We start from the raw sequence: 245,956 nt of genomic DNA, 5'->3' as shown, positions 1-245,956 counted from the left end.
AAGAGATGAAAAGACAAATGTTGCACTTGCTATGGATGCATGGGGAAATGCTGTGGGAAGGGCTGTGGTGGTGGTGGGTAGGCTGGGGGAATGGAGGAGCAGATTAGGGAGTCATGAAAGGAGTGATCCTTCAAGATGCTGTAGGGCAGGGGAGGGGTGTTTGTTTCTGGTGGTGGACTCGTGTTGAAAGTGGCAGAAATTGCAAAGGGTGGTCCTATAGCGGCAGATACACTGCTAACTGAAATAAGACACAACCAGACGGTTGAGATCAATGAGCAGAATTGATTTATTGCAGGCTGCCTGGCTGGCCTTATACTCTCAGCCTGGACCTGGCTGAGAACCATGCTGGGGGGTGCTGACATCACCAGGGCGTCACGTGGGTCCCCAAACGCGGGCTTCTGAGCCCAGTGCCAAGGTCAAAGGGGAAACCCCTGACGGTGCCATTTTGGACGGCTGCCCCACTGCGTGTGTTACAAGCGGGGCCAGTTTGCTTGCCTAATGGTGTGCCGCCACACAGCCTCCCCCCCCCCCCCCAAGAACCGGCGCCTATCCTTTATAGTTGGGTGGCCTTGCTTCTTGGGCTGGGCTACCACTACTGGTTCAGTGGGGTCAAGGTGTGCTGGCTTCACCCTGTCCACCATAAACAGTTCCCTCCTACCGCTGATGTTCAGTGTGAATATCGACCCTGAACGCTGGACAACTTTCATAAGGCCTCTGCAGAGGTGCCATGGATGAACCTCGCCGAATAAAAACGTACTCTGCAGAGTGCAGCTCGTTGGGGACGTAAGAGGCCCGTGTGCCATGTCTGGGTGGTGGTGGGGTTATGAAGTAGCTCAACTGGGCCCAGAGGTGGGGGAGTAGCTCATGCGGTGACTGCTGGGGGCTGTGAGGTGCATTGATGAACTCACCAAGTAGCGCTAGCGGTGCGCCATAGACCAGCTCGGCTGATGACGCCTGTAGATTTTCTTTGGACGTCGAGCGGATGCCCAGGAACACCCAAGGCAGTTCATCCACCCAGTCGGGACCAGTGAGGCCAGCCATATGTGCAGACTTAAGGTGGCAGTGTAGTTACTCAACCAGCCCATTGGCCTCCGATTGATAGGCCATGGTGCAGTGTAGCTCAATTTCCAGCCTGTTGGTGAGCTGTACCCAGAGTGCAGAGGTGAACTGGGCACCCCGATCGCTGGTGAGGCGATTCAGGACACTGAACTGGGTGACCCAACCGTGCAACAGCACTCGGGAGCAGGAATCTGTGGAGGCATCTGGCATCAGGATTGCCTCAGGTCAACGAGTGGTGCGGTCCAAAGGTAACCTGGGAAACAGGTAAGGGCCCAACGATGTCCACGTGAATGTTGCTGAACCATTCCCGGACATACTCAAACTCCTGTATGCGCACTCTGGTGTGCCTGTGCACCTTGGAAAACTGGCAATGGGTGCAGGTTCTGGCCCAGCCCGCGATCTTCTTAACCAGACGAAACGATCAGCCACCATGCGGACCGTGGACCTGATGGAAGGGTGTGAAAGGTCATGGATATGGTGGAAGGCTTAACTGTGCCACTGCTGGGGAACTACTGGTCGTGGGATGCCCATGGAGACATTACACAAGGCAGTGCCCTCACTGCTAGGAGCCAGGAGGTCCTGGAACTGCAGGCTCATGACAGCAGTCCTGAAGGCTTGCGTCTCCTCGTCGGACTTCTGGTCCCGGGTGATCTGATGGAAGTCGAGGCCGGGTGTCAGCGTGCAAATGGTTGGTCATGGGAGTGCATCGGCGACCACATTGTCCTTCCCCACCTTGTGCCGAATGTCGGTGGTAAACTCCGAAATGAAGGAGAGGTGATGCTGCTGGTGGGCTGACCAGGGATCCTTTGCCATGGCGAGTGCCTGAGTGAGGGGTTTGTGGTCGGTAAAGATGGTAAAAGTCCTTCCCTCCATGAAATAGCAGAAATGCCGCACTGCCAGGTACATGCCCAGAAACTCACGGTCAAAAGCACTATACTTGCTCTCTGGTGGGTGAAGAAGCCGGCTGAAGAATGCCAGAGGCTTCCACTGTTCATTCACTTGCTGCTCCAGGATGGCGCCGACAGCTGTGGCAGAGGCATCAACAGAGAGTGCCATATGCAGGTCGGTGTGTGGGTGGGAGAGCATGGTAGCCTTCGCGAGGGCATCCTTCATGACCTCGAATGCCCTGCAGACCTCTGGAGACCAGGCAAGCATTTTGTGTTTGATCGCGATGAGGGTGAAGAGTGTCTGCATGATGCGTGCAGTGCCTGGGATGAAACGGTTATAGAAGTTGACCGTACCCGCGAACTCCTGCAGTCCCTTGAGGTTGTCCTGGCGTGGGAACTCCTCAATGGCAGCAACCTTTGTAGCGGTGGGCGTGGCTCCTTTGGCTGTGATGTTATGGCCCAGGAACTGCAGGGACTCTTTCCCGAGGCCAAAGTCGGCCAGTCGGGAGAAGAGAGTACGCAGGTGGGCCTTGTGTTGCACCCAATCCTTGCTGGCAACAAGGATGTCGTCCAAGTAAATGAAGACGAAATCCAAGTCCCTGTCCACAGAGTCCATAAGGTGCTGGAAGGTCTGGGTGGCATTCTTGAGCCCGAATGGCATGCAAAGGAATTTGAACAAGCCGAAGGGGGTGGTGATGGCCGTCTTAGGTATGTCCTCAGGGTGCACCGGGATTTGGTGATACCCGTGCACCAAGTCAACCTTGGAAAATACCCTCACGCCATGAAGTCCTGGATGTGAAGGATCAGGTAACAGTCAGGAACTCTCACCTCGTTGAACTACTGGTAGTCTCCACAGGGGTGCCAGCTGCCGGAAGCTTTCGGGACCAGGTGGAGCGGTGAGGCCCAAGGGCTGTCGGAGCACCGAATGATCCCCAGCTCCAGCAGATGCAAAAACTCTTCCTTCACCAACTGGAGCTTATCTGGCATGCCTTGGCGTGGACCAGTGGGCCTTGGGTGGGGATGTGATGGAACACCCCATGGCAGAGTGAGGCAGCGGAGAACTGTGGCTTGAGGAGGGCTGGAAACTCATCCAGGATATGCTGGAACTCGTCCTTGGGTGTGCTGATCGTGGCCTTCTGTGACTGCTCTGTGCGGGAGGTGTTGAGGCGAATGGCCTGGAAGGTACAGGCATCTACCAGGCGCCTACCCCTAATGTCAACCAGGAGCCCATGGGCGAGGAGGAAGTCGGCACCCAGGATGGCGGTCGGAAGGGACGAGACGGTGAACCTCCATGAGAACCTTTGCGAGCCGATCCTTACTCCATACATCCGGATCTCCTTTGCATTGGCCACACGGAGGGGAGGTCCTCGAGGCCGGTTCCTGGACTCGATGGTCATGGCTAGAATGATGCTGATCTAGGCTCCAGTGTCGACAAGGAAACATCGGCCGCTGACTGAGTCCTGCAAGTAGAGAAGGCTGTGTCTCTGGCCAGCTGGCGCAGCCATTTATAGTGGCCTGCCTGCTCGTTTCCTTGGAACAAGCAGGGCTGACGACACTTCCGAGCTTTGGTTCCCCAGTGCTGGTGGCAGATGCCTTGCCTCTGGTTATGCTTTGTGGCCCCTGTAGGGACTGGGTGTTCTACCACAGCGCTAGAGGAAGGCTTAGAGTGGTCATGCCCATGACTTGTGACCTGCTGGACTGCCGAGCCCTCCGGGAATCGCCCATAGCTCTTGAACCTACTGAGTGACCTTCCTTGGGTCAGCAAAAATCTCTTGGGCCAGTAGCGGCCAGAAGTCCTCAGGCAGATGGTCGAGAAAGATGCACTCAAAAAATGGGCAGTTGGTGTGATCGCCCATGAATGCAAGCATCTCGTCCATTAGTTCAATCGAGGTGCAGCATCCGAGTGGCATGCTGGCACCTGGATAGTTCGAGGAAGCAGGTGAGCACCCGCTTGATGGTCCTGGATTTATCTTACGCGGGTGGGTGTTGAATGAGGTGCAGCATACGTTTGGCGGTGGCCTGGTCCAGGGCGGACCAAATGGTAGAACCTGGTCGTGTCTGAAGAAATCTGGCAGAGGTGAAACTGAGCCTCTGCGTGGGTGAACCAGGTCTCCAGCTCCTGCACCCAGAAATCAGGGAACTTAACAGCTATAGCACTGAGCAAAAGGTCGCTCATGTTGGGTTCAAAGGTGTTTGAACCTGTTGGGGTCACCAATTGTAGCGGCAGCTACACTACTAACTGAAAAAACAACAACCAGACGAGTTGAGCTCAGTGAGCAGAACTGATTTATTGCAGGCTGCCTGCCTGGCTTTATATTCCTAGCCCGGACCTGGCTGAGAACTGCTCTGGGGGGTGCTGACGTCACAAGGGCGCCTGGTGGGTCCCCAACCACGGGCTTCTGAGCCTGGTGCTGAGGTTGAAGGGGAAACCCCCGACTGCGCAATATTGGACGGCTGCCCCACTCTGTGTGTAACAAGCGGGGCAGGTTCGCCTGCCTAATGGCGTGCTACCACAGTCTGTTGAATGTGAAAGCTGGAGGGGTGGAAGATGAAGACCAGAGGAACTCTTTTTGGTGCTCCGCCCAGCAGGAAAGAGGGCTGCCAGAAATCCCAGAAACAGATGGCTTCTGGTGGTGGAATCTTGTCAGAGTCACCAAGATTCCTCTCCCCCTTCAGGATCACTCCCTTGGAGACTCCCAGATCCATTCTATTCCCTCCTTGCTCTCGTGTCACACAGTCATTTCCCACACAACAACGTGAGGTACAAGAACTGCCCTTTCATCTTTTCTCCTCCTGCTCTCCATGGACCCAAATATTCCATCCAGGTGAAGAGACCCCACCTTCCTCCAACCTGTTCTGCTTCTGGAGTTCTTGATGTTCTCTCCTCTACATTGGAGAAAACAAAGGAGGACTGACTGGTTGATTGCTGTACTCAATCTGCAGGCCTGGTCCGTGCTCCCAGTTGTCTGCCATTTTAATTCACCATCGCACTGTCTGTGAACCTTTGCACCATATCGACAGGGTCCAACACAAGGTGAAGAAATGATACCTCCTCTCCTGACAGGGCACATTGTATCTGCTGGACCCAATATATCAAATTCTCCAGCTTTGGATAATTTCCACTGTCTTTTTATTTGTAAGAGAACAGGCCATTTCTTGCTGCCAGTCCTGTACAATATTACACAGACCAACAGCTTGTCTTTACCGTCCCATTATTTCACTCTCAGAGAAATTCCCTTTGCTCCACCTATTTGCCTCTCCTCCTTCTTTGCTCCTGCAACTAACTTGTTTCTCTCGTTCTCCCTTCGGATAAAGGATCCTGGACCCAAGACATTAATTGTTTCTCTTTCCACAGATGTTATCTGATCTTGAGTTTTTCCAGCATTTTTACATTTTTTATTTTGAATTTCCAGTTGGTTTAATTTTGTGAAGGTAAATTAGGAAATGAACAAAACCCTGGAGGGATAAGTGGTTGACTGAGGCAAAGAATGTTTTGCAAACCTGCTGTTGCTTAAGATGTGCAAAGTTGCTCTTTTATTGAACCTTAAGAGTTTGATTCTGTTTTAAATTAACTTGCAACAGAGAAATGGATCGGAGGTCAATCCACAGGACCGTAAGAGTGGCAGAGAGGATCACTGGAGTCTCCCTGCTTCCCCCCCCTCCCTCCATCGATGTAATAGCGGAGCATATGACTAGCAGAGAAGGGATCGGACAGAGTCAACATGGATTTACAAAAGGTAAATCGTGCTTGACAAATCTATTGGAATTCTTTGAGATGGTGACGGGTAAAATAGATGGGAGAGAGCCAGTGGATGTGGTGTACCTGGACTTCCAAAAGGCCTTCGATAAGGTCCCGCATAAACGACTGGCTTCCAAAATCAAGGCTCATGGAATTGGGGGCAAAGTATTGATGTGGATTGAGAACTGGCTGGCAGGTAGAAGACAGAGAGTTGGGATAAATGGCTCGTTTTCTGAGTGGCAGGCGGTGACCAGTGGGGTGCCACAGGGATCTGTACTGGGACCCCAGCTGTTCACAATTTACATTAATGATCTGGATGAGGGGATTGGATGTAATATCTCCAAATTTGCAGATGACACTAAGCTAGGAGGGGTTGTGTGCACGGAAGAAGGGGTCAGGAAGCTCCAGTGTGATTTGGATAAATTGAGGGACTGGGCAGATACATGGCAAATGCACTACAATGTGGATAAATGTGAGGTTATCCACTTTGGTAATACAAACCGAAGGGCAGATTACTATTTGAATGGCAATAGATTAAGAGATGGGGAAGTGCAGAGAGACCTAGAGGTACTTGTACACCAGTCTCTGAAGGCGAGCATGCAGGTACAGCAGGCGGTTAAAAAGGCAAATGGTATGTTGGCCTTCATATCAAGAGGGTTTGAGTATAGGAACAAGGATTCCTTACTGCAGCTGTACAGGGCCTTGGTGAGACCCCACCTGGAGTATTGTGTGCAGTTTTGGTCACCTTATCTAAGGAAGGATGTTCTTGCAATGGAGGGAGTGCAGAGGCGATTCACCAGGCTGATACCTGGAATGGCAGGAATGACTTATGAGGAAAGATTGCGCAAATTTGGATTGTACTCGCTGGAGTTTGGAAGATTGAGAGGGGATCTCATAGAGACATATAAAATTCTGGCAGGACTGGACAGAATGGATGCAGATGGGATGTTTCCAATGATGGGAAAATCCAGAACCCGGGGCCATGGTTTGAGGATAATAGGCAAACCATTTAGGACCGAGATGAGGAGGAATTTCTTTACCCAGAGGGTGGTGAATTTGTGGAATTCATTGCCACAGAGGGCAGTAGAGGCAGGTTCATTAAACATATTTAAGAGGGTATTAGATATATTTCTTCAGTATAAGGGTATTAAAGGTTATGGAGAGAAGGCGAGGACGAGGTACTGAACTTTAAGATCAGCCATGATCTCGTTGAATGGCGGAACAGGCTCAAAGGGTCAAATGACCTACTCCTGCTCCTATCTTCTATGTTTCTATGACGTGATCTACTGGGATTGTTGTCTGAAGAGGGCGCGCAAAGTCATTGAGGTCCATTCCATCCTGCAAACAGCATATTTTAGTTGCTCCCATCAGGGAAGAGATACAGACAGCCCCACCAGGCTGAACACTTCTTTACCACAGGTAGTGAGAATGCTGAACAACCAAAGGAACTGCTCACACCTCCAAGACTTCTATATCAATGAAAATGTATTCATTTATTTGTATATATGAAATATTTGTCCTGCAAGTGTACTGTTATGTCTAGTTGTGTGTCTCCATGTGTTACACCGAGGACCAGAGAACGCTGTTTCGTCAGGTTGTACTTGACTTGTACGGACTCAGGGACAGCCATTGTCTGTAATGTTTATCAATTCATATTCTACATTCCTCCCATCCCAATGAAAGTACCACCTCTCCTGGATTCTGTGCCTGGACAGGGGCTTTATTTCATTTGCTTCATGTCAGAAGGCGATGAGACTGGAAGTTCCATGCACTATTTCTTCTCTTGTGCATCAGAATGAATTGGAACATTAATTTTCTCGTGACTTCTGCAAAAGATTCCACAATTCCGATCCATATTTTCCCATGATGAGGAATGGGCCCATTCGGTCCACTGGATCAATGCCAGCTCACAGAGCATTGCCACTCCCCATGAATTTTTAACCTATTCTCCTCTCATTCCAATCAACTCTGCCCAGAGTCTCCATTCACCTGCAACCAAGGACAATTCACCGACAAATCCGTATATTTTTGGGATGATGGAGAAAAGCCAGAGTGCCTAGAAGAAACCACGGAGCATCTCCTGCTGCTGCCAACATATTGAAGGACCCATCCCACTCTAAGTCACATCCCATTCTCCCTCCTTTAGCGGGTAGAAGATACACAAGTTTGGAAACATGAATCTCTAAATGCAATGACAGTTTCTTTCCTGCTGTTATCAGACTCTTGAAGGAGCCTTTCTTTGGTATAAATTGATCCCTTCGCACCATTTACTTTTGACTACATCCTGCCCTTTTGTTTCATTGTTGCATAATCAACTATACTTCTGGGTTGACTGACCTGGATAGCATTCAAAACAAACTCATTGGATTTTGATACATGTAGCAATAAACAATTCAACTCAGTTAGTCAGTCGCAGGGAGAATGTGCAAACTCCACAAGGACAGCACAGCAGGTGAGGTTTGAATCTGGGTCATGCAGTTGTGAGACAGCAGGCTCAGTCAACTGACTGAAATGGTCCAGGATTCCATTTGGTGGAATGACCCCATTTCACGGCGAAACAAGTCTTTGGAAACTCCCTTACCACAAACACTTTCGCCAGATTGCAAGGCAACACATTTATTTAAAGCCCTTGATCACATGGAGACGGTGTAAAAATCAGGGTGCATTCTAGAAGGAAATATTACAGTTCATACTATACAATTATGGTACATAATTACACGTTGTTACTGTCAAAGTCATGCTTGGCTTGGAGGAAGGCGCTGCTTAAAAATTTACAGGCCCTTGGATCTGCATGTTGACTGCACCGTAGTCTACAAGGTACATCGGCCACTGCTGTAGAGAGAGAGAGAGAAAGAAATTAAAATTTTATTTTACAGGGCAGGCAGGTCACAGGTCTCAGACAAATCCGTACCTGCCCATTCCTCCCAGATCCAGGCATTCATTTACTTAAAGGTGAACAACGGGTCAAATGAAAAACACAAGGAACTGCAGAAGCTGGAATTTCGAGCAAATAAAGAAGTTGAAAGGACTCAATGGCTGAGGGAATGGAGAGAAATGGACATTGGTTACCTGCCTCGAAAAAGGGTCCCAACCAACCCAAGACGTTGACTGGCCATTTCTACCCCTGAATGCTGCCTGACAAAGCTGAGTCCCTCCAGCATCTCTGTTTCAACAGGTTAAATAGGCTCCGTATTAAATTAAATATTAAATTTTTAAATTAAATTTAAATTTAGAGATACATCAAGGTAACAGCCCATTTCAGCCTACGGATCTGTGCTGCCCAGTTTACACCCAATTCAACAACCACCCTCGGGGTATTTTGAATGGTGGGAGGATGCAGACCTCCTGGGGAAACCCCACGCAGACACGGGGATAACGTACAAATCCTCACAGCACAGGAATCGTACCACAGTCCTGATCCCTAGCGCTGTAACAGCGTTGTGCGAACCACTAAGCCAACTATGCTCCCCCCCCCCCTTATTGATGGTTACATTTCTGCAGTAAATCCATATCTTTTCCTGTCCAGCCAAAGGTTGTACACCAAAGGAATAAAGAGATCTTGCAATAAAAATCCTCGCACTTTTTTGCAGCTTTAATCATCCTATCTCCATGTTTAAATCTATTTTTATCTATTAAAATTGTCATTTGTCTTAGAACCATAGAACTCTGCAGGATAGAAACAGGCCTTTTGGCCCATCTAGTCTGTGCCAAACTATTGATAAATAGTAAACAAGCTGACCACCAAGTGGTCATTAACAAATGGGTGAGTGATAATTACAGCCAGGAAAGTTTATGTGAGTTGGGGTGGAAATTTGGCAGGGTAAATAGGTGATACTGACAGAGTGGGTCACAGAAAAACAAAGGTTGCAAATTTGGTCCATGTGTGACTTTGTCTCCAACATTCGTGCAGGAATGTTTAAGTTCCCGGTTCCAGATCCACGAGATATTTAAATTCCATTTTTTTCAGATTCCAGCATCTGTTGTCGCTTTAAGCTTCATATTTAAATTTGTCCAATCTTTATTGTAAGATAGTTTGTTATAATTATACTTTATGAAAGATGGATAAAAGTACAGTCGTCTAACTTTAAATAAATACATCGATTGAATCAAATGAGGCATGAATTGATATGAATCTTAATTACATATAAACCAAGATTTGGTTGCGAGGGGTAATCGGGTCGATGAGTACTCATGCAAAGAGGGATCAAAAATGGAATAAGGTGCAAAATGGGATGTGTTGATTGGTTGCAATGGGAGGTGACGTCATTCTAGAGAGAACTGTAGCATGAGCTAATGTGGTGAGTTCTAAGTGCATCTGAGAATATGATAACTGCCAATAAGGCTTGGAAATGGTGAGCACTGCTCATTGACACACTTGATAAAAGATGTGTGTCTGTACTAGTGAGAGAAAGTGTTTGTACCACTGGAAAGAAGGGGTCTTGGACACAATCTATTCAATGAGTGTTGAGAAGCAAAAAGGGAATTTATACAACTGGAGCTGCAGAGCTCCAAATAATGAAATATCAACGTGCGAGGCATGCAAGAACTGTGATGCTGTTGGCTACTCTGCTGACCCGAGCATTGACTGGGTATAACGTTGAAGGGAAACAAGGTGAGCTACTGCTGCAATGTGGTTGGGCGAGTATGTGTCTTGATCTGGATTTGGGGAACAATGTGAACGACACAGATCTATGGGAGGACACTTGGGTCATTGTATCAGAAGATTCTGAATGTAAAACATAGAAGGGGGAAGTTTACCATTTTTTTGTGTGAACCTGTTTTGTCATTCAACAAAATGCTAGAAAATTGAATTTAATCATCATTTCTGGCTTTGTCCTCTATAATCTATAGATCTCCTTTTGAAAGCAGTTAAAGACAGCTCCTCCATTGCTGTGAATTCCAAAGATTCACTGGACCAAGTAAAGAAATTTCTAATTTCAGTCCTAAATGGCCTCCCCTTTTCCTGAATTCTAGGCTCCTCAGCATTCCTCCTCTGTCAAATCTTCTTACACATTTTGTACAGCTGTGTGAGGGCACATTTTGGTTTTTTCAATTCTAGAGAAATGAGGCTTGGCCAATTGGTTCCAGAGACCTGCCATGGCATGTCCCAGTTAGGTGAATCTTCACTATGCACTCTCTATAGAAAAAGTAACTGTTTAGGCAGGGAAACCGGGAAAAAAAACCAACTCAGGACTTCTAGAGAGGTCTTACCAACTTCATGCATAAACTCCTTTACTCCAATCTTGCAATATAGTCGTGGGAAGAGCAAGGAAAAATTTAAAGTAGAACTTGTGGAAGGGGTCAAATTACAATGGGCTGGGAAGAGTCCTGGCTGAGGTAAAACAATCCCAGGAGGGAAAGAGTTTAGCTACATGATTAGATGGAGAGGATTGGATAATACTACTGGGGAAAAGAGAGAATTGATCAACATGTGTTAGACAAAGAAACGTTGTTTCCATTCATGTGGAACAAATAATCTGGACATAGATTTAAGATTTTTGGCAAGAGGCAAATTATTGTGCAGTAATTGATAATGACCTGGAACTGGCTCCTTACAAGGGTGGTGAAGTGGAGGGAATGGCACTAAGCAGCTTGTTCCAGAGATGGTATAGATTTAAATGGGCTCCTTCGATGCCTCTAACCCTGTAACGCCATGGCTCGTTGCAATATGTGGAGATTAGAGAGAGATCCAGCTTTCAAGGTGCACTCTCCACGTCTTGAGCTTGGATGATATGCTGGAGTGTAAGTTGTATACTTAAAGGTGCATCAGTTATTTGGATGGCCTGGTCAATTGGAATATTTGGACTCATGGGCCGAAATGGCCTGTTTCCATGCTGTGTGTGTACATTAAAAATCTCAGGTTAAAGAAGGATTTAGGAATGAAAATTGGTAAGGCTTGAAAAAAAAAGTACAGAAATTTAGGTAAAATGTTCATTTGAATCGAATTGATACGTCCAATCGTTGTAATAGATAATGGAGACCATCCCGATAATACTTTAATCTGATTAAGTGATACCAAGAAATTTTCTTTCAATAAATGTTTATAACTTTCCATAAATGTAATTCCTAAATATTGGAATTGGTCTTTTACTATTTTAAAGGGAAATTAAGGTACCTTGAAAAAGAAATAGTTCATTGTGCAAATTTAATTTCTAATCCGAAATCTGGCCAAAATGGGAAAGCAAAGTTACAGAAACCTCTGGATTTGAAATAAAGAGCAATAGATCATTTGCGTAAAGAGATATTCAACTCCAAAGTGTGTGGATGCCAAGGGTTGCTACGTGCTGAGGTTCTGTATCTCCCTCTGTTGCAAAGGAAAGGACTGGACCTGTTGTCATGTAATGTGCCAGTCAGTTGGACATCACCATACTACCAATCCTTTGTGGAACAAATCTTCCAGCCTTTGACCACTAGTCCATCAGGCAGTGGTAAACACAGAGCATCCTGTGGGACCAGAAAATAGTAGTTCCCTGCACAGTCTGTCCTAATTGTCCAGCCAAATGCTCCATTGCCAGAACTCACCAACAACCACCAAGACCTTGATTGGCTGGTGGTGAGAGAAGGCCTTCCTGTGCACCCAAGATCTCACTCCAAACACGGGGTACCCTCAGAGAAGCTACAATGAGGCAGGGACAACAGTCGTTCTTTGCACGCTGTACATTTGCAAACAGGGCCTGGAGAAAAATGCAAGGTGTCTTGTTGCAGGTCAAACTGAGCAGCTGATCTCAAAGCCGTCTCCAGGGATGAAACATCAAGAGCACCTTTAAGGTCAACTCATGAAAGATGTTCTTTGCCCTGCTTTGCACGGGCCTTCCAGCATATCGAGATTTCTTTAAAGGGATGAACATTCCTTGAACATTCTTGGCTGCAGGAATAACTACTGAAGAATGCAAGGAAGTTCAATGCAGACAAAGCAAAGGTTTCGTGGTGAAGTACTGCAGCCTAAAGTCCTTCTGCCACTGGCAATTAAGGGGCTGGATCTGATGGGGAAACTCTTGAAGTTTGTATTGTCTAAAGAAGCCACAAGTGGCAACAGAATGTGCAAACCCTTTGAATGTGTAGAACTGACAACACGGAATGTACAGGCTGAACAACGCTATGATTTTTTTAATGAATATAGTTAACTTTTGAAATAAAAAGTCACCCAAAGGGCATTTAGTTTCCACATAAAACACTCAGATTAGCCTGAACATCCTTAATTCCTGGCGTGGAGTGGGCCAGTGGAAACAACATTAAGAGTGCACCAGCCTCCCACCTCTAACATGCAGCTGTCCACTTTATCCCATTGTCAAGCTAAACTAACATTGCCAACGATAATCACAGACAGCACAGCATCAAAAATTGTTACTGGCGAGGACGACGGCTCTGAAATAAACCACTGGTTGGCAAGACTCAACTGAAACAAACCACATAATTGAATATTGTAGAATTTTATAGCAGGAGAAGTCATATGTGCACAGGATCCTTAGCCAAGTACAATCAGACAGCCTGGGGCAGATCACAAGCTTGGGTAACAGGAATGTACATTAACACCTGGAAGGTGATATTAAAACCCTTAGCCAGGAAGCTGAATATAAATGTTCTATCACCTCTGGCAACCTCCTTGTGATTAATTCCAACGTCATTCAGTCCTATGTGGTTTTTTACACAGGCCACTGCGATAATTTTCACACTTACCTTCCGCAGTGGCCATTCACACAGGAAGGACGTTTACACTGAATACTTGAGTTGCGGTCATTTCGAAGGCTGGAGGTCGGTTGATATTGACCGTGACGTGGACCCTGCGTGCGATGGACAGCATCACAGAATCGCCACACGCGTCGAAGCTGTCCTATTCATTTAGCCCATCGTTGCGGATACGCCTGCAGTTCCGTTTAGACTAGGGCTGCCGCAGGAAAAATTTTCAGGATGGGGATGAGTTGCTCATTCCCTTTCCGAACATTTTACACAGCCTGCCTTGTGGGAATTTTGCAAAGAATTCCCGTTTCGCAGCAGCTGAGTAAAGACCATAACTGTCTCCATGTAAACCTCTGTTGATTCCACCCTTCCCCTTCATAAACTTTTCTCATGACAGGTCACCACATGCGCAGGTTTAATTGTATTTCTTCGTCAATGCTGCTGAACTTGAATGTCCAGCCTGTTATAGTTTCACTTCATAGTAAGTTACCATGTGGAGAGAGTAATGCTAATTGGACAAGGAAATGGCAGATGGCGTTCAGTGTAGAGAAGTGTCTGATCATGCACTGTGGTGGAATGAAGAAAAGTGTAGACTATTATCCAAACCGGCAACGAGTTCAGAAATCAGAGCCTCAGAGACTTGGGAGCCCTCAAACAGAATTCCCCAAGGTCAACTTGCATGTAGAATCATGGGAAGGAAGGCAAATGGAATGCTGGCATTCATTTCGAGTCAGGTAGAAAATAAAAGCAGGGATGTGATGTAGAGGCTTTATAACCATATAACAGTTTATGGCATTGGTCAGTCTGCATTTGGAATACTGAGTAGTTTGAGCTCCATGTCTTAGGAAGGATGTGTTGGCATTGGAGAGGGTCCAGAAGAAGTTTACAGGGATGATCCTGTGTTTGAGGGATTTTACTGGTTGGAGTTTGGAAGAATGAAGGGGGATCTCATTGAAATCTACTGAATACTGAAAGGCCTGGATAGAGTGGACGGGGAGAGGATGTTTCCTGTGGCAGGGGTGACTGGGACCAGAGGGCACAGGCTCAGAATACAAAAACATCGCCTGAGGACAGGGACAAGGAGAAATTTCTTTACTCAGAGGGTGCTGAATTTGTGGACGGCTGTGGAGACCAAGTCTTGGCTATTTAGAGGTAGATGAATTCTTGAACAGAAAGGGAAAGAAGAGATACAGGGAGAAGGCAAGAGAATTTGGTTGAAAAGGCAGTAAATTTGTCATAATGGGCTGAATGGCCCAATTCCACTCCTGTGAGTTATGATCTTAATGTTTTTAACATCAGACAATACAAATACAAGGGATGAGTTGGCTAAAAGGGAACTGAGATGAGCAAGACCAAATGCTTAAATATCTCATGATTCATGATGAACATCTTCCATTGAGGAGAAAAGATTGGAATGTGAAAGTGGCTCACGACAGTGGGTCGAGGAGGTTTAAAGGGAACACGAATGGCTGAAGAACATTAGACACCAGAAAAGGGCAACAAAAAAGTTGATATGATGGAGAAAACCAAGTACAATCAAGAAATTACTTTAAGTATTTAAAGGGAAAGTCACACAAGTCAACACTGGTCCCTTAGAAGTAAAACACGAGCGTCTGCAGACACTGGTTGAAGTAAAAACACAATGCTGGAGAAACTCAGCAGGTCAAACAGCAGCTGAGATGAGGCAAAGAGAAAGATTCAAAACCAGTGCTCAGGCTTTAAGCATTGTGTTTTTCGAAGTCTGTCTGCAAGTTCTATGTGGTGTGGATTATCCTTTATCTCAGAAATCTGGTACAACTTTATCACTCAGTTGAAAGGATAATTCTCCACCCCTTGTGGGGTGGAAGGGTCCTTTATATATTGAGCTGTATTCATGGACCTCTGCCTTTCAGGAGATGGTACTGTTGGGAAGGGTGCTCCAAGATTTAGACTTGCCAGCAATACATTTCCACCTCGGGATGGTTTGTGACATGATGGGAACCTGCAGTTGGTCCTTTCCCTGCTCTGGTGCCCTTGTTCGGGGTGATGGAGACAACAGGGTTAGGAGGCATTTTTGGAGAAGTGTGAGCGAGCCATACATGTGGCAGACAGGAAATATACCCATCATATGCTAAAGGGGAGGAGAATAAAAGCTCTGGGTGATTGATGTGGTTCCAAACAGATGGCTTTATGCTGGATGATTCAAGTTTCCTTTATTATGTGCATAAAATAAACTTTTGCTTGCAGTAAAGGCACCCAAAAGGGTTCCCCCACCAATACGAGAAGCAAAAGAAAGTCTCGAATACCTTCAGAGACACTGAGTGTCCATGGACACTCCTCCTGTGTCCTCTGAAGCTGCATGGCTTCCCGTCCATTCCACGGAGAATGTGAGCTCCTTGTTCCAAACCATCACTGTGACCAGGAAGCTGCTAACACCTGAGCCCTTTAGAAACCCTGCTCATCATCCCGGATCTCGCTCCAGATACCTGGTTCCCTGCGGCCTGTTGTGAGCCCCTCACTGGTCCACTGCTGTGGTCTACTTCCCTGTAGGATCCTCACCCAGACTTCTCCTTTTCAGCAGGTGGGGGGAAGCAGGTTGGTAGCTCCCTCTTGCTATGGTACCCTGCACAAGTTCGTTGATCTCCAGGGCCCTTATGATCTGTTGCCAAGGGTGGGTACTGCCATCTTGGACATATAGCTTCATACCTTCATGGATCATTAGTCCCTTTTACAGGGCAGTTAAAACCTGTACAGGATTGCCAGCATAATGACCAGGCAGTAGGACCCTGTGGAGAAGTGCTGTGTTTCCGCTCCCACTCTTGGGTCTACATCAGTACGCGAGTTATTGGTGATGCGTCCATTGCACTCCTGTCTTGCCTTAACAACAGTGGAAAGGCCTCAGTGACAGGAGATGAGGCCCAGCCTCTGAGCTGCTCTTCCAGGCATGATACATGCGCAGCTGATGCAGTAGTTGACAGTCAATGGGAACCCGATTGAATGTCGGGGCTCTGGTGACGGTAATGCTGTTGAATAAAGGGACAGCTCGCGCTGGAACCATGTCCTTTCCAGTTTGTGTAGTTGATGACCACAGATGAATGTAAGTCATCAAAACCATTACAGTACGGAAACAGGCCATATCGGCCCCTCTAGTCCGCTCTGATTTACGTGAACTCCACTAGTACCACCTACCTGCTCCCTGCCCATAACCCCCTCACATCCATGTACTCATCCAACTTCCCCGTAAATGACAAAATTGACCCTGCTGCAACCACTGCTTCCGGAAGGTCATTCCATTCAGCCACCACTCACTGAGTGAAGAAAGCTTCCTCTGACATTACTTCTAAAGTTTTGCCCCCTAACCCTTAACTTATGATCCAATCTCACCTACCTTCAAGGGGAAGAGCCTATTCACATATACTCTATCTATTCCCCTCATAATTTTAAACACCTCTATCAAATCCCCCCCCTCAACCTTCTACGTTCCAATGAATAATGACCCAGTCTACTCAGTTGCTGTCCATATTCTAGATACTGCATCCAGGGCATTTCACCGGAGAGGAGTCCAACGAGATTGGCACAGAATGAGGAAGCATTAAGGTAGATGAGGCTGAGGGAGTTCCAGAGATCAACTCTCAGGACAGCAGTTAACACTGCCACCAGTGATAGAGTGCTTCCACTGGGAGAGGAATTGAACTCAGAGAATAAAGAACTTCCACTGTCGCAGGAGACGAGGGATTAAAATATTTTGGAAACGAGGATGCCCTTCCTGGAGTCAAAGTACATCAAGCACAGTGGTGCTGAGTGAAAGGGAATTGTGTTTTGGTTGAGCTTGGTTTTGTGCAAGACTGACGTAACAGTAAAGCCTCGATGAGAATTTGAGCGGAGGCAAGGGTGTAGTCATGTGTCATCTGAGGTGCAACAGGCAGGTACCATCTCTCCAAATGAAATATACCAGCATGGTCTTGTACATCTAGATTGGCCTCAGGCAGCTTGCAAGCTTGCAGGGAGAGAGGAGAAGGGGAGAGGAGGAGTGGATGGCTCAAAAAGAGTAACTTATGTCTACCTAATATTCTCAGTATAACATCTGGTAGGACCAATCCCAAGCCAGATAGCTTGGCACATAGGAGTCAGTCCAGGTAGGACTCATGTTGCACGTTAGCAATGTGCCAGGACATCAAAGTGTGTTGTGAAAGGGAGACGTGGAAAGTTACTGACTGACAAATCATGACCTGCGAGAAGCAATTGGTATTCCAAAGAGCTAAAATAACTTGGTCCAGACAGCCAGCAATGGACTGCCATGTTAACTAGACAAGAGATTGGCAGAATTTAGCATCAATAGCAAATTCAATTGTTAATTGGTTAGCGCAATGCCTTTACAGAGCCAGCAATCGAGACCATGGTTCGAAATCCATGCTGTCTTTAAGGAGTTTGTATGTTCTCCTCATGCCTGCATGGATTTTCTCCAGTTTCCTCCCACCATTCAAAATGTAGACGGGGTGTAGCTTAATGGGGTGTAAATTAGGCAGCACGGACTCTTGGGCCGAAATGGCCAGTTACCGTGCTGTACATCTAAATTTAAATTTGTACATTGTGTTGGCTGGTGCCATCCCCCAATTCTACAAAGATCCAATGCTGCTTATGCATCAGCCGGTTTCAGCTCCAATTCCAAGGATTTTTTCCACAGGCAGTTGGTGGATTTGTTTGTTGTTGGAAATTCCTGGATGTGCACCAGTAGTTACAAGAATCCCTCAGAAATGTCAGTGGCAGGAATTCTCTGGAAGCACACCCAGAGTATGTGGAAATGTTTCCACAGATGTGGGAATGGATATCTCTCAGAAACTTTTCGAGTGTCCCTGGGTCCTTGTGAATGTCACCTGTTGTGCTATAGATTGAAAAACATTGTTTACTTCCATGTAAATATTGTGGAACCAATATCATTTGGTACCTGGAAAGCTGTCACTGAACCGGAGAGAACCTGATATTTGTTGGCATTAAAGGGGAATTTGTCACACCATCAGTGAATCTTCTTTCTTTGGCTTGGCTTCGCGGACGAAGATTTATGGAGGGGGTAAAAAGTCCACGTCAGCTGCAGGCTCGTTTGTGGCTGACAAGTCCGATGCGGGACAGGCAGACACGATTGCAGCGGTTGCAAGGGAAAATTGGTTGGTTGGGGTTGGGTGTTGGGTTTTTCCTCCTTTGCCTTTTATCAGTGAGGTGGGCTCTGCGGTCTTCTTCAAAGGAGGTTGCTGCCCGCCAAACTGTGAGGCGCCAAGATGCACGGTTTGAGGCGTTATCAGCCCACTGGCGGTGGTCAATGTGGCAGGCACCAAGAGATTTCTTTAGGCAGTCCTTGTACCTTTTCTTTGGTGCACCTCTGTCACGGTGGCCAGTGGAGAGCTCGCCATATAACAGGATCTTGGGAAGGCGATGGTCCTCCATTCTGGAGACGTGACCCATCCAGCGCAGTGAATAGACTAATGGTAAAAGGTGCCAACACCAAATTTCTTCCAGAATTTCTGCTAGTTTGGGGGAATCAGCTTTGATTTACGAAGAAAGCTCTCCTTTGTGAGTTGTTGGAGGAGATTCAGTATGTCACCAAAGACTCTCGAAAACTTCTTCAGGTGTACCGTGGAGAGCATTCTGGCTGGTGGCGTCACTGTCTGGTATGGAGGTGCCAACTCTCAGGACAAGAAAAAACTCCAGACGGTTGTTAACTCGGCATCACGGGCACCAGACTTCATTCCATCGAGGACATCTACATGAGGTGGTGTCTTAAGAAAGCCGCTATCCTCAAAGACCCCCCACATTGCTACCCTCAGGGGAAAAGGTACAGAATCTTGAACATGAGCACTCAGCGGCCCAAGGACAGCTTCTTCCCTGCTGCCCTCAGACAATGAACCACAGACATTGCCTCACTCTCACTCTTCATGCACTATTTTTATTTATTTTGTAAGGTGCTTTATATAAATGTTTGCACTGTGATGCTGATGCAAAACAACAAATTTTGGGACACGTCCATGACAATAAATTCTGATTCTGAAGTGTATTTTTCCTTGTGCTTCCTCTCTCCCTCAGCTGGTGAGAGCTGGGTTACCCATTGTTGGATACTTTGAATCCAAATAACCTCTGGCTAAACTGTAACAATTTTAAAGCCAAGCTCCAGGGCCTTCCCTACACTTGAGACAAGGTCTCTGGAAAGGGAACCAGGAAGTTTATTGCAGAGGGTAGCAGGGTTAGTGTAGTGGTTACAGCGCCAGCGACCCGAGTTCAAATCCGACGGTGTCTGTAAGGCGATTGTATGTTCTCCCTGTGTCTGCATGGATTTCCTCAGAGGGCTCCGGCTTCCTCCCATCATTCAGAAATGAACAGAGATTTTGGCAGCACAGCCTCGTGGGCTGAAAGGGCCCGTTACTGTGCTGTGTGTACATCTCTCTCTCTCTCTTTCACCTTAAACAATGATGGTAAAGTCTAACCTGCACCTTGGCGCTCACCAAGAAACTGAGTGGAAGTCGGGGTGTCCATTCTGGGATTTGGATCTATTGCAGCTACTGGGACAGTTCCACTTATGGCCCCTGGGGGAAGCGGCTGCTACATGATGTTCAACAGCAAGATGAGACTACTGATGGGTAATCAATAGCAACAGTTTTACCGCTGCAAAATTAAAAAATAAATTACCACGAGGGAGACGGGATTCGGCGATACACCAGCTTCCATGTTCGACGATGATGGTCCAATGTTCCCCTCTGACACTCTTCGTCTCTTCCGTTTGTGCACAATTTCTGCTTTGGATGCTTGAAAAGGCCAGATAAAGTAGACGGTGTTACCACTGGAGTGCAAACGGTCAAGGCTTACACAGTTGGACAACAGTTCAAATCAAACCTTTCCCGCCACACTTGCTGGCACCTTATTCCCTCCTCTCTCACCTGAGGGAGTGGCTCCTTGCAAGAACAGAACCTTAGGAAGGCCAGCAGGTGATGACAATTCCCCCTTGTGGGGAAGTATTGGGCATTTTTCATCAGGATTAGTTAACTGTTATGACAAATGAACTTGGATCCAGTTAAAGAAGCCTTCCAATCTGACAGTGGTTCTCAACCTTTTTCTTTCCACCCACATACCACTTTACTAATCACAGAGCACCGATGGCATGGGGATTACTTAAAGTGGAATGTGAGTGGAAAGAACCACTACAATAAAAATTCTTTATGCAGATTTGACAGCAAAACCCAATCTGAGTAAGATAGCAAATGTGACTGTGTCAGTCAGGATTTTTGCAGTCTCTACTCTAACCCCACACTGATGTGACTGGTTCTTCACTGAATAACAACCCGACTTTTGTGCTGGAAAAAGATGATCAAGGTTCACAATGAAAATGTGAACCATTTCTGCTCCGTCAGCCAACTCTCAGCAAAGGCAGACATTGATGGCGACATCTCTCTCTTGCCTTCACTGTCCCGGGGACATCTTTTGGCTCTCTGAGGAAAATGGTCAAAAACTCATCCAGTACCAAGTTCATGGTTTACCAGGCAGTAATGATCCCTGCTTGATTCACCAAGAGCTGACAGTGGGGTCACCTTAAAGGTCTGGAATGGTACCTCCAATAATATCGCTACAAAATCTTCCAAGACTACTGGCAAGATAAAGGCCAAGAGTCCCAGCTTTGGGGCTCTAATGATATAGTTTCCTTCATGGGCAGATCGTATTGTTGACATGCCTGGCACCAGACTCTCAAAACAGGAATTTCATTCTGAACTCCTTCCAAGTTTGGGAATCACTGGCCCAAAATGAACAAGGAGTGGGGGAGGGGGGTGGGGGGGAAAGCAGATTCCCAGTGGAAATTGTGAAAGGAGCACACTACATCCCAAATGACCCATCAACTTCCTACCCTACCTGTTGCAGGGACTGCAGGTCCCACACTGGACCCGGAGATCAGGAGTGGAAAAGAGTCTTCCTTTGCACTGAAAGACTGCTGGAACAATAGTCAGCTTTAGACATTCAGGAGGCGAAGCCTGGGCTGATATTCCCTGCTGTCTCGTAACTTGTGTGGGGATCTGCAATCCTGAGAACTTGCATCTCCTGACTTTCCTACTTAACCACCAGGACAATTAATGATACCACTTGCAAACTCCATAAGCTTAATGCCTCAACCCAATCCTCCTGCAGGAATCATTTAACAATGGTCAGGAGCAAGATCACATTCATTGACTGTAGATTGAAACCAGCAGCCTTTCTGTTGGGTTCAGCTACACGGGAAAGGAATCAATAAATGGGCAGATTAATAAGGACGATTCCACACGTGGTTAGAACAATGCCATGTAACACCACCAACAATCGGGACTGGGGTTCAAATCCTATGCTGTCTGTCAGGACTTTGTCCATTCTCCCTGCGTGGGTTTTCTCCCACTGTTAAAAACGTATTGTAGGTCAATTGGGTGTAATTGGGGAGCATGGGCTTGTGGGCCGAAAGGGCCTGTTACCGTGCTGTACATCTAAAGTGACATCTCACCTGATTTTGATGCTTCATTACAAATTTCCACAAAAGGCCTGTAAAAGATTTTTAAAAAACATGTCAGTTATCAATGAATAAAGCCATTCACTACTGACAGCCAAGTCTACCGAATCTCCAATTACTTGGGTGAACCTTCCTGAACCAGGCTGACTGTCTACAGTCCTCACCTACATGTACCTGGGCCAAATGGGGAGGGTTCATCTCCCTGACCCTCTGCAACCTGGGAGTCAGGCAGCAGCCAGCACAAAATACTGCTGATACTGGGATCTCCAGCAATCAACGAGCTGTTGGAGATGGGGTGTGGGGGGGACTCAGAGGGACAGGCGGTGTCCATGGGAAGAAATAGTTAGTCATTGTTTTGGGTTGAAACTCTTTATCAAGATGCGTTGAAGCCTCAATGGTAAACCCTTAAATGAGTTGCTTTATTTTTTAACAGTCTTTCAATAATAGCTAAATCTTAAAAAAATTAATTTCAGACTGTTAGATTAAAAAAAATTAAAATGTTTAAAAAATGAAGCCGTTATTTTCAGGGTGAGAAATTCCATTGAAATCTATGTGGTCTTCAATCCAACATCCGGTATGATCTGGTGTAGGGCTGGAGAGGTGGATTTCCCAGTGTGACGCTGAAGAATCCCATCAAGACTGGGTTCCGTCGCCCGTCTCTGTGGAGTCCACCGATGGAGTGGAGAGCTAGCTGTCACTCACTACGTCCTGGTCTTGCAGCAGCTCTGCATGTCTGGGACTTGCTTGTGTGGGGATCCCTTCCGATAGCCCCATGACTTGGCCCCATATTGCAATGTGCCTTTCCTCGGACACCCTGTGAATGACTCCCCTGTTAGAGTTAGTCCATAATCAAGGAGTTAACAAAGGGTAAGTGACCATTTTAAAAAGGGGACTGGAATTTCAGATTAATATTTGCACCTAACATAAAAGCTTAAAGCCTCATCATATACAGAACCAACTCCCACAGCTATGAGCTTATCAACTTCATCCCCTTTGTTGACAACTTCCACCCCGACTTCAAATTCACTTGGTGCATCTCTAGCGACACTCTCCCTTTCTTCGATCTCAGATGAAGAACTCTCGACGGACATCTTCCACAAACCCACCAACTCACTGCGAAATCACACAATTTGGATCTATAAATAAATACCGCACAGCAAAGAATTGTCTGTCATTGAAATAGGTTAGGCTGCTCTGCTGTGCACTGCTTGCAATCCTGTGTCATTTAATTAATTATTCACCCCTCCTGTCTTGAAGAGTTATTTATTTTACTACTTACCTTGATTAAGTCGTCACCAGGTACAAAATAAACATGGTAGTGCAAAGAAAAAGTTTGAAAACCACTGTTTTAATCGTACCCAATTGATTCGTTATGTGCACGGTTTCAGAACTCCAAAGGAAATGGGCCGATGACAATTTTTCTCAAGCAAAATATTTCAGTAACATTTGGGTCTAGAGCAGTGGTTCTCAACCTTACCTTCCCACTCACATCCCACTTTAAACAATCCCTTACTAATCACAGAGCACCTATAGCCTAAGGATTACTTAAGGTGGAATGTGAGTGGATAGAAAAAGTTTGAAAACCGTTGAGCTAAAGGACCATTCAATTGTTCCTCCTGCCAATAATTTTCTAACAGGATTAAACACAGGCTGAAAATAGCCTGCAAGAACTCCAGCAGGAAAGCAGAATCTGTGGGGGCATAGGAGAGCTGACACGCTGCTTGGCATGTTGAGTTTCAGCTCCAGGTTCCAGCATCTGCAAGCTTCTTCTACACAATCTTGAAAGTGCACACATTCAACTTTAATATACTGTATAGATTAATAAAGGTATTGAGGACAGAGGTAAATGCTAACAAACAAAATGTACATAAGTAACACTTATAATAGACCAAATGCCATTTTTAAGGAACATGAATAAAACTTGTTATTTCAACACAAAATGCTGGATATCGGTGAAAATCAAACAGTGCTCAAAGGGAGTATCAGACTGCTTTGGTCCTTTGAACGAGCAATTCCAATAAACTCACTCCTCAACCCCATCACCACAGCTCTGTAAATGAGCCCTTTACAAGTATGAACCCAATTCCCTTTCGAAAGCTGCTCGAGCTCTTTCAGGCGGGCACGGAGATCAAAAGGGCCAATTAGAAGTAAAAATATTCCCCATCTTTCTCTCAGTTTTGTTTTGCTCACCATTATAAATGTTCATGGCATTTGGGTAACAGGTTCTCCTCCCAGCAAGGGCTTCGTTGAAATGACATCTACAGGCAAAGAGCTCAAAGTGGGCTTTTAATCCATTCAGAAATATCCATATCCCCTCCTAAAGAATACAGCTATTTGAACTAAGCATTTTATTAGTAATATAATTCAAATTATTAAAGCCACAATTAAAAAAATATACAACTGAATCTCATCAAATAATCTAAAATAAACGTGTCACGAGCGATGAATTAGCCATTATTTTTATACAGTAAAACCTCCAATTTACACTGAGGGAGACACTAGCTGTGATTTTGGTGAGAGGTTAGCAGCGAGCCCATGGTTTTTCTTCAGTTGAATGAGTCGCAAGCTATTTTGAGCAAATCTGGCCGCTCCATTAACAGGAAGGATGTGGAGGCTCTGGAAAGGGCACATGTTCTAGGATGTTGCCTGGGTGAGAGGGTAGGAGCTACAAGGAGAAGTTGGATGAGCTTGATTTGATTTTTTTCTGGAGCATCGGCGGCTGAGGGAAGACCTGAGAGAAGTTTATAAAATTATGAGAGGCATGAATAGGATAGACAGTCAAAGTATTTTCTCCCCAGGGTAAAAATGTGGACATACATTTAAGGTGAGAGGGGAAAAGTTTAAAGGAGATGTGCAGGACAAGATCTTTTTATATAGTGGTAAATGCCTGGAACAGGCTGTCAAGGTAGTGGTGTAAGCAGATATAATTAGATAGACATATGACTAGGCAGGGAGTTGAGGGAGTATTACATTTAATTTGGCATCTTGTTCAGCACAACATTGTGGGCTGAAGGGCCTATACCTGTACTGTACTCCTCTCCAAATCTTAAACAGGTAGATTCCACAGCATGGGTTAAACAAATGCATTGGACTGATGTTCACACACTTACTGTAACTGACTTTTAATAATCATCCTAATTCGATCTCTGACTTTCAAGATTTTTTCTAGCCTGTTAAGATCGTAGGTAGTTGGGTTTCTGAAGAGGATGTCATCTGGCAGCCCAGTCACTTCAACCGCCTCTGGATTGTCTCTGATCAATTTGTACGGCACCAAAACTGGTCGGTTCAGTCCTAGAGCTTCTCCTGCAAGGTAAAATATCACGTATAAACTACAAAAGGGATTTATATCACCCCACCATCTCATTAACCAAGTTTCAATATTACCACGTGGCTTACATTTTTGGGGTATTTTTAGAAAACTCCACTGGTAAAGAGTTGGGATGGAGATTGCAAGCAAAGATGGTCCAAGTTTGAAAACTTACAGCTAATTTGGTATCTTACAAGCCAGAAAACAACAGCTTGCATTTGGGTGGAATCATTGCACTAAAATGATTGAAGGTTCTTGATAAACAAGATAAACATCAAAGAAGAACGATCAAACAAACCTTGTATTAGAGCAGATTCAAATAAGCGATATCATACAGTGTGGAAACAGGCCCTTTGGCCAAACATGCCCACCTTTGTGCATTTGGTTTATCTCCCTCAAAACCCAACCTAATCATGTATCTGTCCAATATTTTTCTTAAACATTGCAATAGCACCTGCCTCAACCATCTTCTCTGGCAGTTTGTTTATACACCTACAACCCTTTGTGTATAAAAAGGTTCCTGTTTAACCTCTTCCCCTCAATGCCCTCTGGTTACTGATTCCCCTACTCTCTGTTCCCCCTCCTGATTTTGTATGCCTCTATCAGATTACCCCTCATCTTCCACACTCCAAGGAATAAAACCCCAGCCTGCTCAACCTCTTCCTATAGCTCAGCTGCATCCCAGCACTCCCCGATGATCTTAGCCTCGTCAAACAGTAGCAAGCCCCTCTGGTTAAAGGTCTGCAACATCTCTCAGCACATTTGACTACATTAATTTATTCCCAAAGACCAGGGGTAAGTGGGAAAATTCCCAATTAGAATCAGAATTTATTGTCATGATCGTGTGTCATGTAATTTGTTGTTTTGTGCCAGCATTACAGGTGAAAAATAGCTATAAATTACATTTTTTAACTGAAAACGTTAGTGCAACAAAAAAAGAAAAGTGAGGTAGTGTCAATGAAAAGTAGTCGTCTCTATTCTGCAAACCAAATTGCTTCTTGTGTGGGAAGATTTTTTAGTTGCTTGATTCAAAGATTTTAAACTTTTACACGTGACATGTCTCTAAACAAGTGAGTTCTGTTCATGTTTTTTTTATATATCTCCCTGCCTCTTTCTGAAAATATCATAGGCTCATTTGATAGGCTCATTCCTCATTTGTTTGATTTTTGTTTATGTACAAGGCCAGCATTTATTTATCATCTCCACTTGTGGCAGTGGTAAGATAGCCAATTTTGTGGAAATGAGAGTGGTTTTCAACCTTTTTCTTTCCACTCACATCCCACCTTAAGCAATCCCTATGTTATCAGTGCTCTGTGATTGGTCAGGGATTGCTTAAGGTGAGATGTGGGTGGGAAGGGAAGGTTGAGAATCACTGCTCTAGACCCAATCATTACTGAAATATTTTGTTAGAGAAAAATTGTCATTGGCCCATTTCCTTTGGAGTTATGAAACCATGCACATAACGAGTCCATTGGGTACGATTAAAACAGTGGTTTTTAAACTTTTTCTTTCCACCCACATACCACTTTAAGCAATCCCTTCCTAATCACAGAGCACCTATTACATAGAGAATACTTAAAGTGGTATGTGAGTGGAAAGAAAAAGTTTGTTAACCATTGATCTAGGAGGAATGGATTGGGATAAGTTGTTTTCAGTTCGGGGACGGCCTTCAAAGGTGAAATTTTGAAAGTGCAGAATTTGCATGTTCCTGTCAGGATTAAAGGGAAAACTAACAGGCATAGGTTTACAAGGGATATTGGCAATCTGGTTAAGAAGAAGAGAGAGGTGTACAGCAGGTATAGGCAACAAGGAGCAAATGAGATACCAGAAGAGTATAGAAAATATAAGAAAGTACTCAAGAAGTAAATCAGGAAGGCAAAAGGAAGACATGAAGTATCTCTGGCAGATAATGTAAAGGTAAACCTGAAGAGTAAAAGGATAGTAAGGGACAAAATTGGTCCCCTAGTAGATCAGAGTGGTCATCTATGTGTCGAGCTTCTCAAGATGGGGGAGATCTTAAACAGTTTTTTTGCATCAGAGGTTACACTGGAAACTGGCATAGTGTATAAGGAAGGAAGGAAGGAAACAAGCAGTAGTGGCATGGAACATATGGAGATTAAAGAGGAGGAGGTGCTCATTGGCTAACAACGAATAAAGGTAGATAAATCCATAGGGCCTGACATGATATTCCCTCAGGCCTTGAGGGAGACAAATGTAGAAATTGTAGGGCCCTGGCAGAAATATTTAAAACATCCTTATCCGTGGGTGAGGTGTTGGAGGATGGAACAGTAACTCATGTTGTTCTGTTGTTTAAAAAAGGCTCCAAAATTAAACCAGGAAATTATAGGCCGGTGAAACTGACATCAGTGGAAGGTAAATTATTGGAGAGTGTTCTGAGAGATTGACATAAATGTATTCAGACAGCCAAGGACTGATTAAGGATAGGCAGCATGGCTTTGTGCGTGGTGAATCATGTTTAACGAATCTTATACAGTTTTTTGAGGAGTTTACCAAGAAAGTAGATAAAGGAAAGGCTGTGGATGTTGTCTACATAGACTTTCGTAAGGCCTTTGACAAGATTCCACATAGAACTTAGAACCATAGAATTGGGAGGTTAGTTCAGAAGGTTCAGACATGAGGTATCCATGGTGAGGTTGTAAACTGGATTTGAAATTGGCTGAATGGGAGAAGACAGAGAGTGGTAGTGGATGATTGCTTCTCAGACTGGAGGCCTGAGATGAGAGGTGTGCCTCAGGGATCAGTGTTGGGACCATTGTTTGTTATTTGATCTGGATAATAAATTTAGTAAATGGGATCAGCAAGTTTTCTGATAACACTAAGATTGGAGATGTTGTGGACAGTGAAGAAGGCTTTCAAAGCTTGAAGAGGGATCTGGACCAACTGGTAAAATGGGACAGAAAGTGGCAGGTGAAATTTAATACAAATGAGTGTGAGATGTTGCATTTTGGAAGGACAAACCAAGGTGGGACAAACATAATAAATGGTAGGGAACTGAGAAGTGAGGAGGAGCAAAGGGATCTGGGAATACAGATAAATAATTCCCTGAAAGTGGCGTCACAGGTGGACAGGGTTGTGAAGAAAGCTTTTGGCATTTTGGCCCTCATAAATCAAAGTACTGAGTACAGGAGTTGGGATGTTATGGTGAGGTGGTATATGACATTGGTGAGGCCAAATTTAGAATATTGTGTATCGTTCTGGTCGCCAAACTACAGGAAGGATATCAGTAAGAATGAAAGAGTTCAGAGAAGATTTACTAGGATGTTGTTGGGTCTTCAGGAGATGAGCTACAGGGAAAGATTAATGACAAACGGATGCTTTCTAGGCTATTCAGGAAGTGAACAATATTGCATCGGGACTGGGTCACATGGGGAAGTGTGGCAAATTTCATTCTACAAGGATCTTAATAAATCCTATAGTGTCTTATGATAATCTGATATTTTCTCAGTCTTTATTTCTGTTACTGGATATTTTAAAATTTCAGATCATTTACCCTCCTGAATTTAAATTCCAGAGCTATCATGATGGGGTTTGAATTCATGTCACTGGATTTTTTAAATTGAGATCTCTGTACAACAACCAACTCAGCCTTTATGCTACCCCAATGAGTGACCAGTGGTCACTGACAGTGGAACTTTCCAGAACACATATCAACACTGACCTGGCTTCTGTTCTCAAACGTCCACACATTTTGTTGCTTTTCCCTTCCTGGAGAATTGGAGAGGATCACTTGCAAGACACTGAAGACTGAACTTGGCACTTCATTTTTAAGCCATGCACTGTCCAAATGGCTTGGTCCCTCCATGAAGCTTTTCACTCGTTATTCCTAGGTTTCACTTGCATAGCTGGTGAGATCAGGTGTTTCTAAATACCTGTAGGCCTCTCATATTAATCTTGAAAGTTCCCTTTGACAGGATTTACATCCTTTTTTTGCTGGGTGGTGTGAGGTGGTTGCAAACTGGAGTTGTGAGTTCACACCAGTGCTATTTTAAATAATGGTCGTGGTAATCAGAGTTTGCTCAGTGCTTAATATTTGCCTACTGAAGTTACAGTAGTTTCAGACTCATGGGAGGAGAGGAAGGAGGTGTTGAAACTTGCAGAATTCATCGTTCAGCACAATTTACAAGAAAGCAGAATTTAAAAACAGAATAAACCATCTTTTGAAGATTATAACAAGGTAAATACTGCAATGCAAATTTGGGGCTGTGAACAACAAAATCACTCAATAGAGACATGACTTGCTCGTACCATATTTTTCATTGAATAATTCCTTCACTTGCTCCCTGAGTATTACTTTCTCTCCAAGTCGATTTGCTTCTTCATCCTCTAAAGTGTGAAAATCAAGGATAACATTAGAAAAAATTTAAAAAGGTGTAAAATATCCACGTGGGAAACAAGCCAATGGTTTGGCAGTGCATCTGACCATTGATGAACCCAACATTCCTCACCAATAGTCACTCAGTATAATCACAATATGTTTTCACTTCAGCTTCTTGCAGGCTTTACACAACAGTAATAAATAGTCAAAACATGATACCTTAATGTCTGCAAGAATCAGTCAAAGGCTTAAACGAACCAGGTCTTCAACATATTTTTTTAAATTTACACTGTCACACCCAAGTCAAGGTCTGATTGACACATGCAAACCTATTTCAAAAACTGTTGAGTTCTCAAGGAATATATTTCAGCATTGAGGAGTGTTCAACTGTCCAAGTGAACAGTGACCATCTGGTTTAATACAGCTTGGAATAATGACAACCCATCTGTTCATGATCAGAGGGACCATGGAGTTCAAGTTCATACTTCCCTGAAAGTGGCAACACAGGTTGATGGGGAGGTGAATAAGGCATATGACAAGCTTGCCTTCATAGGCTTGGGCTGGAATATAAAAGTTGGGATGTTATGTTGACTCTTTACAAATACGGTGAGAGCAGAGAACATTGCAGCACAGTACCGGCCCTTCTGGGATGTTGTAAAGGTTCCATTATTTTCACGTAATTCTGCATTTAGAATGCCAATACATGAAGTTCTTTAATTATGTCCAGCGCCCCTCACAGGAATGAGCTCCCAGCGAGGAATGAATTTACAAGATCAGTGCTCTAACACTCAGCAATCGAAACCTTCCCTACCTCGTGCCCATCACCCTCTATTTTACATGCATCCTTGTGCCTGCCAAATGTCTCTATTGTACCAGCCTTCACCACCACCCTAGGCAATGCATTCCAGGCACACACTAATCTCTGTAAAATCCTGTAAACTCTCTTCCCCTCACCTTGTACAGTTTTCCTCTGGTGTTTGCTATTCTTCCCCAGGAAAAATGGTGCCGGCTGTCCGTCCCATCTACAGTGCCCTCCATAATGTTTGGGACAGACACTTTTTTCCTTTATTTGACCCTGCGCTCCACAATTTTAAATTTGTAATCAAACAATGCACATGTGACTAAAGTGCACATTCAGATTTTATTTAAGGTTATTTATGTACATTTTGTTTTGACCATGAAAAATTACAGCACTTTTTATACATAGATCCCCCATTTCAGGGCACCATAATGTTTGGGACATTGGCTTCACAGGCAACTGTGAGTACTCAGGTATGTTTAATTGCTTCATTGGTGCAAGTATAAGAGAGCTAGGCTTGCTACTAAGCTTTTGATCACCTTTGGAGTCTGTAGATGCCATTTTCCAACCTGAGGACCAGAGTTGTGCCAATGAAAGTTAAAGAAGCTTAAAAACAAGAATAAAACAGTAAGAGATAATCACCCAGACCTTAGAATCACCAAAATCAACAGATTGGAACATCATTCAGAAGAAAGTGTGAACTGGTGGGCTCAGTAACCACAAAGGGACTGGTAGGCCAGGGAAGATCTCCACTGCTGATAACAGAAGAATTCTCATTGTAATGAAGAAATATCCCCAAACGCCTGTCTGACAGATTGGAAACGCTCTTCAGGAGGCAGGTGTGGATGTGTGAATAATCATGTTAGCAGAAGACTTCATAAACAGAAATACAGAGGCTACACTGCAAGATGCAAACCACTAGTCAACCACAGAAACAGGATGGTCAGATTACAGTTTGCCTAGAAGTATTTAAAAGAGCTTCCAGAATTCTGGAAAAAAAAATCTTGTGGACAGATGAGACCAAGATGAACCTGCATCAGAGTGATGGAACGAGCAAAGTTTGGAGGTGCCCAAGATTCAAAGTGGTACAACCTCATCTGTGGATCACTCTACAGCAAGACAATGATCCCAAACGTTCTGCTAAAGCAACAAAGGAGTTTTTAAAACCTAAAACCTGGAAAATTCTTGAATGGTCAGGTCAGCCACCCATCTAAATCCAAACAAGCATGCCTTCCATATACTGAAGAGAATACACAAGGGAAGAAGCGCTGAAACAAGCAGGAACTGAAGATGGCTGCAGTAGAGGCCTTGCAGAGCCAGGGAAGATACTCACTACCTGGTGATGTCTACGAATCACAGATTTCAAAGTCGGAATATGCAAGGAATAAGGAATATGCAACAAACTACTAAACATAACTAATATACATAGCATTGGTATGTCCCAAATATCATGGTGCCCTGAAATGAGGGGACTATATATAAAAAGTGCTGTAATTTCAACATGGTCAAACCAAAATGTACAGATATCCTTGAATAAAATCTAGAATGTGCACTTTAACCCCATGAATATTTTAAACTGTGGAGCACAGGGGGAAATAAAGAAAAAGTGTCTTTGTCCCAAACATTGTGGAGGGCACTGTATGCCTCTCATAAACCTGAAGACCTTATTAAGTCACCTCTCATCCTTCTTTGCTCCAAAGAGAACCTTGCCTCATAAGCCACGTTCTTCAGACCAGGCAACATCCTGGTAAATCTCCTCTGCATCCTCTCCATCGTTTCCACATCCTTCCTGTTATGAGGTGACCAGAACTGAACACAATATTCCAAGTGTGGTCTATCCTGAGTTTTAGAGAGCTGCAACATTACCTCATGGCTCTTAAACAATCCCCTGACTAATGAAGGCCATCATAACATATGCCTTCTTATCTACCTGATCAATCTGTGCATCAATTTTGAGAGATGTATGGATTTCGACCTCAAAGTCCCTCTGTTCTTCCACACTGTTAAAAATCCTGTCATTAACCATGAACTCCATATTCAGGTTTAATCTTCCAGATTGAACTCCATTTGCCATTTTGCCTCCCAACTCTGCATCCTGTCTGTATCTTGGTGTAGGCTACAGCAACCTTCTACACCATCTACAACACCTCCAACCTTCTGCACTAGGAGTGGTTGCCCATACTATAGGAAGAATGTGGATGTGCTGAAGAGCAAAGAGGAGATTCATCAGGACCCTGCCAAGGTACAGGTCCACCAAATATGATGTCCAAATCCTACTAAATCTCTGCTACTTGCACAGGATAGATATCCCTTCACCCCCTTCATGTTCATGTGTCCATCCAGAAGCTTCTGAATCAGTATTATTGTATCTGCTTCTACTATAACCCCTGGCAACCCGTTCCAGGAACCAACCACTCCCTATATATACACTTTGCCCCACATGTCTCCTTGAACCTTCCTCCCTCTCACCTTAACAGCATGTCCTCTCGCGTGTGATGCTTTCACCCTGGGGAAAACGTTCTGAGTATACACCCTTTTGATGCCTCTCATGGTTTCATAAAACCTCTATCAGGTCGCCCCTCGGCCTCTCTCTGATACTCAGATACTTGGTCTCATCTGTCAAACCTCTCCTCATAATGTATCCTCTAAACCAGGCTACAAGCTGGTAAACCTCCTCTGCACCTTTTCCAAATCCTCAACATCCTTTCTGTAATGGGGCTTCCACATTTGGAAACAATGTTCCAGGTGCAGTCTCACCAAAAGTTTTATAACTTCCTTTCTTTGTTCTCATGGCATGCCCAATGAAGCCAAGCGTATCATAAGCTTTCTTTACCACCTACATGGCCATTTTCAATGAGCCATGGACGTGGGCCGCCACATCCCTCTGCACATCAATACTTTTAAGAGCCCTGTCATTAATTCCCCTTACGTTTGACTTCCCAAAGTACAACACCTTGCACTTGTCTGCATTAAACACCACTTGCCGTTTCCCTGCCTATATCTGGTCTGCTCTGTGTTGTGTTCTTTGGTAGCCCTTTGCACTGCCCACAGCTCCACCAATCTTAGAGTCATCTGCAAACATACTAACCTACCCTTCATTGTCAAAGGGGTCCCAACACCATTCCCTTCAGGATACCACCTCCAGCCGAAGTAACAGCCTTCCACCACTACCCTCCATCTTCTATGGGTCAGCTCCATCTTCTATGGGTCAGCTAATACTGTATCCATGCTATCAACTCACCAAGAAATGCTATAGTACCCTCCAACTACTATGGATTGTTAAACGCCTTACCAAAGACAACTTAGATAACATCCATTGCCCTACCACCATCAACTACCTTTGTCACCTCCTCAAAAACATCAAATTGGTAAGATGTGACCTGCCCCTCATAAAGACATGCTGACTGTCCCTAATCTGACCATGACTTTCCAAATGTGAGTAAACCCTATGCCTCAGTATCCTTTTTAATCATTTCGAACCACTGATGCAAAGTCTACTGGTCCATATATTATTGGATTACCCTTTTTTTTCCCCTTTCATGAACAAAAGAAAAACATTGGTCACTCTCCAGTCCTCTGAGAACTCTTCTTCACTAGTGGGGATATAAATATTTTTGCCAAGACCCCTTTCAATAACTTGGGATGTATCCCAGAAGTTACAGGGATATTCCGAGGATCACTGTGATCCCGTGATTATTGGGGGATCAGAGATGGAGAGGGTGAGCAAATTTAAGTTTTTGGGAGTCACTATCTCGGAGGATCTTTCCTGGAACCAACACACTAATGGCATCATGAAGAAAGCACGTCAGCACCCTACTTCCTCAAGAATTTGCAGAAGTTTGGTATAACACCAGAAACCCAAGCAATTTTCTACAGATGTGTGGTGGAAAGTGTGTTGACAGGCAGCATCATGGTTTGGCATGGGGTCATGAATACCTCCAAGCTACAAAAGGTAATGGATACAGCCCAGGACATCACAGGCAAAACCTTCTCCACCATCGAGAACACCTACAGGGAGAGCTGCTGTCAGAGGGCAGCGGCAATCGTCCAGGAATCATACCACCCAGCACATTCTGTTCTCGCTACTGCCATCAGGAAAGAGGTTTAGTTGGGGGGTGTCGCAAGATGGCGTAGAGGGAAGACGTGCAGTTCCACCTTTCCCCAGTTAGGCATAAATACCCGATTTTAAAACTTGTAAAAGTGGTTAAAAATAGTACTTACAGACTTTGGAATAGTGGAGGATTGAAATGGCTACAAACGTGAAGAAATCAAAAATTCAGTTACAAAAGAAATTACCCTATAAAAGTGTTGAAGAATCGAGGCCTACCTACCAAGTTGAAGCCACGGAGTTGTCGACTGGAGTTCCCAAGCCTCAAAGGACCCATGCTCAGCTGAGCATTACGCCGGCGCCAATTGCGCGTCCGCAAGAATAGCGCCGGTTCTGTGATGAGGTCGGCTGGCCCTGACTCGCACCCCCGTGAGCCCAGGCACGCGGATCGCCAAGCGAGGACAGACGTGCAAGCCTGCAGTAGTGTCTGGTGGTCTAGGGATGCACAGTGTAGCATTGAAGGACGCACCTGCACGGTCGGTGACTCTTTCAGGCATGCGCAGTGCGTCACGAGTTTGGGAATTATTACAGAAGGTGTGGGCTGTGAGGGACTGACAAGGTCGGCGCGCTGTCGATGGGTATCCAGACCCACAGCCGTACTGGAAGAGGAATTATTGTGTCAGAAGAGAAAGAGAGCCCAGCGCTATTACTGGGACCAGAGAAGGTAGGCCTCAAGGGGAAGTAATGGAACCTGGAATGGATTCTGTGTTTACAATACTGGAAGGGATTGCTCATCAAATGGAAAACATGTCAATGTTGATGTCTACTCAGATAAATCAATGATTCATGGAAGTGAAAACTAAAATGAACAATATGTGTGAATAGATGACTTCTATGAAGAAAGATATGACTGTAGTTAAAAGTCATGTTAGTAGATGTATAAAAACATTTTAAAAAAAATTGAAGAAACTTTTTTTGAATGTAAGAACCAAATAGATCATAATAGAGAAAAAATGGAGGATTCTTTCATGGATTGGGGGATTCAGAAGAAGGAATTATTGAAGAAGATCGACTCATTAGAGAATCAAGGTCGAAAAAATAATGTAAAAATAGTAGGTCTTCCAGAAGATATGGAAGGTTCAGATCTGGTAAAGTTTTTTAAGAAATGGATTCCTGAGGTACTGGGCAATGAATTTTTTCCGGATGGTTTGGAGCTAGACTGGGCACATAGAGCACTGAGGAAAAAACAATTTCCAGGTCAACCACCATGAGCAGTTTTGATTCGTTGCTTGAAATATCAGGAGAGAGAGATGATATTACGAGTTGCGGTGCAGAAGGTGCGGCAAAATCAGACTCCAATGATGGTTCAAAATAACAGAGTGTTTTTCTATGCTGTTCTGAGTCAAGAAATAATTAGAAGGTGCCGAGAATTTAATTCAGCTAAAGAGGTATTGTGGTGGAAGGGTTATAAATTCGCTTTTCGTTACCCGGCTGTATTGAAAGTTTTTTATGGGAATTTTCAATCTCAATTTTTTGAAAATGACCATGATGCATTAATTTTTGATAATTCATTGCCAGATTTGCGAGGAAGTGGACGGTCGCCATCATTGTCGCCTAAAAGGAGGGTAAATGGGAATGGGAAGAATGGGAAACATTGAAAGAATGGAAAGAAAGTTGAATTGACACAAAGTCTTCTTGACATTGAGGACCCGGAACAATCGTTGGGACTGGAATCATTGGGTTGAATATATTTGATTAAGTACTTTCTGAAAGTCTGACTGGGGGGGGGAGGGGGTTGGATGACACTGAGACCTAAAAGTCATCTGCCACTAGTGGGTTTTACCAAACCCAGATTTTTAGGGAGTTACTACAATTTTTAGTTTGTTGGGGGGTTGTTTATTTTTTCTATTTCTTTGACTTTTTGGAATTTTTATATAGGGGGAGGGTTTAGAATATTAAGGGAATTAGAAAGGGGAGCAATATTTTATAGTAGCGTGCAGTATATTATTACATTGAAGAAATGTCTAATTTAAACTTTGCAACTTTTAATGTCCAGGGATTGAATAATCCAATTAAATGTAAACAAGTATTAGCTTACATTAAAAAAATGAAAGTTGATATTGCTTTTTTGCAAGAAACACATTTGACTGAAAAAGAACATTTGAAATTGAAGAGAGATTGGGTTGGTCATGTGTTTTCTTCTTCTTTTAATTCTAAGGCGAGAGGTCGCGATCTTAATTCAATAAGAATTGGAATCATTTGAAGGAAACATTAGGAGGGTTCTGACGGTGAATTGTAAAATGAATGTAAGATATGGAATGGATAATTATAATTTTTTACATCAGTTATATTTGACTATGGGTTTAGAAATTCGGACTCTTGTTTTAGATGTGGATTATGTACTGGAACCTTTTTACATGCTGTCTGGTCTTGTATTAAAGTACAACCATTTTGGTTTTGGAAAAATTATTTAAAATTAAATTACCATTAGACCCATCGATTTTTTTGTTGGGCTATATGGTCTCTTTGAAGGGATTGGGGTTGGATAAATTTCAAATTGCATTTGTACGTTTAGTGTTGTCTGTAGCACGAAAATGTGTAGCTAGTACTTGGAAAGATAATGTGGAGATTAATATAGCATGTCGGCCTAATGAATTGAGAGCTTGTATTACTATGGAAAAATTACATAACTTGCATAATAATTATCCCTTTTTTGTAAAAATGTGGTCTTCCTGTTTGGAATATATGAATTTGGAAATACTTTGAAATATTGTATATATTCTGTTCTATTTTTATATTTGGCTCCCCTTAAGGGGGCTGGCTGAAGGGGTGGGAGGGTGGGGAGGGGTTATTGTCTTTGTTTTTTTTATATATATAAAAATTGATTTATTTCAGTTGTTTGATTGTGAGCTGTTCAAAAATCTTTTAAATAAAGTTTTTTTTAAAAAAGGGGAGGTATCGGTGCCACGAGACTCGCACCACCAGGTTCAGGATCAGCTATCATAAATAGCACTTCACCTATATATTAAATATAGTTAAAGTCTCAAACTATCAGACTCCTCAACGACAAACTCAATCAGGGGCTCATTTAAGCACTCTTTTTGTGCACTTTACTGATTGTTTTTTTCTCTCCACTCTGTACTGCAGTCAGTTGTTTACTTTTCTTTGTACGTTGTGCACAATTGTACGATGTGCACCAGCAGGAAAATGAATCCAAGGGTTGTAATGATGTCATGAACGTACTCTGACAATAAACATGAAATCTGAGAAATTGGATGAGCTGTTTTTTATTTTACCTAGAAAGATGCAATCACAACTTTTTCATCTCACAAAAGTGGAAAATAATTGTTCAGTTCACACCTGAAGATGTAGGTTTAAGGTGAGACAGGAATATGAATGGGGATTTGAAAAGAAAGTTTTATTTTTTTACATTTTGCTATTTTGAATGTGTTGCCAAAGGAGGTGGTGGAATCAAATAAGATCACTATGTTTAAGGCACTTAGACAGGCACTTACATTGGCAAGGCTTAGAAGGACCCAATGAGGGTAAATGTGACTGGTGTGGATGGGCAAGAGGGTTGGCGTGGTCACGGTTGGCCAAAGGGTACATCTCTGTACTGTACAACTCAAAACAATGCTATTTATGATGATCTCAAATACATTGCGGCTCAATTCTTAAACCATGATTTCTTCCGATGTACATTTCCCCCCAGGCAGAACACTTCACCTATATATTAAATATAGTTAAAGTCTCAAACTCCTGCTGTTGACTGAGTCACTGCCATGCAATCTAATGGTGAATTTGCAGTTTTTGGTAAATGGGTAGCTTTTCCTTTTAATTTCAGGCAGTTGTCATCAGCGTTCAATCCACGACGAACAACTTGCTTTGTATCAATACTCATGTAATCTGAACACCCTCTGGGATCACATTTTACGCAGATTTTTATCCATCACGGGCTGCAAAATCTTGAACCAAGACTTTACTCCATCTGGTGCTTCATAAGTGAAGCCCTTTGTACATGCTGATGGCTACAAACTGCTGGCCATCTTTATCAATATTTAAACATCAGATCAATACATGCTACATTGTTGGAGTTTGGTCAAATATACCAAGGCTCCTGACGTAGCTGGTCAGGGCAGCCTCACTGACCTGGTGCAGGTTGGCAGTGCAATAGTTCAATGATAAATCAACTGGTTAACTCTGCCCTGCACTCTTGTTGGTACATGCAGTCTCAAGGTACACAAGATTATGTGTGAGTGGTTGCAGGAAAATACATCACCAAAAATATCCATTTTAGTGTTACACCTTTAACAGGCTTTAAACAGCTCATTAAAGGGGCTAACTGTGCATTTTTAAAAATCCTACAACTACAGAGGTTTGTGCCCAAGATGGCAGATGGCCAGCCTACCATGAGGTGTTGCAGACTCTGGGGAACAATGGACACCTGAAATGGGGAGAAAACACCCCGTTGAGAAGGAGAAGCATGAGAGAAGGTGACCACGGCAGCGGGCCAACGATGAGCTCAGCGACTGAAGGACCCACTCAGGCTGCGGGCTGTTGGGAACTTGCGGTCGAAGGATCTGCACAGGCTGCGGGCTGTTGGAGACTGCCTTATGGGAACCAGGAATCAGAACAGGAATTTCGACAAGATGCCAAGGATAAGAAGGGCTTCTGCAGGGCCTTGGCAGCTGAAGGCTTTCTGCTTATATTGGAGGTTTGATCTGGATCTCGGTTTGCCAATGGTTTCTATGAGGAGTCTATGAGGCTGTAGGAACGATGGAGACGAATCCACGAACACACGATGCCTCTGAAGGGGCTCTCTTTCTCCTATTGTTAGGGGCACTGGGCAATGCATGGTGACTCCTTGTTTGCTTTTCAGCAGACAAACGTTGAAGTAAATCATGTTCATTAGATTTTTAATGTATTATTACGTGACAATAAAAGAAACTTCAATGTTTTTCTGATGAAAAATTGCCCGATATCTCACTTTCATTGACAATTGGTAACGTCTTTACAAAAATGCTAACAGTTCACACACAACAAAAGAGATGGCCGGTTATTTGAAAGGCAACACCCATCAACTTTATATACACTAGTACTTCCAGATCCTACTACAGGCTGAGCATTCCAGTCATTTTTATTTTGTAACAGAGCACACGATTCTCCTGTTCAACAGAATCATTGTGTGCATCCAACACACGTCGAGAAAACGACTCAGTCTAAGTTCCGTGACAATGTTCTAAAAGGAGCATTGCATAGGGAATGATATCGTCACTTGCACCTCCGATGTAGAAGTTACACTGGGGTCACAGGGAATCTGTTGTCAAATTTATTGATTATTGTTTTCAAATCAAAAATGATTAAGAAAAATGTTTTACACCATAAAATCAAACAGTGTTTTCCTATTTCTAAGAAACTGTGAGCATATGGTAATGGGAGAATTGCAAAGTGAAAGTATTCGGTCCCTATAATTGATTTTTAATTTTTATTTTAAAATTTAGAGATACAGCAACGGTAACAGGCCTTTCCAGACCATGAGCTCGCGCCACCCAAATTCCCCAATTAACCTACATATTTGTACATATTTGAAAGAGGGGAGGAAATCGGAGCACCCGTGTTGGATTCGAACCTGGGCCGGTGGGGCTGTAACTGCATGGCGCTAACTGCTATGCTAACCGTGCTGCCCATTTTTGATTTCTTGCTCAAACTCTAAGCCAACATCATTAATTAAATAGAATTATGAAGGAAAGTAGATATCATTTCTACTGCTCTGATTCAGTCCCAAGTTAGATAAATACAACACTTCTCTAAAAGAAAAAAAACTACGCACTTAAAACGTTTGTGCTGTTGATATTTGTGTTTATGTTGTGTTTAACTTTACATTGAAATAAATACTGTATTACCAGGTAATGTTGTGAGATTGAACATCTTAAGGAAAGGGGATGTGGTGATTGGGAGTTGGTCATCCTCCTGACCACTAGAGGGTGTTGGAGATAGAATGCCCCACTTCTGGTTAGATGCACAAAATGGATGTGTCCCATGAGGTCGTGAGTGGATAATAAATTATGTAATACAAAAGAACTCAAGTTTCTCTATCACAATAGAAGAAATATCCAATGGTATAACATTCACATAAATGCAATACAATGTCAATGAGGAATGTGAAACCCATTGTATCCAAGGGTAAAATTGATCCTCCTCTCCACAGGCCAACTTCTAACTTGCTCAGAGTTTCTGTCTACCTTCCCACAGGCTCCCAAGTCCTATTCTAGCCCTTCCTTCAATCCTTTTATTCAATGGACTTCCTTGAATTTTGACATCCATTCAATTGGCTAAACAAATTCTGAATGTGGCAAGCAACTAGAGACACCTCAGCCAAATGTATTTAAATGAAATTTTAAATTAAAAGTTTTGAATGAATTTTTAAAAATTTAGACATGGTAACTTTCGACCCACAAGCCCATGCTGCCCAATTACATCCAATTGACTTACAACCCACAGTATGTTTTGAAGGGTGGGAGAAAACTGGAGCACCCAGAGGAAATCTACACAGACATGGGGAGAAAAAGAAAACTCCTCACAGACAGCGTGGGATTTGAACCCCGGTCTCGATCACTGGTGTTGTAACAGCATTGCGCTAACTGCTACACTAACTGTGCCACTCCCAGGTTATCGAAGTTAAACAGGAAAATCTGCAGATGCTGGGATCAAGTGCAATCACAGGTCAGGCAACATCCATAGGAAGTAAAGGGTAACCAGCCCTGATGAAGGGCCCAGGCCTGAAACGTGGATTACCCTTCCTCTAGATGCTGCATGACCTGCTGAGTTTCTCCAGCAGGTTTGTGTATTGATTGTTATTTGAACAGTTTGCTTCAGGAATATTAAACTACACATGGTGGTAACTGTTCTCCATTTGCACCAGACAGCATCATCCTCATTTTACAGGGGAGAGGCACTTGCACTGTCAATTGACCCAATTAGCAGGAAAATAATACAACCCCTTCACATACACTGTGAGCTGCATTTGCAATCGTTCTGGGCACAGTAAGGGGAATAGAAAGCTTACCCTGTAAAGCAGCATATGCTTTTTCCAGTGATGTTATTCTCCTGGGTGCTAGGATGTGGAGAGAACAGAGGGGAAGTCTGTTATTATCAAAAATAAAACAAAGATCTTTATTGTGTACCTTTTGACTAAAAGCAATCTATCCATTGAGTAAACCTCAATGTTCTTCCACAACTGAATATTACCCTCCCAGAGGATAGTTAATCATATTCAAAGTGGAGCTGATTAGATGGTCCATTGCTTAATCCAAGTTATCACCACCTGCTAAATTTATGAAGTGCATCCTCACTGAGGGACTATGTTTACTGTTGAGCAATGCTGCTTGTGAGAACTCGACTCACCCAATGATGGCAAAGAAATGGAATAATTGAATAATGATAATAAGCTTTCATTGATGTGGGAAGTCTCTTACAATGGTTGATGTAGAAACAACATTGGTCTTTGATTTGAGTTGCCTCAGAACATAGTCACTTTTTCTGGGACAAGACAAAGACGTGGGCTAAGTTAGAAAACAGCTCAAAGTGAAAATTCCACAAAGGGACAAATTGTCCTCCACAGATTTCTCCCCCAGACTTGGGTTAACCTTAGTTACATACAACAGGGGGCTTTGCAGTTATGAAGCCACTCCAGTTAATAAAAGGCCTTGGGGAAGACCTGTTGGGTTTCTTTTCCTCAGTGACACAAACAATTTGCAATGCATTTTTATCACAACAGCAAAAACTTGAGCTAACAGAATACCTGTTGGTTAAATGTAGGCGAAAGAGTTGACCTATATAAATAGCAGGAAGGTTAGCATTTTGGAAGATGTGTAGCTGGGAGACCATCTGGTAAAGTCACATGGAAGACCTGGACAAAGACAGCAGGAATGGGAATGTTTGGGAAAAAGAACTAGTGGACACAAATGTTTTTATGTAACAAAGCAGCCACAGGAGAGGGAGATAAGCTTAAAACAGAAGTTAAGGCAGGATTCTCCACTTCCTGTCTGCCAGAGGTGGCAGCTTCATTAAGTTGTCAGGCAGTGGCATGTACACATTTCCTGTGGTTAATATCATGTTATTGTTTCTTACAAAAGGAGGAAGTTCTGAAAAGGAGCAGGGTTTAATAGTCGTGGTCTTCACAGAGATGGAGATGGTGATGAACAGCACAGTTAGCCTAGCAGATAACGTGACACTATTACAGTATCGGTGGGCCGGGTTCGAATCCAGCGCTGTCTGAAGGAGTCTGTACGTTCTCCCTGGAACCTGTGTGGGTTTTCCCTGGGTACTTTGGTCTCCTCCTACCCTCCAAATAATGGACAGGGTTATAGGTTGGGTGTAATTGGGAGGCATGGGTTTCAATGGCCAGAATCAACCTTTGCCACGTTGTAAAAAAAATCAACCTCTGCCACGTTGTAAAAAAAATCAACCATGTTTGTCAAAACAAAATAGGAATGGAGGAAGTGAAGCCGGTTAATCAGAATCTAAGGTGGGTCATTATCAAAAAAAGAAGATAATTGAATTAATGGACAAAATGAGTGACGTGAGGAAGTCACATACTCATTGCACATTACTTTCAACAGATCGTCCACAATCGAACAATATAGGAAGTCGTGCACATCAAAAACAGGTGGGGGGAGGGCAGTAACACTTAATATGTTCATTCAATTCAATGAATGTATTACAAGACAGTAGATAAAGCTAAGAATGGCCTGAGCTATGAACAACTACAAGGACTGTCCAGAACTTGTTGGGTCAACAGTAAAGACACAACATGGCTGAGGATGGTTGATGCTGGGACAGTTTGTGTGGCCTGACAGCACATTCCCCAGGGAAATGCAATGTTATTGCCATGAATAGAACTTCAACAGCCACTTCCTACAATCATAAGATTCAAAGGAAGGTCATTCCGTTTGTAATTACTGTGCAAAACCAATAATCTTACTTTCCCCCATTCTTTTCTTTGAGAAATGTTTATCCAATTACTCATTTAAAATTAACATTGAATCTCCTTCCACCATCACTTTTGTCAATGTACTTGAGGTGACACCAAGCTGCAATATGAGGTTCTCATTCTTAGTTATTTTGCCATCCACCTTAAAATTAACTTTTAAAGGAGGATTCCATTGATTTCTTCTAATTTTCATCACATATGAAAAATTTCTAATCTACAGTTGCTTCAATTGCATGGACTATTGAAGATCCTCATTTCCTAATACAATGTACCTCTGCAATACATCTCTGATCAAAAGTCAGATAGCATTTTTACCTAGTAAAGAACCACTTGGATAGAGTGGGAAAACTATTATAACCAGTTGCTTTAAGACTAGAACCAGGCCACATGAATAGGAGAGACATTGTCCAGAGTGATACACAAACACAGGAGCTGAGAGACCTTCAAATTTTCAAACCAACATATTGTAAGTGTGGGCTCCATATTTTCAAAAATAAATTATATTTATTATGTTATTTTCCCAAGTGGGATACAAGAGCTCAATTCAGCATGCCACCTCTCCATCCCTAAATCTGCATTGGATTTCCAAGTAATGGCAATGCACTTCCTGAAGGGACAAGTTTCTTGGGCAAGACACTGAAGTGACTGATTTAAAAAAGAATCAGTTGTGGGTGTCAGCGTACAACAAATTTCTCTCTGAAAACCGACAAGAACCTTCCTGAGCGGTAACCATTTACCTTTCAAGCACCAAAGCCTGGTGAACTTTATACATGCTAGATTCTGTGCACAGTATAAGAATTGCCTGCAACCAGTGAACTTGGAGGAATGAGGAGTGAGATTGGACTGTGAATCAAATAACTTTTCTGAACTTACACACACATTACATACACGTGCGCTTAGAAGGGGTTAAGTTAGTTAAATCAATAGTGATGTGATTCTGTTTTCATGTTTAAAGATAATTAAAAGCAACTTTTGTTTAAGTAACCATTTGTCTTAGTGAATATCTATTGCTGCTGGGTTTGGGGTCTTCTGGGCTCATAACATTTACCACTAACCAAAAAGATTTTACTCTAGGATACTCCCAAGCAGAAAGAAAAAATGAACCAATTTCTTGATCACATCTAAAACATAAATCTGATGATATAAATTCAACTTCTTTAATTTTTGGGGAGTTAAATATAATTGATGGAAAAAATTATATTGAACTAATTTATACCTTATATTAATAATTTTTGTCATATTATCCTTACAATGTTGCTTCAAATCATTTTCATCTATTTGTGCACCTAATTCAACCTCCCATTTTATTCTTGATTTATGAATTTCTATTCTAGGAGCTTTTTTCTGAAGTAATTTATACATCTCTGAAATAAATGTATTCATACCACCCTTAGTTATTAATAATTCTAGTTCATTTTGGCAAATCTCAAATTACGACTAAATTCATCAATCAAAAAAGTTTTAACTTGATAACAGGTATTATTTGGGACATTAAATGTTTCCTTCATTTGTTGAAAAGTAATAAATTTACCTGCTTCAAACAATCTTCTATTCTTTTTATCCCCATTTGGAGTCATCCTCAAAAATTGATTATTCATAGAAAAATGAAGAATATATTTTGATATAAAGGTGTTCTTTGGGAAATTAAACCTTTTCCACCTTTCTCATAATCTATTTTATTCCATAATTCAATCAAATGTCTCAAAATAGGTGTATCTCTAATTCCTATTAATCATTTAGAATTCCATTTTAAATTAAATCCTGCATTTGATCTTCACTTATTTTACTGAATTTGTTCTTAGCCCAAGTTAAAGATTTCTCTAATTCAAACATTCCATTAATAAATTTCAATTGGGCTGCTTTATAATAAAGTGAGAAAGTTGTAAACCTCCTAATTCAAACTTCCAAGTTAATTTCTCTAAACAAACTCTAGGCATCTTTCCTTTCCATAAAAACTTTATAATACTTGAATTTAAATCCTTAAAACATTTTTTGAGATATAGCACAAGGAACTGAATGAAAAAGATATTGAACCCTTGGAAAAATATTCATTTTGATACAATTTACTCTACCCATTAAAGTTATAGGTAAATCATTCCATTTATTTAGATCATCCTTAATTTTACTAAATACGGGACATAAATGGTCCATGACCATTGTGCTCCCAGCCAGATATCAGTAACTGGAGATGATGCATCAATTGAAACTAAATTTTTTCATCCTTCAGGAAACATGGCTTCCCTTCCACTGTGGAGCTGTCTCTCATATTTCCTGGAGTCTACACTCACTTCCAAGATAAAGTTCCCTAATCTTCTGAGCCTCTACAACCAGCACCATCTTTCATCATTTCTGCTAGCTGTGGAATATCTAGCTGTGTCATCCCCTCCCAGCCCTGTTCCTACTTCCACAGGGCCCACCCTCTGTGACTGCCCAGCTCTCCCCACCTACCCCTCCCTGACACCTGGCACATTCCCCTGGAACTGCAAGAGGTGCACCACTTGTTCCTCCCCATCTCCCTCAACACCATCAAGGGTCCTAATCAGCCCTTCCTGGTGAGACGAAGATTCCTGCACACCTCCTCTCACCTTGCCCACTGCATTAGATGCTCCCATGTGGCCTTATCTACATCAGTGGGATCAAGCACAGACTGAGCCACTGTCCGCTCTATTTCCACTGCCCTTCCTATTCCCACATGTCATACAGCCAAGGCCCACCGCAAACTGGAGGAACAAAGCTTCATATTCAGCCTGGCTAGTCTATACCACAAAGGCATTAACTTTGCATTTTCCAACTTCTGGTAAGCCTTGTCTCCTGTATTTATTTCATTTTATTTTATTCTCTCTCACCCTCCTACTTTTGTTCCTTTTCCATACGCTCCCTCATCACCCCTCCTGCTTCCATCCACCTACTGCCAACAAACTTAATCCCCGGACTCCCTCTCCCAGCTACTCCATCTCTCCCTTAATAGCTCCTAATATCTCCTCCTTTATACATCAGGTTCCAGTACTTGTACACAGCTCATGTGGCGAATGGGGAGGGATGGTGTTCGGAGACTGGCAGGTAGGTGATAGGTGGCAGCATACAAGGGATTATAAAACAACCCAATGTGTTGAGAAGTTCATTTATTGTGAAAAGTGCTGATCTGTTTAGCTAAGTGAGTCCTAGCCCATCGAAGCACCAAGGATTAAAAGTCTCTTGCTACCTAGTGGTGTGTGGCCCAGTAATGCCAGAGATCTCTCCACCCAGTTTAGCTGGGCTGGTAACTGCATAAATGATCAAGACTCTTTCCACCAATGGAACACGGGCCGGTGACCAGAATTAAAAAGGTGGTCTCCAGCTGTGCAGAGAAGCAAAGTGCAAATTACCACCAAAATGATGTTTGTCCTTCTTCCCTAGTTGATAATTTTCTCACTCAAAAAAGGTTCTCAGCCAGTTAACACTCTGAGTGTGAGATAATGAGAGGAGCGTGCATGCTACTGCTCTCTCTTCTATGGATTAGGCAGGCTGGTGGTCAATGCATTGGCACTACGAACGAGAAGCTTCAAGTGCAAGGAATACACTTTAGGACTTTGGGAATTCTAAAACTACCCACCCCCCCCCCCCCTTACTTTGGGTAGGGCATTGAGTATAAAAATAAGGAGGTCATCTTGCAGACATTTAAATTGGCCACCTTTGAAGCATTATGTGGAATTCCAGTTACCCATAACAAAAATGCTGTGGAGGCTTTTGGAAGGGATACCGAAGAGATTTACCAGGATGCTGGTTGGGTTGGAGGGGATGAGCTACGTGGAGAGGTTGGACAAGCTTAGGTTGTTTCCTCTGGCGAGAAGGAGACCTAATAGGGGTATATAAAGTTATGAGGGGAAATAATAGGGTAGACTACCAGACTCTCATCCCCGGCGTTAAAGCAGTACATACCAGAGGACATGATTTTAAGGTGAATAGGGATTAAGGTAGATGTGCAGGAGAATTTTTTAAAATTATTATACAGAGAGAGTAGTGGGTACCTGGAACAGATTACATGGAGCAGATCCAAAAATAACAATAGTGGAAACAGATATGACAGCTGCATTTAAAAGGGTTTTAGATAGACATGCAAATGTGAAGGGGTTGGAGGGATATCTATCGCAAGCAGAGTCTTGGTTTATTTGGACCATGGTCAGCACAGACATGAGGACTGAAGGGGCCTGTTCTTGCGCTGCACTGTTCTATGTTCTTTCTGTGCTTCTCAGACCATCTTCCCATCCAGCTGGAAAGTGTCACTGCCATGTAGAGAAGAGGCAGCAGAACAGATCCTGCTGTGTACCCTGAACACCAAGGGAAGGTCCTGGTTGCAGGGCTAATTTATGAATACTCTCCAGTTGTCAAACGCATGGGAAATAAAGTGTAAATAATGATTACAGAGCATTGCAGCTATCCTTACCAGGCTTGGGGATCAGTCCTTGGAAAGGCCTATAAAATGACAAAAACATACCAGTTCAAGAAGATTCTTATATTATTCTTTTCTCTGAAAAAATTAATCACATCTAAATACAGGAGAAAAAAAATAAAGAAAACAGATAGAAACCAATTACGAAGAAATGTTCATAAAAACACTGTGAACTTGTTTTGCGTCTCTTACAATTCATACGTTTATGGGCTTTGTATATAAGACATTAAATTTTAAATTGGGTTTGAACCCAGGACAAATCATAGAGACTTCACGGCACAGGAGGACACTGGGCTCATCAAGGCTACCTCGGCTTAACATGGTACAATCTTATGAGTTCACATTGTTTTTCCCTTAGTCCTGCGAGTTACTTTCTCTCCAATATTCTTCCAGTTCCCTCATTAAAAACCCAGTGCTGCACTCCCATTATAGTCAATTCCAGATCAAAACCCATTGGGTTAAAGTTTGCCTTCATATTCTTACTGTATCTTTTGCCTGTCACTTTGAATCTTTATTCCTTGGTGATTCACTCTCAACCATGTTTTTGTTTTAAGTAACCCCTGCAACGATGGCCAAATCATGTAGCTGATACTCCTCGTCCCTGGAGACATTCCACCATTTCTTTTCTGCACTCACTCTCAGTCTGTCATATGAACACAATACTCCAGGTTTGAAGTAATCAGCATTTAGTAAAGTTCAACACAATCACTCCACTCTTGGTCTCTCTGCTTATATTTATCAATCTCTTGATACTTTACTAACTGCTCCCTCAATAGGCTCTGTCACTTATTGACATAGCAACCTCTGTTCAGCATCACGACTCCATCAGAACCATCACCACTCCATCGGAACCATCACCACTCCATCGGAACCATCACCACACCATCGGCACCATCACCACTCCATCGGCACCATCACCACTCCATCGGCACCATCACCACTCCATCGGCACCATCACCACTCCATCGGCACCATCACCACTCCATCGGCACCATCACCACTCCAACGGCACCATCACCACTCCATCGGCACCATCACCACTCCATCGGCACCATCACCACTCCAACGGCACCATCACCACTCCAACGGCACCATCACCACTCCAACGGCACCATCACCACTCCAACGGCACCATCACCACTCCAACGGCACCATCACCACTCCAACGGCACCATCACCACTCCAACGGCACCATCACCACTCCATCGGCACCATCACCACTCCAACGGCACCATCACCACTCCAACGGCACCATCACCACTCCAACGGCACCATCACCACTCCAACGGCACCATCACCACTCCAACGGCACCATCACCACTCCAACGGCACCATCACCACTCCAACGGCACCATCACCACTCCAACGGAACCATCACCACTCCATCAGACCCATCACCACTCCATCAGACCCATCACCACTCCAACAGCACCATCACCACTCCAACAGCACCATCACCACTCCAACAGCACCATCACCACTCCATCAGCATCATCACCACTCCATCTGACCCATCACCACTCCAACAGCACCATCACCACTCCATCAGCACCATCACCACTCCATCAGACCCATCACCACTCCATCAGACCCATCACCACTCCATCAGACCCATCCCCACTCCATCAGACCCATCCCCACTCCATCAGACCCATCCCCACTCCAACAGCACCATCACCACTCCAACAGCACCATCACCACTCCAACAGCACCATCACCACTCCAACAGCACCATCACCAATCCAACAGCACCATCACCACTCCAACAGCACCATCACCACTCCAACAGCACCATCACCACTCCAACAGCACCATCACCACTCCAACAGCACCATCACCACTCCATCGGACCCATCACCACTCCATCGGACCCATCACCACTCCATCGGAACCATCACCACTCCATCGGAACCATCACCACTCCATCGGAACCATCACCACTCCATCGGAACCATCACCACTCCATCGGACCCATCACCACTCCATCGGACCCATCACCACTCCATCGGACCCATCACCACTCCATCGGACCCATCACCACTCCATCGGACCCATCACCACTCCATCGGACCCATCACCACTCCATCGGACCCATCACCACTCCATCGGACCCATCACCACTCCATCGGACCCATCACCACTCCATCGGACCCATCACCACTCCATCGGAACCATCACCACTCCATCGGAACCATCACCACTCCATCGGACCCATCACCACTCCATCGGACCCATCACCACTCCATCGGACCCATCACCACTCCATCAGACCCATCCCCACTCCATCAGACCCATCCCCACTCCAACAGCACCATCACCACTCCAACAGCACCATCACCACTCCAACAGCACCATCACCAATCCAACAGCACCATCACCACTCCAACAGCACCATCACCACTCCAACAGCACCATCACCACTCCATCGGACCCATCACCACTCCATCGGACCCATCACCACTCCATCGGAACCATCACCACTCCATCGGAACCATCACCACTCCATCGGAACCATCACCACTCCATCGGAACCATCACCACTCCATCGGACCCATCACCACTCCATCGGACCCATCACCACTCCATCGGAACCATCACCACTCCATCGGACCCATCACCACTCCATCGGAACCATCACCACTCCATCGGAACCATCACCACTCCATCGGAACCATCACCACTCCATCGGAACCATCACCACTCCATCGGAACCATCACCACTCCATCGGACCCATCACCACTCCATCGGAACCATCACCACTCCATCGGAACCATCACCACTCCATCGGAACCATCACCACTCCATCGGACCCATCACCACTCCATCGGACCCATCACCACTCCATCGGACCCATCACCACTCCATCGGAACCATCACCACTCCATCGGAACCATCACCACTCCATCGGAACCATCACCACTCCATCGGAACCATCACCACTCCATCGGAACCATCACCACTCCATCGGAACCATCACCACTCCATCGGAACCATCACCACTCCATCGGACCCATCACCACTCCATCGGAACCATCACCACTCCATCGGAACCATCACCACTCCATCGGAACCATCACCACTCCATCGGACCCATCACCACTCCATCGGACCCATCACCACTCCATCGGACCCATCACCACTCCATCGGAACCATCACCACTCCATCGGAACCATCACCACTCCATCGGAACCATCACCACTCCATCGGAACCATCACCACTCCATCGGAACCATCACCACTCCATCGGAACCATCACCACTCCATCGGAACCATCACCACTCCATCGGAACCATCACCACTCCATCGGAACCATCACCACTCCATCGGAACCATCACCACTCCATCGGAACCATCACCACTCCATCGGAACCATCACCACTCCATCGGAACCATCACCACTCCATCGGAACCATCACCACTCCATCGGAACCATCACCACTCCATCGGAACCATCACCACTCCATCGGAACCATCACCACTCCATCGGAACCATCACCACTCCATCGGAACCATCACCACTCCATCGGAACCATCACCACTCCATCGGAACCATCACCACTCCATCGGAACCATCACCACTCCATCGGAACCATCACCACTCCATCGGACCCATCACCACTCCAACTAATTCTTTGCCACTTTCAGTTGTGATTATCAGTTGAACTGATTATTTAGTGCTTTTTTAAAAATAATCCTGCTTCCTAGCTGCCATGTAACAAGTTATTTAGAACTCCCCGCTACTTTTCTATATTATATTTATCATGTTTGTTCACTTTATTTGGTTACTTTATTACTAACGAGGTAAAGTTCTCAGATGTTATTACCCAATTACAACTCACAGCTTATTTAATATCCTGCTGTGTTTCCAGTTGCTATTATGTGGATACCTTGGTGCTATGGTGTAGTTAACTCACAAATTCAAAGTTACCTATGTATGGTTCCCTACAGTTCCAAAGTGGCATTACCTGGTTATAGTGAACTTGATTTTGTCAGCCACAGCCAAGATTCTCTCCAGGTTCTGTGATCCAAAGGTACAAGGTTTTCGGAATGGAATACCAGGTGGAAACCCTTCAATGATAACTGAGCCTGGGTTGCTTTTTATTCGCTTGTATGGAACTTGAACAGGGTACTTTATACCCAAAGCTTCACCTGTAAACAGTGAGAAGTGAGATCCGAACTTCAACACTACTCCCATCAGTGCTATTTTACAGAATGCATGAATCAACCTAACCCAGGAGAGCCAGTTTCCCACCGCCGCCCCCACCCCCCCACCCCTCTGCCCCACCACAGGGTGAGTAACAGCTAAGCAATTCTCTACAGATCATCTTCATTCAACAAAAAACACAATGGATCAGCGGGTAGAGCAGTTGTCTCACTCCACCAGAGATCTTGGGTCCTGTCTTGTGTGAAGCTTGTACCTTCTCCCGTTTCTTTCTTCTGGGTGTTCAGCTTTCTCACCCCTCCCCCCCCACCACATCTCAGCAACGTGGGTAACTGGTGGTCAGCGCAGACCCCATGGATCTCTCTATGGCGCACTGACTGCACAGAGGTGGAAACAGAAAATAGGAGTAGGAGAAGGCCATTTAGTCTCTGAGCCTGATTCACCATTTAATGTGATCATGGCTGATGGTCCAACCTCAGTACTCTATTCCTGCTCCTCCTCTCTCCGTGCTCCTTGAGCCCTTTAGTCAATAGGACCACATCCAATTCTCTTTTGAATGTATCTAACGGAGTGTGAGTAAATATCCTTCTGTGGGGGAGGGGGAGGAAAGTTCCACAAGTTCACAACTCTCTGAGTGAAAACATTTCTTCTCATCTCTGTCCCAAATGGCACCCCCCTCATCCTGATGCTACGACCCCTTGTTCTGGACTTCCCAACATTGGGAACATCCTTCCTACAACTAACCTGTCCAGTCTTGTCGGATTTTATATGTCTGAATTAGATCTCTTCCATTTTCCTAAATCCCAGTCTATCGTGTAAACATAATTATGTCCCTTGGTCAGAGTATAGCTGAAGAACATCCACATATTTTATAACTTTTTCTGGACGTTGAATAAAACAGGAGTTAGTCCATGTCAGTGGTTTTCAACCTTTTTCTTTACACTTACATACCACTTTAAGCAATCCCGATGCCATCAGTGTTCTGTGATTAGTAAGGGATTGCTTAAGGTGGTATGTGAGTGGGAATGGAAGGTTGAGAATCACTGCTCTAGACCCAATTGTTACTGAAATATTTTTCTTGAGAAAATTTGTCCACTGGCCCATTTCCTTTGGAGTTATGAAACCGTGCACATAATGAGTCAATTAGGTATGATTAAAACAGTGGTTTTCAAGCTTTTTCTTTCCACCCACATACCACCTTAAGCAATCCCTTACTAATCACAGAGCACCTATGGCATAGGGATACTTAAGGTGGTATGTGAGTGGAAACAAAAAGTTTGAAAACCTTGGGTCTCTGTGGATAACAGACCCATTCCATTTGAATCCTTGGCAGAGACCGCTTTGAAATATATGAAGCTCCAATAAACTAATTAATCTTGAAGTGGAGGCAGATGGCAAATTACAGTACACAAAACAAATAATTTATTTGGGTATCACTGGAGGTTGACGGACTATAACACATCAGGAGAATTAGAAGCAGATTAGTTTGTTATTTAAAAGCAATCCACTGAAGAGATACTGGGCTTCTCCTCCAGGAAAAACAAGGACTGGTTCGACGAAAACAACCAGGAAATCCAGGAGCTGCTGGAAAAGAAGCGAGCTCCCCACTAGGCTCACCTTGCAAAGCCATCCTGGCCAGAGAAGAAACGAGCCTTCCGTCGTGCATGCAGCCATTTTCAGCGCAAACTCTGGGAGATCCAAAATGAGTGATGGACTAGCCTCGCCAAACGAACCCAGCTCAGTGCAGACATTGGCAACTTCAGGTGTTTTTACAAGGCTCTAAAGGCTGTGTACGGCCCCTCACCCCAAGTCCAAAGCCCACTGCGCAGCTCACACGGCAAAGTCCTCCTCAGCGACAAGATCTCCATCCTCAACACTTCCAATCTCTTTTCAGTGCCAACCGCTCAGTCCAAGAATCCGCCCTGCTCCAGCTCCCTCAACAGCCCTTAAGGCTAGAGCTGGATGAGGTCCTCACCCGGGAAGAGACATATAAGGCAAATGAACAACTGAAAAGTGGCAAAGCAGCAGGTCTGGATGGAATCCCCCCAGAGGTCTGGAAGGCTGGAGGCAAAACTCTGCATGCCAAACTGCTGAGTTTTTCAAGCTCTGCTGGGACCAAGGAAAGCTGCCTCAGGACCTTCGTGATGCCATCATCATCACCCTGTACAAAAACAAAGGCGAGAAATCAGACTGCTCAAATTACAGGGGAATCACGCTGCTCTCCACTGCAGGCAAAATCTTCGCTAGGATTCTCCTAAATAGAATAATACCTAGTGTCGCCGAGAATGTTCTCCCAGAATCACAGTGCGGCTTTCGTGCAAACAGAGGAACTACTGACATGGTCTTTGTCCTCAGACAGCTCCAAGAAAAGTGCAGAGAACAAAACAAAGGACTCTACATCACCTTTGTTGACCTCACCAAAGCCTTCGACACCGTGAGTAGGAAAGGGCTTTGGCAAATACTAGAGCACCTCGGATGCCCCCCAAAGTTCCTCAACATGGTTATCCAACTGCATGAAAACCAACAAGGTCGGGTCAGATACAGCGATGAGCTCTCTGAACCCTTCTCCATTAACAATGGCGTGAAGCAAGGCCGCGTTCTCGCACCAACCCCCTTTTCAATCTTCTTCAGCATGATGCTGAAACAAGCCATAAAAGACCTCAACAATGAAGACGCTGTTTACATCCGGTACCGCACGGATGGCAGTCTCTTCAATCTGAGGCGCCTGCAAGCTCACACCGAGACACAAGAGCAACTCGTCCGTGAACTACTCTTTGCAGACGATGCCGCTTTAGTTGCCCATTCAGAGCCAGCTCTTCAGCGCTTGACGTCCTGTTTTGAGGAAACTGCCAAAATGTTTGGCCTGGAAGTCAGCCTGATGAAAACTGAGGTCCTCCATCAGCCAGCTCCCCACCATGACTACCAGCCCCCCCACATCTCCATCGGGCACACAGAAATCAAAACAGTCAACCAGTTTACCTATCTCGCCTGCACCATTTCATTGGATGCAAGGATCAACAACGAGATAGACAACAGACTCGCCAAGGCAAATAGCGCCTTTGGAAGACTACACAAAAGAGTCTGGAAAAACAACCAACTGAAAAACCTCACAAAGATTAGCGTATACAGAGCCGTTGTCATACCCACACTCCTGTTCGGCTCCGAATCATGGGTCCTCTACCGACATCACCTACGGCTCCTAGAACGCTTCCACCAGCGTTGTCTCCGCTCCATCCTCAACATTCATTGGAGCGACTTCATCACCAACATCGAAGTACTCGAGATGGCAGAGGCCGACAACATCGAATCCACGCTGCTGAAGATCCAACTGCGCTGGGTAGGTCACGTCTCCAGAATGGAGGACCACCGCCTTCCCAAGATCGTGTTATATGGCGAGCTCTCCACTGGCCACCGAAACAGAGGTGCACCAAAGAAAAGGTACAAGGACTGCCTAAAGAAATCTCTTGGTGCCTACCACACTGACCACCGCCAGTGGGCTGATATCGCCTCAAGCCGCGTATCTTGGCGCCTCACAGTTCGGCGGGCAGCAACCTCCTTTGAAGAAGACCGCAGAGCCCACCTCACTGACAAAAGACAAAGGAGGAAAAGCCCAACACCCAACCCCAACCAACCAATTTTCCATTGCAACCGCTGGAACCGTGTCTGCATGTCCCGCATTGGACTTGTCAGCCACAAACAAGTCTGCAGCTGACGTGGACATTACCCCTCCAAAAATCTTCGTCCACGAAGCCAAGCCAAAGAAGAAAGAAGGAGAGTCTCATTGTGCAATTCCAACAGTTTACTACAGCCAAGGTTATGTGCTTGGCTTCCACGGGTGAACTTGAAACTCGACCATCCTGTCACATTTGTGGCCCGAAATGTGAAGTTAATAAAACATTAAACACAAGTTTTATCAAGTAAACTTCTCAGTGGCTTTATTCTCCCGTTTCCTTTGTTCTCTTGCTTGTGTTCTTATCTCCCCCTCATACCACGTGACTTCCGGTACATCTCATACATATTCATTATCATGACATCCCTCCTTTAATCAGAAATGAACTTTACCTTCACTTATCAATATCCCTCGGAAACATACAAACATCGTAACTAATGGTAATACTATAACTGAACTACATAAAATTTACTTCCTACAGCACTCATACATGCACTTTATGATATAAGATTAAAATACTGTCCCAAAGTTCTTATTAAAACTATGGCACAAAGTCTTCGTATCGTTTGGGCACTTTCCGGTTTCATTTCGGCCTGCCTGTGATATTGTCGTCGCTTCTCGGTTGTTCACTCTCAGCGTCGGAAATACTGCTCGCCACGGCTTCGGGTGTTTCTGGAGCTCTAGTCACTTCATCAGGAGTGCTGGTAACTGCCTCTGGAACATCATCAGGTCTCTCTGTTTCAGCATCTCGTATTGGCCTTTCAACCTCTTCGCTCGATGTATCTCTGGACTGGTACCTTTTTACACCTGAGACATTTCTCTTATACAGGACTCCAGTCGGAGGCTTGACTGTCACCATACTGCCACTTCTGGATACAACAGTATAGGGTTGATGGTAATAAGGTGTGTCTAGCTTACCACCAGTTTCATGCCTCACTAGAACATTATCTCCTGGCATGATGTCTGAGTACTTCGCTCCACGTTTCGAATCTGTGTACAGCTTTGCTGCACCTTTCTTTTCAGCATCGTGGTCCCTCATCTCCTGGTCGTCTCGGATTTCCTTTATTTCTGGCATTTTTGTGCGGATTTTTCTCCCAAAAAATGCTTCTGCAGGACTTTTTCCAGTGGTTGCATAAGGCGTTGCTCGATAGACAGCCACATAAGATAGCAATGCTTCTCGCCAATTTTGTCCTTCTGCGTGTGCAATCCTCAATCATTTTTCAATGGACTGATTTTGTCTCTCTACTTCTCCGTTGGCTTGCGGCCATTTCGGAGTTACTTTATGATGGTGGATACCTGTGGTCCTCATGTATTCCGCAAATGTCTCTGAAATGAATTGTGGACCATTGTCAGAGTATAATGTAACAGGTAATCCATATCTTGCGAATATCTCTGCTAACACTTGTATTGTTTTTTCAGTGGTTGTGGACTTCAACACCACGTACTCATAGCATCTGCTGTAGTAATCTATCACTACCATAATTGATTCACCCGTCGGTAAAGGTCCAAGAAAATCAACAGCTACGTCGATCCATGGTCCTGTCGGAAGTTGCGTACTCCGGATCGGCTCTGGCGGATTACTCCTACTTGTAATTTGACATCCGTGACAAGTTTTAACAAATTTCTCTGCGTCTTTATCACAACTTGGCCACCATACCTTGGTCCTGAGGTTTTGCTTGGTACCAACAATACCTAGGTGTCCTTCATGCGCTAAGGATACGATCTTTGGTCTCAATCTTTGCGGTATCACCAATCTGCAACCTCTTAATACACACAGTCCGATGCAACAAAGTTCGTCTCTAATGGGAATGTAAGCCTTGTGAGTACACTTGTCCCATTGTCCACTCTGTATGCATTCTCTTACTTTCATAAGTTCTGGATCACGTTCGGATTCTCTCTCGACTTCCTTCGTAGTCACAGCTTTCGGTGTGGCCTGAATAGCTACGAAGCATACAAAGCTCTCTGTTTCTGTTCCCAATTCTGACTTGGATTGTGGACCACCATCCTTCACCAATCTGGACAGCGGATCTGCAATGTTTGTTTTCCCTGCTATGTGGATTACTTTATATTTGTAGGGTTGTAGTCTGAGTACCCATCTCTCTATTCTGGCACATGGTTTTGATCTAGGTGCATAGATCACCTCTAATGGCTTATGATCTGTGATGAGTTCAAATTCAATGCCGTATAAATATGCATGGAACCTCTCACAGGCCCATACAAGTCCGAGTGCTTCTTTCTCTGTCTGAGAGTATCTTCTTTCCACATCTGATAACGATCTGCTGGCATAGGCAATGATTCTTGGTCCTCCATCATGCATCTGGACCAACACGGCTCCTAAACCAACCGGGCTGGCATCCGCTATGACTTAGGTTGATGCCGCCGGATCGTAATATCCAAGAGTTTTTGCATCTGTCAGGCTTTGCTTCAGCGCTGTGAACGCTTTCTTCTGCTCAGATCCAAAATGAAATGGTACACCTTTCCTGGCTAGTTTCCTTAGTGGTTCTGCCACTGTAGCGAAATTAGAAATAAACTTTGCACAAAAATTAACCAATCCCAGGAAACTCCTCACCTCTGTTGCGTTCTGAGGTGCACGTGCCTCTGCAATAGCTTTCACCTTGGCCTCTGCAGGGTTTAGTCCTTCCCGTGTAAGTCTGTGTCCCATGAAGTCCATTTCTGACACACCGAACTGGCACTTGTTTCCATTCACGGTAAGGCCTGCCTCCTGTAGTCTAGATAGTACACGCCTCAACCGTTTGTCATGCTCTTCCTTCGTTGGTGCATGGACTATGATGTCGTCAGAAATGTTGGCAACTCCAGGAATGCCTTGAATCACTCGATGGATTTCATACTGGTAGATCTCCGAAGCTGCATTAATTCCAAATGATAGTCTCTTGTAACGATACAATCCACAGTGAGTCACAAATGTTGTTACATCTCGGGAACCTGGATCCAGCTCTAATTGATGATAGCCCCATCTCAGATCAATTTTTGAGAATACCTTGCTGGTAGTTAGTTCTTGAAGTATTTCCTCCACTTTGGTATAGGGTGTCGTTCTCGAACTATAGCTTCATTGGCCATTCTCATGTCAACACATAGTCTTGTCACCCTTTGGTTTGGGCACAATCACTACGGGACTGACCCATTGTGTCAAATGTTCCACCGGTTCAATAATGTCTTGTTCGATCAATTCTTTAATTTTGGCTTCGACTTTCCCACGAAGTCCAAACGGAGTTCGGCGCATTGGTTGTGCCTTGGGTTTGACCGTTTCGTCTACCGCTAGCTTCAATTGTCGACCTTTCAGCTTTCCTACTCTTTGGAAGACTGCGGGGAATTCTTGCTTCATATTCTCGTATGACTGAATTGAATTGACACAAGCTCCAATGTGAAGTATTGCCAGGTCTTGCGCTGTGCTTCTACTCAGCAATGGTTCTCCCCTCTCTTCTATGACCATAAACTCTGCTTCGGTGTACTTATCTCCAGCTTCAACAGTTGCAGTAAAACATCCAATGGTCTGCAATGGCTTGGTTGCTGTATATGGATACAGTTTCTTGGAACACTTCTTTGAGGTACAGATGATCTTTTTCCTTTTCAACTTCTCCCATAAATGTCGATCAATCACATTACTGTCACTGCCTGAGTCTACAATGACCTGAACTGTCACTCCACCAATGATCACTGGGACCTTCTCATGACGTACTTCATTCAACGTAAATTGGTAACAACTCTGTTCCTCCTGGGTATCATCATCATCACCGTCTATCTGGCGAATGGTATCTTTCTTTCCAGGATACTTTCCTTTCCCCCAGGCTTTGCCTTTGGAAGTTGTACTCTTCCTCTTCTGGTCTGCATTGGACTTGCTTTTGCACTTCTTTGCAAAGTGGTCCTTACCTCCACACTTTCTGCAAACTTTGCCTTTGGCCGGGCAATATGGGTCTTTTCCAAAGTGACCTCGGTTTCCACATCGATAACACTCCACGTCCTGTGTCGACGTATACCTTGGCTGGTTATGGCGATGTGAGAGCCTCTTAAGTTGCTGGCTTGAGTTGTCTTTCAGGGTCATGGTATGAAATTGCCCTTCAACAGCCTCTAATGCAGCAGCAATGGTTAAAGCATCGGTGAGTTCCAACTCACTCCCTCTTTCCAGTAGACGTCTTCTGAGTTTATCTGATCTACAGTGCTGTACAACTTGATCCAATAATTGGTTGTCCAAATCAGCTGGCATGTAATTGCATCCAACAGCTAGCTGGTGTAGTCTCGTCACGTACTGAGCAATTGTCTGGCCATCTTCTTGTCTCGTTCTACGAAACAAATGGCGTTGAAATGTAGCATTTGGTGTCACTACATAGTGTGCATTTAATGCATCTACCGCTTTCCGGTACTCATCCTTTCTTCCAGTATTCAAAAGTGTTTTAAATGTTTCCCGAACTGCAGGTCCTGCAGTGAAAAGAAGTAACGCCCTTCTCTGCGCTTTTTGTTCAACTGTACCGGTATCTAGAAATAGGCCACGACTGTCAGCGTAGGATTCAAATTCTTCCAGCCATGCCTTCCACTTCACACTTACAGTGCTTGCATCACCCGTTGGGTCAAAATGAGCAATTCCACTATGTGTTAGAAAGTCACTGTCTGCCCCAGCCATGAGGAAATATTCCAGCCCCAAAAGTACTGAGACAAAGAGAAAATTCTTATCACCTTGAAGTCGTCTGTAATCCTCTGTAATCTTGTTTAGTCTTTAATTTTCTTCAAGCTTCTTTCATCCTCGTCGCCAATGTCACATTTGTGGCCCGAAATGTGAAGTTAATAAAACATTAAACACAAGTTTTATCAGGTAAACTTCTCAGTGGCTTTATTCTCTTGTTTCCTTTGTTCTCTTGCTTGTGTTCTTATCTCCCTCTCATACCACGTGACTTCCGGTACATCTCATACATATTCATTATCATGACACATCCCACTCAGATAAAAGTACAATTACTGAAATGAAACTTGGAGATGGTGGCCCTGAACCTGTGTTAGTGCTCTGACTTCCTTGTGCTTTGGCTGACAGGAGCACAGGAAACAGCGCAAGAATCCCCAAGAAACCAGGGATTAGCTGCCCTTTAACCACCTTTAAATGCACTCCAAACTTGAAGGAATTCAAACCAACCCTCTACAGAGAGGAGCATGTAATCCAACTCAGACACATATTTTGCTGAACTAAACGGATGCCATCTTGTCAACCATAGCATCTTCAAGATGACAAATTTAAACCCTGCCCATTTTCACACAAAGGCTGCATGACAAGGACCAATGAGATCACCTTAAGATTCTGGCCACATTTCAACCATTGTAACTAAAAGTGAATTTGTCGGTTCAGAGCTATGCAATGGAAATGGAAGGATTTTCCCCAGAGGGAAACATAATATCTGCTCCTACGTGGTTTCTTGTCACTCTGCAAACCTGACTGTGCACATCCCATTGTTCGTCAGTCCTTACGATTTCATGTGACATTATTGCCCACAAACATTGTCCAAGGGGCGATGGGAGTCTCGCACAGGCAAGTCGAGGATTATACCCTTGGACCTCTCCAACTGCACGCTGAACCCAATACTCCATCACACATTGACCTCCAGCCTGTCAGCGCCTCAACCCACTGATATGCTGTCAGTCCACATCCCTCCATTCACATTTGCTGGCCTCTCACAACACTCTATCCAACAGTCCAATCCCCCCTACCTCAATCCCTCCAAATCCTGACATTCTCTGCACAAGGTGAGCTGGGAATAAGGAGAAGGTACCGAATAAGCCATCAGCTTGTGACTTTTTAACCTGCTAATTAATTAATCTCTGAGGCCTACCATCCTTTCTGAGGACCAAACAAATACCCACTTTTCTCCTAACATCAGCCACACCTCTGCCCTATTCTATCACCCAGGGGACAGCTGAAGTGGGACGTTTTGGAACCATGGCCCAATGAAATTTGATTTTTCATTCAAGAATCATGCTTTGACTTAAACCTTGTTCTCAACCCCAAAACCTACAAACCCCAAACAAAACTGAGCTACAGGGTCTCTGGCCACACAAATTGAGCCTCCTTGTACATCAACTGGTCAGTGATCGAGGACAGACGTTTCTTTTGGCTGTAGCCAGATGTGGAAGAGGTTCGATATTAGCTGCACTCCCTCAGGGTTGCCTGATGCTCTCCAGCTTCCCCAAGTTTATATTCTGAAGTTGGAGAAATATTCCAGTCTAACAGGGGAGCACTTTTGCTTATCTGTCCAGGGAGGCTTAAAAAAACTGGGGCAACAGACCCCAATGGGCTGTGGTGTTTGCAGATCTGCCAAAGGCTTCTCAGGTCAGAACCCCTGCACCCAGCTGCCTCTCCCAACATAAATTATGGAATATCATTGATTTAGATTAGGGAATGAATAGCTTTGTGGCTAAGTTTGCAGACGAAATGAAGATAGATGGAGGGGTAGGTGGTGTTGAGGAAACAGGGAGGCTGCAAAGGGAGAATGGGCAGAGAAGTGGCTATTGGAATACAATGTCCAGAAAGTGCACAGTATTTCACTTGGGTCAAAGAAATAAACAGTAAAAAGGGACAAAACTGAAAATGCAAAGTCTCCTGCGAGTCCTCGTGCAGGACACCTTGTGGGTAAACAAGCAGTGGTGAAGAAAACAAATGCAATGCTTGTATTTATTTCAAGAGGAATAGAATACAAGAGCGGGGATGCAATGATGATGCTTTATAAGGCCCTGGTGAGACCTCACGTGGAGTATTGTGAGTAATGTTCGGCTCTTCATTTAAGAAAGGATGTGCTGTTGTTGGAGAGGTTTCAGACGAGGTTCACAAGGATGATTCGAGGAAAGAAAGGATATCCTATGAGGGACATTTGACAACTCTTGGCCCGCACTCACTGGAATTTAGGAGAATGAGGGGGTGGATGTTGAAAGGCATGGACAGAGTACATGTCAAAAAGTTGTTTTCCATGTTGGGAGGGTCTTGGACAAGCGAACGCAACTTCAGGATTGAAGGGCGTCCACTAAGAACAGAGATGCAGAGAATAGTCAAGGAGTAATGAGTCTGTGGAATATTTTACTACAGGCAGTTGTGGGGGCTAAGTCATTGGGTGCATTTAAGGGAGAGATTAATTAGCTGGGGGTCCAAAGGGGAGAAGCTCAGGCAGTGGGGCAGAATGGAAAATGGATTAGCTCGTGATTAAATAGTGGGGCAGACTGAATAGTTCATTTCTGCTCCTATATCTTATGGGCTTATAAAACAATCCCCAGATGAGCATGATCTGATGTTAGATCCCACAGGCCTGGAATGGGTATCCGGTTGCTCCCATCCATTTTGAGAGCAGAGGGAAATGTTGGATTCTGCTCCCTTCCACTCATGGGTCTCTGGTGGGGGCGTGGCTCTTAGCTGCTTAGGAAGTCGCGGGTACCCGAAGCAAGCCAACAGGCTCACACTGCACAAATCCACCGCTTCCTCTGAACAATTCGCAAGACTACATTCCAAACAAGACTCAGAGGGAAGACAGAAGTTACCATATTTCCGATTGAAGAGATCCTGCACTTGTTCTCGGAGATTGTTGGCAATGTCCACTCTGGTCAGCTTTGCATCATAGCTTTCTGCAAAATTACAACATTACAAAGATAAACCTGGGCTCCGGGGATGGCAACTATTTTTTGTTTACATATCATACACAAATGCGCAGGACATGCAGTAACACCTGACGAAGGGCCCAGGCCCAAAACATTGGTTACCCTTGACTTCCTGTGGATGCTGCCTGAACCTGCTTGAGTTTTTCCACCATTTCTTGCCTTTATTCTTCACAACATGGACTAAGTATTGGTTAATGGACAGGGAGTGAAATGGAGACTTAACGAGGTGTTCCCCAAGTTGTCAGAATGCAACGGGTGAGGCATGGTGGTAATCCATGCTCATGTCCCAATTGGCAGATGACATTAAACGATGCACGAATGTTCAATGGATGCAGGGCAATGGATCTCAGCAGAATGATAGTTCTGATGGGCTGAAGGGCCTGTTTCTGTACTGTATAGTTCTAATGTGAACTGCAATCAGCTGCAAGCTGAAGGAGTGGGTTAATTTTGGGTTATCCTATCACCACTGACATTGTTTGGGAGATCATAGAGAAAAAAAGTCTTCCTTAATCATTCAAATTACCCAACAGGCATTAAGACATCCAGAAGTCCTCCAAAATTGCTCGTCTCTGGGTTATGCCTCACGTAGCTGAACAAAGGCATTTCAGCTCCCAGAATCAGTGCTGGAGTGAAGGCAATTCACCAATGCCACAGTCTGCCTTTCGCTACACTACAAATATATGTCCCTTGATAACGGAGGGCACTGTATGGTCTCTGGAGCAGCCCCTCAAGCTGTGTTACTCTCTGCCATCACATCACACCAGCGCAGGATGATCTTTCCTCACCTGGGATTGTCACTTCAATGATGTTTAGGGAATTGTTAGATTTACTTCCATCCGAGTTTGTCAGGTGCTTCACTGTTGCTTTATCTGGCATTTCTAGCACAATAAAGAAAGTGACATTGGAATTCAGGGTGTGATTGAAGAATTGGTAAGTTTTCCCCCCACATCCCCTCCCAATCAGTACCCAAAACAAAATGCTCACTTTACTCCCCATGAGGGCTCATCATGTTGAGACAGATTATGTTATATTTTATATGGTATATAGAATGTTTTAAAGGAGATCAATTGTGGCAGGTTTTTTTTTAGTGTAGGTCACATACAAACACTTCAAAACAGATCTCATTTAAGATTCAAGAGCTTGGCTTAAGCCAGACAGTCCAAGCTCTGAGTGCCTTTGTACAAACTTTGAAGTGCCCATAAGGACTTTCCAAGTGGGTGTTAATTGGACACGCTGTGGAATAATGGATTATTGTTTTGGAAAGCAACAGCTGAACGAACTCAGAAGATTGGGTCTGGTGCCGTAGTTTGTCTGAGTGCAGTTTGCTGTTCTAAGAGGATCATGTGGTTTTCTCTGAGTGAGAGAGAGAGCGCGAGAGAGATAGAGAGAGCGCGAGAGAGATAGAGAGAGCGAGAGATAGAGAGAGCGAGAGAGATAGAGAGAGCGAGAGAGATAGAGAGAGCGAGAGAGATAGAGAGAGGGAGAGAGATAGAGAGAGCGAGAGAGATAGAGAGAGCAAGAGAGAGAATTCAGTTCTACAGTTCAGCAGCAGCAACTGGGAATGGAACAGGACAAGCTGGCAAACTTGTGGAAAACCCCCATTTTGAAACAGGTTGTGAGTTCTTAGTTCAGCCTGGTCAAAACCCTTGTGGTCCATACAAGAGGAGATGGCTGGCTGTATAATGTTTCACTTGAAATAAGGGAAACAAAAAGGAACTCTGTGATGGCCTGAAAGAAAGAGGTTATCATCTGGAAAACCCTGATGGGGCAAGTTTCTTCGGCAAGACACAGCCATGGTTGATTAAAAGGGATCAGTTTGGGTCCAGGAACAACAAATCTCTCTCTGAAAACCAACAAGAACCTTCCTGAGTGGTAACCATTTACTTTTCAAGCACCAAAACCTGGTGAAATTCATAAATGTTAAATTCTGTGCACAGGATAAGAATTGCCTGATACCGGTGAACTTGGAGGAGAGAGAAGTGAAATTGAACTGTGAATCAAATAACTTTTCTGAACTTACACACATATTACATACAATTAGAAGGGGTTTAAGTTAGGTTAAGTTAATAGTAATAAGAAAGTTTGATCCTTTTTCATGCTTAAAGATAAATAAAAGTAACTTTTGTTTAAGTAACCATTTGTCTTGGTGAATTTCTATTGCTGCTGGGTTTTGGGGTCTTCTGGGCCCGTAACAATGTCCTTACTTTGCAAGTTATGATGGCTTTGATGATGCTTTTAAGGGGAGGTCAAATGAAGTACACAGGTGAGAAACAATTAGAAATGTGGAGTCAGTCTACATTGCAATATTCTATGCTCTAATGGTTTTGGTAGTGCCATAGTCATTTGTCTGCTGGGTCTCGAGTAAGCAGTGTAACTGTTGGGACCCAGGCTATGGATGGTAATCCTCCAGAATTAAAATGGCAAAATGCAGCTTGCACCATTCTTCTCAGTGAGGTTCATGAAATTCAGACAATGCCAGTCTTTGACTCAGATACTTTAGATCTCGTTATACACCTCACTCCTGTATACATTCATTATGCAGTTTCCTCGAAAATGCTCAGTTTTGTGGAAACAGTGCTTTATTGAGGCCCTACGTACAAATCTGTCATTGTTGGCTGGATGTTGTCAGTGTTCCCTGCCATGAAGTGGTTTGCTTGGTTTGTTCATCAGGAAGAAGCTTTGCTCGGTGAATGTCGAAGGGGGCTGAAACAGACCCTGGCAGCCTGCTGTTCAGTGGTTGTTAGTGAAACACTGCGCTTCTCCACAGCTGTGTTCAAGAGATACGTTGCAGCCATGGGGCCTACTTTTCAGATGCTTAGTAGAGAAAAGCAGGAGAGTTCAATACCGAAAACTGGTTTTATTTCAATATCCAGAAAAAATTGCAACAACTCAATTTGCCATTAAGTTACAGGAATGGACAGAGGGAGTGATTACAGGCAAAAAACCAATTGATATTTAAATCTGCTCTACATTTAAGTTTTCTGAAGGTTTGTGTGTGGAATAACAAATGCTTGGGAATGAATTCCTGTCTGGGATCCAGTCAAAAGGCTCAGGCAATTTATATACACAGCGTTGAGCTTGATCCTGAAACATATACTCTATTCTGTGCCCTGGATAGAAAAAAAATCAAACGTTCTCAAAGCTCCCTTGGAAAAGTGCAGCATTTCCAGGAACTTGTGGAAATTTCTGGTCCATGACATCTAATGGATCATGTCAGAGGATCAGTAAAACAGCTGAGGAGATCACTGGAGTCTCCGTTTCCTCTATTGACAACATTCACCACGGGCATTGCTTAAATAGGGTTGAAAGAATTATAGAGGACCATTTCTATCCAGCACACAGTGTGTAGCCCATTGCCATCAAGAAGGAGGTAAAGAAGCACCAAAATCAAGACTGCAAGGCTGGGAAATTATTTCTTCCTGCAGGTTGTGAGTTGATGAACGGTATATCCTGTAATCAATAAATCATCCCAAAATTGTGTTTTGTATCTTTATGTATGCATGCGATTATAATATGCTGTGTATTGTGTGTGTCTGTGTGTGCACCAGGGTCTGGAGAAATGCTGTTTAGTCTGGTTGCATGTGCAGTCAGTTGATAATAAACGTGAACTTTAAAGATTGAGGATGACATTGAGAACGCTGGGTTCTTTCACTGGGAACACAGGGAAGCCCAATGTAATTAGCAGAAGGAGCACAATACTTCCCCAAATACCCATTCCCCTGTCCCTTCAGGTACTTCCTGACCCACCTGTGGCAGGGTCTGCAAGACCCATATTGGGCTCATCAGCCTCCTCGGAACTGGAGTGGAAGCAGGTCATCCTCGATCCCAAGGGACTGCCTGAGTAGGAGGAAGAGGAGATGAAAAGACATCTGGGAAGTGTTTTAACTTTTTTTCAGTCCAGCTATTAGCATGAATTGCACGAACCTGCATGGATCTGCCTCTTCAGCTGTGCTGCTTCATCTTTCAGAGACTCTTGGGCATCCTGCGTTGAAACTGAAATAAACACAGAGGTAGAAAAATGGATCCAAAATCCTTCTCTAACTCTCATTTGCTCCAATCATCCCAGTTCTGCCATTTTGTAATGACAGGTAGATCGTTTCTGAGTAGCATTTAGGCTAAGAGGTCAATCCTTGTTGGACACCCACCCTACTGTCTGTGATGGAAAATGTAAGATGTCAAATGGGTTGGAATAGATGGCACCCAACTAGTTACTTCATTCAGGCTAAGAGGTCAATCCTTGTTGGACACCTACCCTACTGTCTGTGATGGAAAATGTAAGATGTCAAATGGGTTGGAATTGATGGCACCCAACTAGTTACTTCATTCAGGACTGCAATTAATGACCTCATCAGTCTTTCCATTTTACTTGTTACAAAGCCCTCCATAATGTTTGGGACAAAGACACTTTTTTCCCCTCATTTGCTCCTGTGCTCCACTGTTTTAAATTTGTAATCAAACAAATTCACATGTGCCTAAAGTGTACATTCCAGATTTTAATCAAGGTTATTTGTGTACACTTTGATTTGACCACGTAGAAATGATAGCACTTTCTCTACATAGTTCCCTCATTTCAGGGCATCATAATGTTTGGGACATTTGGCTTCACAGGTGTTTGTGAGTACTCGAGTATTGGTGCAAGTATAAGAGAGCTAGGCTTGCTTCTAAGCTTTTGATCACCTTTGGAGTCTGTAGATGCCATTTTTCAACCTGAGGCCCAGAGTTGTGCCAATGGAAGTTAAAGAAGCTTAAAAACACGAATAAAGCAGTAAGAGATAATCACCCAGACCTTAGAATCACCAAAATCAACAGTTTGGAACATCATTCAGAAGAAAGTGCGAACTGGTGGGCTCAGTAACCACAAAGGGACTGGTAGGCCAGGGAAGATCTCCACTGCTGATAACAGAAGAATTCTCATTGTAATGAAGAAAATTCCCTAAACGCCTGTCTGACAGATTGGAAACGCTCTTCAGGAGGCAGGTGTGGATGTGTGAATAATCATGTTAGCAGAAGACTTCATAAACAGAAATACAGAGGCTACACTGCAAGATGCAAACCACTAGTCAACCACAGAAACAGGATGGTCAGATTACAGTTTACCAAGAAGTAGTTAAAAGAGCCTGCAGAATTCTGGAAAAAGGTCTTGAGGACAGATGAGACCAAGATGATCCTGTATCAGAGTGATGGAAAGAGCAAAGTGTGGAGGCGTTAAGGAACTGCCCAAGATCCAAAGTGTCCCACCTCATCTGTGAAACATGGTGGTGGGGGGTTATGGCCTGGGCATGTGTGGCTGCCACAGGTACTGGCCCACTCCTCCTCATTGATGATGTAACTGCTGATGAGAGTATTAACTCTGAGGTGTATAGAAACATCTCATCTGCTCAAGTTCGAGCAAAAGCTCAGGGAACGGCATTTCAGCCTGCAGCAAGGCCACGATCCCAGATGTACTGCTAAAGCAACAAAGGAGTTTTTCTAAGCTAAAAACTGGAAAATTCTTGAATGGTCAAGTTAGTCACCCGATCTAAATCTAATTGAGCATCCATTCCATATGCTGAAGAGAAAATTTAATGGGATAATCCCCCAAAACAAGCAGGAGCTGAAGATGGCTGCAGTAGAAACCTGGCAGAGCATCACCAGAGAAGATACTCAGCACCTGGTGATATCTGTGAATCACATTGGATGTAAGGAATATGCAAAAACTTTAATATAAATACCATTGCTATGTCCCAAATATTATGGTGCCTTGAAATTTGGAGACTGTATAAAAAATGCTGTAATTTCTACATGGTCAAACCAAAATGTATTCAAATAACCTTGAATTAAATCTAGAATGTGCACTTCAAGCTAATGTGAATTGTTTGATTACAAATTTAAAACTGTGGAACACAGAGGCAAATAAAAGAAAATTGTTCCAAACATGGAGGGCCCTGTACATCCACCTACACAAATTAAAAAGCAAAACTAACCCAACAGCTGGAGCAACTCAGTAAGTTCCACCTCTGAGTTCACCTTGCTCATGGAACCCTTCCTCTTCCCTTCATGGAACCCTTCCTCTTCCCTTCATCATATTCCCTCCAAACATGCTGACCACACGACTTCCCTTTCCTTCCTTAGGTGAAAGATTCCCTTCCCTCAGACATGTGCTAGTTTTGTTTAAGAGGGCAGAGCACCACTCAGTGGTGAATTCAAAAAAAGCAGTAGCTTCACACACAAGGATTCTCCATGCCATAGTTGCAAGTCGAAGTTGTGTGAATTTCTGCTTGCTTACTAAATCATAGAACAACAGCCATTCAGCCCTTTGGCCAACAAGAACACAGCCATAATATAAAAGTTCAGAAATCTGGATCACCCGAGAATCAAGACATTCAAACTTTTTTAATTTAGCAGGTTTTTGTGCATGTGTATGCGTGCATAAGTCCCATAGATGCCCAGTGACAACAATGGCCACACTTAACACAGGTAATATTATCACCAAGTAATTCATTTGTAAACTGTATTTTTATTTCACAATGTTCAGTTTTAAACATAATTTCAAGCACTACACGGTTATTTTTCGTAGTGAAAAAATGTTACGTTTACATCATTGTCAAGTGTTTATTTTTCTTTAAACCTGCTTGTTTTGATAAATGAAGCATGCTATATTTGCGAATTAATAAACTATCAAAATTTACCAGTTCATCTCTTATTTCTTTCTCCTTATATTTTAATTTTAAAAGTACTGTCCGAGAATCCAGAAAATCCGGACCAATCCAATCCCCGAGCAGTCTGGATTCTAGGACTTTTACTGTAATCCCATTTGTCAACTCTTGATCCACGGAGATCTATGATTAAAGTGCTCATTCTCAAAACTTCTTAAAGGTAAAGGATCCATAATTTTTCATAAAATGCTACATTTAGAATGTAACATACATGAAATTCTTTATCTACCAAAGAGTCACCACTTAGTCCAGTGCCCCCCCTCAGAAATGAGGCCCCAGAGAGGAACGAACTCACAACCCCTGGTTTACAAGACCAGTGCTCTAACGACTGAGCTAGCGGAGCCTCAAAAATGTCGTGAGAATCTCTGCCTGCACGACCATTTTCAGATTTTCCCAAACTTCAACCAGCTTTTGGGTGAAAAAGGTCTTAATCCTTCTTATAAATCACTGTTACTGATACTTCTGTTATGATACGCTGCGCTACATCACTCAGCCAACAGGTGGCCTAGAGACACAGCACCCGGCCTAATGACATCCGACCACTAGGACGGGCTCAGAGGGCCCATGGTATAAAGCTGAGCTCTCTCTCTCTCTCTCTCTCTGCCCCAAACAGTATTGCGCCTGTGTTTTCCTTTGGTGCAGCCTGCCACAATTTCTGCTATGGAGAGCAGTTACATCTCTCATAATCCCTCATATATACCTCTATCAGTGCCCTGTCTTGGCCGTTCCCACTCCAGGTAAAACAAATCTAATCTATCAAGTCTTTCTTTGTAATTGAGACACTCTATCCCAAGCCACATGCTGTTAAATCTCTACTCTGACTCCATATCAATCATATCCCTTTTTACATTGTAGAGATCAAACTGCACTCTACATTACGGATGTGACCTCATTAATGTTTCATAAAGCTGTACGTTAACTTCCCTGCTTTTATATTCTATGCCTTGGATATTGAAGGTTAGCATCTCATGTGCCAACTCATGTTTGGCACATTTAGCTTCACAGGAGTTTGTGAGTACTCATTGGTGCAGGTACAAGAGAGCTGGAGCTGCTTCTAAGCTTTGGAGTCTGTAGTTGCCATTTTTCAGAGTTGTACCAATGAAAGTAAAAGAAGCTTTTATGAGGCTGAAAACAAGAATAAAACAGGAAGAGATATTGCTCAGACCTTAGGATCACCAAAATCAACTCTTTGGAACATTATTAAGAAAGAGTGTACTGGTGGGCTCAGTAATCGCAAAGGGACTGGTAGGCCAAGGAAGACCATCACTTCTGGTGTTTTCTTGATAATAATTCTCAAAATTTTAATCACAGTGAAGAAAAATCCCCAAACACCTGTCCAACAGATCAGAAACGCTCTTCAGGAGGCAGGTGTAGACGTGTCAATTACTACTGTCTGCAGGAGACTTCATGAACAGAAATACAGAGGCTACACTGCAAGATGCAAACCACTAGTCCGTCACAGAAACAGGATGGCCAGATTACAGATTGCCAGGAGTATTTAAAAGAGCCTGCAGAATTCTGGAAAAAAGGTCTTGTGGGCAGATGAGACCAAGATTAACCTGTATTAACAGAGTGATGGCAAGAGCAAAGGGTGGAGGTGTAAAGGAACTGCCCAAGATCCAAAGGGGTACCACCTCATCTGAGGAACATGGAGGTGAGGGTGTTATGGCCTGGCCATGTATGGCTGCCACAGGTATTGGGGCACTTCTCTTCATTGATGATGTAAGCAGCAGAAAAATGAATTCTGATATATATAGAAACAAACTATCTCCTCAAGTTCGAGCAAATGCCTCCAAACCCATTGGACAGTGTTTCATCCTACAGCAAGACCATTATCCCAAACATTGTGCTAAAGCAACAAAGGAGGTTTTTTAAAACTAAAAACTCTAAAATCCTCGAATGGCCAAGTCAATCACCAGATCCAAATCCAAATGAGCATCCCTTCCATATGCTGAAGAGAAAACTGGGGACAATTTGCTAAGACAAGCAGGAGCTGAAGATGGGTGCATTAGAGGCCTGGCAGAGCACCACCAGAGAAGATACTCAGCACCTGGTGATGTCAGTGAATCACAGACTTCAAGCAGTCATTTCAAACAAGATACATGCCACAAAGTACTAAACATGATTACTACACACCATTGTTTATCCCAAATAATATGGTGCCCTAAAATGAGGGGACTATGTATCAAAAGAGCTGTAATTTTTACACGGTCAAACCAAAATGCATGCAAATAACTTTGAATAAAATCTCGACTGGCAATTTAATCATATGTGAACTGTTTGATTAAAAATTGAAAACTATAGGAAAAATGTGTCCATGCCCCAAGCATGATAGAGGGCACTATATATCCTCAGTTACAGCTCTGAAAATTCTTTACTCAAATAGAATTTCCCACCAACAACGATCCCCACCTTTCTAAATGTGGATTTATTTTGCCCCTCAGAGGTTTATCACGTAACTTCCTTTCCACTGACAGAAGATTCAATGGCCACTAACCACAGCTTTTTCTTGCCCCTCTCCTCCTCACCCTGAATAAGAACCACATTTGCTGTCCTTGTCTTCTGGCAGCACGTCAGTTGCCAATGAGATGTAAAAGTCTCCATCAGGGAGGCCCAGCTATCCAGATCATTTTTTTATAAATGTAGACATACAACAAGGTAACAGGCCCTTCCAGTCCACAAGCCTGTGCACCACAAATACACCAATTAACCTCTAACCCCTGTGTTCTTTTGAAGGGTGGGAGGAAACTGGAGCCCCTGGGGAAAACCCATGCAAACACGGGAGAACGTACAAATTCCTTATAGACAGCGGCAGATCGAACCCGGGTCACTGGCGCTGTAACAGTGTGGCGCCAAATGCTACGGTAACCACGCTGCCCAACTTTGGGATGCATCTCATTTAACCGCACTTTTTTCCCTGAATCCAATATTCTGTCTTGAAACACCATTGCAGAATTTCACCCCCAGGTGAAAATATGATCTTTGGCAGGCATCACCAAACCAAAATGATGAAGTATGTGTGGGGGGAGGAGGTGGGGAGGCAGGGGCAGGATTCATGGATGGTGTGTGGTGTGGAGTTGAGCCAGATGAACCTCTGGGTAAAAATGATGGTTTGAGGTAAAATACTTTTGTGATAACCTCTGTGTTCAGAGGTTAAGTTTTCTCACCGGCCCATTTGCATGTCAGAAATATTGTAACCAAATGATCAGTTTATGCAAACTTACTGCTGGAATGCCTTTGACAGGCCATGCTTGATGGTGGATGTGGACTCGCTGGGTCGAAGGACCTGTTTCTATGTTGTTCTTCTCTCTGACTCTATGTGGACTCGCTGGGTCGAAGGACCTGTTTCTATGTTGTTCCTCTCCCTGCACATTTCTTGTAATTCAATGGTAATCAAAAACACCTTTGTGCAAAGTAGTGCGCGCTAAACAGAAGCTTAATCTAATCTTAACTGCTCTTTAACTATTACAATAAGTCATCTGATCTCACCCTAACATTGACATTCCCTTTGTTCTTCCTATCTCTCCTCCATCTCCCATAGATTATAGCACGTTACTGCACAGTATTGGCCCCTCGGCCCACAATGTAGCACCGACCCACGTAAACCTACTCCACATCAATCTAATCCTTCCCTACCTCTTTCCCATAACCCTCTATGTTTCTTACATCCATGAGCCTGTCGAAAAGTTTTTTGAAATGTCCCTATTGCACTGGCCTCTAAGCTGTTTTTACACTTTTTCTCTTTCCCTCTTTTAGTCTCTCTCCCTCCATTCTAAGGGTCCTGACTTTGAACCATTAACTGTTGTCTGAAGAGGGCATGCAAAATCATAGAGGACCCCTACCACCCCACAGACAGCATACTTCAGCTACTCCTGTCAGGAAAGAGATACAGGGGTATCAGAGCCAGTGCCACCAGGCTGAGGATCAGCTTCTTCCCACGGGTGGTGAGAATGCTGCTTGCACTAACCATCCAAGACTCTCATGCTCACTAAGCATCTATTTATTTATTTACTATTATTATTTATGTATATTTTCCCTGCGGTTGTACTGTATGTGCCGGTCTGTTTTGCACCGAGGACCAAAGATCCCTGTTCAACCTTGTGCAATCAGATGATTATAAACTTCATCTTGAACCTTGGTTGAGCGGAGGCCCAAAGTTCATTTGTACATTCTTGGAGCCTGGGGGTGATTTTCTGCTTGAAAAGGTGTTATATCAATACCAGCAGTAGTTGTTGAGGCCAATGGGCAATCAGCAGGGGAATGATATGGGAGTGGCCGTTCAGTTACTCCTGTCAGTTGGAGACATGCATGACACAGAAAGGGAGGAATTAAGCAAAGAAAAGCTGGAGGAACTTTCTTTCATGGAAAGAAATGGTCAGTCAATGATTTGGGTCAGGACCCTTCCTTAAATTTGAATTTAGATGTACAGCATGGTAACAAGGCATTTCATCCCAACTTACACTCACTTAACCTACACCCCCGGTACGCTTTGAATGGTGGGAGAAACCGGAGCCCCCCCCTCGGGAAAACACATACAAACACGGGGAGAATGTACAATCTCCTTACGGACAACGGGGAAATTCAAACTCCAACCCCAATTGCTGGCACTGTAAAGGTGCTGTGCTGACCGCTGCGTCAACCGCACCGCCCTTTCTCAATACTGAAAACCTCTACAAAGTTCAGTGTGAGATTCTGCGTGATCCTTTATAAAACCATGACCAGACTGGGACTGCACCCATTCTCGCTACCCAAATACACAGGAAATCTTGAGCAAACACAACAACCTTGCTGTCACTTTGACTGACCAGACTATCATGTTAGGGGTGGGTTAAGGGATGGGGTATGGGCTAGAATCAGATGAATTACATGATAGGCGCTTCATTGCAGCTTCCTTACCTCCTGAATTGGCTCTTTCCTTGCATGTGTCTTGCACATCTTCAAGCAGAAGTTGCGGCCTGCAAGTGTGATATCTACACGTTAATCTGGAACTTAACTTTCATCCAATAAAAGCAACTTAGTTCCATTTTTTGAATAACATTTATGAGAAAAAATGTGCACTAAATTTTAAATTTAGACATACAGCACAGTAACAGGCCATTTCGGCCCATGAAGTCTGTGCCACCCAATTTACACCCCATTAACCTACACCCCCAGTATGTTTTTAACGGTGGGAGGAAACTGGAGCCCCCAGAGAAAACCCACACAAACACGGGGAGAACCTTCAAACTCCTTACGGACAGCGCGGGATTTGAACCCCAGTCCCGATCACTGGTGCTGTAAAGGTGTTGCACTAACCACTACACCAACCAAGCCGCCCATCACTATACAGGCGTACTTGTTGGACTCAGGAATTCAGTTGGGTTTTGCCACATTCCCTTTTGTTCATAGATTAAAAAATCTCCAGCAACTTTTCCTATCAATCGTTGGTTTGCATGGAACATCCTGTGGGGCGAACCAGCAGAATTTAACTCAGACAAATGTGAGATGTTGCACTAGGATGGGCCAAACTAGGCAGGAATTACAAGCTGAATGGTAAGGACCTTGGGAGTCTTGTAGGACATAATTCTAGCACAGGAAGACAGGGTGGCAAGCTGGCCTTCATCAGATAGGGCTTTGAGTTACAGAGGCGGGGACATCAAATACATTTATACAAAACATTGGAGTGACCTCACGGAAAATTTTTTTGTTTGCAGTTTTCAGAAGGAGAGCACAAAGCTGGAAAGGGTGCCAGAAAGATTCAAAAGAAAGATGCTGGGACTGGTGGTCTTGAATTATAAGGAGTAGCTAGAGAGGCTGTGACTTTTCTCATTGGAATGTGGAAGGCTACGGGGGGGCCTTATGGAGGTTTATAAAATCATGAGGCTCAGCAGTCATAAACCTTCTCCCAGGGTAGGAGGGTATAGATTTAACGCTGGGGGGAAGGGGGAAAGGTCAAAATAGGACCTGAGGGGCCCCTTCTTTACACAGAGGGTGGTGGGTAGAAGGAACAAGCTGCCAGAGGAAGTGGTAAAAATGTCATGTTCAGAAGACATTTAGACAGGTACATGGAAAAGCTGACAGAGATATGGGGCAAAAATGGGCTAGCAGGGTCAGAATGGGCTGAAGGGCCTGTTTCTGTACTGGAAGACTCTATGGTTCTTGTGGGATGGTTTCTCAAGTGGACTGCCAAAGTTATTCAACCGAATGCCTCATCACCAGAGCACTCCACCACCAACCTCAAACAAACACCAGAAGCTTGCTTGGCCAGTGGTTTAAGGCTTCAACCACCGGATCCTTCCTGCCAAGTCAGAGTTTTAACTCCACTGCACGCTGCCCTCAAAGGCAGCTGTGGTGTAGGGGAGATGGTTGTCCACGTCCTCACACACTGTGCACTTGCCAAGAAGGTCAAGAAAAGGATACAGATGATCCTCCTCGAGTTTCACCACAACCAGTTGCAATAATACAGGGCCCTGTGCTCCAATGGGCTGTTCCCAGGGGGAAACCATGAGATCAACATCAAGTCCTCCATCTACTTGGAGGAACTGCTGTGGACAGGCACATCCCGAGGTGCAACAGTCCGTGGCGAGGGGCGCACTGAAGCTCAGTGCCCACTATGAAAAGATCAGAGACGTGGGTCCTGTGAACCCTGGACACTGAGGGGCAAGGCCCTGTGCAACATGACACATGGACTGTTTGAAAGCAAATATTGTATTGGATTGATGGTACAATAAAAGATGTGGACTGATTCTATTTACAATGTTATGATTAAAATCTATATTAAATTTTTAAAAATCACTAGCAGGAGAGAAAAGATGATCAAAATGGCCATCTTGGACCTATTGCTGACCTGGAGGTAGGTCTCAATGATGAGCAGAAACCAATTTAACATCTCTTTCCAGAAGCTCATCTACTCCTTTGAGAATCCAGCAGGAGGACACTGAGCAGCAACCCAGGTTCAACCATGACCCAGGGTAGGGTTTGTCCTTTAACCCCATGATTCCCTGTAATTCCGCCAGGTGCTTCCTGTTGCATGCCAAAGAGTGGGGACTGGCAGGTTACCCAGCAATTGTAAATCATCCTTACTGGAGGTACTAGCTAAAGAATCAAGGGCGGGGATGTGAGGGAGAATAGGCAGTGGTGAATTGGAGGGGGGGGGGGGGCGAGAGATGGGACTGATGGGATTGTTCTTCTGGGAGATAGCATGAACTCGATGGGCCCAATGGCCCCTTCTCTCAGATAAAAGTAGGTCACTGGATTGCAAGGCTCTTTTTGATTTAACACATGGTTTTCATGTTGATGACATCACTGCTTAAAAGGAATCCACCACAGACACATCCACCCTTCCCTTTCCCTTTTATCATTCTGGAGATATCCCCCTTCAACCTTGTCTATTCTTCATTTCTCCACTGACTATTCTTCCTCTTGGTATTGTCCCAAGCAACCCTGGGAGATGCTCTTTTACTCCTTCCCTTCCCACCATCCAGGCATCCCTTCCCAGGGCAGCAGCATCTATTCCTGTTATTGTTACGTCCTGACACACATTTTTCCTAAATGCACAAAATTTGTCAACTTTTTCCTTCCATAAAGACTCACACAGGAGTGCCACTGGAATAGCCAGGTCCTCCCAACAAGAGAAAGAAAAGCAAAAGAGAGTCCCTTCAGAGATGTCAAGTGCCTGTGGATTGGCCTGTGGTTCTCCTCCACCCTACAGGTATCCTCTGTCTACAAGTCTGTCACTTTAACTCCCTGTTGAGCTTCCAGTCTGACCTGTCTGTCCTCTGACCTGTTTGTTCTCAGTCTCCTATACTGAGAAATGGCACCATATATTCTGCTGGGCTACAATTTGATGAGAGTTTAACAACTCGGGTAATTTTTTTTCTCCCTACAAACACCATCCTATTTCAATTAGCTTTGTGTTTTATGTACCTAAACAACTTTTGTCCGTCCCCCATTCACAGACCAACTGCTCTGTGCTAGTTGTATTAGTGGGCGGAAACTTCCTGAGCGAGCGAGTCAGTCAGGAATCCAGACGTGGATTGGGGTCAAAACTCGTGTCCTGCTTGAGGGTCGTTAAGTGAAGTTCGATCAGTCACATTAGTTGCTTGTCTCACTTCCAAGATTCCTTACCTTTTGATGATAAACCGTATGTTCTCACCCACTTCTAAAATCTTCTGAAGTTTTGAAATTCCAAAGCAATTGGGTGTCTTGAGTGGGATGCCATCTGGCAGGCCATCCACAAACAAGTCTTCAGGATGGGACTGGAATTTCAAATACGGGACTTTCACCGGATCAGAGAATCCCATTGCTTCACCTGCAAGGAGTTTGAAGATCATCAATAAAGTGGAATTGTTCAAACCTTGGTGGGAATGCTTGTGTGCGTTGGAAGCTGCTTCACTGGGTTTAGGTGGAGCTCTGAGGGGGTCTTTGTGTGGAGTGAGCTGAGTACACAAACAGATCCTTATCCATCTGTCACTGGTTTTTGTGGATCACTTTGCCACCAGCTACCTAACAACAGGCTTGATTTTATTTGCATCTTGATTTCCAAGATGCAAATTTAGGTTGGAAAGACAAAGGTTTCACATCAGTTAACACCGTAAAGTGAGCCTCAGATTATGCTTGTAGAAAACGGCTCTATGTCTAAATTTAAAACCAAATCAAGTGCAGTAGGAAACGGGCAAAGCCTCACTACCAGATGAACTCAATGCCTTCTACATCTGATTTAACCCCCCCCCCCCCCCCCCCCCCGAACAAGGAAGAACCACAACTACATACGTCCACATCCCCTGATATCATCTATTGTCAATATCTGAGGATGTCGTGTGGGCTGCCTTCAGGAGAGTGAATCCAAGGAAAGCATCCAGTCCGACGGAGTACCCAGTGAAATATGGAAAACTGTTGATGACCAACTTGCCAGTGTATTCACAGATATCTTCAACATTTTGCTCCAGCAGGGCAGGTTACCCACCCTTTTCAAACAGGCCTCATCCGTACCAGAAGAGTGTGGTAACTTTACTCAATGACTACCGACCAGTAAATCAGAATTTATTGTCACGAACAAGTCACAAAATTCATCATTTTGCAGCAGGATCACAGTGCAAATATTCGTATAAATCGCCTTACAACAATAAATAGAAACATGCAAGCAAATTCAAAGTAAGGCAGGGTCTTCGGCACTCACATTTGGAGAATTATGCACAGTTTTGGTCACGCAGGTGTAAGAAAGATATAAATCTGGAATCGATGCAGAATAGATTCTGGGGGACATGAATTAAAAAGAAAGGCTGAGACTTTTTTCTTCTGAACAAAAGGGAGAATGAATTCAGGTTTATTAAGTCCCATCCATCCGTGGAAAGCGAAGATGAACATGGAGCCTTGTAGCTTTTCAGCTTTAGGCACCAGGTGGCGGGGCAAGGACTTGGAGGCAAGTGCTTACCCAGGACAAATCTGGGTCCCACGCCACTGGGCCTGGCGGAGTGCAAGGCACGGCAGTCAGTTTGATGTGGGATTGCCCCGCAGTGGTCTGTTTCAAGACCGTGCTTGCTGGCTGTTGCCCTTACAGATCCTTCGCCCACTGAGTTTGCTGTTGCAGACCGCTAGGGAAACTTTTCCCCGCGCTCTGTCACAGCTGCCACCCATGCTACCAGACTAACATGTGCTATTTGCCCATAGCTGGGGCCCTTTCCAGATACTGACGGCTGGGTGAGCCGAGCCTGGGGATTTGAAGTCGGAGTTGCCTTCGCCAAAACCTGGAAGGCAGCAGGTGGTTTGAATTCCGAGTTTACCGTCTCTTAGCCTTTGCTTAAAGAGGCTTTGCCCACAAGGCAGCGGGTGGGATCCAAGACTTTATTATATCATAGGGGGCATAAATAAGGTAAAAAGCCATAGCTTTTTATGCAGAGTAGGTGAATTTAAAACTAGAGGCCATAGATTTAAGGTGAGAGAAGAAAAATTTAAAAGGAACCTTTTCTCACACAGATGGTTATGGGTTACTTTGGACGAGCTGCCAGAGGAATGGGTAGAAGTGGGGAGAATTATAATGTTCAGAAGTCATTACTTTTTATTGATGAATGAGGGCCCACGCCAGTTCTGCATACATCTAGAATGAGATGGGAGTCAGATTTAGACACAACAACTGATGAACAACTCTGGGCAGATCTATGTCAGGGAAGTTTGTTGGCTACAATCAATTCCAGGTATAGACTGGTTCACTATAATTTTCTCCATCAGATGTACTTCAGTCCACAAAAATTACACCAATATAAACCCGAGTTATCAGAGACGTACTTCAGGTGTGGGATAGAGGTTGCTTCCTTCTTACAAAGGTGAGACCCTTCTGGTATAACCTGTGCAACCTCCTAACAAAGATTACAGGAGTAGATCTTTATGTCTTCTGGGAAACTTTACAAGTGTTGGTAGATCGCTAACTAATTTCCAAATTAAATTCACAGAAATTGCCTTATGCGTGGCCAGGAAATGTATAGCAGTAACATGGAAGTCTGACTCCCCTCTTCTCGTTGATAGGCGGTCTTCAGAAATGAACAATTGCATTCCTCTTGATAAGATCACATATAGTCTTAAGAAGGGATTATAACACCTTCCTAAAAGTCTGGCTGCCTTAATTAGAACATATAGACACCTCACTGGTGCCACCATAGGGTTACGATCGTGACTGACTAGCAGACCACATGGTGCTAACATGTCTCCATGTGTTTTACTGTGCGCACTGACGGTGGGATTTTTCTTTTTCTTCATTTTTTTTTCCTCTATTTAATTGGACTTACACAGAGAGGAGGGGTTGGAGGGGTGGGTTTTCTTGACGTTGTATTTTGTATGGTTGTTGATTGTTAAATATATTGAAGATAATTTTTTAAAAAGCCATTTAGACAGGTACACAGATAGGAAAGGTTTGGAGGGATATGGGCCAAACACAGGCAAATGGGACCAGATTGGCTGCAATGGACAAGTTGGGCCAAAGTGCCTGTTCTGTGCTGTAGAATTCTGATGATAACGTACTCCTAACAATGACCTGGAATTATAGGGAACCCTTGATGTCTCAGAATTCTCAAAAGGTTTATTATTAAACAAATATTTAATCACATTTGAGCCACAGGAAGTGACAAGAGACCAAGGAGGGAATTTGAAAATGAACAAAAGGAGTTAATCGAGGGTGAGGCAGTGTAAGTGAGTCGGCAGAGGTTTGAGAGACATTGAACAAATAAAGTCAGAGCAGCAGAACATTCATTGAACACAAGGGTAGGTGCTGGGGGAACAACAAAGGTAGTGCTATGGGTTATATTTTATATAATATATAAATATGTATTTAAAAGAGATAGATTGTGGGGGTTCAAAACATCTCATTTAAAATGCAAGGGCTTTGCTGAAGCCAGACATTTAGGCTTCGTAACTTTGGAGAGGCAAAGCAGGTGCAAATGGAAAAGTCCGGGCTCAAGTGCTAATAAAGATCTTTCAAGGATTGGATTAGGAGGTTTAGTTTGGTTTGGTTTTTACAAATACAGAGAGAGAGAGAGAGAGAGAGAGAGAGAGAGAGAGAGAGAGAGAGAGAGAGAGAGAGAGAGAGAGAGAGAGAGAGGTCAGTTCTGCAGTAGCTTTTGAGGCTGCAACATGGCAAGCTGGCGAGCTTGTTGAGAAACCCGTTTTGAAGACAGGTTGTGAGTTCTGAGTTCAGCCTGTTCAAAACCCTTGTAGTCCTTACAAGAGGAAATGGCTGGCTAGAGTGTTTCTCCTGAAATAAGGGAAACAAGAGGATCTCTATAGTGAGTAGGAAGAAGAGGTTATCATTTGGAAAACCCATGATGGGGCAAGTTTCTTCAGCAAGACACTGAAGTGACTGATTGGAGGAAATCAGTTTGTGTGTGTCCAATGAGCAGCAAATCTCTCTCTGAAACCAACAAGAACCTTCCTGAGCGGTAACCATTTACCTTTAAACACCAGAGCCTGCTGAAAATTCATAACTGTTAAATTCTGTGCATAGTATAAGAATTGCCCAATACCGGTGAACTCGGAGAAGTGAGGTGAATGATTGGACTTTAAGCAAAGACTTGACAGCAAAGAACTTTCCTGAACATAGCCACATTACATACAAGTGCACTTCGAATTAGAAGGGGGTTAAGTTAATAGTAATAACTTAAAGTTTGATACTGTTTTTATGTTTTAAGAAAATTAAAAACTACCTTTGTTTAAGTAACCATTTGTCTTGGTGAATTTCTATTGCTGTTGGTGTAGAGTCTAGACGTGCAATCTCTACCTCTCTGGCCAGACTTTTAAATACCCATTTTTTAACCCTTTGTTTCCAAGTTTAAATTTTTTAAATTTTAGTTTAAAGTATTAAGGAATTATTACGGCCACTAATGGTAAAAAGACTAAATCTCAAGTTCAAAAGAAAACACATTTTCGAAGTGCTGAAGATTTGAGGCTAGACGACTTGAAGCAGCCCCAGGCTCAATTTCTTCACTGCCTAAATACCAAGGATTGCCAGTGGAGGCTGAAAAGGCAGCATTACAATCTGAAGAAGTTGTTTTTCTTCGCGAATGGATGAGAAGACAACAAGATGCGGGGGGAGACCAGCGGCGACTCCCTGAAGAAGTCGGGATGCTGTCGCTGGGAGTCCAGACCCACAGTAAATCTTTTAAAATGCCTTTTGTTGAATTGCAGCAGGAGCTGCAGTTACCTTGTTCTGCCACTATGTCAGAGAGAACTTTACTGAATCACAATTGAAGGTAGTTTTTCAGGCTGTTATAAAACCTGTAATGGATTTGTTGACATCTCAAATGAATGAAATGGTTCAAATGAATGCTGGTATGAAGTCACGTGTGGATGCATCTTATGAAGAATTTAAAAAATTTCAGACTGCTTTTTTGGACTGTAAACAACAAGTGACTTCTAACACAGAAAAAGTATTGAAGGTGGAAAAATCAGTCATAGAATTAGGAGAACATGAGAAGGAGCTAGAAAGAAAAATAGATTATTTGGAAAATCAAAGCAGAAGGAATAATGTGAAAATTGTTGGTTTGCCAGAAGGTATAGAAGGACAAGATCCTTTTTGTTTTTTTAAAGACTGGATTCCGCAAGAATTTTTCTCTGGGGGATTGGCACTGGAAAGAGCCCATAGAGCTTTAAGAAGAACACCCTCAGCTGGTCAATCACCGAGACCAGTAATAATTCGATGTTTGAGTTATTTGGATAAAGAAGCAATACTTCGACTTGGAGTACAAAATGCGAGACAATGACAAACCCCATTATTGATTCACAATAGAAGAGTCTTTTTTTATCCTGATCTGAGTCAAGAGGTCATTCAATGTCAACGTCGATTCAATCCAATTAAATCGTGGCGTAAAGGTTATAAGTCTACTTTTCGTTACCCTGCAGTGTTGAAGGTGTTTTATGGAGACTATCAATTTTGGTTTTTTGAAACTGATCGTGAAGCAATGATTTTTGCTGATTCATTGCCAGATATAAGAGGACAAAGACATAGTCCACCATTATCTCCTAAAGAAAAATCTGGTTGCTCTGGAAATGGAAGAAAGGGCAGAAATGGGAAAAACTGGAATGGAACGAGTCTACCTCCTTCTGAAATTGGATCTTCGAAATTGGAATCTTCTGGATGAAAAGAAGAATTTTCTTATTTTATTTTTTCTTTTGTTATTATGATATTTTGATGTTACTGACTGTTTGGCTGGGGAGAGAGAGATCTGCACTAAGTTCTTTACTAGTCATCAGCCACTGGAGGGTGACCCACACCCAATTTTTATTTAGGGGATTACTACCTTTTGGTAGTTTTTTTTTGGGGCGGGAATTTTCTTTTTTTTTCTTTATTATTTTTTTATTTTTATATTTTTTTTTAGTTTTTAGTTTGTGGGTTTTTTTATTGAGTGCCTATATACATTGATTTGAGTTTCTATGTAAAGATATTATTGGTATTTAGTAATAATAGTAGATATGTCAAAGTTGAGGTTTGCTACTTTTAATGTTCGAGGATTAAATAGTACGATTAAACGTAAGCGAGTCTTGGCATATATTAAGAAAATGAAAATTGATATTGCCTTTTTACAAGAAACACATTTGAATGTGAAGGAAAGCGTGAAATTAAAAAGGAACTGGGTTGGGCATGTATATTTTTCTTCATTTAATTCTAAAGCTATAGGTGTAGCAATTTTGATACATAAAAATTTATCTTTTGAATTACAATCAATGGAGGAAAAGGCAGGATGTATTCTTAAATTGAATTGTAAGAATTTTAGTGAATTTTGGACTTTACTTAATATTTATGCTCCAAATGCAGATGAAGTATTTATTTTGGATGTATTTTTATGTTTGGGTCAAGCTAATGATAGTATTTTAGTTGGTGGTGATTTTAATTGTGTTTTGGAACCTTTATTAGATAAATCTCAGAAGAAAGTTAAAAAATCCAAGATGGAAATCCAGGTCCAAGAGTTGGTGAAAGATCTTAATTTAGTAGATATTTGGAGACGTCTTAATCCGACAGAGAAAGATTTTTCCTTTTATTCATCTAGACATGAATCGTTTTCAAGGATTGACTTCTTTTTAGTATCGGCACATTTACAAGGGAAAATACAACAAGCGGAATATAAAAGTAGGGTGATTTCAGATCATTCTCTGTTATATTTTACATATGAAACTTCTGAGAAAATTCAAATAGCTTATCGTTGGAGATTTAATACAATGTTGTTAAAAATATGGAATTTATTGATTTTTTGAAAAGAACAAATTGATTTTTTTGGAAAGAAAATTCTAATTCTGTCAAAAGTAAGTTTGTATTATGGGATGCTATGAAAGCCTATTTGAGAGGACAAATAATTAGTTATACTTCTAAAATAAAAAAGAATCGATTAAATCAGAGTCTTGAATTAGAGAAACAGATCGATGAGTTAGAAAAAGAATTTCAGAAAGATGCTACAGAAGATCAGAAAATAGAATTATCTAGGCTGAAATTGAAATATAATACTTTGCAATCTTATCAATTTGAATGTGTGATTAATAGGACTAAACAACGGTATTACGAATGGGGAGAGAAAGCACATAAGGTATTGGCATGGCAATTAAAGAAAGAACCGATATCAAGGACTATTAATGCTGTTAGATCGAATTCTCTTATTACTTATAAATCTTGTGAGATTAATGATGAATTTTATTCATTTTATAAAAAGTTATATACATCTGAAGGAAAACAGGAAACTGGATCGATTGATCTTTTTTTATCACAGTTGAATTTACCGATATTAGAGGATGCAGATAGATAGGAGTTAGAAGAACTATTTACTGATTTGGAAATTAAAATGGTTATGCTGCAAATGCCGAATGGTAAATCGCCTGGTGATGATGGATTTTCGGTTGAATTTTATAAAATTTTTAATGATGATTTATCTACAGTGTTTGGGGATGTATTATGTCAAGTTGGAGAACATTATGAATTGCCTGAGTCTTGTTCTAGTTCTTTAATTACAGTAATTCCTAAAAAAAAGATAGAGATCCTTTGAAAGTATCTTCATATAGACCAATTTCGTTGTTAAATGTAGATTATAAAATAATAGCTAAAATATTAGTGAATAGGTTGGCTAAATTTTTACCAAAGTTTATTCATATTGATCAAACAGGTTTTATAAAGAATAGATATGCTTCAGATAACATTTTGCGCGTGATTAGTTTGATTAATAGATTTCAACAATCTTTAGATCATCCGATGGTGATATCCTTAGATGCAGAAAAAGCATTTGATAGAGTTGATTGGAATTTTTTGTTTAAAGTTTTGGAGAAATTTAAGTTTGGTCCTTCTTTTATTGGTTGGATTAGGGCTCTATATAGTAAACTGGTAGCTAAAGTATTGATAAATGGTTTGATTTTGGAATCTTTTAAGTTAACTCGATCAACTCGTCAAGGTTGTCCTTTATCACCAGCTTTGTTTGCGTTAGTGATAAGACAAAATAAACAGATACAAGGTATGAAAGTTTTAGATGAGGAGTATAAAATTAATTTATTTGCTGATGACGTATTGGTGTATTTAACAAATCCAGCTCAGTCACTTTTGCATTTGAAGGAATGTTTAAAACAATATGGATGTCTTTCTGGATATAGAGTTAACTGGGAAAAAAGTGAAATATTACCGGTAAGTGAAGGAGATTATTCAGTTTATAAGAATATTATTAATTTGAAGTGGACTGACCGAATTAAATATCTGGGTATAATTTTGAATGTTGATTATCAATCTTTATATAAATTAAATTATGCTCCGTTAATGAAAAAAATCAAAACTATTTTTATGTTTTAATAAAATTAAAAACAACCTTTGTTTAAGTAACCATTTGTCTTGGTGAATTTCTATTGCTGTTGGGCCCATAACAGTAGACTGATATAATCGTGTAGAGGTAACATGAACGTGGGTTCCAGTCATAGATGATCTGAGGCAGAGTTAGATAAAGGCCAGGAAGTGAATGAATGGACAAAAATCTCCAATGCATGTGTGAGGGTGATGAATATTCCACCTTATTAACAATGATTAACTCACCATACTTTCTGTTGAAAAGGTTCTCCACCTGTTTCCTCAGTTGTACAGTCTTTTGATTCCATTTTTCTAGGAACAAAGCATATGAGAAATAGAGTCACATTGCATCTGATGAGCAATTCAACATAGAAAGGTCTCTGTTGATGTTACAAGTCCTTTATTTTGGGAGGAGAGTAAGTGACTTCAATATTTTGGTGTTAGTCATGGAATACCATAGACGGTTAGCTTGCTCCTCTTACTCTATCACTAAATGGTGACTTCTACTCTCCCAATACTTACCAATCATCATTTATCTCTCGGCTAAGGACTCAACCCAAAGTGGGTACCCCCTTATCTCAGTCAAAGGCCTGTGGGTTCTAAAACACAAAACAGAGGGGTGCAATACTGATGGAAGGCTGCACTCCCTGCATTGCCCATATAAATGAAAGGGAATCCCTTCAGCCCTCCTTGATCAACAACAAGGAATTCACAAAATCATCTTCCTGTTAATTGTGCAAGTATTTCTCCCTCAAGCAAAATCAATAAAATCAATGGCCATTTTGAAGACAGGTTGTGAGTTCTGAGTTCAGCCTGTTCAAAACCCTCATTCTGTGTCTGAACCATGCGATTGAAAGCTTGCAAATCACTGACTTTAAATACTGAGGTTATAAAAGGCACAATATTAAAAAAAATGTTTCAATATGTCTTTCACCTGATTTCCACTGATAGACCATTCCCTCATTAGACCCTTTTACTGAGATCATTCATACGTTTGATTTGTTCCTTCCCCAGTCCCCTTTAGTGATTCATCCCAATGCCTATTAGTGGATGTCTCCCCACAATTTTGGGTCAACAGGGTCCCCTGCAAAAATCTGATCCATGGCATTTTTACTTTTTCCATATGCCTATTGGACTCTACTCCCCAATGCCCTCTGATGTATCCTTTCTGTCAAATGAGTCATCCAATACTCTTCATGTCCTTTCTGCTCTGCTGTTCCCACAGAATTGGGGGTTACTCCAGGTACTTTCTGCAGTGTTTGTATCATTGACAATAAAACCACTGACCTTCCACCACCACATGTTGGTCCTTGTGGTTGGAAACATCATCCTGTGCAGCGTCTAAGGGCCAGGGAAGGGAACACACCAGGTTACTTAGTTTGTAACACCTTGCAGCATACTTTCAGTTAATTTTAAAGCAAAGAGTAAACATACACAATGACTAGTTCTTTTGGAGCACTTGTACACGAGCACATACTTGTACAAGTGCACAGGACTTGTACATAACATGTGGTAGCACTGGGGAAACATTTGTGAGGAACTCACCTCTACTCATTAAGACTTCCTCTTTGATTTCATGCTTCTGTGAGAAAGCACAACTGCCTGATATGTCCAATGGAACTACCCAGTGGTGAAATGTTCCAATATGCTGGTTTCCCCCACTAAATAGTACCTGGCAGAGTGGTGATTCATTATAGTTCCCTTTATCCTCTGGTCTGAACCCACAGAGTCACAGATACCCAACTGCACTTTGGCTGTATTGGGGCTGGGTCCTGTGCACCACGGTGAGTGCGGGCCACTGCTGGGGAGTGGCAGCACCTGCTCCACGTGCTGACAGACAGACTCCATAGTCACTCTCGTTACTCTAGGGAGGTTGGTAGTGTGTTCCCTCGCTTTGGACAGAGGCTCTCCCCCTCTGGAGACGTGGTAACAAGCTCAAAGCTGGCCACCAGACATGAGGAAGCAGCGAAGCTGGATCGGAGCTGTGAATCATAAACTGTGAAGAATTCCACCGTGTGATTAAGTTACAAAGGTCAAGTACCAGAGGGGGATTCCAGCAAGCTCATCACGTCAGGCTCATCACAGCTTGACCTTTCAGACAGGTTTTCACTGAGATCTTCCAAGGATGTGTTTGGATCTGTCAGAAGGAGAAAGACAATTACATACTTAGAGGGAAAAGCCCTCACCAAACAGCGATCTAAATTTTTGTATAATCCTTCTCTTTTGGTCTGATGTACACACAAGTAACCAAGCCCTGGCAATGTTCAATCCTGGAAGTTCAGTTAGTGCAGTCCAAAGTCCAAGATACTGAACATTTGCCCACTGGGCTGCTCCCACTAGCCCTGATTAACAAGGCACTGGAGAGCACTCTGTCACCTTCTCACACTTTCCCAAAGGATGGACAAGGAAGCCCCATGGTTCCGCAAGGCTGGACCCAATCCAGGGTTTGCTGCAAAATGCTGAGTTACCTGCTCGAGCATTGCTGGAATAAACATGAGGGTTTGTCTGTAATATTAGCAGCCATTATGCTGCTGCTCTGTGCTAATCTTGTAATCTTGTAAAGAACTTGCCTGTGGGCAAGTCTCTGGTCTACTACAGATGCCTCTGGTTATTCCCTGAAGAAGGGCTCAGGCCCGAAGTGTTGACAATATATCTTTGCTTATTATAGATGCTAGAAAAACTGGCTGAGTCCCTCCAGCATTTTGGTGGTTTTTACCACAATCACACTGTCTGCAGAGTTTTGTTTTTCACTCTCTCCCACAGATGGAGAACCACAATTCATAAGATATTTGTAGAATCTAACGCCACAGTTGTTATTGACTTGGAAACTGGAAGCCTCAAGATATGTGTGAGCCCCATTCACACAATTTGGGACATTCAAACCAATTAAAAGACATAAAGATACAGAGATATTGATTACGTCCATGAATCTTGGGGATGGTTTCATAATGTTTTTTGGGAAGTAAATGTTCTGCCTTTACTATTCTGGTTATATGTAACCCCAGCGCACAATAGGAAGCAGGAGGATCTCAGTAGGTCATCCATGGGTAGAAATGGGCAGGATACAGTGCCCCACCACTAAACACTGACTGCCCATTTCTACCCATGATGCTGTCTGACCTGCTGAGTCTCTCCAACTTACCACTGTTTGTTGAGGATCTGCATTATTTGTGCAACTGCAGACCTACAATGACGGTCGACAGTAAAATTCTTTCTGAAACACCCGGCAAAGACAAATGTGGATGTGCATTAAATGCCAGCGTTGCCACAGGTGCCCAGAGCCACCCACATCTCACGGATGAACACTTGGCCTGTCATACTCGTGCTGACTCAAGATCGTGCTTTCCACCCACAACTTCTCCGCTGCCTTTTCAAGTGCTTCTATCAACTGGTCAAGATTCTTCTACATAATCGATTCTGATTGGCTACTCCATGAACTAAGAGGAAAAATAAATCTTGTTAGTTTTAACTGGATAATCTGGCTGACTGGTGGAAAATGGTGATGGCTGACCTTCCTCATGCCTCTTTCAGTACCAACAGGGTTCCGCTGGAAAGTTTCTCGTCTTTGTACTTAAACCTTCAGTTAACTGAGCACCAAAGCCTAGGCTACCACCACTGCTGATGGAGTTCCGCAGAGATGGGTTTCATGAGAACATAGTTAAGAAAGCGGGGGGCCGGGAGGAAGGGGTGGGGGGGGGGGAATAATCCTGAGTGTCCTGCTCATAACTAAACCCCAATCACACCACAAGAACAGGTTATCTGGCCATAATTTCTGTTTGTAGGGCCTTGCGTGTAAATTGTTAGTCAGGTTTTCTATGTTACACTGCAGAAGCATTTCATTGGCTCCCAAATAGTCACATAGAAAATAAATCCTTGAGACATGAAGCAAAGATCAAAGAGGCCATGGAATCAGCTTGAAGGATAATTTGCAGTTCACAAGCAAATAGCAGATGGATAAAACTTACCATCTAAATGAACTGCTGGACAAACTCAGCAACTCACACAGCATATATAGGAAGTTTTGGGCCTCAGTCTTTCATCAAGACAAAGGAATTGTTTAGAGTTGGGAGCTAGCAGCTTTGATAAGGATGAAGGAGCACGGTACCCCCCCCCCCCATAAAGAACTGATGGTGGAGATGATCATCCACCCACGGCCACTCAGAGTGAAGCTAAACAGCAAGAAGCACCGATCTTGGTACTGCAGTCACAGGTGTCAACCTGGCCCAACTCCAGGAAGTCTGCGCAGTCCACACTGACTCTACTCGAAGATTCAAACACAGCAACTAAGTTGGGAACTTGGGAGTGGAACAGTTAAGGAGATTTGTAATATTGGTAGGAATGTACATAATACGTGAACATAACCGGAATAAAATGTAGTTGCTTGAGGGATCAACCACTTTATAAATCACAGTCAGACTTGGAGAAGGGATAGGAGGGTTGCTAATATTCTCTTCCCATCAAGGAAAGGCGATGACTAACATTACACAAGCACAGATCATTCCATTGCCTGTCATTCATGTTTCATCCTATCTAAATGTATCACATAATTACAGAGAACATACAGCACAGGAAAAGGATGGACCAGTCCTCATTTGCGTTCATTTCCCACTTGTGGATCTATGCCTTCCTCTTTCTTTAGCCAAACCACCCCTTTCCCTATCTCTCATGTGACTTCTAACCTACCCTGCATATAAAGCCATAAAGCAGAGGCACAGAATTAGGCTGCTCGGTCCATCAAGTCTGCCCTGCCATTCCGTCATGGCTGGTTTCCTATCATTTCCTTCTCCTCAGGACCCTGTCTAATCAAGAACCTATCTACCTCGGTCATAAGTAGACCCAACAAACTGGCCTATACAGCCATCTGCTGCAACAAATTCCACATGCAACATAAATTCACCCACCTCCACATTCACACCACTTTCGATAAACAAGGCTTATTTTGCTTTTTCCTTCTTAAATAAGGATTATTTTGCTTTTCCTTCTTAATTTCTTAGAGGATGTCTGATAATGTGCATCTTGAAGTGAACACTTTCCTGCAAATTCCTCTGTACCTACTCCGTCAAAGCCTTTAATGCAGAGGTTCACAACCTTTTTTCCTACTTGCATACCACTTTAAGAAATCCCTTACTAATCACAGAGCACCTATGCCATAGATCTCCAAGAGCTCACTTGCGTTCAAGAGAAATGATGCCAACAGTTTGGAGTGCTTTCCACGTCGTCATTATTTTCAAGATTTGGGCCCCGTATTCTACCTGCAGCCACCTTTAATTCTGCGCTTCTCCACATCTGGGTGATACATGTCTGGGAGTGCCGGCCTTGCCCACTTACAAGCACCTGCGGTCTTTTGCAGACCGATGATTTTGAAAGGAGGAAAGAGGGAGAAAAGGGAGAACGAGACAAGAGACCATAAGAGTGTTGAATGTGCTGGGAACGGAAACTGTCATGTTTGATGGAGCGCCTTTCGGATTCCCTCATTTCAATGAAAAATTATTCTGGTGCAAGTGTAAAATGCAAGTTTTTTTGTAATTTCACCATCTACAGTCCACAATTTGTGTCTAAAGAGCCCAGATTCATGTTTACCTTGGACAGTAATTTGAATGATTTCTGCATCCTCCGGCTCAGTTTTCACTTTTTTCAGAATTGACAGATCCAGTGAAGGGCCTGCAAAAGGAGAAAGGGAAGAAGTCAAGTTTATTGATATCTGATTGTACAAGGACAACCCGACGAAACAGCGCTCTCCGGTCCTCGGTGCAAAAACACACAGATACACAACCAGACAAACAGACAAATAATACATGCACAGTTTTCATTTCTACAAATAAATAAACAAACAAACAGTGTTTCTTAAATATAAGAGTCTCAGATGGACAGTGTGAGCAGTTCCTTTGGTCATTCAGCGTTTTCACTGCCCGTGGGAATAAGCTGTTCCTCAGCCTGGTGGTGCTGGCTCTGATCCTCCTGTATCTCTTCCCCGATGGGAGCAGCTGAAAGATGCTGTGATCAGGGTGGAAAGTGCCCTCAGTGATTTTGCGTGCCCTCTCCGGTCAACGATCCCGGTAGATCACGTCGATGGGGGGCAGGGAGACTCCAGTGATCCTCCCTGCCCCTCGTATGGTCCTGTGGATTGACCTCTGATCCATTTCTCTGCAGTACTTCATTTCTGGAGTACCACTGTGATGTAACCAGCCTGGATGCTCTTGATAGAGCTCCAAAAGAAGGTTGACATAATGGTGGCCGATAGCCTTGCCCACTAGTTTTCTCAGTAAGTGCAGTCGCCGTTGCGCCTTCCTGACAAGTGAGGAGATGTTGCGTGTCCACAATAGGTCACTAGTTGGTGCTCTCCACTCTCTCACTACACAGCTGTTGTTGCTGGTCCTTCTAAAGTCCATGATCATCTCTTTTGTCTTCTCAAGGTGTTACTCTCGCACCACATTGCATCTCATGGAGGTGAGTCAGCGCTCTCTCTACTGGGTCTTTGAGGCACGGAAACACAAACCGTGAGCAAACTTTAGGATAAAGAGCCAATCCTCTTACCTTGCAAAGAGAGATGAAAGATTGAGGTAAGAGGAAACGTCCTACGTGACTGCTTTGCCCGTTCTCGATGATTCAGCCACCAACCTCAACAAGTAGAACTATCGTTGTCACCGACTTCATCAGCAAGTGAGTGGAGACCAATCAGCTCCTACAGACTTTCATATTTCATTCAGATTAAACCGCATGTTCCCCAAATGGAACCCAGCCCTACACAAGAAATCCAGGTGTGACTTCGGAAAGGCCAACAGAGATACCAAGAGGCAGAACTGAATCAAACTCCAGTCCCAAATGATCCTGATGGATACCAAGTGCGTACGTCAGGGTGTACATTGAACTATAAAGTGAATCTGTGCAGAACAGCAAACAGTGGCACATCTCTGCTTGATGAGGTCAAAGTAGGAGGTCACTTCGAGTCAGAGGCCACTGGGCCAGCCGCACAGTCCAACCTCCAGCATCCTGGCTTCTGACATTAAGCCCGTGCAAAGTGACTGGATGCCATGCTTTACCATGAGCTGCTTCATGGAAACAGCTCCCTCTCACTGAGTGACCTCGGCTGCAATAAGCCGAAAGGTAGAGAAGAACAACTCGAGGATTCAGTCGACTGCTTCTCACAATTTTCATTGCTGCCTGCAGTCAAAATGGATATTTAGAGGATCCTGGAAGTTAAACTTTGAACCCCATTTCACTCAGTCATAAGCCCCTTTCACACTTGCCAGTGATCCCAGGAATTAACCGCCAATCAGCCTTTAAAGGGCCAAGTGTGAAAGCAAAATCAGCGCAATCCCGGCATGAGATGACATCGTCGGGGATAGACGGCCTCGACCCCTAGTACAATCCCCGGTGTCTGCAGACACCAGTGTTCCAATCAGGCAAGTGTGAAATGGATAATTGCATTGTGGGATTGAAATCATTTTTTGTGTGAGTGCAGGAACATGAAGGAAGAAAAGATTAAAATAAAGGTATAAACTTTGCCATGGGAAAGTCGCAGTGGGGGGGAGGGAGAGAGAGAGAACGAGAGAGAGAGAGAGAGAGAGAGAGAGAGAGAGAGAGAGAGAGAGAGAGAGAGGAAATAAATAGCAATAGTGGACAATTTTTATAGAGCATGGGAAAATTGGTAGCGCTATAGCGCACAATTTATAAAGACCGTGGGAAAAAAGCAACGGTGGACCTGTCTTCCCAGAAAGCTGTGCGGCAGAGAAACCCCTCTATGAATGCTCCATGTATGCAGCTGGGCATACAGCCCTTTCTCTGCTGTATGGAATTCTGGGAGGGCAGGTCCACCATAACTTTTCCCCACGGTATTTATAAATTGTACGCGATAATACTACCAACTTTCCCACGCTATTTAAATTGTATGTGTCAGTGCTACCAACTTTCCCACGCTGTATAAATTACATGCTATAGTGCTACCAACTTTCCCATCCCATTTGAAAATTGTCCGCTATTACTATTTATTGCTAGCACTTTTCCACGATCCCTTATAAAGATTTATATAGGTCGGCCCAACAACAATAGGGGCTGAAGGACTCATACTGTGCTGTACATAAAGCTTAATGATGTTAATTTTGTTCAAGAGGAGATTTACTCGGATGATTCCTGGAATGCAAGGGCTAGCGTATGAGGACCGTTTGGCAGCTCTTGGGTTATATTTATTGGAGTATAGGAGAATGAGGGAGGGATGTCATATTGAAAGGTTTTGACAGAGTGAATGTGGATGTTTCCTTTGATGGGAGAATCAAGGACAAGGGTCATAGTCTTAAAATTAGAAGTTGTCCAATTAAAACAGAGAGGAGGAAGAACTTATTTAGTCGGAGGATCGTGGATCTGTGGCACTCACTGCCACACAGCAGTGGAGGACAGATTACGGGGAGAATTTAAACAGGAAATGGATAGGTATCTCATTAATAAGGGTATCAAAAAATATGAGGAAAAGGCTGGAAGTTGGAAGTAGGTGTCAGCATAGTTCAGCTTAGTGTAGAGTCAAGGAACAGACTCGATGGGCCTAGTGGTCTGCTTCTGCTCCTTTATCTTGTGATAATACATTGATCAGGATATAGGGCAGGTCAACTATCGCCCGATGATGTCACTGGTAGAAGATAGAACAGTCATAACCCCAGGGTTGGCTCCTTGCAGGTGTGAAAGCGTTCAATGCTCCAACGGTCAAGTGTGAAAGCCAAACCCCCATTCCTATCCCAGGATACTGAACGGCCAATTTAATGGGATGCAAATATGAAAGGGTACAACACAGACACTGGCCCTTTTGGGCCAATGTGTCTGGTAGAAAAATTCCCACTGATGTTTACTGTATCCAATTCCCACTTCATTATTCACAAAAGGGATAATGCACCTGAAAGTAAAATTTATGAGTAGCCCATTTGCAGGACAACTCCACTGAAATCGCGGCAACATTAATCATTAAAACAGTTTAAAGCAAAGGAACTTGTCAGTTTAAATATATATAAATAGATGTGACCGTCAGTGTTATGAAATTGGGTAGGGCGACAGACCACTTTCAGCAGGATTCCCCCTGGCAATGAACAGCATACGGAAAAGTCTGTGGAGAGACTGGGTGGACTTGTTTGTAGGAAGTAAGCCTAATCTCCTCTTAAAGCTAGAAGTGGTTTCTAAACCTCAGGCCTCTCAATGTACATTTATAAAGAACAAAGTACTGTGAAATTCAGCAGCTCCAGGCTGATGGGTTGGTCATGCACTTTGCAAAGGAGCTGTAATTCCAAAATCAAACAGTGCCTCACCTGTTTCACTTGCTTTCATCTTCATTGACCTGACAGGAGAAGGACACATTTGAAAATTTAGTACTTTACAGTGCAGGGATGAACAAAGATTTTAAAGACTAAATAAACAGTGGAAAGTCTTTATATTTGCATTTAATATTGACAGACATCTGTTCAATTCATCAATGGAGTACAGCTGTGAAAAGCTGATCATTTTGTTACACATTATTAACCATTGTCTCATATTAACAGGGTGATGACTCAACTGACAGGTGTTACTGCTTGGGACGCTCAACACTTCCTTCTATTCTATCCACCTAAGCGTGGCCAATCAGTTTACCTTTGGATCTCCTTTGCTTTCATCAGTTTCCTTTTGAAAGCATCTAAATGATTTGCCTCAAACACTTCCAATGGTAGCAAGTACCACATTCAGTCCATGCGCAATAAATATCTCATTTCCCGGATGGATTAATTTGTTCCGTTATATTTACCCCTGGCTTTGGATTCTCCCAAGTGATGTCAATCCCCATCAAACCATCAAATTTAAAATTACTCAGAACAGTTATTTGATAAAAATCAATTGGAAAAAGTAGAAAATTCCTCCATTCCGCCATTTTATAATTTCTTAGACTAAATACACCGTGCATGTGCCAACCGAAGACTCGCACAGCCTACGGATCCTGGGACACCGACTAACAAGGTAAGTATGCAATTCTGACCTACGTCCAGGAGGGAACACAGATGCATATTGGGGAGTACCTGTAGTTATTTTTTAATCTTGAGATAAACCTTGTAGTTTCCATTTACTCTTGGGTATTTAATTAATTTAAAATATGCAAATATGATCAGTACAGGTAGTTCCCGACTTACGACCATAATGGGGATGCAAGAATTGGTTGTAACTCAGGTTTGGTCTTAACTCAGAGAACGGGGATCTCGGCCTGCCACAGGAATCGGGGACCTCGAGCTGCCGAAGGGAATGGGGACCTCAGGCTGCCGCGGAGAGCGGGAAACTCAACCTGCTGCGGGGAGCGGGGAACTCAGTCTACCACGGGGAGTGGAGAACACAGGCTACTGCGGGGAGTGGGGAACTCGGGCTACTGTGGGAAACGGGGACCTTGAGCTGCCACAGGGAACGGGGATCTCGGGGAGCAGGGAACTCTGGTTGCCTCAAGGAACGGGGACTTCAGGCTGCCGCAGGGAGCAAAGAACTCAGGCTACCGTGGGAAATGGGGACCTTGAGCTGCTGTGGGGAATGGGGATCTCGGGGAGCGGGGAATTCGGGCTGCGCAAGGAACGGGGGCCTCAGGCTACCGCAGGGAGTGGGGACCACTGTATACAGTACTTTTAGTACAAAATATGAACTTGTACAGTAGTTTTAATAAAGTTTTAAAAATTTTGGTTGCATGTGTGGGTGGACGAAACTCGCACATTTGAGGACTACATGTATGATCAGAACTATGCATAAATTTAGAATTTCATTTGAATTTCATAACTTGACAAATAAATACCTCTGCTTTGTTCATTGCTTTCTGCACTGCTACTTTTAATTTATTTTATTTTATTTATATAGCACATTTAAAACAACTCAAATTGACCAAAATGCTATACAGATCATAAATTACATCTCAACTTAAGCAGCTATTTAAAGCTCAGTATTAAACGGGTACTTGAGGTTCAGAATTGTACATACAACATGGTCACAATCAACAATCACCTCAAAGTGCTTGTGAGTATTTTAATGATTTATTCATTCGTTGAATATAAATAGATGGCATGTATCAATTGGGAATTCTCTGCTTTCTTTTTGTAATGGATGCAGTTCTGGAAGATAACTCAGTTTAACTGTTCATTTGTATCTCATCAGAAGTTGTTGCACTAATATTCAAATAACAGCAAGGCCATCAACCTCACCATTTTAAATGTATTTAAAACTGTAGTTTCCAGGATAAACTTGGTGAAAATATATTGACAGGGTCACCATGTGCACAAAATGATCGGAGTACGGAGAGGAAGAACATCCTCATAATTAGCCATTCTTTCAATTGCGGACAAATTCGGGAGCTTTCCCAAGACCATTTAATTAAGATGATCGGCATGAACATAATAAAAGAAAGAGTTGACTGAAAAGCCATTAAACCTCTGTTTTGTTCTTAACTTGCAGAGCTATTTGGGACAGATATTTCCAAAGGTTCACCATCATCTGAGCGAATAAATTTCTTATTTCACTCCTAAACAGTCTGTCCCTTACTCTGCCCCTGGACCCATTGGAAATGTGCTCCGTGCCCTCAGCCTATATTTACAATGCAGAGAAGTTACTGTCTCATTTAGAATGTGAACACTGCCAGTGGGGCAGCACAGTTGGCGAGGCAGTAAGCACAACGCTTTTACAGCCCCAGCGATCGGGACCGGGGTTTGAGTCCCGCGCTGTCTGTAAGGAGTTGGTACATTCTCCCCGTCTCCCCATGGGTTCTCCCCGGGGACTCCCACAGTTTGAAACGTCCATCAGGTGTAGGTAATTGAGTGTATGTCTGGCTGTACAGACTGGTGGGCCAAATGGCCTGTTGCCATGCTGTACATCTAAATTTAAAAAAAAACTTCGACTCTCTTTTGCATTACAATGGAAAAAAGCACTAGGGGGCATTGTTACAGGGAGGAATTCCTTCAAACTGATCCCTGCAGAGACTAGCATGAATGGACCCGGTGTCAGTGCTGCGTAATTGCTCAGCAAAAGGAGGTGTAAGGCGCTCCTTTTGTCCAATAGCCAACAGGTCACCCTTGGGCAAGGTGTGGTACCTGTTTAGCCTCCTAATCAGGGTCGCGTGAAGCCAAGGATTGCAGAAAGTGGATGGTTTTTACAAGCAGATTCTACAATTTGGAATTTATGGTTGTAAAACTAAAAACGCTAGGCAGATGAATCTGCTGATCAATGGCCAGGTCCAGTACGGATTCTGGAAATGAAGAAGGCAACGGGAAACCACTTCAGTACTCAACATCGGCTGCGGTCTCAGCTCAAAGATGGAGCTTTCACCGAAGGAGAGCAGGGGAGGTAACAGCCACAATTCGGAGGGTTGGAGATCGCAACAGATAGAGAGACATGATCGCCCATCCCGAACAGCGAGGCACCTGAATGATGATGAGCAAGAATGGTCCATTTCTAATGGCTGAAAGAAAGAGCTAAATGGCAATTTCTTGTCATGAACAAGTCATTAAACTGTGGTTTTTTCTGCAGCGTCACAGGGCAAACATTCATATAAACTACCTTACAAAAAATAAATAAAAATAGTGCACAAAAAGTCAAAGTGAGGCAGTGTCGTTGGTTCATTGTTCAATCAGGAATCTGATGGCAGCGGGGAATGTTGACCCAGGAATTTGAAGTTCTGACCCTCTCCTCAACTGAGCCCTTGATGAGTACTGGATCGTGTTCCCCTGACTTCCTGAAGTCCACAATCATCTCCTTTGTTATGTTGTTGGTGCGACACCACTCAATGAGGTGATCCTTCACCCTCCTTCACCTTCCTGGACCCTCCTTCACCCTCCTGGACCCTCCTTCACCATCCTGGACCCTCCTTCACCCTCCTGGAAGCTTCCTCATTGCCTTTTGTGATTCTGCTGACAATCGTGGTGTCATTCGGCAAATTTGTAGATAGCATCGAAATTCTGCCTGCCCATACAGTCATAGAACCAAAACAGGCCATTTGGCCCATCTATTCCATGCTGAAATATCATTCTGCTAGTCCCATCAACCTGCACCCAGTCCATAAACCTCCAGACCTCTCCCATCCATGTATCTATCCAATTTATTCTTAAAACTTGAGAGCGCCAGCATTTACCACGTCAGATGGCAGCTCGTACCACTTTCCCACCACTCTCTGAGTGAAGAAGCTGCCCCTAAACCTTTCCCCTTTCACTCTAAAGCCACATCCTCTCATATTTATCTCTCCTTATCTTAGTGGAAAGAGTCTATTCACATTTATTCTGTCTATACACCTCATAATTTTGTAAATCTCTAACAAACCAGAATCAGAATCAGGATTTATTGTCTTGAACAAGCCATGAAATTCATTGTATTGCATCAGCCTCATAGTGTAAACATTCATATTATAACCATCAAAATAAAATAATAGTGTATGAAAGGTCAGGCAGTGTCTTCGGTTCAGGAATCCGATGGCAGCAGGGAGGAAGCTGTCCTGTACCTTTTTCCCCAATGGTAGCAGTGAAGAGGGCGTGGTCAGGGGGGTGGGGGTCTTTGAGGATAGAGGTTGTTTTTCTAAGACACCACCTCATGTCGATGTCCTCGATGGGGCGACGTCTGATGCCTGTGATGTTGCACGCTGTGTTAACAACCCTCTGGAGTTTATGCTTGTCCTGAGTGTTGACGCCTCCATACCAGGCAGTGATGCAACCAGCTAGAATGCTCTCCACGCTACACATGTAGAAGTTTACAAGAGTCTTCGGTGACATTCCGAATCTCCTCAGACATCTCGCGTAAGTATAGCAGCTATCCAGCCTTCTTTATAATTGAATCAACGTGGAGGTTCCAGGGCAGATCCTCGGAGATTTGACACCCAGGAATTTGAAGATCCTGACCCTTTCCATGACTGAGCTCTTAATGAGGTCTGGGTCGTGTTCCCCTGACTTCCTCCTGAAGTCCACTATCATCTTGTTTTTGCTGGTGTTGAACACAAGGTTATTGTCGTTACACCGTTCAACGAGCTGATCTCTCTCCCTCCTGTACACGTCCTCATTGCCATTTGTGATTCTGCCGACAACTGTGGTGTCATCAGCAAACTTGCTGATAGCATTGGAATTGGGCCTGGCCACATGCGTCCTTGGGGTGTGCCTGTGTTGATGATCAGTGAAGACTCATGTTTCCAATTCGTTCTGACTGTGGTCCTCCAAAGAGAAAGTCAAGGATCCCCACTCATTATTCTACGCACCATGGAATAAAATCCTAACCTGTTCAATCTTTCCCAGTAACTCAACTCCTGAAGACCCGGCAACATCTTAGTAAATCTTCTCTGCACTCTTTCATTCTTACTGATATCCTTCCTGTAGTTTGGCGACCAGAACTGTACACAATATTCCAAATTTGGCCTCACCAGTGTCTTATACAACCTCACCATAGCATCCCAACTCTTGCACTCAATACTTTGATTTATGAAGGCCAAGATGCCAAAAGCTTTCTTAAAAACCCTGTCCACCTGTGACACCACTTTCAGGGAATTATGTATCTGTATTCCCAGATCCCTTTGTTCTTCCGTACTCTTCAGTGCCCTACCATTTACTGTGTATGTCCTACCTTGGTTTGTCCTTCCAAAATGCAACACCTCACACTCGTTTGCATTAAATTCCACCTGCCATTTTCTTGCCTATTTTTCCAGTTGGTCCAGATCCCTCTGCAAGATTTGAAAGCCTTCCTCACTGTCCACAATGCCCCCAATCTTAACGTCATCAACAAACTTGCTGATTTAATTTACTATATTATCATTTAGATCATTGATATAGACAACAAACAAAATGGTCCCAACACTGATCCCTGAGGCACACCACTCATCTCAGTCCTCCAGTCTGAAAAGCAATCATCCACTACTACTCTCTGTGTCTTCTCCCATTCAGCCAATTTCAAATCCAGTTTACAACCTCTCCATGGATACCTCGTGTCTGAATATTCTGAACTAACCTCCCATATGGGATCTTGTCAAAGGCCTTACTAAAGTCTATCATTAAACATCCATTGCCTTTCCTTCATCTACATTCTTCGTACCCTCTTCAAAAAATTCTATAAGATTCCTCAAACATGACCCACTGCACACAAATCTATGCTGACTATCCTTAATCAGCCCTTGACTGTCCAAATACATGTATATCCGATCTCTTAGAACACCTTACAATAATTTACCTACTACTGACATGAGGTTCACTGGCCTGTAATTTCCTGGTTTAATTTTGCAGCCTTTTTTAAACAACAAAACAACATGAGCTACCGTCCAATCCTCTAGCATCTCACCCATGGGTAAGGATGTTTAAAATATTTCTACCAGGGTCCTACAATTTCTACATGTGTCTTCCTCAAGGCCTGAGGGAATATCATGTCAGGCCCTGGGGATTTATCTACCTTTATTCATTGTAAGACAGCAAGAGCCCCCTCCTCTTTAATCTCCATATGTTCCATGCTTGTTTCCTTCCTTTCTTATACACTATGCCAGTTTCCTGTGTAACCTTTAATGCAAAAAAACTGTTTAAGATCTCCCCCATTATGCGAAGCTCCACACACAGACGACCACTTTGGTCTTCTTGGGGACCAATTTTGCCCATTTCTATCCTTTTACTCTTAAAATACTCGTAGAAATGCTTCAGGTTTACCTTCACATTATCCATCAAAGCAACCACTTTTACCCTTCCGAATTTCTTTCTTGAGGTTTGTCTTGCATTTTTTTATACTCCTCAAGGACATCATTTGCTCCATGTTGCCTATACCTGTTATACCTCTCTCTCTTCTTCTGAACCAGATCCCCAATATCCCTCAAAAACCAAGGTTCCCAATGCCTTCTAACCTTTCCTTTAATCCTGACAGGAACATACAAAGTCTGTACTATCAAAATTTCCCCCTTGAAGGTCCTCCACTTACTTCGCACATCCTTGCTGGAAAACAATCTATCCCAATTCATGCATTCTAGATCCTTTCTCATTTCCTCAAAATTGGCCTTTTTCCAATTCAGAATCTCAACCTGAGACACAGGCCTATCCTTTTCCATAATTAACTTGAAACTACTGGCATTATGGTCACTGGACCCAAAATGTTTCCCTACATTTCCCTACATGTTTCTGTCACCTGCCTGTCTTGTTCACCAATAGGAGATCTAATATTGCATCCTCTCTAGTTGGTACCTCTATATATTGATTTAGAAAATTTTTCTGAACACATTTGACAAACTCCAAGCCATCCTGCCCTTTTACAGTATGGGAGTCCCAATCAACATGTGGAAAGTTGAAATCCCCAGTATCACAGCCTTTTGTTTCCTGCTGTCTGTTATCTCTCTACAGATTTGCACCTCTAATTCTATTTGGCTGATTATAATACAACCCCATGAGTGTGGTCATACCTTTCCTATTCCCTAGTTCCACCCAAATAACTTCAGTAGATGAGTCCTCTGGTCTCTCCTGCCTGAGCACAACTGTGATATTTTCCCTGATGAGCAATGGGACTCTTCCCCTTTTCATTTCCAACCCCACCCCTCTTCCATTGTGTCTAAAGTAAAGGAAGCCCATCCTTCCCCTTCTGCAACCAGTTTCACGAATGGCCGCAATGTCATAATTCCACGAACCAGTCCACGCTCTAAGCTCACTTGCTTTTCCTACAATGTTCCTTGCATTGAAATAGATGCACCTGAGCACATTTCCATCATGTACAACCTGTTGATTTCTAATGGTGCATGAAATTTTAACATAATTGTTGCCCTCCTCCACTCCTCTATCTGCTCTGTTACTCTGGTTCCCCTCCCCTTGCAAATCTAGTTTAAACCCACTGGAGTAACACTAGCCAACCTTCCCGTAAAGATATTCGTTCCCTTCCAGTTCAGATACAAACTGTCCCGTTGGAATAGTTCCCTACCTTCCCTGGAAGAGCCCAATGATCCAGAAACCTGAAGCCCCCCCCAACCCCTCCCCCCCACACTAGGTCTTTAGCCACGTTTTAAGCTGCCTTATCCTCCTATTTCTAACCTCACCAGCACGTGGCGCGGACAGCAATCCTGAGATCACTACCCTGGAGGTCCTGTCCTTCAACCTTGCCCCGAACTCCCTGAAATCTCCTTGTAGGACCTCCTCACCCTTCCAACACACATCATTGGTCCCTCTAAGGACCTCGACATCTGGCTGCTCACCCTCCCTCCTGAGAATGCTGTGAACTCGATCTGAGATATCTCGGACCCTGGCACAAGGGAGGCAACACACCATCCGGGATACTCAATCTCTTCCACAGAACCTCTTACCTGTCCCCCAAACTATGAATCCCCTATCACTACAGCTCACCTCTTCTCCTCCCTTCTCTTCTTCGCCACAGGACCAGATTCTGTGCCAGAGACCTGATCGCCATTTATTGTGCCTGGTAGGTCGTCCCCCTCAACAGTATCCAAAATGCTGTTACGAACTAACAACACTTTCAATTATTTTTGGGACTAAGGGACTTTGTTAGCACTAACACAGGAACAGCAATGGAAAATTCACCAGACAATAGTAAATCCAAAATAAGTGTTTTTTAATTAAACTATTAATTACATAACATTTCTTACTTATCTCAAAACTTAACTCTAAATATAAGCCCACTATGCGCAAATGGAATACGTGGGAGTAATAAAGCCCCAAACTTTGAAAAGACAAATCTTAGAACTTCAGCATCATTTTAGACTTGCTTGAAGGTCTTAACTTCTTAGTTCAGAAATTATTATAAAGTACTTTTAAACATCATATCTTCAGGCCTCTTTATTCACAGTTCTTTTGATGAAATACCTTAAGATATATTCTTTAAATAGATGTGACCATCTTTTCAGCCACCAATGTATCTCCTGTGAAAAGGAGAATAAAATTCCTGACTTCCCAGGATCAAATCTTTTTTTTATTGAAGATTTTGGTATCTGTTTTCCACATGAAGAATCTGCCTTCTTTTCAAAGAGACAGCGAATGTGGCTATTTTCTTCCATGATGAATTCACAAACCCAGACAAGGGTTAAACGAAGTGGCTATACAAAAATGGACCCAGTAGAATTCTGTCCTCTTTTCAAAGAGACAGCAAAGTGGTTTTCCTTATTTCAAAAGTCACTTACTCTGTGTTCCCTTTTTCCCAAGGAGTAATATACAACACCTATTCTGGTTACTGTAGCTCTACCCTGTCTTTCACAAGGTTTCAACCCCTCTGTGTGTCACAGGGTATTGACTTCTGTAATATCCAAATTGAAGTGATCCAAAAATGTCCGAATTTGATTATATATTTATCCAAATCATGTGACCATTACTTCATTAGTGAGGTGAGTCGCAATTCTTGGAAGCCACATGACTATCAGTTTTATTTCTACCAAAATTCTGTTCTTTTTGCAAAACCATCCTATATCCACAACAACCTTTGACCTCACCTCTGTTCAAGAGGCTTAAGTAGTTTTGATTAAAAACAGATGGCTTCCTCAGCAGTTCTTATTCTTCAGTTTTTAATAAAGCAAACACCCCATTGTTCTTGAATAATTAAGAACCACCAGATCCATTAAATCTGCCTTTCCAAGATGCTGTGGCTTTGAGAATGAACTCTCTTCTCTGAGTACAATGGTTCTCTGTAAAAGTGTGTGACCCTGTACCAACTCACAACTAACTTATTAAGAATACATATACAATTTATTAACTATAATTTATTTTATCAGGACATTTTTATAAGAAATATAACAACCTTAACCTAAATATTACTACTAACATAGATCCATAACAATGGTATATTTGTTATTCAGGGGAATACCCACAGGGTGCCCTGAACTGCCAGTCTGTTCCCTTTCCCTCTCCTGACTGTCACTCATCTACCCACCTCCGGCCTCCTAAGTGTGATAGTGTCTCTGCAACTCCTGTCAATCACACCTTCTGCCTCCCGAATACTCCAGAGCTCATTGAACACCAGCTCCAATTCCTTAACTCAAGTTTTCAGGTGCTGCAGCTGGATACACTTCTCACAGATGAAGTCATCACGGACATTGTTGGTTTCCCTGACAACCTACATCCTGCAAGAGGAGTCTTTCCCTCGTATGTGTGTGAGTGTATAGTGAGTAGAGCAGTGGGCTAAGTACACATCCTTGAGGTGCGCCTGGGTTGATAGTCAGTGAGGAGGAGACATTGTTTCCAATTCATATTGACTGAGGTCTTCTAATGAGGAAGACAAGGATCCAATTGCAGAGGAGGGTGCAGAGTTTGTAGCTTCTTGACCAGCACTGAGGGAATAATGGTATTGAAGGCCGAGCTGTATTCAATGAAGAGCAACCGGATTGCTGTTTTCGAGGTGATCCAGAGCTGAGCGGAGTGCCAGTGACATTGCATCTGTTGTGGAGCGATTGTGACAATAAGGTGAATTGCAGTGGGTCCAGGCCTCTGCTTAGGTACATGTTAATTCTGACCATGACCAACCTCTCAGAACATTTCATCACAGTAGACATTAGTGCTACTGGGCGATAGTCCATGAGGCAGCTCACACTACTTTTCTTGGGTACCGGGGTGATTGATGGCCCTTTGAAGCAGGTGGGAACCTTTGACGGCAGCAATGAGAGGTTGAATATGTCCGTGAACACTCCGTCTCGTTGATTAGCGCAGATTTTCAATACCCTACCAGGGCCTGACACTCTTGAATGATGTTCTGACATCAGCCTCAGAGACAGATATCACAGGGTCCTCAGGGATTCTCTAAGACACTGTTGGGTTCTCTTTCTCAAAGCGGGCATAGAATCTGGTAATTCTTACTGATGTATTTGATGAACAAAATGGACAGGCTTCTCCTCATATCTTTTGTCATCAGGCTCACTTGCTGCTTTGGTAAAGTAGCAACTATTGTTACTACCACACAGGCGTTACAGAGGCCGCGCTCTGAGAAAATTGTCTGCATTGTGATCTTCCATAACGTAAAATCCGATTTTCCCATTGAATTCCACGGCGTAAAATGAAATGGGTTCGTTGGTAACGGGAGCTACCTGAGAGATTGGCCTGTCAGTTTTAAAGCAAAGCAAAGTGGCCACCAGCTGGGTGTGGAGACATGTGTTGAGTGCAGACCCTAAAACAAGCACTGAAGTCTTTCTCCAGCACCAAATCTTTGCAAAGTTTGAAATCCCTTTACCTCGTTATTTAGGATTACAACTTGTTGTCCATTTTAGACATCTTGAATTTAAATAATATGGAAAAACTCTGGGGGGGGATAAAAAAAACCTGGTGGAGAGCTAAAATAAACCGTCGACACTAAAAATCCCACAACACTCTCTGTGTAGACATCAAGAAAAATAGAAACAGACAAAATGTGAGGTTTATTTCCTATTTTTGTGTTTTCTTCTTTGTTTCATCCCCCACATGGATTCTGTAGCAGTAAATTTAATTCCATATCTTGCATTTTTGTATCCCGTTAAGGGAGAATTTCCAAAACATGAATGGCCAGAACAGAGTTTGCTTGTACTAATTATGTTAAAGATTAACCAGAGGCCTTGACTTATAATCCAGGGAACAAGGGTTCAAATCCCATCACAATACAGATTCAATTTAAGAAACAAGCTGGAAGTGAAGAACTGGAGTCACCAAAATCACTACAAGTCAGAGAGATTATCCAACGTCTCTTTTTAGCGATGTATTCTGTCAATCATCCTCATCAAGGCAATCTCATTCTATGGTCTATTAGTGGTTAGAGACAGAAGACACTGCACCACCACTTTCTTTGGCTCAGTCAGTGATGTCCACATGCCATGAATTGATATACATGTGGTCCAGAGCTCTTTTGATTAGTGTGCCACAAACAATGCTAGGAATTCCTCTTTTGATCGTCTCTTGGGAGGAGGAGGATTTTTTCCCCACTCTGGTTGGATGTTCAGGAGTTTATACTGAGACCAATATGCAACTTGCAGACTCCAATTTCAGACTCAAGTTCGTCACATTCAAACTGAATGTAAAATTCTATCACATCACAATCACACGTTCTGAGAGGATTCTTTCCATTGAGGTTACTTATTAATCATCGTATATACTAATTTAATCAGCGATTCTGTGTAATAGTCAAACACCTCTCCCCCCCACATACAAAATTTTGTATGACCCGTGTAAAAGTCAATCCCCTAGTTTTACCCCGATTGCCCACCCATCCGAACTCCTGACACCCTGATAACAGACCTTTGCCCCTGCCACCCACACATTGGAGCTCCCAACACCCTGGGCACCCATCCACCAGAGACCCCAGCCATTCAAGTGTCAGATGCCCTAGCCACCCACCCATCTGAATTTCCAACTGCAGATCCTTGCCCCAGCTGCCTGCCCATCTGAGCTCCCGACACCCCACCTGCCTGTCCATCCGAGCTCCTGACGCCTTGAACAATGCAGATACTCACGAGGTCAAAGGTTTGACTGTGTAAAAGTCAACTCCCCCTTTTTGTTTGGCTCGAAAAAATGGTTAAAAATTTTGACGATCACACAATTGCATTCAGTACATCTCATGATGGAAGACTAGACATAAATCAGCCACTCCCTTGTTTGATCTGCAATGTATTGATCCAGGAAAATGCATTTCAAAAACTTGTTCTTAAATAATTTTGGTAAACTGACTTGCCACATCTGTACAAAATTTTTCTTCCAAGGTTATTGAAACTCCTTGCAAATAAGTCTCTGTTATTCTTTGAAATTATTTGCATAATTAATATTCTCTTCCAGTTTTAAAACTCATTCAGTAGGTGACAAACTACAAAATAACTCTGTATGAAAACTATTCTTTAAACCATTGCTGTCATCGACTGAATGAATGGCTGGACTTGGTTCCTAAAATTGCAAACAGATGATCATATGTATAGGCTGTGTGTGAAACTTCCCGCATCCAGGGTAAATTCCACAGCACGCGATAAAGCCAAGGTGCCTCAATTGTTGCCTCTTGGCTCTGGAAATCCCAGCCTCAGGTGGAGTATGAGTGGCGTTTGAGAACTCTCGCCTTGATTGTGTGGGATTATCCCCCTCCCTAATCCAGTACTCCAGTTACCTCCAACACCCTCCCCCCTCCCCCAAGTGTAGTCAAGTGATAAAATAATCAAAAAGAGGAAATAATGGGCATCTGAGAGAGAAGAAATTGCACAGGGACAATGGAACAGTAGGGATTATTTTGCTAGCAACTGGCATGGATCCAATAAGCCACTTTCTATGTCCACAGAAGTAATTACAGGGCCCTCCATAATGTTTAGGACAAAGACACATTTTTCCTTTATTTGCCCATGTTCCACAGTTTTAAATTTGTATTCACATACGATTAAAGTGCACATTCCAGATTTTATTCAAGGTCATTTGTACTGTTACGGGGCCAGAGGACCCTAAAACCCAGCAACAATAGAAATTCACCAAGACAATTGTTACTTAAACAAAAGTTGCTTTTAATTTTCTTTAAAGATAATAACAGGATCAAACTTTAACTTATTACTATTCTTAACCCCCTTCTAATTCTAAGCGCATGTGTATGTAACGTGGATATGTTCATTCTCCAAATTCATTGATATCAGGCAATTCTCATACTGTGCACAGAATTCAACATTTATCATTTCCACCAGGCTCTGGTGCTTAAAGTTAAAATAGTTACCACTCAGGAAGGTTTTCAAGTTCAAGAAAATGCCTCCAAATTCATTGGACGACACTTCACACTACAGCAAGACAATGATCCCAAACGTCCTGCTGAAGAAACAAAGAAGTTTTTCAAAACTGAAAACTGTAAAATCCTTGAATGGCCAAGTCCATCACCCAATTTAATTTTAATTGTGCATGACTTCCATATGCTGTAGAGAAATATTTTGAGAGGCTGATCCTGGCCAGAATTAACACGTATCTGAATAAAAGATCTGAACCCACTGCAATTCACCTACTGTCACAATATCACTGGTTCTCAACTCAGCTCCGAATTACTTAGAAAACAGCAACTCATACATAAGGCTGCTCTTCATCAACTACAGCTTGGCCCTCAACATTATTCCCTCAGTGCTGGTCAAGAAGCTCCAAACCCTGGGTCTCTGCACCCTCCTCTGCAACTGGATCCTTGATTTCCTCAACAGAAGACCACATTCAGTACGAAATGGAAACAACGTCTCCTCACTGACTATCAACATAAGCACACCTCAGGTATGTGTGCTTAGCCCACTGCTCTACTCACTCTACACCCATGACTGTATGGCCAAGCACAATTCCACTGCTACCTACAAAATTCCCGATAATGGCAGAGTTGTTGGCAGAATCAGAAACAGGAGGGAGATAGATTAGCTAGTTGAGTGGTATCACAACAACAAACTTGTACTCAACACCAAGGAGATAGAACCATAGAACACTACAGCACAGAAAAATGGCCATTTGGCCCTTCTAGTCTGTAGCAAATATCATTTTGCTAGTCCCTCTAACCTAATCCTCCAGACCTCTCCCATCCATGTATCTATCCAATTTATTCTTAAAATGTCAAAGTGAGCCCACATTTACGTCAGATGACAGGTTATTCCACACTCCCACCACTCTCTGAGTGAATAAGTTCTCCCTAATGTTCTTCCTAAACCTTTCCCATTTCACCCTAAAGCCATGTCCTCGAATTTATCTCTCATAATCTAAGTGGAAAGAGCCTACTCACATTTACTATGTCGATGCCCCTCATAATTTTGTAACCTCCAACAAATCTCCCCTCATTCTTCTATGCTCCAAAGAATAAAGTCTTAACCTTTTTAATCTTTCACTGTCACTCAATTACTGAAGACCCAGCAACGTCCTAGTAAATTTTCTCTACACTCTTTCAATCTTACTGATATCCTTCCTGTAGTTTGGTGACCAGAACTGCACACAGTACTCCAAATTTGGCCTCACCATAATATCCCACCTCCTGTACTCAATACTTTGATTTATGAGGGCCAAGATGGCAAAAGCTTTCTTCACAACTCTGTCTACATGTGGCGCCACTTTCAGGGAATTATGTATCTGTATTCCCAGATCCTTTTGTTCCTCCGTGCTCCTCAGTGACCTACCATTTACTGTGTATGTCCTACCTTGGTTAGTCTTTCCAGAATGCAACACCTCACCCTTTTCTGCATTAAATTCCATCTGCCATTTTCTAGCCCATTTTTCCAGTTTGCCCAGATCCCTCTGCAAGCTTTGAAAGCCTTCTTCGCTGTCTACATCGCCTTAGCATCATCAGCAAACTTGCTGATCCAATTTACCTCATTATCATCCAGATCATTGATATACAGATGTTTGTGGAGGAAATCAGGAGAATACGAACCAGTCCTCATCGAGGGGTCAGCAGTGGAAAGGGTCAAGAACTTCAAATTGTCAGCATTGCCAAGGATCTGTCCTGGAGCCTCCATGTCGATGCAATCACAAAGAAGGCTCGCCAGTGGTTGTACTTTGTGAGGTGTATGAGGAGATTCGGTACTTCTACAGGTGTACTATGGAGAGCATTCTGGCGGGTTGCATCAATCAGGACAAGAAAATATCTCCAGAGAGTTATTAACTCAATCTGGAACATCACGAGCACCAGTCTTCACTCCGTCGAGGACATCGACAAGAACTGGTGTCATAAGAAAGCAGCCTCTATCCTCAAGGACCCCCACCAGAAGGCCACACCCTCTTCACTCTGCTACCATTGGGAAAAAGGTACAGGAGCCTAAAGACGAGCACTAAGCAGCACAAGGACAGCTTCTTCCCCGCTGTCATCAGGTTCCTGATTGAGCTCTACCTCACTTTGTCTTTTTATAATCATGCACTATTTTTATTTATTTTGTAAGGTAGTTAATATAAATGTTTGCACTGTGACGCTGCCACAAGACATGCTCATGACAATAAATTCTGATTCTATCCCAAATATTATGATGCCTTGAAATGAGGGGACTATGTGTTAAAAATACTGTTATTTCTACATGGTCAAGCCAAATACCCTTAAATAAAACCTGGAATGTGCACTTTAATCACACATGAATTGTTTGATTACAAATTTAAAACTGTGGACCAGAGGGGAAAATAAAGAAAACAAGAAAGTGTATTTGTCCCAAACATCATGAGGACACCGTTGAGTATTCATTCTTCCAAATCTATCACCAAAGGCACATTTCCAAATTCCTGCCTGTTAAACTTGCTGGGCTGGAATTGTCCACCCAATTTCGCACATTACCCTTATTTCCTGTGAAAAATACAAAATATATATGCAACCCTTTCCTTTTAATTTCTGTTCACACTAGTGGCTGTTGAAATTAATTCCTACCGGCAGATGTGGTTATTGGGATTCATGTCTACAGTCATTGTTCTTTGGGATTCTTCATCCAGAGGGGAGTGGCCATCTGGCTTGGAACCTTCCCGAATGTATTTTGTACCTACAACAAAGACAAGGGGGGATTGGATGAGGTGACTTACACACACACAATACATGCACACACATACATACTGTACATACACACACATACTGTACACACACATACATACATACTATACACACACACTGTACACACACATACATACTGTAAAGACACATGCATACTGTACACACACACTGGTCATACACATACATACTGTACACACACACATACTGTACATACCCACACACTGGTCATACACATACATACTGTACACACACACACTGGTCATACACATACATACTGTACACACACACATACTGGTCATACACATACATACTGTACACACACACACTGGTCATACACATACATACTGTACACACACACATACTGTACATACACACATATTGTACATATACACATACATATTGTACATACACACATTCATACTGTACATACACACATACTGTACATACACTATACATACACACACATACACTTACTGTATACACACACACATGCACGCTCATCTCCCTCCTAATAAAAAGGGAGCCTATGGCTACACCATCATCTTCCCCTTCCGAGTTGTGTTCATTCTTGTAAACTTCTCCACCACCTAAAGAAGTTCATTCAGCAGCAACTTAACTCATACTTTTGTCTAATATGGAAGTCCCATCAAATCCAGAGAGCTAAAGAGATTGTTGAGAGAATGATTAATCTGTTTCTACATTGACCCTCTGGACCAGGTGTATTTCAACAGAGGTTAACAGAAGACTGAATGCCCATCTGCCGTACAGTGCTACCAGATGACAATGTTGTTTATTACAACTCTCCAGCTTACCTGTCAGAACTCGTTCATCAAACATCCTGCAGGAAATGGAAAAAAAATGATAAAAATACATTTTTGTAAAAGATGCAAGCGTTTCAATCACACAAATCTTTGGTAACTAAAATCTTTGGTGCCAACCAATCAAATGCACTACACAGAACAAGAAGCAGAGAGTGAGGGAGACCTAGCCACTGCACTGCATGTTTTGCCGTCAGTCATTGACCCTAACTCTCCTACCCACTGGAATGTTAAATACCACATGGTTTTTAACCTTCATCATCAACAGGACTAACAGCTGTAGCTTTTGTCATACTATCGTAGAGGAACCAACCATCTTGGGAGGCCAAGATGATACATCGAGCTTCTGACATCTCAATTCATTTTGGTGGAATCTGCATAATAGCTGGAGGTGAATGCCGCTTTGGGAAATCTGCTTTCAAATACATTAGCTACAATGACCAGCAAGATGTACTGTTCCTTTACAAAGTCCATTAACAATTTAATTCTCCACAGCAAGATCGCAGGTCACATCAGCAGCTGCAAATTGTTACTTCATTCCTTCCTGAAACCTACCGTTGGAAAATTGAGCTCGAATATACCGAGAACTCTTCATGCTTTATATCAAAGCAAAGCATTGGGTATCAAACAAAATTCCAAACCAACCAATTATTTAAGTACGGATTTAAGGGAAGAATCATGAATGGGCTAGGAATTGAAATGTGAAGAGCAAAATACCCTTCAATCCAAATTCCAGAGAGGCTCAGAGGCCTACAACACCATTGGGAGTCAGTTTACCTCTTCGTTACAAAGTGAACTTGACTTGCAATTTATCTGTTAAAAATCTAGTAAACACATGGGTAGATGAGAAAACTGAACCCAATGAAATCATTCCTCTGATCTGGAACTGCTGATGAAAATGGTCGACCTTCCAAAGTTTAAAGGAAAATAAAATACAAAAATGATGTAATAAAAGATCTTTCTTCTGATTTCTAATCTTTGTATCACATTCACTGCAGGAAAACTACTGAAGTGACATTTTCAAACCTCCAAACCAGGTGCACAGCTTCCTCTTTTAATCAAGATCCATTAGTAAGCTGCGTTTGATGGGAACTCCATGAGCTCAGCTAAGTGGGGAACCAGCACAATGCGACGCTCGTTGGCAAGATAAAAGTATTGAGAGTTACACACTTGATAGAATTCCCATCATAAGCTGTGCTTATGCTTGTACTGAGAGCAGGACCTTTGATGTTTCTTCAGTGTGGAAATTAAAGCAAACAGTTAGTGCGATGACCTTCAGAACAATATATGACAATGGATTAAACTCGGCTACAGTGATATCTGCATTGGAGGAGCCTGTTGATGCTCTCTGTTTGGGTTAATACATGAAGAATAGTCATTATGTAAGCATATTTTGCTCACATCAATGGATTGACATCAAAGCAAAACTATCTCCATCACGCATCAAACAAGCAAAATTCCAAATGAGCCTGTTATTTAAGACCAAATTTATAGGAAGAATTGTGAATGGAATGAGAATAAAAGTTCTGAAGACCCAGCCGTTGGTAAAATGCCCTTCAATCCAAATTCCAGAGCATCTCCGGACCCACAATACTTCTGGGAGTCAGCTTACCTCTTAATTACAAAGCGAACTTTATGTCTTGCTTCCAAGATTCGTTTCAATTTGGGAACTCCGTAGGTGCAAGGTCGCTTGAAAGGAATTCCTTCTGGGATCCCTATGATTTCCACTGCATCTGGGTCGCAGGCAATTTTTCTGTATGGAACAGGAACCATGTGATCCAAACCCAGGGCCTCAGCTACAAAATAAGAGAGATGCCATGGTTTAAAATTGCCCAATTTTGTGGCAGCACAATGGCATCTTTGCATTGAGCTACAGCCTAGAAACAGGTTTATTCTCCATTTATAAGCTCCCATCCTTCCTCATCTAAATCTTAGAATAACCCTTCTCCCATAGGCACTTATATCCATTTCCATGAATCCACACAATTTGCCATCCTGACTTTGTGAGGGAGCCTGATCCACATTCTCACCACTCAACATCAGGAAAGAGGTATCGGTGTCACAAGACTCATCCCACCAGGTTCCTCTACCATCAGACTCCTCAACAACAAACTCAATCAGAGACTTACTTAAGGACTTGCACTTGTGCATTTTTAATGACTGAATATTTATTTTGCTTCTGTACTTGGTCAGTTTGTTTACATTTCTTACACGACTGATAAGTAGAAATTCTAACTGACCCGTAGGTAAAAGAATATTCGGGCCATAGGTGATGTCTTGAATGTAGTGATAAATGAAATATATATATAAATGAATATATATAAATGAAATAAATTTGATTTTACGTGAAGCAGTTTATCTGAATTCCCTGTTTGATTGCCCAGTTGTCATCTTGCACTAATCCTCTCACTTTTCTCTTCCTCAGAACAGGAATTTGAATTTATTCTGCAAATCCTCTCAAACGCCTCTTCAGTCTTTAATTTGGATTATTTAATTCTAAAGGGAGAAGCATGCTTTGTGGAGCAGTCAATTATAGTTTTTAGACTGCAATGTTGGAAAAAAAACACAGAAAAAGTTAACATAATGACTGCCCATGTGGTTGTTCACACTGAGCACCTTTTTCATCTGCAAGTCCCTGAGCGCAACAGTCCCGATAGTTGAGTGGGCAGTAGAGTAAATGATCAATAACAAATTTTTCTGCTACGATTTACACCGCAGGCTTCCTCCAAAGGTTGTCGGTGTCCTGCAGGATAAATTACGGTGCATTCCTTTTAGACGGCAAAATTCCTTGATTGTGCCATGCAGTCTAAAACCCATCAGTGAGGCAGTCAAACCGAGTGCCTCATCTGATGCAGTGTGTGGCTCTGGTCTTTTCTGGTTAGCAGCACGAGTGTGCGGACGCCGCAGGACATGACCCGGCTCCGTTGCAAGCAGCAGCATCTGGAAATGTGAACAGTTGCCTCCATCAGCGAGATATTCTGTTGTTAGTGTCAGCTTATAGTAATTTCAAAGAAACCCACAAACTGCCTAGTGTGGAAACTGCCTCACTGCTGAATGAATTTAACTAACTTATGCAAATTAGTCCTAACTGAAAGTTTGTAGAAGTGAATATATTGTTTAACCACCACCCGTACACTTGAACCTCCTTAACATTCATGCCGCTTGATTTCGATGGGGTGGGGGAGCTGTTATTTTGATAGCTACAGAAGAGATTGTTGATTCAGCTTTAGATGGAACTGCTGTAGATGATGCTTGCAGACTAGATCTCAATTTAAGCACAGTACAATGCATTTATAATCCCACTCCAATATAATTCCCCTCTGTATCTCAAAAAGAGCCATCATAAGACCATCCAGCCTTGCCTTTACAATGAGTGCAGCTGATAGCACAATGTTGTTACAGTACCAGTGACCCAGGTTCCAATCCCGCCCTGACTGTAAGGTGCTTATACGTTCTCCCCGTGACCATGTGTGTTTCCTCTGGGTGTGTCAGTTTCCTCCCACCCACCAAAACCATATGGTCAATTGTAAATTAATTGGTGTGTTTGGGCTTGTGGGCTAGAAGGCCCTGTTACTGTACACTCTCTCTCTTGAACAAAATAAATGTTTTTTTTTAAATTAAAAACAGAAAAATAATATGAACTCGGAATGAAGATTAAGGTGATTGCCAATCTATTTTTCTTTTAAATAGTTAGCTTGGGATTTATTTCTTTAGTTATTTTTTCAATGAGAATTTGTTGAAGAAAATTACATAATGGCCAGAATGCCCTCAACTTCAGCTGCTAAATATTATCAAATTGAGTCCATGTGCAAAATCCTTTTTTGAGTCAGTATTTCTCAACCTGTGGTTCACGGGTCTATTCTAGGTGGTCTGTGGCAACGTGGAAAAGACAAATATCATTAAAATGTACAACAAGGTTGTATGTTTTACAACAATAAAAAGAGAAATTCTCAAAAAAAAGTCTCCACAAAAAAATACAAAATTCCCCTCGGTGGTCTGAGGATTACGATCCTGACGGTCCGTGGGTTTGTAATCAGCAATCTGCGGGTTTGTAATAAGCAGATACGGGTTTGGAATAGGGAGTCTTGGTAATAGGTGGTCTGCAGTAAGTAAAGGAATACTCAAAATAGTTCTTGGTGAGAATTTTGAGAATCGTTACTTTAAAAGTTAAGAAATATTATTCCTTGCTTAGTAGAAGTTATTAAATTTCCTAAGGATAACTGAGAGGGATCTTGGGATATAAAATATTTTGGAAACATCGAATTGGGTAGGTTTTTTTTTTCAAATAATCCAACACCTTGGACAAGGAATTCCATTATTTTTTAATAAACTTTCTGATTATTTCTGCACAATATCATCTCATCTGATATGAATGTTTTAAAGGGTGATAGGAAAGTGGAGAGGACATTATTTTATCAACAGCTGTATGTACCCAGTGAACCATTCGAAATAAGTGATTTCATTGGTTTGAAGATTGCGCAAAGACTTTTTTTCCCCATTCATTCATCTGCAATTAACTCCGGGCCCACTGCCAGGATTTCATCTGAGCAGGCAGAGAATTAATACTAATCCAGTCAAATCAAATCAATTTAATTCCATCAATTTAGCAAAGAGTTTTTCTGCAAGGGTTCCTCTTCCCTGAGATTGTCAAATGCTGATGGGCAATCATTTAATGATGTCAATGCGCACAGTTGGCATGGCGGTTAGCATGGACCCTTTACAGCGTTAGCGATCAGGACCGGACCTGGGTTCCAATCCCGCCCTGACTGTAAGGTGCTTATACATTCTCCCCGTGTCTGTGTGGGTTTTTTCTGGTGGCTCTGGTTTCCTCCCACTGTTCAAAACTGGGGTCTAAATTGGGCGGCACATACTCGTAAGGCCAAAATGGCCTGTTACTGTGCTGTATGTCTAATTTTTTAAAAATTAAATTTAAAAAGATAGTGTGCACATTGGGGGCAATGTCTTAGCATTGCAGAGTTTGGCAAAGGGCACGGTCTATTCTTTAAGGATTTTTTTTAATGGCAATTTACCACTTGATTTTCTTTCAAACGCAGTGGTGAGAAAGTGGTAAAACCTAATAACCCTGGTTAATTATGTGATCAGGTAGAACTGGTTTCAGTGAAGTTGTTGTCAACAGATTCTGACCTTGCAGTGGCCGGGAATATGAATTAGTGGGTCCTGCTAAAGGACATCGGGCAATACCACAGTGGGCAGTGCCTACCCGGTGCTGTCAGTGAAATATGGACTGGTGAGACTCAGGCAAAGATGAAGCTTAGTATTCAAGGTAAAAATCAGTGGATTTATTTTAGGATCAGAGAGTTAATTTGGTTGTGAATTTGGTGTACTTATTTGCTCTCAATTCACTGGATACGTCGAACTCTAAACCTCTACCTCTGTGTACATCCAACTCTAAACCTCTGGCTCTGAGTACGTCCAACTCCAACCCCTGGCTCTGCGTATGTTCAACTCCAACCCCTGGCTCTGCCTACATCCAACTCAAACCTCTGACTCTGCCTACATCCAACTCAAACTAACTCATCCCAAACATTGAAAATGTTAGGGACTGGAGAAAATTCTAACAAGCCAGTTACAGGAAAGTCTGCAGACGCTGGGGTCGAATGCAATACACAAAAGTGCTGGAGTAACTCAGCAGGTCATGCAGCATCTGCAGGTAGTAACATGGGTTTGGGCCTGAGACCTTCATCAGGGTCTGAGCGAATAAAAAGGTGGGATGAAGGTGGGCTGAGAGGAAGAGGCAGGGGAAGAGCACAGGTAAGATGTAGGTGGAAAAGCAGAAGGAAAAAAAATTTGATGGGGGAGATGGTAACTCTCTGAATGGAGGGGGAAGGGGAACTGGAGGAAAGGAGTCAGAGGATAGTACCTGCGTGGCCTGCTGCTCGTAAGAATTTTGGTGCATATGTACAATATACAATGTAAATGACAATAAACTCGTGATTAAAAAAGTGATCTGGATGCTTGGCTCCAAGAGGCAGTGTCACTCCTACAGGACCAGTCTGTTAAGAAGGGTGATAGGGTTTAACAATGCAGGAGACAGGTTTGAGGAGTTAGAAGCAAGCACTGGAGGAGCCTTGAAGGCAAAATGAAGGCTCGTCATCAGAATGCATACACGATAGCTAATTTAACAGCGCAAGTAGAAATAGAGCAAGAAGGTTCTTGGCTTAACTCGCCTAGTGCATCAACTAGTCAATAAATGATCATCTAATCTACCAGGAGCATGGGTGGAAGGTTGAAAATTAAATATTCTGGGATATTTAACTTTTAAAAGAGAACGGACAGCCAAGATAACAAAGGAAGCAGTGAAAGAAATAAACATAGCTATGGAAATCAAGTAGAATCAGTTAGTGTGGAGAAACTTCAAGGGGAATAAACTAAAAGCACCCAAACAGTAGTGGGATTGAGGGCATATCAGGAAATCACGAGAATAGAACATGAAGTCAACACAAGATCATTTCCAATGTTGGCATAAAACTGGCTATTTCATGTACAGTTTTGTGCAAGGAGAAAGGATTTATTCATAATTTAGAAGCTGAGGATCTTTGCGGAAGATTGATCAGAGCATATGGTACACGTTTCTGTTATGACTAGAAGTGATTGAGTTCAATCTGGTCATTAAATATAAAATGAAACAATCTACAAATGTATGAAGTGTGAGCTAAGCTGTGGCAGGTAGGGTTCCACATTAAAAGGTTTTACAAATGGTAAACAATGACTAACATTTAAAGAATTAATATATAGTTGAATTAGTTAAAATGCAAAGGCCCAACAGGAAAACTTTTCTAAATGTGGCTATCTAGAGGCACTTGTTGCATTACATCAACAGAAAAGATTTAAATTTAAATTGAAATTTAAAACATTACAAGCAGTTCAAAATGAAGCAACAATGATAACTAGAATAAGAGTAATCTAGAAAGAAATAATAAACAATTTAATCTTCAGAAATATATAATAATCACTTTCTGACTAAATGTGAGTCTTTACAGTAGAAATGTCAGGAAATAAGAAAATGACACAGTTTAAACAAATTATTGTGCATCCATCTTCATGGACAAAATATAGCCCCTGGGAATAGTGGCGAGCCAGTCTAATTAAGGGAATAAGTTGAAAGAAATAGCAAGAATATAATAGTGGATACACTAACAGGTCTTGAAACAGATGCTACCTGCGTAGCAGGTACCTCAGGCTGCTACCTCAGGAGGCCATCGCTTCTATCATTCTATAGACTGTAGAACATTTCCTACGTTTTTGGAAGATATCAAATTGCCATTAACGGTAAAAGGAAAAGAGGAAACAATAGATCAGTTAATCTGACATCAGTGGCAGAGAAAACACTTCAAAATTCATAAGACGAGGGAGAGCCAATGTGCATTTATGAAATGGAAATTATTTTCGACAAACCTGGATACAATGACTCACCATATCTGCTGTTGAAGAGAATCTGCACACACTCCCTCAGAATATTGATGTCTTCTGTTTCTTTTATATACAAGTTCCATTTTTCTGCAAAAGAGGAGTGGAGATATTCTCAGATACTCCCCCATATGGGAGGACCCTTTGAAAAATGGCTTTGGACGTCCCTTTCCCTCAGTCATGAGTCCCGGCTCCACTCAGCAGCTCCTGGCATCCTTGCCTCTTTACAGGGTGATGCAGAAGTGGTGGAGGAGGAGCTCACTCCCCACTCACTTCTCTGATGGTTAATGGACGTTACTTGTCCCATGTCTCAGAGAGCTCGAATTTGGCACAGCTGCTAAGTAGTACTTCAATGGGAAATGGCCACCTTGAAAGGTTGCTCATGCTCCCGCAGACTCGGAGGGCTGTCCGCCAATCAATTATTCCTGGTCACAGGATCAAAGTGCAGAATTAAAAACCTATAGATTAGCCAGCACAATCTTGCACCCCATTGCAACACTCCATGAAACAAATCTTTGAAGTTCTATTTAGTGCTGGGGGCCCTGGACAAAGAGACTGATTTCCACTGGATAACAACAAGATATAAACTCACTGTTTTCATAGAAACATGACAGATACATAGTAATGGGCTACAGAAGCTAAATTTAGCCCCCTTCTCACCCCAAGGGCCCCGTATTTATTTGGGTGAGTTGTTAATGTAATGCAGGAACAGCAGTATCCATCGAAAGGAAATAGGCCTCAACCTGTCCAGGCACACAAAGTTATCTACCCCCAGGCTAGTACCAACTGACTGCACCTCTCCAAATATCTTTTTAAATGACGTCATTCTACCTGCCTCTACCATAGATCCATATTCCGTGTGAAGAAAGTTCTCCTCTGGTCCCTTTTAAACCTTCCCTCTGCCTCCTGAATCTATGAACTCTAGTTTTAGACTCCCTCCCGCTGCTGAAAAGACGGCCGACTTGCCTCATCCATGCCTCTCAACATTTAATACTCCTCCACATGCCCGTAAAGGTTAAAACGTTGTGCCTTTGATTTTTGTGAATTTTGTGACTACCCCTTTAAGAAAGATTTGTTTGTAGTGTTACCATGGTTACTATGACATCATATGTTGTAATGTCCGGGCAATCGGGGAGCTTGCGTACACTTCGAAGAACCGTGCTCTCAAAGTACTTTACTTTGAATATATCTTAATCATCTTATTTTGTTTTAACCTTCTATTAATCATCTCTTATTATCTTCTGATACCATTACGTCTTTAACTATAACTGAATGCGTTGCTAATTCATCATTATGAAAATCATGAATCAAAGTTATGCAAAATGATTGCATCAATTAATTAAAGGCTACATAGAGCTGCAACTACGAACTTGTCTTATTGGAGTGATAAAGATTTTAATTCGGAATATCGAAGCTTATGTTTCTTAGATGATGACATGTTTTGGAATTTAAAATGACGACAATGCCACCCCACCCCAAGTTCCAATGCAACGAGGTTGCACAAGCTACAGTGCAATAATAATCAAGTAATCCCTTTTCTCCCAGTGGGAGAAATATTGGCCAGAGCATTTAGAGAATGCACCTGCTCTTCAAAAGAGTGGTCTGGAATCTTTGGTCTTCGGCTGAGAGAGAGAAGAGGAATTTGGTTGATCACCCCCATAGTGGAGATTCAGCCAGCCAGAACACAGCCTGAGTCCCGGAGGCAGGGTGGGAGGTTGATAGTGTGTAAGCCACTTCATCAGTCTGCCTCACTGCTCATTCTGTTCATATCAGAAGCGATAGCAAATTTGAAATGGCTCCAATTGTTTCTCCATATTACGCCGTAGGATATTCAAATCTATCCAGACTGCATGGAAAATCAGGCACAAATCCCTCCTCAGTTCTGCTGTTTGAAAAATCCTGTGAGCAGTGATTATTACAGTGCAGTCAGCCTCAATCCTTTCGAAAGAAAGCACTCATCTGGCTGAGGAGTGTTTTCTGGTAGCAGAGACAAGTACTTCCCAAACAGGTGTAAAACCCACTTTGCCAAGTCGCTGTGTGAATACCATTTATTTATTTTTCCAAAGTAACTGCCAAGAATCAGAGATGGCAATAAGGAAGCATAGAGGAGGGAAATAGATCAGCTCATTGAGTGGGTAACAAAACTAAGATGCTGATTGTGGGCTTCAGGAGAGGGGGGTGGGGGGGGAAATCAAGTCAACACAAACCAGTCCTCAATGAAGGATCAGCAGTGGAAATAGTTTCCTGGGTGTTAAGATCTGTCCTGGGGCCTCCAATCATGAAGATGCAAGGAGTTTGAGGAGATTTGGTATGTTGCTGCCAAAGACTCTTTCAAATTTCTACAGGTGTACCGTGGAGAGCATTCTGACTGGTTGTATCACCGTCTGGCACGGAGGAGCCAATGAACAGGACAGGAAAAAAAACTAGAGGGTTGTTAACTCAGTTGGCGATATCACAGGCATCGAGGACATCTACACGAGGTGGTGTCTTCAGAAATCATCCTCGATCCTCAAGGATCCCCAACACCCAGGCCATTCCCTCTTCGCTTTGCTACCATCAAGAAGGAGGTCCAGGAACCTGAAGACAAGCACCCAGCAGCACAAGGACAGCTTCTTCCCCGTTGCCATCAGATTCCCGAATGAACAATGAACCACAGACACTGCCTGACTTCCTTTGGCCCTAATTTATAGATTTAAAAATATAATTTATAGCATTACTTGCACTGTTGATGCTGCGATGAAATGATGACATGTTCATGACAATAAGTTCTGGTTCGGAAGAATGACAAACTACAGCAGTTCGAAGCCTAAGAGTTGAAACTGCGAGGGGTTGAGTCTTATTTAACATGTAATCTTCTATAATCTGTCAGGGAAAACTGAACAGCACATCACTCTGGATGACTTCACTCCCACACCCAGGCTAAATTGCTCCATTGGTTGCTGAACAAGCTTTAAACATTTTAAATAAACTAGCACTTTGGCTAAGAGTGAAGAAACTGAATTCAGACCCACGCATCAGACAAGTTTGCAAGCTCATGTTCCATCATTATTTCTGTTTCAATAGATCCACCTCCAAGAAAAATTATGTTTATTAATTCAAAGATTTATCATAACTAACTAGTAAAAATGTGTGAGATGTCTGTTTCTCCCTTCTAACCTGAATGAATTATGATGTACAGTAAACCCCTGGAGTCTAGAATTCAAGCAACCAACAAAAAAAAAATGAGGAAAATAAATAAAATAACAGGTAAGAAATACACAAGCTTAAAATTATAAATGTTCTCTGAAGTAACGCGTAAACCTTTGGTAAAGATGGGAGCAAATATCCAGCCAGCAGAGGGAGGACCTTGGTCGGAGCTTTGCTCATAGCAGCCGTTTGAATAAAGTTGTGTGAAACAGCGATGGTGTCGCCCAGGATGAAGAGCTGGTTGATGTTGGGGTGACTCTCTTAAAGTGATTCCTTAGTAAGTGTCGCCCCAGTCAGAGGCTTTAAACTTGGGGGGGCGGGGGAGGGGGTTAATTATCTATATTTTGAGCAGCTCCGTGGAGGGGGAGGAACCTGCAGACGCAGCAATGGTTAAATGATTTCAAAGAATGTGACTGAAAATAACGTAAAAATGCTTTAAGGTTTATATATTCTTGCAAGTGAGGTTTATTCAGTGTAAGTACAGTATAGTATTTTTGCCTTTTAAACTATTATAATTAATGCAGGTGTGCTGGTTTGGCATTGTACGAGCAAGTCTCAAGCACCTGGAAAATATACTTATTCAGCACATACCAGTCCCCATAGGTGACAGATACCAGGGGTTTTACTGTACACCTATACTCAAGGCTAATAGGCCATGCAGAGTGGCATAATCATTTCTGGAGGACTAACTGATATTGTTTTATGGAGTAAGGAGGAAATTGGAAACACATTTAAACTTAATTGTAGATTAAACCCGGTCTGGAGAAAAACATTATAATATTCTCGCAGAGTGGTTAGCGTAATGCCACAGTCCAGCTTCAAATCCAGTGCAGACTGCAGTGAGTTTGAACATTCTCCCCGTGTCTGTGTGGGTTTACTCTGGGTGTTCCAGTTTCTTCCCACCCTTAAAAATGTATGGGGGTTGCCGGTTAATTGAGTTATTTTGGCAGCACGGGCTCGTGGGCCGGAAGGGCCTGTTACCGTGCTGTATGCCAATGTCCAAATGTTGCCGAAATTCAGTTCCTCCAAACTTGGAGCTCATTAACACACAATGTGCAGAAAGTTCCACATCAAAAAACGGACTGATTTACCCCCATAAACAGGCTCAACAACATCTTCTGTAGAAGAAAAATCACACATACAACAACAAAAATACGTCCAGTGCTGAAGGAAGAATACCTGACCGCAATGTGCACTATTTGTATTCAGGTGATATACTTACGCAACGGATGCAGTGAATGTGATTTGTTCATGGGGTATATCCTTGTTCACTGTAGTAGCTTTATTTATGTGACTACCCAAAATGACCAAAGTGAAAATAAACTACTAGGTACTAGTATTACTGCTATGGGAAGCCATTGCTGCAGTGAAGGAGAATGTTTAGTACATAAATTGCTGAGTGTGGCAGGCAGAAGGCTCGTCAGTGGCACTCTCTGAAGCCCCAACTAAATGGAACTCATCTTGACAATATGATGGTACCATCTGGTAACAAGGGCATATTTTCTGGCTTTGTGACCCCTCCCACATCCTTATTATCAACCTCCCTTATTTCATTCCATGGCCACGTGGTACAGAAACTATTCCCCCAGTAACATAATGATGAGGGTATGCTGACTGAGGATGCACGAAGAATGAGCTCTGCACCATTTCGGGGAAATCATGGATACCTGCGTACCGCTGTGCCATCCGACTGGAGATGTTTAGCACGGTTGGGGGAGGCAATATGGAAGAATGGAAAAGAACCGGCTTCCTTTTCACACCTCAGTAAAAGTAATTCCCCTGAAACTTTTGCTTCTGTTAATCCTGGAATGCTTATTGAAGAGATTATAATTCTCCTGTTTCCTAGATTAGAAGATGTCATGGCGCAGTGAACTTGCTCTGGGCACAATGTGATATTTAATCCCTGATCCAATAATGCACTTATGACATTATATTCTGAAAAATGTGACTTTTACAAATGTGCGCAGAAGGGTTGTACCATTCAAAAGGTGTCTTCCATTATGCCAATGAACCATGTGCTACTTACAAATAGTTGCAATAGATTAGAAACTTGTACAAGTAATAATGGAGCCACCACAAAGCATCTGTGAAGAAGGAACACTAATGCCTCTATTTTCTAAGAAATTGAGGAGATTTGGCATGTCGTCAAATATTCCATCAAACCGTTGCAGTTGCCTTGTGGGAAAATGTACTGACTGGTTGCATCACGGCTTGGTCGGTACCCAGGAAATGCAGAAGGTTGCAGAGAGCAGCAAACATTGCCAAGTTCATCACAGGCTTCAACCTCCCAACCACTGAATAATCAGTGAGGCGCTGCCTCAAGAAGGCAGCCAATTCCTAAAATGCCCAATCGCCCAGGTCACAACGACTGCTCCCTGATACCTTCAGGTAGGAGGTACAGGAGCTGAGAGTCCAGCTCTTCAAGGTTCATGAGCAGATTTATCCAACAGCTATCATCTTCTTGACCTCCATTTTCCAAACTAACACTGACCTCAGGACCGCCAAAATCTGCTTGCACAGTTGAGAAGCCACTCTTTTTTCTTGCATTCACTTCAACTGTGAACACTTATCTATCCTTTTATATTCATGACCTCTTTTCTTCCTGTCTTGGCACATTGTGGCAATCAAATATATACTATGGTAGATACAGTTTGCGAACCAATGTGGCTTCAGTAAGTAAGGATTGTTGTACCTCTGTATCTTCTTTCTTTGGCTTGGCTTCGCGGACGAAGATTTATGGAGGGGGTAAAAAGTCCACGTCAGCTGCAGGCTCGTTTGTGGCTGACAAGTCCGATGCGGGACAGGCAGACACGATTGCAGCGGTTGCAAGGGAAAATTGGTTGGTTGGGGTTGGGTGTTGGGTTTTTCCTCCTTTGCCTTTTGTCAGTGAGGTGGGCTCTGCGGTCTTCTTCAAAGGAGGTTGCTGCCCGCCAAACTGTGAGGCGCCAAGATGCACGGTTTGAGGCGTTATCAGCCCACTGGCGGTGGTCAATGTGGCAGGCACCAAGAGATTTCTTTAGGCAGTCCTTGTACCTTTTCTTTGGTGCACCTCTGTCACGGTGGCCAGTGGAGAGCTCGCCATATAACAGGATCTTGGGAAGGCGATGGTCCTCCATTCTGGAGACGTGACCCATCCAGCGCAGCTGGATCTTCAGCAGCGTGGACTCGATGCTGTCGACCTCTGCCATCTCGAGTACTTCGACGTTAGGGGTGTAAGCGCTCCAATGGATGTTGAGGATGGAGCGGAGACAACGCTGGTGGAAGCGTTCTAGGAGCCGTAGGTGGTGCCGGTAGAGGACCCATGATTCGGAGCCGAACAGGAGTGTGGGTATGACAACGGCTCTGTATACGCTTATCTTTGTGAGGTTTTTCAGTTGGTTGTTTTTCCAGACTCTTTTGTGTAGTCTTCCAAAGGCGCTATTTGCCTTGGCGAGTCTGTTGTCTATCTCATTGTTGATCCTTGCATCTGATGAAATGGTGCAGCCGAGATAGGTAAACTGGTTGACCGTTTTGAGTTTTGTGTGCCCGATGGAGATGTGGGGGGGCTGGTAGTCATGGTGGGGAGCTGGCTGATGGAGGACCTCAGTTTTCTTCAGGCTGACTTCCAGGCCAAACATTTTGGCAGTTTCCGCAAAGCAGGACGTCAAGCGCTGAAGAGCTGGCTCTGAATGGGCAACTAAAGCGGCATCATCTGCAAAGAGTAGTTCACATAAACTTGTACCTCTGTATAGAACTTATGTATATGACAATAAATGTTCATTACACATTTCTCATTAAATCCCATCTTCATCATTCCTGCCTTCATTAGCAATAGATAGGTCTTCTGAAAGTTAATTATACATTTCCTTTGCACCAGCTATTTTCCACCACATTCTTATATTTAGGTTGGATATTCACACAATCCTCAGAGTTTACCTGACAATTGCTGATCTCTTCGGAGTTATTTATCCCATTCCAAGCTTGAGGTTCACTGCTTTTTAGTACTGAGCCCACTTCTGGAGAGGACATCTCCCTGCATTTTCTCCCCTTTCTCTCTGCAGAAGAAGATGCCACCTGCAAACCACTTCCACCTCTGACCACCAGCAAAAGGCATTTGGAATCAATATTTGTTGCCTTTTAATTGGCTCAACATTTCTATGCACATTTGCACAAATCACACTTCTCAAAACAGTGTGATCTACAGATTGATCGTCACATCAGGGAATAAAGCCCACATATTATGTAAAAGGAGATTTCACTGCTATATTTTATACAGAAAATGGAAGAACATTGCTATTTCTCCGATAAAAATTCCCACAAAAGGCGCGAGATTTGGTGTGCAAGTCATTCAAGGGATCAGTTGGGTCCTTTTTTTTTCTGTAGATGTGCGATTGAACTGCGCTCAGTTTTCTTCTCTGCACACCCCCCATCTTTACTGGAATAATTAAAAAGATAAGTTTAAGTTAGGAAGGGGTTCTGCTTTTGCACACAAAATATTGATTATTTGTACAAAATTATTTGACCCAATATGAACTGAAATACTTAACATTTACCCAGATCTATCCAAAATCTTGGGTGGAAGGTGAGCAGGTGTGGACAGAATCTGGCCCAGCCATGCCTTCCCCGTTAGCCGAATGCTACCAACTGCTGGATATCTGGATGACCAGTGGCAGAGGGAAAATGAAATGTTTCCTGACCATGGCTATGCTGCAATTGTGCTGAGGCACATCAATGAATTGGAGTCATTGGACCATCATATCTCCAAATATACCTGATGATGGAGTGTTCAATGCAGGTACCGAAGCCTAACAGGATGTTCATCACTCAGTTCCTGCAAACTTTGAAAGATAAAAATGAGCTTTCATGTTCACTAAACTAGATGGGGGAGAGCCAGTGGATGTGGTGTACCTGGACTTCCAAAAGGCCTTCGATAAGGTCCCGCATAAACGACTGGCTTCCAAAATAAAGGCTCATGGGATTGGGGGCAAAGTATTGATGTGGATTGAGAATTGGCTGGCAGGTAGAAGACAGAGAGTTGGGATAAATGGCTCGTTTTCTGAGTGGCAGACGGTGACCAGTGGGGTGCCACTGGGACCCCAGCTGTTCACAATTTACATTAATGATCTGGATGAGGGGATTGGATGTAATATCTCCAAATTTGCAGATGACACTAAGCTAGGAGGGGTTGTGTGCACGGAAGAGGGGGTCAGGAAGCTCCAGTGTGATTTGGATAAATTGAGGGACTGGGCAGATACATGACAAATGCACTACAATGTGGATAAATGTGAGGTTATCCACTTTGGTAATACAAACCGGAGGGCAGATTACTATTTGAATGGCAATAGATTAAGAGATGGGGAAGTGCAGAGAGACCTAGGGGTACTTGTACACCAGTCTCTGAAGGCGAGCATGCAGGTACAGCAGGCGGTTAAAAAGGCAAATGGTATGTTGGCCTTCATATCAAGAGGGTTTGAGTATAGGAACAAGGATACCTTACTGCAGCTGTACAGGGCCTTGGTGAGACCCCACCTGGAGTATTGTGTGCAGTTGTGGTCACCTTATCTAAGGAAGGATGTTCTTGCAGTGGAGGGAGTGCAGAGGCGATTCACCAGGCTGATACCTGGAATGGCAGGAATGACTTATGAGGAAAGATTGCGCAAAATGGGATTGTACTCCCTGGAGTTTAGAAGATTGAGAGGGGATCTCATAGAGACATATAAAATTCTGGCAGGACTGGACAGAATGGATGCAGATGGAATGTTTCCAATGATGGGAAAATACAGAACCCGGGGCCATGGTTTGAGGATAATAGGCAAACCATTTAGGACCGAGATGAGGAGGAATTTCTTTACCCAGAGGGTGGTGAATCTGTGGAATTCATTGCCACAGAGGGCAGTAGAGGCAGGTTCATTAAATATATTTAAGAGGGAATTAGATATATTTCTTCAGTATAAGGGTATTAAAGGTTATGGAGAGAAGGCGGGGACGGGGTACTGAACTTTAAGATCAGCCATGATCTCGTTGAATGGCGGAACAGGCTCGAAGGGTCGAATGACCTTCTCCTGCTCCTATCTTCTATGTTTCTATGTTTCTATGTTGTCATACCCATGCTCCTGTTCGGCTCCGAATCATGGGTCTTCTACCGGCATCACCTACGGCTCCTCGAATACTTCCATTAGCGCTGTCTCCGCTCCATCCTCAACATTCATTGGAATGACTTCATTACCAACATCGAAGTACTTGAGCTGGCAGAGTCCGCAAGCATCGAATCCATGCTGCTGAAGACCCAACTGCGCTGGGTGGGTCACGTCTCCAGAATGGAGGACCATCGCCTTCCCAAGATCGTGTTATATGGTGAGCTCTCCACTGGCCACTGAGACAGAGGTGCACCAAAGAAGAGGTACAAGGACTGCTTAAAGAAATCTCTTGGTGCCTGCCACATTGACCATCGCCAGTGGGCTGATCTCGCCTCCAACCGTGCATCTTGGTGCCTCACAGTTCGGCGGGCAGCAATCACCTTTGAAGAAGACCGCAGAGCCCACCTCACTGACAAAAGACAAAGGAGGAAAAACCCAACACCCAACCCCAACCAACCAATTTTCCCTTGCAACCGCTGCAACCGTGCCTGCCTGTCCCGCATCGGACTTGTCAGTCACCAACGAGCCTGCAGCACACGTGGACATACCCCTCCACAAATCTTCATCCGCGAAGCCAAGCCAAAGAAACCACGTAGATATACAAATACATTTATACTGCTTGTGTCACAGGAACCAGAGAAAATATTGGTCCAACCTTTATTGTTTCTATGTTGATTCTTAATTGCAGCCAGCAGCTCGCTAAAATGATTATATTTGGAGGCTCAGAGCCCATTAGTCTATCCTAGAAAGTGTTTCAAGACTCCCCACAGGAACCCTGGTCATGGAAACCTGCCAGTGACAGGAACTGATTCAGATGCCCTCGGCAGCAGACACCCATTAACGGAGGTTGGAAATACGGAACGTCAGCTTAAAGAGCTCTTGATTACACTTTATTTACAAGATTAAAGCAGGCTCTATCTGCCTTGTGCTCTGTGTTAACACAGCGTGTGCTATATTACTATTCTGAGGGAACAAAAGACCGATACGTTATTCACCCCCCCCCCACCCCGTCTCTTGCAGCATCAGTAAAGGTCAGGAACTGCTATGAGCCACCATGGCCAAGATTCCAGCGATGCAGCTGCCTGGAGCAACCAGTGGATCCTTCCTCCCAATCTCATAAGATAACCTTTAGTGTTTGACTCCCCTACTCTGGCAAAAAAGATTAACTGTTTACCTTATCTATGCCCATCATGCTTTTATAAACCGCTCTAAAAATGTGACAGGAACTGAACCAAAGATACTGCCTTACTTTTCGTGCACTATTTTTTTATATATATATAGTAATGCTGTGAGATGGTTATAATGTGAATGTTTGCACTACGATCCTGCTGCAATACCACCGAATTTCATGACAATAAATCCTGATTCTGATTTCCACCCACTCTCCTACATTCCTCGGAGAAAAATCCAAGCCTTGTAATTCAAGTCTATCAGACCCAGAAACATTCTCATGAATTTTTCTGCAGCCTTTCCAGCTTAATTATGATTTTTCTCCAGCTGGGGTGACCAGAACTGCACCCGATACTCCAAGTGCGGTCTTGTAGGGTTGTGATATGATGCCCCAGCTCCTGTACTCAGTAACCTGACTGGTAAAAACAGTTATATTAAAAAAAAGAGGCAATGCCTCTTCACCACCCCGTCCACAGCGCTCAGGAACCAACGTACAACATGGGCTCAGAAGAGAAAGGGGAGAGTGGCACACTCAAATTCTAAACCCCAAAAAACAGGAAGAAAGATACAAGCATTCATAAACATACAAAACAATCTCTCAGATCAGCCTGTGCGTAGACTAATTCGCAGAGGTGTTACATTTGCCTGCTCTGTTGATTGTGTTGCCAACTAACTTCCTAAACAAAATGAGATGTTTCACGTTACTCTGGACTCACTCTGCATCACTTCCCCTTTATCCTGAAGCAGATGGATGCATTACGATTGTGGGATCCTAAAGCCACCCTTTTGAAAATTGCACCTCAATGTCTGGCTGCCCTGAATTGTTTTGAACAACTTAACGATTCTCAGCAAGATTCCTCCATGCTTGGCAGGTTTATAGCATGGAAGTCTCTGATCACAATTGAAATTGGAGTTGAGGTTTTAGCTGACCGAGGGAGGATGCTATTCGAATCACAAGGGCGTGAAAAAAGAGGAGCAGAATGGGCCACCAGGCCTTGCCAGCCTGCTCCACCATTCCACACGATCACGGCTAATCTACACTGGCCTCGACTAAACCAGCTCCTTTCTTGCAATTTTTTCAACCTCCATCTTAAATGCATAAAATGATTTGGTCTCCACCCTCCTTAGGCAGAGAATTCACCATCATACCTTGGTGAACGACTGGTCTCCTTGACTGTGACTCTCCCACCCATGGAAATATCTCCTGTCAAGCCCCGTTAGAACCTTGTGTTTGAATAAGGTCACCTCTTGTTCTTTAAAACTCCAGGGAATATTCGACCCAAACCATCTAACCTCACTCACTGGGAAGACCTCATTCTAGGAATTAGCCTGATGAATCTTTTAGATTTTTCCCATTGCTACTATATCCTATCTTAAGTGTGATGGGAGCAAAATGCCACACTTTCTTCCTATTAATCTCTGTTTCCCAGCTCTTCGCCCAATTGCTCAATCTACAACCTGCTGCAAATTCACAATGCCCTGATCATAACCTGCCCCTTCACCTACGTTGTACCATTAGCAATCTTGGAAACTTCCATTCCATTCTCTCCTACGTTTTTAAAGAGAAAGCATGTACAGGGCCAAGAACCAATCCCTGGGAGAGTCCAATAGGGCCAGTTTTTTCCAACTTTTTGGTTTCTATATAACAGCCAGTTTTCAATCCATTTTAACACACACCCTCCAATCCCTCAGGTCAGACTCGGGGTCGGAGGAGACAGTGAGTCAGTGCCTGGTGTCGGGTGAGAGGAGGAGGAGCCAGGAGGCAGCATCAGAGGGTGAGTAGAATAAATAGCTGGACTTGCTAATTTGGCTGGTCCAATCTATATGTAAATTCGAGCTGGGAGTCGAAGGAGGAGAAGCTTGGAGAGAATGACGTGGAGGAAAGCAGTTAAATACAAGGGCTTACTGGGGTTTGGGCCTATTCAAATCGGGCTGGGAGTCTGAGGAGGCACCAGCTGGAGTTTGAACTGTGAGTCAGAGGAGCAGGAGCTTGGAGAGAGTGACTGGGTTAATTGGTCAAGGGGCTAGTAAAAGGAGTAAAAGGGGAGGGAGCGGCCAGTGAGGAGCGGCTCACTGAGTGAGTGGGGCACTGAAGGAGTGGGACTTCCAGCCTTTGGCTCAACAGGCTTAGGCAAAAGCAGGCAAGGAGAAAGGTAAGTGGCATTATTTTAGCTCAGTCATGCCTCTGGGTTAGTGCTTTGTACTGGATGTCAGATGTGGGAACCATGGGTGAGTCCCACCCTCCCAAATAGCCACATCTGCGTCAGGTTCACCGAGATGCAGTTCCTTAAGGACCGAGTTGGGGAACTGGAGCTGCAACTTGAGGACCTACGGCTGGTAAGGGAGAGTGAGGAGTTGATAGATTCAACTTTCAGGGACATAGTTACCCCAAGACCAGATGTGACAGGTAAGTGGGTAACTGTCAGGGGAGGGAAGAAAAATACCAGGAAAATGGAGAGCACACCTGTGAATATCCCTCTCAGTAACAGGTATATTTTGTTGGATGCTGTTGAGGGAGATGACCTGACAGAAGCTGGCAGCAGTGACCAGGTCGCTGGCACTGACCCTGGCATGGTGGACCAAAAGGTAAAGAGGAATGCAGTGGTCATTGGGGACTCCATTGTCATAAATACAGACAGGAGATTCTGTGAGCCAGATAGGTATGCCCGCATGGTGTGCTGCCTCCCTGGTGCAAGGGTGCGGGATATCTCAAATTGGGTCCAGGGTATTCTAAAAGGGGAAGGCGAACAGCCTGAGGTCTTGGTACATGTAGGTACCAATGACATAGATAAATAGAAGGAGGAAGTACTGAAAAAGGATTACAGAGAGCTAGGACAGAAACTAAGAAATAGGACAGCCAGGGTGGTGATCTCTGGTTTGCTACCTGTGCCAAGTGCAACTGAGGACAAAAATGGAAGGTTAAGAAAAATGAATGTGTGGCTGAGGGGCTGGTGTAAAGGACAGGGTTTTGGCTTCTTGGATCATTGGGATCTCTTTTGGGGAAGGCATGACCTCTACAAGAAGGATGGGTTACACCTAAACCCAAAAGGGGTCAATATATTGGCAGCTAGTTTGGTACAGCCGTTGGGTGCGGTTTAAACTAATTTGGCAGGGGGGGTGGGAACCTGTATGATAGGGCAAAGGACAGAAAAGATAAAACAGGAAAAGTTAGGTTAGGCAGCGAAAGTAAAAAATCAGAAAGAGCAAGGAGGGTGAAAAAAGCAAATCTAAAGGCTTTATATCTTAATGCAAGAAGCATTCGGAACAAGGTAGATGAATTAACTGTGGAAATTGAGATAAACAAATATGATTTGATTGGGATTACAGAAACATGGCTGCAGGGTGGGCAAGCCTGGGAACTTAACATCCCGGGGTATACGATATTTAGGAGGATTCGGCAAGAAAGAAAAGGGGGTGGGGTAGTATTGATGGTGAGAGAAGGGACCGACACGATTGACAGAAAGGATATCAACTCGGAAGATGCGGAATCTCTATGGGTAGAACTGTGGAATAGCAAGGGGCGGAAAACGTTAGTGGGGGTGGTATATAGGCCTCCAAATAGTAGTGTAGAGGTGAGGGAAGGCATTAAAAGAGAAATTAGAAAAGCGTGCAATAAGGGAACAGCTGTCATCATGGGAGACTTTAATTTGCATATAGATTGGACTCGCCAAATTAGTAAAAATACTGAGGAGGAGGAATTCCTTGAATGTTTATGGGACGGTTATCTAGACCAATATGTCGAGGAACCAATTCGGGAGCAGGCCATTTTAGATTGGGTATTATGCAATGATAAGGGGCTAATCAACAATCTTGTTGTACGAGGCCCTTTGGGTAGGAGCAATCACAATATGATCGAATTCTCACTCGACATGGAGAGTGATGAAATTAAAACTGAGACTGAGGTCCTGAATTTAAATAAAGGGAATTATGATGGTATGAGACGGAAGTTGAGTAAGATTGATTGGGTGGTGTTTATGGGGGAGTTGACTGTGGATAGACAATGGAAAACATTCACAGAGCTAATGGAGAAATTGAAAAAATCGTTTATTCCGGTTTGGCATAAAAATAAACCAAAAAAGGTGACTCAACCGGGGATAACAAGGGAAATTAGAGACAGCATTAGGTCCAAAGAGAGAGCATATCAATTGGCCAAAAAAAGTACCACAACCAAAGACTGGGAGCAGTTCAAGATGCACCAAAGGAGGACGAAAGGATTAATCAAGAGAGCAAAAATAAATTACGAAAGTAAGCTTGCGGCAAATATAAAAACTGACTGCAAAAGCTTTTATAAATATGTCAAGAGGAAAAGATTGGTGAAATCCAGAGTAGGTCCCTTGCAGTCGGAATCAGGGGAATATATAATGGGGAATAAGGAAATGGCAGACCAATTAAATTCTTACTTTAGTTCTGTTTTTACAAGGGAGGATACAAATAACCTCCCAAGGATGTTGGGAAACATAGAGACTAATGCAAGGGAGGAACTGAAAGAAATCAGTATCTCTAAGGACATGGTCTTGGGGAAATTGATGGGATTGAAGGCCGATAAATCCCAAGGGCCTGATAATCTACATCCTAGGGTACTTAAGGAAGTGGCCATTCAGATAGCAGATGCTTTAAGAATTATTTTCCAGAACTCGTTAGACTCAGGATCAGTACCCATGGATTGGAGGGTAGCTAATGTTACCCCACTATTTAAAAAGGGGGCAGAGAAAAAGCGGGGAATTATAGGCCGGTGAGCCTTACATCAGTAGTGGGCAAAATGATGGAATCCATTATTAAGGATGTAATAGCGGAGCATATGACTGGCAGAGAAGGGATCGGACGGAGTCAACATGGACTTACAAAAGGTAAATCGTGCTTGACAAATCTATTGGAATTCTTTGAGATGGTGACAGGTAAAATAGATGGGGGAGAGCCAGTGGATGTGGTGTACCTGGACTTCCAAAAGGCCTTCGATAAGGTCCCGCATAAACGACTGGCTTCCAAAATCAAGGCTCATGGGATTGGGGGAAAAGTATTGATGTGGATTGAGAACTGGCTGGCAGGTAGAAGACAGAGAGTTGGGATAAATGGCTCATTTTCTGAGTGGCAGGCGGTGACCAGTGGGGTGCCACAGGGATCTGTACTGGGACCCCAGCTGTTCACAATTTACATTAATGATCTGGATGAGGGGATTGGATGTAATATCTCCAAATTTGCAGATGACACTAAGCTAGGAGGGGTTGTGTGCACGGAAGAGGGGGTCAGGAAGCTCCAGTGTGATTTGGATAAATTGAGGGACTGGGCAGATACATGGCAAATGCACTACAATGTGGATAAATGTGAGGTTATCCACTTTGGTAATACAAACCGGAGGGCAGATTACTATTTAAATGGCAATAGATTAAGAGATGGGGAAGTGCAGAGAGACCTAGGGGTACTTGTACACCAGTCTCTGAAGGCGAGCATGCAGGTACAGCAGGCGGTTAAAAAGGCAAATGGTATGTTGGCCTTTATATCAAGAGGGTTTGAGTATAGGAACAAGGATACCTTACTGCAGCTGTACAGGGCCTTGGTGAGACCCCACCTGGAGTATTGTGTGCAGTTTTGGTCACCTTATCTAAGGAAGGATGTTCTTGCAGTGGAGGGAGTGCAGAGGCGATTCACCAGGCTGATACCTGGAATGGCAGGAATGACTTATGAGGAAAGATTGCGCAAATTGGGATTGTACTCGCTGGAGTTTAGAAGATTGAGAGGGGATCTCATAGAGACCTATAAAATTCTGGCAGGACTGGACAGAGTGGATGCAGATGGGATGTTTCCAATGATGGGAAAATCCAGAACCCGGGGCCATGGTTTGAGGATAAATGGCAAACCATTTAGGACCAAGATGAGGAGGAATTTCTTTACCCAGAGGGTGGTGAATCTGTGGAATTCATTGCCACAGAGGGCAGTAGAGGCAGGTTCATTAAATATATTTAAGAGGGAATTAGATATATTTCTTCAGTATAAGGGTATTAAAGGTTACGGAGAGAAGGCGGGGACGGGGTACTGAACTTTAAGATCAGCCATGATCTCGTTGAATGGCGGAGCAGGCTCGAAGGGTCGAATGACCTACTCCTGCTCCTATCTTCTATGTTTCTATGTTTATACATCAGCCTCTTATATGGTACCTTGTCATACGCTTGTTTTCTATGCTACATCTACAGGTTCTCCACTCTCAAGTCCTCAAGGAATCCGAGCATATTTGTTAAACGTGATTAAACAAAAGACAAAAGTGTTGAAAACATCCAGCAGGTCGTGCAGCATCTATGGGAAGGGTAACCAACTTATTGGGTCTGAGCCCTTCGTCAAGGCATGAACAAAAAGCATGTACTGTATAATGTGTTTTGTGTATAATGCCTTTTGTGTATAATGCGACCCTCCCATTTTTGAGGGGAAAAAGGGAGAAAAATTTCACCCCCGTGTATAATATGTCCCCCCCTCCCCTCGCCCGCCCAAGTTGCTCTGGCGTCTTTCCCCCCTTGCCCGCCTGATTTGCGCTGGTGTCTCTCCCTCCTCACCAGCCCGAGTCGCGCTGCCATCTCTCCCCCCCTTTCCCACCCGAGTTGCACTGGCGTCTCTCCCCCCTCGCCTGCTTGATTCGCGCTGGTGTCTCTCCCCCTCACCAGCCTGAGTTGCACTGCCATCTCTCCCCCCTGCCCAACCTAGTTGCGTCGCCTTCAATGTAGGCTTATCGTAACTTATCATTAAACATGGCAGAAAAAATTGTTAAAATAATAACCTTGTGTATAATGTGACCCCCCCCCCCCACTTTGAGCTAGAATTTTGGTACAAAATACTTTGCATTATACACAAATATTTATGGTAAGTGCCTGAATAAAATAGCTGGGAGAGGAGAGGAGGGAGGAAGGGGCAGGCAGAGGAGTACAGGCTAACAACTAAGAGGTTAACGGTAGATATGGATGGGAGGATAGAAGGGTAAAAAGATGAGATGATAGGAGGAGGGGATAGCTCTGAATGGAGAGGGAAGGAGGATAGAGAGCTGGAATAAAGGAGACAGAGAGATAGGGAAAGAGAGAGACCCAGGGAAGGGGTTTAATGGAAACTGGAGGTCAATATTAATGTCTCGTTGGTGAGTGCCCAAGTGGAACATTAGGTGGTGTAGCCTTGGCCTTGGTGTAGCAGTGCACAGAACCATGGATCGTCACGTCGGTGTTGAATGGTGTGTAGAATTAAAATGGTTGGCCACTGGGAGGTCTCTGTTATTTCAGTGTACAGAGCAAAGGTGTTCAACGAATTGATCTCCCAGTGTGAGGCGAGTCTCTCTGGTGTAGAGGAGGCCACATCAGAAGGTCGGATGCAGTAAATGAACCCTGCAGATTCAGAAGTGAAATGTTGCCTCATTTGGAAGAACAGTGTGGGGACCCGAATGGTGGTGAGGGAGGAGGTGGGGGCACAAGAGGAACATTTCTTGCAATCACAGAGGTAGGCCTTGAGGGGGAAATTAGTGGGAGCGGATAAGTAGACAAGGGAGTACAAGAGGGAGGAATCCCCGCAGAAAGGGGAAGAGGGTGGTGGGATCGCGTTGTAGATGGCGGGAATTGCAGAGGATAAATATGTTGGATATCGAGACTGATGCGGAGGAAGGTAAAGACAAGGGAAATCCTGTCCCTGTTGCATCGAGGGGGTGAAGGTATGGGAAACAGAGAAGATGCAGGGATGGGCTGAATTGATGGTAGTAGAGGGGAAGGCATGTCTTTTGAAGAGAGAGGGCATCTCGTATCCTATGGAATGGAAGACCTCAGCAGGGAGAGGATGCAATGGAGGCGGAGGAATTGAGAGAAAGTCTGGGCCTACTTTCCCTGGAGAAAAGGAGAGAGGTATAAAATGACTAGAGGTCGACAGCCAAGGCCTAATTCCCCTGGTAATGATGTGCATAGGTTGAAGGTGATAGGGAGGAGTTTGGAAGTAGAACTGAGGATTAAAATATTCACATTTGGAGTAGTTTGTGTCTGGAATGAGCTGCAGTGGAGGCGGGAACAGTAACAACATTTTAGCAGCATCTTGAGTGAGCAGCGGTGAGAGATTTATGGAATAAATGCAGGTAGGTGTCATCAGTCATAGACAGGCAGGATGTGGTGGCATAGAGGCAATGGAGCGAAAGGCCTGTTTCAATGCTGTACAACTCTGAGACTTTATGGAACTTTGTGCATTACACTGGATATCCCTGTGGGTCTGTTTCTGATGCAAGGTTTAGAAGTCTTGTAACCAAATAGCCTCATCAGTAATAAATACATAACTGTATCAATGGTTCCAATAAAGAGTGCACGTAGGTAACAGGTCACTGCAAGAATTGCACTTGTGTAATTACTCTCAATCAACAAACAATCCTATAATCACTATGTAGTACAGATTTAGCTCAAAAGTCTCAAACTACAGTTATATAACCATCTCCAAATGGGAAAATGTTTCTGGACATATTTCATGAATTTCCCCGACTTGGAATAGGCAGTAAGTATTGGAAGCAAATGAATAAATTAGTAGGAAACCTCTCCAGGGTTCTGCAGACACAAGGTAAATGCAGGGGTTGGTCCACAGGCATCAAGTGAGCATGGAGAGCTCATCACCTCAACTGTCAAGCTCGGAAAACCTCCTCAAAACTCTTACTGTGTCTCCTTAAATCCTACATTATTAACCAAGCTATTGGTACGTGCATCCCATCTCCTTTTGAGGCTCAAAGGCATTTTTGTTTGCCTAATTTCCCATGAAACATCTTGGGACGTTTAGAATATACAAATGCAATTTTTTCTTTTGTTGTTGTGGAGTTTTCTGGTAGATTTCATTGCAAAATTCTGAAGAAACTAGTGCGGCAGCTTCAAGGTGTGGAAGGCGAAAGATCATAGGAGATATTTGCCTTTTACGTAGAACAAATGTCATTCCCTCTGGAGGATAAAGGGAAAGCAGGTGTGAAAGGGCCTCTTGGGATTTCCCAGATTGGCCGGGAGGAAATTCTCCCTTGCTAAAATGGGACGTGGGAACAGCAATCTGTGACTAATCACAGTCTACTTCTCCAATTCAGACACCTTCCTAGAGCAGGAACTTCCAGCTCCCTGTGGTCTACAATCCTATGGGACACGGCACCATTCAGGAAGCCAGTTAACCGGGGCATCACCCATTTCCCCAAAGGATGGGCAGACCTTCTGGCTCTGCCCTGCATTGAAAGGAGCAGCAAAGATTCCTTGGAGGACCCTTACTGTTCAGAGCTCTGTCAAGACCACCTCCCATCTATGCTCCCGAGAGAACATGTAAAATGTGTTACCTGCTTTATCGTGTACTATAGAAAAAAGAAGCCGCTTTGAAACGTGTGAATGTTGAGAGATGTTGCTGAGTTCACCAATAAACCCTGTTGTATTTTTACCTAGAAATGAGGAGAACACAGTTAGCATGGAGGTGGAGCCAGGCAGAGAACACTGTCCTGAAACTAGGGAGGTGGCCGCTCATTGATTGTCCCATTTCCAACTCACTGACAGGATGTGACAGAGAGTTGACTCCTGAAAGGTTCTATTTCCTCTTTTAACAAGAAATTCCCTTACTTTATGAACCCATCCTCGCTGGTTCAGAGGCTTCAACCTCAACCACAGTGAGGTACTTGCACCTGCCACAGACATCTGCACACTAGGGGAAGGAGTGAGGGGAAAGAGAAGCATTTCAACTTAAATGTGAGGGCCTCCTGAGACAAACACTTTAACAAGTCCGATTTAAAGATTCTTTATTAATCCAATTAATTATAATTAGTCCCATGTTGTATGGAGGCGATATCTCCAAAGATGTGGACAAGCACCACAGTGCAGCTGGTAACCTGAGTTAAATCCTGACCTCTGCAAAGTCGCCATATTCTCAATGATTGTGGGCTTCCTCCATAAGGTGAGGTGGCAATTACTCCTACGTGTGGGTAAGACACAGAATCTGACAGGAACTGATGAGAATGGGGGGAGGGTAAAATGGGACGTGTGTTAATGTGAGCAGTGTTGGATGGTCAGAGTGGACTTGTTGGGGCTAAAAAGCAGAACCGCCTTTTCTGATTTTCCCTTGAAGAAGGGCTCAGGCCTGAAACGTCGGCAATACGTCTGATGCACCATCAATAATCACAAAGGACTGGAGTTGTGTAACTTTCAGGCTTTCATTGACTATAGACTGGAACAGCCATCAACCTCATTGACTGATCAAGGCAAAGTGGAATGGGGAGCTATGGGTAGGATCGGTTTCAGGAGGCGTGTCCAGCCAGCAGCAACCAATTATAGCATAACAGTGATTTACCACAATATCTGTGTCTCCTATAGATGCTGTAAAGACCAACTGAATTCCTCCAGCATTTCTTGTAAGAGTAGGCCTCAGGCAACCAGAAAATACTGTTATCCAACATCTACCAATCCACCTAGGTGCTGGATACTAGGGTTTTTACTGTATATGTTCCTTAACCTACCTACAGCAGGCACCTCAATATAATGGGGAGATAATGCCAATGAAGGAGAAGCCGAGCAGTGCCTGACAAATCATTTTCCGTTTCTGTCCAACATCTGCCGCAGCTTTTTTTTTAAATGTTTACTTCATCGGTATTCTGTCAGGCCAACATCCCAGTTACTGAGGGCTCACTTTACACTCAGTGGTCATTCGCATGCTTCGCCCAGAATCCTAAAAGGGACAGTACTGCACGCTCTGTCACAAAAAGAGACTACCAGGTGGACCAGGTGGAAAGAATCAAGGGTGTGCTCAAAGCCTCCTTGAAGTCATGCAACATCTTCACCAACTACTGGGAATCCTGAGCCACAATCAATGGAAGAGGAATATTTGGGAAAGAATTGTTGGCAGCACAAGGAGGCCAAGAACACATCACCTCACAACACCACCACCCACAAGGTTAAGCATCTGCTGAAGAGTCCACAGTTCCCATATTGGTCACCAAAGTACCAGAGCAGAAGTAGCTCAACCTTTGTCCAGAGACAATGGTGACAGTGTATTTGATGGCAGCCTGAGTTCTCTTGCCGTTTTTGCCCGGGTCTGGTAAAGCAGGCTATGATTTGGGCTCAATCTGACTGATTTGCTTCCTTTCCTAGAGACATAAAGTCCAAAAATATATTTTACTGACTGACATCCCAAATTAGGAAGGCGATCGTCTATTTTAAAAGAAAGCTACATTATGCACTGATCACTAAATGCAGGTCATAATATGATCCAATTACTGGTTGTTATATTTTATATGGAGCCACTATACAGAAATTTATGTTGAAAGACCAACATTGGAACATAACTCATTGCATTTAGATATCAACTAAGATGTTTAAATGTAATGAAGGCTGATTGAAGGTGATGTCCTATTGAAGGTGACACAGAGGGAACAACTGAATGTGTGTAGGTTCCAGGATAGCCTTCTGCAAATGAGACAGAGTTGATTAATTTGGAATGCCAGCACAATCCAGTTGTGAGACGGGTTAACAAAGGTCTCAAGCGGTTTGGGGAGAAGAGGTACCGAGCACCCGGCCAGTGCAGAACCCCTAGAGCAGGCACTGTCTGGCCTCGCATAGGGCTGATAAATCCATCGTTATGTGTGCACCCAGGGGTGTGACAGCAACCTAAATCAATTGGTCAAAGATATCCTGGTTAATGCAAGTCTCAATTTTCCATCTTCTGAAACTTCAATATGGGGCATTTCAATCGTTTCATGCAGGCCAATCCCATCCTCTCAGAAATCAATGAGGTAAGCCTTCACTAAACTGGCACCAGTGCAAGGCAGTCTTCCTTCAATAAGACTATACATCCCCAATATTCCAGGTGTGATCTCCAAACGTGATACTAGCCTGCTTGTTTGAGTACAACTTATTTATTATTATATTTCATCCATCTGCAATATCGGATAACATTCCATTTGCTTTCCTAATTCATTCCTTAATGCTTTTAACAAAAACACACAGACTGTGAAGCAGTGTTCTACTGTGCCCCTCCATTTTAACAGCATTCTGCTTTTCTATTCTTCCCACCAAAGTATTTAATCTCACATTTCCCCACAGTATCCAGCAGCTGTTCAATCCTTGCTCACTTACACACTTTCTTTCTCCCTTTCCAGACTCTTTTCCTCACAACCGTAGACCTGAGTCCTTCCCTACCTCTATCTCCTTCTCTCTCTCGCTCTTAGAGTCCTTGGTAGCATTCTGCTCTCCTTTCCACACTGGTCTTCAAGCCCCAGGTGGTGCAATGCACCCATTCAAAGCTCTACAGGAGGATTCGTAGTACTAAGAAGTGGTCATGCACCTCATTAGGAATCACAAAGACAGGTTTTTTTGTACATCGTGCCCTGAGTCTTAGCATACCAAAAATCTAGTGAGAGAGTAAAGGTTAGGTAGCCTTTAAAATGCTGCGATGAATTTGCAGGTCTGTGTTAATGTCCCCCCAAAAAATGCTCCAAATTAATCTCTTCTCTTTGGCTTGGCTTCGCGGACGAAGATTTATGGAGGGGGTAAAAAGTCCACGTCAGCTGCAGGCTCGTTTGTGGCTGACAAGTCCGATGCGGGACAGGCAGACACGATTGCAGCGGTTGCAGGGGAAAATTGGTTGGTTGGGGTTGGGTGTTGGGTTTTTCCTCCTTTGCCTTTTGTCAGTGAGGTGGGCTCTGCGGTCTTCTTCAAAGGAGGTTGCTGCCCGCCAAACTGTGAGGCGCCAAGATGCATGGTTTGAGGCGTTATCAGCCCACTGGCGGTGGTCAATGTGGCAGGCACCAAGAGATTTCTTTAGGCAGTCCTTGTACCTTTTCTTTGGTGCACCTCTGTCACGGTGGCCAGTGGAGAGCTCGCCATATAACACGATCTTGGGAAGGCGATGGTCCTCCATTCTGGAGACGTGACCCATCCAGCGCAGCTGGATCTTCAGCAGCGTGGACTCGATGCTGTCGACCTCTGCCATCTCGAGTACTTCGACGTTAGGGATGTAAGCGCTCCAATGGATGTTGAGGATGGAGCGGAGACAACGCTGGTGGAAGCGTTCTAGGAGCCGTAGGTGGTGCCGGTAGAGGACCCATGATTCGGAGCCGAACAGGAGTGTGGGTATGACAACGGCTCTGTATACGCTTATCTTTGTGAGGTTTTTCAGTTGGTTGTTTCAGTTGGCTCCAAATTAATAATGAACGATGAATGATTACTTCATACACATCCTGCACCCCAAGTGTCGTGCACGTGATGTTGCACAAACCCTCAGAAACATTGGGTTGCATTTCATAAATGTTGCAATTCAGAGAAAGGCCGTGCTTACATAATTAATATTCAATCGCACAGATGCAGCTGAATTTTAATCTACAGGCAAGACACACCCAGGGATCAACTTCAGACACAATCACCGACTGATACAAATTGCAACTTAAACTGAAACATTTTCTAGTCCACCTCTGCAATTTTTCATGCAAACTCACCTGTACATTACCAACCACAATGTCCCTCACTAGAGCCATCCAGGTACACTTGGTCAGCCATAGAGTTACAGAGTCATCGAAGCTAGACCACATGCAAAAAGGCTGTTTGCCCATGCCGACCAAGATGTGTATCTGAGCCAGCCCCTTCTAGCCCAAATCTATCCATGTTGCTATTTAAATAACTTTTAAATGTTGTCACTGCACCCGGATCCTCTAGAAGTTCATTCCACCATCGTCAGAACCCCTTTAAATTTTTCCCCTCTTACGTTAAACCTATGCCCTTTAGTTTTAGAATCCACTATCCTGGGAAAAAGACTGTGACCATTCACCTTATCAATGCCCACCTCCTCATGATTTTTTACACCTCTATAAGATCGCTCCTTAGCCTCTTGTTCACCAGAGAAACATGGCCAACCTATTGTTTCCTTCTCACTAACGCCTCAGTCTTGGTAACATCCTAGGGAATCTTTGTCGAACCCTTTCCATCCTAATGGCACGGGAGACCAGAACTGCACACACTCCAAGTGCAATCTCATCACACCTTGTACGCCTGTAAGAGGTCTGTGGTGATACACTGCTAGCCTACTCCAGGGGGCGACCTGTGTACCTGCAGGAAGATCACCGGAAGACAGACCACGCCTGGCCGACTGTCAATCAGCCAACCTGAATGAACCAAGCCCCACCCAGTCAACTGCCAATCATCCGCTGGGATATAAGCCACATCTGGCTACTCGAGGTCAGTCACATGGAGTTGCAGCTAACTACAGCAGAGACTTTAAGTAGAATAAAGCCTTTTGTTCAGTCTTCCGAATTTTGTGTCTGCTTACTGTCTCTACAGTGCATCACAAGGTCACAGGTCTCAGTGGAGACAAAGCATTCAGCTCAAGGTTTGGCTCTGGACATAGCCAGGCCAATGGTCTATTTGCTGTTAGTTCTTGGGGCAATCAACAGCTGTTTTCAAACCAGTTTGGTTGAAAATCTCACTGCTGCAGATATTGCATGTGGCACTACAGTTAACAACCGTTTGAGAGATTTTTTTTCCAGCTGGGAAAAAAAGTGCTAGGACAAACATTTTGCTGATATGTCAGGGACTGAATTTCTCAATAGACCCAAGACATCCGTAAATGAGCATGATATTGCATTACTCTAGCTTGAGTCAATTTTCAACTGGACACCTGTTATTGTTGGGGGGGGTTTACCATATCAAGGGAAGGCTGTTTTATCTCATTAGCTGAACAACGTTAAAACAGACTTATTCATTCAATAAATTCTATAGTGGCTGAGCGTCAAAGAAAAACATGGCTCGTGCTTAAACCAAAAGCACTCTGGCATTCCTTCCTTCCTTGAACAAGCAACTTTAGCCCTTAGACCAACTGGTTCAATTGCCAATATATTAATTTGAAGAGACTGCATGTGACAATTATTGGAAGTCAGAGAGAGAGTTATTGCAGGAAATATCCACTGGTCCTCTGTGTTGAAAAGACTGGTGACTGGATTTAAAATTAGACCAGCAGGATATTTAACTGCTCTTTTCTAATTGCAAGGAATGGCATGCACCTTTCCTGGTCATTATTAAAGTATTTAAGGATTACCTTAAAATGAACAAGCATTTCTTACAATTAAGAGCTGGTTTAATTTTGACCTTGAGGTGAATTGGCTGTCTCTTGCTTTATGGCCATTGCCAGTAGGCCAGTCGGTTTAATTTTGACCTTGAGGTGAATTGGCTGTCTCTTGCTTTATGGCCATTGCCAGTAGGCCAGTCGGTTTAATTTTGACCTTGAGGTGAATTGGCTGTCTCTTGCTTTATGGCCATTATCAATTCATTCCTAGGATTACATTTTGCATAATTCACAATGGAGGAAAAAAATGTATATATTTTGAAAAGAAACCACTGAAGAACATGCCAAACTGATGTGTGAGTGGTGTTTTGCTGTGAACAATTTGAAGTCCACAGAGCAAGCAGGTCCGCTTCATCACAACAAATGTTTTGTTACAAACATTATGTGACAAGTGCACTGATCAAAGTTGCAGTCAGTTTGGCTCAGCTGCTAACACTGTTAGATCAATTTCAGACCCTGGAACTTTCCACAGGCTTCGCCTTGCCCTCCTGACAAGCTTCATCAGATCGGGGGAGAGCTCATCCAAGTGCTTAAGTAGTACCGGCTGACCTTCCACAAACTGCAGGGGCAGAGCTGGAGAAGCCTGGTCAGAATCTAGGCTAAAGTTTCATTGTCATACTGTGGTATTGCTATATTGTCTAGATCTAGCTTGGTCACAGGGATATCACAGTAGTCATTTAGTAAGAACATGATGCAACATCCTGCCCAAAATTCCTTCATTAAGTAGTAGTATCAAAATAGATTAAACCTTTATAAATCCCACGAGTGTTTATGGAACCATAATCAACCATGTAATGGAAGGTCACTGCACTTGAAAGAGAATGTGATTAATTATGAAATGCTCTGGAACATCCCAAGGAGATAAAGGTGGCAATTTTAATGAGGAGCCATTCTCAGCTGAAGGGGAATTTTTAAGTAGAGTTCTTGGGTAATGAGCAGGGTGCCACACATCTGCTAACCGATGAAGCCCTCATCGAACTCCACTCAGAATCCTTTTCTGCCCAAGATCATCTTAATGAATGACATGGTGGTGAATGAGTCAACATTTCTTGGGTCAGAATATTCAGTACCATCCCTGCTATTGAAGGGAAGGTACCAGGGCAGATTTGAATCATAACTTGCAGACCCTGATCATTATTGTAGCAGTTAGATGAAGAGGCACCAAAATGGTCTCTTTCAGCACATCTCATCTATGTTAATCCCATTTGCCTACATTAAGTCTCTTTACTTTTCTTATCCAAACATTCTTTAAATACAGTTGTATTTGCTTCCTTTACCTCTGCTTGTTCCAGATAACCACCACTCAATGTCTGAAAAACATCCCTCCCAGATCTTCTTTAAATGTCTCTGCTTTCATTTTAGACCTATGCCCTCCTGGTCTAGATTTCCCAGGGAGTGGGGAGAAGACACTGACTATCACAACTATATTTGCCCCTCCAAATGTTAGATTCTGCACCTCAAATGCTAATGTTTGACAAAATGTTCAACCTGGTCCTTGGTGTGGCAGGAGTTAATCCAGTACTGGAGTCCTGCTCCACAGTAGGCCATGGACATCGATGCAGGGACATTGAAGAGAGTTCCATGCCGTTATGGGTTTTGCTAATAGAATGATTGGAAGGAAGGAATAGAATAGGACGCATAGTCCTGGACTATTTGCCCTTTCACCAGTTTTTATCTGGACGTTTGCAGCTGACACTTACCTCATTGTTGGTGCCTATTTTGCTGGTTTCACCCCTCATGTCTAGCTTTTTTTTCAAAGGATTAACGTGTAAACCACTGGGATAAAGAGGCCATTCCAGTTATGCTGCGCTGCCAACCATCAATTTCGGACTGGGCTCTGAGTGGCTATTTTGAAACTCCAAGTACATACAAGTGCTCACAAAAACACTGTCTAGGAAAGAAAACTCCAGGCTTTTCCCCCAACTTGTGTTGCAACTTGAAGGGATTCAGCTTCAGCAAAGCAGACCCCAACAGACACTGTATAGTTCACCTGCTGCACTGCCCCAGTCCTGGAACAGGAGCGTGACAGCAAGCAGCAAGCACACTAATCAGGCACCAACGTATAACCATATAACCATTACAGAACGGAAAGAGGCCATGTCAGCCCTTTTAGTCCGCACCGATTTATGTGAAACTCCAACCAGTTCCACCTACCCACCCCCTACCCATAACCCTCCAACCCCCTCACATCCAGGTGCTCATCTAACTTCTTCTTAAATGACAGAATTGACCCTGCCACAATGACCTCTTCTGGAAGATCATTCCACTCAGCCACCACTCTCTGAGTGAAGAAGCTTCCTCTTATGTTACCTAAAGTTTTTCCCCCTAACCCTTAACATATGACCCCTTGTTCCAATCTCCCCTATATTCAAGAGAAAGAGCCTATTCACATCTACTCTATATATTCCCTTCATAACTTTAAATACCTCTATCAAATCCCCTCTCAACCTTCTACGCTCCAACGAATAAAGTCCCAGTCTACTCAATATTTCTCCACATTCTAGATACTTCAAGCCAGGCAGCATTTTAGTAAACCTTATTTGCACCCTCTCTACCTTATTTATATCTTTCCTATTATTTGGAGACCAGAACTGCACACAGTATTCCAAACTTGCAAGTGATGTTCTTGATTCAGGGGGAACAAGGCTTGAATTTTTCAAACACAGTTCAGACTCGGGATTAAAGAACATCAGAAATCTACAGGCCTTTCAGCCCACAGTGTTGTGCCAACTTAATTATCGACTCCAATTTTCTCAGTTCCGTGTACCTATTGAATAGTCTCTTAAAAGATCCTCTGTGCCTGCCTCCACCATTGTTGCCCGCTGTGTATTCCATGCACTCTCAGTGTGGAAAAACCTACCTCTTACATCCTCCCATGCACCTTAAAACAATGCCCGTTGAGCCCTGGGAAAAAGCTTCTGCCCACCCACATGATCAACGCCTCCCATCCTCTTGTCCACCTCTATCAGTCCACCTGTCATCTTCTGTGGCTCCAAGGAGAAAAGACCAAGTCCATTCAGCTTATCCTCATGAGACGTGCTCTCCAATCCCGGCAGCATCCTTGTGAATCTCCTCTGCCCCCTCTCTGTAGCATCCACATCCTTTCCGTAATGAGGTGACCAGAACTGAATACAGTATTTCAAGTGGGTTCTAACTAATGCCTTTTAAGGCTTAAACTCAATCACACAGTTAATGAAGACTCATACAGCTTAACAACACTAGCAACCTATACAGTAGCTTTGAGTGTCCTCTGGACACGGACCCCAAGAGCTCGCAGTTCGTCCACGCTGCTCAGAGTCCTCTCATTAAAACTGTCTGCTGCCTTAAAATTATGGCCAGTTCCTGATACACAACACATCAAACAATTCTCCTTGCTTCTGACCCAACTGGTCTGGAGATGCCTTTGGAATAAATTGGCCCTACAGCTAGCAGACCAGAAATTCCCATGCAGCGCCCAGCTTTTCATCCATGAATTCAGGGCTTGGTTCCAGTTCAGACAGAGGCCTGGGGAAATAGTGCAGGGAGGATACAGTTGGAGGTGGAGGGGAGGGAGGTTATTTGGCATGGTGGAAGAAGGCTTATTCTGAAACAATCGGCTCTCTCTCATCTTCTAACCCTGTCCTGTGAATCGGAAACCATCAGCTCACTTGTTACCATTGATTTTAGACAACTGCTGCTTGCTTATGTCCCCCCAAATTAAAAAAAAGGCCTTTACCAGTGTCATCAGCGCAGTCCCGTGCAGGAGGCAGCTTCTTTGAATCCATCAGGACTGAGGTGCCAGTGGGTGAAAGCTCGTGGTTAAAGTTCGTAGTGGATCCCACACTAGTGAGCAGTTCCTGGTTTAACTCCAATGGGATTCTGGATCCTGGGAGTTCATAAAGAAATTGTGGTGGTGTCCGTACATTGCTTGTGTCATGATTGGATAGTTTAGCCATGGGACTCTCCCGATTAAAGTCACAGATGCTTTTTCCAGGCTGTATTTCCCGATTCAGATCCACGCAAGTCCTTAGTTCTTGGATATCCTCGTCCAATGATCTAGAGGTGTGCAATAAGGGCCAGAGGTGACACGAAAATAAATGGGAATATTACTGGCTACAAGTTCATCCATTTATATTACAATATATACTGTAGAAGCATTCACCCTGAGATTTAGGTATTGAATAAGAAATACATGCATTGGATATTGTGGAAAAGTGGAAGTCAAAGATAACCTTATTATTATATAATCCAAATTTCCAACTCTCATTAGCTCCTTTCAAACTGCAGCGTAACTGGTGGCCCTCCTGGGACCTGGGTGCGATTACAGGGGCTGGAAGCACCTTTCAAATCGTTGGGGAATCTACACATTAAATCGTCAACTTGGCGATTTAAGGGGGATTCCGCCCCCCCCCATAATGACATGTCATGTACTCACCGGAAGTACTGCCTGATGTTCAGATGCTGGCTGCCCAGTGGCGCACACGTGTGTCACCAGAATGAGCGGGTCAGCCACTTTCCTGTGGACGTGACCTAGGTGAGTTTAACTGGGTTCCTTGACTACCTCTGAGGTAGGTCAGGGACCCGGTTGGATTCCGACGGGGTTGACCAGGTCAGACCCTTTCTAACTGCTGCATAACTGGGGCGCTAACCGGGAAAGATTGCCCAGTTTACACGGCAATTTGAAGGGCCTAATGTCACCCTAAAAAAAAACCACTAAGAATTCAGATTCCACATCGACAACACAAATTAAGATCGACCTCTTCCCCTTCAAATCAGATTTCAACAGACTTGGGGAGGGAGCTTCCTCCTCACCCTCCCAGGCAAGCAGACGCAGGCTAGGTCAGTACTGGGATGGGAGACAAGCTGGGAGTACCAGGTGCAAGAGCAGCACTGCTTGATCCAGCCAGCCGATTGTCCTGGCCATCTTTCTCTTAATGACACCGCAATGCAGGCTGACACTGCAGGGTGGCACTGGAGGAAGTTGGAGGAACTATCTTTCCATGAGACTTTAAAACAAGTTTTATCTACCCTAAGTTACGAAAGAGATGGCACAGCATTGTTCAGTAAATAGTGACCAATATCCATACTCAGACATGATCTGGTCAGAATCACATTGCTGATCAAGGGAATTTATTATGCACAAATTTATTATTTATTATCCATTTCTGTACTTTGCACATTACAACAGTGACCAGACTTCAAAAGTATATCAGAGGCTGGGAAATCCACTAGAATATCATGGGACCAACGGAAGGTCTCCATTTTAAATTTAGCGCAGTTACAAGACCATTTCAACCCACGAGTCCGTGCCGCCCAATTTACACCCCCATTAACTTACACCCCCCTGTATTTTTCGAAGGGTGGGAGGAAACCAGAGTCCTCAGAGAAAACCCACACAGATACAGGGAGAATGTACAAACTCCTGACAGACAGCGCGGGATTCGAAACCCGGTCCCAATCGCTGGCGCCATGGAGGTGTTGGGCTAATTGCAACACCAACAGAGGTGCCCCACGGTTATATTCTTTGTCACCTGTCAGGTTGTCAGGCAATTGGTTAATCTTTCAAACCCACTCCATCCCCCCACAAATGTCAATTGGTCCTTTCATCTTGTCAGGAGTACTCATCTATGAAATTACCTTTTCACAGTAAATCGAATTCTATTACTTCGCTCCAAGATCCTTTTCAGAGTTTGAGCTTCGTATTCAGAAGGTCGCTTAAAGCAGACCCCGTCAGGCAACCCGTGAACAACGATAGAAGGTGGGTCCTTCAGTATCTTCTCATAAGGCACAGGAACAATTGTGGATTTGTCCAGAGCCTCACCTGAAATCAAGTGGGGATTGGTCATTACTTATATTAAAACTCTAGAGAATAAATTGGCAATTTTTAAAAAGTAATATCACATTACTTCATGCAGATGAAACATCACCAATGTTGCAGTAATAGTTTAAAACAGATATTTTTGTTTTCAGTCCTGTCGGAACAGACACCACGTGTGTGAGGGACACCTCCCCTCAAATGGCAGCTCCTCTGTCCCCGGCGGGACAGTCTCGTGCTGCAGATCCCCAGCAGAACCAGCAGCTTTGGAATTACTCTCCCAGCAGCAAGAAAGAAAATAGTAGCATCAAAACTGCCAGGTGGAGCCAGGCACCATCAATATCTAGGGCACTGACTTGCCCAGGGGGACAGTAAACACTCACTGTAAAGCACAGCAAACACTTCTTCCACCATTTTCCGCAGCACATAAACATCACTCATGGGATCTAACGAGTCCCTCTGCATGTTCCGCCCATTCTCTGCCACCATCTTCAACATCTCCATCCCCCGTAGTTGTGCATTCCAGCTTGCTGCAGGATAGAGACACGTTTAGTTCACAGTCAAAGGTTAGTGACAGCCACCTTTCAATTAATGATTATTAATGGTTACCGTTTAAACTCGTGTAATCGTGTAAAAGTCGACCCGCCTGTTTTGGCCCCAAAATCGCATATTTTCCATATATCCCATGTACAAGTCGAGACCATTGTTTTTGGCCCCGATTGCCCACCCATCCGAGCTCCCGACACCCCAACTGCCCACCCATCCAAGCTCCCGACACCCAAGTTGCCCACCCATCTGAGCTCCTGATGCCCCAGCCGCCTGCCCACAAGAGCACCCGACGCCCCGACCACAGATCCTCACCCCGGCTGCCCGCCCACCAGAGCTCCCAACACCCCGAACACAGATCCTCACCCCGGCCAGCCGTCCACTGGAGCTCCCGACGCCCCGATAGCAGATCCTCGCCTTGGCCACCCGCCCACCAGAACTTCCGAGGCTCTGACCGTGGACTTACCACCCAGTCCCGACCATCCGAGCACCCGACACCTTGAACGACGCAGGGATTTAAGTCAAAAAAAGTATCCATGTAAAAGTCAACCCCCACAAATTTGACCCGAAAGATTGGACCCAAACTTTGACGATTACACGAGTATATACAGTTTCACTAAAGTGAGCTCTCAAACAGCACATTTCCAACGGCTTTATGCTAGCAGGTCCACTCCATTTACACATCCTTCTTCTACAATGAGATGCTATAGAAGGAAGTGTACCAGTTCTGGAAACTCAAACATCAGGCAAAGGAGTACAGAGTTGTATGAACTTACCAGAGAATTTGACAATTTAACGGTGACAAGTATTTCAAGTTTGGTGGTATTGATGAACTAGCTTTATCCTAAGTGGTATTCAATCCCATTAAACTTTATTTGTAAGCCTGAACAAACACAGGCCAGCCAAGCGCAAGAGGATGGGATACTCATGCTTATTCTCCTTCCCACTGCAAGAGGCAATGGGCCTCTCTCCTGACCTCAGCCACCGTTGCTCTCAACCAAAAATGAAATAGCCTCCAGTGTAATGCAGATGATCATCTTTCACTAGAAACGCCTCAGTAAATTTCTCTCAATGGCATTAATGGGGTAAAACCGCTGAAAATAACAGCATGCTTGCTTGGTCCTCAATTAGAAACATAGAAAATAGGTACAGGAGTAGGCCATTTGGCCCTTCAAGCCTACACCACCATTCATTTTGATCACGGCTGATCGTCTACTCAGTACCTGCCTTCTCCCTGTACCCCCTGATTCCCCTTAGCCACAAGGTCCATATCTAACTCCCTCTTAAATATAGATAAGTAATTGGCTTCAACCATTTCCTGTGGCAGAATTCCACAGATTCACCCCTCTCTGAGAGAATTTTTTTTTTCTAATCTCAGTCCTAAAAGACTTCCCCCTGATCCTTAAACTGTGATCCCTGGTTCTGGTTTCCCCCAATATCGGGGACAACCTTCCTGCATTCAGCCTGTGCAATCCCTTAAGAATTGTATACATTTCTATAAGATTCCCCCTCAATCTTCTAAGTTCCAGTGAGTACAAGCATAGTCGATCCAGCCTTTCTTCATATGTAAGTCCTGCCATCCCTGGTATCAATCTAGTGAACCTTCTTTGTACTCCCTCTATGGCAAGGATGCCTTTCCTCAGGTAAGGAGACCAAAATTGTACACAATACATTAGGTGTAGTTTCACTAAGGCCCTGGAGTAGATCCTCGCTGCTCGAATCCTCTTGCTATGAATGCCAACATGCCATTCGTTTTACTCATTGCCTGCTCTACCTGCATGCCCACTTTCAATGACTGGTGCACAGCGACACCCAGATCTCATTGCATCTCCCCTTTTCTTAATCAACACCATTTAGGTAATAATCTTCTCTCCTGTTCTTGCCTCCAAAGTAGATAACCTCACATTTATCTACATTATATTGCATCTGCCATGCATTGGCCCACTCACCTAACTTGTCCAAGTCACCCTGCATCCTCTACACAGCTAACCCTGCCACCCAGCTTCGTGTCATCTGCAAACTTGGAGATGCTGTTTTCTATTCTCTTATCTAAGTCATTGATATAAATTGTAAATAACAGGTCCGAGCACTGAGCCTCGTGGTCCCCCACTAGTCACTGCCTGCCATTCGGAAAAGAACTCATTTATTCCTACTCCTTGCTTCCTATTCACCAATTCTCTATTCACCTCAATTCCATCCTTCCTAATCCATGTGCTTTAAGTTTGTATACTAATCTCCTGTGCAGGACCTTATTCTCTCCCTTTCCAAAATAAAAACATGCATTTGACATCCTCCAGCTCATCTGAATGGTCAACAACCCATTACTAGCCCATTATTAATACAGTAAAATCCCTGTGATCTGGAATTCAAGCAACTGGCAAAAACAGTTGAGGAAAATAAATAAATAAATAGAAATAAGTAGGAATAAATAAAAGTTTAAATTAGTAGAAAGCAAACGTTCGCTGAAGTAACACGTAAACCTTTGGTGAAGATGGGAGCAAATATCCAGCCAGCGGAGGGAGGGCCTTGGTCGGGCTTTGCTCGTAGCAGCTGTTTGAATAAAGTTGTGTGAAGTAGCAAAGGTGTCGCCCCCGATGAAGAGCTGGTTGATGCCGCTCTCCGTTGGCGTGACTCCTTATCCCTGCTTAGTAAGATTCGCCACGGACAGAGGCTTTATCTGTAAAGTTGGCGGGGGGAGGGGTTAATTATCTATAATGTTATTGTTCGTCTTTCAGGCGGCTCTGTGGAGGGGGAGGAACCTGCAGATGCAGCAATGGTTAAATGTTTTCAAAGAATGTGACTGGAAACTAAAGTAAAATGCTTTAAGTTTCATATATTCATGCCATGAAGTTTGTTCAATGTAAGTACAGTATAGTATTTTTGTCTTTTAAACTATTTATTCTTAATGCAGGTGTATTAGTTGGACATTGTAGGAGTGAGTCTCAAGCAACTGGAAAACTCGTTTATTCGGCATCTACCAATCCCCATAGGTACCGGATACCAGGGGTTTTACTGTAATACTTATACTTTGGTCATTTGGATACTCTAATTAGTGTCGTTTTATTCTCAGGGACCATACAGCTGGGTGCCAAATGGGCTTCAGACAGCCTTGTCCTATTTTTCCAAGCAGGATTTAGAAATTGTCTTTGTTTATCATCAAAATCTTCTTCACCAACTCATGGATAGGGGTTATTTACAAAATGAAGGGTTATTCAAAGTCCTTCATATTGATTAAATGAAGTCATCTCCTTCAGCCTTTGACAGACTCCTAGTTAATTTGAAAATTTGCATGTGTTCCTCAAAAAGACCACAGACAAGGACCACTCCAGAATATCCAGGGCAGCTCACAGTTAGTGAAGTGCATTTGAAGTGCAGTCACTTTTATTTTGTAGACTCAGAAGGCAGCAAATATATGTGCTTCATGCTCCCACAAATAGTTGAACACGAGCTAGTTGGCATTTGATTATCTAGATATGGGATAAATGCCAGTTAGAATAACAAGTTCTTCTCTGCTCTTTTTCAAACAGTGGTGAACTTGCTTTGAAATTAATTGCTTGCTGTATCACTAAACAAACTGCCAAGTTACTATGAAGCCAATGGCAGAGCACAAAGTGCTGAAGTGATTACATAGCGTGGTTACTGCTTCATCAAAGGTTTGAGTTCTAGGTAACTATCTTTGTCCACCTTTTTGAGGGGAGGTTGGTGAAGAGGGGGTAGTTGGTTCTTATCTCACAAGATACCCAAAACACTGAGTTCTAACAATGTCTCTACATCCGTGGTTCTCAACCTTTTTCTTTCCACTCACATACCACTTTAAGTAATCCCTCTGCCATCGGTGCTCAGTAATGGATTGTTTAAGGTGGTATGTGAGTGGGAAGAAAAGGGTTGAGAACCACTGCTCTACACTGACAGGGCAGCCATGATGATATGCTCATAACTAGAACGAGTTATTGTGCATCACCCAGCCCGGCTGGAGGCCAAACATCAGTTTGGTTTGTCCCAACAAAGCAGTTCAAAGTTGTGTAAACTCACCGCAGTACTTGACAAATTCTTTTTGCAGTTCTCTTCTGGCATTCAGAAACACTTTGCCTTTCTCTGTTCCCAGGACAAATGTGCTTTCATCATGAACGGCAATGCAGGCAACTTCAGCGTTTAACTTCGACAGCGCCGTGCACTGCAGATAAAAGATTACAAAGAAAATTTAGCTCTGGGTAGGGCTAGGCAGAACCTTAACACTATGCACAGAGAGAAAGTAGCAACTTCACTTGCATTGTCCAGTGCTCGACATAATTAATCCTGCAATCTGAAACAATACCGAGTGGAGGGTTCACATGACAAGCTTGTAATGGAGAGGTTTTTGTTAAACAAGGATGTTAATTATTGTAGAACTGGTGCCAGTAGATGGAATTAGATGCATGTCACATTTTTATCAATGCCAGAAAAGACTCAAAGAATGAGTGTCGTTGTAAGTTAGTTGCATTTTTTTTTAAAACACCAATGAAAATTTACTGTGGAAATAACATTCCCTGTAAGAAGTTTTACCTCCATAGTCAATGTTAAGTGCTTGCTCATCAAACACCACTTCCACAGCCAACTGCTGTTTCTGTTACTTTCCTTGCTGTGATCAATTTTTGCCTGACTGAATTACAGTACCACTGCTTATAATGTTTTTAATGACCTGGATTGATGATGGATATCTGTGAGCTTGTGTCTTGCATGCATGGGTCTTGTGGAGCAGATTCCGTCATTGAGCCAAATTTGCAGACGTCAACAAATTCAATCGATAGCACAGTAGGAGATGTAGAATAAGAGTTTTAGAAGTTGTAGGGAGAGGAATGAGAGTTTTAATGCTCAGCTGCTGCAGGTCCAGCCACCCAGAGGGCCACACATAATATCAAGGGTACTCAGGTGGCCAGATAGAGACACTTTAAGAATTGGCAGAATTGGAGAAGATCACAGAGACAGGGAGGGAAGAAAGGGATTTGAAAACAAGAATTGGAATTTTACAACCAAGTCATTCTGGAATGTGAGCGCAGAGATGATGCCTGGCCAGCACGGTTGGCGTAGCGGTTAACTCAATGCCTTTACAGCGCCAGAGATTGGGACCGGGGTTCGAATCCCGCGCCACGTGTAAGGAGTTTGTACATTCTCCCTGTGTCGGCGTGGGTTTTCCCACGGGGACTCCAGTTTCCTCCCACCGTTTGAAATGTACCGGCGGTATAGGTTAATGGGGTGTAAATTGGTGGCATGGATTTTTGGACCAAAACGGATGCTGGATGTCTAAATCTAAATTTCATTTTTAAAAAAAAATACAGCTGTGATGTGGACGTTCGAGTTTTAGATCTCATGTTTGGGAGGGTTAAATGGGAAGCCAGTCATGTACAATGGTACAGGGAGGGAACAAAACACATGGCTTCAGCAGAAGACAAGGTGTAGCAGAAGTGGAATCAACTAAGGTTGCAGAAAAGGAATTTGGGAGTTTTTCTGGTGGAACAGATTTGTAGTCAAAAGCTAATTGCAAACAATCTCATTTGGGTTTAAAAACGATGACAAAAGGGAGGAAGGAGTTGATGGTGAGGAAATAGAGACTGTGGTAGGTGCCTTGGACAATGAATTAACTGGAAATAAGATTTTGAATATCCAGTAAAAACACAATTCTGGAGAAACTCTGCAGGGCAAACAGCGAACTTTTAATAGCAAAGATAAAAGACACATAACCAACATTTCAGGCCTGTGCCCTTCATCAAGGTGTGAACTCATCTCCGTACTATTTTTACACCTTGATGAAGGGCTCAGGCTAAGAGTTTTGGTTATGTGTCTTTTATCTTTGCTATTTAAAGTGCACTGTTTGCCCTGCTGAGTTTCTCCAGCATTGTGTTTCTACTTCAATCAAGGCACCTGCAGACCTTCGTGTTTCACTCTTCTGAATATCCAGTATTGGGCGCGAAAATGTGAAAGACAGAGTGGAGAGAGATTGAGCCGGGTGTCGTCAATATTTGCTCAAGTTATTTTCAGGTAATGTCCACACATGGCCGGGTGTAGGGAACGTCACATCAACCCTCCCCATCGCAAATCCAGGAACACTTGAGATGGCATGAAGATCGGTGGATGACGGTACAGACGGTAGTCGTCAGCTCGAGGGGAATTTTGATGCATTGGTCAAATGTGCTGAGAAGTGGCAGATGTGGTCTAATCCTGATAAATGTGAGGTAATGCAATTGGGGAGTACTAGTGAGGCCAAAACATAAACATAAAGTCCGAGAAAGCATGGTGGAACAGAGAATACGCTCAAAGATCCTTGAAGGTGGCATCAGAGGTATACCCCATGATGACGGAGGAAATAGGGACACCAGCTTTCATTGGGGCATCGAACACAAGAGCAGGAAGGTTATTGGTATGACCTCAGCTAGAGCGTAGTGTGGTCTGCTCAGCATACTATAATAGACATATGATAGCGCTGAGGAGTCGCCAGAACGCTGCCCTAAAAGGTGTTGCAGGTATGAAGGGAGAATAGAGAGGCTCAGACTGTTCTGGAGGTAGTTAATTAAGAGGGACACGCTTGAGGGATATTAAATTATGAGGGGTAGACCTTTTCCCATATCAGGAGTAGGCAAAATTAGAGGACACGCAGTGAGGATAAAGGATAAAGGATTTAGAGGGGGATCTACTGGGGCCCTTTTCATCCAGAGGTGTTTACCTGGAGTACACTGTCTGAGAGAGTGGTGGAGGCAGAGTGCCAAGAACATTCCAGAAGTAGCTAGACAAGCATTTGAATCGCTGAGGCATGGAAGACCAGGCACCAAGCACTGGAAGCTGGGATGAATATGGATGGGTGGCTACTGGGCAATGTGGATGTGGACTGAAGGCCCTGCTGAGATGCTGTATGACTATGACACAAACACTTCTGTGTGGACGTCTGTGTTTGCGTGGCCGCATTCACCCCTCAGTGTGCACACAGATCTTTCTGATCAAGTCTGTTTGCATGGAGCTGAATGTGCATGTGTGTTTTTGTGGGGGGGGGGTGAGGATATGTGGAGGGGATTAATTGTCACCTACACACTGTGAATGGGAAAGGGTTCACGCTTCACCCATTGTGCAAGCCATTCACTTGTCATTTCCCATGTGGAAACATCGGCTGTTCTTCTCTCTACACTGCTCACGTCTGCAAGATGAAAATCCTAAGCAACAGCAAATATTCCTGAATTTAAATTCTTAACAGTAAAACCACTCTTATGGTTTCCAGCAGTTTCTTTCATCTGACACATTCAAGCTTGCCAGCGACTGGTTTTGATGACTTCACAGTACAGTGAAGGATGCTGGGAACTAATAGGCACGGTGCTTGCTGGGAAATCTGTTGGGCTGGCCGATAGATTCAGGGATTGGAGAAAAGGTACTCAAAGTTTATTGCTTCCACAGTTTATTGCCTCTGTGTGGAACCATGGATGAGAGTACTGAAATATACAGAGCATGTGGTGCCATTTATAATTTTTAATGCATTTTTAAAAAAAAAATTAAATTTAGACATACAACACAGTAACAGACCATTTGGGCGCATGTGTCCGTGCCGCCCAATTTACACCCAATTAACCTACGACCCCAATACGTTTTGAACAGTGGGTGGGAACCAGAGTCCCCGGGGAAAACCCACACAGACACGGGGAGAACGTTCAAACTCCTGATAGCGCAGGATTTGAATCCGGTTCTGATCGCTGCCGCTGTAAAGGCGCCGTGCTGGCCGCTACGTTAACTGTGCCGCCCTTGAATCATTCCATAGTTGAACCAATAAGGGAGGCCGTGCACTGTGGAGATTTAAAAACTCTGGACAGAGTTAACAGACAAAGGAGTCAAAGAGCACATGTCCATTCATCACTAAACATTGCGGTGCAGGTTACTGTTCTTATAATAAAATGTAACTAAGCATAAGGTTCATCTAGAGTGACTTCGAAAAGCAGAAATATGTCAAACCTTTTCAACTTTGGCTAAACTACTCTCAGAATTCTTTAAAAGTTCCATTCACTACATTATTAAGAAGGAATAATGTGATTGGAATGAATACTAAAACAGATTCACAAGGATGAGACCTGAACAGAGAGGTTGCTCTGATCAACGATAGCTGCCACAGCAGGACAGAATGTACTGACCATCGAGTCCAAGGCGGAGACCAGGCTGGTGATGATGTCCTTCTTGTCCGCAAGGCTTTGCACTCCACACATCAGCAACTGTTCATGACAATTATTACTCCGCACTCCTTCTTCCAGGCTTCCCCTCTGTGCCATGCTTACCTGTGAAAACAAAAAGTAGCAAATGGTATCTCTTTGCGAAACACGAGGCCTTCCCGGTTTATCGTGGTGCTGTTTCACCCAGGTCCTGTACGTGGAGTTTAGTGATGAATCAGTTGGGCACAGATTGAAAAGTAATTTCATAAGCCATGTGCCCATCGATTTTAAGGTTCAGGTGGCAAATTTGAGGTCTGAACTGGGAAAGCAAATACCAGCGCTGCTGCTGGGACAGACCCAAGAGACCAAGAAGTAGAGGCACAACACTGCGACTCAAGGATTCATCCACCCTGTCCTAACGGTGGTTGCACCGCACAGAGATTGAACAGCCTGTTAGAGGAGGCGACGATGCTTAGACACTAAAGTCCTTCAATTACAGGTCTGTGCCCAAGATGGCATCGCCTATTCTCGGCAGCGGCTCCGGGGGGGGGGTGGGTTGCAGACATCAGGAACCAGTGGAATGGCGCATGGCACCAGAAATGGGAGAACACCCCCCCTCCCCCCACCGTTGAGAAAGAGAAGCCTATGACACGACCCCACGGGATCGCCGAGGGGCTCAGTGGCTGATGGATCCACACAAGCTGCGGGCTTCCAGGGAACCGCTCGGGTTTTTTTTAACGTTCAGATACGAGCTGTCCGTTAGTGCACCTCATCTCTGTATGCTGATTTGTCTTTCTTACTGATCAGGTCTACCACAGTCATGTTGTCAGCAAACATGATGATGTAGTTTGAGCTGTGTTTAGCTGCACGGTCCTCTACCGGCATCACCTACGGCTCCTAAAACGCTTCCATCAGTGCTGTCTCCGCTCCATCCTCAACATTCATTGGAATGACTTCATCACCAACATCGAAGAACTCGAGCTGGCAGAGTCCGCAAGCATCGAATCCATGGTATGAATGATAAATAAAGGTACCTTGACTTGACTTGGTCCCCATGAGCCCATCTCTAGCAAAGACCAGATAGTGTCTCTCCAGAACCATGGTGTATATTACATAAATATAAGTTATAATAGAAGTTAAACACATTGAAATATTTAAATATTAAGATGTATATAGTAGAAGTCCATGGTCCACTATCCACAAATGATCTGGGAACTCAGGAGTCTGATGGCTTGGGGGAAAAATCTTTTGCCCAATCTGGATGTCAGGGCCCGAGTGCCACGGTACCTCCTACCAGATGGCAGAAGGGAGAACAGTTTACATGAGGGGTGTGTGGAGACCTTCACAATGTATATTGCCTTTCACCTACATCATGTTGTAGATATCCTTCATGGTAGGAAGAGAGCCCCCAACGATCTTTTCTGCTGACTTCACTATCCTCTGCAGGGTCTTCCTACCATGAGAATCAAACCATCAAACTGCCTGTACTATTTGCAGTTTTGAATGCAGTTTTGCAGTACTGAATGATGAACAAGTTCAGGTTTTTTGCCACATGTACCAAGATGCAGTGACAGAGGTTATTTTGGGAGTAAACATCTCACACATCGTACATTTAATAAGACACAATACAAAGACTCCAGTCGCAAAGAGTATGGAGCAAAGGTGACATGAGTTACTATTTTGGAATTCATTTAGGTGACTGATTATGCAGGGAAGAAACTATCCTTGAATCTGCTGGTGCCTGATCTCACTCTTGTGAATCTTCTTCCTGATGGGATGGTATTTTATTTAGGTCATCTCCAAATATTCTGTAAACACACCCGAAAATACTGGAGGAACTCAGCAGGTTTCACAGCCTCTATAAAGAGGCTGTAAAGAGATGCCCTGTTTTACTGACGTTTCAGGCTTGAACTCTTTTTTTAAGACATACAGCACGGTAACAGGCCATTTTGGCCCACGAGTCCACGCCACCCAATTTACATCCAATTAACCTACATCTCCCAGTACATTTCAAACAGTGGGAGGAAACTGGAGACCCCGGGGAAAACCCACGCACTGACGGGGAGAAGGTGCAAACACCTTACAGACAGTGCGGGATTCGAACCCCAGTCCCAATCACTGGCGCTGTAAAGGCATTTCGCTAACTGCTACGCCAACCATGCGTCCAAGGTGTAAGAAAAAGGTACTGTACAGCTCTGATTATCTGAAATGGTCAGGACCTGCTCTATTGGATAAAGTTTTTTCGGAGAACTGGTTGTTTTTTTTAAAAAAACAGCCCAGTAGCAACAACAAATCACTTTTATCAATGTTTAAACAATAAGGGGAGGCTTTTTAAGCATTAAAATAATGTTTAGTTCTCACCAATAAAAAATGCTGGCTGCCACCGATCCCTAACACAACCCAACCGCTGATCACTGAGACCAGCCAACCGCTGCCGCCAATCCCTGGGGAGGCTTCCCGGGCCGGTGGAACACATTCTAGTGAATCGCCGGGCTCCTGCATCCCCAGTCACTGGAGCACCTGACTCCGAGTCCCGACCGAATTCTCCCCTCAGCCTACCGCACATGCACACTGGGGAGCCTGGTGTGCGTGTGCAGCAGCTCAGCATTGGAAGCCCCATTGTGCCGAGGAGGGAAGGAAGGAAGAGAGGAATGGGAAAGGAGGGAAGGGGGAGGGAATGCCATTGAGTCCAAGGTCCCTCTCCTGTCTGGGAGCCACTTTCCTTGATGGCACCGGGACAAGCGATTCATCCGACCACTTGCAGCTGGGAGACAAGTGGCACATAGTTTGGGAGGGAGGGTTGGAGAAAAAAGTCAATAGAGGAAGGCAAAGAAGAAATGGAAAGAGAGGAGAGGGTGTTACGTGAAACGAGAACAATCGTGCTTCTAATCTCATGTCGAGTGAATTATTTTTTCCAACCTGCAAGGTCAGTTCGGCTCCGAAAAAAATTTGGATAAAAGAGGATTTCCGATTTATTTTGGATATCCTCATTTAATCTGAATTTTTTTTTTAAATAGGCAAAAAGCAGGCAGGCGTCTGAATAAAAACTGGGGAGAGTCCAGACTCTCCCCTCCCAGCCTTTCCCCCTCTCTGTCACCTATCTTTATTGAGACGCCTGCCTGCTTTATGCTTACACCGTGAAGAAGGGCTCAGGCCCGAAACATCGGTAATATCTCTTTACCTCCTATGGACGCTGAGAGACAGGCCAAGTTCCTCCAGCATTTACTGTGCGTTTTACTGCAATCACAGCATTTGCAGGTGTTCAAATATTCTGTGGAAGTTTCATTTGACAATGTTCTGTGAATCACTCATTAATGTTTTTTGTGACATAAAAGACCAGGTAAATTAAGCCTGTTGATTTAAGTGTAGCTAGCGTGGCAATGTGAAAGCACATTCAGTAATAATGTTCAGAAAGAAACAGGACACTTCAAGAGAAAGAATTGCATGGGAAAGGGGAAAACAGTGGGGAAATGGGATTATTTCACTCATCTATCAAGCAGCCAACACATACACAATGAGCCTAATGGTCTCACTCTACTGCTAATGCAGTATTCAATTCCACGACACTACCCAGAGCGAATGGAAATGTGCCATAAGTGCTGACCTACATTTTGTTTAGCAGTGAGCCAATTCTGAAAGTGGACTTTACATTCCTAACAATCCCAAGAGCAACTTTGCTTGCCTCCAATATCCCAAGAATAAGCCAGTGATCATAATAGGAAATCATAACAGGAAGCCATTATTTTGCACGCTGTTTACGGGAATGCAACTTCCCAGAGGAACTTCCCTGTCTTTCAGGAGGCGCACAGTTCAAGCTTTATACAGAGCAAGCTTTATACCGAAGGAAAGTACAAACTGAACAAATAAATAACTGGTTTCTACAGGGCAGACAAAATAGCTGTGCATAGTATAAAACAGGGGGATTAATTTCCCTCCACTTTTTGAAACAGAAGGCCCCTTACTCTCTCCCCAAACAAGAGCGCAAAGAGAGAAGGCCATTGCAGGCTGGTTAGCGCCACGCATTACAGGGCCAGCAACCCGGGTTTGAATCCCACGCTGCCTATAAGGAGTTTGTACGTTCTCCTACTGCCTGCATGGGTTTCGCCTATTGCTCCAGTTTCCTCCTGCACTTTCAAAACGTACGGGGGTTGTAGGTTATTTGGTATTGGGAAGCATGGGCTTGTGGGTGGAAGGGACTGTTACCATGCTGTGTGTCTAAATTTCAAGGAAAACATTCTGAGCCATGGTGACCACTCTTTAAGAAGCCTTTTGAGACACTGGTAATCTTAGGACTCTATTTCTCTCTTTGAACAGCTGCATAAGTCTGGTGGGATAAAGTGCATGTCACGGAGTTGATGGTATCAATGCTTTCCCCCTTCTTGGTCAATTTTCTCTTCCATCCCACATATTCTTTGGTACCTTTCCAGGTACATCGGATGGCTGTTCATTTTCTCCCCCTCTTTACTCAGTTTTGGGATTGGGGCCATAATGGCGAGTCCTGCATCCTTGCCTCCTTCTCACTCTCGAGAAGGTGGAGGTGTGCCTCTGGTGAAGGTACTGCCCATCAGATTAGACAAAGCCCAGGATTCAAGCCCAGTCACAGAGAGAAAGCAGCAGCACATTTAAAAACCAGGATCCTGTGCAATTAGGTGGGGACCTGCAGTCAGAGGTGAGGCCAGACACATGCTCCCCGCAATGCTCTGGATGGTGGAGCCTGCTGTTCATTTCTAAATTTTTCTTAAATGTTAGACATACTGCAGGGTAACAGGCCATTTCGCCCACCAGCCTGTGCCATCCAATTACACTCAATTGGCCTGCACTCCCGGTACATTTTTTGAAGGGTGGAGGAAACCGGAGCCCCTGGAGAAAACCCATGCAGACACGGGGAGAATGTACAAAACTCTTTACAGACAGCGCAGGATTCGAACCCCAGTCCCGATCACTGGCACTGTAATGGCATTTCACCAACCGTGAGAAATACTGCTGTGAGAGATGAGTAAAACTAATATGAAAATATGAGAGATGAAGAAAGCTAGTATGGATATATGTGTAATGAATAAAGCCAGTATGAATAGGATAAGGGTAGATAATAGAATGTAGGAAGTAAAGTTAGTCTGAATAAGATAAGGGTCTTCTAGCCTTAGAGAGAGTCAGCAACTTTCGCATATGTAATTAGTAAGCCTTAGACAGAATTAGCAAGTTCTGCATATAAGAGTTAGTAAGCCCTGAGGTTTGGGAAGGTGTGAATAAGGACAAAGGCAGGTGAATAAGGACAATGACATGATGGGACACAGACAGGATACCCCCTGGTCCTCCAAGTTCACAGAAACAGCACGTAGGCAGACAGGATTGCCTAATGCCAAACTCATCCAGGAGGCAGAAGAATGTAAGGGGGAGGGTACTTCTATACTGAAATGAACTGTATAAAAGTTGGGTGAGCCCCAGTGTATGTGTGTATTCCCAGGGTAAGGGGAAGCACCCAACTTTGCATTGTTGTATAATAAATGTTCTTTGTTCTCAATTTTTGACTCGAGCAAATTCTGTGAAGGTACTTCTGTTTCTCACAAATGGGGGCTCGTCCGGGATCCCACTCCCTCCACTGACAGAGTGCCCGACGACGAGGGTAGGTGCACCCCGGCTGATTCAGCTGGACTCACGGACAATGGGTGACTGGTCAGTGGATGAAGTGAGTGATATCCGCGAAGAGGCATTGAGAACAAACGATGGGAGGACGTTAAGGAAGTGCGCTAGGAATAGCTACTGGATCCCCGTAAGAGGAATTTTACTTACCTGTTAGTATGGGAGGTGTGAGTTGCAAGGGAAATAGTCCTAAGGAAGGACGGGATGATCAGATAACTAAGCAAAGTCCGTTAGGATTAATGCTATCTGATTGGGGTGCGGGGAAAACCCGTGGGAAAGACAAACAGACCATGGTCAGGTATTGCTGTCTGGAATGGGTTAAAAACCCGATAAAAGGGAATTCAGTATATTGGCCAAAGTTTGGATCCGATGAGGACTGGATGTGTCAGGCATTGAACATCTGGCTCTATCAAAATCAAAGAGATAATATTGAGAGCAGAGAATATCCAGCCTGCTGGCTCAGTGGATTGGTTGATCAACTGGTTTTGAATGAAAAGGAATGTAAGGACAAGAAGGATGAGGAACCTTTTGTCCCTGAAACACAAGGATGGGATGTGTTACATTCCCTTCCTCCACCTTATGCTCCTCCTATGCCGGCTCCTATCTTCCCCCCCCCCTCCTATGCTCTACCCTTCTTCACCTTCCCCTCCTCCCCCACAGCTAAAGGAGAAGAAAGTAGGGGTGGTATGATGACCCGTTAACAAAGTACTAGATTACCACCTCAATTGACAAGAGAGGGAGGAGACTTTGATTCAAAACAGTGAGACCCTCCGGGAGGGAAGGGCAGAACCCTTTGATTCATTTTCCAGAGAGCAGGAATCTAGACATTATAAAGGAGAGGATAAGCCAGAAATTAACTGGATGAGACCTTTACGGGAAGTTCCCATGGGAGGGGGTCTTGGTTTCGTAAATGTGCCCCTGACTAGTACGGAGGTGCGTAATTTTAAGAGAGAATGCCCAATAAACAGAAAGGAAAGGCTAAGATTTTAATGCAGGCAGTCAAGGAAGTCGTGGAGGGACAGCAAAGAAAGGGTAGGTGCTATGTGCCAGCTCCTGGACATTGGGAGGAGCTTCAGGAGAGGGAGAGTAGAGACCAGAGCAGGGGCAAGGGTAGAGGGGAATTCCGGGGACGACGACCTTTTCCGGGACCTCGTGGTAATTCCGGTAGGAATTGGGAAACGGGAGCATATTTGCTACCATTGTAAAAAGGAGGGACATTTTAAGAGAGAATGCCCAATGCGAGCCAGGGAGACGCGATCTTACACACGGATGGAAGAAGATTATGAATAGGGGGGTCACGGTTCTCAGTCAATACACACCGTGGGGCTGCACGAAGAACCATTAGTAAATTTAAGCATAGGACCCCACAGTGACAAGATGACCTTTTTAGTTGATTCTGGGGCAGCCCGGTCTAGTATTTTACAACCACCCGAGGGTGTTAAGATAGAGGGGACCGTGATGATTTCGGGAGTAGGAGGAAGAGATTTTACGGTCTCTGTATTAAGGGATGTAAGAATACAAATGGGAGAGAAGATAGTAACGGAGGACATTCTATTAGTTCCCCAAGCTGGAGTTTGTTTGTTAGGACGAGATTTACAGGACCAATTGGCTATCGGCACCAGACCACAGGAATCAGGTATTGGGGTTCAATTGTATGTATTAACCAAGGAGGATCGGGAACGAATAAATCCTGGAGTATGGGCAAAAAGAAGCAATAGAAGAGTGTTAGATATTCCTCCCCTGCAAGTTACTTTAAAAGATCCTGAGCAAGTAATTAGACGAAAACAGTATCCAATTCCGATGGCTGGCCGAAAGGGGCTGCAGCCAGTAATTGACCAGTTGGTGAAAGATGGTATACTCGAACCTTGTATGTCACCTTTTAATACCCCTACCTCTGAGGCTAACGACCAGTACATATCCAAATATTTAAAGGGACTTTCTGCCTCTCTATACAAATTAAAACGGAAGGGTTTATTAGTTCAAAACCCACCCCTGGAGCATCCTATTCATTTTATTAAATCTGGTGATTGGGTATATGTAAAAGCATGGCAAGATCACTAACTAAAACCTGTCTGGGACGGCCCCTTTTGTGTACTTTTGATTACAGACACTGCAGTGCGAATGAAAGAAAAGGGGTGGACTCACATAGAATGAATTAAACAAGCTGCTGATCCACGGACTAAAGACATTGATAATCTACCCTCCACCTGGCGTGCAGTCCTTCATCCTTCTGATCTGAAAGTTACACAACGCCGGGAAAAAGTGCTGTAATGTTGTTTTTACCATTTGCTGTTTTGTTTACTTGTTGGTTCCCAATTTTTGGGAAATCACCAAATTGCTCACAATGTATTAAGTCCTCCTGGAATAGGGGCAGCAGAGGTGACAATTATTTATCTTTAGAATGCAGACAGGGCGCAGGTATAGAGTATAGTCATACTGGGGTACCACTGGCTGGTTCACTGCAAGCTCAACCTTCACTTCAAGCCAAAGCCCAGGAACAGTAAAGCCCCCAGAAAGAGGTTCAATGTTGGAAACCTGCAGTCAGACGAAGTGAGAGGAAACTTCCAGGCAAACCTCAAAGCAAAGCTCGAGGATGCAATCCGCCTCACGGACTCGTCCCCTGAAACCCTCTGGGATCAGCTGAAGACTACCATACTGCAATCCACTGAAGAGGTACTGGGCTTCTCCTCCAGGAAAAAACAAGAACTGGTTCGACGAAAACAGCCAGGAAATCCAGGAACTGCTGGCAAAGAAGCGAGCTGCCCAACAGGCTCACCTTACAAAGCCGTCCTGGCCAGAGAAGAAACAAGCCTTCCGTCGCGCATGCAGCCATCTTCAGCGCAAACTCCGGGAGATCCAAAATGAGTGGTGGGCTAGCCTCGCCAAACGAACCTAGCTCAGCACGGACATTGGCGACTTCAGGGGTTTTTACGAGGCTCTAAAGGCTGTGTACGTCCCCTCACCCCAAGTCCAAAGCCCGCTGCGCAGCTCAGACGGCAAAGTCCTCCTTAGCGACATGATCTCCATCCTCAACCGATGGTCAGAACACTTCCAATCTCTTTTCAGTGCCAACCGCTCAGTCCAAGATTCCGCCCTGCTCCAGCTCCCTCAACAGCCCCTAAGGCTAGAGCTGGATGAGGTCCTCACCCGGGAAGAGACATATAAGGCAATTGAACAACTGAAAAGTGGCAAAGCAGCAGGTATGGATGGAATCCCCCCAGAGGTCTGGAAGGCTTGCGGCAAAACTCTGCATGCCAAATTGCATGAGTTTTTCAAGCTTTGTTGGGACCAAGGAAAACTGCCTCAGGACCTTCGTGATGCCATCATCATCACCCTGTACAAAAACAAAGGCGAGAAATCAGACTGCTCAAACTACAGGGGAATCATGTTGCTCTCCATTGCAGGCAAAATCTTCGCTAGGATTCTCCTAAATAGAATAATACCTAGTGTCGCCGAGAATGTTCTCCCAGAATCACAGTGCGGCTTTCGCGCAAACAGAGGAACTACTGACATGGTCTTTGCCCTCAGACAGCTGCAAGAAAAGTGCAGAGAACAAAACAAAGGACTCTACGTCACCTTTGTTGACCTCACCAAAGCCTTCGACACCGTGAGCAGGAAAGGGCTTTGGCAAATACTAGAGCGCCTCGGATGTCCCCCAAAGTTCTTCAACGTGGTTATCCAACTGCACGAAAACCAACAAGGTCGGGTCAGATACAGCAATGAGCTCTCTGAACCCTTCTCCATTAACAATGGCGTGAAGCAAGGCTGCGTTCTTGCACCAACACTCTTTTCAATTTTCTTCAGCATGATGCTGTACCAAGCCATGAAAGACCTCAACAATGAAGACGCTGTTCACATCCGGTACTGCACGGATGGCAGTCTCTTTAATCTGAGGTGCCTGCAAGCTCACACCAAGACACAAGAGCAACTTGTCCGTGAACTACTCTTTGCAGATGATGCCGCTTTAGTTGCCCATTCAGAGCCAGCTCTTCAGCGCTTGACATCCTGTTTTGCGGAAACTGCCAAAATGTTTGGCCTGGAAGTCAGCCTGAAGAAAACTGAGGTCCTCCATCAGCCAGCTCCCCACCATGACTACGAGCCCCCCCATATCTCCATCGGGCACACAAAACTCAAAATGGTCAACCAGTTTACCTACCTCGGCTGCACCATTTCATCAGATGCAAGGATCGACAACGAGATAGACAACAGACTCACCAAGGCAAATAGTGCCTTTGCAAGACTACACAAAAGAGTGTGGGAAAACAACCAACTGAAAAACCTCACAAAGATTGGCATATACAGAGCCGTTGTCATACCCACACTCCTGTTCGGCTCCAAATCATAGGTCCTCTATCGGCATCACCTACGGCTCCTAGAACGCTTCCACCAGTGTTGTCTCCGCTCCATCCTCAACATTCATTCGAGCGACTTCATCCCTAACATCGAAGTACTCGAGATGGCAGAGGCCGACAGCATCGAATCCACGCTGTTGAAGATCCAACTGCGCTGGGTAGGTCACGTCTCCAGAATGGAGGACCATCGCCTTCCCAAGATCGTGTTATATGGCGAGCTCTCCACTGGCCATCGTGTCAGAGGTGCACCAAAGAAGAGGTACAAGGACTGCCTAAAGAAATCTCTTGGTGCCTACCACATTGACCACCGCCAGTGGGCTGATATCGCCTCAAACCGTGCATCTTGGCGCCTCACAGTTCGGCGGGCAGCAGCCTCCTTTGAAGAAGACCGCAGAGCCCACCTCACTGACAAAAGACAAAGGAGGAAAAACCCAACATCCAACCCCAACCAACCAATTTTCCCCTGCAACCGCTGCAACCATGTCTGCCTGTCCCTCATCGGACTTGTCAGCCACAAATGAGCCTGCAGCTGACGTGGACATTTACCCCTCCATAAATCTTCATCCGCGAAGCCAAGCCAAAGAATTTAGGATCCCAACATGGACCAGGGGAACAGAACGGCCCTAGGGGAGTAGACTTGGTTTGTATTCCGGCCTCTACAGATATTAAAAAGAGGAGTTTTAAAGAGATAGCACAAAGAAGATGGTGGGACAATGACAGACAGAATGTTAATCAGGATTGTACATGTAGCAGAGATAGAGTGAATACATATGCTAATATTCACAGACAGGCTGCAACTCACAGGTTCAGTGATACTTATGCTAATGTTAGCAGACAAGCTGCAACTCACAGGTTAAATGACAAGAAACACCCCTCCCCAACTTGGTCTCCTGTAAATCATCCTTTGGGTCACACAGACATTCGGAATGTTAAGAACCACCACCGTAAGGGGAGTTCTAGTTGTAAACGATGTAAGCTGCTCCAGAACACCACAGCTTGTTGGCATTTAAATCGTTTAATCAGACTCCAGACTTGGAGATCATCACCGAACAGACAGTGATGGCCCTGAATTTAAGGGCTGAAGAAAGACGACAGATACGAGCCACAGTTCAACAAAACTGCCTGGCTCTTGATTACTCGTTGGCTGCTGAAGGCAGCTTTTGTGAATGACAATGCTCACAACGGTCAGGCGGTTAAAGACACTTCTTGAGGAGTTTGAAAATTTTCCCATGCCCAGGTTCAGACTTGGCAACCTTGGTTCGGTGTGGGATGGACTAGACTTTTTATTGGTAACTGGAGTCTGATACCCACAGCCCTTATAGCAGCTGGACTCACTATTCTGGCCATTATGGTGCTCCCCTGCCTAAAGACTTGTGTGCAGTATTTAATTTAACGGACCCCTCGTCAGATCACTATAACCCAAAGGATGTATGTTTCCCAAATTCTGTCTGATGATGCTGAGACTGCAGTTCGTTTACTGACTCGCTGGGAAAAAGACCAAGTTTACAAGTGATACATTCCAGTTGAGAATTCACGAAGCGTAGCTAAAAGAAAAGTGAGGATTGTGAGAGATGAGTAAAACTAATATGAAAATATGAGAGATGAAGAAAGCTAGTATGGATATATGTGTAATGAATAATAGGATAAGGGTAGATAATAGAATGTAGGAAGTAAAGGTTAGTCTGAATAAGATAAGGGTCTTCTAGCCTTAGAGAGAGTCAGCAACATCCGCATATGTAATTAATAGACAGAATTAGCAAGTTCTGCATATAAGAGTTAGTAAGCCCTGAGGGTTGGGAAGGTTTGAATAAGGACAAAGGCAGGTGAATAAGGACAATGACATGATGGGATACAGACAGGATACCCCCTGGTCCTCCAAGTTCACAGAAATAGCACATAGGCAGACAGGATTGCCTAATGCCAAACTTATCAAGGAGGCAGAAGAATGTTAGGGGGGGAGGGTACCTCTACACTGAAATTCACTGTATAAAAGTTGGGTGAGCCCCAGTGTGTGTGTGTATTCCCAGGGTAAGGGGAAGCACCCAACTTTGCATTGTTGTATAATAAATGTTCTTTGTTCTCAATTTTTGACTCGAGCAATTTCTGTGAAGGTACTTCTGTTTCTCACAGTGCCATTGTGAGATACTGCCATTGAGAGCTAAATGTGGTGTAGGGAAAGGGGGGGAGGAACTTTAGAAAATAATTAGGGGCATAGATAAGTAAAATCACAAATTTCTGGAGAAGCTCAGCAGGTCAAGCAGTGACCTTTACGTATCAAAGATAAAGAACCGACGTTTCAGGCTTGAGTCCTTCATCAAAGTATGAGAAAATAGCGGCAAATGTCTGAACTAAAAAGTAGGAGGGGAGAAAGGGGGGTGGCAATGGCAGGAGATGATAGGTGGAGAAAGGAGGGAAGGAGCAGGTATAAATTTTGAGATAGTCAAATGGATTGAACATTGGCTGAAAGGGAGAGGCCAGAGAGTGGTAGTGGATAATTGTCTGTCAGGTTGGAGGCCGGTGACCAGTGGTGTGCCTCAAGGATCTGTATTGGGCCCATTGTTGTTCGTTATATACATTCATGATCTAGATGATGGGGTGGTGAATTGGATTAGTAAATATGCAGACGATACTAAGATAGGTGGAATAGTGGATAATGAAGAAGGTTTTCAAGGATTGCAGAGGGATTTGGGATGCTTAGAAAAGTGGGCTGAAAAATGGCAGATGGAATTTAATGCTGATAAGTGTGAGGTGCTTCATTTTGGTAAGAAGAATCAGAATAGGACATATGTGGTAAATGGGAGAGCATTGAGGAATACAGAAGAGCAGAAAGATTTAGGAGTAACGGTACATCGTTCCCTGAAGGTAGAAACTCACTGAATAGGGTGGTGAAGAAGGCTTTTAGTATGCTGGCCTTTATCAATCATTGCATGGAATATAGGAGTTGGGAGGTGATGTTGAGATTGTATAAGACGTTGGTGCGGCCTAATTTGGAGTTCTGTGTGCAGTTCTGGTCGCCTAATTATAGGAAGGATATAAACAGAGTGGAGAGAGTGCAGAGAAGGTTTACCAGAATGTTGCCTGGGTTTAAGCATCTGGAGTATGGGGAGAGATTGGACAGATTGGGTCTTTATTCTTTGGAGCGTAGAAGGTTGAGAGGGGATTTGATAGAAGTATTTAAGATTATGACAGGGATAGACAGAATGGATGTGGATAGACTATTTCCGTTAAGAGGAGGAAAGTTTAAAACAAGAGGACATGAGTTAAGAATTAAGGGGCAGAGGTTTAGAGGTAACATGAGGGGGAACTTCTTTACTCAGAGAGTGGTAGCTGTGTGGAATGATCTTCCGGGAGAAATAGTGGCGGCGGAGTCAATTGTATTATTTAAGAAAAGGTTGGACAGGTATATGGATGAGAAGAAGATGGAGGGTTATGGGCATTGTGCAGGGAGGTGGGACTTTGGTTCGGTGCGGACTAGAAGGGCCTAATGGCCTGTTTCCGTGCTGTAATTGTTATGTTATGTTATATGTTAATAAGGGGAGGGGGGATGGTAGGGCTGTGTGCGTGAAAGAACTGGAAGGACAGGAAAAGTGGGAGGGGAAAGAAAAGGCAAGCAGGTTTAATGGAAAACAGTAAAGTCAATGTTCATGCCATGTGGCTGGGGGGTGCCCAGAAGGAAAATAAGGTGCTGTTCCTCCAATCTGCAGGTGGTCAGGGTGAGACAGTCCATAAGGGCATGGGCAGACATGCAAGTGCGGGAGTGGGACTCAGAATTGAAGTGGTTGGCCACTGGGAGGTTGTTGTGGTTGGGGACAGAGAGGTGCTGAACGAAGCAATCTCCCAGTCTGCGACTGCTCTCTCCGATGTAGAGAAGGCCACAAAGGATGCATCAGATGCAGTAGACAAGTACAAATAAACTGTTGCTTTATATGAAAAGCCTGTTTGGGGCCCTGGGCCATGGTGGCACAAGTGTTGCACCTCCTGTGGGCACAGGGGAAGGTGCCTGGGGTGCGATAGGTGGGGAGGGATGAGTGCACGAAGGAATCACAGAGGGAGCGGTCCCTGGGGAAGGCCAAGAGGGGAGGAGAGGGCATAGATAAGGTAAATATGGTCTTTTTTCAGGGTAGAAGAGCCTATTTAGATTTCAGGTACGAAGAGCAATCCAATGGGAGTCCGAGGGCCCCCTTAGGGTGGGAGGAATATGGACTGGCTGCCAGAAGAAGTGGAAGATTTGAGTAGAATTGCAATGTTGAAAAAAAACAATTGAACAGGTTCAATGGATAGAAAAGGTTTATACAGATGTGACCAAACACAAGCAAATGATTTGAGCTCAAGACAACTTGGTTAGCATGGACCAGTCAGATGGAGGGGCATATTTCCACCTTGTAAAATTATAATTGCAGTAGATTTCATTGAGGGATCTCATCTGAAGCCAAACCTCGTAATGTATTTTGCAAAAATTGTTTGGATTTGCAGTCAAAGGTAGCGGCTTTTATCTAACCCCAACCCTCAGTTCATCATCCTAAAGAACGACCATTTACATTTGCTAGCCAAACATCTAAACCTAATTTGTTTTCATTTACTGCAAAAACATCCCATTCAACCACATCCACCCCCAGAAGCGAATCAGATTCTGCAGGGTGAACATCTGCTGAGAGACGTTGGTTTCCTGGCTTAAAACATAAAAGATATTGAGGACTTCAGAATGGTTTTGAACAGTGCAGCAATGTATAAACATTATCATCAATTTAGTGTTAAACAAGAAAGTCTCTAGACACTGTGACTATAGATTAATGTACAATGTCCTGGAGAAACTCAGCAGGTCATGCAGTGTCCATTGGCCTGAGCTATTCCTCAAAGTATTAGCAAAAGGCAGGCAAAAGAGAAAAAAAAGTTGAGAATTGAGTGGGGAAAAGGGTCGCTCTGCTGAAGAGGCTAGAGCTGGGGGCCGGCAAAGGGTGGGGGGGCAGTCGATGGGACTGTCCAAGGGGTCGATAAATGTCAGGGTTATAGAGAAATTTATCATTGGTAATATTTATTTTTTTTCATGCTTGGGGGTCAATGAGAGATTAAGGATTCCATGAAGAGGTCAATGGTTTAAAAAGTTTGCCAACCTCTGGGCTAGAGGGTAGTGAGCTGGAGGGAAGGAGAGAGAGAAAGAGAGAAAGCGAGAGAGAGATATATATAGAGAGAGACAGAGAGAGGGAGAGAGAGAGAGAGAGAGAGAGAGAGAGAGAGAGCAATAAGGGAGAAGCTGATGTTAATATCTGGTTGGAGAGTGTTCTGGCGGAATATTGTGTCATTCCTCCAGTTTGTGGGTGGCCTCGGTCAATGGACATACCATTTTATTCCTTTCTCTTAATTCCTCCATCGCATCTGCACCCAGGATGAGGTCTTCCATTCCAGATGTCCTCCTCCAAATAATGTGGTTTTCCCTCTACTGCCATCAACTCAGTCCTTTCCCACTTCTCCTCTTTTTCCCACACATCAACCCAGGTCCCTTCCATGCCTAGACACAACAAGGGCCTCACCGACCTCCCCACCAGCCTCTGCTTCCAACATACTATCCTCTGCAATTTGTGCCACCCACAACATGATGCCACCACCAGCCACATCTCCCCCTCTCCTCCCGACTGTGCCTTCTGCAGTGACCGTTCCCTCCATGACTCCCTCGTTCACTCATCCCTTCTTACGAATCAGCCCCTTGTATCATGAACGCAAGAAATGCTCCACTTGTGCCCACACCTCCTCCTTCACCACCATTCAAGGCCCCAAACAGTTCCCCCAAGTGAAGCACCACATTTTTTTGAATATTTTCCAGACTCGTGTAAACCCAATAAACAAAATATTGCATTCTCTTTCCACGAAATTTGATTTACAGAGTCCTTATTTCCCTCTCTTTACACCCTCCCATCCTTAAATTATACAAATACCAAAATATAAAAATACAGACATACAAAAGCCATTTAAATACCGACAAAGACATTGATCCTCCTCAAGGCTAGAGGGCCTTGGATATTAAATAAAAACAGGTTGGGGCAAAGAACAATTCGTCTGCACCACATTCCCCATTTCATACTCTTAATCCTTTATCTGCTGGGACGAATTGTTACTTTTCTTTCATTCGGGAGGGAGTGGTAGGAGTGTGGGGGGGAGTGTGAATTATATCTGTACCCCAAGATGCCTCAGATATGGTTGCCACACTTCAATGGATGTGTCATATCTCTTCCATAAATTGTGGGTGATTTTCTCCAGGGGAATGCAACACTGTATTTCTGTATTCCATCGTGGGATATTTAGCTGGGAGTCAGACTTCCACGTAACTGCTATACACTTCCTGGCTACTGACAAGGTGACCATCACAAACTGAATTTGGTGTTTGGACAGTCTAAACTGTACTACCCCAATGTCCCCTAGAAGGTAAAACTCCGGATCCTGTTGAAAATCCATCTTTGTAATTTTTTTCAGACCGATGTAAGCCCAGCTTTGGGCCTTCACTTTGGATTATGGAAAACATCCTAGAAATAATTTTATACACATTCCCCTTTCGAATCAGTCAGGCAGGGTCATTGTTGGTCTCAGTTTGTCCCTCAGCTCTATCTGAGTTCTGACAAAGCTACAAATTCTAGCTTTTCCAACAGCAATGGATTTAGGTGCCATTTATATGCGTCTGCCCTTTTTATCTGGCATTATGTTGGACATTATAGTCTGACAGCAGCCGAACCATGTAATTGGATTCCACTATCCTACTTTCCAACTGGGCTGATGCCAGAAAAAAAATCAATTCTAGTGTAGGAATCATGTTGCCTTGAGTAAAAGGAATGATCCCTTTCTCTCAGACTCTGATTGTCTATGAGATTCAAATCTTTCATGAAGGCCAGGGTGGACATAGCTGCCTTGGCCCTCATCACCTTCTTCGCTGATTTATCCATGACCAGGTCCAGTCAAAAATTGAAATCCCCTCCAATCAGTATATTCTCACACCCCCCCACCCCCCACCTCAGAATCTTCCAAGAATATATCTTGTATAAATTTTTCATCATCAAAATTCAGGGCATATACATTCATAAATGTCCAGGATTCAGAGTATATTTGACAACGCATCATCACGAACCTCCCTGCCATGTCAGTGACCACCCCTGGACTGTTACTGGAACATTCTTTCCTATTAGGATTACCACTCCCCTGGCTTTGGAATTGAAGGAGGAAGCTGCCTCCCTTTTCTGGTTTGTATCATGGGTTTCCTGCAGGAACACTACATCTGCCAGAGGCTTCTTAAGGTGTGCCAGACTCTTTTCTTTTCCCTTAATTGACCCATTTATCCCGCTTACATTAAAACATAAAACTTAATTGTTTTACCCATCACCCCAGTGCCCCTTCTTCTTCCTCTCCCCCTCCTTTCCTGTCCTCCAATACTTACCTTCCGTCCCTTTTGTTTTGTGTCGACTCGTGTGCAAAACAAACCTACACAAATTGACAAAACCAATAATTCAAAAGATTACATTTAAAAAAACCCACATGGTCCCTTCTCCTTCCCCTCTTTTACTCACTCCACTCCTACACTTCCTGGTGCCCCTATCCTCTACACGTGCCAACTCCCCCTCCAATCTGAAGCATGCCTGTAGCACCCATCAAACCTCCCCACCTCCTCCTTCACCTCAAAGCTCCCCACATACCTTTCCTTTTCAAAGTTACCACCTTTGTGATAAACAAGTGTAACCATTTTTTAAAAATATATAATTATATATACATTAAGTACATCCAGATCCCTTCCTATCATTGACCCACCATCTCTTTATCTTCCCTGAGAATCCTCCTAAGCTCTTAGCAAATCTCGCCACCTCTTTAGCTACTGGAAAAAACTCTCCCTCCCCCACCCCACCCCGGAACATTTTTAAAGTCGCTGGATATAGTCATGTGAACCAAATACCTTTATTTTTGAAAAGTGTTTTGTCGTATCGAATTCCTTCCGTCCTTTTACCAATTCTACACATATCCGGGAAAAAAATAGAACCTATTCCTCCCCCCCCTCTCAACTTCTAATGGGCCACCTCTTTGTTTCATGCCCACCTCTGCCACAAGCAGGATTTGTTCTCTATCTTGGTATCTCCGGAGTCTTATGAGGACTCTGTCCCGGTCCTGGTTTGGGGAAGAGGGACCGATAGGTCCTTCCACCTCACGTTCCTCTCCTCCCCTTTCCATTCCAAATATCTCAGGGATCCACCCTTTAAAAAATACACAAGGGTCTTTCCCCCTCCTTCCCTTCTAAGTCCTACAATGTTTATATTATTTATCCTATTAAGGTTTTCTAACATATCTAGTTTATCCCAAATATTCTGCCTATCCTTTATCCCCATGTCTCTATCATTCTCGAACCCTTCTACACTGTCCTCCGTCATATTGATCCTCTCTTCTACCATATTCACCATTCCAGATACCTCCCCCATGGCCCTCCTGAATTCCCCTATTTCTGATGTTAAATCTTTTAAAACATTAAAACTTTTATTGAAGGGTCTCATAATGTTTTCCATGGAGGGCTCCTATCCCCCTCTTCCTCTCTTCCCTGTTCTCTTCCTCTCATGTCCATGACGACAGGCCTCCCAGTCAACCGCTCTCCCCTTCTCCCTCCCTGTTGCTCCTGACACTGCCTCCCTACACTCTGTTGCCGCCGTGCTGCCATCATTGCTGCTGTCCTCACCACTGCCGCCATCTCGTAGCCTCTGCTACCTCCAGGATGCAGGCAAGGCCGTTTTCTCGGCGCTGCCTGATCCTCTGGCCCCACCTCAGGATCGGTCGGGACCACCCACCTCCTTCACAGTCTCTCCTGCGCCACCCCTCTTTGCCCTCTTTTGACGCCGCCCACAGGGCTCACTGCCGCTGGTGTCACTACTCCCACCTCTGCCCTCGCACCGCTGCTGCCTCGTTGCTTCCGCTGCTCGCAGAGCTGTTCGGTGGTCACCGGCTTAGCCTCCTTTCCAATGCTCTTCCTCTCACTGCCTCTCTCAGCCCGTTCCTGTCAGCTTCCACAGGTTTCACCTCGACGTGCAGGCATTGACTCTCCCTGGGCTCACTGACTCATGGGTCCTGTTGTCTGCCAACTCGGCTGCTTGAGCAGGTAGGTCGTTCTTCACGCTTGTGCCTCGAACAGACCCTGCCATTTTCTTTGCCACAAGGCCACCTTCGTGCAGCACAAAGGGTGCTGTTTCTTTCTGGATTGTCTTTTTTTCTTTCTTCCCCATATCTATAAGTTTAAAACTACTAGCCATTTTTTCTGCCTCTTTTCTGTCATTTTTCTGGTCATCTTTTGATTATTTTCAGTTGCTATTTTGGGAGCTCCGAGAATCATGTCTACTCTGCATCACGTGACTCCTCCAAGATTTTGCCCAAGTGAAGCATCATTTCATTTGCGAACCTGCATCCAATCCAATGCTCCTGTTGTGACCTCCTCTACATTGGAGAAACTGGACACAAACTAGGAGATTTTCACTCTGAATGCTGAAATAACAGGGACCTCCCAGTGGACAAAGTCATTTCAATTCAGTGCCTCATTCCCACACCAACAGCGTGACCTGCTGAGTTTCTCCGGCAGTTTAGTATATTAAACTACAGATTTAAAACTGCCCAGACTGCATTTAATACAAATAATTCAGACTGAAAACATTTCCCTCTACCCTTGTTTCTTTTGTAGACAAAAAAAAGAGAAAAACATAAAATGCTGGAGGAACTCAGTCAGTCCAGTAGCATCCGTGGGACAAGATTGTGGACAATAGACAATAGACAATAGGAGCTGGAGTAGGCCCTTCGGCCTGTCGAGCCAGCACCGCCATTTTACAGATCATGGCTGATCACTACCATCAGTTCCCCTTTCCAGCCTTATCCCAATAACCCTTAATTGGAAATAGACAAAAATAAAGATTGCCAAGTTAATCATGAGGTCCAAACTGCATTGAGCTAAATCCTTAAGTCCCTCTCCCAAACAAAATCATGCATTACAGTCACAGTGGCTGATCTAATTTATGACCTAACTCCACCTACCTGCCTTCTCCCCATATCCCCTAATTCCTCTATCATGTAAAAATTTATCTAACCGAATTTTAAATATGTTTAATGAAGCAGCCTCAACCACTTCCCTGGTTAGAGAATTCCAAACATTCACTACTCTCTGGGAAAAACTATTTTTCCTCATCTCTGTCCTAAATCTACTCCCCCGAATCTTGAGACTGTGTCCTCTCGTTTTAGTTTCCCCGGCCAGCTCAAAAAACCTTCTTACATCTATCCTATCCATACCCTTCATAATCCTATATGTTTCTATAAGATCTCCTCTCATTCTTCTGAACTCAAGCGAATATAATCCTAGACGATTTAATCTTTCATCATAAGTCAACCCCTTCATCCCAGGGATCAACCTAGTAAACCTCCTCTGGACCATCTCCAAAGCCAGTATATCCTTCCTCAAATATGGAGACCAGAACTGGACACACTACTCCAGGTGCAGTCTCACCAGTACCTTATACAGTTGCAACATTACCTCCCTACTCCTGAATTCAATTCCTCTAGCGATGAAGGCCAACATTCCATTTGCCTTCTTAATAACCTGCTGCACCTGCAACCTAACTTTTGTGATTCATGCACAAGCACTCCCAAGTCCCTCTGCACAACAGCATGCTGTAGTTTTTCACCCTTTAAATAATATTCAGCTCTTTTATTTTTCTTGTACTCCAGTTAGTTACTTTCCTCCTTGTGTGATGGATGGAGGCTGCAAGAAGTCCCTCTTTTTCTGCATGATAAATGCTCACATCCCACGTAAACAATTGAAGTGGCCGACATTAGCTCATCACACTGCAATTACACAACTTCTCGTGTGGGCAGCGCTGCAGTTTCCCACTGTCAGTGCAACCTCCTGAATTTCTCCAAGGGAAAGTTTCTGGCAAGTTCAACCGCTGGGAAATAATTTAGTTAATCTCCCATGGTGTTACACTTTGTAGCTTTAGATAAAGTGAATTAAATCAGAGAATAACTAAAGCAAGGATTGAGGACATAGCTGACCACCATATCAAAGTCACTTGCTCTGGTTTAAATTTTCTATTCCTAATTTCTACATCTCGAACAAAAACTGCTCGTGCAAGCTTGGCGCTATGCAAGCCCTCCCACCAATAGCGGGGCTAAATAAATACATGACAAGCTACAGAAACAGGAGAGGGCCAATCAACCACTGCAGTGTGCTTCCTCATTTAATTAAACCATGGCAGAGCAGATTGCTACCTCGATTCTGTATTACAGCTAATTCACGGTGATTGCTTTTTGCCTTCCTTGCTTATAAAGAATCCATGTGCCCCTATCTTTAAAGCAGTTTAACCCTCTGCTCCTCCTTTGTGAAAGAGCATTCCAAAGAGTAAATACACTCCAAAGAAATTGTTTCATCTGCCTTAAACAGGTTCCAATAAAGTATACATGGTAAATATGATAAAATGGAAACACAGATGTAAGAATTAATCATTATTGAGATTTGGATGGATATTTTATACATTGTAGAATATTATACACCAGGCTATATAAATACTAATTGTGTGTGACCAACCCCTTAATACATCACCTTGTTTTGATACCCTACTCCAATGGAGATTGTCATTCCAAGAATTAGCTGAGAGGTGTTCAGATGATGCCAAGCCCTATATATCTGACCTTCAGGAGCATAAACATTGGAATATTAGGAACTCTAACATGAAGAAACAGCTCATCGTAGGAGTGGGCTGAGTTGAAGTAAGAAAGGGACATTTTATTTAAGGAACAACAAAGGATTCAGCAGGTAGGCACAGGTAAAGGCAGGTTTTAGATATCTTTTTTTTTCCTCTAGTCATAAACAGTGGGAATGGCAGCCGAGGCAGGGAATGTTCCTCTTACAGAATGTGTGTTGTCAGGGAAGCCAGCAGTATCCCTGATAACTTAATCTGTGAGAAGTACATCCAGCTGCAGCTCCTGACAAACTGAATTAAGGAATTGGAGCTGGAGTTGAATTAAATCTGGATCATTCGTGGGGAGGGGGGGGTGGGGCAGAGGTGCTGATAGACAGGTTACAGGGACACCATCACACCTGGGAAGCAGGAGGAGGGTTGATGGGTGACAGTTACGAGAGGAAAAGGGAAGAGGCAGGCAGTGCAGGGCACCCCTGTGGCCATTCCTCTCAATAACAAGTATACCATTTAAGATACTTTGAGAGGTGAGGGGTGGAAAATGACCTACCAGTGACGATCTACAGCGATCAGGTCTCTGGCATGGAGTCTGATCCTGTGACTAAGAAGGGAAGGTAGAGGTGAACTGTAGTGATAGGAGATTCCATACTTGGTGGGGGGAAGATAAGAGGTTCTGTGGAAGAGATCGAGTATCCTGGATGGTATGTTGCCTCCCTGGTGCCAGGGTCCGAGATATCTCAGATTGAGTTCACAGCATTCTCAGGGGGGAGGGTGAGCAGCCAGATGTCAAGGTCCATAGAGGGACCAATGATGTGGGTAGGAAGGGTGAGGAGGTCCTCCAAGGAACGTTCAGGGGGTTAGAGGCCAGGTTGGACAGGACCTCCAGTGGAATGATCTCAGGATTGCTGCCCGTGCCACGAGCTGGTGAGGTTAGAAATAGGAGGATAAGGCAGCTCAACACGTGGGTAAAGACCTTGTGCAGGAGGGAGGGCTTCAGGTTTCAGGTTTCTAGATCATTGGGCTCTTCTAGGGAAGGTGGGACCTGTTTTGACTGGACAGTTTGTATCTTGAACTGGAGAGGAACTAATATCTTTGTGGGAAGGTTTACTAGTGTTATTCCAGTGGGTTTAAACTAGATTTGCAGGATCAGGGGAACCAGAGTAAAAGAGTAGATAGAGGAGTGGAGGAGGGAAATGATGTTAAAATTGCATGCACTGTTAGAAGTCAAAGGGTGTATGTGGTGGAAATGATCTGAGGTGCATTTATTTTAATGCAAGGATTATCGTTGGAAAGGCATACGAGCTGAGAGCGTGGATTGGCAGATGGAATTATGACATTGTGGCCATTAGTGAAACTTGATTGCAGGAGGGTCAGGACTGGCAGATCAATGTTCCAGGCTTCTGTTCGTTTAGATATGATGGAATGGGGAGATGTAAGGGGGGAGGAGTGGCATTGCTCAACAGGGAAAATATCTCAGCTGTACTCAGACAGGACCAACCAGAGGGCTTGTCTACTGAGGCTATTTGGGTAGAGCTGAGGAACGGGAAAGGTATGACCGCCCAATAGTCAGCGAAATTTGGAGGAGCAAATCTATAAAGAGATAACGGACAGCTGCAGGAAACATAAGGTTGTGATAGTAGGAAATTTTGATTTCCATATATTGACTGGGACTCCCATACTGTAAAAGGGCTGAATAGCTTGGAGTTTGTCAAATGTGTTCTAAATCAATACATAGAGGTACCAACTTGAGAGGGTACAATACTGGATCTCCTATTAGGAAATGAGACTGGATAGGTGACAGAAGTATGTGCAGGGGAACATTTTGGGTCCAATGATTATGGAGGATAGGTCTGGAATTTGGGTTGAGATTCTAAATTGGAGAAAGGCCAATTTTGAGGAAATGAGAAAGGATCTAGAATAAAGTAAAACACAGAATTCTGTCGACACCATGGTTGAAGTAAAAACACACAATGCTGGAGAGACCCAGCAGGTCAAACAGTGTCCTTTATGTAGCAAAGGCAGAGATGTATAACTGACGTTTCGGGTTTGAGCCCTTCTTCAAAGTATGAGAACATGCCAATGAGTATCAGAATAAAAGAGTGGGAGGGGGGTGGAAGGCAAGGAGATGATAGGTGGAGAAGGGAGGGTGGGTACAGCAACACTGAGGGGGAGGGGGGGAAGGCAGAGCTATGTAGGTGAAAGAAATGGAAAGGTAGGAAATGGGGGAAGGAAAAAAAAGCAGACAGGTTTAATGGAAAGCAGAGAAATCAATGTTCATGTCATCTGGCTGGAGAGTGCCCAGAGGGAAAATAAGGTGTTGTTCCTCCAAGCTGCAGGTTGTCAGGGTGGGATAGTACATAAGGCCATGGACAGACATATGGCCAGAAATTGAAGTGTTTGGCCAGTGGGAGGTCACTGTGGTTGCAGACGGAGAGGAGGTACTGAGAGAAGCGATCTCCCAGTCTGCTATCGATCTCTCCGACGTAGAGAAGGCCATAAAGAGTGCACTGGATGCAGTTAATAAGTCCCCTGGATGTACAGGTGAAGTGTTGCTTTATTTTAAAGGCCTGTTTGAGGGAAGAGGTGTGGGGGCAGGTGTTGCACCTCCTGTGAGCACAGGGGAAGGTGCCAGAGATGCAATGGGTGGGCAGGGATGAGTGCTCGAGGGAATCGGAAAGGGAGCGATCCCTGCAGAAGGCGGAGAGAGGAGGAGTGGGAAAAATGTGTCTGGTGGTGAGATCCTGTAGCAAGTGCCGGAGCCTGGTGGGGTGATAGGTGAGGATGAGGGGGATTCTATGTTTGTTGCATCTGGGAGCAGAGGGGGCAGATGAGCAGGAAATGGAGGAGATGAGGGCTGAGTTGATGGTGATGGAGGGGAAGCACGTTTGTGGAAGAAGGCAGACATTTCAGAGACTCTGGACTGGAAGTCTTCATCTCTGGAGCAGATGCGGCAGAGACAGAGAAATTGAGAGAAGGGGATGGAATCCTTGAAGGGGCAGAGTGTGAGGAAATGTAGTCAAGTTAGTTGTAGGAGAGTTGGAGGGTTTGTAATATATGTCAGTGGAAATCTGGTCTCTCGAGATGGAGGCAGAGAGATCCAGGAAGGGAAGAATGTTATTGGAGATGGACCAGGTGAGTTTGAGATCGGGGTGGAAGTTGGCTGTGAAGTGAACTCCGGTGACAGATTATTTTGTATTTGTATTGTATATTGATATGATTTTAGGAGATAAAGTGGGACAGGTTTTTCACATACAAACACTTCAGAACAATCTCATTTAAAATACTGGAGCTCTGCTCAAACCAGACAGGGTGGCTCCTGGGGGCCTTTGCAAAAACTTTGGGGAGTGCCCAAGAGACTTCACTAATAGGTCATGTAGTTTTGCAAGCAGAGAGAGTCAAACAGGTTTAGAGAGAGAGAGAGAGAGAGAGAGAGAGAGAGAGAGAGAGAGAGAGAGAGAGAGAGAAGAGAGAGAGAGAGAGAGAGAGAGAGAGAGAGAGAGAGAGAAAGAGAGAGAGAGAGAGAGAGAGATCAGTTCTACAGTTTCACAGTCAGCAGCAGCTGGGAGTGGAACAGGATAAGCTGGAAAGCTTGAGGAAAACCCATTTTGCAGATGGGCTGTGAGTTCTTAGTTCTTGTGTGCCGTTTTGGTCGTCGAATTACAGGAAGAAACAAACAGAATAGAGATAGTGCAGAGGAGGTTTACAAGAATGTCGTCAGTGTTTCAGGGCTAGAGTTAGAGGGAAAGGTTAACCAGGCTGGGACTTTATTCCCTGGAGTGTAGAAGATTTTTTAAAAGTATTTTTTTTATTTTTCACACTGTGAACCACATCAACCAAAATACATACAAACATTTCTCCCTTAAATATACACAGTGGCATTTTCTTCCCTTCCCCCCCCCCCCCCCCCACCCTGCACAACCTTCCCTCTCCCCTCCAAAACCAATAAACATTCAATATATCTTTGGCTTGGCTTCGTGGATGAAGATTTATGGAGGGGTAACGTCCACGTCACCTGCAGGCTCGTTTGTGGCTGACAAGTCCGATGCGGGACAGGCAGACACGGTTGCAGCGGTTGCAAGGGATACAACCATTAAACAAGGTCATCACACAATGAAAAATAAACGAGAAAAATTTGTCATCTACTTTTATACACTGGATCAAGTCATTTTGTCTTCTTATCATTTTAGGTGGTGGATGTCTGAGGCAAGCCCTCTCTGTTATGTTCCATGTACAGTTCCCAAATTTGTTCAAATAATGTGACTTTATTTTTTAAATTATATGTTATTTTTTCCAATAGAATACATTTATTCATTTCCATGTACCATTGCTGTATTCTCAGGCTCTCTTCTGATTTCCAAGTTGACATTATACATTTTTTTGCTACAGCGCAGGCTATCATAATAAATCTTTTTTGTACTTCATCCAGTTTGAGGCCTAATTCTTTACTTCTTATATTACTTAGAAGAAAGATCTCAGGATTTTTTGGTATGTTGCTTTTTGTGATTTTATTTAATATATGATTTAGATCTTACCAAAACTTTTTCACATTCTCACATGCCAAATTCCATGTACTGTTGTTCCCATTTTCTTCTTACAGTGAAAACATCTATCTCATAATGTTGGATCCCATTTTTTTTTAACTTTTGGGGTGTGATATATAATCTGTGTAACCAATTATACTGTATCATGTGTAACCTTGTGTTTATTATATTCTTCATAGTTCCAGAACATAACTTTTCCTATGTTTCATTTTTTTATCTTTATGTTTAAATCCTTTTCCCACTTTTGTTTGGATTTATAGCTTATTTCATCATTTTCCTTCTCTTGCAGCTTGATGTACGTGTTCATTATAAATCTTTTAATTATCATTGTGTCTGTAATCACATATTCAAAGCTGCTTCCTTCTGCTAATCTCAGTCTATTTCCCAATTTATCCTTTAAATAAGCTTTCAGTTGATGATATGCAAACATTGTAGCATGAATTATTCCATATTTGTACTTCAATTGTTCAAATGTTAATAAATTATTTCCCAAAAACAATATTCTATTCTTTTAATTCCTTTTCTCTCCCATTCTCTAAAGGAAAGGTTATCTATTGTGAAAGGGATTAGCTGATTTTGCATCAATAATAATTTTGGTATTTGGTAATTTGTTTTTTTCCTTTCTAAGTGAATCTTCTATATACTGAGTAAATTATGCAATATTGGTGAGCTTTTATATTGTACCAGCTTTTCATCCCACTTATAAAGTATATGTTCCGGTACCTTCTCCCCTATTTTATCTAGCTCTATCTTAGTCCAATCTGGTTTTTCCCTTGTCTGATAAAAATCTGATAAATACCTTAATTGTGCTGGTCTATAATAAGTTTTTAAGTTTGGTAACTGCAAACCACCTTGTTTGTACCACTCTGTTAATTTATCTAACGCTATCCTCGGTTTCCCACCTTTCCACAAAAATTTCCTTATTATTCTTTTTAGTTCATTAAAGAATTTCTCTGTTAAGGGAATTGGTAATGATTGAAATAAGTATTGTATCCTTGGGAAGACATTCATTTTAATGCAATTTACCCTCCCAATCAATGTTAGCGGTAATTCTTTCCAATGTTCTAAGTCTTTCTGCAATTTCTTTATTAGTGGCTGATAATTTAATTTGTACAAGTGGCTTAAATTATTATCTAATCTAATACCTAGGTATCGGATTGCTTATGTTTGCCATTTAAATTGTGATTTTTTAAAAAATTCTGTATAATCCACATTATTCATTGGCATCACTTCACTTTTATTTGTGTTGATCTTGTACCCTGATATTTCTCCATATTTCTTCAATTTCTTATGTAGTTCTTTTATTGATATTTCTGGTTCTTTTAAGTATACTATGATGTCATCTGCAAATAAACTGATTTTATACTCCTTCTCCTTTATTTTTATCTCTTTTATTTTATTTTCTGTTCTTATCAGTTCTGCCAATGGTTCTATTGCTGAGGAAGATAGTGGACATCCCTGCCTAGTTGACCTACTTAATTTAAATTGGTTCAATAGATATCCATTTACTGTTACCTTCGCCAATGGTCCATTATATAATGCTTTAATCCAATTAATATATTTTTCTGGTAGATTGAACCTCTGTAATACTTTGAATAAATAATTCTATTCTACCCTGTCTAAAAAGGGCTTTTTCTGCGTCCAAAGCAACAGCCACTGTTGGCATCTTATTTCCTTGAACTGCATGAATTAAATTAATAAATTTAAAGACATTATCTGCTGTTTGTCTTTTCTTAATAAATCCAGTTTTGCTAAAACAATCGGCCAATCTGTTTGCTAATAATTTTGCTATTATCTTTTAATTTGAATTAAGTAGAGATATTGGTCTATATGATGCTGGTGTGAGTGGATCCTTCCCCGTCTTTGGTATTACAGTAATTAGAATCTGGCAAGTTTTGTGTTTCTTCTATCTGGTTCATTACTTCCAGGAGAGGAGGAATTAATAACTCTAAATGTTTTATCGAATTCTATTGGGAATCCATCCTCTCCAGGCGTTTTATTGTTCAGCAGCTTTTCAAATATATCCTGTACTTCCTCTATTTCAAATAGTTTTATCAGTTTGGTTTGTTCCTCTTCTTGCAATTTCAGCAGTTCAATTTTAGCTAAAAACTCTTCTATTTTATCATGTTTCCCTCGTTCTCAGTTTGGTATAATTGTTCATAAAATTCCTTAAAGTTCTAATTAATCTCCATTGGATTATATGTAATTTGTTTGTCCTTTTTCCTTGATGCCAATACAGTTCTTTTAGCTTGTTCTGTTTTAAGTTGCCAGGCTAATATTTTGTGTGTTTTTTCTCCTTGTTCATAATACTTTTGCTTTATTTTCATTATGTTCTTCTCCACCTTATACGTTTGTAATGTTTCGTTTTTTTTGTCTGCCAACTCTCTTCTTTTTGTTATATCATCCCTTTTTGCTAGTTCCTTTTCTGTACTTACTATCTCCCTTTCCAACTGTTCTATTTCCCGATTGTAGTCCTTTTTCATCTTCGTTACATAACTTATTATCTGCCCTCTAATGAAAGCTTTCATTGCATCCCATAATATAACCATATAACCGTTTACAGCACGGAAACAGGCCATGTCGGCCCTTCAAGTCCGTACCGGTTCACTTGAACAACTCCACTAGCTCCTTCGCAAACTCCTGAGGAAGTAGAGGCTTTCTATTTATTTCAAAATACATTTTAATTTGGCGTTCAATAAACTCTCTAAATTCCTGCCTTTTAAGTAGCATGGAGTTTTTTTCTTCTTCTTCTTCTTTGGCTTGGCTTCACTGACGAAGATTTATGGAGGGGTAAATGTCCACGTCAGCTGCAGGCTCGTTTGTGGCTGACAAGTCCGATGCGGGACAGGCAGACACGGTTGCAGCGGAAAATTGGTTGGTTGGGGTTGGGTGTTGGATTTTTCCTCCTTTGTCTTTTGTCAGTGAGGTGGGCTCTGCGGTCTTCTTCAAAGGAGGTTGCTGCCCGCCGAACTGTGAGGCGCCAAGATGCACGGTTTGAGGCGATATCAGCCCACTGGCGGTGGAAAATGTGGCAGGCACCAAGAGATTTCTTAAGGCAGTCCTTGTACCTCTTCTTTGGTGCAGCTCTGACACGATGGCCAGTGAAGAGCTCGCCATATAACACGATCTTGGGAAGGCGATGGTCCTCCATTCTGGAGACGTGACCTACCCAGCGCAGTTGGATCATCAACAGCGTGGATTCGATGCTGCCTGCCTCTGCCATCTCGAGTACTTCGATGTTAGGGATGAAGTCGCTTCAATGAAAGTTGAGGATGGAGCGGACACAATGCTGATGGAAGCGTTCTAGGAGCCATAGGTGATGCTGGTAGAGGACCCATGATTCGGAGCCGAACAGGAGTGTGGGTATGACAACGGCTCTATATACGCTTATCTTTGTGTGGTTTTTCAGTTGGTTGTTTTTCCAGACTCTTTTGTGTAGTCTTGCAAAGGTGCTATTTGCCTTGGTGAGTCTGTTGTCTATCTCGTTGTCGATCCTTGCATCCGATGAAATGGTGCAGCCGAGATAGGTAAACTGGTTGACCGTTTTGAGTTTTGTGTGCCCGATGGAGATGTGGGGGGGCTGGTAGTCATGGTGGGAAGCTGGCTGATGGAGGACCTCAGTTTTCTTCAGGCTGACTTCCAGGCCAAACATTTTGGCAGTTTCCGCAAAACAGGACGCCAAGCGCTGAAGAGCTGGCTCTGAATGGGCAACTAAAGCAGCATCGTCTGCAAAGAGTAGTTCACAGACGAGTTGCTCTTGTGTCCCAACAAAGCTTGAAAAACTCATGCAGTTTGGCATGCAGAGTTTTGCCGCCAGCCTTCCAGACCTCTGGGGGGATTTCATCCATACCTGCTGCTTTGCCACTTTTCAGTTGTTCAATTGCCTTACATGTCTCTTCCCGGGTGAGGACCTCATCCAGTTCTAGCCTTAGGGGCTATTGAGGGAGCTGGAGCAGAGCGGAATCTTGGACTGAGTGGTTGGCACTGAAAAGAGATTGGAAGTGTTCTGACCATCGGTTGAGAATGGGGATCTTGTCGCTGAGGAGGACTTTGCTGTCTGAGCTGCGCAGCGGGCTTTGGACTTGGGGTGAGGGGCCGTACACAGCCTAATAAAAACCCCTGAAGTCACCAATGTCCGCGCTGAGCTGGGTTCGTTTGGCGAGGCTAGCCCACCACTCATTTTGGATCTCCCGGAGTTTGCGCTGAAGATGGCTGCATGCGCGACGGAAGGCTTGTTTCTTCTCTGGCCAGGACGGCTTTGTAAGGTGAGCCTGGTGGGCAGCTCGCTTCTTTGCCAGCAGCTCCTGGATTTCCTGGCTGTTTTCGTCGAACCAGTCCTTGTTTTTCCTGGAGGATAAGCCCAGTACCTCTTCAGTGGATTGCAGTATGATAGTCTTCAGCTGTTCCCAGAGGGTTTCAGGGGACGAGTCCGTGAGGCGGATTGCATCCTCGAGCTTTGCTTTGAGGTTTGCCTGGAAGTTTCCTCTCACTTCGTCTGACTGCAGGTTTCCAACATTGAACCTCTTTCTGGGGGCTTTACTGTTCCTGAGCTTTGGCTTGAAGTGAAGGTTGAGCTTGCAGCGAACCAGCCGGTGGTCAGTGTGGCATTCCGCGCTGGGCATGACCCTGGTGTGGAGCACATCTCGTTTGTCTCTTTCTTGCACCAGAACGTAGTCCAGGAGGTGCCAGTGTTTGGATCGGGGATGCATCCAGGTAGTCTTCAGGATGTCCCTCTGCTGAAAAAGGGTGTTTGTAATGACAAGCCGCTGTTCTGCGCAGAGCTCCAACAGGAGTTTAATTTTGCATGGAGTTTAATTTCCATCTATATGTTCTTGGTGGGATGTCCTCCAGTTCTATTGCTAATAACAGGGGTGAATGATCAGATAGCAATCTAGCTTTATATTTAGTTTTCCTAACTCTCTCTTAAATATGGGCCGACAACAAAAACATATCAGTCCTTGAGATGTTTTATGCCTACTCGAATAATATGAGTATTCCTTCCCTCTTGGGTGCTGCCTTCTCCATATATCCATAAGTTTCATTTCCTGCATTTATTTAACCATAAATTTGGCCACTTTATTCTTTTTGCTAGTCTTTTGTCCAGTTTTATCCAACATTGGATCCAAAATAAGGTTAAAATCCCCTCCTATCAATATATTCCCTAGTGTATCTACAATCTTCAAAAAAAATCTTGCATTAACTTTTGATCCTCTTCATTAGGTGCATATATATTGAGCAAATTCCAAAATTCTGAATATATCTGACACTTTATCATTACATACCTTCCTGCTGGATCTATTATTTCCTCCTCTATTTTGATTGGTACATTTTTATTAATTAATATAGCTACACCTCTAGCTTTTGAATTATATGATGCTGCCGCTACGTGCCCTACCCAATCTCTCCTTAATTTATTATGTTCCACTTCTGTTTCCTGCACAAATGCTATGTCTATTTTTTAAAATTTTTCAGTATATTTAATAGCCTCTTCCATTTAATTTGGTTATGTATTCCATTAATATTTATAGTCATATAATTCAACTTGGCCATCTCATATCCTGTTTACACCTCATTTCCACTTATCCACATTTTCATCTCTCAGTTTTCCCTTTTTAAACTCAATGTATGACAACACTTTTAAAACATAAAATACTTCAACAACTCCCAAATCCAATATTCCCTTAGCCCCAAATGTCCACCACTCTATGAGTTGCCCCATATCCCCTGCCAGGCAACCACAACTCCCCTCTCCATTTGGATTGTGAACCCACTCGCAGCATCAACTGATTGTGCAGTGACGGTTATTCTCTCCCACCCAACCCCCCAAGAAAACATTGTTTTTTACACATATAACAAAGTTCACCCTTTTTTCTCTCCTTACTTCCTTTCTTCCCTTCTCTTTCCCTTCTTTAGTTCTTATATATACATTATTTTTACATCTTTATATATTTTATTGGTTTTCTTCATTCTTGTTACAACTCTTCATCTCTCCTTCTGTCTTATAGGCATTCTGCAAATTCTCGTGCTTCCTCCAGATCCGAGAACAGTCTGTTTTGCTCCACAGGGATAAATATTTTAAGCACAGCTGGATGTCTTAACATAAATTTAGAACCTTTTTTCCATAGGATCGATTTTGCTGTATTAAACTCCTTCCTCTTTTTTAAGAGTTCAAAACTTATGTCTGGGTAAAAAAAATATTTTTTGACCCTTGTATTCCAATGGTTTGTCTTCTCTAATTTTATTTCTCGTCCTCTCCAGTATATTTACTCTTGTCGTGTATCTCAAAAATTTTACTAAGATGGATCTTGGTTTTTGATGTATCTGTGGATTCGGAGCTAGTGTTCTGTGTGCCCTTTCTATTTCCGTTCCTTCCTGCATTTCTGTCATTCCCAGGACCTTTGGGATCCATTCTTTTATAAATTCCTTCATATCTGTGCCTTCTTTATCTTCCTTTAGGCTCACTATTTTTATGTTGTTTCACCTACTATAATTTTCCAACATATCAATTTTCTGAGCTAACAACTCTTGTGACACTAACGTTTTTTATCACTTTCTTCCAATTTTCTTCTTAAGTCATTCACTTCCATTTCTACAGCTGTTTCTCATTCTTCCACATTTTCTACTCTTTTCCCTATTTCTGTCATGATCAGCTCTAATCTATTCACTTTATCTTCTGTACTTTTCATTTTTCTTTTAATTTCACTAAATTCTAATGTCAACCATTCTTTTAATACTCTCATTTGTTCTATATTCTGTCCATCTGTTTACCTTCTATTTCTCTGTGCAGATCTTGGTCTTCTTTTTCCTCCTCTTCTGTGTCCGTACCTGTGTTTGTGTCTTCTTCTTCTCTTCTTTGTATCTGTGTCTCTTCTGACTTTCCTGATGAGTTGCTTGTCTCACTTTGCTGGGCTTCTTCTTGCTTGGCTTCTTGCTGTTGGTCCTCTTCTTCTGGGCTATTCATCTGTTGGGCCTCCTGCTGCTGCTCTTTTTTCCTTTCACTCCCTTTCCTGTCGCTTTCCTCTTCTTCCAGCTGAGAGCCCTGGTGTCGGGCATCCCTCAGCTGGTCGCGTTGTGTTTGCTCGCTCCTCGGCTGAGCCCCCCTCCCATCGGTGTTCTCCTTCTCCTCATGCATGCACAGTTGTGCACTTTTGTTTGGCTCAGAGAGCCATTTTTGCAGTCCAGCGGTTGGGGGGTCGCGACTCTGCAGGGTCATCACCAACCTCGGAGAACAGGCTCTCTTCTCCTCGACGGCTCCTTGTTTCTTCATGCAGGTAAGGCCTTCTCTCTCTTCCGGTGTCTTTTCTTCTTTTTTTCCCGTTGCTTTTACTTTTTTCTTCTTGGGTGCCATTTTCTTTCTTTTCTCCACAACTTTATCTTTTATTTGTTATATTTTGCATTTTTTAAACTTTGTATTTTCTTCACTTTATTTTTACTTTTCTGGAGAGGGCTGGTATTCCCCTACCAGCCACTACTCCATCACATGACTCCTCCAAGCGTAGAAGATTGAGGGATGATTTGATAGAGGTATTCAAAATTATAAAGGGGACAGATAGAGTCAATGTGGATAAGCTTTTTCCACTGAGAGTGGGGGAGATTCAAACAAGAGGGGATTGAGAGTAAAAGGGGAAAAGTTTAGGGAAACATAAGGGGGAATTTCTTCACGCAGAGGGTGGTGGGATGTGGAATGAACTTTCAGCAGATGTGGTAGAAGCGAGATTGATGTTGATATTCATGGAAAAGTTGGATGGGAGAGGTGTGCAGGGTTATGGGCCAAATGCGGGTCAGTAGAACTAGGTGGGAGAAGATGTTTGGCACGGACAAGTAAGGCCAAACTGACCTATTTCTGTGCTGTAAGTGGTTATATGGTTATTAACATTAAAAAAATATTTTAAATATAACACTCTTGGTTAATTTCTATTGCTGCTGTCGGAGTACATAATAATGTGTAAGGTGTGTACAGCTTTTTTGCACCAATTAGTGGTAAATCTGCCATGCCTGCAGAAAAAAGGAATCTCAGGGTTGTATGTGATGTCATATACGTACTTTTTCAGTAAATGTTAAATCTAATCTAATCTCTGCTCTACAACATTCTACAGTTCCCTGACATTTATTGTGTTGGTCCCACCCGAGTTAAACTTATGAAAATGCAACAGCTCACAATTCCATCCTCTGCCCACTTACCCAACCAATCAAGATCCTGCTGCAATTTTTTGGCAACTGTCGACACGGTCTACAACTCTTGACACTTTAATGTCATGCATGTTTTCATTCATTGATTATAGATGTAAAGAGCAATGGGCCCAACACCTACCCCTGTGGCACACCACGAGTCACAGGCCTCGAGTCAGAAAAATATCCTTCCACAGCAACCTCTGCTTTCTTCCATGAGGCTAATTTTCAATGATCTCTCCATGTGACCTCACCTTCCAGAGCAACTGACTGTATGGAACCTTATCAAATTCCTTGCTGAAGTCTACATATGTAATGTCTACAGCTCTGCTCTTGCCAAACCTTTTTTGGTCACATCAAAAAAAAGTTGCAACAACACAATTTTCACAGCCCTCTTCAGCCTCTGGGCGCATACAAAGCTAGATTGTTGGCAAGCAACTAGAATGAAATGCCTTGGAATGAAGGCTTGTCACTCAGATGATGAAAACATTGGTCATCTTCATTGACTGCCTGCAGTGTGTTTGATATTCGATGATTGCTATAGTGAACACCAGGCAGAGAAAGGAGTGCCCTGCTGGAATATAGGCATGCCTCTGAAGGTTTGAAATTGACCAAACAATTGCTAGAATGCTTTTTATTCTCTTTGTGCTTTCTGCGATAATCTCTTAATCTGACAGTGAATAAATTGTTCAGGCTCATTATAAAAAAGGATTGTTTAAAAAAAAATCACATTAAATATGGTTAAATTCACCGCAGATAAAATAAATAACAATGCTTCTTCCTGACATTTGCCAATACTCAGCCGATATTTTCTTTAGCTTCCACACTTATCCAATCAGTTCCCAAAAATACACCTCTTTTCCCGGGGCCAACAAAACACGGTTGTTCTGCTCTACTGTGGTTCCCTCTCAAAGGTGGCGTGACTTTACCAGTAACGTTGGAAGAGATACAGGTGCTGGACAATCTGAGCTTTAATGCCCATTTTGTTGCACTGCATGCCGCAAATCAATCAACTTTCTATTAAAGGTGGGTCCTTAGTTTGTGGCAGGCAACGTGCCACTGACATCGACCAATATGAAGTGTTTGAGCAGCTGGTGATGGAACACATCAAAGCACACCTTCCAGTGACAATGGTCCCATCTCAGTTTGCCTGTCATCCAAACCGGTCCATAGATGATGCAGTAGCGTTTTCCATCCACTCCTTCCCGAACCACCTAGAGAACAATTCCTCATATGCTTGGTGGCTGTACATTGACCAGCTCAGTATTTAACACGATCATACCTGAGGCTGGTGGATAAACTGTCCTCACTGGGACTCAACACCCCTCTTTGTAACTGGATTCTGGCCTTCTTGACTGAAAGACCACAGTCTATCTGGGTTGGCAGCAGAACCTCAAGCCCCATCACGTTGAGTGTTGCACACCTTTTTTTTAAACTTTATTTATTTGAAGAATCATTAATAGTAGTACAAAATACATTCCATAAAGAAAATTTTATACGAATATTTTTTTAAATAAATAGACAGAAAAAAGAAAAAACAAGAGAAAAAAATAAATCAAATCCCCACCCCCCCCTCCCTCTCACCCCATCACCAAGCTCTCTTAAGGAGAGCTAAAAATATATAAACAGAAACTAAAAGTATATAATAAATCAAAATATATCTAAATGCATATATTTCAAATATGGTAACCAATTATTAACAAAAAAAGAATAATTGTCATGCAGATTATATGTAATTTTTTCCATAACAATACAAGCTTTCAATTCATTCTGCCATCTCATTATATTAATCACTATATTATCTTTCCATGTACTTGCTACACATTTTCGAGCTACAGACAATGCTAAATATAATAATACAATTTGAAATTTATCCAACCCTAAAGGAGATATAACCCACTTAATATAACCCATTAAAAAAATAGATGGATCTAATGGTAACTTAAAATTATAATTTTTCCAAAATTAACTTAATTTCATCCCAGAATGGTTGTACATGCACACAAGACCAAACAGCATGTAAAAAAGTTCCAGTACATACACCACATCTAAAACAAGAATCCGAATTACTAAAACCATATTTTTTCAATTTCTCTGGGGTTAAATACAACTGATGTAGAAAATTATAATTAACCATTCTATACTGCACATTAGTCAATTTAGTAACACTATCAGGACACATATCTGCCCAGTAGTCTTCAGGAAAAACAAAAGCTAAATCATTTTCCCATTTAAGCTTAGACTTCCCCCATTCTGACTTATCCATATTTTCTTATAATACTTGGTACATAACAGAAATATAACCCCTTTTAGGTGTAGAAAAAAATCAAAAACTCTAATTCCATCAATACAGGTAAAATCATCTCTCTACCATACATAATTTTCACCAAAGATCGGTTGATAATAAACAAATAAAGTATTTTCCGCAATATCAAAACACTCTTTCAATTGATTGAAAGAAACTGTCCTACAAAACAATCCTGTAATGTTTTTATACCCTTAGAATCCCAACTCTTTAAATGACTATTAAACATTGAAAAAGAAATAAGCTGATAATTATATAATGAAGTTAAAATTGACAATTTACCTTTTGATCCTAAAATCTTATTTTTTTAAATCCTTAGTTTTAATAGATGTTTTAATATCGGCATATTATATTTCCTCAACAAATTTATATTCCAACAAAATATAAATTGATACACTCGACTTCAGAAATACAGGCCATCTCAACTTTAGCCCAACTCAGGGGCTGGTCCAAATCCATCAATCTACTAATAAATTTCAACTGGGCTGCTTCATAATAATTTTGAAAATGAGGTCATTGAAGCCCACCTAACGCATACTTCCAAGTAAGTTTATTTAATGCTACCCGTGGTAGTTTACCTTTCCATAAAAATTCCCTTGTAACTTTATTTAAATCCTGAAAGAAACTCTTTGAAAGAGAACACGGCATTGATTGAAATAAATATTGAATACGAGGAAAAATATTCATCTTAATACATTTAACTCGACCAATTAAAGTTAACAGAAGATCTTTCCACTTAATTAAATCTGATTTGATCTTTTTTAATAATGGAACATAATTTAACATATAAAGATTGATACTCGGTATTTACAATTATTCCTAAATATTTAATTTTATCATACCATTTCAGTTTTGTAATATTTTTATACTCTGAATAATCTCCTTCTCCGACTGGCAAAATTTCATTCTTATCCCAGTTAACTTTATATCCAGATAATGTTCCATAATGCAATAAACATTCCCATAAATGTGGCAATGATTGTTCTGGGTTTGTTAAATATATCAAAACATCATCTGCAAACAAATTAATCTTATACTCTTCATCCATAACTCTCATCCCTCTTATCTGTTCATTCTGCCTTATTGTTTGACCTAATGGCTCAATAGCCAATGCAAACAGAGCTGGTGACAGTGGACAACCTTGTCGAGTTGAAAACGTCAATTTAAACGATGATGAAACTTGACCATTTGTCACCACCCTAGCAGTTGGGTTTGAATATAAAGCTTTAACCCAACCAATAAAAAAAGGGCCACATTTAAAATTCTCCAAAACTTTAAATAAAAAATTCCATTCAACCCTATCAAAGGCTTTTTCCGCATCAAGCATTGGGCTGCTGTCGATATGCATTGATCAAACTAATCAAGTGAAGAATATTATCTGAAGCATTTCTATTTTTAATAAAACCTGTTTGATCAACATGTATCAATTTAGGTAAATACTTAGCAAGTCGATTTGCTAATACTTTTGTTATTATTTTATAATCAACATTCAATAAAGAAATAGGTCGATACGAAAACACTTTCAATGGGTCTCTATCTTTTTTCGGGATTACAATAATTAAAGCACTAGAGCAAGATTCTGGTAACTTATACTGTTCAGTCACTTGTTGTAATACCTCCCCAAACACCGAAGATAAATCTTCATAAAAATTTTTATAAAATTCCACCGAAAACCCATCATCACCTGGTGACTTCCCATTGGGCATTTCCAACATAGTTGCCTTAATCTCTAATTCTGTAAACAAAGCTTCCAGATCCATAACATCCTGATAACTTTAACTTAGATAAATAAGAATCAATAGAACCACTAACCTGTTTCCCCTCAGAAGAATATAATTTTTTTATAAAACTGGTCATTAATTTCCTGAGGTTTATAGGTAACTGTTGAATTCTTTTTTACAGCATTAATAATCCGTGAAACCTGTTCCTTCTTTAACAGCCATGCAAGTACCTTATGTGCTCTCTCACCCCACTCATAATAACGCTGCTTAGATCGATTAATTAAACATTCAAATTGATAAGTCTGCAACATATTATAACGCAATTTCAATTTAGTCAAAGCCACCTTTTTATATTCTGTCACTTCCATCTGAAATTCCTTCTCCAATTCATCAATTTGCTTTTCTAATTCAAAGCTTTCTGTGATATACTGCTTCTTAACTTTAGTGGTATAACTAATAATCTGTCTTCTTAAATAAGATTTTAACGCATCCCATAACACAAAACGACTTTTTACTGAATTAACATTTTCAGACAAAAAAAAATCTGTTCTTTAACAAAAATAACGAACTCTGTTTTTTTCAACAACTTTGTGTTAAATCTCCATCTATTAGATGAAACTTCCAGGCAAACCTCAAAGCAAAGCTCGACGATGCAACCCGCCTCACGGACCCGTCCCCTGAAACCCTCTGGGATCAGTTGAAGACTACCATACTGCAATCCACTGAAGAGGTACTGGGCTTATCCTCCAGGAAAAACAAGGACTGGTTTGACGAAAACAGCCAGGAAATCCAGGAGCTGCTGGCAAAGAAGCGAGCTGCCCACCAGGCTCAACTTACAAAGCCGTCCTGTCCAGAGAAGAAACAAGCCTTCCGTCGCGCATGCAGCCATCTTCAGCGCAAACTCCGGGAGATCCAAAATGAGTGGTGGACTAGCCTCGCCAAACGAACCCAGCTCAGCGCGGACATTGGCGACTTCAGGGGTTTCTACGAGGCTCTAAAGGCTGTGTACGGACCCTCACCCCAAGTCCAAAGCCCGCTGCGCAGCTCAGACGGCAAAGTCCTCCTCAGCGACAAGATCTCCATCCTCAACCGATGGTCAGAACACTTCCAATCTCTTTTCAGTGCCAACCGCTCAGTCCAAGATTCCGCCCTGCTCCAGCTCCCTCAACAGCCCCTAAGGCTAGAGCTGGATGAGGTTCTGACCCTGGATGAGACATATAAAGCAATCGAACAACTGAAAAGTGGCAAAGCAGCAGGTATGGATGGAATCCCCCCAGAGGTCTGGAAGGCTGGCGGCAAAACCATGCATGCCAAACTGCATGAGTTTTTCAAGCTTTGTTGGGACCAAGGAAAACTGCCTCAGGATCTTCGTGATGCCACCATCATCACCCTGTACAAAAACAAAGGCGAGAAATCAGACTGCTCAAACTACAGGGGAATCAAGTTGCTCTCCATTGCAGGCAAAATCTTCGCTAGGATTCTACTAAATAGAATAATACCTAGTGTCGCCGAGAATATTCTCCCAGAATCACAGAGCGGCTTTCGCGCAAACAGAGGAACTACTGACATGGTCTTTGCCCTCAGACAGCTCCAAGAAAAGTGCAGAGAACAAAACAAAGGACTCTACATCACCTTTGTTGACCTCACCAAAGCCTTCGACACTGTGAGCAGGAAAGGGCTTTGGCAAATACTAGAGCGCATCGGATGTCCCCCCAAGTTCCTCAACATGATTATCCAACTGCACGAAAACCAACAAGGTCGGGTCAGATACAGCAATGAGCTCTCTGAACCCTTCTCCATTAACAATGGCGTGAAGCAAGGCTGTGTTCTCGCACCAACCCTCTTTTCAATCTTCTTCAGCATGATGCTGAACCAAGCCATGAAAGACCCCAACAATGAAGACACTGTTTACATCCGGTACCGCACGGATGGCAGTCTCTTCAATCTGAGGCGCCTGCAAGCTCACACCAAGACACAAGAGAAACTTGTCCGTGAACTACTCCTTGCAGATGATGCCGCTTTAGTTGCCCATTCAGAGCCAGCTCTTCAGCGCTTGACGTCCTGCTTTGCGGAAACTGCCAAAATGTTTGGCCTGGAAGTCAGCCTGAAGAAAACTGAGGTCCTCCATCAGCCAGCTCCCCACCATGACTACCAGCCCCCCCACATCTCCATCGGGCACACAAAACTCAAAACGGTCAACCAGTTTACCTATCTCGGCTGCACCATTTCATCAGATGCAAGGATCGACAATGAGATAGACAACAGACTCGCCAAGGCAAATAGCGCCTTTGGAAGACTACACAAAAGAGTCTGGAAAAACAACCAACTGAAAAACCTCACAAAGATAAGCGTATACAGAGCCGTTGTCATACCCACACTCCTGTTCGGCTCCGAATCATGGGTCCTCTACCGGCATCACCTACGGCTCCTAGAACGCTTCCACCAGCGTTGTCTCCGCTCCATACTCAACATCCATTAGAGCGCTTTCATCTCTAACGTCGAAGTACTCGAGATGGCAGAGGTCGACAGTATCGAGTCCACGCTGCTGAAGATCCAGCTGCGCTGGATGGGTCACGTCTCCAGAATGGAGGACCATCGCCTTCCCAAGATCGTGTTATATGGCAAGCTCTCCACTGGCCACCGTGACAGAGGTGCACCAAAGAAAAGGTACAAGGACTGCCTAAAGAAATCTCTTGGTGCCTGCCACATTGACCACCGCCAGTGGGCTGATAACGCCTCAAACCGTGCATCTTGGCGCCTCACAGTTTGGCGGACAGCAACCTCCTTTGAAGAAGACCGCAGAGCCCACCTCACTGACAAAAGGCAAAGGAGGAAAAACCCAACACCCAACCCCAACCAACCAATTTTCCCCTGCAGCCGCTGCAACCGTGTCTGCCTGTCCCGCATCGGACTTGTCAGCCACAAACGAGCCTGCAGGTGACGTGGACTTTTACCCCCTCCATAAATCTTCGTCCGCGAAGCCAAGCCAAAGAAGAAAAGATGAACGTACCACTTCTGAACTTACACAAGGAAAAAAAAATAATGATCTGATATAACCTTGCTTTTATATTCTGCCTGTAATACCCTTGTTGATGTGCCAATACTAAAAAAAAATCTATTCTAGAAAATGAATCATGTCGAGACGAATAAAAAGAAAAATCTTTCTCTGTAGGATTAACCCTTCTCCAAATATCCACCAAATTTAAATCCTTCATCAAGGCCCCAATTTGTATTGCCATCTTTGATTTCTTTATACTTTTTGGGGATCTATCTAACAAAGGATCCAAGACACAATTAAAATCTCCCCCAACTAAAATATTTTAATTAGCTTGATTTAATAACAAAAAAGCATCCGAAATAAAACACTCATCGTCCACCTTAGGGCATAAACATTAAGCAAAGTCCAAGATTCAGTAAATATTTTACAATTCACCTTTAAAACCCTTCCAGCATTCCCTTCCATAGTTTGCAACTCAAAAGACAAATTCTTATGAATTAGAATTGCTACACCCCTTGCCTTAGAATTCTTTTCTTTGGCTTTGCTTCGCGGACGAAGATTTATGGAGGGGGTAAATGTTCACGTCAGCTGCAGGCTCGTTTGTGGCTGACAAATCCGATGCAGGACAGGTAGACACGGTTGCAGCGGTGGCAGGGGAAAATTGGTTGGTTGGGGTTGGGTGTTGGGTTTTTCCTCCTTTGTCTTTTGTCAGTGAGGTGGGCTCTGCGGTCTTCTTCAAAGGAGGTTGCTGCCCGCCGAACTGTGAGGCGCCAAGATGCACGGTTTGAGGCAATATCAGCCCACTGGCGGTGGAAAATGTGGCAGGCACCAAGAGATTTCTTTAGGCAGTCCTTGTACCTCTTCTTTGGTGCACCTCTGTCACGGTGGCCAGTGGAGAGCTCGCCATATAACACGATCTTGGGAAGGCGATGGTCCTCCATTCTGGAGACGTGACCTACCCAGCGCAGTTGGATCTTCAGCAGCGTGGATTCGATGCTGTCGGCCTCTGCCATCTCGAGTACTTCGATGTTAGGGATGAAGTCGCTCCAATGAATGTTGAGGATGGAGCGGAGACAACGCTGGTGGAAGCGTTCTAGGAGCCGTAGGTGATGCCGGTAGAGGACCCATGATTCGGAGCCGAACAGGAGTGTGGGTATGACAACGGCTCTGTATACGCTAATCTTTGTGAGGTTTTTCAGTTGGTTGTTTTTCCAGACTCTTTTGTGTAGTCTTGCAAAGGCGCTATTTGCCTTGGCGAGTCTGTTGTCTATCTCGTTGTCGATCCTTGCATCTGATGAAATGGTGCAGCCGAGATAGGTAAACTGGTTGACCGTTTTGAGTTTTGTGTGCCCGATGGAGATGTGGGGGGGCTGGTAGTCATGGTGGGGAGCTGGCTGATGGAGGACCTTAGAATTAAATGAAGAATAAAAACACATGCCCAACCCAATCTCTCTTTAATTTCAAATGTTCTTTTTCAGTCAAATGTGTTTCTTGTAAAAAGGCAATATCAATTTTCATTTTCTTGATTTTAGCCAAAACTCGCTTTCGCTTAATTGTATTATTTAACCCCTGAACATTAAAAGTTGCAAATTTAAAATTAGGCATCCTTACAAACTAACAATATAATCACTTACTACAAAATATCACTCCCCTTCTAGTAAATTAAAATCACTCTCCCTCCACTAAATATTTTTTTCAAAAGAAAGTATATATAGAAAAATTGTAATTATCCCCCTCCCAAAAAAAAACACTACCCAAAGGTAATAACACCCTAAAAATCTGGGTGTGGTAAACCCCACTAGTGGCAGATGACTATCAAAGATTTCAGTGTTATCCACCCCCCAGCCAGAAATATATCATTCACATTAATACAATTAATACTGTAAATATATTCAACCCAATGACTCCGTTCCCAATAATTGTTCTGAATCTTCAATGTCAATAAGACTTTGTGCTAAAACCTCTTTCTTTCCATTTTTTCAATTCTTCCCATTCTGCCCATTTCCATTTCCATTTGCCCTCTTTTTAGGCGACGGTGGCGAAGATCGTCTATTTCCTTGTAAATCCAGTAATGAATTAGCAAAAATTACTGCATCATGGTCGTTCTCAAAAAATTGAAATTTACCATAAAAGACTTTTAACACAGGATAGCGAAAAGCAAATTTATAACCCTTCCGCCACAATACTTCTTTAGCCGAATTAAATTCCTGTTGTCGCCTAATAATTTCTTGACTCAAATCTGCGTTAAAATGATACTCTGTTATTTTGAGTAATCATTGGAGATTGACTTTGTCGCCTTCTGTCCCGCCAACCGAAATATCATTTCTCTGTCTTGATAGTTCAGGCACCGAACTAAGACCGCTCGTGGTGGTTGTCCCGGTAACGGTTTCTTTTGTAACGTCTTCTCCAATACTAAACCTTCTGGAAAAAACTCTTTGCCCAACACCTCGGGAATAGTGCTCGCACACTTCAGTGCTGTGCACTCAGACCACTACTGTCCACACTTTGACTCATGACTGCGCCGTCAGATTCAGCTCCAACAGAATCATTAAATCTGCGGATGAGACAATAGTAGCTGGCTTCATCAGCCACAACGGTGAGTCACATTAGAGAGAGGAGTTGAAGGGCCTTAAAATTGTGCAAGCACGAGCACCTGAGCCTCAACATGGACAAGACAAAAGAGACGACTGTGGTGTTTATTACAAAGGTTGACCACTCTTCACTGCACATCAACGATTTGGTCGTGGAAAGAGAGGAGAGCGCAAAGTTTCTGGGCATGCATAGAAGGGATGACCTATCCTGGACTCACAACATCTCCACATTAGTCAGGAAGGTGCAGCAGTACCTACACTTCTGAAGGAGGCTGGGGAGGCCAAGGCTTTGACAGGAACACAATTTAGAGGGTCCTGTCTGACTACATCATTGTGTGGTGTGGTAGCTGAAAAACATCAGGCCGGAAGTCAATAGAGGAGAATTAAAACAGCCAAAAGGATCCCTGGGGTCTCCCTTTTCTCTGTAGATGATAATTACTGGAATCGCTGTCTAAAGAGGGCTCAAGGAATTACAGCGCACAGTACCATCAAAAAGGAGGTACACAAGCATCAAAATCAGGACTGCAAGGCTGGGGAATAGCTTCTTCCCACAGGCTGTGAGAATGATGAATAATATGCTGTAACTGTGTAAATCACCCCAAATATTTATATATACGTGATTGTTATGTACTGTGCAGTGTGTTTTTGAGTGTGTACCATGGTCTGGAGAGATGCTGTTTCGCCAGGTTGTATATGTACAATCAGATAAACTTGAACTTTACGTGCAATTACAAACCCCAACCACAGTTCAATAAAGAACCCATGAAACATGCCCCTCAAAGCATCAACCCTTTATAGGACGAATGGTGAAAAAGGAACAATCTAGCAGTCTTTTGCCTAAAGTATGGTCTGTATCTGTAATTATCAAGAACTCTATTTATACAGATAGTTATGGTATGTTTCTACTGCCAGACATGATCTTGAGCGACTTTGAGGAAGAGAGCACATTACTATTTGGATTTCACACCATCCATTTTAACTACAGCAAACTTTATTGTAAATAAGACAAGCATTTCATGCCTCGGGCATCTTGTCACGTACTTCAAAATCTCCATGGTAAAGATGGATGTAATACAAGGACTCCTCTCAGTCTCTCCTCTCATTTCAACTATGGTCAAATGGAGATTTGGCAATCTCCAAGGCTTGCAGATTTGGATGTATTCAACTAGAAATCTGCTCCAACCATATGAAACAGACAAGTTAAAACCATTTGATAACCTTAACAATAAACATTGCAGTCCGAGCAATGACAGCTAAAAATGTCAAACAATCTATATAGCCTTCAACTTGCATTTAAGTTCCTTGCCTATGGATTTCTGTCATAGTTAAAAGTTTAAAGATTACCAATTGTTGGTCTTTGTACCAGATAGGCTCTAACTAATCACACAGTACTCTGGGTCTCATGTGTTTAGCATGCCTGAATGGCATTCCTCTCCACTGTTTCACTGAGCTGCTATTTGTTTATCCTTCTGCCAGCAGGACACAAGAAAGGATTTTCACATAAATTTTAAACACCTTATTTAAAGTGAGTTCAGCACTTAATAACAAAGTTTGATTGATTGGTTAAATGTGTCTCTCAATCTGTGATTTCAATACCAACGTTTGCTGAAAACCAAGTTTCTCACTGGAGTTTTTCAAGATCAATTTGCATAAGACGATTATTGATTTTGGAATCATTTGTACAGGAACTAGAAATTTTCAATCGTTGGCATTCTATCAAATCGATGCCTTCCAGCAAGAGGTTTGAGGAGATGATGTAATGGAGTGAGCTACTCCCGAATAAATTATATCTTGGAGATGGCAGAACTCATTCGGTTTTAAAATGTAAAAGGGGTGCCTTGATGCAAAGAGAGGAGAGTGCAAATTCCCTCTGGTTGTTTGCCTCGATTATCAGGTGCGAGGAAACTAAGAGACATTTATCTGTGTTTGGAATAACAGGAGGAAGACAAATCTAATTGGGTGCTGGCCAAGGGAAGGGTATACCCGTTCAAAATATTCTCCATCACTATCTGCACCCCAAAGGAACTAACCAATTTGGGACTAGGATTGTCATTTCCAATCTGCTAAACAACAAATAGTGGCTCAAGATATCAAGGGCTCTCCAAGTGGCCGTTAAACATGGAACAGTGATCTAAAAAAGCTTAATCCCATGGCCAAGTAGCACTTGCAGGAAGATTTCTTTTTGATTAATACATATGAGCAAAGCTACAGAAGATTAATTGTTCAACAGGAAAGCCTTGCTATGGAAAGTCAACAAGAATTATGGTGCAATTTTCACAGGGAACCCCGAATCTGTCGGGTTGGAGCAATAGAAGGAAAATTAAAGCCAATCTGAAGTACATTTGAATGGCTGCAAATCTAATGACGGCAGTATCTACTGGAAGTCCTGTCTATCAAAATCTGTTCGCCATCCAAAATGAGATGATCGTATACCTGAAGAAAAACTGTGTTTTCTATGCACGTCATACCACATTTCTGCCTATTAATGCAGCAAGGAATTTCATGGCATCCCAAGGTTAACTGATCTAATTTCCACAATGTCAAGGCTGCATTATTAAGGTTTAAATTAAAAATAGAGGAGTCAGGGAAATGAAGAATGTTTTTCTGAGGCTTACTGCTTCTCAGACCTGGGTTAAAACACTTGGATGGTGGGACACAGGGGGTAGAAGTAGTCAGTCAACCTCATGAATGGTCCCTGACCTCTGTTCACTCAAGTTCCCAGCATCTGCAATATCGTGTTTCTCTGGAACACATAGATAAATGAGTGGTTGTTAATACCATTTAGGCCTTTAACAACATTGTTCCGTGTGGTCAATTAGATAACTATTTTTGCTGAACTTCCCTTGATTGATATCAGTAAATGGTTTTTGCGTTCTTCAGGGGTAATTTAAATTTTGCTGCCATGGGTAACAGGCAACAATCCACTTCAACATCTCACTGCAGCAATACAGGAGGAGCAGTAAACCTACACCATTTAATAAACACCGCTTGTTCAGATAATAGATCCACCTCATTGAAATGTTGTTATTTTGACAAATATTCAAATTTCTTATTTTATTAAACACCAACTGAACCAGGGAATGCGAGGAAAACAAGCATGGGTTCAATCAAAGCCAAAGGTGTGTGTTAATCTCCAGGCCATTTGGTGCCCCAGACAGCGTGTTACAGATGGCCTTAAAGAGTTTTCTCTGAAGATTCACCACTTCCTGGCTGCAGGATTGGGGGCAACAGGAAACTGCTACTAACTTGATAAAGAACCGGGTCAGCTTCTTGTGATGATACAATACGAAGGAGACCATTTAACAACAGTATAAAATCCAAACACAAGCAACCACACCACAACGTATTTAAATTACCGTATATTTCGAGGTATTCTTGAAACCCTCAAAAATCAAGGTTCGACTCGTAAGCCAGATACAAAAATGAGACCTTAAATTCAACTCAGGAAAGAAACTGTTCGATGTAGGTTCGGCGTATAAGGTGGCCTGGAAGCTCTCCCCACTGCCATCACCACTGCTCCCCGACACCTCCCCACCGCCGCCATAACCCACCCCGACCTTTTACAATTGTAGAGCCCGAGGTCACCACTCCTGCCAGGGAGCCGACACATAGCCGCGGTTCCTGCACCGAGCACACTTTTCAGTGAGGTGACTTCTTCGATGTGGACAGCACCACACCCAATATTGAGAATGGAGTTGGCTGCAGCCGATATTGAAGACTTGGATCCAGCACCATTTAGCATCTTCCTGGCCAGAAGCAAACTTTTTTTTAACTGTATTTCTTACTTTCTCGCTTAATTGGCGGTGCTGCAGGAACCACTGTTGCGGCAGTACTGCCACTGGTTCTGACCAGAGGAGAGCGAGGGAGTAGAGATGAAGCGCTCCTGTGAGGTCCAGATGCCCAGTCGACCACTTTTGGCTCCACATGGGCTTTGAACGGCCCATTGAGGGAACTGATAGTGGTTTTATTAGAAATTCCACAACAGCAGGTCTGCACCCAAGAGACAGCACCTATTAATCTGCAGCAACCATAAGGGGCTGCAGACTCCGAGAAAGCAGAGGACTGGAGCAGGGCATCAGAGCATGGGAAGGTCATCCCCCATCTGAGAAGGAGAAGTGGAGGAGATGCCCCGTGGGGATGGTGGCCACGGAGGGGGCTCTGCGGCTGAAGGACCAGTGCACATGATGGGCTGAAGACTGGCTCAAACTGGCTGGAGGGGCACCAGGTATCGGAACTGGGATGCAAGGAGGAGCTGAAGGGTTCCTGACCGTGTCGGAGGTTCGTATCTGGAGCTCAGGTTATCAATGGTTTGGACTGGACTCTGTAGCTGCAGGAGCGCTGGAGGAGAATCTGCGGACACTCGGTGACTCTGGGGGGGGAACTCTCTTTTGTTTCTCTGACTGTACAACTGACTGTACGACTGACTGTAAGACTGTAAGAGGCGCTTAGGCAATTCCTGCCGGTGGCAAATCTGTCCGCCTTGCAGCAGGGCAAAAAGAAATTTCATGTAATATGACACTGTTTTATTACCATGATAATAAATTGAAACTTGAATCTTTAATCTTGAATTTACCGATATGTTACTTGGCGATTGGGGAGTGGTAACAAAGTATGGGTTGTTGCTGGGAGGCCCAGACACCAGTCTCTGGCACCTTCCTTGCAGAAAATTGGGAGGGTTGACATATATGTCCAATAAATGATAAAACCATGAACATGAGGCTGAAAATGGGGACGCAACTTATCTGATGGTCAACTTATATGCCAAAATATATGGTGTTTATTAATTCAGACATAATCCCAAAATCTGGAAAACTCTCTTTAAATCTCTCTGCTCCTTTTATATTTTCATTCACCTGTGCTTATTATTAGATTTATCAGACACCATAGGAATTCATGCCAATTTATTTCAAATAGATATTATGCTCATTTGGCATATTCAGACCAATCCTGGACACCGCATATTAGGACACACACAAACGTGCTGGAGAAACTCAGCAGGTCCTACAACGTCCATGAGATGCCCAATGATTCAGGCCTGAGCCCTTTGTTAAAGCCTGAGTGAAAAGCAGGTAGGTGCCTGCATAAAAAGGTGGGAAGGAGGAGGAGGAGGAGCACAGGCCAACCGGCAAGACACCATAGCTGGACATGGATAGGAGGACAGGAGAGAATAGCTGAGAATTGATGGGGGGGTGGGTGGGAGGTAGCTCTGTGATTTCAATGGTGTAGAAAAGGAGAGGGGTGGGGAGCTGGAGGAAAAGGGACATCAGGAGAGGGTATGAGAGAGAGACGGAAATCTGAGGTTGATATTAATGCCATCTGGTTGGAGGGTTCCCAGAAGGAATAGGAGGTGTTGTTCTTCCAATCTGAGGGTGGTCTCAGTTTGTACAGTGCATGAGACCATTGATAGACATGTTGGCAAGGGAATGGGATGGGCAATTGAAATGGATCCCCACATATTAGGGAGAGGCCCAAGGTTTTCCTGAGAGAGTGATCTTATTTGAACAGCATGGCCCCATTCCCTTCATGTCCACTGTGATTGAATCCAGGAACATGCCTTTCTCGACCAAAAATAAACAACCTTCAGCTGACTGGATCAGATTTAGTTTGTCAGACTGGGAATCAGCCCAGATTTTCCTCCTCAGGACTGGACGTTGTGATTCAAAAATCAGGGTGACTTTGTTTGCGCCACAGAAGCTATGAAATGCCACAAACTGAGAGGGTGTGTATAGTCTTAGTATTAGGTAATACTTAACATTTCACCTAACAAAAAAGTCATGTCATCAAATCACAGAAGATGGCATTAGGCAATGTTGCTGTTTATAGTTTTCTCCCAGTCCAGCTGATCCGGGGTGGAGGAATTTTTAGGAGACACCCTTTTTCACCCCCACCTTGGAGAGGATTGATGAAGCAAAAGGGACCTAGGAATCAATACCCTTGGCAGCACGGCTGGTGTAGCAGTTAGCGCAACGCTGTTAGAGCACCGGCGATCATGTCCGGGGTTCGAATCCCATGAAAGGAGTTTGCACACTCTCCCCGTGCCTGTGCGGCTTTTCCCCGGGGGCTCCGATTTCCACCCACCATTCAAAACGTACTGGGGTAAAGGTAGAGGTTCCATTATTGCCACGTAATATGACATTTAGAATGCAGCTTACATGAAATTCTTTAACTTTTGGCTTCTGTAAGGAAGACGGAGAGTTGCCACTTTGGCAAGTTCCCCTCAAGGAACTGAGGCCCCAGCAAGAAACGAACTGGCGACCCCTGGTTTGCAAGGCCAGTACTCTATAGGTTATAGATCAATTAGGTATTATTGGGTGGTACGGGCTTATGGGCTGAAATGGCCTGTTACTGTGCTAGATGTCTAAATTTAGTTTGACTATAAAATCATTTTGTTGTGCAAACTTGTATCTACTGTTTACAGCAAGGTCAACACCAAAAAGCTCTCTTGTTCCAAGTGGATGAGTAAAATTAAATGGTCCATGACAAACATGTTCTGAAGGAACTGAGCACATCTCCAAGCCACCAATGATATAATTAAGGTAGAATGCAAGATTATCAACATGAATAATGTGGAGCACCTACAGTGTTAGGTTACATTCCTCTTTTGTGACTCCTTCAGCTCTAAGGGCTTCAACCTTCTTAACCATTCTTCCCTCACAACTCATTGAAACTTATCCTGTATATTCCACAAGGACCTTTTGGTCATCTGTCTTCATATCTCCTGATATACCTTTGCACCAAACTTTGATAATGCTCCTGTGAGCACCCGTCCATTTTGCTGAGCTCCATTGAAACGTCCAAAAACCAACTGGAACAAAAGTTCTCCTCGCACACCACGTTGTTCCCTCCAACTCTTCCCCTGGACAGCAAGGAATAAGCCATCGTGCTTTACACTAAACTGCTTCCTCTTTGTAGCTCAGGCGCTGCGTTCTCAGCAGAAATTTTTTTCTCTCTTCCTGCACTTTATCAGCCTCTTTTCCACAGGTGTCCCAGTTAATTGGCCGTGCAGTGACCCAGGAAGCCCTTTGTACTGTTTCCACTGGGCCACCCTTAACTGGGCACAAATTGATTTTCCTCTGAACACACTCATCACTGGGGATCGGAGTGTTCTCCCTTCGACTGGAAACAGGTGACTTCCAGCTGCCCCTTTTCCACTGGTTTTATCAGAAAACATCAAGGGATATGAGTATGGGTAGAGGCAGTTAACATTCAGACAGTGTTCCTTTTTCACTGGACCCTGCCCCAGTAAATTGCCAGTTAATTCCTGGGACAGGGTGCCAGTGGAAAAGGCTATTGATTATTTGCTTTAAAATGAAAGGCAAGCAAAAAGCTTAGCAATGCAAGAACAAGTTACAAATTGTCACTGACTTTAAAACTCTGGGTGGACCAGATAGAATGGAGTTTCGCCTGCCCAATATAATCTCTGCATTCCAAAACTTATGGTACAGGAGCACAAATTTAAAAAGGTGAGAGGTCAACAGACTGAAACATTAACTCATTTCTTTCTCCACTGAAAGTGACCCAACTCCTGTAGTGTAATTGATGTTAAGACCTCACTGAGACTGGTAGTTGGCTTTCTGCACTACAGTGAAGAGACTGAATTTTTCTATGGAACAATCACAGTATGTTGCAGTTTCATTGAATTTATTGGCAGACTAATCACAAAATCAAATACTATATTTTCAAATATCTTGACTCATTCCCTCTTCTTTGTAAACAGGCTGTAGAAAGTTTCTTGACAGTGAAGATGCTATGATTCGGACCTGAAGTAGACCCAATCCGATGTGGCTTTTGCATTACTAACCAAGGCCCTCCAGCAACGGAAGGTGCTGCAGATCGTGAGCTCAATATTTAAACTGTTGGCCACACACAGCATTTCCTTAAATTGCAGACAGCTCTGGTTAGCACCAGCTTGGAGCCAGAACTAGAAAGGTACAGCAATCCTGGCCGAGTCTATCAAGGTCACAGTTGAAAAATGGCTTCCATCAGTGAAGGAGCCCTTGGGAATACTCCATCTGAGAGGATACAGAGAAGAAGCAAAAGGATTATGAAAGGCTTATTAATAAGTCAAAAAAGTCTTCCATAGAAATGGTTTCTTCAGCTACTGGCAAAGCTGTTTAAATGAGAGCACTTTCTTTTTTCTGAGTGAGAGGCCGGCTTTGGAAGGAAACTGTAAATGTTCCAAATGTACAGTTTACCATAAACGCATGTTTGCAAAGCTAAGACAAAGCTTAAAACCTAGCTTCCCACGATGTTTGAGTTCAATTAATTCTCTCCAATATTTGTTTTTTTTTTACTTTACTAAGATAGTTAAAAATACCCTGTTACTAACTGGCCCTAAAGATCAAAATTCCATATACAGTAAAAAAAACCCTGTTATTCACAATTTAAACAACCAGCAGCCTCAAACTACCCGCAATCAAATTCACAGAAAATAAATAGGTAAAAAAACACAGAAGCTTAAAATTGCCACACCTCGCCATTCGTTCACCAATCCAAACAACATGCAACCTCAAGCCACCAGAAAATTCACTTATCCGGCATCTACCAATCCCCATAGATGCCAGATACCAGGGGCTTTACTGCATGGCATACCTTAACCTCTTTAAAAGTAGAGGACACGCAATTATTAATAGAAATAGCTCTCAGTTCATTAAGAAAGGGATTAAGGAAAGACGGGGTGGGGGGGTAGGGGGGGCGGTGAAATTGTGGCAAGTTAGCACAATGTTCTTACAGTACCAGTGACCCAGGTTTGAATCCACTACTGCGAGAAATTTGAAGGTTCTCCCTGCAACCTGCATGGGTTTTCTCCAGGCCCTCCGCCTTCCACCCAGCCTCCAAAAACATACAGAGTTAGTAGATTAATTCAGTGGCACAGGTTTGATGGGCGGGAAAAGCCTTTTACCGGGCTGTATCAGTGAGGCATCACTTAACAGGGAAGTTGAAAGTTAAAAGTCATGATCTAATTGTTTGTTATTTCTTGTTAATTATAGAAACCTTTTGTGTAGAATGCTATCACATAATTTCTTTTTCAAGTGCACACCCACATATTTTTCGCTTGAGCTGGAAGTTTTTGACCTGTTGTATTCTTTCAAAACCAGCTAGGGTGCTAGGCATTTCGAGATGATTTTGGAACAAACAAACAGCCAATCTTTCTCAATGTAAACAAAGAATTGCTGGAAGAACTCAGCAGGTCAGACAGTATCCAAGTGTAGAAAGTGTGGTGTTGGTCCAAAGGGATGAAGTGCTTCAAACAGTTGATTATTTAAATTTAATTTTTTTTTAAATCTAGACATACAGCATGTTAACAGGCCATTTCAGCCCAAGAGTCTGGACCGTCCAATTTACACCCAATTAACCTACACCCCCGGTATATTTTGAAGGGTGGGAGGAAACCGGAGCCCCTGGGAAAAACCCACGCAGATACGGGGAAAGCGTGCCAACTCCTTACAGACAGCATGGGATTCAAACCCAGTCCTGATCACTGGAGCTGTAAAGGTGTTGTGCTAACCGTTACGCCAACCATGCTGCCAGTTATGCCATAGAGCAAATCAACTCCTATCACAGAAAAGATGTGGACCAACCTGTTCGCCTATTGCCACAGCAGGTCAACAGCAGATGCCGTCTTGTTGACTATTCATTAAATCAGTAAGGCCGCAGGAATATCTATATCAACAGTTGTTCAATTACTACCTCTTTGTGTTCAACACTATTATAGCTACAAATGTTTCAACCAACGGTCTGGGACTCCTAGATCTTTGACTTCCTCATTGGCTATGGCCCCAATCAGTGCTGTTCAGCAACGTCGACACCTCCTCCATGCTGCCTGGCAACACAAGGGCACCCCAAGGCTGCATGCTTAGCCCCCGATCTATCCCTTGTACGCCCATGATTGTACAGCTGAATCGACAAATCTGGTGATGTTGTTGGCCGAATGATTGGAGGTAATGAGATGGAATGCAGAATGGATATCAAGAATCTGCTTAGGTGGTGCCAGAACAACAACCTTGCTCTCAACATCAACATGGTCAAGGAATTTACTATTGGATTTTGGAAGGAGAGACCAAGGGGCCCAGGCACCTGTCTACATACACCAAAGTGAACTAACGGGATTGTTGTTCCTCCAAAAAGGGTGTACCAAATTGTTGAGGAACTCTACCATTCCGCATACAACATCTTTCAGCTACTCCTGTCGAGAAAATGATACAGGAATATCAGAGCCAATACCACCAGGCTGAGAATTAGCTTCTGATCGCAGGCAGTGAGACTGAATGAACCGCGCATACAAACCCTCCGAGACTCTACAACATGCGGCGCCTTAAGTGGTAAAGCTGCAAACAAAATGCCTGATTCGAGTTGCGGTCAGCAAAAATACTACTTTAATCAGTTTTACAGGCAACTTTTATGTCACGTCCTGTTCAGCCGCCCTGAAACAGGAAGAAATGTCACAACGCTCCCGATGCATTCCTCAATCTGCTGACTTCAACCCCCGAGGCAAAGGAGGTCTGGCACTACCTTAGCGCAGACCCCCGGGACGCGTGGTCGGCCAGAATCACGGGGCTGATTCGAGCATGGTCCTACCCCCCCCCCCCCTCAGATGCTGCTACACAACATTTATTTATTTTTACAATATATGTGCATATTTGTTCTGCATATGTTTTGTTTGTCTGCATGTATGTTATGTCTAGTTGTGCATCTGCATGTCTTTGCACCGAGGACCGGAGAACGCAGTTTCACCGAGTTGTACTTGTGTAACTGGATGATCAATAAACTTATACATGAGAGGCAGATCCTTCAGGTACCTGGGAATCCAGAGTGTTCAGAAGATCTTTCCTGGATGAACACATGGAGGAAAGCGTGAAGAAAGCATATCATCACCTTTCTAAGTAGTCTGAGATCCAGCACGTCATCAACTACTCCACCAAACTTCACAGTTGCATCACAGCCCAGTTTCGGAATTTGAAGCCCCAGGAAGACAGAAGGCTGCGGAAGATAGCAAACATCACAGACTCTGATTTCCTGTCCATTTTATTGTGAGGCACTGCCTCAAGAAAGCAGCCGACATCATAAAGGACCCCATCAACAAGCTCATATCTTCTTCTCTTGGCCAAAGGTGCAGAATCCCAAAGGCCAAAACCTCCATGCTCAAGAAGTTTCTTTTCAACAACTATCAGGCTCTTGAACCTGTTACACTAGCCAGGGACTACTCCGACAGAACAAAAGGGCACTATTGCAAATCATTTTTACGCACTAGGATCACAGCGAATATTTATTCTCTTTTATTGTCTTTTTAAATTCAATTTATTAACCATATAACAATTACAGTACAGAAAAAGGCCATACTGGCCCTTCTAGTCCACAATGATTAAGTGAAACTTCACGAGTTCCACCTACCTGCTCCCTACCCATAACCCTCCAAAGTACCTGTCCAGCAGCAAGTAAGAATTTCAGTGCATATAGGACAACAAACTCGTGTTTCTCTCATCCTTCATAGTGACACAAGGGCCTGCTGAGTTTCTCCAGCATTTCTGTGATTTTACTACAGTCAAAGCCTCTGCTGAATCTTGTGATTCACCACAAATGGATTTGCCCGCTTTCCTGAAAGTGTTCATGGTGACCATGTCCGAGGTCCCCTTGAACATCCCCTCTCCGTACTTCTTCGCCACTGGAAGTTGGAACTTCAGCAAGGTCCAGGGGCCTTGCTGTTTTCAGCTGGCCAATGAACCTGACATCAGCTGGCACATCATGATGTGCAAAATAAAAAATGAAGAGTGGGAGTGAGGGGCAGAGAAATCAAAACCTAATCAAAATATCTGTTGATGGAGGGGACATTGAGAGCTAAAGGTCCCGGTGACGTACAGGCAGCCTTGAACTGCTTTATGCAACCAGAAAACCTTAAAATGGCACTGGATGGTCAACCTGTTCAGTGTGGAGTCGATAAGAGGAGGCCAGATGGGTCTCTTCCATCATATAAAAAGATTGTGATTGACGTTTCGCCTCCGCACCACCCCACATCCGTCAATTCATTAATATCCAATAATCAATCAACTCCCTCCTTGAATGTTGGAAATGAATGGATAATAGAGGTATCTGCACAATTCAGTCATGACATAAACAAATGCCACACCATTTATCAGCCAGCACTCACTGTGCTCAGATGCACTGGCCTTTTGCACCTCCTCATATTTGTCGGATTCTCAGCAGCTAACTTTGCACTGATGCCAATCTGAGCACACTACCTCTCCGGAGAGAAGATCTACATCAAAACCTGGATGCTCCACAACAGGTCTAAGACAAGCACCCACCCTGCTATTTGAATAAAAGGAAGGCCCAGAGTTGACTTCCAGCTATTCAGAGCACACAAAAGCCTCAAATTAGAATCCATTTCTCACCAAAATCTGGTCCTTACTTCTTGAAATCAGAGTATTTTGTTATGAAAAGGTGCATAACAAGTGGGCATCAGAATTAAGACAACGGGGTCTTGAGATTATATTGTTTATGAATGAATACCTCAAAATGGTGCATTATAACAGGCAGACGTACCAATAGAAAACATCTAAAGTCAGTTCAAATCAGATATTGTGGTTAGTCTACTTGAGAATCTCACCTGGACCCTTAACACCAGCTCCATAGCCACGAAAGCCCAGCAGAGCATCTACTTCCTGCGAAGGCTGAGGAAAGTTCATCTCCTACCCTCCATCCTCACTACACTCTACAGAGGATGTATTGAGAGCATCCTGAGCAATTGCCTCACCTCCTGGTTTGGAAACTGTACCACCTCAGACCATAAGACACTGCAGAGGATAGTGAAGTCAGCGGAAAAGATCATTGGGGGGCCTCTTCCTCCCATGAAGGACATCTACAACACTCGAAGCAGGTGAAAGGCGATAAACATTATGAAGGACTCCTCATGTAAACTGTTCTCCCTTCTGTCATCTGGTAGGAGGTACCATAGCACTCGGGGCCCTTTTGTCCAGGGTACTTTTTTCTCCCCCAAGTCATCAGACTCCTGAATTCTCAGAACATATGAGGATAGGGTACCGTGGACTTTTACTATTTACGTCTTAATATTTCAATGTATTTAACTTTATTCTAACGTATTTATGTAAATATGCTCTGATGTCCTGGAGAAATGCTATCTCGTCTTTACCGTGTGTGCAGGGTATGAACGATAAATAAAGGTGACTTGATTTGACTTGACGACTTGAAACATCAGCACTATTTCCCTGAGGACACTGTGTGGTCCATTCATTGATTTCAAAGCCTTCTCATTGTACTACATAGTCAGGGTGGAGGTTGTGAGCACAACAGTACTAAAGGCCAGCAGAATAATGGGCCTAAATGATGACTGACTGGTGGCTTTGACATCCACCATCACCAAGTGCTGGGCATGGCTCACATCAGCCAAGCAGATCCACGGGAGTCACCATCTCCCTGGCTCTCCTCTCAGCCCTAGAACACCCAGACACCAAGAAAGTCCATCAGGTCACTGCTCACAGACTATAGCTCTGCATTCAATTCCAGTCCCCATCAAACTAATTTCCAAACTTCAGGATCTAGGCCTCAGTGCCCTCCTCTGCAACTGGACCCCTAACTCCTGTCTAATAGTCCACAATCAGTGAAGCTGAGGAACAATGTCCCCTCCACAATCACGCTCAACACTGGCACTCCTCAAGGATGCACTCAACTCCCTGCTATACTCACTCTACAACTGTTCCAATTCCATCTTCAACTTTACAGACGACACCACAGGAGAGGGTCATCATCAAATAATGCTGAGATGGAATACAGGAAAGAAATAAAATCTGGTGACTTGATGCCAAGATAACAACGTCTCTCTCAGCATCAGTGAGATGAAGGACAAGATCACTGACTTCAGGAAGAGTCCACACCCCTGCCCACATTAATGGTGCTGAAGTCAAAAGTGGAGAGAGCTTCAAGTTCTGAGGAATAAATATCTACACTGTCCTGACCTGGGACAAACACACTAACATAACAATTAATAAAGCAAAGCCTCTTTTTGTTTTTACAAAGAAATTTAAAGAAGTTCAGAATGTTCCCCCCCCCCCCTTATCCCTCAGTAACTTCTACAAGTGCACCATCAAGAACATGCTTGGTGCACCACAGTGTGGGACGGGAAGGCTTAAGGATGTGAAGGTACCCACCAATGGGTTTAGTTTCCTTCCTGCAGCCATCAACTCCTGAAAGAAGCAATGCTGCCCTTGCTTGGTATTCAACTAACCTTCCTATGCGCTGTAATGACTGCACTCTATCATTTGTGCTCTTTACACAGCTGTATGATTGTCAAAGATAACCTGTTAGTTCACAGAAGAAGCCTTCTTACTTTAATCGGTATTTTGTGACAAGTGAACCCAAAACCTTATTTGGGTGGGTTCCAAGTTCATTCACAGTGCTCATAAAATGGCTCAATAACAATGCAGGTGCATCAGGCAACCGTTGGAATGGCACAAGGTGAAGTGTGTGTACAACAAACAATTCCTATCTTCTTATCCAAATCAACTTGCATTTGGCTTGAATCAAAAAGCAATTTGATACCTACTGTTTCCATCTGCCCTTTATCTTTTTCTCAACCTTCCCCCTCCGTCTCCAGGGATCTCCTCCCCTACTGATCTCTCCACTTCCATTTGCCCAGTATCTATTGTGAAGCCGCTATCTATATATCTGCATCTTGTGCCAACCATTCCAACGCTCTCCTGCCAGACTCCCTGCTCACACCTGCACAAACCAGAATTCAACTTAATCTCCACTTACCTGGTTCCCATCTCACACAAACCCCATGCACCAGGGCTCCTGGTTCCTACCTTTTCACAAAATTGGTAATGGCCTCTGCAACCTCGTTGAAACCCCCAGATCTCTAAGCACTTCCACAGTTCGGGACCCTTTTTGCTGCACCTAGCCACATCTAGTTCCATGGATCTTTGACTGAGAATTTCTTCCCAAGCTTCTATTTCTTTCTCCTCTTTTAACGTTGTACCTTCTTTTTTGACAATCCTTTTCATTAAAGAAGTGTACAATAAAACCCCTGTTATCCAGAATTCAAGCAACCGGCAGCTTCAAGCAAATGACAAAAACAAAATTGCAGAAAATAAATGGGCTAAAAAATACAGAAGTTTAAAATTGGTGCATCTCACCATTACTTTGCCAAATCACACAACACGTAATTTCAAGCAACCAGAAAATTCACTTATCCAGCATCTACCAATCCCCATAGGTGCCGGATATCAGGGGGGGGGGGGGGGGTGGTCTCACTGTATATTTTATTAGGACCAAAGGAACTGCTCACACTAACCATCCAAAGACTCATTTTAACAAAACAATATTTATTTATTTGTATATATGAATACACTGAACTTGTTCTGCATATGTATGGTTTGTCAGTGTGTGTTATGTTTGGTTGTGTGTCTGCATGTTTTGCACCGAGAACCGGAGAACGCTGTTTCATCAGGTTGTACTTGTACAATCAGATGACAATAAACTTAACTTGACGAGGATAGTAGGCACAGTGGGCGCAACACCTTTACAGGGCCAGCAATCGGGACTGGACCGAGGTTCAAATCCTGAGCTCTTTGTAAGAAATTTGTATGTTCTCCCCGTGTCTGTGTGGGTTTTCCCCCAGGGGCTCCAGTTTCCTCCCACCCTTCAAAATGTACCGGGGGTGTAAATTGAGTGGCACGGGCTTGTGGGCTGAAATGGCCAATTTACTATGCTGTGCAGTATGTCTAAATTTAATTTTTTTTTAATTTAAATGCCTGGGAATTCAATGTTATAATTACCCAAATACATATTACCCTGATTTAACAATAACAAAGACCAGATACACTGAGTTGTTCTTTCCACCAATGGGAATTCACACCAATCCACTCTGGATACCAAAATTAATGTACATGATTATACACTTAGAGTGAGGTTTGGGCCATACTGACAGCATTTCCTCCATCAAGTCAGGGGTGTTGGATTCAAGTCCAATTCCAGGCATCCCTGCTGTAAGTGCGACAGGGTGCTCAGAGGGTGAAGTCTCACTCAGTTCCTTATCCAGTATTAAACTTTAGACTTGACAGTGGTTCAACAGGAAAAGAGAGTCACAGGAAGAATCATCAGGAAACCTCCACCTTATCTACTATCCACTAGTGGATACTCAAGACTCTCATAACCTGAAGCCAAAGCATTGCCCGTCAGAACCAAATGCATATATCCCTCACATTCTAATCATATTTTGTTTATTGCTCAACTAATTTACCTGACTCCTTCCCCCCCCCCACCCCCCCCCAACCTGCTGTTGGATGTCTGACAGCAATCTAAGGCAGCATCAGATATTACAAAGCAACCCCCCTTGCCAGTTTATTACCAGACTCTCCCCACACCACTTTTCTGCTAGGCACTACTTCCTATTGTCCATTCTCCAACCTATTTCTAATCAGGATAAATTATAATTATATTTTTTATAGATTTTTGATTTTTAGGCCATTATCAGTCACCGGGTTTTTCCTTCTGGAGTCATGTTTCTTTTCTTGCACAGCCTTTGCCACAGTTATACAAGTATTTTTTGCTCCCATGAAGACATCTTTAAAATGCTATATCCCAGAATACAGATTGTGAAGTTTGGTTGTGAGCACCCAGTCTTCCCCGAAGGTCCCTCCCCCGAAGATATGAGGAGTGGTAGGTTAATTGGCCTCTGTAATGTCGACGCTACAGTACATGATTAATAAAGTTGACAAGGATGTAGGGGAAATGCTCCCTGAGCCACCAGAGCCCCGATGCGCCAACGACCTCCTTCTCCGTGAGGAAGTACAGAATATATTTACAGTGTAGAAAATCATGTGTGAGGGTCTGGCACACACCAAGTATAACACAAAACAAAACATACAGAAGCAACTGCTAATGGTCAATGACGTGACATTCAACTACTTTTGAAGAAATGCAATAGCCTTTTTAGTTAATAGCGAAGTTATTATGTTGGTTTTCTTATATCACTTTCAATATTGGCACAGCATATTCCATCAAATGAGGCACCTCAGGCAGCAGAGGATCAATCTAAAGAGTCAATTCTACCAAAGACAGATAATCCCACACTGATACACATGATCAAAACGTGGCAAGAAATTAATGAATGTAAAGGGGGAGAAAAACGTAGGGATATCAATAAAAACATGTTAATTCCTATGACCTTAGGCAATAGAATATTAAATTTGTGGAATGACAAAGGTATATGATACATCAAAGACTGTTACATGGGAGGAACTCTTACATCCTTCAAACAATTAAAACATAAATGCGGAGTAGACAATGGAACGTTCTTCTGTTTTCTTCAGCTTAGAGAAAGACAGGGACCAACACTGACCCCACCTGAAACTAGTGAAACTGAACGAACGGTCTGGATGGGGAATACCCCAAAATTCATAACAAAAATGTACTATGCGAAAGTGCAAAACCGGGGTTAAAAAGGTCAAGGGAAAGATGGGAATCAGACTTGAGTGTGGTGAATTCAGAAAGAAGTTGGTCAGATTGGTGTAAGGACAGCATGACATCAATTATAAATGCAAGTATAATTATTTTTTACACCAATTATATCTTGCCCCACAGAAGATACACAGATCAAAAGCAGAAATATCAGAGATGTGTTTCAGAATTGGAACTGATAATTTTCTACATGCCGTGTGGTCGTGCGTGAAGGAGAGCCCATTTTGGCAAGAAATCTCAGAAATATTAACCAGGTTAACAGGAGTGGCCTTCACAGGCGACCAGGAGTTATATCTACTGTGGAATTTTATGGAAATAAGTAACAAATTGACCAAATATCAAATCTCATTTCTAAAAATAGCCCTGGCAGTAGCAAAAAAAATGTATCACGATCACTTGGAAGTCTGACTCCCCACTATTTATAGCACAATGGACTGTGGAAATGAACAGCTGTTTAATTATATATTTTAAAAAATCACATATAAAACTTAAAGAACAAATATGACATTTTTGTAAAGGTCTGGCAGTCACACCTGGGCCAGATAGGGGTCCAGATACAGCAATTAAAAAAAGAACTATAAATGCAACTGTTATACACATCCAAACAGGATTTCCCATTTTTAAAAGATACATAATCTGAAAGGGAGAGGGAGGGAGACTGTTTTGTTTTTGGTCTTTGATGTTCTTTGCAAGAAAAAAATTAATATATTGTGATATTGAAGATTTTAATATGTATATCTTGAAAAAACTCAAACATATAATATTCCAAAAAAAAATCAATTCTAACAGCACAATTAACACAGATTGCAGCACTGTTTGAATACTTGTTTTTAACCCCTGAATTCTTTTAAAGAAAGACAATTTGATTGGAATTTAATTCAATCAAAAGTGCAATGCGACCCAGAGAAATATGCTAGAGTCAGCCTGCTGAGCAGGCCGCAACAGCAAACAGCTGCATTCGTCTGGCGCGGGACCCACTGGTCTCCTCTTCAATTACCTTACAAAGGGCCAAACCGCATCATCAGATACATCGGCTCCACCTACGTGTTGGACATTGGCGGCAGGGAGGAGACCTTCATGCTCAACCGGTTGAAACAGGCCTATTTGGACATTAACCAACCAGTTACTCACTTGACCCCATGCCTCAGGGGTCAGTCGCCAAAAGACAGTGTCCCGATCACCGGTTTGGGGGGGATAAGTCGTGTAGTGGCCCACGGCCCACTCCATGGGCTGACACAGTGAACAGCCGTCGAACACAACAATTGGGTAGATAGCACGCACGATGAGATGCCCGCTCCCATAGGCCACAGGAATAGTGGTTGAATCGACCAATCACCACCAGCAGATCGCAGGTCTAATCCGAGCTTGCGCATCCAGGACAGGCAATCAACAGCTGGCCTCGATCAAGCCACACCCCCAGTGGTGACACAGCCGGCTGCCTATAAAAGGCAGAGCTGCAGCCCAATAAAGCCCATTTTGATTACACTCCCTTGGTGTGCGAGTCTTCTTTCTACCTTGACCTATAATCGCTCGCCGGATCTCTGCAGACAACATGCGCTACTACCACGTGGTCAACACCTTCAATCAAGAAACAGGAGCAAGGGAAGTATGTGACCATTAAGGAGCCATTAACCCACACTTTCAGGCTCTCGAAGCACAAGAGCGCAGCCTGACTGTTACACATCGACGGTTTGGGGGACAGGGTTCGCTCTCAATGATGGCCACACCTCTGTCCTGCTGTTCCAGCAGATCTTCCTGAAGCGGCTGCCTGAAGACATCCGGCTGTTCATCGCGGAGGAAGACTTAGACGTCCCCAGAAGGGTGGCTGCCCGAGCAGATGTGCTTCAGGCGGCGAAGAGGGACACCTGCACTTCGCTCGAACAGGTGACTGCACCTCATCAGCAGTGCTGGACAAGGAAGCCCACCAACCGATCGACGCACCCCACCGGTGAGAAGTACTGTTCCTATCACCAATGGTGGGGACCGAGGCCCGTCGATGCAGCTCTCCTTGCGTGTTCCAGGTAAACACCAAGGCCAGCCATCGTTGATGGGTGCGATGACAGCCAACCGTATAGCCTCCTCCACATCCAAGACTCCCTGTCGGACCAATGTTTCTTGGTGGACACCGGGGTACAGTACAGTGTTCTTCCCTCACCTCCCCCCACCAGCCTAGAAACCCACAACAGCAAGGTGGGCTGAGAACTTAGAGCAGCAAACAGCTCCAACATTTGGTCATTTGGCACCCGTACAATTCCCCTCTACTTTGGGGACAGACAATTCACCTGGAAGTTTACAGTGGCAGTGTACAACAACCGTTACTGGGTGCCGATTTTCTGTGTCCCAACTTGCTACTGGTGGACATTAAGGGGCGTCCACTGTTACAAGCCTGGACATTTCAGACACTCTCACTCAATGGCACCCAACTTATTAACCCCCATATCCACTCAGTGAGTACTACCGACAACAAATTCGCTCGAGCCTTAGTGGAATTCCCCTCCATCACTGCACCCCATTTCAAATAAGTGGAACCCAAACACGGGGTGAGACACCAAATTATTACAGAGGACCCTTCCCTCCATACCAGGGTGTGGCATCTCTCCCACCCCCCCCCCCCCCACTGAGAAACAACCTGGCTAGAGAAGGGTTTTGAGAGATGGAGGAACTCGACATTGTGCACCACTCGGATAGCCCATGGGCCTCCCCCCCTCCATATGGTACCTAAGGTAGCTGGAATTTGGAGGCCATGTGGAGATGACTGCCACCTTAACGAGGCCAACATGCCTGACAGATATCCCATGCCCCATATCCAGGACTTAGCTAATCTGCAAGGGGCACGGATATTCTCTAAGGTGGACATCATCAGGGGTATCATCAGATCTCAGTCCACCCAGATGCCTTCATAGCCCCCTTTGGATTGTTCACATTCCTCCACATGCCATTCAGGCTGAAAAACTTTCCAAAGGTTGATGGATGGGCCAGGATCTGCACTTCACTTTTGTCTACCTCAATAACATTTTAATAGCCAGCCGCACCCGTACTGAGCCCACCGCTCTCTTAAGACTATTGTTCTCCAGGCTAAGTGAGTTCAGTTTAACCATCAATCTGGCCGTGTCAGTTTGGCTGAGAGACAATTGATTTCCTCGGCCATTGCATTGACCAACATGGAGTCAGGCCGTTACCCACCAAAGTGGATGCTATTCATTCCTTCCCCAGACCAACAATCATGAAGGGACGACAAGGATTTGGAGGTATAGTCAATTTTTATCATCGTTTCATACCTGCAGCAGCTCACATCACGAGTCCGCTATTTCTCCTCATGGCAGGGCCCAGTAAAGACATTTAATGGACACAAGCAACCAAAGAAGCCCTGGCAATAGCCACCCTCCTTATGCATCCCAGGACCAGTGCCCTGACAATCCTCATGGTAGATGCTTCCAGCTCAGAAGTCAGGGGAGGGTGGGGGGGGTGGTTTCCTTGAGCAATTGGTTAATGGACAGTGGCAGCCGCTGGCCATTTTTAGTAAACATCTCAGGTCACTAGAGCTCAAGTACAGTGCCTTTGATCGGGAGGTGTTAGCACTATACCTGGCAATTCAGCATTTCCGTTACTTCCTGGAGGGCAAGAAGTTCAAAATTTACACAGACCACAAACCACTTACCTTTGCTTTCAGCTGGTGTCAGACCCGTGGTCAGCCAGGCAGCAGCGGCACCTGTCCTACATATCTGAATTTTCGACAGACATTGATCATATTGCTGGCAAGTCCAATGTGGTAGCCGATGCCCTTTACCATCTGGCTATCCTAGCAGTGCACGACCCCGTTCCGGATATAGACTTTGCGGCCCTGGCAGATGCGCAGCAAGCAGACCCTGACATACTGGTGCACCAGACAGCATTTACTGGCCTGCAAATTGAGGAAATCCAGATCGTCCCAGGTAACTGCATTCTGCTCTGCGACACCTCGACTGGTAAACTGCGCCCATCAATCCGGTTGCATGGAAGAAGCGAGTTTTCAATTCGGTCCACAATTTGGCTCACTCCGCTATCAGGACTACAATTAGAATAGTGGCCTCCATAAAGCGGTCACTCAGTAGGCCAAAACATGTACTCAGTGCCAGGCATCCAAGGTCCGGACCCACATTAAATCCCCTCCACAGTCTTTTGAACCAGCACGTCGCCGTTTCAGCCACGTGCACACAGACATTGTGGGGCCCCTACCGGTACCCAGAGGAGCATGTAATCTATTGACCATGGTCGACTAGATGGCCAGAGCCGGTGCCGCTACCTGAAATCTCCTCGGAGACATGTGCACAGTCATTACTGAACACCTGAACACCACCTTAAACAATCCACAGAGCACCGGTGGCAGAGGGAATACTTAGAATGGGATGTGAGTGGGAAGAGAAAGGTTGAGAACCACTGATTTGGATATTTAATTTCTTACCATAGTCAGGATTTAACATAGTCATTTCTTATCTGTCTTGTCAGGTGATGATAATGTTGGGAAACACTTTTACTTTCTACATTGCTTGGAAGATGATGCTTGAATTCCATTAATTTTCTCCCAAACCCTTGAGTCCATCGCAATAAAAACTCTTGTTCTTATCAGCCTTGTGCTTTTGATGCCATTCAGTGGAATCCTACGCAGGTGAGTCTATCAAACTCAGCAACGTCTTTGTATTTTGGACTAAATCATAGATGGGCATCTGTAGAAATGGAACCCATTCATTACCCAAGGATGAGCAGTGGGGACATGCTTGCCACCATGATGAATTTGGTCATATTTTACAAACTATTTTGGGGATGAAAGAAATGTCATTTTCAGTTCCAGGTTTAAAAGTATTTTCCACGTCACATCTGATCGACCAGATACGAGAAGAAAGCAAACGGTTTTAGACTAATCCTGACCAGAACGTCTGTGAACACCCACTGATCAACAGGAAGGAATGCTGAGTGCAGAGATGGAAATGATCCCATGTGCAAAACAAGCTCAGCCCAGCAAACGGGAACAGCTGGTAGGTTATATAACAAAACAATTACTTAGTACAATGTAGGAGTGGCTTTGATACAATCCATTCTAACCAGCCAACTAAAGATCTTTTCCGTTGTATAATTAGTATTTGAGATGAAAATCAGATCATCCTGTCTTATGGCCTTAATCAGAGTGACACTTTCCATTCTCCCCCCCCCACCCCCCCGCACCTTTCTCCTGGATTCAATTCTACAGCGTGGGATGCATCAGTCTCTCACTGGGGGGGCCCAGTTTCTCCAATTCCAACTATTCTTCACTATTTTTCACCCATGCCAATTCTGTTGGCAAGTCCAAACCTGAGCATTTGCTGTGTATTCAACTTTAAGAAGAATCAGAGCTGTGTCTAATCCACGCATGGCTTTTCCAGCAATGTAGATGGGATTCATAAAGCATTAGCTTCACAAGTTTTCTATTTCTGGTCGTTCGAGATCGCTGGCAGCCACAACCTGAATTTACCCAACACCTACAGCATGCAGAAATCTTCAATGCTGCGTCACAGAGACAAAATTCAGAAAAGATTGACAACCAGCCAAAGAATGTGACACGAATTCAGGTTATAACAACTTCCTAAAGTGAGGAAGACTGGGTTTACTGGGGAAGTTCCCAAGTGTCGCGCTTGGTCAGCTGATGACAAGAGGGTGGTGAAGGAAGAGAGAAGGGCAATGCTATTGCTTGTGGCTCTTAGTGCAGAAAATCAGCTGGCATTAAGCAAGAGGTGATGTTATTAAATGGCAAGCCTGGTGTCCCAGGGGTGAATGAATACTCAGTGGGGGTGCTCAAACAACTCTATTCACTATGCTACATGTCCAGAGTATCCCAATACTCAACAGCAATAGATATGCACTACCACAAAGGGTAACTTAAACAGAAGTTGCTTTTAATTATCTTCGAACATGAAAATAGAATCAAACTAACTTACCTCTATTGACTCACTTAACCCCCTTCTAACTCTAAGTGCAAGTGTGTGTGATGTGTGCGTAAGTTCAGCCAAGTTCTTTGGTTCACAGTCCAATCTCACTGGTTATAGGCAATTCTTGTACTGTGCACAGTAGTTAACATTAATAAGGTTCACCAGGCTTTGATGCTTAACAGGTAAATGGTTACCATTCAGAAAGGTTCTTGTTGGTTTTCAGTGAGAGAGCGAGAGAGAGCGAGAGAGAGCGAGAGAGAGCGAGAGAGAGCGAGAGAGAGCGAGAGAGAGCGAGAGAGAGCGAGAGAGAGCGAGAGAGAGAGAGAGAGAGAGTTTTTCTTGTTCCTTCAGGGCTCTCCAGATGATAACCTCTTTCTTTCAGGTCACCACAGAGTTCCTTTCTGTTTCTGCTATTCCAAGGGAAACACTGGACAGCCAGTCCTCTCCTTTGACCAGGCCGTCTCCCAAAGCTTGCCAGCTTGTCCCTCTGGAACTGATCCCTGAGTCTCTCTCTCTGTTATTTTTTTCTCCGCTCTGTCTGCAAAGATCACATGACCTTCCAGACAGTAAATTCTGTTTTCCAGACAAAGCTGCTACTGCCTGTTGTTACATTTGTTGCATTTTGCAAATAACAGTCCGTCATGAGAGTCTGAGCATCTTGCAAAAGTTCCTGCAAATATTCTGTGTTTTAAATTGCTTGTGTGTGATCTGCTCTAAGAAACCTTTCCCAATTTATCTCCCAAACACCTCTATACACTCTGTCACAACTAGGTTATTCCTGATGATCTTGGAAGTGTATGCTGTCACTGTAAATCAGCAATAGTATCAAAGTGGGAAGAGGTGCTGAGGAAGGGGAAAGAAACCCACCTTCATATGATTAAAAATTCCAATTTAAAATTATACACAATACTTAGATATTGTGTGGTGCAGCAGTAAAGTTCAGGCAGGAGCTATATCTTTGACCTGAAGGTTGCATTTGAATGAGTAACATGCTAGAGGAGAGTCACCATTGGCCACACATCTGGACCAGCCACACAAATGCTGCATCTACAAGGGCAGGGAAGAGGTTGGGCATCACATGACTTGCCTCCTGGTCACCCAAATCTGATCCACCCACCCAGGAAGCACAAGTCAGGGGTGTCACTTGGTGCCATCCCGAAAAAGCAGCCTGTTTGATCGGCATCGCATCCACCACCCCAGGTGTTACTGCAAAAGGTACTGCAGTTACTCACCTCGGCTATGTTGACAGCCCTGGAGGAAACCAGGTGCATGGAACACCATTACTTGTCAGACCCCCATTCAGTCTGCACACTACCCTGATTTTGCTCTACTTTCAGGGTTGCTAAGCCTAAATATTGGCAATCCCTTCTCATCAGCACGATTGGGCAACCTTCATCAGAGGAATAATGGCAATTAAAAGAACAAGCTCACTAGAACCTTCCAAAGGCAACAAATGGTGGTTTTGCCTGTGGCTTCCAAAAACAAGCAGCTTTAAATTAAAGAAAGCAATATTGATTGGAGGAGATTTCAATTTTTGTTTAGATCTAATGTTGGACAAATCAGCGAGAACGGTAACAAGGGCGTGAGCTGCAAAAACAACATTATCATTTATGAAGGATTTAAATTTATGGAGGCAATCCAACCCCTTAGAAAGAGACTATTCATTCTACTCAAGGGTACATGATTCACACACAAGGACTGACCCATTTTTAATGTTTGCCCAGTTACAAAGTAGAATGGTAAAAACAGAGTATTTGGCAAGACTTTTATCAGACCACTCATCATTAACTAAAAGCAAGAAAATATGTGTAGACAGGCACCTTACTAAAGAAGAAGGATTTATGTGAGTTTGTTAAGAGACAGATCAAAATATTCTGTGAAAACAATCTTCCTTCCACTAACAACAGTTTTCGCATATGGGATATGCTAAAAGCTTACTTGAGGGAACAAATGATTTTTTACAGTAAAAATCTTAAAGAGAGAATATGCGAGAGAATTAGAAGGTCTAGAGAAGGATATAACAAAATTGGCAAAAGAACATCAGATATTAAGAATGCAAGAAAAATATAGAATATTAGAAACAATATAGCACACTACAATCATATAGAATGGGAAAAATGATATTAAAAACTAAACAAAATATTATGAACTAGGAGAATGAGCAGGTTAAAGCAGAGGACTCATCCAGAATGATAAATGCACTAGAAACAGGAGCTGATACTATAACATATAATCAAAAAGAAAGAAATAATGTTTTGACCAGGGGTCAGCAAACTTTTTTAAACCATTGACCTCTTCATGAAATCCTTGATCTCTAATCGACCCCCAAGCATGTAAAATAAATAAATAAATTTTATCGATCATAAATTTCTCTATAGCCTTGACATTTATCAACCACTTTGATAGACCCATTGACTCCCAGGGATCAATATAGACCACGTTGCTGACCCTGGTTTAGACAATACCATATGAAACTACATAAATCAGAATTAGTTGGTGATGAAAACGAAATGGAAGAATTTTTAACAAATGTTGAATTTCCTAAACTAGAAGAGAGAGAAAAAGATGATTTAGATGCTCTTTTTACAAGGGAAGAAATAGCAAACGTTCAGGGTATTTTACAAGCTAATAAGTCCCCTCCATAAATCTTGGTGCGCGAAGCCAAGCCAAAGAAAGACCCCAGAGGAAGATGGGTCCCTCCTGAGTTCTATAGACAATTTAAAGATTTGTTGATGGATGTGTTGGACCAGGCGGTGGAGAGCCAGACCCTCCCGGAAATGTTCTCGACTGCTTTAATTACAGAGTTGCCGAAGAAAGGTCGAGATCCCACTAAAAAACCTCATCGTACAGACCAATATCATTCCTGAATGCAGATTATAAAATCCTACCAAAGGCACTAGCTAATAGATTGGATGAGTATTTAACAAAATTAATGCATCCAGATCAGGAAGGATTTGTTAAAGGAAGATATTCTTCAAATAGTCTAGGTCAATATTTCAATATAATACATATGGCAAAATCAAGGTTGAATCCAAACAAACTATTACTTTAGATGCAGAAAAGGCATTTGACCAACTAGAATGGTCTTTCTTCTATGAAACATTGGAAAAATTTGGTGTAAGTAAAAAATTCACAAATTGGATTAAAACTTTATTATAAGCCACAAGCTAAATTTCGAAGTTGGACAAGAAGTACGTAAATTTAGTTTATTTGCTGATAATATGCTATTATATATGTCTGACCTGGTTGACAATAGACAATAGGAGCTGGAGTAGGCCCTTCGGCCCATCGAGCCAGCACCGCCATTTTACAGATCATGGCTGATCACTACTATCAGTACCCCTTTCCAGCCTTATCCCCATAACCCTTAACTCCTTTGCCCACTAGAGTCTTATCTAACTCTCTTTTGAACATAATCAGCGAATCTGCCTCTACCACCCTCTGTGGCAGAGCATTCCACAGATTCACACTTCTCTGGGTAAAAAAATGTTTTCTTATCTCCGTCCTAAAGGGCCTACCCCGTATTCTTAAACTATGCCCTCTAGTCCTCGTCTCCCCCATCATTCGGAACAAGTAATCCGACTTCACCCTGTCTATCCCCCTGATAATTTTGTATACCTCAATCATGTCCCCCCTCATTCTTCTAAACTCCATCGGATACAAGTCCAGCTTTTCTAGCCTTTCAGCATATGTCAACCCCGCCATCCCTGGAACTAACCTTGTAAATCTGCGCTGCACACCCTCTATAGCTAGTATGTCCTTCCTCAAAATTGGAGACCAGAACTGGACGCAATACTCCAGGTGGGGTCTCACCAGGGCCCTGTACAAATGCAGAAGGGCGTCTCTGTTCCTATACTCCAATCCCCTCTTTATGAAAGCCAACATGCCATTTGTCTTCTTCACAGCTTTCTGAATCTGTATGTTAGCCTTCAGTGACCGGTGAACAAGTACACCCAGATCCATTTACACCTCCCCACTCCCTAGCTTGTCTCCATTTAAATACTACTCAGCTTTCCTATTATTGCCCCCAAAATGGATAACCTCACACTTGCTCACATTGAACGTCATCTTCCATTCAGCAGCCCACTCCCCCAACCTGTCCAAGTCCCTCTGCATTTTCCTGACATCCTCCTCACACCCCACACCGCCACCCAGTTTAGTGTCATCTGCAAATTTGCTCAAGTTATTAATAATCCCCTCATCCAAATCATTTACATAAATTACAAACAACTGAGGACCCAATACCGATCCCTGCAGCACTCCACTCGTCACATCCTGCCATCCTGAAAAAGACCCGCTTACTCCAACCCTTTGTTTCCTATTTCTTAACCAATTTCCTATCCATGTCAGCACCTTACCTCCAATACCATGCTCCCTGATCTTGCCCACTAGTCTCCCGTGCGGTACCTTATCAAAGGCCTTCTGGAAGTCCAAATACACCACATCCACTGGCTCTCCCGAGTCCACCCTCTTTGTCACATCCTCGAAAAATTCCAGAAGGTTAGTCAAGCATGACTTACCCTTAAGGAATCCATGCTGACTAGCCCTTGTACTATTATTTCTGCCTAAGTGTTCTGCTATTACTCCTTTTATGATAGATTCCAATATCTTCCCCACCACTGACGTCAGGCTGACCGGTCTATAATTTTCCGTTTTCTCCCTCCCTCCCTTCTTAAAAATCGGCACCACATCAGCCACTCTCCAATCCTCAGGGACCTCCCCCGAATCTATGGAACTTTGGAAAATGTCGACCAGAGCCTCCACAATTTCCATAGTAACTTCTTTAAGCACCCTGGGATGCAGCCCATCAGGCCCTGGGGATTTATCAGCCCTCAGTCCCAACAATTTACTCACTGATAAGATTACAAACAACATTAGAAAAATATGGAAGAATGATGGACTGCAGAAATGAACAGCTGTATACCTATGGGAAAAAAATCAAATACAATTTAAAGAATAAATATGACACTTTTATAAAGGTCTGGCAGCCATATCTGGACCACATAGGGGCCCAGATAGAGTAATAAAAAGGAACAAAAAAAGGGTATAAAAGTAACTATTATTTTTACAAAAACATAGTTTCCCCAACTACATACTTAAAATATATGTAACTCTGACGGTGAATGGATCTGTATGTATGGGGCGGCGGGGGGGGGGGGGGGGGGGGGCGGGTGGAGGAGGGACTGTTTTGTTTTTGTTTGTTGTATTTGTGAGAAAAAGTTTAACATAATGTATATTTAAAATGTTAGTATGTATAATTTTCTAAATAAAAAGAAAAATATGGAAGAATATTGGGATATAAAATAAAAATGGACAAAAGTGAAATAATGCCATTTTAGAATTTTGATTATGAAAGATACTAAAAAGGTAGTAGATTTAAATGGAAGAAAGATGGAATTAAATACTTAGGAATAATGACAGATAATAATTTACAGAAATTACATAAGCTCAATTACACCCCTCTACTAGGAAAATTAGGAAAAGTTTTACAGAAATGGAAAGATCTGCCGGTTACATTAATAGGAAGGGTAAATTGTATGAAAATGAAGGTAATGCCAAAACTACAGAATTTCTTTCAATCGTTGCCTATTGCACTAACTAAAAAATTCTTTAAATTATTAGATAATTGAATAAGACAGTTCTTATGGAATAACAAAGTACCAAGAATTGCACTGGAAAAGTTAACATGGGTATAAATTGGGAGGACTTAGACTATTGGATTTTAAGAAGTATTATCTATCAGCACAAGCAAGATTCTTAATCATCTTTCTTTGAAGAAACAGTCCCCCTTAGTGGACTCGAATGGGACCGAATTCAATAAAAGAGGAGACAAAGAAGGATTTTATTTTTAAGTGGAATATTGTCAATAACAAAAACAAAACTGGACAATCCTATATTAGAATATGGCAAGAAATAAATGAATGTATCGGGGAAAAAGTAGGTGTATCACTGAGGGCACCATTATGTAAAAATGTACGACTGCCTATGAATCTGGGTAACAAAATATTGAATTCATGGTATGTCAAAGGAATAAGATATGTTGATGATTGTTATATGGAAGGATCTCTTATGTCTTTACAACAACTAAGAAATAATTATGGAGTAGCTAATGGGAAATTCTTTTGCTTTCTCCATTATGAAGAGAAAGATGGGGACCAAACTTGGCCCCACCTGAAATTAGTGAGATGGAACAAACGATTTGGCTGGAGAACACACCTAAATTTGTATCTAAAATGTAGTTTTCTCTCCAAAATGAAAGTGTTAAACTAGGTTTACAGAGATCGAGAGAGAGATGGGAGTTGCAATAATGGAAAGATGCTGGTCTGATTCGTGTTTGGATAGCATGACGTCAATTATAAATGCAAGATATGGATTAGTACAATTTAATTTTCTACACCAATTGTACCTCGCCACAGAAATGATGTAAATCAACATCGGAAATATTGGAGATGTGTTTTAGATGTGGAATAGAAATAGGAACATTTGTACATCCTACGTGGTCGTGTGCGAAGGTGAGACCTTTCTGGCAGGAGATGACTGAAATACTAACAAGGATAACAGGGGTGGCCTTTGCAGAGGCTAAGAAATGTATTGCAATTATTTGGAAATCCAACTCCCCTCTACAGATAGCACGACGGAAGACAGAGATGAACAGTTGTATACCTATGGAAAAAAAAAAAATCACATATAACCTCAAGAACAAGTATGATATATTTACAAAAATATGGCAACCATATTTGGACTATATAGGGGCCCAAATATAAATTTAAAAAAGAGGTGCTACTATTATAAATGACTTCCCCAATGAAGATTTACTTTTTTAAACCCAACTGTAAGCCCTGACGGTATACAGATTTATACTGTGAAGGGGTTGTATGTTTGTTTTGTAAGAGAAAAAAGTTCTATACATATATAGACACATGTATGATAGATATATAGATATATGAAATTGGAAAATTTTGATATGCATATTTATGAAAAAAATACAAAAATAAAATATTCAAAAGAAAATAAAGAAAGCATTTAAACAAATCTGCATGGGATGGACGAAGAAGCATTCAAACAAAGGCAAAATGATAAAATCTATCAGCATGGGTATGCACCAAGAACTCGCCGGGGTTTCCAGGGCACACATTCTTGATGTTGAAAATGTATACAAGAATCAGATCATGAAAGAGGAAAGCACTGCAATTTACTTTAATTTTAAATGTAGACATACAGCCCTTTTGGCCCACGAGTCAATTAACCTACAGCCACCTTCCCCCCACCCCTCCCCACCCCAGTATATTTTTGAAGGGTGGGAGGAAACTGCAGTAGCCGGAGAAAACCCACGCAGACATGGGGAGACTGTACAAACTCCTTACAGACAGCCCGGGATTCGAACCCAGGCCAAGGGCACTGCAACAGATTTGTGCTAACCATACAGCCAGGTGGTTAATGCCCTTCTTGCTACTGTGCCATGGAATGCCCAGCGGGGTTAAGACTTAGTGCAGACTGCTCTCTGGGTCCTTTTATCTCAGCATCTCAGGTTCCCCTGTATTTCTGTGACTAGGTCAGAAAATTTGCAATCCTAATTCCCGGACCCTTTGTGTCCATGGTGACTGGATCCATCTCCTTGGAAACTAATCTCGTGGCATTTGAACAATGTAACTCTGGTGGGTAATCTCTCAGATCTTTTTATCTGCACACAGCACCGTGACACTTCCCAGAACAGCAATACACAAACTTGGTTTGTTGATTCATAAATAAATGAAGTAACTGAGAACACCAGGGAAACCTGCCACCTATAAATATAGAAAAGACAGTTTTCCCAGGAAACTGTAATGATATAGTACAATAGGGCAGAAATATTAGTTTGGAAGGAACTTAAGCTGCTTCAAACCTGGTCTGTTCTTGTGAAGCATTAAACAATCCTTCCTGGATCTCTCTGGCCCACTAGCATCACTGGGGTGGGGGGGGGGGGGGGGGGGGGCGGGCATTTGTTGACACCATCAGAGAGGGTGACACCAAAATGACTGCCTATAAAATTTTTGTGCAGTGTTTCAGCAGAAATGTATTCGTTTTTATAAAAATATCCCTGTAGTTTGTTATATCGACTGAAACATTTTTTGTAAGCCCAGCTCACATGTGCTTAACCTTTTATCCGAGATCGTCAGGACCGGACCCCTGCCGTTGTTTGGAATCTTCCGGAGTTTGGAATCATTTTAAAATGGCAGTCCCTTTCAGCAATGGCTGTTTCAAAATTGCACAAAATAGCACAAAAGAGGGGCGCAGGATAAAGACCATAATATCACTCACATGTTTTTATTTTAAAGTAAAACTTCAAAATAAAACTGGCTCAGACTGCCATCCCTGTGCCCGCCCTCTCCCACTTTTGGTAGAAAGATGACTCTTCGCCCTGAGTACATGGTGGGAGAGAAGCAGACGTCGGGAGTCAGATGGGGGGGGGGGGGGGGCATCGGGAGTCAGATAGGGCCGGGGGCGACCTACAGACGACCGAGGGCGGAGGCGACCTACGGACAGCTGGGTGCTAGGAGTGAGGCAATTGGGTGTTTTCATTACCAAAAAAAGTGTAGGTATTTGGATGTTGACGGTGTTTGGAATCCCGGATAAAAGGTTAGGCATCTGTAACTTCAAAACTAAAACTCAATGCAAATTTACTTTTTGAACCTCTAATGCACTCTGGTTAGAGCTGTTATTATTATCCAATTACAATGTGGCTCCCAAACAGAGATCCCGCTTTGGATATTGTTGGGGGAGATGGCCCATCAGGAGAAGGCAGCAGTAGCTAGGATCATGGCACTGTGAGAGGCTCTGCTGTGCAAGAAGGAGGGGAAAAAAGGGTGGTAGAGTTATAGGGGAGTCTATAGTAAGGGGAACAAACAGGAGCTTCTGTGGCCGCAAACGGGACTCCCGGATGGTATGTTGCCTCCCGGGTGCAAGGGTCAGGGATGTTTCGGAACGATTGCAGGACATCCTGAAAGGGGAGGGTGAACAGCCAGCAGATGTGATCCATGTTGGTACCAACAATTTAGGAAGAAAGCGTGATGAGGACCAACTAGCTGAATTTAGGGATCTGGGAGATAAATTAAGGAGTAGGACCTCAAAAGTAATAATTTCAGGATTATTACTGATGCCACAAGCTAGCCAGAGTAGAAATAGCAAGATAGTTCGAATAAATATGAGGCTTGAATGGTGGTGCAGGAGGGAGGGTTTCAGTTTCTTGGAGCATTGGAACCAGTTCTGGAGTAGATGGGACCAGCACAGACCAGACGGTCTCCATCTGAGCTGGGCCAGGATCAATGTCCTAGGGAGATTGTATGCTTGTGCAGGTTTAAACTAATGGGACAGGGGGATGGGAACCTAAAAAGAAAGAATGAGGAAGGTGGTACAGAGATCAAAGCCAGAGTTAGGACAGAGAAAAAGGAAAATATCGGGCAGAAAAGTCAAAAGCAAAGGATGCAGAAGTGACTAGATTCTAAAAGGACAATGAGCATAAGGGCACTTCATCTGAATGCCCATAGTATTAGAAACCAGGTGAGTGAATTTGAGACGCAAATCAATACCCAGGCATATGACTTAGTGGCCATCTCAGAAACATGGTTGCAAGGTGGGCATGAGTGGGAATTAAATATTCAAGGGTGTCAGGTGATACGAAAAGATAGACAGGAAGGTAAAGGTGATGGGGAGGCGTTCTTAATTAAGGATGAGATCAAGGCAATAGTGAGAGACAATACAAGATCTAAGGAACAGAATCTGGCTAGAGATTAAGAATAGCAAAGTGGGGAAAAAAAAATCACTGGTGGGAGTTGTCTATCAGCAGCATGGAAGTGAAACCTGTGTATGCACAAAATTGGAGACTAAGCTCCAAGTGAGGTATGCAAGAAAATAATCCTTGCAACTTAACAATTCCAAAAGGCTCTTCACCATCCTGTGTCTGCATTGTACCCTCTACCTTCCAACAATAAAAATAAACAATAAGGCCTTGGAAAATGTGAACCACCCACAATATCACAGGAGCCACCCCTCAGTGGAGATAGACATGATAATGAAATTCGCCATTGGCGAATGGTCAGCTCAGCTTCTGACCATCCAAGGAAAACAGCTTTTGAAGATCAAAATCTGGGAAAAAACTCAGTTTACCAGATAGAGGTAACCCCCTACCTTCTTGTATGCTTTTGAGAGATCCCAACACACTACAAATACAGTGGTTGGATAAAGGTCAGCATTTCCACCCGCGTCCCCCTCCCCCCCCTCAAGATCCTAACATCAAGATCCAACATCAGGGGTGTCATGGTTAGCCCAACACTATTACATCACCAGCGATCAAGACCGGGCTTCGAATTCCGCGTTGATTGTTCTCCCAGTGTCTGCATGGGTTTTTGCCCATCATTCAAAAAACATACTTTGGGGTGTAATTGGCAGCATGGGCTCTTGGGCTGCAAGAGCATGTTACCATGCTGTACGTCTAAGTTACCCTCATTCAGCTCCAACAGGTAGGCCACATTGTTCACATGCTCAACACCAGACTTTCAAAACAAAACTTTACACCAAGCTCCTTGCAACAAAATACAACAGGGCAAGGCAGAGGAAACAAGAATATTTGCAAAGCCACCTTGGGAAAATGTATCATTCCCAAGGGCTTGTCCAAGAAGAAAGATCAAATTCACCATCACACCTTCTCCACACTGTCAGCTTACCATGCCTCACCCTGCCACTAGACGACAACTGGAGATTTGAAAAACAGGCCATTCCTGACATCAGGATTACAACCTAATCCCAATAAATCATATTTTTAAAAATGTAAATTTAGGCAGCCATACCCGGACTACATAGGGGCCCAAATACAATAACAGAAAGGAATAGAAATGTTACTATTATACATAACCAAAAGTGATTTCCCCAACTGTACTCTATATATTTAAAAGAGATGGAAGCTCTAACGGTGAATGGATCTGAACAGAGGGATGGAGGAAGGGAGGAAAGTTTTGTGTTTTGTTGTTGTTTGTCAGAAAAGTTTATATTGTGTTATTGAAGATTCCATTATGTATACTTTTGAAAAAAAAATGTTTACATTTGGACATACAGCGTGGTAACAGGCCCTTTCGTCCCACAAGCCTGTGCCGCCCAATTACACCCCCCACCGCAGTACGTTTTTGAACGGTGGGAGGAAACCCACGCAGACACAAAGAGAATGTACAAACTCCTCACAGACAGCGCCGGATGCGAACCCAGGTCGCTGTAACAGTGCGGCGCTAACCACCATGCTGACTGTGCCGCCCACTGTATAAAATATTTAATGCAAAATATCGAGTAGTGGCTTTCCTGCCTTTTCAGTCCAACCCGATTTCTCCAGAAGGGTCAGGAAAGGACAGAATAAAAAAAAGTTGACGCTTCTTTCTATGTTGTTAGATGCAGATTTTCAGTCAATGTTCTCAATGGTTTAACTGGGAGGCCGAGCCATTAAGGCAGGGGTTCCCAACCTTTTTGTTCCTCTGTAACCCCTTGGGCATTTTTATAGATTCCCATGTACCCCTAAAAATTAAGGATGAAAAAAAACACAACACTGTGCAATTTGACTGTAGATTACAACACCAAGTATTATACAATAGTGGTTATTCTCTCAGACCCAATGCACCCCCTGAAAAGTGCAAATGTACCACTGGGGGTACATGTACCCCAGGTTGGGATCCCCTGCATTAAAATGAACAAGCTAGATTGTCTGGTGAAATTGGTAGGCAGATCTCTTTCCATTATTTCTTATTTAATAAAATAAAGCTCAACTTCTCAACTCAAAAACCTGGATGACTCACTCCCCAATGTCTTGCCAAGCAGTTCACCACAACTGTGATGTGGCATAAACAAAAGGAAACAAGTCACTGCCAAATCCCCAGAGACTGTGCTGAAGCAGGGCAATATCCATCTTTGAAGCTGACAGCTGTGTAGAATTCTGCTGAAGGTGGATATGAAGAGAAGACAGTGAGAGTTACAAGCGTCAACACCAAGTCAACCAGGAGAAATAGTTTGATCACCAGGCTGTTTCAGACTCAGAGAGGATCTCATGGAAGTGCCCCAATGACTGAAAGGAGTATTGGGCCACTGGCAGACTCCATTTAGAGTTCAATGGATTCTATAATTAAAGCCTGACAGTGACTAAGTGACAGAACACATTCTGAGAGAGAATGCTAATTGGAGTAGGTGTGAGGGCTGGAAAGAGATCTTAAAGTGATGGGAGAAAATAAAATCTGTAAGTTCTAAATCTGGAAAAGCTGCTTAGTGTCAAGTTCACATGACTTGCTGAAAGGATCCAGTTGTACAGTGAGTGACAGGTCATGCAACATTGCATTGACATGTTAGCAATAACAACTGAAGAGAAACCATGAGTATTGTACCATGTCCTGGAAATGCAATGTTAACCCTGTCTTGTTCCTATTCCAAGCATCCTCATCAAAACTCTTTCCCCTCAGACTCATGGATGTCTTTGCCCACTGCAACAACCAGCTGCCTCTGAAGCCCCATCCCCCACCCCTTTATGAGTTCACCCTATTCTGAAGATCACACTCTCTTCTCATTGTTTATCATCTGCCTCCCTAAACATGTTCCAATTGGCAGATACTCCCACCAAATTGTGGACCACTCAACTTACCTTGAATTACATTGACAGGCCTCTCCTTAATTATTGCCTCTATCTTCTTCAACTCGTTGATGATTACTTCCACTTATTTTCAACCCAATTTTTCTCTCTAAGTCTTATCACGTGCATGCCAACTTCTCCACTTAAATTCCCTCCAGTCGGGTTTCTTTTCACATCCCAGTATCAGAGGGCCTCCCCTGAAGCTAGCCCAGAGGCAACTGTGAAGAAAGCATGCCAACTTCTTAAAAAAATCTGAGGCGATTTGGCCTGTTGAATACTTCTACAGCTGGACTGTGGAAAGTGGACTGATAGGTCAGGTATCCAGGAATGCAGGAGACTGCAGAAAGTGGCAAACATGGCAAGGCCATCACAGGCTCCAACTTCCCACCCCTTGAACCCAGAGAGGCGAGACACTGTTTCATCATCAAGGATCACCATCAGCCTGGTCACAACCTCTGCTCGCTGCTATAAAAGCCCAACATCCAGCATCTCCAGCTTCAACAACAATTTTTAATCCAACAGTTATCAAACGAATCTCTTCTATGAGCCTTACCTTGAACTACTCCAGAACCACCAAAAGAACTGTCTGCACGATAGAAACTTTACTGTTTTGTGCTAATTCTGATTAGTTATTCAATTGCTTATATTCACCATCTCCTTTTCTGTCTCATAGCATATTGTGGCAATTTACCTGATACCATTGCAGTTGATGTATCTGACATACCTGTGCAATTGCAGCACAGGTGTATCTGTACATGACAATAAGCTCACATACTCATACAAATAAAAATTGTTGTTTAACAATTCCTGAAATGCAGTGACACTTCCAACATGCTTCACAAGAAAGTAAAGAGAGAAATGAAGAACTCTTTGTACTGTAGTAATATAGTCTGAATATTTTAAATAGCATTGATTACATCTAATTTATATGATACAGCACCAAGGAATGCAGGGATTTCATGCTAACGAGATTCCTAACATCACTTTCTTAATACTAGTACATGAAAGAAAGACATACATTTAAATAGCACACATATCAATCAAAAGCACCTTGCAGCCATTAAGAGTTCTGGCAGGTTACAAACGCCCGGCTTATGGACAACCCATACTCATGAACGAATCATTCCCCAATTTGCACATGAGCATAAATGGTGCATACATTACATTCAAATACCTCAAGAAAGCCCCGTCAAGACATCGATGGAAGGAGAGTAAGTGTTAACTTTTAATCATGATCTTTTTTCTTTTTTTTTTGTATAGAAATGTAAAATATAAACTATATACTAAGTGTTTGTACTATGTTCTATGACTAACTAACGCTAAATAAGAAACGCTCCGACTTAAGTACAAATTTGACTTAAAGACAGACTTAGGAATGGAACTTGTTCGTAACCTGTACTCAATAACTTCTGTAATGTTATGAAATTACTCTTTATTCACGGACACGTTCACTCAACAGCAACATGATAAGGTCCTGATTGATAATCACTGGGTCAAAATTCTAAAACTGCTTACCCAACTACTCTGTGGAGTACCTTCACCACACCGACTGTAGCAGTTTAATAAGGCGGCTCACCATCACTTTCTCAAAAGCAGTTATGAGCAGGTAATAAGTGCTAGTGACACCACTAATGTCCACATCCTGTGAATAAATTTTAAAAAGAAGAATTAGTGATGCTAATTTAGGTATCAAATTAAGCAAAACAAGAGAACAACTTTTTCCCACAATATATCCAGGGAGAACAAACCACAAATCAGTTCAGATTCTTCACCGAAAGAGTGCATCTCCCAAGGTCTGCTTAGAGACTGGGTTTATTTTTGCCTCCACCCCTTGAAATTATAAACTCACAACTCACTCTGAAGTGCACCACAAGCTTCAACAAGATACATCAGGTATCAATTGCATCTTCTTATTAGCACTCCTGTCTGTCAGAAGTCCATGAATCTGAGCTCAAAAGATTAGGATTATGTCTCAAAGGGGTGAAGCTCTGACCAAGGTAGAACATTTTGCGTGATCCAAGATGCTAGTCCAGAATATTGTGATCAATGTATATCTCTCTCTCACATGATGTGATCACATGGCTGTCCTGTTTTGTGGGAAATTGCTCTGCACATCTGATGCACTGTCCAATTAGTAGACATCGCATGGCTGTGAAGCATTTAGGGGGGAAATCCAAGATGGAAGATGCAAGTTTCTCCCTGTTCCAAATGTCTGAAGGTGGACTGATTTTCCAAGAAACTGCATGAAGAGGATATCAAGCCAGTGACCTGACTCCCACCACCAATGTTTTTGGGGAACAAGTGGAAAGAGCACACACTCTTATCACAACATCAGCACCATGCCTAGAACCCCTGAGAGGACTGACGTTGTCCTGGAAATAGTCTTTGAGCTCGGAAGCAGGTTCACTCCACGGAAAACCCTTGCAACTGTGGGCAGAGTCAGTCCCACCTCCCCTCCCGCACGCTATCGCCGCAGAAACGGTGGCTTTATTAGACACGGTCATACAAATCAGATCCAAGAGCTGGTGACCTTACAGAACCCCTGGAAGTTCTTTTAAATGGCACCGGCGAACCTGACAAATACACACAACCCGTCAGCAGGGAGGGGGAAGCCGATCTAACAACGTCAAGTCTGGGGGAGAGGGAACCGCGAAAACAATCCAGGCACTTCGGAGACGTCAGGGTTAAACGGCGGATGAGGGTGGGGAACGATGGGGGGGGGGGGGGGGGTTTATTTGTGGTCTGTCCCGAGGAATCGCTGGCTGACTGCGGAAAGAGGGCGCAACTGATCGCGAACGCGGGAGGAGGGATGGTTGAGCGGCTGAGTCCCGGCCTGCCGCCCCTCTCTCCCCGAGGACCCCCCCCCCCCCTTCCCCAGGGCAGACCGCTGCGCGTACAGATCGGAGCCGCAGGGACCAGGAGCCGCCAGTGGGGGGAGGGGGGGGGGTGCCGCGCACTGTCAGCTTCATGAAACCAGTGGCGTTGCCGAAAATACATCACCCCCCCCTCCCCCTCCCCAGAACTCAATTCAAATCTTGACTGACTGATGCCGGGCAGCGTGTTCGACCCCAGCGAGTCACGTGTCACCGCAGGATACAATATGTAGCCTTTAAAATATGAAACATTGTGACAACTTGTTCTGCTTTGTTTGTTATTTTGTTACTTACACCTTTAAATTTAGGCGACCCACCACAGCGCTGATCTCTTCTTTCCCAACACAAAAACCACACACAGGAGTTCCTTCTGTTTTAAAACAACTTCTCAACGTCCTAGATTTTTGTTTTCCTTTACATCCGTTTTTTTTTGGGGGGGGGTTGCTTTTTGGGATGTTCTTTGGGGGGGGAGGGGGGAGATTACAATCCCGGGTCTTTTTTTCTGAAAGGGTATTTTTTTGGTCCTGATTGCAGACTGGGCACGGTTTGGCAGGTTTTTTTGCTGGCTCTGCTCAGACTACCCTTTGTTCTGTAATCCCAGTAAAGCAGAAACTCATTCGCCCCTGCTAATCCCGGCTCCAGCCCTACACACTCCTTCATTGGTTGTCATTTACATACGGATTAAGGCACACACATTCTTCTCGCCAAATTACGGCACCTTGAAATTGACAAGGGCGGGGGCGGGAAGAAGGGAAATTGACAAGGGCGGGGGCGGGAAGAAGGGAAATTGACAAGAAAGAGCGCGCGTCGATTTCATCCCCCCTCCCCAGAAGACCCTCAGCATTGACCTCGATCGGGGAATGTTAATAGGCTGCCCGCTTCTTATTCCGCTTTCTGAAAGGCAGGCATCGGACGCGCGGGGTTAATCCGCAGAACTGTCAAGGCTTTCTCCATGCCCTTCCTTCTTTCTATTCCAGGGGATGGATTTAAAGCGAGGAGGGGAGGCCATGTGATCTTCCCACGGGGCCGGTGCAGAGAGAGAGAGAGGGGGGCAGCTCCTCTGCGTTCGCGCCGAATGGCCGCCCGCACCGTGAGCCCGAGTCCGCAGTTTGAGAGCCGGAGAGGAAAAGGCAGACCAACCTGCTCCAGCACCAGCACACAACGTGCACGCTCGGCCGAAGTCTCCTCCCCCGTCCCCGTCCCCCGACTCGATCGCTCCTTTGCAAATAAAAAACAACGCGCGTTTTGTTGTTGTTTGTTAATACCCTTCCAAAGCGGGAGTTAACTTTTCCAGCGCAGGGAGAGGCGGCCCGGTTCAGCGGACAAGTCCATTGAACTCACCTCTGAGAGCCATTCTGTTAACTCTCTGAATGCTGCGTCGCGTTTACCGCTTCAACTCCCTTCCTAGACCTGTTCTTTTATTAATTTAGTCCCAAAGTGGTTTTTTTTTGTTTTGAAGACATTTAGAAGAACCTTTTCCTCCAACCAATTCCTCGGTGCATGTTAATTTCCGACCCCCTCCTCCCCCAATTCCTGGACACTGACACATCTTCATGGAAATTTTGGACAAAACCCACCCACCCCATCTCTTGCAGTAGAAAATTCCAAAGATTCCCTTCCCTCCGAGTGAAGAATGTGCATTAATTCCTTTCTTGGACTGTGGCAAAGTCGGTTTTTGGAACACAAGAACGGAATTCGGCCCACTATTTCTAGCCTTTTCAATCCCTTTCCTAATCCAGAAGGTACCTACCTCCCCCTTCAGTGACTTGGTCTCCGCAGCAGTCGGCGGCAATGAATCCCACGAATCCACCACCCTCTGGGTAAAGAATCTCATACCTGTTCTAAAGGGATGTTTATGAATTCTGAGGCCTCTGGTCCCAGTCTCCCCCACCATAGGAAACATCCTCTCCACATCCACTCTGTCCAGACCTTTCAGTATTCAATAGTTTTCAATGACAATGACATTTCCCCCCCCCCCTCCAAACATGCCAGACTATTTTGCTCTCTTGGCAAGTCCAAGTACTAGCACCCTCCCTCCCCCAAAAAATTGCCAACTTTGATTTTCAAAAACAGATGTTTTGTTGAAAAAAAAGAACTTGAAACTGCTAAATTTATTTTCAATTGCAAGAATAAGTTGGGTATCAATCTTTGATTATCTTCTCATACAAAAGACAATATTTTGGCGCACAAATCATTTTGAACTAAAGGGAGTAGAATGCATCCTTCTGTCAAGGGCAACACAACCTTCAAACCTTTTACTTCACCCCTTTAAGTCTGTCTACCATCCAGTGTTCATTTTTCCCCACAAGAATGATGCAGGGTAAAAATGCCCCTTTGGCCCATCGAGTTTGCTCTGACTTTCCCACAACCATTTTTACAAATCAATGCTATTCCCTTTTTTTATTTTCCCCCAGTTCTATAATTTCCCCCCCCCCCCCCCCCAGATTCTACAATAATCTACATCAGGTGGAGAGGACATGGAAACCTCCAGAGGAAGCATCCGTGGTCACAGGGGGAATGTGCAAAGTGCACACAGACAGGGCCAGGGTTCAGGGCAAAAGCCAGAGGGCTGGAGTGGTGAGGTGGTCGTTCTATTAATTGCCCCCCTGTGAGACGGCATCAACTTGAGCAATTAATCAAGCTGATTACATGTCTCTTTAAGAGTTGCCTGGAAGGAGATTACACACGGCTGTGCGAACTTGCCATACATTGATAGAGAAACTTGAGCAAAATGTAACGATATAATTTCAGCCTGGCTTTACGCATGGATTTTCAAGAATGCTTTTCTGTGAGTCTACCTTTTGAAGCTCTCATGTTTTATGGAATTTTGACCACTAGGATAAACAAAATCATTAATATAATGAGAAAAATGGCATGGAGTCATTGCTGAGCTGATTTCTTTTAAGAATTTCTATATTTTTTATTTCTCATCTAAGAATATTGTTGGTTATCCCATTATTAGAAACCAGCTATTTATTTATTTATATTAAAAATTTAAATTTAGTCATACAGCACAGTTACATTTTGGTCCATGAGTCCGTGCCATCCAATTTACAGCCCATTAACCTACACCCCCGGTACAGTTTGAGGAAACCTGCACAGATACGGGGAGAACATACAAACTCCTTACAGACAGCGCGGGATTTGAACCTGTCCTGATCACCTGTGCTGTGAAGGCGTTGTGCTAACCGCAA

At 43.5% G+C, this 245,956-nt stretch overlaps 1 protein-coding gene and 1 long non-coding RNA gene across 10 annotated transcripts; both read right to left on the bottom strand.

Annotated features, from left to right (window-relative positions):
* Positions 1-8,281: 8,281 nt before the first annotated feature.
* Positions 8,282-244,034, bottom strand: gtf2ird1 (GTF2I repeat domain containing 1). Of its 9 annotated transcripts, none has more exons than XM_069910941.1 (33): positions 243,057-244,033; positions 241,405-241,531; positions 214,641-214,821; positions 159,823-159,963; positions 155,714-155,855; positions 151,519-151,665; positions 150,958-151,141; positions 149,057-149,376; positions 139,586-139,684; positions 119,819-119,902; positions 113,997-114,180; positions 112,379-112,404; positions 111,450-111,558; positions 95,492-95,520; positions 91,785-91,865; positions 88,246-88,341; positions 87,492-87,545; positions 86,451-86,516; positions 78,038-78,221; positions 74,828-74,886; positions 67,161-67,229; positions 66,984-67,073; positions 64,022-64,114; positions 63,120-63,203; positions 51,729-51,912; positions 47,756-47,784; positions 41,407-41,454; positions 29,424-29,501; positions 24,961-25,153; positions 24,041-24,108; positions 21,845-21,882; positions 20,017-20,132; positions 8,282-8,517 (listed from the first exon to the last, which is right to left on the bottom strand). In XM_069910941.1, exons 3-33 carry the CDS (start codon positions 214,683-214,685, stop codon positions 8,496-8,498), a joined length of 3,162 nt encoding a protein of 1,053 aa, XP_069767042.1. In that variant the 5' UTR covers positions 214,686-214,821; positions 241,405-241,531; positions 243,057-244,033; the 3' UTR covers positions 8,282-8,495. The 9 variants fall into 9 exon arrangements, with proteins under 9 accessions (XP_069767042.1, XP_069767045.1, XP_069767048.1 ...); XM_069910944.1 differs by having other exon boundaries at positions 243,903-244,033; XM_069910947.1 differs by having other exon boundaries at positions 214,717-214,821; positions 243,057-244,032.
* On the bottom strand, positions 211,466-212,721 carry LOC138749513 (uncharacterized). The gene is made up of 2 exons (XR_011348712.1): positions 212,578-212,721; positions 211,466-211,853 (listed from the first exon to the last, which is right to left on the bottom strand). It is a non-coding gene; the product is annotated as an uncharacterized lncRNA (long non-coding RNA).
* Positions 244,035-245,956: the final 1,922 nt, after the last annotated feature.

This window comes from Narcine bancroftii, chromosome 14 (assembly GCF_036971445.1).
Source record: "Narcine bancroftii isolate sNarBan1 chromosome 14, sNarBan1.hap1, whole genome shotgun sequence".
In the NCBI taxonomy this organism is placed as follows: Eukaryota; Metazoa; Chordata; class Chondrichthyes; order Torpediniformes; family Narcinidae; genus Narcine; species Narcine bancroftii.
The sequence above is the reverse complement of the archived record's forward strand: the minus strand, read 5'-3'. Positions and strand labels throughout refer to the sequence as shown.

Excerpts from the sequence above, each read along its gene's own strand:
- gtf2ird1 (XM_069910941.1), bottom strand. The coding sequence starts at position 214,685 with ATGTGTTCATCCAGGAAAGATCTTCTGAACACTCTGGATTCCCAG. Across the intron at positions 149,377-150,957 it reads ATTCGATTTACTGTGAAAAG|ATCATTGGACGAGGATATCC; the intron begins GTAATTTCATAG and ends GCACACCTCTAG. Across the intron at positions 63,204-64,021 it reads CATTGAAGTGACAATCCCAG|AAAGCTATGATGCAAAGCTG; the intron begins GTGAGGAAAGAT and ends GTAATTTTGCAG.